The sequence below is a fragment of the Triticum aestivum genome, chromosome 5B (genome assembly GCF_018294505.1).
Source record: "Triticum aestivum cultivar Chinese Spring chromosome 5B, IWGSC CS RefSeq v2.1, whole genome shotgun sequence".
In the NCBI taxonomy this organism is placed as follows: Eukaryota; Viridiplantae; Streptophyta; class Magnoliopsida; order Poales; family Poaceae; genus Triticum; species Triticum aestivum.
The window spans coordinates 244524057-244812414 of record NC_057807.1 but is presented as its reverse complement, the minus strand read 5'-3'; the positions used below and the strand labels follow the sequence as shown (position 1 = coordinate 244812414).

The following is a 288358-nucleotide window of genomic DNA, read 5'->3' as shown; positions in this document are numbered from 1 at the left end:
CAAAATGCATTCCTTAACGGATTTCTTACAGAAGAGTTGTATATGATGCAACCAAAAGGTTTTGTCGATCCTAAAGGTGCTAACAAAGTGTACAAGCTCCAGCGATCCATTTATGGACTGGTGCAAGCATCTCGGAGTTGGAATATATGCTTTGATAAGGTGATCAAAGCATATGGTTTTATACAGACTTGTGGTGAAGCCTGTATTTACAAGAAAGTGCGTGGGAGCTGTGTAGCATTTATGATATTATATGTGAACGACATATTGTTGATTGGAAATGATATAGAATTTATGGATGGCATAAAAGGATACTTGAATAAGAATTTTTCAATGAAAAACCTCGGTGAAGCTACTAACATATTGGGCATCAAGATCTATAGGGATAGATCGAAACACTTAATAGGACTTTAACAAAGCACATACCTTGGCAATTTTTTTGAAGAAGTTCAAAATGGATCAGTCAAAGAAAGGGTTCTTGCCTGTGTTGCAAGGTGTGAAGTTGAGTAAGACTCAAAGCCCGACCACGGTAGAAGATAGAGAAAGAATGAAAGTCATTCCCTATGCGTCAACCATAGGTTCTATAAAGTATGCCATGCTGTGTACCAGACCAGTTGTGTGCCTTGCGTTGAGTTTGGCGAGGGGGTACAATAGTTATCTAGGAGTGGATCACTGGACAACGGTCAAAATTATCCTTAGGTACCTAAAGAGGACTAAGGAAATGTTTCTCGGTTATGGAGGTGATAAAGGGTTCGTCGTAAAGGGTGACATCGATGCAAGCTTTAACACTGATGAAGATGAATTTGAGTCTCAACCTGGATACGTATTGAACGTGGGAACAGTTAGCTAAAGTAGCTCTATCCAGAGCGTTGTAGACATAGACATTTGCAAAGTACACACGGATCTGAATGTTGTAGACCCGCAGACTAAAACCTCTCTCACATGCAAAACATGGTCACACTCTAGTAAAATCTTTGGGTGTTAATCACAGTAAACTCTTTGGGTGTTAGTCACATGGTGATGTGAACTATGGGTGTTAATCACATGACGATGTGAACTAGATTATTGACTCTAGTGCAAGCGGGAGACTAATGGAAATATGCCCTAGAGGCAATAATAAAATGGTTATTATTATTTTTTCCTTAATCATGATAAAGGTTTATTATTCATGCTAGAATTGTATTGACCAGAAACTTAAATACATGTGTGGATACATAAACAAATATCGTGTCCCTAGTAAGCCTCTACTAGACTAGCTCATTGATCAAAGATGGTTAAGGTTTCCTAACCATAGACATGAGTTGTCATTTGATAACGGGATCACATTATTAGGAGAATGATGTGATGGACAAACCCATCCGTTTGCTTACCATATGATAATTTAGTTTATTGCTACTTGTTTCTTAATTTCAAATACATGTTCCTTCGACCATGAGATCATGCAACTCCCAGATACCGGAGGAATACCTTGTGTGCTATCAAACGTCACAACGTATCTGGGTGATCATAAAGATGCTCTACAGGTATCTCTGAAGGTGTCTGTTGAGTTGGCATGGATCAAGATTAGGATTTGTCACTCCGAGTGTCAGAGAGGTATCTGTGGGCCCTCTCGGTAATACAACATCACAAGACGCTTGCAAGCAAAGTGACTAAGGAGTTAGTTATGAGACGATGTATTATGAAATGAGTAAAGAGACTTGCCAATAATAAGATTGAACTAGGTATGGAGATATCGATGATCGAATCTCGGGCAAGTAACATACCGACAGACAAAGGGAACTACGTATGTTGTCATAAAGGATGTAACATCCCAATTTTCAATTTGGATGTTATACTTAGATCATCATATGCATATCATATTTTCTTTGCATTTTGTTGTGATCCTAGAAATCTTAAGCAACTCAAGGACCCAAGGAGAGAGTTGGAGGTTTCACAAACTTTCATATTTGAATTTATTTTTTTCAAATTTGAAAAGAGGATCAATTTGATTTTATTATTTCTCTCTCCAATTATTTCCAATAATAAAAATAAATGAGAGAAGATAATATGACTTCTTCAACTGAAGAGAAATATTGGAGAAGAAATTTTAAAATGAAATTATTATTTGATTTGTATTTTTATTTGCTATTTTATTTGAATTAGAGAAAATTTGCATTTTTGAAAATTGCATTTTAGTCCAGAAAAATGTTCATCTTGTCCTAGATATTAGGTTTGGACGATGAAAATTGTTTCTGGAATTTTTAGAGTTTTTTTATATTTATTTAGGATTTTTCTTTCTCTGCAGTGAAATTATTAAAAAAAACTTCCCGGGAGAACTGGGTCGAAGCCCAGCCGGCCCATCGCGTGCCACCTCCCCCTCCTGCTCGGGGGAGACCGCCTCCGACACGCCGCCGGAGTCCCGAAGAACTCCGGGCCGCACCACCGCCTCGGGTCCCCCTTAAAAGGGCCGGTACCCCCCTCTGCTCCTCATCCCGCCCCGCCACTACAGCCCTCCACCTGCGCCGCCGCATCACCGCCGCCGCACTGAAGCCCCGCGCCGCTGCATCACCGCCGCCGCACTATAGTCGCCGCCGCCGCCGCCGTAGCACGCCGCCGCCTCACCTCGCCCCGCGCCGCCACCGCCGCCGCCGCGCCGGATCTCGCCGCCGGTGGTCTTTTCCGTTTAGCCGGTATAGACCCGTCGCCAGTTTTTATTTATGTTGTTTTAGTTTTGGTTCTTAGCTATTAGATCGGTTTTTCTAGTTAGTTTGTTAGATTATGAATGTTCACCCGTTCGTTCGTTTTAATGAACGAATTCTTTCGTTTAGTACTGTTAACGAACGTTCGCTTGGTAGATTTTTCTTTTTAGTTTTTTACTACCAGGGACCTATCCACGAATAAGTTTTATCGCGATTTAGCCCCTGATCTTAAAACTAGCGTAACATTTTGCTCGTTTGTCCAAATTAGATGAAACAAGTGCCTAAATCTTCATAACAATCTCTTCTTTCCAGTTAACCAACTTGAACATGATTTTGACACTTTAAATTTGACTTTATTTCAGATTAGTAAATGATCTTGTTTCATTTGTATCTCGAGTTTCATTTCTCCGTTTGAGTTGTTTCTTTTTGCAAATCGTAGCTAATCACATATACCTACTGCCAAGATTTAATCAACTTGAACATAATGCTGTTAGACTTTGTTTACTATTTAGTTTAGCCGTTTGCTTGTTTCGTGTTTGATTTGGATCTTTTCTCGTTTTCTCTCCGTTTCGTTTGAGTGATTGCTTATGTATGCTACTATTTTGTCCATGCTAGATTTCCCAGAGTGCGAAGCTTGTTGCTATGAATCTCTAGAGTTTGCATGACTAGGATTGGGAACATGTGGTTTGGTTGTAGTACTTGAGGTAAGAACCTAATACCTTTTGATCACCCCGGGAATATATGTTATGCTTTATTATTGCTTAGCCATGCTCATAGACGGGGATTGGATCGTGATTCACGTGGAAGTTATGAGAGTTGTTAATCTTGGATAACATTAAGGTGGCAACCTTAATACACATCTGGGTGGATTGGTTGGGGCACCTGGGGAACCCAGTGTTGTCCATTAAGGGAAATCCACGGGTACCTGTGTGATTTTTCCTCGGTTCGCCACCCAGGCTCAAGGGGATCATATGATATTTCATGACTAGAAACTTCCGTGTGCAGCCACAAGCCATTATGGGCTCTGGCATAGTTAAGTAAGTTTTATGAGCTCTCGAAGAGGTGGACTAGCAGATGTAGAAGGAAAGCAGGTGTACCAGTCTACCCGGAGTAGAGAGTTAATGCTTTAGAAAATATATGTCTCGATCATCTGATCATGGATGCGGTCGAGTCTTGTGGGTAAAAGTGCATAACCTCTGCAGAGTGTATAAACTAATCATGGTTAGCCGTGTCTCCGGTTATGGACATCTTGAGTATCTGGAATTGGTTATTATTATTGATCTCATCACTTTTTAATTAGTTGATTTGGTTTAAAGATGATACTTGTTTAATTGAGATTTTGAGTTGGGGGAACCTTCTCTAATATTGGAGCAACTTGGGAGTAGTTTAAATAAATTTATTCCTTTGTTGTAGGGAAAAACTAGCTTTATGCAAAATCATAAACTTAGAGCCTCCACCAGCCAAATATTGCATGTAGATATAGTTCTTGCATTCATTGCTTTACAGTGTAACTCTGCCACCATATTCAATGTGCTGACCTACACGTCTGCAACGTCTCTTGTTGCAGACTGCTCAGATGATGAATAAGGTGCGATAGGTCGTTGTATTGCACTCAGCTATGCGTTGGAGTTGATGGACTCATTTACCTTCGAAACTTCCGCAGTTATTTAGCTTAGATGGCCTTCAGCCATGATATTTTTGTGTAATCATACTCTTTATGAGGACTCGATGTAATAAGTGTGTGATTGAACTCTGTTATAATTCCTTGAGTATTGTATGTGTCAGCATTACCGTTCCAGGGATGACACTTAAGCACAAAGACTTCGGTCCATTGGGATCGTGGTCGCTACAAGATGGTATCAGAGCACACGCTGACTGTAGGACGCGACCACTAGAATAAACCACATGATTTCTCTTCTTTGCTCATTTCTAATTCTCCTCTATTTCTACTCTATAGATGGCGGACCACAGGAACAAGTTCACTGAGCCGGATGACGACACCCCTTTCGGACGACACTTGAAGGAAGTCACGAAGTACATGAACATCGGACTACCAAGCTTCACGGGGACTTTCTCTGCAACTGTTCCGGAAGAGGAGTGCTGGAAGATCAAAGTCAGGGTACCTGGGAGGACGTTCACACCAACAACGGAACCTATTGATTTCTACCTGGATGCACCAAGCTAGAGTTTGGGAAAAAGCATGGCCGCCCATATCACTTTTTGACGCATATGTGAGCTGTATCACAAGGAGCTGGAAAACACTATCTACCAAATATGTGGCCGCCAGGACAAAGAATGGGAGATGATTTGTACCAGGAAGGATGGATCAATTGCAGCTTACATTCAGGAGATGGGTGATCATATTCACCGACAAGAGAATCAACTGTGCTTCAACATGAAGAAGATCAAGAAGCTGATGAAGAAGAATAGCGATCTAGAAGAGGAACTCAAGTTCACACGCGATGGAGATGAGGAAGAGATTGCTGTGCTACTGGAGAAGCATGAAGATCTGAAGAGGAAGCTAGGACTACCAATGGAGAGTCGTAAGCGAGAAACAGCAAAGGAGATCCGTTCGGAGGACTACATCATCTTGGACGACACCGACACCTATAGTGATGCAAATGATGACAGTGATGACGACTATGTTGACGAAGCTGGAGCAGATATCATGGAGTCTTCCTCTGATCAAAATTTCTAGATGACCACCATGTAACCAGTAGTATTCTTCCAAGTAGTTAGCATCGATCAACTTTGTAGACATAGTTTAGATCGTTTGTGTGAACCTTGTGTGCAATTGAATGGAGTGAATTGAATGTGTTTGTCTCATGAGCATATGGGTAGTGAATCTTTCTTAGACCTTATTCTATTCTGTTTTCTCTCTGTATCTTATTGGTGAAACTGAATACTTGAAATTCAACAGAACCCCTATTTTCTTATTTTTCTTCTTTAACCGTAAATCCAAAAAAATTCTACCTCCTTTCTTTTTCATGTATTTTTATGATCAGGAAAAATACAAAATTATGTCAGTTATTTTCCTTCTAATCATCAGATGCCTCCGAGACGTGACAATGGATTCGTGTTCCCACCGGAGCTCATTCAATTGATCCAGCAGCAGAATGCCTTGATGCAGATGCTAGTTCAGAACCAGAACCAAGGCAACAACAACAAAAACAACCCTCCACCACCACCCCTGTTGACAACCTAGCCTGTTTTCTGAGGCTGAATCTGCCGGTGTTCTCTAGTAGCACCGAGCCGATTCTTGCAGATGATTGGCTTCACAAGATTGGAAGAGAGCTGACCACTACATGATGCACAAATGCGGAGAGAGTGTGCTTTCCCGCACATCAGCTTCATGGACCCGCATCATCTTGGTAGGAGAACTTCACCACCACTTACCCCATTGATATAGTTTCGTGGGATCAGTTTCAGCAGGCTTTCCACACCGCCCATGTTTCAGCAGGAGCTATGAGCATGAAGAAGCGTGGGTTTCGCAACTTGCACCAAGGAGGCCGTACAGTGGGATAGTATGTGGATGTTTAGCAAGTTAGCACGCTATGCCCCGGATGATGTGGCCACAGATGCTGCAAAGCAGGAGAAGTTTCTTGAGGGACTCAATGATGAGCTGAGCATGAAGTTGATGGTGGCAACATTCAACAACTATTAGGAGTTGGTAGACAGGGCCCTCATGATAGAAGGCAAGCAACAACATATTGGCAATCGCAAGAGGAAGTATGGATAGGGAAGGAATACCTCTGGAGCCAGCGGACCCAGAGAGAAAATGACCCGGTGTCCTACTGTAAAATCACACATACTCTACATCTAAAAATGGGGTGTCACAAACTATACTATACACAAAATTACCAAGGAAAGAACTTTTCACCTGGTGTCCTATGCACCCGGGAAGCTGATCGTGGGTACGCCCCTGTTTGGAGCTCAGCAGAAGCCCCGCTATTCCCCTTACTTGAGTGGACATACTCATAACCATGGAGGCCACAACCATGGAGGACACATGCACAACGGAGCAAGTTCGCACAACCACAATGGTCCCAGGAATGGCAATGGGAATGGAGGAAGCAGCAGTCAGAACCGTTCCAACCCCTCAACACCAGCCAAGAGGGATCTGAGCCACATTACTTGTTTCAAGTGCCATAAGACCGGACATTATGCCAATGATTGTCCTGAAGCCAACAATGGAAATGGTAATGGAGGTTCTGCAAAGAAGCCCAACCCCTTCACCAAAGGTCAGGTGAACCACGTCAGTGTGGAGGAGATTGAGGATCAACCCGATGCTGTTGTCGGTAAGTTTTTGATTAACGCATTTACAACACACTTCTTTTCGATACTGGTGCATCTCATTCATTCATATCAAGGGGACTTGTGGATAAGTACAAGTTGCCAACAGTAGCCCTTAAGTCACCTATGTTTGTAAGTTCCCCAGGAGCAGAGTATATGGCCAGTAGGGGATGTTATCAGTTGCCAATAACCATAGGTAGACATGTTTTCCCCACCGACTTGATTGTTCTGGAGTCACAAGGATTGGATGTGATACTAGGCATGGATTGGCTATCCAAGTTTGAGGGAAACATCGATTGCGCTAGTGAATAATTTCTTCTCACCACCCCAGAAGGAAAGAGGATCAAGTATGTATCCAGGCATGCGCCGAGGAGGACTCAAGTGAATTCCTTATCAGGAGTTGTATAGGAGGAAGTACCAGTGGTGAAGGATTATCCCGATGTATTTCCGGAGGAGTTACCAGGCATGCCACCAGATCGAGACATTGAGTTTTGATTGAGCTATTTCCAGGCACCGGACCAATATCCAAGAGACTGTATCGGATGCCCGCAAAGGATCTGGAGGAAATTAAGAAACAAATTAAGGAGTTACTGGAGAAAGGTTACATCCAACCAAGTTCATCACCTTGGGGAGCCCAGTGCTTCTAGTGGAGAAGAAGGATGGATCTTTGATGATGGTTGTTGATTATCGTGCACTGAATGAGGTGACGATCAAGAACAAATACCCTCTGCCGATGATCAATGATTTGTTTGACCAGTTGCAAGGAGCTAAAGTTTTCTCCAAGATCAATCTTCGATCAGGTCATCACCAATTGAAGATCCGAGAGTAGGATATACCGAAGACAACTTTTAGCATGAGGTATGGGCTCTATGAGTATACAGTTATGTCATTTGGTTTGAGTAATGCCCCTGTTTATTTCATGAGTATGATGAACAAGGTGTTCATGGAGTTTTTGGATAAGTTCGTCGTGGTGTTTACTGATGACATTTTGGTCTACTCGAAGAATGAAGAGGAGCATAAAGAACATTTGCTTTTGGTTCTCGAGAAGCTCAGGGAACATCAGTTGTATGCCAAGTTCAGCAAATGTGAATTTTGGTTGAAGGAAGTGGGATTTCTCGGACATGTTATATCCGGAGAAGAAATAGCAGTAGACCCTACCAAGGTTGCTTCTGTCACTAAATGGTTGGCACCCCCCTCAGTGGGAGAGATCAGAAGTTTTCTTGGACTCGCAGGTTATTATCGGAGATTTATTGAGAATTTCTCCAAGATTGCAAAGTCCATGGCGGAGTTATTGAAGAAGGACACCAAGTTTAAATGGACTGAGGATTGTGAGGCCAGTTTTCAAGAGTTGAAGAAATGTTTGGTTACAGACCCAGTGCTGATTCTCCCTGACCAACGCAAGGATTTCCAAGTGTATTGCGACACTTCACGTCGAGGACTTGGAGGAGTGCTTATTTAGGAAGGAAGAGTTGTTTCATATGCGTCACGATAGCTTCGACCACATGAGTTGAATTATGCTATGCATGATTTGAAGTTAGCAGCCGTAGTGCATGCGCTCAAGACATGGAGACATTTTCTCATCGAAAACCGTTGTGACGTTTACACAGATCACAAGAGTTTGAAATACATCTTCACGCAGAAGGAGTTGAACCTCAGGAAAAGGATATGGTTGGAGCTCATAAAGGATTATGACATGAGATTGCATTATCATCCAAGAAAGGCCAATGTCGTAGCAGATGTGTTGAGCCGCAAGAGTTATGTTAACACGCTCATAACCAGAGGGTTACCTAAGGAGCTAGCCGACGACCTTCGAGAGCTATGCATGGAGATAGTTCCGAGAGGTTATGTTCCAGCATTGGAAATTCAGCCCATTTTGTTGGGTAAGATCAGGGAAGCCCAGAAGACGGACAAGGAGATTGTTGAGATAAAGGAAAGGATGAGTCAAGGAAAGGCTAAAGGATTTCATGAGGATGAGCACGACACCTTATGGTTTGAGGATCGTATTTATGTGCCCAATGACCCTGAGATCAGGAAGTTGATTCTTCAGGAGGCTCATGATTCGCCTTACTCAATTCACCCAGGCAACACCAAGTAGTATCTGGATTTCAAGGAAAGTTCCTAGGGGACAGGAATGAAGAAGGATATTGCCGAGTATGTAGCAGTATGTGATGTATGCCAGAGAGTTAAGGCAGAGCATTAGAAGCTAGCAGGATTGCTACAGCCGTTGCTGATACCCAAATGGAAGTGGGATAAACTTGGCATGGATTTTATCACTGGATTACCCAGGACTCATTCAGGCTATGACTCTATCTGGATTGTAGTTTATCACTTGACGAAACTAGCCCATTTCATCCCGGTGAAGACAACTTATACAAGTGCTAAGTTGGCGAAGATATACATGACCAGGATCATATGTCTGCATGGAGTTCCAAGGACCATTTTATCAAATAGAGGAACACAGTTTACTTCAAAGTTTTGGAATCAGTTGCATGAAACTTTGGGTACCATGCTAGAGTTTAGTACATACTTTCATCCACAGACAGATGGGTAGGCTGAGAGAGTCAATCAGATTCTGGAGGACATGTTGAGAGCTTGTGCGCTAGATTATGGATCTAGTTGGGATGACAATTTGCCCTATGCAGAGTTCTCCTACAACAACAATTATCAAGCCAGTTTGAAGATGGCCCCTTTCGAAGCTTTGTACGGAAGGAGGTGCAGGACACCATTATCATGGGATGAAGTTGGAGATCGACAGTTGTTCGGACCAGACTTAATCAAAGATTCTAAGGAGAAGGTTAAGCTGATTCGGGACAGACTCAAGGTAGGCCAGTCCAGGCAGAAGAGTTATCCGGATACTAAACGCAAGGAGATAGTCTATAAAGTCGAAGACAGAGCATATCTTCGTGTGTCCCCACTTCGAGGAGTTAAACATTTTGGAGTCAAGGGAAAGCTAGCACCATGTTTTGTGGGACCATACAGAGTTTTGGAACACATGGGAGAAGTGGCGTACAAGTTGGAATTGCCCGAAGGATTGTCAGGAGTTCATGATGTGTTTCACGTTTCCCAACTAAAGAAGTGCCACGCAGAGATGGCCGATATTCCTCTGAGAGATACAGTGCCATTGGAAGCAATTCAGTTGGATAGTGATCTGACCTATGAAGCACTACTAGGGAAAACCTTATACACAGAACTTTAGCAGTGGCGCTTGTTAAAAAAGCTCGCTACTGCTAGACAGGAGTAGCGCGTGCAAAATAAGCGCGCTGCAGAAACATATATAGCAGTAGCATCTCGCTGAAAAAGCGCTACTACTAAAATTCCAACCATTAATCCGATAGGCTACACATAGTAGTAGCGATCTTCCAAGAACCACGCTACCGCTAGTATTGTTATAGCAGCGCGTTTAGGCGTAAGGCACTACTGCTAATGAAAATAAAATAAAATGAAAAACAAATAGAAAAGTAAATGAAAATGAAAGAAATAGAAAAAGGAGAAAGGAAAAAAATAAAATATAAAGAAAAATAAAAAAAGGGAAAAAACGATGAAGGTATAGCAGTAGCGCGTTTGCAGAAACGCACTATAGCTATCTTAGCTATAACGCGTTTTCAGTAATGCGCTACCGTTATGTTTCACTTAACCAGTGGTTTCCCTCCCCCCGGCCACCACATCTCCCCCAAATCCCTCGCCCCACTTCGCCCCCGTCTCCCCAATTCGCCGTTGCCCCACTTCGACGCCGTCTCCTGCCGGCGCCGACGCCCGCAACCTCACCGTCTTCCCCTGAGGCCGCGCTCATCCTCACCGCCGCCGGCCGAGGTTGGCCAGCCTCACCACCGCTGCCACCCGAGCCCACCCAGGACCGCCGCTGCCCGAGCCCGAGCCCGCCCTCCCTGCCCCTGCCTCCGTCACCGAGCACCTCCCCGCCACAGTCTCTCCCCTCTCTGTAAGCCCCCCACCCCTCCTCTCTCTCTGCATTTTAATTAGTAGATGTTAGAGCAAAAATTATTTAGGGAAAAAAGATGTTAAGTAGTAGATGTTAGAGCAAAAAATTAGTTTAGAGAAAAAAATTTAGTTTTGAGCAAAAATTTTGGTTTACAACAAAAGTTAGCTAGGGCAGTAGGGTTTAATTAGGGTTTTTGTTTTCTTAGATGTTTTTTTAAAGAAAAAAATGAAGAAAATGTTGTAGCAGTGCTGCTAGTAGTATATAGTGATACTAGTAGATGTTAATTAGGTTAGGGCAGTAGTGGTACTAGTAGATGTTAATTAGATGCTTTTTAGTTAGGGCAGTAGGGTTTTGCTAGGTTAATTAGGTTAGTAGTGCTGCTAGTAGTAGCGGTACAATAGGTTAATTAGGTGAAGTTAAATGAATAACCTAAATGAATGAAATTAGTAGTTAACTGATTTTTTTTCCTTTCATCATATAGAGCACTAAAGTAAACTGAATTTTGTTCTATTAGTAGTAAAATGAATTTTCTTCTACACTTAGTTTTTGAATTAGCTTGTGAAATCTGGACATGTGGTTGCTCGTGTATATTTGGGCATGTGTTGTGGTGTCGAAGATGGATATTTGAACACTGTTTCCAGGGAATGAAGCCGAGTGGCCTATGTTTTGCTGGAATGCTGATTTATTTCCGTTCCGGCAAATTTCAGGTTCTTGATTTGTCCACTTTTTAGCAAAAGTCATGCCGAAATTTTCTGTGAATTTTGGCATGACTTGTGCTACAAACTAGGACATATCGAGTGCCCGGGATTTGACGCACCGGGGAGGAGTCAACGTTCCTGCAAGCATACGCCTTTTTTATGTCATTATTCATTTTATTAGGTCTAGAATTAATTGACTAGATTTAATCGTAGGAAACATGGCTAGCAACGATGAAGGACAGGGTTCTGGTGACTGCGACAACGTGTACCTGGTGCCAGAGGAATTTTTGAGGGAAGCCAACGATCAACAGTTGATGTTGCTAGGTCCACCTGTCACATCGGAGACTGAGACTGAGACCGGCGCTGAGACTGAGACCGGCGCCGAGACTAGCGGAGGCGGTACATAACCAAAAGCAAAGAGGCAACAAGTTCCTAACAAGCTCAGGACTACTAGACTGGTGGTTACGGAGGTGGATGACGGCAATTTTGAGCCAAACGCACCCACGAAAGCTCACGCGTGCTACGACAATCAAATAGGCCGCATCGTACGGACAACCGCCACCATGAATGATGAGAAACTAAAGAAGATAGATAATATGAGGCCCTCCCTCCTAAAGAAGCCGCACCATATATTCTTGTTCTCGTGCCGGAATGAAAAGAATTATAAAGATCCAGATAAGGACCCGACAATGAAGAAGATAAACAAACACGCCATGACCAAGTTTAGCGACGCGTTGGCCGCCTGGAAAGCAAGGGTGAAACATCGGATCGTCAGCAAAAAGGAACCCTACTCCAAGATTGTAAAGGATAATCCGACAATCATGGAAGATCACTTTGAAATATTCAAGGCGGCTTGCGAGGCCGAAGCTGCCAAAAAAAAGTCAAAGTACATGAAGGGGCTTCAACAGAGGAATATTTGGTGCTACCACCTCGGAAGTAATGGTTACGGTGGGAAGAGGTCCATATGGGCCAAGGAGTACACGGAAGCCGAGAGTCTGGGCATCCCAGACCCCTTGCCGGAGTTCACCGTCCCGCGGGAGCATGACGTCCTCAGGGCCCGACACTGTTGGGACCCAGTAAAGAAGGTTCTCGAGACGAACATGGTCACGAAGGAGTTCATGAGTCTGCTGGTAATTTTAGTTTTTGATCAATTCGACTGCATGTTAGTCATATTTGTAAACGATCATTGTGCCTTTTATAGAGAGAGCAACACAGGAATGCGGTCGAAAGCGACTCGCTGTCTGAGGCATTGGCGAGGCCCAAGTGGGACACTCCATTCAACAGGGTGTTGAACATATTGAAAGGACTCCCAGTGGAGACTCGACCGTCGTATGGACGCGTGCACGGTGTCGGAGACGGCGCCACGTGGAAGAAGTACTACCGTGATACCACGGAGGAGAGAAAGGAAAGACGGAGGTTAACTGAAGAAAACATCGACAAGAAGGTTGAGATTGCGGTTGAGAAGAAATCATCTAAGACAGTCGCAACAGCGGTAGCTGCCGCAAAACAGGTGGTGCAGATATGTCTACTGTCTTGGTTCCGACCGTTCTCAATTGGAGCAGGCAAAATCCAGAAAAAATGCACTAGACTTTCCCCTTGCTTACTTTTTGGGAGCAGCTCAACTAGCATTGCACCAGCACCTGCAGCTGCACCAACTCCCGCACCTGCTTCGGCACCAGCTCCGACACCGGACGTGCTCGGCGGTGCTTCGTCTTTGGCTGAGCTCGACGCCCTGAAGGTATCTGTCACACCGACCCTCTTCAATAAATGTATAATCTCCTGTTTTCGTTGCCTTTCGGATGTCTCACATCGCATATTTTTCTTTGCAGGCCGACGAAATCCCGTGCACCATATTGTACACCATCGGCGACCAGAAGGTGGATGTGGGGAAGGCGACGACAATGGAGCCAAAGGAACCATTGTTCCACAGCCGGCCGATCCCCCCAGACGTCTTCAAGGTTTCCGTGGCCAGTGTCAAACTGAGCCACGAGAATTTGGCTCCTCTAGTACTAGGAGGGGATGACGACGAGACCCCATGGCGGCTTGGTGATTGCAATGGATGGGTCCTGTTGTGGCCAAAGAGTCTGCTTCGTCTGGAGGCGGCCGAGAGCACACCCACGAGCACACAGTTAGGTATGAACATCAACACCTCACCTACCCAATTAGCGTCGGCTGTCATGATGGGTGATAGCGGACGGGGTGAGGAAGAGGCTCCATTAGTCGCTGGTGACATCGCCATAGATGAGGATGAGGATGAGGATGACACTCAATAGCATGACAATACCGACGCCTACTTAGGGTTTGAGCGTCATGAGTCGGTGCCTGAATTGCCGCGTCCGGAGTCTGAACGTGTTATGGATGACCTTCCAGTAGCAAAGAAGTCTAGGAAGAGACCGAGGAAAGGCAGCAAAGATGCTTCTATGATCTAGCCGCCTCAGCAGCCTCGGGTTCAAGACCGTAGAGATATCCCCGGTGCGGCAAAATGGCATATCGCCGGTGAACCAATCCTACCTAAAGCAGTGATAGGGGCCAGATTCGGTGATCTAAGGAGACTTCAGAGAAAGGCCTCATCGCCTCAAAGAATCCAGGATACCCACTCTACGTGGTTAACGTGCGGCCGCAATTGTCGTACGTTGACACATTCCCCACGGAGAAGTTCTTCCTTCGATTCGATTACATCTTTGACATGTTTCACTTGAAGAAGCTGGATTTTACGTTTGTCCGCCTTTATGCCTTGCACATGAACTACCTCATCGGGGTTGAGCAGATACCTTTTATATGTGTTGCTGACCCGTACTTCATGCACGAGAGCTTCTTGGCAGTCTGCGCAAAGCACTATGAATACACGAGGGACTACCTCGTCAATTTCATGCTCGCCAATAAGGACAAGGAGGCCATTCTCGTGCCTTATCATCCCCTGTAAGTCATCCGCATGGATATCCTTCCTTAGATTTCAATCATTCGTTTGCATGGTGGAGGCTAATTAATTTGAGGTGTACTTATTTTGCGCAGTGGCGGGCATGCCGTCCTCATCAACCTATACCCAGTGAAGAAGGTTTTCGAGACGAACGGGGTCACGACGGAGTTCATGAGACTGCTGGTAATTTTAGTTTCTGATCAATTTGACTTCACATTAGTCATATTTGTAAATGATCCTTGTGCATTTTGTAGAGAGAGCAGCACAGAATTGCGGCCGAAAGCGACTCGCCATCTGAGGCGTTGGCGTGGCCCAAGTGGGACACTCCATTCAACCGGGTGTTGAACATATTGAAAGGACTCCCGGTGGAGACTCGACCATCGTATGGACGCGTGCACGGTGTCGGAGACGATGCCACGTGGAAGAAGTACTACCGTGATACCACAGAGGAGAGAAAGGAAAGACGGAGGTTAACTGAAGAAAACATCGACAAGAAGGTTGAGATTGCGATTGAGAAGAAATCATCTGAGACAGTCGCAACAGAGGTAGCTCCGCAAAATAGGTGGTTGTAGATATGTATACTACCTTGGTTCCGGCCGTTTTCAATTGGACCAGGCAAAATCGAGGGAAAAGTGCAGCGGACTTTCCCCTTGCTAACCTCTTGGGGAGCAACTCGACTACCGTTGCACCAGCACCTACAGCTGCACCTGCTCCCACACCGGCTCCCGCACATGTTCCGACACCGGCTCCGGCACATGACATGATCGGCGGTGCTTCGACTTTAGCTGAGCTCAACACCCTCACGGTATCTGTCACATCAGCCCTCTTCAATAAATGTATAATCTCCCGTTTTTGTTGCCTTTCAGATGTCTCACGTCACAGACTTCTCTTTGCAGGCCGACGAAACCCTGTGCACCTTATTGTACACCATCGGCGACCAAAAGGTGGACGTGGGGAAGGTGACAATAATGGAGCCGAAGGAACCATTGTTCCACAGCCGACCAATCCCCCCGGACGTCTTCAAGGTTTCCATGGACAGTGTCAAACCGGGCCACGAGAATTTGGCTCCTCTGGTACTAGTGGGGGATGACGACGAGACCCCACGACAGCTTGGTGATTGTTGCAACGGGTGGGTCCTGTTGTGGCCAAAGAGTCTGCTTTGTTTGGAGGCGGCCGGGAGCACACCCACGAGCACACAGTTAGGTATGAACATCAACACCTCACCTACTCAATTTGCGTCGGCTGTCATGCTGGGTGATAGTGGAGGGAGTGAGGAAGAGGCTCAATTAGTCGTTGGTGACGTCGCCATAGATGAGAATGAGGATGACGGTGACACTCAACAATATGTCACTGGCGCCTACTTAGGGTTTGAGCGTCATGAGTCGTTGCCTGAATTGTCACCTCCAGAGTCTGAATGTATAATGGACAACCTTCCGGTACCAAAGAAGTCTAGGAAGAGACCGAGGAAAAGCAAAAAACTTTATTCTATGATCCAGCCGCCTCAGCGGCCTCGGGTTCAAGACCGTATAGATATCTCCGGTGCGGAAAAATGGCATATCGCCGGTGAACCAATCCTACCTGAGGTAGCGATTGGGGCCAGATTCGGTGATGTAAGGAGACTTCATGACGATGTGCTGTGGAGAGAGAAAGGCCTCATCGCCTCAAAAAATCCAGAATACCCACTCTACGTGGTTAACGTGCTGCGGCAATTGTCGTACGTCGACACATTCCCCGCGGACAAGTTCTTCCTTCGATTCGATTACATCTTCGACATGTATCACTGGAAGAAGCTGGATTTTATGTTTGTCCGCCTTTACGCCTTGCACATGAACAAACTCATCGGGGTTGAGCAGATACCTTTTATCTGTGTTGCTGACCCGTACTTCATGCACGAGAGCTTCTTGGCAGTCTGCGCAAAGCATCGTGAATTTGCGAGGGAGTACCTCGTCAATTTCATGCTCGCCAATAAGGACAAGGAGGCGATTCTCGTGCCTTATCATCCCCTGTAAGTCATCTTTGCGGATATCCTTCTTTAGATTTCAATCATTCATTTGCACGGTGGAGGCTAATTAATTTGAGGTGTACTTATTTTGCGCAGCGGCGGGCGCGCGTCCTCATCATCCTCTACCCCTGATACTCCCACGCTCTTTACTTGGACTCATCGAAGAACATTAACAAAAAGGATTACACCCGCATCAAGTCTGTTCTCGACAGTGCTATGTTTTACTACGACACACGGGGTGGAGAGGTCAAGGACAAGAATACAATGGAGCAGGCCTGCCTTTAGCCATAAGACCGACTTCTGCTGCATCCAGCAACCAAGTGATTCTCTTAATGATGGATTCTATGTCCTACACCACATGCTGGAGTACAGACGGGATCACCAGAACCTTCGCATGTCACCTAGATCCAGCGATGCCCATATTCTGCGATGGGCAAAGGACTTAGGAGATATCGAGGATCATCAACTTTGAGCTGAGTTCTATCACATCCAGCGTGAACTTGCCAAAATCATCATGAAGGAGTTCGTCAAAAAAGCAGGGATGTTCTACGAAGACAGGCAAATGTCGCGGGAAAACGTCCGAACACACGTAGGTTCTCAGCGTCTCGACCTGAAGCCTTTCACTAAGCTCGGGGACTATCTCCCTGACATGGATGGATGGCACAACATGTAGTGATTGTCCATATATGACAATGTGTCTGTTTATTCCATACTTTTAGTATGACAAAACTTTGAGTTATGCACAACGAAACTTTATTTGTGATGTAATTAAACCGTCCTCGTCAACTAGCGAAGATCACTCAAGTTAGGGCATTTTGGGTACAATGAACTTTGTTATTTATGCTTATGATATGTTGCTTCTATTTTTGCCAAGTCTGTCTCTTTTTGTTGCTCAACTATATATGTTGCATATCATCGACTCATGTGACGATGCAGGTGCATAGATCATCGATGGCGAAGAAGTGCTACACCAGGAGTATACGACGAGTGGACGGAGTGTTAGGCCCAGGTGTACCGGTTTCTAGTTTCCGAGTGATAGCCAGTAGTTAGTTTAGGTTCACGCTAATGCGAGAGAGGGATACGAACTCATGTACTGCATAATTCTGCTCTCACTCATAGTGATAGCTCTTCTCGCGTATATCATTGTTTAGATGGATGACGATGTAGTTGCATGTAATCGAGACTTGTATCACCATTTTCGAGATGATGACGAGAGACCACTTTGTGTTGGATGATGATTATGATGATGACATGATTTGATGAGACTATTTGTATGTATATGCTATGATTACATTTGTATGTGTATGATATGCGAAAGATTATTGTATAAAGCCTATTCAAATACAAAACGAATATGCAGAAAAAAACAGAAACTAATAAAACTAGTAGTAGCACTCCCTTACCAGTAGCGCTTCCTGCTAGAAGCGTTGCAGATATTAGCAACAGCGCTCTGCACTAAAGCTCGCTACTGCTAGCCATGTATAGCAGTAGCGTGGGATGACAGGCGCTACTGCTATATGTTAGCCGTAGCGCCTTATCAGTAGCGCGTCATCCCGTGCTACTGATAGGCGAAATACCCACGCTACTGCTAGGGTTTTCCCTAGTATTGAAGAGAAGCGAGTCAAGATTCTCGAGTTTTCAAGTCGACTTACTCGCAGCAAGGTTATCAAGTTTTGCAAAGTTCAGTGGAGCCACCATACCAAAGAGGAAGCCACATGGGAGCGAGAAGAAGATCTTCGCAAGGACCACCCAAACCTTTTTGCTGACCAACCCGAATCTTGAGGGCGAGATTCATCTTAAGGGGGGTAGGTTTGTAACATCCCAATTTTCAATTTGGATGTTATACTTAGATCATCATATGCATATCATATTTTCTTTGCATTTTGTTGTGATCCTAGAAATCTTAAGCAACTCAAGGACCCAAGGAGAGAGTTGGACGTTTCACATATTTTCATATTTGAAATTATTTTTTCAAATTTGAAAAGAGGATCAATTTGATTTTATTATTTTTCTCTCCAATTATTTCCAATAATAAAAATAAATGAGAGAAGATAATATGAATTCCTCAACCGAAGAGAAATATTGGAGAAGAAATTTTAAAATCAAATTATTATTTGATTTGTATTTTTATTTGCTATTTTATTTGAATTAGAGAAAACTTGCATTTTTGAAAATTGCATTTTAGTCCAGAAAAATGTTCATCTTGTCCTAGATATTAGGTTTGGACGATGAAAATTGTTTCTGGAATTTTTAGATTTTTTTTATATTTATTTAGGATTTTTCTTTCCCTGCGGCGAAATTATTAAAAAAAACTTTCCGGGCGAACTGGGTCGAAGCCCAGCCGGCCCATCGCACGCCACCGCCTCCTCTCGCTCGGGGAGACCGCCTCCGACACGCCGCCGGAGTCCCAAAGGACTCCGGGTTGCGCCACCTCCTCGGGGCCCCCTTAAAAGGGCCGACACCCCCCTCTGCTCCTTGTCCCGCCCCGCCGCCGCAGCCCTCCACCCGCGCCCCTGCATCACCACTGACGCACTACAGCCACCGCACCGCCGCATCACCGCCGCCATATTGCAGCTGTTGCCGCTGCCGTAGTACGCCGCCGTCCCGCCGCTGCTGCCGCTCCGCTCCACCGCCGCCGCCATGCAGTGCCTCACCTCGCCCCGCGTCACCGCCGCTGACGCTGCCGCCGGTCTTTTCCCGTTAGCCAGTATAGACCCGTCGGTTCGCCGGTTTTTATTTACGTTTTTTAGTTTCGGTCCTTAGCTATTAGATCCGTTTTTTAGTTAGTTCGTTAGATTATGAACGTTCACCCGTTCGTTCTTTTTAACGAACGAAATCATTCGTTTAGTACTGTTAACGAAAGTTCGCTCGGTAGATTTTTCTTTTTACTTTTCTTTACGGCCAGGGACCTATCCGCGAATAAGTTTTATCGCGATTTAGCCCCTGATCATAAAACTAGCATAACTTTTTGCTCGTTTGTCCAAATTAGATGAAACTAGCGCCTAGATCTTCGTAACGATCTCTTCTTTCCAGTTAACCAACTTGAACGTGATTTTGACACTTTAAAATTTGACTTTAGTTCAGATTAGTAAACGATCTTGTTTCTTTCGTATCTCGAGTTTTGTTTCTCCGTTTGAGTTGTTTCTTTTTGCAAATCGTAGCTAACATGTACCTACTGCCAAGATCTAATCCACTTGAACATAATATTGTTAGGCTTTGTTCACTATTTAGTTTAGCCGTTTGCTTGTTTCGTGTTTGATATGGATCTTTTCTCGTGTTCTCTCTGTTTCGTTTGAGTGATTGCTTATGTATGCTACTCTTTGTCTATGCTAGATTACCCGGAGTGTGAAGCTTGTTACTACAAATCTCCAGAGTTTGCAGATCGTTAGCATGGCAAGTTACACTTTGATCATACTCTCCTATACCCAGTTTTTACTATGCATTAGTTATGCCTTAAAATATTTGCATGACTAGGATTGGGAACATGTGGTTTGGTTGTAGTACTTGAGGTAGGAACCTAATACCTTTTGATCACCACGGGAATATACGTTGTGCTTTATTATTTCTTAGCCATGCTCGTAGACAGGGATTGGATCGTGATTCACATGGAAGTTATGAGAGTTGTTAATCTTAGATAACATTAAGGTGGCAACTTTAATACACATCTGGGTGGATTGGTTGGGGCACCTGGGGAACCTAGTGTTGTCCATTAATGGAAATCCCGGGGTACCCATGTGATTTTTCCTCAGTTCGCCATCGAGGTTCAAAGGGATCATATGATATTTCATGACTAGAAACTTTCGTGTGCAGCCACAAGCCATTATGGGCTCTGACATAGTGAAGTAAGTTGTATGAGCTCTCGAAGAGTTGGACTAGCATATGTAGAGGGAAAGTAGGTGTACCGGTCTGCCCGGAGTAGAGAGCTAATGCTTCAGAAAAACTTTGTCTCGATCATCCGATCATGGATGTGGTCGAGTCTTGTGGGGAAAAGTGTGCAACCTCTCTAGAGTGTATAAACTAATTATGGTTAGCCGTGTCCCCGGTTATGGACATCTTGAGTATCTGGAATTGGATATTATTGTTGATCTCATCACTTTTTAATTAAGTGATTGGGTTTAATGATGATACTTGTTTAATTGGGATTTTGAGTTGGGCGAACCTTCTCAAATATTGGAGCAACTTGGGAGTAGTTTAAATAAATTTATTCCTTTGTTGTAGGGAAAAACTAGCTTTATGCAAAATCATAAACTTAGAGCCTCCACCAGCCAAATATTGCATGTAGATATAGTTCTTGCATTCATTGCTTTACAGTGTAACTCTACCAGCATATTCAATGTGCTGACCTACACAGCTGCAATGTCTCAGGTTGCAGACTACTCATATGACGAATAAGGTGCGATAGGTCGTTGTCTTGCACTCAGCTATGCCATTGGAGTTGATGGACTCATTTACCTTCGAAGCTTCTGTAGTTATTTAGCTTAGATGGCCTTTATCCATGATATTTTTGTGTAATCATACTCTTTATGAGGACTCGATGTAATAAGTGTGTGATTGAACTCTGTTATAATTCCTCGAGTACTGCGTGTGTCAGCATTACCAATCCAGGGATGACACCTAAGCACAGAGACTTCGGTCCATTGGGATCATGGCCGCTGTCGGTGTCAAAACCGGCGGATCTCGGGTAGGGGGTCCCGATCTGTGCGTCTAGGATGATGGTAACAGGAAGCAAGGGACACAATTTTTACCCAGGTTCGGGCCCTCTCGATGGAGGTAAAACCCTACTTCCTGCTTGATTAATATTGAAGATATGAGTAGTACAAGAGTAGATCTACCACGAGATCGTAGAGGCTAAACCCTAAGAGCTAGCCTATGATGGTATGATTGTAATTGTGATCGGCCTTCTAAGGACCAACCTCGCCGGTTTATATAGACACCGGAGAGGGATAGGGTTTACATGGAGTCGGTTACAAGGAAGGAAACACAATATCGGGATCGCCAAGCTTGTCTTCCACGCAAAGGAGAGTCCCATCCGGACATGGGCCGAAGTCTTGAGTCTTGTATCTTCACGATTCAATAGTCCGAACGATGTATATAGTCCGGCTGTCCGGATCCCCCCTAATCCAGGACACCCTCAGTAGCCCCTGAACCAGGCTTCAATGAAGATGAGTCCGGCGCGCAGTCTTGTCTTCGGCATTGCAGGGCGGGTTCCTTCTCCGAATACTCCAAGGTAATTATCGAACATGTAGACTGTGTCCGGATCTGCAAAATGATCTTCACATACCATTGTAGGGAACATAGCATAAATCTGATCCGCTGGCAATCTTCGTACGTCGTGCCCTTGCATCGTGGCCTGGTCCAACGCGAACCGCCTTTTCTTGCCCCACCTCGACTCGTGTTGTGAGGCGGTTTTACTGGCACGTCCTGGCAAAGCAGAGATCGTGTTCCTCTTATTAAGGGATCTTTTATCAATAAGGGCGTATGTGACCCCACGACGATCGTCGGTATAACTCCGTGTGTTTTTAGATAAGCCTTAAGCGGTCACGCTGAGGACTCTTGATATTCACCCCCTTTATAAAGGGGTCGAGGCCTATGCCTCTTTTCCACCTTCCTCACGCCTTCTCGCACCTCGAGTTCTAACACCCGAGACCTAAACCCAAACACCCCAAATCCTCTAGTATGTCCGGATCCAACCCTCAAGGCCGGTGGGTGGCCTCCTCGATTCAAAAGGAGGACATTGCGAAGCTTAGGGAGGTTGGATATCTGACCGCCGATATCCAGCACAGGCTTCCTGCTCCAGGGCAGGTCATCCCTACACCGGAGCCCAATGAGTGCGTCGTGTTTGTTCGTCACTTCCTCTGTGGATTAGGCCTCACCCTCGATCCTTTTGTGAGGTGGCACATGTTCTATTATGGGTTGGATTTTCATGATCTAGCTCCGGACGCCATCCTCCATATCTCATCGTTCATTATAGTGTGCGAGGCCTTCCTCCATGTCACCCCACACTTCGGCTTATGGCTCAAGACCTTCAATGTGAAGCCGAAGATGATCGAGTGGCGACACGCGGAGTGCGGAGGTGCCATAATAAGCAGGAACGCCGATGCCCCATGGCCAGAGGGTTATTTCCCAGAAGTATCCGATGTATGGCAATGGAGGTGGTTTTATGTCATGGCTCGCAGAGGCACAAACTGGGTGGCCGCCCCCGAGTTCCGCTCGGGCCCTCCGTCACAACTAGCATCTTGGACCGATGTAGGATGGAATTGGGGGCCCGCTGGCGATGTACCAGTACTGCAGAGCCACATTCGAGAGCTTCTTGAGAGGGACATTAACCTTGTCAGCATAATGCAAGTGATGTTAATCCGACGGATGTTGCCGTGCCAATGCCGGCCTCTCCGGATGTGGAAGTTCAACCCAGAGGGTCCGCGGACTGTTAAGCACTTCTCCGGCTTGAAGCTCGAAGGGATGTGCAAATTATTCTTCGGACCGAAAGTAGAGTGTCCGGACACCATCGAGGATGCGGGCCTAAGCTGCAATCGCCTAGATACCCAAGTAACCTTGATACCGGACACCTTGTTTTGTATTTGTCATAATTGTTTATTCTGAAAATCATTTGTGGCCAGGAATGGCTCAGCAAGGTGGAGAGAATCAGGTGTCCGGCGCCACTTCCCGAAGGCTCGCCTGGTCCCACCATGGCCAAGATGCTTGACCGGGTAATCAGCAGAATGCCCTCAGGGAAAGACAAGGGGAAGAACGAAGAAACCGAACTTCACACGCTACACATCCCAACCGGGGGAATTGTTGCCTCCCCTAAGGAGGATAGTCGGGAAAGGGAGGCTAAGGCCTCCTCCCCGCGTGGGAAGAAGAGGGTTACCTCTGAAGACTTGGAGACGGAGACGCCCAAACCAGGGAAAAAGGTGTCCCCAGGGGGCCCTGCCCCGACGGGCACCCTCACCGCGTCATGCCCGCCAACAGGCCAGCCCTCCACCAGGATGTAAGTCAATCATTAATTCGAAGGTACTGTGTTTCTCCTAGATCAATAACCAGGATTCGTCCTTTGCAGTCTGGCTAGCAGCTCCACTCAACAGAGTTCATCTTCGGGGGATCTTCCTCTGGAGATGATGGAGAGCGAGACCCCACCCACCTCTCCGCCTCATGAAGCGGGCGACACCGAGGTGTCGTCACGGAGGAGTCTGGATCTACCGAAGCTGAAAGCCAATGCGTCAGCTGCCCTGAGCCCGGAGCATTTGGCTCCCACGAGGGGCGATGGGAAGGGTCCGGCACAGTTCAATGTCCGGCCGGAGCGAGCTGCACTCTCGAAGGAGCACCACTCATTAATGAGCGCGGTGCTCAAGAAGATTTCATCCGCTACAAGCGGTTTGAATGAAGCATTTACAAGCCTGCTCAGAGGCTTTGAGGTATATAGTGAAGAATACACTAATTCTTGGTTGTGAGGCACACGCTAGGTGTGCTCCATATAGATAGTAGCCCCTGAGACTCTGGTTGCCCACCCTAGGCGGCAAACGAGGGATCATAAATCAATGATTGCGCTGTAAATACGTGCAGGTACCCCTGGGTCCGGCCGCCGACCAGTCCATTGAAGTTGCCAAACTAACGAGGCAGATTGGATCGATTGATGCCGATATCACACTGGTGAATGTGCAGCCGGACAAATCACAAGGTATGTGCTCTGCCTTCCTTTGTATAGGAAAATATGAAGGCGACATGATATTAATGTAATATGTTTGGACTGTAGATGGTGCTGCTGCCGTGGAGGCCCTGAGGGCGGAACTTGCCCATGCCAAGGAGCAAGCTCGGGCTAGTAATGCGGCTGCCCTAAAAGCGTCCAAAGATTTGAGAGCCGAACAGGCTTCTCATCGCCAAAGCGAGGAAAAAATAGCCGAAATGGCTGTGGAGTTAAAAAATGCCGCTGATCGGTATGAGCTCCTTAAAAAGGAGCATAAGGATAGTTCGGCCGACCTGAACAAGGCACTTAATGCCACCAAGGAAATACGGACCAAGCTCAGGGGTGCGCAGGAGGAGCTTCAACAGGCCGGTAAAATCGCGGCTGGGGGCTCCTACTTGCTGCAGACGAAGTTTGTCGATCCGAAGTATGCTCCCCTGGATGGACGCTGGAGTCCTGCAGACGCGTATGCAGATTTGGTGAAGAGTACAACTGACGCTACCAAGTTCTTCGAGGATCAGGGTGATAAGGAAGTGGAGAAGCTTTTTTGGTCGCAATTCAATGCTCCCACTCGCCCGTTGCCGTTAAGTGACAAGATGGCTGCTATAGCAGAGCTTCACAGGCTGTCCGGGCTTGCAATGTGGTCTGTAATAGACCATCTTTGGCCGAAGAGGCCTAAGACGGACAGTTACTTTGGTTTGGTGCAACAATTCCTCGGGGCCGTGCCTCGGATCAACGTCATGAGAAGGTCGGCGTGCATAGAGGGTGCACGAATGGCCCTTGCCCGCGTTAAAGCCTATTAGACGGATATGGAGGCCACCATTATAGCGACCCAGGAGCACTACTTGGCGCAGGTCACAGAAGGTGCCCGCCTAATAGAGGCGCAGTGCTCGAAGAATGACTTGTTCGAGTGATGAATCGAATCATTGTAAAAACAATGTTTATTTTGACTATGAGGCTATATTTATACTGTTTGCCTGAAAATATGATTGTGTGTGTGTGTATATATATATATACATATATATATATATATATATATGTAATCCGAAAGTTAGCAGTCGTTGGCTTCAGCCCCCACGCATACAATGCGGGGGTGTTCGTGAAAAAATATGCATAGTCACACTTGATCCAACGTCTTGGTCCATTAAGGAGGTGACCGCACGTCGAACTAGGCAACCAGACTATATAGCTGTAACACTTTCGCTTAGCCATGGGAGTCTAATGGTGGGGCTACTATGTAGCCCCTGGTACCTTCGCGTGCATCTGAATACGGGCGCGTATGTACATGGCCGGGAAACAGCCCTTCGTTAATGCGGAGGAATCCTAAAGTTTCTGGTGAGTCTTCGAGTGGTTGAACAGTCTCTCGCTGCACCATGATAGTCAGTTTTCGGCTTTCTCTACTGAGGTGCTCGTCCGAAATAACCGGGGCACAATTGCAGTAGTTCTCCTTTGGCCACCTTAGCCGATAATAACGGAACGTAAGGCGGCAAACCCAGGAGCCGGGAAAACCCAACATTTGACCAAAGACATGATTCGGAGGTGATGCATATAAGGCCAAATTCGTGACGTCGAACACTCCCGAAGGTATTCAGACTTTATAACAGACGATGGGCTCAAGAATGCCCATTCATTATAAACCCTGTGTTTCCAGGTACGTGCATTAATCTGTCGTGGCCAAATGCCAATAACGGCAGTATCCTCTGTGGGTATGGAACCCATGGGATGGTTAAACAACAAGAGGCAATATAAAAGGTTTACACAGGGGCTTAATCTAAAAAGAAACCTGTTGAGCGGGGCCCTGATGCACGTCTGCGCCTTTGTCTCTGTTGTGCCGTATCCTGGAAGGGTATCGCGCGAACATTGTCTATGAAAAAAGAGAACTTGTAGGAGAGTACAACATAAGTATGCGATGGATAAAAGCATAAGATGTTGGCCTGCCAATAAGGTTGAGCCAAGTGTGGGGCTTTATTAAATGTTTATAGTCCCTGGTGTCCGCTATGGGATTACATATATGATGCCCTGGTTTGATTTTATCTGGGCTACCGGACTCGTCTAACCGTGTCTGTGGTCTTAATGACCAGTCACGTTTTTTGATTATGGAGGCCGCTTATAGTCCGCCAGCTAGGGCCGTCGTGTGTTCCTCTGCGCGTGAAGAGCACTTTGTGATTCCGTTAATGGTGATGACGCCACGTGGACTGGGCATCTTGAGTATAAGGTAGCCATAGTGCGGCAATGCGTTGAAGCGGGCGAAGGCCGTTCTTCCAAGCAATGCATGATAGCCGCTTTGGAAGGGTGCGATGGTGAAGAGTAGTTATTCTCTTCTGGAATTGCCTGGGGAACCAAATGTTACCTCTAGTATGACGGAGCCCCTGCCGTAGGCTTCAATGCCCGGTATCACCCCTTCAAAGGCGGTGTTGCTTTGGCTAATTCTGGATGGGTTTGTCCCATCCTGCGGACAGTGTCCTCGTATATTAAATTGAGACTACTGCCGCCGTCCATGAGGACACGGGTGAGACGGTGTCCGTCGATTATTGGGTCAAGAACCAAGACCTTTGATCCTCCGCGCCGAATACTAGTTCGGCCGTCCAAGTGATCGAAGGTGATCGGATAAGACATCCAGTAGATAGGTGTGGGTACGATGGGCTCTATATTGCGCGCGTCTCTATGCGCACGTTCGTGCCTTCTCATGGATGTGCAAGTCGCGTGGATCATGTTCACTGTTTTAACCTCTGGCGGGAATTTTTTCTGTCCCCTAGTGTTCGGCTAGCGAGGTTCATCCTCGTCGTCGCTTGGTGTTTCCCTTCCCTTTTGTTCGGCATTTAATTTGCCGGCCTGCTTGAAGACCCAGCACTCTCTGTGTGTGTGGTTCGCAGGTTTGTCAGGGGTGCCATGAATTTGGCACAGTCTGTCTAGGACTCTATTCAGACCGGTCGGTCCCTCTTTACTGCCTTTAAATGGCTTCTTTTGCTGATTAGGCCGAGAGCCCCTGAATCCGGCATTAACCGTTGTGTTATCTGGGCTCTCTTCCTAGTTTTGGCGTTTATTTTTATTACGTCGTGGCTTCCCGCTGCCATCCCTTATATCGGATGTGCTGGGGACGCTGGTGCCTTTACGGGCTAACCAGCTATCTTCACCCGCGCAGAAGCGGGTCATAAGGCTTGTTAGGGCTGCCATTGTCCTTCGCCGGGGTGTGTCCTTTAGGTCCATAGATAGACCTGGCCGTGCTGACTTTCTTATCCAGATGCTCACGTAGATCGTGCGCGACGTCGGTAGCCGTTCTATTGTTGTTAGGGAGCGGTACATTGGGCCTCCTGGTCGTATTAGTCTTTGGTGGAACAGCCTTGTCGTCGAATTCTGGCAGTAGCTTGCACTTTGGATAGCTCTTTGTATGGCGATCGTCGCCATATCTTTCTTTAGTGTCTAGCACCTTATTCCAACTGCGATTGAGCGTTTCTTGTGCGGCTTTGAGCCGTTGCTTCTGCTTCTTTAGAATTCTTGCGGTGGCCATAAGCTTTCGGAGGAGGTTATCCTGTTCCACGCGTTCTTCCGGAATGATGAATGCATCATCGTCCGAACTGTCTTCTTGTCTTGGGCCGGTTTGATGAACTCGTCCCTCTGGATCATTGTCATCGTGCATCTGCTCCGAACCGTGTTCGGTGTGACCTGGCTCGTCCTGCTCCATCGCTGGTTCCGTATGGTTGTTGTTGCCTTCGGGGTTGACCGGAGTATCGATCCTTCTGGCGCTCTTGCTTCTATTTTTACTGTTGCTGGACTTGGATCGACGTCTGCGCCGTCGCTTTGGCTTTTGCCCGGGGTTTTATCTTCCGGATTGTCGCCGTCGTCCTCCTTGGGCGTATCCACCATGTATATGTCGTGTGACGAGGCAGAAGTCCGGCACCCCATAGATTCTGAATCTTCTCCTGCATCGTCGTCCATACCGTCGATGCCTTTGGAGTCGAAGTCAAGCACGTCGGTTAAATCATCAACCGTGGCTATGAAGTGGGTGGTGGGTGGGTAACAAATTTCTTCGTCGCCTGCTTCCCACTCGAGCCGGACATAGTTCGTCCCAGAATTTTCTGTCAAAGAGAAAGTTTTTAACGAGTTCAGCATGTCGCCAAAGGGCGAGTGCTGGAAGATATCCGCAGCGGTAAACTCCATTACCGGAGCCCAGCCTGGCTCAGCTGGCTCGAGGGTATGCGGACCGGAACCAACAACCGGATACGGGTCCGGGGGCCCGGGGTTACAGGCTTCCACAGGGGTGAGACCTGTATTCGGCTCCACCCCTGATGAGTGTGTGGCCTGCGGGGCGGGGTCCACTCCTCCATCCTTAGGCAATGCAACCTGCTCCGGATTTAGATCCGAGGCTACTGCAGGGGTGATATCTCGAGCTTCGTCCGACAGCAGGTCTAAGCCGTGCTCATCGTGACTGTTCGGTGCTCCTGGCGCAGGCCCAAATCCGTCGAAGATAAAGTCTCCGCGAATATCTGTCGTGTAGTTCAAGTTTCCAAACCTGATCTGGTGGCCAGGGGCGTAGCTGTCGATCTGCTCCAGATGGCCAAGCGAATTGGCCCGCAGTGCGAAGCCGCCGAACACGAAGATCTGTCCGGGGAGTAAAGTCTCCCCCTGGACCGTGTTGTTGACGATTGAAGGCACCATCAAGCCCTGCAGCGACGACACAAAGGAACTCTCAGTGAAAGCACCAATGTCGGTGTCAAAACCGGCGGATCTCGGGTAGGGGGTCCCGACCCATGCGTCTAGGCTGATAGTAACATGAAGCAAGGGACACAATGTTTACCTAGGTTCGGGCCCTCTCGATGGAGGTAAAACCCTACTTCCTGCTTGATTAATATTGAAGATATGAGTAGTACAAGAGTAGATCTACCACGAGATCGTAGAGGCTAAACCCTATGAGCTAGCCTATGATGGTATGATTGTAATTGTGATCGGCCTTCTAAGGACCAACCTCTCCGGTTTTTATAGACACCGGAGAGGGCTAGGGTTTACATGGAGTCGGTTACAAGGAAGGAAACACAATATCCGGATCGCCAAGCTTGTCTTCCACGCAAAGGAGAGTCCCATCCGGACACGGGCCGAAGTCTTGAGTCTTATATCTTCACGCTTCAATAGTCCGGACAATGTATATAGTCCGGCTATCCGGATCCCCCTAGTCCAGGACTCCCTCAGTCGCTACAAAGGTTTGTCGATAAAGATCTTCGTAGAATATGTAGGAACCAATATGGGCATCCAGGTTCCGTTATTCGTTATTGACTGGAGTGGCATCTCGGTCGTGTCTACATCAGTCTCAAACCCACAGGGTTCGCATGCTTAATGTTCATTGACGATATAGTATTATATGAGTTATATATGTTGGTGACCGAATGTTATTCAGAGTCCCGGATGAAATCACAAACATGACGAGGAGCTCCGGAATAGCCCGGAGGTAAATATTGATATATGAGATAATAGTGTTTAGTCTCCGGAAGGGTTCCGGAATTCACCGAAAGGGATTTCGGATGTTTCCCGAAATTTTCAGGTACGAGAACTAGGGCTGGAAAAAAAGCTTGAAGCTCGCGAGCTAAACAAGTAGCTCGTGACTCGGCTCGAATCGACTCGAACTCGAAGAATAACGAGTCGAGCCGAGCTTTAGTTTAAGATCGTTTATAGACCAAGTTAAACGAGCCAATCTCACGAGTACTCGTGTAACTCGTTAGACTCGATACAATAGATCAGACACTCCCAATACAAAGAAAGACCAGTCACTAAACAACCTACGTCCCAGACGCACAACACAAGGCCCAACCGTTGAAGGCCTAGCCTCCTAGGAGACTCATGTGTTACAAGGAAATTACAATTGTTTAGTGATATATGTTTAATATATACATAATCATTTTTATCATATTTGAGGGCTTTATGTTTATATCTTTAACGAGCTTAACAAGCTAAACGAGCCAGCTCACGAGTTATACGAGTCGAGCTAATCTTGGGTTTGAGCTCGTTATAGTAACGAGTCGAGTCGAGCTAGCTCGTTAACGAAACGAGCTCTAGCTGGCTCGACTCAGCTCGAATTCCAACCCTAACGAGAACACTTTATTTGGGCCAAGGGGTAAAGCCCACAGGGCTTTTGGTAAGTGCAAAAGGCAATTTTGCGGAGGCCAGGGGCCAGATGCCAGGGACCCTGGCGTCTGGGTCCAGATGTTAGGAACCCTGGCGTCTTGTCCTAGAGACCGAGTAGGACTCTTGCCTTTCGGGAAAACCAACTTTGAGGAGGCTTTTACTCCAAGTTTCGACCCCAGGACTCAACATTTAAATAGAGGGGCAGGGCTAACGCCCAAGGGATATCAAGATTCATGAAGTCGTGTGCCGGCAACCCCGTCCCCTCTAGTTTATCCTCCGTCATAGTTTCTGTTGTGCTTGGTGAAGCCCCGCGAAGATTGTTCTTCATCCCCACCTTCAACATGTCGTCATGCTGCCGAAACTTATCTACTACTTCGCTCGTCTTGCTGGATCAAGAAGGCGAGGACGTCATCGAGCTGAACGTGTGCTGAACACAGAAGTGTCGTACGTTCAGTACTTGATCGGGACGAATCGTGAAGGTGTACGACTACATCAACCACGTTGGTATACGCTTCCGCTTAGTGATCTTCAAGGGTATGAAGATGCTCTCCCCCTCTCGTAGCTATGCATCTCCTAGATAGATCTTGCGTGTGCATAGAATTTTTTTTCTCCATGCAATGTTCCCCAACAGCTGGGACCAAATGGTCTTATCATAGTCAATGGCAACGCCAAATGCTCCCTCCAAACAGAGGAGCAGACTGAAACTTTCATAGCCGAGGTACAGGCAACTAAGGAGGTGACCCGCGTAATGAAAAATGCACCTGACTCGTCGAAGCTTACATGGGCCTCACCGCCCAACCTCAGACAACCATCCATCACCCCAAATAGGGGTAGGCACTCCTTGTTCGCCTCCCTTTGGAAGGGCACTACGTCCCTAGGGTGCATAAGTTTGCACTTAAAATCCCATGGGAGGCTGAGGAGTCGAAACACATGGCGCTCTGTTCTCGGCTCAACCAAGCAACGACGAAGTAAAGACCCGCACACCGACAAGGCACTGAAAAAGGCCTAAACGGGAACGTCATGACTACATGGCTTTAACCATCAAGCGGCAGCTTCATACCTTTTTAAAGGACCCAAGCATCAACAACATCAAGCAAATGGACGGCCGAGGTAGCAGGCCGCACACAACAACCTTGCCATAGACGAGGTTGAGTTGGTAAACAACAAGGAAATGCAGACATGTGGCAGAGAAGGATTCGGGCTAATAAGCTCAGCAATGTTCGCCCTATTTCTACTGCATATGTTTCTATCTCCTTATACACGACATTGTATCTTTTATAAGTCTCTTTTGATAAAGTTTGGCATGTACGGATTGACCATATGAAATAAAGGAGAATGTACCCTTTGGGGTTACCACGCATATACTCATGTTCCTTTCATTCCCTGCCTTTGAGCCAAAGATTACTTTCACGATACAAATGTTATGGGCTCAGATTTTAATCTCACACCTGATTCACAAGTCCGAAATGTTTATTTGACGTCTAAGATGTTGAGTTATATGCACTAGTTTCGAACCTCGATTTTGGTCAATAGTTGGGTTATCCGGCTCCTATGTTTACCTCTTAAGTACCCGATCTATTTGGCTAAGGGTGTAAAGGGAAAACCATTGCAATTGCGCTGCCAACTCGAATGGTATAGTGCCTCAGTGGAGAAAGTCAAAAACTGACTGTCTTGGTAAGCGTAAAATGGTCGGCCAGTTGATGATACTGTCAAACAAAGGATCTTTAGAGATCATTTGTGTTAAACGAGGGTTCTTTCTTAAAATAAGACGAAGTGACTAGTGGCCTAAACCCCGGCTAACCACCGAACACTTAAAACATTGGCGGCTCATCACCAGCCCCATGGTTAAGCTCTTAGGACTAAGTGAAACCTATAAAACCAACGTCTGATTGCCTCGTTTCCATATGAACAAACCGCCTTTGGCAACTAAGACGTCGGCTAAGGGTCAAGAGTGCCTATGAAACACCCTTTGCATCAGTTTTAAATTGGTCACACGGAGTAAACAAATCATCCACGTTCACATGTCAGAATATGAATCCGCATTCATTATAAACAAAAGGAAGTTTTTTACGTCCCACTACTGGCCTTCCGAAGTGCTAACTAAAAAATACAAAGTGTCTTGAGGACACTGGTCCTCGGTGATCCGAGCTCCCTCCATCACCTCGGCATGGAACTACGCCACAGTCCAATCCTTCCCTTCGAGGGCCATGAGGCCACGAGCGTCACATCAAGGTGCGGGCAGTGCATCTTCATGCAAGCTTGCGCCCGCTGCATGCCCTCCAAGCATGTGGATGGCTTCCAGCATGTCACTAGGGGGGCGGCCTCTTGTAGACGGGCCACCAGACCGAAGAAGCTGGTCAGGCGCCCTTCTAGCAAAAGTTCTAGGCGCCATCGCATCTAGAGCTGTTGAATCATTAGATGAAGCAGCTAGTGGAGCTCTTCTGTGATAGAGGTGTCCATTAAGGCTACCTTCATCTCCTCAACCCACCCTGCGATAACACACCCTGGGCGGGAGGGGTTGGCAGAATATCCTTAGGTCCCACCACTATTTGGTAGGAATGGAGGCCTCCAGCTATGGTGGTGGCGCGAGAGATGCTTGGGGCTGGGCCGCCGTGTAGCCCAACCCTTCCTTAGGGACCTCGGGGACCATGTACCCTTGATCATGTTTCTCCGAGGTCTCAACCTTGGCCACAAAAACCTACACCTCAGCCCCCGTAGTGTCAACAGGGGGGACTGGGTCGGATGTCACTTCCCCCAACCCTTCGAGAGCAGGGGGTCACGATGTGCTCAGGGGTCATGCTGTCCGCCATGGGGGACGGAGGAAGCCCGCTCAAGATGTCGTCACCTATGTGAAGGCGCTGATGACTAATATAAGAAGACACATACCGTAACTTTTACCATATAAACGGGCTTCTTCCTCTTCGGCTGGAGAAGGTCGCCATCCGACTCATCAAAGAGTGTGATCTTCTCCGGTGAGGCTCACTTGCTGGTGGGGTCCGCAAAGGACTTGCATAGCCACTTGTGGCCTTTGGGCTATGCGTCCTCCTCGGCGTCCTCAGACGCCGCTCCTTTTCCGTTGAGGGAAGGCTTTACTTCCCCCCGTGTTCTCGTCCTTGTCTTCCTCGTGAGTGGAGGAGGCGTGGGTCTCCTCGGATCGGGTCACCAAGGTTTCCCGTGTGCGGAGGCCAGCCCTCCTCTTCGGAGGCTTTGGCTCCTTAGGCGGCACCACGTACGGATCCTCAGTTAGGAGGGGCGTGAGTTGACGAGATCTCTCCTCTAGCAGCAGCACCGACACAACATATATTGTGCCTTGGGGATCCATTTCTGAAAGCGTAGAACAACCATTAAATTAAGGTTGTACAGATCAAAAAGAACCTAGAGTGTGAAGATGCATATTAAAATTACCTTGGAGGCATCATGGGTGGCTTCGAAGCCACTATCCCTCTCTCTGAGGGAAACTCGTTTTGGGACGGCTTGAATAGTGTCGTCCACATCCCGGATAGGGAGGTGCAGAAGAAGTGGTGCACAGGCACCACATCCTCAACCTTGGATGCCCACATCGGGCTAGCCCGAAGCTGGAGCGGTAGGATGCGGCGGTGGAGCATGACATCAACCACGTCCACCAGCTTTATCAGTCAGAAACTTGATCTTCTGCTACAATTTCATCACCTCTGCGGGGCTCCCCCAGTCCATTCCCTTCCTCCTCTAGGAGGCGAGCCTCGTCGGAGGACCAGCCGAGATGGCTGGGACCTTAGCCTGACTGCCGGCGAGCAGCTCAGTGACATAGAACCACTCTTGCTGCCACCTCTTGATGATCTCAATGAAGGTGCCCTTAAACCAGTCGACCTTTTGTTTCTAACTAATCATTGCTCCCCCGTATTCCACGAGCTCGAGGCCGCTGGACTTTGACTTGATGCCAAACATCTTCCGCCACCATCCGAAGTGTGGCTCGACGTGAAGAAAAGCCTCATGGGTGATGATGAAGGAGGCGAGGTGGAGGATGGAGTTTGGGGCCGGATGATGCAAATCCAGCCGGTAGAAGAAAAGGATCCCGCGCACGGAGGGGTACAACAAGAACCCCAGACCTCAGATGAGGTGGGGAATTTAGACCAACCTCTCTTGAGGATTGGGAGTGGGCACGCGCTGGTTTGGCTCTGGTGGCTAGGTGGCGACATTGGCCGGGGTGTACCCCACACTCTGCAGCTCTAGGATCGTACCCTCCGTAACGGAGGAGCTGACCCAGTGTACCTTGAGGGTGGTGTCTGCCATGGCTGGTTGGAAGGAGCTATGGGTGGTGAGGGGGTGGTGTGGATTGGAATTGGATCTCGCGCTAGATCTCGAAAGGCAGTAGGCAGGAAGGAATGCAATCTTGCTATTGCTATCACTTTCCCTTTTCTCTTATATAGGTCGATAAAAGGCCAAGAGTCCCCCCAGTCGCACCATTGAAATCGCCACTACCCAGAAAAGGATGCCATTATGCATACGGGGAGAAACAAAATCTTGATGATATCCCTTTAAAACGGGCATGATCTTTGCTTCGACAAGACGTGCCAATGAGAAAATTGCCTCGGGCTACAATTTGAGCAATAGTAATTGACCCGCCCAGTTATAGGTGGCACCATTTCGGTAAAGTTGTCAGACTATAAGTGCTATTCACACCTACGCGGCTGGCCTTCGAGGCTAAGTAGCCTCATATCTTCGGATGTTAAGCGAGTTCGGATGAATTCTACTTGGGGGGCTAGTTCCTTCGTGGAAGGTCCCATGCTAGCTCACAATAAAGGGAAGGATCCTGAATCATCAAAGGAGGAACTTGTCTATCAAGCGAAAGACTCCGGAGCCGAAGTCACTCTGTCAAAGAGCATCATCCTTGGCGTGGAAGACAAGTTCAGAGGATACTGACGGTGTCCTGGACCAGGGGGTACCAACCTAGTTGGCCCATAGTCCTCGGGTCAAATTTATGGGCCCTCATTCTCATAGGGAAGGACTCTGAAAGCCTCGCACCTCGACATGATCAAGACAGCCTTTGCTAAAGAGTTGATGTGTACTCCAAGGACATCTCTGGCTGCCGCCATATGCATCCTTAGATCTACAACTGACTGTCTAAACCTAGGTGCCCCTCTGGCGTGTATATAAGCCAAGGGGTTTAGCCTGTAGAAGAGACCCGATCATAATCACATTCACCTAGCCTTAGGGTTAGAACACAATTATAGTCTCGAGGTAGATCAAGCTTGTACTCGAAATACAATCATCAATACAATCGAAGCAGGACGTAGGGTATTACATATTCGAGAGGGCCCAAACCTGGGTAAATACCCCTTCGTCCCTTGTTAACCACTGATCCGAGATCCATAGCTCGGGACCACCCCGAGCTCTGCCAGTTTTACCACCAACACCACGGCTTTTCCTTCTTATCATACACAGTTATTATTTTTGAAGCATGTGCGATCTTGGTTGCTCTCACCCCACTTCAATTCCTTTACCCAAATTTTAGTAGCTGGGGTATTTCGACCGTCGGCCTCACTCCTCCACCACCAACCTTATAGTAAATTTCCAGTAGTAGAGGCATTTGAACCGTCGCCCTCACTCGTCCACCACCATCTCCACCCACCATTACTAAATTTTCAGTAGATGTGGCGTATCCTCAAACACCACCTGCCCCCTCCACAATCCACACACACCCACCCCCCGCTCAAACCCTAACCTACCGCTGCCAGCCCCTGCCGGTATTCCCATCGATTCCCATACCCTCGATTCCTATACCCTTGCTACCCCGAGTTTTTAGATGAGGCCTGAGGTGTCCCTGCCCCTCAGATCCACATCCCATACTCTAAAGAGTCACAGCCTAAGCCCGACCACATATCTAGGGGATCCCGACGAGCGTATGACCAAAAAGAGGTTTATCATGGCCTCTCCGACAGACGGTGGCGAGGTGGTCGCCATTCGTGCTGACCTGTCTATCGTGGAGGAACACCTTATTGTGGAAGCTGGCGAGGACGTTGACTATGTTGCCATGCTGAAGGCTTCACGTCAGCGGGCTCGCATATTATTGTATCTTAGGAAAGCCTACTATGACATCAAGCTCGTCCACAGCGACAGCTTCATGCTGGCCATGTCACGGATTAAGTGGTCCATCCCAAACCCCTCTAGTTTAATTGCCGTCGATCTCTTCAAATGTCTTGCCGAAGGTGTCCTGGACTAGGGGGTACTCACCATGTCATCTCCTGACCAGTCGATCGGGCCGAGGACCCCCATGGCGTTTCACTAATGGGCCACTTCAGCATCCCATGACATATACGAGGAAGATTCCACAAAACTTGGTGATCAAGACAAGAACTCCTCTCCACCGACGTAGCCGACTAGGACTCTTATTATCCTAGGCCTCTGGTACATTATATAAGCCGAGGCCAGGCTAGTCGATAGATCATTATGACATTCATCATCATACCCCAAGGATTTAGACTACAACTTACAATCTCTAGGTAGATCAAGTTTGTACTCGATACACCATCATCAATATTAACAAGAGAAGGACGTAGGATTTTACCTCCATCAAGAATGCCGAACCTGGGTAAACATCGACTCCCTTCTTCCTGTTACCACCGATCCAAGATCCACAGCTCGGGATACCCTACCCCGAGTTATGCCGGTTTCGACATCTGCTTTCATTGAGAGTTCCACTGTGCGATCACAAAGGATTGATGGCTCGTCTACGTATTGCAACAAATTTTTTTCTGGAGAGCGGATTAGTGTTCTCCGTACCCACCTCCTCGAGTGTCACTTTGACAATTGCTTTGGTGGAATTTTGCGGAATTGAGTCTATAACAACCCTATAAAATTTCACCGCGTTCCAATGGAGGAATCTCCGGTAAGCTCTGATCTACTGGAGCCCTGTCGAATGTAGACGGGAATCTGGACGAGTTTGGAGCATGGAGTCTAGCCTCCAGTTTGAAAGTCCTTTGGAAGAACCAACCATTGATCGGCTGCGGAATTCCTGTATCTACCACTGCTCAAAATTTCAGCTCGATCCGACCGTTCAAACTCCAAGAAACCTCCAATGAGTGCATCAATTTTTGAATCTGTTTTCTACACGAGAACGAATCCCACCCGAGTTCATCTTTTTGATGAACGAGATATCGGACATCCCTTTGAAGGAAGTTTTATATGGGTTATTGTGTTTTGTTCTCAAACATATGCCACTAATTTTAAAGCCTTTTACTAAGTAACCTTTTGTTGGGAAACATAGTAGAAAACAAAAAAAAATCGCCTTACAATCAGTCAGGAACAATATGAAGATGGATAATGGGTTGTGATCAACAATCGTTACCCACTCTGCGAGTGCAGCGGAAGTAGACGACTTAGTGTAGATCATACTTGAAGTCCCTCGAACATCGATGAAGATCCCGCGAACCGCTCATGAATGATCCCTCGAACGGACGACTAAAAGCACGACCTCTCTACTTGGTTGCAAGTGTACGGTCTTCATGATCCGGCCGCACTTCACCGTCCAGAGATAATTATCGCCTGAGAATTAGAGGGAGGAGATTAGAACTATACGGGACTTCTAATTATGAGGACTAGAGGTGGATAGGGTTTGCTCTAATTAGTCAACTAAGACCAACTATGACCAACTAATGCGTGCACTAGATCAACTAGAGGAGGCTCCAAAACTTGTGTGTCATAGGGTGGAAATCCTCTAGTGTATATATGTTAGAGGGGAGGAGAGGGTAGCCACCAAGGGGAGAAAGTGCCCCCTTGGTGCGCCAGCCAAGGGGAGGAGCCCCACTCCCTCCCCTAGTAGGATCCCCCCACACAAGGAAAGGGGGGGGAGCCAACTCCTCTTGGGCCCTTGTGGCCCAAGTTGCCTTCCACCTCTAGGCCTTTTAAGGCCCGTTGATATTTAAATTAAATATAAAATGTTCTAAACAATTTTATACCATTATATATGTAATTTAACATCTCCGAAAACATTTTCCACCTATATATATTAATCGATAATACCTAGTATTACCCGATGTTCACCGAAATCTTTCCAGTGACCCCGAAACGCTTCCAGAACCTCTCGGAACTTTTTTGGATATTAATGAAAAAATTCCACAAATATATTCTCATCACTCCCATAGATTACCTTAAGCTTCTGACCCCATAGGTTCGGTAAACCATAGACATAAACATAACCCCTTCGTTCAATGACCGATAGCAGAACCATGGACATCCATATCGGTCCCTATGATTACACGAATGATATTTGTGTGAACCTTTGGTTATCATGTGATGTTCCCTTTTCTTCGTGATACTTTATAAACCCGGTGTGCATCCTCCTCCTCCTGAGTCATCACCATGCTCACTATACCATTGCTCCCGTTATCGGTTTTGTTCTTCTTTCTCGTTCACGTGTTCCGGCATCCCCGTGATGTTGCCACCTGTGTCTGGCCAGACAGTGATGGATGCCATCACACTGAGAAGGTCCTAAGAATATCTCTCCATCGTCGGAGGAGAAAATCCCACTCTTGAGTTGTCCGGTCACTTGTCAAACTTTCCGATGTGCTTGAAAGTTGTCATTATGACCACCTTGTTACAGATAACGTTTGAGCAACCCCAAAGCCTACCGTCTGGTTGGAAGTGACTTGAGACACTCTGATGGTCTTACGAAGTAAAACACATGCTAGCACTCCGTGTTATAACAGATGATTTCAGACGATATAATCACATAGTATAACAGACAAGTGTTGGGTCGATTCAATATGATCGTTTGTCTAACGTCATATCCTCAATATTGTTTTAGTACTATCCTTACACTTAACGATATCCTAAGATCCAGGAAACATGATCACCAACAACACTTGAGACAGTCTTAGAGGTGAGACCGGGAACCTATTGTTTACCATTTACCATTCCACACGTGCATACGAGTTTTCCACTGAATTGCATATTCCAGGATCATAGCAGTTACAACATGGAATATAAACTCTTAACTATGAATAATGGAAATATAACAATACAATATTATTGGCTCTAGGGCATATTTCCAATAGTCTCCCACTTGCACTAGAGTCAATAATCTAGTTAGCACTTTTAACTTTTACACCAATGGCAATCTGGTGTCAGTCCATGCTTTGCTTGTAGTATAGACTTCATCCTATCGAATCTGACAACTTCAGATCCATGTGTATCATTTGCATTTCTATGCATCTATAATGCTTTCACAAGAATTCATAGTTTGTTTGAAACCGGATCTATCGTAGTCCTTTTGATAAGTATTGGGGATCTATCGTAGTCCTTCCGATAAGTAAGAGTGTCGAACCCAACGAGGAGCAGAAGGAAATGACAAGCGGTTTTCAGTAAGGTATTCTCTACAATCACTGAAATTATTGGTAACAGATAGTTTTGTGATAAGGTAATTCATAACGGGTAACAAGTAACAAAAGTAAACAAGGTGCAAGAAGGAGGCCCAATCCTTTTTGTAGCAAAGGACAAGCCTGGAAAAACTCTTATATAAAGGAAAGCACTCCCGAGGACACATGGGAATTATTGTCAAGCTAGTTTTCATCATGCTCATATTATTCGTGTTCGGTGCTTGGGTACTGCCCTTCCTTGGACAAGCATCCCACTTATGATTAACCCCTCTCGCAAGCATCCACAACTATGAAAGAAGAATTAAGGTAAACCTAACCATAGCATGAAGCATATGGATCCAAATGTGCCCCTTATGAAGCAACACATAAACTAGCGTTTAAGCTTCTGTCACTCTAGCAACCCATCATCTACTTATTACTTCCCAATGCCTTCCTCTAGGCCCAAACAATGGTGAAGTGTCATGTAGTCGACGTTCACATAACACCATTAGAGGAAAGATGACATACATCTCATCAAAATATCAAACGAATACCAAATTCACATGACTACCTATAACAAGACTTCTCCCATGTCCTCAGGAACAACCATAAGTACTCACAAATCATATTCATGTTCATAATCAGAGGGGTATTAATATGCATAAAGGATCTGAACATATGATCTTCAACTGAATAAACCAACTAGCATCAACTACAAGGAGTAATCAACACTACTAGCAACACACATGTACCAATCTGAGGTTTTGAGACAAAGATCGGATACAAGAGATGAACTAGGTTTTGAGAGGAGATGGTTCTGGTGAAGATGTTGATGGAGATTAACCCCCTCTCGATGAGAGGATCGACGGTGATGATGATGGTGACGATTTCCTCCTCCCGGAGGGATGTTTCCCCGGCAGAACAACTCCGCCAGAGCCCTAGATTGGTTCCGCCTCGAGATGGCGGCGCTTCGTCCCGAAAGCTTCCTTATGATTTTTCCAAGGAAAAAGACACCTTATACCAGAAGATGGGCGTCAGGGGGCTTCTAGGTGGCCCATGAGGCAGGGGCACGCCCAGGGGGGTAGGGCGTGCCCCCACCCTCGTGGACAGTGGGTGGCTCCCTCTGGTGCTTTCTTTGCCCAATTTTTTAATATATTCCAAAACTGACTTTCGTGAAGTTTCAGGACTTCTGGAGTTGTGCAGAATAGGTCTCTAATATTTGCTCCTTTTCTAGCGAAGAATTCCAGCTGCCGGCATTCCCCCCTGTTCATGGTGCTTCTTCAAAGTTTTCAATAATTTCTCTTCTTCATGCTCTGAAAGGTTAGCACTACTAATAACAGGATATATCTTCTTTTAATCCAGATAAGCATATTTAAGAGTATCAGGTAATTGTTTAAGCTCAAACACGGGATCTCCCTTGGGTGGAGGAGGATCCCCTAGGATTTCAATAGGCAAGTTGTATTTCAAAATAGGTCTCTGTTTAAAGAATATTTCATCTATTTCCCTTCTTTCATTCATAAACATATCATTTTCATGGTCTAGCAAATATTGTTCTAAAGGATCATTAGGAGGCACGGGAATAGAAGCAAGACCAATAATTTCATCTTTACTAGGCAATTCTTTATCATGGATTTGTCTATGAAATTTAGCAAAATTAAGGTCATGAGACATATCCCCTAAACCAACAGTAACGATATCCTTTTCGCAGTTTATCTTAGCATTTACAATATTCAAGAAGGGTCTACCAAATATAATGGGGCAAAAGTCATCTTGTGGGGAAGCAAGAACAAGAAAATCAGCAGGATATTTAACTTTCCTACACAAGACTTCAACGTCTCTAACAATCCCAGTTGGTGAAATAGTATCTCTATTGGCAAGCTTAATAGTAACAACAATATCTTCTGTTTCAGCAGGTGCAATATCATGCATAATTTCTTTATATAAAGTATAAGGTATTGCACTCACACTCGCACCCATAGCACATAAGCCATGATAACAATGATCTCCTATTTTAACTAAAACAACAGGCATGCCAACTACACGTCTATGTTTATTTTTAGTATCGGGTCTAGCAATTTTAGCAGCTTCATCCCAGAAGTCAATAACATGTCAATCAATATTATCGACCAAGAGATCTTTAACCATAGCAATACTAGGTTCAACTTTAATTTACTTAGGGGGTGTAGGTGTTCTAGCATTACTTTTACAAACCATAGTTGAAGCTTTAGCATGATCCTTTATTCTAACAGGAAAAGGTGGTTTCTCAATATAAGCAGTAGGAACAATAGGATCAACATTATAAGCAATAGTTTTCTTTTCAACTTTAATAGGTTCTACTACTTTCACTTCAATGGGAGGATGATGTTTAAACCACTTCTCCTTAGGGAGATCAACATGAGTAGCAAATGATTCACAGAAAGAATCTACTATCTCAGAGTCAAGTCCATATTTAGTGCTAAATTCACAAAAAGTATTGGTATCCATGAAAGATTTAACACAATCATACTTAGGTGTTATACCTGACTCCTTACCTTTGTCGAGTTACAATTCTTCAGAGTTGCGCTTAATTCTTTCCAATAAATCCCATCTGAATTCAATAGTCTTCATCATAAAAGAACCAGTACAAGAAGTATCAAGCATGGAGCGATTATTGAGAGAAAGCCAAGCATAAATTTTTTGAATAATAACTTCTCTTGAGAGCTCATGGTTGGGGCATGAATATAGCATTGACTTAAGCCTCCCCCAAGCTTGAGCGATACTTTCTCCTTCGTGAGGCGAAAAATTATATATATAATTACGATCACGATGAACTAGATGCATAGGATAAAACTTCTGATGAAATTCCAATTTCAATCGGCTGTAGTTCCATGATCCAATATCATCACATAGCCTCAACCATGTCAATGCCTTTCCCTTCAAAGATAAAGGAAAGACTTTCTTCTTGATAACATCCTCAGGCATACTTGCAGGCTTAAATAATCCACAAACTTCATCACATAGATTAGGTGCATATCGGGGTGTGATGTTCCATCTCTTGTATAAGGATTAGCTAGCAGTTTCTCTATCATACCCAAAGGAATTTCAAAATAAATATTTTCAGTAGGTTCGGTAGGTTGAGGAGAAACTCTTTGCACTTCTGGTCGGGGTGAAGATACCCCGAAAAAGCCCCTCAAAGCATTATTTTCCATAATAACAAGTGACAGTAAATTTCAGCATACTATATAAATGTTTCCTTACCAAATTCCACCTACCAAAGGTGCTTCACTCCCTGGAAACGGCACCAGAGAAGAGTCTTGCTGACCCACAAGTATAGGGGATCTATCGTAGTCCTTTCGATAAGTAAGAGTGTCAAACCCAATGAGGAGCAGAAGGAAATGAATAGCGGTTTTCAGTAAGGTATTCTCTACAAGCACTGAAATTACGGTAACAGATAGTTTTGTGATAATATAATTCGTAACGGGTAACAAGAAACAAAGTAACTAAAGCGCAGCAAGATGATCCAATCTTTTTTGTAGCAAAGGACAAGCCTGGACAAACTCTTATATAAAGGAAAGAGCTCCCGAGGACACATGGGAATTATCATCAAGCTAGTTTTCATCATGCTCATATGATTCACGTTCGTTACTTTGATAATTTGATATGTGGGTGGACCGGTGCTTGGGTACTTCCCTTCCTTGTACAAGCATCCCACTTATGATTAACCCCTCTCGCAAGCATCCGCAACTACGAAAGAAGAATTAAGGTAAACCTAACCATAGCATGAAACATATGGATCCAAATCAGCCCCTTACGAAGCAACACATAAACTAGGGTTTAAGCTTCTGCCACCCTAGCAACCCATCATATACTTATTACTTCCCAATGCCTTCCCCTAGGCCCAAACAATGGTGAAGTGTCATGTAGTCAACGTTCTCATAACACCACTAGAGGAGAGACAACATACATCTCATCAAAATATCAAACGAATACCAAATTCACATGACTACCTATAACAAGACTTCTCCCATGTCCTCGGGAACAAACGTAACTACTCACACATCATATTCATGTTCATAATCAGAGGGGTATTAATATGCATAAAGGATCTGAACATATGATGTTCCACCGAATAAACCAACTAGTATCAACTACAAGGAGTAATCAACACTACTAGCAACCCACAGGTACCAATCTGAGGTTTTGAGACAAAGATCGGATACAAGAGATGAACTAGGGTTTGAGAGGAGATGGTGTTGGTGAAGATGTTGATGGAGATTGACCCCCTCTTAATGAGAGGATCGATGGTGATGACGATGGTGATGATTCCCCCCTCTCGGAGGGATGTTTCCCCGGCAAAACAGCTCCGCCAGAGCCCTAGATTGGTTCCGCCAAGTTTCCGGCTCGAGACGGCGGCGCTTCATCCTGAAAGCTTCCTTATGATTTTTTTTCCAGGGCAAAAGACACCATGTAGCAGAAGATGGGCATCAGGGGCCTGCCTGGTGGCCCGCGAGGCAGGGGGCGCGCCCAGGGGGTAGGGCGCGCCCTCCACCCTTGTGGCTGCTAGGTGGACCCCCTCTGGTGCTTTCTTCGCCCGATATTTTTAATATATTCCAAAGCTGACTTTCGTGGAGTTTCAGGACCTTTGGAGTTGTGCAGAATAGGTCTCTAATATTTGCTCCTTTTCCAGCCCAGAGTTCCAGCTGCCGGCATTCTCCCTCTTCATGTAAACCTTGTAAAATAAGAGAGAAAAGGCATAAGTATTGTGACATAATGTGCAATAACAACCCATAAGGCAATAAATATTGATATAAAAGCATGATGCAAAATGGACGTATTGTCAATCCCTTCACGGTCACGAACAAGAGTGAGATCTGATAGAGATAGGTATAAAAGATGAATAAAAAGGCAAACTAAAGTAAATATAAATAAATTGTAGTAAGGTATTTTTTCGGTTTTTTGGTTTATAGATCTGAAAATATATGATGGAAAATAGACCCGGGGTCCATAGGTTTCACTAGAGGCTTCTCTCTTGAAATAAAACATACTAGTGGGTAAACAAATTACTGTCGAGCAATTGATAGAAAAGCGCGTAGTTATGATGATATCTAAGGTAATGATCATGAATATAGGCATCACGTCCATGATAAGTAGACGGAAACGATTCTGCATCTACTACTATTACTCCACACATCGACCGACTCCTACCTACATCTAGAGTATTAAGTTCATCAGAACATAGCAACGCTATAAGTAAGATGACATGATGTAGAGGGATAAACTCAAGCAATATGATATAAAGCCCATCTTTTTATCCTTGATGGCAACAATACAATACGTGCCTCGCTACCCCTTCTGTCACTGGGTGAGGACACCACAAGATTGAACCCAAAACTAAGCACCTCTTCCATTGCAAGGAAAACCAATCTAGTTGGCCAAACCAAACGAATAGTTCGAAGAGTAATTCAAAGATATCTTAATCATGCATAAAAGAGTTCGGAGAAGACTCAAATAATATTCATTGATAATTTGATCCTAAATCCACAATTCAGCGGATCTCGACAAACACACCGCAAAAAAGTATTACATTGGATATAACTCCAAAAACATCGAGGAGAACATTGTATTGAAGATCAAAGAGAGAGAAGAAGCCATCCTGCTACTAGCTATGGACCCACAGGTCTGTGGTAAACTACTCAAGCTTCATCGGAATGGTAGCAAGGTTGAAGTAGTGGCCCTCCATGATCGAATCCCCCTCCGGCAGGGTGCCGAAAAAGGCCCCAAGATGGGATCTCACGGGAACAGAGGCTTGCGGCGGCGAAAAAATATTTTCATGGATGCCTCTGGCATAGGGAGAATATTTGAGGATTTATAGTGCTGGAATTAGGGTTAGGAGACCCCCGGGGAGCCCACAAGCCTAGGGGGCACGCCCCCGTGCCCCTAGATCTTGTGGCCTCCTCGTGTGTCTTCTAGCTTTCACCCGAAGCTTCCTAGGTTTCTTATGGTCCAAGAAAAATCATCGTAAAGTTTTATTCCGTTTGGACTCTGTTTGATATTACGTTTTGTAAAACTCAAAAACAAGGAAAAATAGAAACTAACACCGGGCTCTGGGTCAATAAGTTAGTCCCAAAAATAATATAAAATAGCATATTTAATGCATATAAAACATCCAAAATATATATTATTATAACGTGGAACAATAAAAACTTATAGATACATTGGAGACGTATCAAGCATCTCCAAGCTTAATTCCTGGTCGTCCTCGAGTAGTTAAATGATAAAAACAAAAAAAATTATGTCGAATGCTAGGTAACATATTTATCAATGCAAGTTTCTTTATTGTGGCATGAATGTTCAGATCCATAAGAATCAAAACAAAAGTTTAATATTGACATAAAAACAATAGTACTTCAAGCATACTAATAAAGAGATCATGTCTTCTCAAAATAGCATGGCCAAAGAAAGTTGTCCCTACAAAATCATACAGTTTGGCTATGCTCCATCTTCATCACACAAGAGTATTTCATCATGCACAACCCCGGTATTAGTCAAGCAATTGTTTCATACTTTAGTGTTCTAAAAAAATTCAACTTTTACGCAATACATGAGCGTGAGCCATGGATATAACACAATAGGTGGAATAGAATATGGTGGTTGTGGACAAGACAAAAAGAAGGAGAAAGTCTCACATCAACTAGGCAAATCAATGGGCTATGGAGAAGCCCATCAATTGATATCGATGCAAGTGAGTAGGGATTTCCATGCAACTGATGCACTAGAGCTATAAGTGTATGAAATCTCAAAAAGAAACTAAGTGGGTGTGCATCCAACTTGCTTGCTCGCGAAGACCTAGGGTGATTTGAGGAAGCACATCATTGGAATATACAAGCCAAGTTCTATAATGAAAAATCCCTCTAGTATATGAAAGTGACAAAATAGGAGACTCTCTATCATGAAGAATATGGTGCTACTTTCAAACATAAGTGTGGAAAAAGGATAGTAACATTGTCCCTTCTCTCTTTTCTCTCATTTTTTGGGCTTCTTTGGCCTCTCTTTTTTATTTGGGCTTCTTTGGCCCCTTTTGTTTTTTATGAAGTCCGGAGACTCATCCAACTTGTGAGGGAATCATAGCTTCCATCATCCTTTCCTCACATGGGACAATGCTCTAATAATGATGATCATCACACTTTTATTTACTTACAACTCAAGAATTACAACTAGATACTTATAACAAAATATGACTCTATATGAATGCCTCCGGTGGTGTACCGGGATGTGCGATGATCAAGAGTGACATGTATACAAAATATGAATGGTGGCCTTGCCACAAATACTATGCCAACTACATGATCATGCAAAGCAATATGACAATGGTGGTATGTGTCATAATAAAATGGAATGGTGGAAGTTGCATGGCAACATATCTCGGAATGACTATGGAAATGCCATAATAGGTAGGTATGGTGGCTATTTTGAGGAAGGGCATATGGTGGGTTTAATTCATCGGCGAAAGTTGCACGACACTAGAGAGGCTAGCAATGGTGGAAGGGGGAGAGTGCGTATAATCCATGGACTCAACAATAGTCATAAAGAACTCACATACTTATTGCAAAAATTTGTTAGCTATCGAAACAAAGTACTAGACAAATGCCCCTAGGGGAGAGGTTGGTAGGAGTTAACCATTGCGTGCTCCTGACCTCCACACAAAGGATTAAAATCAAAAAATAAATCATGCTGCGAGTTCGTCACATCATGGTTCACCTTACGTGCATGCTAAGGGAATCGTAAACTTTAACATAAGTATTTCTACCAATCCACAACTACTCACTATCATGAATCTAATATCACCATCTTTATATCTCAAAACAATTGCAAGGAATCAAACTTCTCATATTATTCAATGCTCTTTATATGAAAGTTTTTATTATATCCCTCTTGGATGCCCATAATATTAGGACTAAATTCATAACCTAATCCAATTACCATGCTCTTTAAAGGCTCCCAAAATAATATAAGTGAAGCATGAGAGTTCATCAATTTCTATAAAATAAAACCAGCACCGTGCTCTAAAAAGATATTATAAGTGAAGCAATAGAGCAAACTGCCTAGCGCAAAAGATATAAGTGAAGCACATAGAGTATTCTAATAAATTCACGATTAATGTGTGTCCCTCTCAAAAGTTGTGTACAAAAAGGATGATTGTGGCATACTAAAAAGCAAATACTCATACCATACAAGACGAACCAAGCAAAACACATATCATGTGGTGAATAAAAATATAGCCTCAAGTAAATTTACCGATGGATTGAAGACGAAAGAGGGGATGCCATCCAAGGCATCCCCAAGCTTAGATGCTTGGTTGTCCTTAAATATTACCTTGGGGTGCCTTGGGCATCCACGAGCTTAGGCTCTTGCCACTCCTTATTCCATAGTCCATCAAATCTTTACCCAAAACTTGAAAACTTCATACCACAAAGCTCAATAGAAAATTCATAACCTCTGTTAGTATAATAAAATAAATCACCACTTAGGTACTGCTGTGAACTCATTCTAAATTTATATTGGTGTAATATCTACCGTATTCCAAATTATCCATGGTCCATACCCCTCGATACTACTCATAGATTCATCAAAATAAGCAACAACCCATAGAAAACAGATTTGGCCAAAAACAGAACAGTCTGTAGTAATCTGGGAACTTCGTATACTTCTGTAACTCCAAAAATTCTAAAAACTTAGGACAATCTAGGAAATTTGTATATAAATTTTGTGTAAAATATTCAGATCAAAATCAAGTTTCTGTGATTTTTTTAAAATTTTTGGCAATGAGCGCAAAAGTTTTTGTTTTTCAGCATGATCAAATAAACTATCACCATAGACCATCCCAAAGGTATTACTTGCCTCAAACACTAAACAAAACACCAAAACACAATTACTACAGAAGTAATAATGCGTATTTATTGAAAAACAGAACAAAAACAAAAAACATAAAATAAAATTGGGTTGCCTCCCAACAAGCGCTATTGTTTAATGCCCCTAGCTAGGCATAAAACATAGATCTAGGTATTGTCATCTTTGATATTAAATCCATAAGAGCCCTCATAATAAATTCATATGGAAACTTAATTTTCTTTCTTGGAAAGTGTTCCATGCCCTTCCATAATGGAAATTGAAATCTAATGTTTCCTTCTTTCATATCAATAATTGCACCAATCGTTCTGAGGAAAGGTCTACCAAGAATAATAGGACATGTAGGATTGAAATCTATATCAAGCACACTAAAATCTACGAGCACATAATTACTATTTGCAACAATAAGAACATCATTAATTCTTCTCATAGGTTTCTTAATAGTGGAATCCGCTACATGCAAATTCAAAGAATAATCAACAAATTTATGGAAACCTAGCTTATCACATAAAGTTTTTGGAATCGTGGAAACACTAGCACCAAATCACGCAAAGCATTACACTCATAATCTTTAATTTTAATCTTAATAGTAGGTTCCCACTCATAATAAAGCTTTCTAGGGATAGAAACTTCCAACTCAAGTTTTCCTTCAAATGATTTCACCATTGCATCAACAATGTGTTTAGTAAAAGCTTTATTTTGATTATAAGCATGCGGTGAATCAAGCATGGATTGCAACAAGGAAATACAATCTATGAAAGAACAATTATCATAATTAAAGTCCTTGAAATCCAAAAGAGTGGGTTGATAACCCACAAGTGTAGGGGATCGCAACAGCTTTCGAGGGTAAAGTATTCAACCCAAATTTATTGATTCGACACAAGGGGAGCCAAAGAATATTCTTGAGTATTAGCAGTTGAGTTGTCAATTCAACCACACCTGGATAACTTAGTATCTGCAGCAAAGTATTTAGTAGCAAAGTAGTATGATAATAAAGGTAACGGTAGCAAAAGTAATATTTTTGGGTTTTGTAGTGATTGTAACAATAGCAACGGAAAAGTAAATAAGCGAAGCACAAGATGTGAAAAGCTCGTAGGCAATGGATCAGTGATGGATAATTATGTCAGATGCGATTCCTCATGTAATAGCTATAACATAGGGTGACACAGAACTAGCTCCAGTTCATCAATGTAATGTAGGCATGTATTCCGTAAATAGTCATACGTGCTTATGGAAAAGAACTTGCATGTCATCTTTTGTCCTACCCACCCCTGGCAGCGGGGTCCTAGCGGAAACTAAGGGATATTAAGGCCTCCTTTTAATAGAGAACCGGAACAAAGCATTAACACATAGTGAATACATGAACTCCTCAAACTACGGTCATCCCCGAGAATTATCCCGATTATTGTCACTTCGGGGTTGTCGGATCATAACACATAATAGGTGACTATAGACTTGCAAGATAGGATCGCGAACACACATATATTCATGAAAACATAATAGGTTCAGATCTGAAATCATGGCACTCGGGCCCTAGTGACAAACATTAAGCATAGCAAAGTCATAGCAACATCAATCTCAGAACATAGTGGATACTAGGGATCAAACCCTAACAAAACTAACTTGATTACATGGTAAATCTCATCCAACCCATCACCGTCCAGCAAGCCTACCATGGAATTACTCACGCACGGCGGTGAGCATCATGAAATTGGTGATGGAGGATGGTTGATGATAATGACAACAATGAATCCCCCTCTCCGGAGCCCCGAACGGACTCCAGATCAGCCCTCCCGAGAGAGATAAGGGCTTGGCGGCGACTCCGTATCGTAAAACGCGATAAAACTTTCTCTCTGATTTTTTTCTCCGCGAGACGGAATATATGGAGTTGGAGTTGAGGTTGGCGGAGCCTCATCGGGCCCACGAGACAGGGGGGCGCGCCCAGGGGGAGGGCGCGCCCCCACCCTCGTGGACAGGGTGTGGGCCCCCTGGTCTTGATTCTTTCGCCAGTATTTTTATATTTCCCAAAAAGTGCCTCCGTGGATTTTCAGGACATTCGAGAACTTTTGTTTTATACACATAAAACAACATCATGGCAGTTCTGCTGAAAACAGCATCAGTCCGGGTTAGTTTCATTCAAATCATGCAAGTTAGTGTCCAAAACAAGGGCAAAAGTGTTTGGAAAAGTAGATACGTTGGAGACGTATCAACTCCCCCAAGCTTAAACCTTTGCTTGTCCTCAAGCAATTCAGTTGATAAACTGAAAGTGATAAAGAAAAACTTTTACAAACTCTGTTTGCTCTTGTTGTTGTAAACATGCAAAGCCATCATTCAGGTTTCAGCAAATATTATGAACTAACCATACTCACAATAACACTTAGGTCTCACAATTACTCATATGAATGGCATAATCAGCTAGCGAGCCATAATAATAAAACTCGGATGACAACACTTTCTCAAAATAATCATAACATGATATAACAAAATGGTATCTCGCTAGCCTTTTCTGAGACCGCAAAACATAAATGCAGAGCACCTTTAAAGATCAAGGACTGACTAAACATTGTAATTCATGGTAAAAGAGATCCAGTCAAGTCATACTCAATATAAACCAATAGTAATGAATGCCAATGACAGTGTGCTCTCCAGCAGGTGCTTTTTAATAAGAGGGTGATGACTCAACATAAAAGTAAATAGATAGGCCCTTCGCACAGGTAAGCAGGGATTTGTAGAGGTGCCAGAGCTCGATTTTAAAATAGAGATTGAATAACATTTTGAGAGGCATACTTTTGCTGTCAACGCAACAACTATGAGATGGCTATATCTTCCATACTACATGCATTCTAGGCAGTTCGCAAACAGAATGGTAAAGGTTTATACTCCCCCAACCACCAACAAGCATCAATCCATGGCTTGCTCGAAACAACAAGTGCCTCCAACTAACAACAGCCCTGGGGGAGTTTTGTTTAATTATTTTGATTTGCTTTGATCATTTTGCATCATGGGACTGGGCAGCCTAGTTACCAGCCCTTTCTCGTGAATGAGGAGCGGAGTCCACTCCTCTTGAGAATAACCCACCTATCACGAAAGATATAGGCAGCCCTAGTTGAAACATGAGCTGCTCGAGCATACAAAACAGAATTTCATTTGAAGGTTTGGAGTTTGGCACATACAAATTTACTTGGAACGGCAGGTAAATACCGCATATAGGTAGGTATGGTGGACTCATATGGAACAACTTTGGGGTTTAAGGAGTTTGGATGCACAAGCAGTATTCCCGCTTAGTACAGGTGAAGGCTAGCAAAAGACTGGGAAGCGACCAACTGAGAGAGCGACAACAGTCATAAACATGCATTAAAATTAATTTACACCGAGTACAAGCATGAGTAGGATATAATCTACCATGAACATAAATATCATGAGGGCTATGTTGATTTGTTTCGACTACATGCATGAACATGTGCCAAGTCGAGTCACTCCATTCATTCAAAGGAGGATACCATTCCATCATACCACATCATAATCATTCTAATAGCATGTTGGCACGCAAGGTAAACCATTATAACTCATAGCTAATCAAGCATGGCACAAGCAACTATAATCTCTAAATGTCATTGCAAATATGTTTACCTCATAATAAGCTAAATCAGAAACGATGAACTCATCATATTTACAAAAACAAGAGAGGTCGAGTTCACACCAGCTTTTCTCATCTCAATAAGTCCATCATATATCGTCATTATTGCCTTTCACTTGCACGACCGAAGAATGTGTATAATAATAATAGTGCACGTGCATTGGACTAAGCTGGAATCTGCAAGCATTCAACTCAAGAGAGAAGACAAAGTAATATGGGCTCTAAATTAAATAAACAATCATGCATATGAGAGCCACTAAACATTTTCAATATGGTCTTCTCGACCCCCAAAGGAAAGAAAAGAAAATAAAACTATTTACACGGGAAAGCTCCCAACAAGTAAAAGAAGAACGAGAAATCTTTTTGGGTTTTCATTTTAATTTCTACTACAAGCATGGAAATTAAACTAACTAATTTTTTTGGTTTTTCTTAAGGTTTATCAAACACACAAGAAGAAAGCGAAAAAGAAAATTAAACTAACATGGATAATACAATGAAAGAGAATGAGCAACGACGACTAGTGTGTGAACATGAATGTAAAGTCAGTGAGAAATACGTACTCCCCCAAGCTTAGGCTTTTGGCCTAAGTTGGTCTAATACCAAGGACCACCGCTACTCTCCTTGGTGTACTGGGAGGTGTAATCAAGATACCACTGGCTGGCCATCTCCGGATCCCACTGGAAAGATGATGCACGATAAGGGTCCAGTGTAGGTTCCGGCTCAGGTTTAGGTTCTGGAGTGGATGCTTGGCCTCGATGAGTGAGGGAGTCCTGGACTAGGGGGTGTCCGGACAGCCGGACTATCATCGTCCGCCGGACTCCAAGACTATGAAGATACAAGATTGAAGACTTCGTCCCGTGTCCGGATGGGACTTTCCTTGGCGTGGAAGGCAAGCTTGGCAATACGGATATGTAGATCTCCTACCATTGTAACCGACTTTGTGTAACCCTAGCCCTCTCCGTTGTCTATATAAATCGGAGGGCTTTAGTCCGTAGGACACAACATCCATTACAACAATCATACCATAGGCTAGCTTCTAGGGTTTAGCCTCCTTGATCTCGTGGTAGATCCACTCTTGTAATACACATCATCAATATTAATCAAGCAGGACGTAGGGTTTTACCTCCATCAAGAGGGACCGAACCTGGGTAAAACATCGTGTCCCTCATCTCCTGTTACCATCCGCCTAGACGCACAGTTCGGGACCCCCTACCCGAGATCCGCTGGTTTTGACACCGACATTGGTGCTTTCATTGAGAGTTCCACTGTGTCGTCACCGATAGGCTTGATGGCTCCTTCAATCAACAACAACGCCGTCCAGGGTGAGACTTTTCTCCCCGGACAGATCTTCGTATTCGGCGGCTTCGCACTGCGGGCCAATTCACTTGGCCATCTGGAGCAGGTCAAAAGCTACGCCCCTGGCCGTCAGGTCAGATTTGGAAGCTTAAACTTCACGGCCGACATCCGCGGGGACTTGATCTTCGACGGACTCGAGCCGTAGCCGAGCATGCCGCGCTGCCACGATGGGCATGATTTAGCTCTGCCGCCGGACAATGCCTTGGTGGCCGCACACGAATACGCTCCTGCCCTTAGTCCGGAGCCGATCGCGCAGATCGAGGACCGGTGGCTGGACACCGCCTCGGGGGCTGCAACTTCCACGGCGATGGAGCCGAACACTAACCTTGTCCCTTACAAAGCTCGTGACTCCGAGGTGCCGGACTCCCTGCCGGACTCCGAACCTCCCGCGCCCTTGCCAATCGAATCTGATTGGGCGCCGATCATGGAGTTCACCGCCGCGGACATCTTCCAACACTCACCCTTTGGCGACATCCTAAATTCGCTAAAGCACCTCTCGCTATCCGGAGAGCCCTGGCCGGATTACGACCAGGATGGTTGGGATGCGGACGACGAAGAAATTCAAAACCCACCCACCACCCACTTTGTAGCCACTGTCGACGATCTAACCGACATGCTAGACTATGACTCCGAAGACATCGACGGCATGGACGACGATGCCGGAGACAAACAAGAACCAGCGCCTACAGGGCACTGGAAGTCCACCTCGTCATATGACATATACATGGTGGACACCCCAAAAGATGGGGACGGCGAGGAAGCAGCGGAGGCAGATTCCTCAAAGAAACAGCCCAAGCGCCGACGTCAGCGGCGCCGCTCTAAATCCCGCCACAGTAAGAATGGAGATTCCGGCACAGGAGATAATAACACCCCAGAAAGTGCCGAAGACAATCCCCTCCAGCAAGATTCAGCGCAGGAGGATGCAGAAGCAAGCCCTCACGAGAGAGCGGCAGACGAAGAGGTCGAGGATGATAATTACATACCTCCCTCCGGAGGCGAGGCAAGCCTCAACGACGACGAATTCGTCGTGCCGGAGGATCCCGTCGAACAAGAGCGTTTTAAACGCAGGCTTATCGCCACGGCAAATAGCCTAAAGAAAAAGAAGCAGCAGCTTCGGGCTGATCAAGACCTGCTGGCCGACAGATGGACCGAGGTCCTCGCGGCCGAAGAGTATGAATTCGAACGCCCCTCCAAGAGCTACCCAAAACGCAAGTTGCTCCCCCGATTAGAGGAGGAAGCATACATACCTTCATCACCAGTGCATAATACGGCCGACCGACCACCTCGTGGTCACGACAGAGAGGCATCCAGGCCCTCCACCAAGACCGTACCCCGGCACCGCTCCAAAAGCACGAAGCCAAGAGGGAACGCACCGGACTTGCGAGATATATTGGAGGACAAAGCAAGGCAATCCAGATCCATCTATGGATCACATGGGCGCCCTACGACCCACGACGAATACCGTCGCGCCGGATACAACAACTTCGGTCGGGCCGAACACAGCAGACAACGCTCCCTTGAGCTACGTCGTGATATTGCTCAATACAGAGGCGCCGCACACCCACTATGCTTCACAGACGAAGTAATGGATCATCAAATCCCTGAAGGGTTTAAACCCGTAAACATTGAATCCTACGATGGCACGACAGACCCCGCGGTTTGGATCGAGGATTATCTCCTTCACATCCATATGGCCCGCGGCGACGATCTCCACGCCATCAAGTATCTCCCACTCAAGTTTAAAGGACCAGCTCGGCATTGGCTTAACAGCTTGCCCGCAGAGTTTGGGTGTTGGGAAGACCTGGAAGCCGCATTCCTCGACAACTTCTAGGGCACATATGTGCGACCACCAGACGCCGATGACCTAAGCCACATAATTCAGCAGCCAGACGAATCGGCCAGACAGTTCTGGACACGGTTCTTAACAAAGAAAAATCAAATCGTCGACTGTCCGGATGCAGAGGCCCTCGCAGCCTTCAAACATAACATCCGTGATGAGTGGCTAGCCCGGCACCTAGGACAAGAAAAGCCGAAATCCATGGCAGCCCTCACATCCTTAATGACCCGCTTCTGTGCGGGAGAGGATAGCTGGCTAGCTCGCAGCAACAACCTCAGTAAAAATTCTGGCAGTCCGGATACCAAGGACCACAATGGCAGGTCGCGTCGAAGCAAAAATAAACGCCGCATTAACAGCGACGACAAGGAGGATACGGCAGTCAACGCCGGATTCCGAGGCTCTAAACCCGGTCAGCGGAAGAAGCCATTTAAAAGAACAACTCCGGGTCCGTCCAATTTGGACCGAATACTCGACCACTCATGTTAGATACATGGCACCCCCGAAAAGCCAGCTAACCACACCAACAGAGATTGTTGGGTATTCAAGCAGGCAGGCAAGTTAATTGCCGAAAACAATGACAAGGGGCTGCATAGCAACGACGAGGAAGAGACCCGGCCGCCGAACAGTAGAGGACAGAAGGGTTTGCCCCCACAAGTGCGGACGGTAAACATGATATACGCAACCCATATACCCAAGAGGGAGCGGAAGCGTGCACTAAGGGATGTATATGCGATGGAGCCAGTCACCCCGAAGTTCAATCCATGGTCCTCTTGTCCGATCACTTTCGATCGAAGAGACCATCCGACCAGCATCCGCCATGGCAGATTCGCCGCATTGGTTTTAGACCCAATCATCGATGGATTTCACCTCACGAGAGTCCTGATGGACGGCGGCAGTAGCTTGAACCTGCTTTATCAGGATACAGTGTGCAAGATGGGCATAGACCCCTCAAGGATTAAACCTACAAAGACGACCTTCAAAGGCGTCATACCAGGTGTTGAAGCTAATTGTACAGGCTCAGTCATGCTGGAAGTGGTCTTCGGATCCCCGGATAATTTCCGGAGCGAGGAGTTAATCTTCGACATAGTCCCGTTCCGCAGCGGCTATCATGCTCTGCTCGGATGAACCGCGTTTGCAAAGTTCAACGCGGTGCCGCATTACGCATACCTCAAGCTCAAGATGCCAGGCCCTCGTGGAGTCATCACGGTCAACGGAAATACGGAACACTCCCTCCGAACGGAGGAACATACAGCGGCTCTCGCGGCAGAAGTACAGAGCAGCCTTCTAAGGCAATTTTCGAGTCCGGCCGTTAAATGGCCGGACACGGCCAAACGTGCCCGGAGCAACATCAACCAAGACCACCTGGCACGTTCCGAGCACGCGTAGCAATGCGGCCCCAACCCCAGCCCTCGCATGATTGCAAGACCAACCCTCCGCGTACATCATTACGCTCTGGAGATACCATGGGCCTAGGGGGAGGGGCACGACCACAATGGACCCAGAGTGCGGCTCGACCACACCAGGGGATCACAAGTGTGTCGCTCTTTTTTTTCTATTTTCCTTCTTTGTATACACAGGACTCCGTTCACCAGAGGCCCTATCCGGCGGCGAACCCGCCGAACTCACGATGCAACAGCCAGGGAGGGAAAAAGGCTGCAACAAACACTCAGGTGGTCTCCATTACGAGCATTAAATTCGATTATATACACCAGTCCGCAGCCTACCCCTGGAGGGGACATGTTTATTTAGTCCAATCCCTTGCTTACCGCACTATTTGTATCCTTCCGCACTCATAGCAGAATTCCTTGAATAAATAATGCATCACTTTTTGCCTGTAATTGCATTACTTTACATATATGTTCACTAATGACATCTTGCACCCGTATATTTTGGTACGGCCAAATACACCAGGGGCTTATGTTCCCCGCGTTATGGTGTGATAAGTCCGAACACTTTCACAAGTGTGGCACCCCGAACTTATAGCATTATATGAATCGGCTCCGAATCATGTCTTGGGTCAATAGTTGGGTTTGCCTGGCTCCCACGTTTTGGTGCCTTACGCTCCGTTCTGTCGGCTAAGGTGGCACTGGGAGAACCACTGCGATTGCGCCCCGGTTGAGCTGGGCGAGCGCCTCAGTGGAGAAAGCTAAAACTGACTGGCATGATAAGGCGAGAGACTGGTCGCTGTTCGAGAGGTCTTTTCGGGTCCCTAAAGACTTATGCCGCTTCGAGCGAAGTACCGGATAATGTCCGACGAAGGCGTGGATAGCGCCCCGAATTCGGTCTTCCGAATACTAGGGGCTTCGCCGAAATTTAAAATTATAGAATTCTATGGCTAAGTGAGAGTGTTCAAGCATTATAAGTCCGGTTGCCTTGTTCGTTGTGTTGAGCGCCTCCCTAGATGGACCCAAAAGTGGGAACAAGAGTGCTCAAGTTTATCCCGAACACCCCAGCACTCGTGGCTTGGGGGCTGAAGCCGATGACTTGCCATCTCTCAGATTTTATAAACGGCCGCATAGAAGGTAATATTTTAAACCAAACAAGCATTGCTTAGCGCATATGAACAAAGTTTTCAGCGCACAGGATAATACATAGCGAGTTTACTCAATAATTACATCTTTGGGGCACTCATCCGCAATCTTGCGGGCACCCTTCAAGACAGTCTTATAGTACATCTCGGGCGTATGATACTCCTTGCCCGCTGGCGGCACGTCAGTGATGAGCCTCTCCGCATCCAGCTTGCCCCAGTGCACCTTTGCGCGGGCAAGGGCCCGACGAGCACCTTCAATACAGGCGGAGCGCTTGATTACCTCCACCCAGGGGCACGCATCCACCAGCCGCCGCATGAGGCCGAAGTAGCTCCCAGGCATGGCCTGTCCAGGCCACAGCCGGACTATGAGGCCCTTCATGGCCTCCTCAGCTACCTTGTGGAGCTCGACCAGCTGCTTCAGCCGGTCGCTAGGGGGCACCGGATGGCCGGCCTCAGCGTACTGAGACCAGAAGACCTTCTCCGTTGAGCTCCCCTCCTCGCCACGGTAGAATGTGGCGGCATCGGACACACTGCAAGGTAGATCTGCAAACGCCCCTGGAGAGCTCCGAATTCGGGTAAGTGTCAGGTAGTTTACATGAACATGCTTGCTTTGCATGAAAAATGCCTTACCCGCTGCTATTTTCTTCATATCCTCAACCTCCTGAAGGGCCTTACGGGCCTCGGCCTTGGCGGACTTGGCACTTTCGAGAGCCGAGGCGAGCTTGGACTCTCGAGTCTTTGAGTCACGCTCCAAACTCTCATGCTTCTCCATGAGAGCCTGGAGCTCTTGCCGCACCTCCGCCACCCGCGCCTCCTGCTTCTCTCGCTCTGCCCATTCCGCGGCCGCATTGCATTCGGCCGCGGATACAGCCTCCTTCAGGGTCGCCACCTCGTTCGTGGCCCCTGCAGTACCAATGTTATCCTTGTTATTCTTTTATTGCAACCTAAATCCTTTTCTGTAAGGTAATTATTCAAAGTGGTGTTACTCACCTTCTTTGTCCTCCAGCTGCTTCTTGGCACGGCCGAGCTCTTGCTCGGACCGCTCGAGATCCTGCTTCAATGCACCAACCTCCGCAGTCAGTGCGGCAAAGGTCAGCAGCGCAGCCTGCAAACCCATATTGACATACTTTTTAGCAACCCTGCGTATATCTTTTTAGATCCTCAGTCCGGCTTTTCTTTCCGAACACCGAACTGAGCATCAGGGGCTACTGTCTATGCGGCATTACGTTACATAATTTTAACTTCTTACCTCAAAGCCTGTTAGAAGGCTACTGCAGGCTTCGATCAGCCCGCTCTTGGCGAGCTGAACCTTCTGAATCACCACACTCATAACAGTGCGGTGTTCTTCCTCAATGGAAGTGCCTTGGAGCGCCTCCAGCAAGTTGTCTGGCGCCTCCGGTTGGACGGAGGCCGCCGGCGTCACGTTCTTGCCCTTCTTGCGAAGGGGCCGCCTGCCAGACTTCGGAACCACTGCGGGTTCCGGTGTGGAGTCCGGCGCAAAGTCCGGGAGGCTGCCTTGCGGCGCCTCCGGAGCCTCCTCCTGATGGGTCCCTTCCTGGGATCCCACCTCGGCGTCCTCAGCGGCGCGAGGGGTGGAGGCAGTCGGGATGGAATCCACATCCGACGGAGCCAACAACCCTCTCGATGAAGCGGGGAGATCATCATCGGCCGGACTGCAGGCAGTATGCGGCATTAGAAGGACACTATGTGGCACAAAAGAGAAATTATAAATCATTCAGGAATCCGGACACTTACGATCTCGCCGGAGGCCTGGCCCGTGAAGGCCACTCTTAGCCGCCAACGTTGGTGTTGGCAGAGCTGTCTGGGGGAATAGTTCTTCCCCTCTTGCACCCTTCGGCCTCCCCTGTTGGGGAAGCCTTCCTCTTCTTCTCTCCCTCCTCTGGGAGAGAGTCTTCTTCCTCCTCCTCGTCTTCAGGAGAGGAGTCCGCCTCGGAGTCGTCGGACACCTGAAAACGGGAACTCTTTCGAGTACCCATGGCCACCTTCTTGGCCTTCTTCTCCGGCACCACATGTGGTGCCGGAACCAGCAGCCCCGATAGACGGGCGTCTACTGGGTTTTCTGGCATGGGAGCCGGGCAGACGAGCTGCTCCGCCTTCTTCATCCAGTCCTATCAAAGGAAAAGGGAGATTGAAACCCGCTTAGAATCAAACTATTAACAATAAGTGTCCCGTAAAGGGGTAGAATCACTTACCTCGTCAGCTGGACGCTGCGAGTGAAATCCGCGATCTTCCGTCGCGGATGCGGGGGCTTCGGCGCCCTTAAACAGCACCCTCCAGGCGCCTTCATACGTCATGTCGAAGAGCCCGCTCAACACCTGGTGCTGTTCCGGATCGAACTCCCACAGATTGAATGCCCGTTCTTGGCATGGGAGAATCCGGTGGACAAGCATGACTTGGACCACGTTAACAAGCCTAAGCTTCTTATTCACTAGCTTCTGGATACAGGCTTGGAGTCCCGTCAGCTCCTTCGAATTACCCCATAGCAAGCCCTTCTCTTTCCAGGAGGTGAGCTGCATAGGGATACCCGATCTGAACTCGGGGGCCGCCGCCCACTTAGGGTCGCGCGGCTTGGTGATGTAGAACCACCCCGACTGCCACCCCTTGACGGACCCCACGAAGGCCCCTTCAAACCAGAGGACGTTGGGCATCTTGCCCAACATGGCGCCTCCGCACTCCGCCTGCGTGCCCTTCACTACCTTCGTCTTGACATTGAAGGTCTTGAGCCACAAGCCGAAGTGGGGCTGGATGTAGAGGAAGGCCTCGCACACGATGATAAACGCCGAGATGTTGAGGATGAAGTTCGGCGCCAGATCGTGGAAATCCAGGCCATAGTAGAACATGAGCCCCCGGACAAAGGGGTGAAGTGGAAAGCCCAGTCCGCGGAGGAAGTGGGGGAGAAATACGACCCTCTCATGGGGCCTGGGGGTGGGGATGAGCTGCCCCTGGTCGGGCAGCCGGTGCGCGATGTCGCCGGAAAGGTATCCGGCGCTGCGCAGTTTGGCGATGTGCTCCTCCTTAACGGTGGAGGCCAACCATTTACCTCCCGCTCCGTACATGGTCGGAGAAGGTCGAGGCGAGATGCGCGAACTTGGGCGCTAGAGCTCGAGTGCGCGGAGATGGATAAGCAAAGGAGGAAGAAGGCGTAGGTGAAAAGGTGAATCCTTATCCCTTATATATAGGCGGACGAAGACTATGCATCCCCACTGGCCTGGTAAAACTCGCTTATCTCCCAAGCGCCACCATCAATGGCGCGGTTGGGTTACCCACGTCCGTATTGATGAGAATCCCGGAATAAGGGGAACACAATCTCTGCTTCGACAAGACGTGCCAAGGAAACCGCTTCGCTAAACGTGCTGAGGTGGTATAACAAAAAACGATTCAAGTAAAAGCTTGGTAGTGGTGTGACGTCACGCCGCAAAATACGTCAGTAGATTGAACTTGTGCACATATTATTCTTTCTATGGTAGAATGTGCAATTTATTTTGCAGAGCCGGACACTATCCTGGTGTTCACAATCTTCTTTGGATTATTCGGAGGAGGAACCCGCCTTGCAATGCCGAACATTATGCATGCCGGACTCATCGTCATTGAAGCCAGGTTCAGGGGCTACTGAGGGAGTCCTGGACTAGGGGGTGTCCGGATAGCCGGACTATCATCGTCCACCGGACTCCAAGACTATGAAGATACAAGATTGAAGACTTCGTCCCGTGTCCGGATGGGACTTTCCTTGGCGTGGAAGGCAAGCTTGGCAATACGGATATGTAGATCTCCTACCATTGTAACCGACTCTGTGTATCCCTAGCCCTCTCCGGTGTCTATATAAACCGGAGGGCTTTAGTCCGTAGGACACAACATCCATTACAACAATCATACCATAGGTTAGCTTCTAGGGTTTAGACTCCTTGATCTCGTGGTAGATCCACTCTTGTAATACACATCATCAATATTAATCAAGCAGGACGTAGGGTTTTACCTCCATCAAGAGGGCCCAAACCTGGGTAAAACATCGTGTCCCTCGTCTCCTGTTACCATCCGCCTAGACGCACAGTTTGGGACCCCCTACCCGAGATCCGCCGGTTTTGACACCGACAATGAGCGTACACCGCCTCCGGTGTGACAAGAAAATTATCTGCAATCAAATCAAACAACAGAGGCGCAGGCAAAATAATAGTCTCATTGTGTTTCTTATTAAATCCAAGGTTATACAAGAGCATCTTCTCTTTGTTGTCAACAATAAACGCGTGTGCTACCATGCTCTTGTAATCTAAAATGTAAGGAGGCAATTTTGTCTCCTCTTTCTCATGGTGCCTAATAGGTATCTGAAAATGTCTAGCAAGACGTGAAGCATAGATACCTCCAAATATGGGGCCTTTTGTATGATTCAGGCTTAGCCGTTTAGCAATGATGGCACCCGTACTAAAACTATTATCTCCAAGCAAGGCATGTTGAAGAATGATAATATTAGGAACACTAAAGTTTCCACTATTTCCACGACCAATCAAGCATCTATTAGCAAATATGGCAAAGTAGTGTAAAACAGGAAAGTGTATGCTAGAGATTTTCGCCTCGGAACCCTTCTTTTGCTCCTCTACAGCTATAGTGTTAACAAAGCCATCCATATCTTTACGATGGGGTTCCTCTAATTCTCCCTCATAGGGTATCCTTACCGCGCAAAAATTACGTAAAGACATTTCTCTAAATTCATCATATAAATGAAATGATACTGAAGGCGGTGACTTCTTAGGATAATAATAAAAATTTTGCACGAAAGTATTGGTGAGTAAGAGATACTGATCGATCCGGTCGTGGAGGAAACCGGTGAGGCCTGCATTCTCGATCAAAGAATACAAATCTTCATGAATTCCAGCTTCTTTCAAGAAATCATCGCATGGCCATTCACACGGTCGTACTTCCGCTAAGCGAGGAAGATTATAGTTGGCTTTTTCCTTCTCTTTAGCATATTTTTCCTGAGAGCCTTGGCTAGAAGAGCCCCTCAAAAGTTTCCTTAACATTTTCAAGCAACAATCTCCCAAAGCAGTTTCGTGAATGGAGCTTTGAGCAAGGAGATCGAAAATCGCAGCAAAATGAGCTAGAACTCGTGCTTGAGCTAGATGGGGATTTTTTTGGGTAGAAGATGGAGTGTGTGGGTGCTGACATAAGTGAGGGGGGCCACCAGGGGCCCACGAGACAGGGGGCGCACCCAAGGGGTGTGGGTGCGCCCTCCACTCTCGTCGCCTGGTGCTTGCCCCTCCTGCAGTGATTTCAGTGCCTAAAATCCTCAAATATTCCATAAAAAATCATACTAAATTTGCAGGGCATTTGGAGCACTTTTATTTTCGGGATATTTTTTATTGCACGGATAATTCGGAAACCAGACAGATAATACTATTTTTTCTTTATTTTTTCTAAATAACAAAAAGTAAAAAGAGGGTACAGAAGGTTGTGCCTTCTAGTTTCATCCATCTCATGATCATCAAAATGAACCCACTAACAAGGTTGATCAAGTCTTGTTAACAAACTCATTCCGATTAACACGGAACCAGATAAATTCCGAATAACACTAAGTTACCTCAACGAGGATATGAACATCCCCAACAATAAGAATATCATACTTTTCTTGACAGTAGGAAGAGGAAATTCAAAACCTCCAATAATGATAGTTAGAACTTTTCCAATAGAATTGATGCTATGAACTTGAGATTGTTTCCTCGGAAAGTGTATCGTATGCTCATTACCATGAACATGAAAAGTGACATTGCCTTTGTTGCAATCAATAATAGCCCCTGCAGTATTCAAAAAAGGTCTACCAAGGATAATCGACATACTATCGTCCTCGGGAATATCAAGAATGACAAAGTCTGTTAAGATAGTGACATTTGCAACCACAACAGGCACATCCTCACAAATACCGACATGTATAGAAGTTGATTTATCGGCCATTTGCAGAGATATTTCAGTAGGTGTCAACTTATTCAGTTCAAGTCTACAATATAAAGAGAGAGGCATAACACTAACACCGGCTCCAAGATCACATAAAGCAGTTCTTACATAATTTCTTTTAATTGAGCATGGTATAGTTGGTACCCCCGGATCTCCAAGTTTCTTTGGTATTCCACCCTTAAAAGTATAATTAGCAAGCATGGTGGAAATTTCAGCTTCCGGTATCTTTCTTTTATTTGTGATGATATCCTTCATATACTTAGCATAAGGATGTACTTTAAGCATATCAGTTAAGCGCATACGTAAGAAGATAGGTCTAATCATTTCAGCAAAGTGCTCAAAATCCTCATCATCCTTTATCTTGGATGGTTTAGAAGGAAAGGGCATGGGTTTCTGAACCCATGGTTCTCTTTCTCAACTGTGCTTCCTAGCAACAAAATCTCTCTTATCATAACGTTGATTCTTTGATTGTGGGTTATCAAGATCAACAGCAGGTTCAATCTCTACATCATTATTTTTGCTAGGTTGAGCATCAACATGAACATTATCGTTAACATTATCAGTAGGTTCATGTTCATCACCTGATTGTGTTTCAGCATCAGAGACAGAAATATCATTGGGATTCTCAGGCATGTCTACAGTAGGTTCACTAGAAGCATGCAAAGTCCTATCATTTTTCTTTTTCTTCTTTTTAGAAGTACTAGGTGCCTCTAAATTATTTCTCTGAGAATCTTGCTCGATTCTCTTAGGGTGGCCTTCAAGATACAAAGGTTCCTGAGTCATTCTACCTGTTCTAGTAGCCACTCTAACAGCAAAGTCATTTTTATTATTTAATTCATCAAGCAAATCATTTTGAGCTTTAAGTATTTGCTCAGCTTGTGTAGCAACCATAGAAGCATATTTGCTAATGAGTTTAAGTTCACCTTTAACTCTAGCCATATTATCGCGCACGCGTCCTATCTCGAAAGCATTATTCTTTAACTCTCTACCAACATAAGCATTAAAACTTTCTTGTCTAGCCATAAAGTCATCAAATTCATCTAAGCATGGGCTATGAAATTTAGTAGAGGGGATTTCAACTTTATCATATCTATAGAGAGAATTTACCTTTACTACCTGTGTTGGGTTATCAAGGCAATGTGGTTCTTCAACAGGCGGTATATTAAGACCATGTATTTCTTCAATAGGAGGTAAATTCTTAACATCTTCAGCTTTAATACCTTTTTCTTTCATTGATTTCTTTGCCTCTTGCATATCTTCAGGATTGAGAAATAGAACACCTCTCTTCTTCGGAGTGGGTTTAGGAATAGGCTCAGGAGTTGGCTTAATTGGTCCAGGAATTGCCTCAGGAATTGGCTCAGGAAGAGTCCAATTATTTTCATTAGTCAATATATTATTCAATAGTAATTCAGCTTCGTCGACTATTCTTTCCCTGAAAACACAACCAGCACAACTATCCAAGTAGTCCTTGGAAGCATCAGTTAGTCCATTATAAAATATATCAAGCATTTCATTTTTCTTAAGAGGATGATCAGGCAAAGCATTAAGTAATCGAAGAAGCCTCCCCAAAGCTTGTGGGAGACTCTCTTCTTTGATTTGCACAAAATTATATATTTCCCGCAAGGCAGCTTGTTTCTTATGAGCAGGGAAATATTTAGCAGAGAAGTAATAAATCATATCCTGGGGACTACGCACATAACCTGGAGCAAGAGAATTATACCAAGTCTTAGCATCACCCTTTAATGAGAACGGAAATAAGGATATAATAATAGCGAGATTTATCATCATGAGTAAATAGGGTAGCTATATCATTCAAGTTGGTAAGATATGCCACAACAGTTTCAGATTCAAGGCCATAAAAAGGATCGGATTCAACTAAAGTTATAATCTCAGGATCAACAAAGAATTCATAATCCTTATCAGTAACACAGATAGGTGAAGTAGCAAAAGCAGGGCTAGGTTTCATTCTAGCATTAAGAGTTGCTGCTTCCATTTAGCTAATAACTTTGTAAGATCATATCTATCATTGCAAGCAAAGATAGCTCTAGCAGCTTCTTCATTCATAACATAACCCTCAGGAACAACAGGCAATTCATAATCATTGGGAGAATTTTCACCATCACTATCATCAATAATGGCATCTTCAATACTTTCATTCCCTCTAACCATAGCAAGTTGTTCATCAAGAAATTCACCTAATGGCAAAGTACTATCACGCACAGAAGTAGTTTCATCATAAGTATCATGCATAGCAGAAGTGGCATCATCAATAACATGCGACATATCAGAGTTCATAGTAGTAGTAGGTATAGGTGTCGCAAGCTTACTAATAACGGAAGGAGAATCTAGTGCAGAGCTAGATGGCAGTTCCTTACCTCCCCTCGTAGTTGAGGGCAAAATCTTGGTTCTTTCGTCTTTCAAGTTCCTCATAGTGATCAACAGAAATAAATCCCAAGTGACTCGGAGAATAGAGCTATGCTCCGCGGCAACATCGCCAAAAATTAGTCTTGATAACCCACAAGTGTAGGGGGTCGCAACAGCTTTCGAGGGTAAAGTATTCAACCCAAATTTATTGATTCGACACAAGGGGAGCCAAAGAATATTCTTGAGTATTAGCAGCTGAGTTGTCAATTCAACCACACCTGGATAACTTAGTATCTGCAGCAAAGTATTTAGTAGCAAAGTATAGTATGATAATAAAGGTAACGGTAGCAAAAGTAATATTTTTGGGTTTTGTAGTGATTGTAACAATAGCAACGTAAAAGTAAATAAGCGAAGCACAAGATGTGAAAAGCTCGTAGGCAATGGATCAGTGATGGATAATTATGTCGGATGCGATTCCTCATGTAATAGCTATAACATAGGGTGACACAGAACTAGCTCCAGTTCATCAATGTAATGTAGGCATGTATTCTGTAAATAGTCATACGTGCTTATGGAAAAGAACTTGCATGTCGTGGCAGCGGGGTGAAAGTGCTAGTATCGACTAGAGGGGGGGGTGAATAGGCGATTTTTATGAAAGTCTTCAAAACTTGGAAGTTTCGAAGACAAACAACAGAAACAACCTAATTGATATGCAGCGGAAGATAAACTACCCTAAACAAGCCATAGTCAAGTATGTAATGATGTGAAAGTACAGGACTAATAGCAGTTAGGTAGTAAGGATCAAGTTGGAAGATAGTGTGAAGCCAATCAACAATAGTAGTCAAGCAATGAAGTCAAACAGATAAACAGATAGTCAATGACTTCACGAAGACAAACTAAAGTAAGGTTGGGAAGGGATAGAACCAGTTGCTTGTTGAAGACACAGGATTTGTTGGACCTGTTCTAGTTGCTGTGACAACTGTACGTCTGGTTAGGGAGGCTAAGATTTAACTCAGAAGACCGTGCCTTCACCTTATTCCCCTTGAGCTAAGGACACCCAGTCCTCGCCCAATCACTCTGGTAAGTCTTCAAGGGAGCCTTCCAAACCTTCACAGACTTCGTTCACCGGCAATCCACAATGACTCTTGGATGCTCAGAACGCGACGCCTAACCGGCTGGAGGATTCACAGTCCTCAAGTGTAATAAGTCTTCAGGTCACACAGACAGAAAGACTTCAGTGATGCCTAACACTCTTTGGCTCTGGGTGTTTGGGCTTTGTCCTCGCAAGGATTTCTCTCTCTCAAATGCTTCGAGGTGGGTTGCTCTTAAACGACAAAAGCCGTGCACAAACTCTGAGCAGCCACCAATTTTTGGTGTAGGGGGTGGGCTATTTATAGCCACTAGGCAACCCGACCTGATTTGTCCAAAATGACCCTGGGTCACTAAGGAACTGACACGTGTTCCAACGGTCAGATTTCAAACACACGCGGTGACTTTACTTGGGCTACAAGTAAAGCTGACTCATCCAGCTCTGGATAAGATTTGCTCTCATTGTCTTCGCTCGAAGACATAGGATTTGGGTTGAGCATCACTTCAGTCACTCTGACTTAGTTCACTTGGACCCCACTTAACAGTATGGTGGTTCCTATGACTCAACAAAGAAGAAAAGGAAACAACGAAACCACATAGTCTTCGCGCTCCAAAGTCTTCACGCAATGTCTTCTCATGTCATAGTCGTCAATATGAACATCTTCTCTTACCACCTTTGTCTTCAATATCTTCATACATTTTTAGGGGTCATCTCCGGTAGGTAAACTGAATCAATGAGGGACACTACCTGTGTTATCCTGCAATTCTCACAAACGCATTAGTCCCTCAACCAACTTTGTCGTCAATACTCCAAAACCAACTAGGGGTGGCACTAGATGCACTTACAATCTCCCCCTTTTTGGTGATTGATGACAAACTGGTTGAAGTTTTCAACGGGGATAAAGTATGTGAAATTGTAGGGATAGGGAAATGTCTTCATAAGTTGCAAGGGCTCCCCCTGAAGATGTGCATATAAGTAATTTGCTTTTGGAATGCAAATGCACATGGCAGGTTCTACTTGTGGAGATCCACTTCAACTTATGAAGATAATTCATCATGCATGAAATGATATATCAAGTAGAATGACATGCATAATGAAAAATGGACGTCTGCAGAATGATCTAAGTGCGGAAGATATCATCGCACATGCGGAATTTATCATAGCATCACAGTAAAGCAAATAAGTAGCAGAAGTAGCAGACGACCATCAAGTTTAGGTGTTACAACTCAAAGAACCAAATGTTTCAAAATGCAAGAGTTGTAAGCACGCAGCAAAATATAATGCAACCGCCCATATGAACCCGCTTGAAGACTATCAACTCATACGCTTCTCCCCCTTTTATCAGTAATGACCAAAAAGGTTTGAAGACATAGAGCATCTACTCGTCATGAGTAGGTGAAGCAGCTGGGTCGTTGTCGTTGGTTGGCGGTGCAGATGAACTTGGTGCAGTGTCGATGCGCGCAGGAGCAGGAGTTGGTGAAGTAGCGTCATCTTCATCATCGATCACTCGGGCATTAACTGTTGTCGCGGAAGAGGAATATTCAGAGTCTTCAAGAGATGGAGTTCGACGCAGGGTAGCAGTCCATGGAGGAGTGGAGTCGAACTGGAATCTTTCATTGAAGCCATCGTCTTGAAGATCAGCTTCAGCACTGAGCAGGGTCAAACTCTTCCATGATCTTCGGCAAGTTTCATGAGCAACAAAGGCATTCTTGGTGGCAAGGTTGCGAATGCGATTGACATCCACCAAGAGGCTTTGCATCTGTCTCTTGAGCCAGAAATGATGCTTATCCTGTTTCTGATGAAGGGCCACAAGAAGTTCTCGGTCATTGAGAACGCGAGAACGCTTCCGAGGCCTTTGCGCAATGGTGCTTTCAGTGGCTTCAGTGGGCGCTCTGTGAGGCAGACGAGTGTTACCAGCCAGTGGATAGATTCTTGTTGCTGCTTGAACACCTTCAATAGGCTGAGTGAAGCTTTGGTGCTCAATGTTCTGAAGACAAAGCGGCGTCTTGGCAGGGTCAGAGTATATAGCATCAACTGACATATCAACCTCTGGCAGAAATATTATATGATTGCGAGCAGAGGGCTGATAATTGACAGATGAGTGTCGCTTGATGAGGCGCATGACCCATGGAGCATAAAACTTCAGACCAAATAGGTCAGAGCCGGAAGCAGCAAGTTGCCTGATGAAGAATTCCTGAGTGTTGAAGCTGATGCCATTGAGAATATAGAAGACCAAAGTCTTCATAGCTCCTTCAAGCTTGGTCGCTGATGAGTGTCCCTTGACTGGCCATAGAGTTCGCCTGATGATATGATATATGGTGCGAGGTAGATACTCAAGGTCTTCAACAAAGAAATGTGTGGGATACTCAGCGTCAGATGGCAAAGGCTTCATCATGCTTAGCATCTGGCTCATATTGGGTTCTGGCTTATGAAAGATGCTCTCTACAGCATTCCGGTGTAGCTGACAGTCAGGCCCATACAGTTCTCCAGGAGTGGCTAGCCCTGTAAGCTCGATGATATCCATAGCTTTGGCTTCATGATGAACATTTCCAGTCATCCACTCGAGAACCCATGTCTTGATGTCTCTGTAGTAGCCGCGAATGTGCAGACTGGCATAGAATTGAAGCAATAGCTCTTCATTCCAATGTTCTTTGTCTGCCACAAAGTGGAGCAGGACAGCATCACGAAAGCAATCAAGTGCTTCTTCTAAGCACGACAATCCAGCAATAGCTTCAGTGTCAAGACGCATATGAGGGAAAATGCGCCCTTGATCATATAACACGCATGAGTAATAGCTTCTCTGCTGATAGCTCCAGAACCGATCTGATGAAATTCTTGGCTTGGAGTAGGGGTTCTTGGCGCTGTCAAAGAAGGTATTGTGGCTTTTGAAGCCATTTGCATTGAATGACCCTGGTGAGTTCGCAGTACCTGGAAACCTTGGCAACCTGGGCTTTGGCTTCTGGACCTGAGGCCTATGCTCAACATGATAGTCAAATTAGGGTCCTGAGGCAGAAGGCGGAGGCACCAGAATGGGCCATCGGACAATGAAAAGCTGACCGTGATCGTATGCTTGCTCAATAGTGTGAGGCCTTGGTGGCGGAACAGGAGCAGGGGCAACATCAGAGGAGTCAGGCTGCACAACAGGTGTTTCAGGAGCAGTTGTCATGTTGGCTTCAGGTGCAGCATCCTCATGGGCTTCAGGTGCAGCATCCTCATTGACTTCAGGGGCAACATCCTCATTGGTTTCAGATTCAGTGGCCACATTTGCTTCAGGCACAGTGGCCTCATTGGTTTCAGGCACACTGGTTGGTGCAGGCTCCACATTAGCATCAGCCATGACTACGTCATTGGCTTCATTGGCGGTGGTGGTGGCAGCCTCAACATTGTCAACCTCCTCTTGACGAACAGGAGGGTCGGGCACAGGCACGTTCACATCTGGAACTGCTTCTTCTTCAATCGCTGGGGAAGTTGGTACACGTACTTCTTCTTCATTTTCCTCGGCTGATGCAGCCGGAATGTCTTCAGCAGCATGTGCTTCAGACTCGGAGATGTTCACTGTTGGAGCTGGTTCAGAAAAATACTTGGCGTGCAACAGGTGAACATTGCACTTCTCCTTCAAGAATGCTCGATAGAGGGACTTCAAGCCTTTGGCCTCTGCGAAGCCTGTGAAGTGTTGGCTTCAAGTTGGGAGATGGAGTTGGCTGAGCCTGAAAGTCTTCATCCTCTTCTTGCACTGGGGGTGTAGCTTGTTATTGTTGTTGGGGAGTACTGGGGGAGTCTTGTTGTTGTTGTGGGTGATCAGCCCACGAAGCATCCTGAGCAATTGGCGTCAATGGACGACCAATGCTGATGAGTTCGCTGTTCGTACGAACAGGCGATGATACCACTTGATGTTCGATCTGAGGAAGAACTTCATCATTATTTACATTGTCATCATGACCAATGTCTTCAGCAGCGGTGTGTTCAGCTGCTGGAATATCTTTAGCCACATGAGCCTCTGTGGTAGCAGGCTCATGGACAACCATTCTTCGTTCTTGATGTACTGATACAGGACGAACCACGGAAATGGGTTCAACGAATAAGGGCTCTGTGGAAGCAGCCCTAGTCTTCTTGGTCTTGCGCTTCTTCTTGGAGGGAGCGGCATCAGAGGCTTCAGTATGCTTTCTCTTTCGGGCTTCAGCCTCTGCAGCCCTTGTCTTCTTCTATTCTGAAGCTGTGGTGGTGACCTTTGGCTTCGAGCCAGTCATGCTGCTTGGGAAGATAATGCGAGGGGCTTCTTGGCTTGAAGGTTCAGGCTGATCAGCAGGGCGCTTGTTCTTCCTTTTTGCAGCCATCCTGGGATCAATGCCAGGACGACCAAGTGACTTGCGCTTCTCAGCCTCATTGTAGGCAAGCACACACTTATCAGCCAAAAGCTTCATGCGTTCTCGTGAACCCTGAGCTTCTTGGCATTTCTTGAGAAAAGCTTCTTTAAGCTCACTCAGCATGACCTTGAAGTTGCGGACGTCTTGAACACTTAGCTTGGCCACATGCTTCTTGAATTGAGCCTTCTCAAAGTCAATCTTGTTCTTGAGCTCAACGATGCACTGAGCGAGAGCTAGCTCAGAAGCAATAGCTCCATTGAAGGAGACACTGAGGCCAATGGGGACCTGTAAATCTTCAAAGCTGACGTTGGGGGTGTCGAACCACTCATCAATGAAATTGTGAATGATGGCCACATCAAAGAGAGGCAAGTTGCTGAAGATTTCAGCTTCTTCTTTGCTCTTTATCAGCTGTTCAAGAGCATCATTGGCAAGATCTTCATCACTTGATAGATCAATGGGTTCTTCACGCAGAATGGCAGCAGGAGTCAAGGCTCTTTGATCAGATGGTCTGACAAGTTGTTTCTTCTTCTCTGTTCTCTTGGAGACACGGGACTGATCTTCAGACTGCACACTAGCTTCAGGAGGTGCAGTGGCCAGTGGCTTCACACGTGAAGTCTTTGGAGGTGCAGCAGAGGTTGAAGCCTTTGACTTCTTTTGCTTCTGTGACTTTGGAGGTGGAGCTGGGGCTTCATCAGAGTCAGCACCATTGTCAGAATGATCTACTCTGGCGCCTTGGACCATGATGTAAGTGATGAGGCCGTCAAGGTTGGCGTAGGGGCCAATGACATTTGGATTAGCTTCACGAGAGCCGTCAGCACGGGGAGCAGAGGGACCTGGGTTGAAGTCCAAACCCAAGGACTTCTTGTTCTTCTTGGCCGAAGCCACTGCAAACTGGTAGTTGTGCTTGAAGAGAGAGTCATCACGACACCATAGTAGTGAGGTGGGATCTACGTTTGCTGGCTATGGCCCACGGACCATGCAAGGATAGAAGCCTTGTTCAATGGCTTCAGCTCGGCTCTTGGGTTGAAGGCCTCGATAGGGGATATCACCCCAAGGTCTCTTGATGGCATTTTTCTCTGCATATTCCTTCGTCACAAACTTGTACTTGAGCCACTCCTCTGCCCAATAGCGTCGAATCCATTGGATTCGCGTCTTTCTCTGATGATAGTTCTCTTCAGGATCTGTCATGTATAGTTCTGCTAAATCATCAGGCAGATCTTTAGATGTTCCTTCTCTGCGCTGTCTGCCACCCTTCCTTGCTGATTTTTCTGCAGCCATGAACTTCAAGCTGAAAGGCTTCAATACGTTCAAAGGCTTCAGAGAATTGCGCTTGCTGGTCAAGCAGGAACTGGCTTCAGGAGAATTTATGTGATGATGTAAGTATTCTGCAAATGAATGCAGACTATGAGAACCAAGGGATTCTCCCACGGACATGTACCTGTGACAGCATTAGAGATGCGAGGGAAGGGGAAGAGGTCATATGCATTCTCAGAAGATTTTGAAGATAAATCAGTTTGAAGACATTGACCTCATGATGCGAAGACATTCACTTATATAGGTGAGTTGGTTCCAGATTTGTACCAATCCGTGAATAAGTACAAGTGAGGAATCAAACTAGGCAAGAAATCTAAGTGAATCGACTAAGAAGTATGAGATGCAGACGGAATAGATCTAGCTTGAATAGGCAGAAACTACTTTCGGTAAACAGGATGAATCTTGAAGATCAAAAAGTGGTAAAAATAGAGTTATAATTACCGCACGAAGAACTGCTAGATGGAGGAATAGGAGACCGAGCAGTTTAGCCCACCGTGCCCTAACTTGGCGACGGAGGACACCTACGGCGACGGCGGATAGGACGATGTCCGCGGCCGGCGTGAGGACGGTGTTGGAGAAGTTGCGGCAGCTAAGCGCTTTGTCACCGGCGTCGCTGCGAGCTAGCGGTGGCGCTAGGGTTTTGACGGAGGTGGAGAGGTGGGAGAAGGATTTCTTTACCGCAGGGGACAAGTATTTATAAGTAAGTGAGAGACACAGCGCAATTACGCTGGTGCCCCTGGCGGTTCACATCTGAGGGGCATGTGGCATGCATGCAACATATTCAGGGTTTTCCCACGTTCCCACGCCCGCCAGGCATGTCGGAGAGTTGTTCCGGCTTCTCCAAATTTCAACAGTAAAGATACGCCATTTAAAATAGATTTAATCTTTGTCTCTTTGCCTTCTGCTGACTAGGACGCAGAGAAGACATTCGACAGTTTCAACAGAATGCATATGATTTGGACAGATAGATTTTGAGATAGGAAGCATAGAGAGGTTAGGGTCCGATCACATTCACTTAGTTCAAAGGATCCAATCTTGAAAACATAGCTATAAGTGAATGTTGTAGAGGACAGAACACTAGTATATATATATATATATATATATCAGAAAGCAATCAAATCATCATAGTGCAAAAAGTCATGAAGACAAATTGAAACTGAAGACAAACCAAATGCGAAGTCATTGCAATATAACGCCTTGAGTGAAACACTTCAAACAAGAAAAAGTTGGTGGTGGCGTTACCCACCGTATAGGAAGTATTAGACCCAGACATGGCACACAATTATCGTGGCGCTCTGAAGTCAAATTCCATGTTAATATATTCACACTCAGAGTGTAAATCTTCATTGATTGAAGATATACATTACTTTGTGTGTTGCACATCTAAGTCATCAACATGCATAAGTGTTAGGATGTGTGCCTGATCACAGGACATTAGAGGATTCCAAGATATTTAGCTCACACCGTAACTTGCAAAACCTTTTCTCATCCAAGGGCTTTGTGAAGATATCTGCCAGTTGCTCTTCAGTGTTGACGTGAATGATATCGATATCTTTCTTCATAACATGATCTCTGAGAAAGTGATGACGAATTTCAATGTGCTTTGTCTTCGAGTGTTGGACTGGATTGTTGGCAATTTTGATGGCACTCTCGTTGTCGCAGAAGAGAGGTACTTGTTTCAGGTTGATGCCATAATCCTTGAGAGTTTGCTTCATCCATAGAAGCTGAGCACAACAGGATCCAGCAGCAATGTATTCAGATTCAGCAGTTGAGAGTGATACACAGTTCTGCTTCTTTGAAGACCAACAGACAAGTGATCGACCAATAAAATGACATGTGCCAGATGTAGACTTGCGATCCACCTTGTCACCAGCATAATCAGCATCCGAGAATCCAACCAAATCAAATTTTGAGCCCTTGGGATACCATAATCCGAGTGTTGGGGTGTAAGCCAAATATCGAAGAATTCGCTTCACAGCTAAGTGATGCGATTCCTTTGGTGCCGCTTGGAATCAAGCACACATGCAAACACTAAGCATAATATCTGGCCTAGATGCACATAAATAAAGCAAAGAACCAATCATGGAGCGATATACCTTTTGATCGAACTCTTTACCATTGTCGTCGGGACCAAGATGGTGTTTGGCTGGCATTGGCGTCGTGTAGCCTTTGCAGTCTTCCATTCCAAACTTCTTCAGACAATCTTTGAGGTATTTCTCTTGAGATATGAAGATGCCATTCCTCTGCTGATGAATTTGAAGACCAAGGAAGAACTTCAGCTCACCCATCATGGACATCTGATATTGCTCTTGCATCATGTACCCAAACTCATCACTGTACTTCTGGTTGGTGCAGCCGAAGATTATGTCATCCACATATATTTGGCACACAAACAGTTCACCATCATATGTCTTCGTGAAGAGAGTGGGATCGAGGGATCTGGATTTGAAGCCTTTGCTCTTCAGGAAGTCTTTGATTGTATCATACCAGGCACGTGGAGCTTGTTTGAGGCCATACAGTACCTTGTTGAGCTTGTACACCATATCAGGATGTTTTGGATCTGCAAAGCCAGGTGGTTGTGCGACATATACTTCTTCTTCAATCTTGCCATTGAGAAATGCACTCTTTACATCCATTTGATATAGCAAGATATTGTGATGATTAGCGTAGGCTAGCAGTATGCGAATAGCTTCAAGCCTAGCAACAGGAGTAAATGTTTCATCGAAGTCAATTCCTTCAACTTGAGTGTATCCTTGAGCCACAAGACGTGCTTTGTTTCTGACGACTTGACCATGCTCATCTTGCTTGTTTCGATATATCCATTTTGTTCCAATAATGTTATGCTTGCGAGGATCAGATCGCTTGACAAGTTCCCAGACATTATTCAGTTTGAACTGTTGAAGTTCTTCTTGCATTGCTTGAATCCATTCAGGTTCCATAAAAGCTTCAGCAACTTTCTTGGGTTCTGATATTGACACAAATGAAAAGTGCCCACAGAAGTTTGCTAGCTGTGTTGCTTTTGATCGAGTGAGTGGACCAGGTGCATAGATGCTGTCAATTATCTTCTCTATTTGAACTACATTTGCAACACGAGGATGAACAGGACGAAGATTTTGCTTTGGCTGATCATTGTCATCATTGGGAGGATTGTCTTCGGTGTGAGCATTGTCTTCAGGTTGATTTGGTGCAGAGCTGATGAGTTCCTCTTCAGGTTGTGCTTCAGAGGGCATGATTTCACCCGTTCCCATCAGCTTGATAGACTTGTTTGAAGGAGCTTCATCAAGTGTACTTGGCAGAATCTCTCTCTGTGAACCATTGGTTTCATCAAATTTCACATCCACAGTTTCAACGATCTTGTAGAGATACAGGTTGAAGACTCTGTAGGAGTGTGAATCCTTTCCATAGCCAAGCATGAAGCCTTCGTGAGCCTTAGGCGCAAATTTTGACTTGTGATGGGGATCCTTTATCCAGCATCTTGCTCCAAATACTCTGAAGTAACTGACGTTTGGCTTCTTGCCAGAAAGCAGCTCATATGATGTTTTGTTCAGAAGCTTATGAATGTACACACGATTAATGATGTGACATGTTGTATCAATAGCTTTAGGCCAGAACTTTCTTGGTGTCTTGTACTCATCTAGCATTGTTCGAGCCATCTCAATGAGGGTTCTGTTTTTGCGCTCAACAATGCCGTTTTGCTGAGGTGTGTATGGAGCAGAGAACTCATGAGTGATTCCCATTGTATCCAGATACAGATCAAGTCCAGTGTTCTTGAATTCAGTGACATTGTCACTTCTGATGTGCTTGATCTTCACACCATAATTGTTCATTGCTCGATTTGCAAAGCGCCTGAAGACATCTTGCACTTCAGTCTTGTAAAGAATTATATGAACCCATGTGTATCTTGAGTAGTCATCAACAATGACGAAGCCATAGAGACAGGCAGTTGTTGTGAGGGTGGAGTAGTGAGTAGGTCCAAATAAGTCCATGTGTAACAGCTCGAAGGGTTGAGATGTTGTCATGATTGTCTTCGAGGGGTGCTTTGCCCTTGTCATCTTTCCAGCTTCACAGGCACCACACAGATGATCCTTCTTGAACTTGACATCCTCGATGCCAATGACATGCTTCTTCTTGACGAGTGAGTGTAAGTTCCTCATGCCAGCACGTCCCAGCCTTCGATGCCAGAGCCAGCATTCTGAAGCTTTTGTGAGAAGACATACGGCAAGCTGTGGACTTGCTGAGAAATCTACCATGTATAGATCATCTTTTCGATACCCTTCAAAGACTAGAGATTTGTCAGATTCCATTAGTACAAGGCAACGATATTTGCCAAATATCACAATCATGTTCAAGTCACAAAGCATTGAGACAGACATTAAGTTGAAACCAAGGGATTCAACAAGCATCACTTTATCCATGTGTTGATCCTTTGAGATTGCAACTCTACCTAGACACAATACTTTGCTTTTACCAGTGTCAGCAAATGTGATGTGACTCTTGTCGGATGGACGTAAGGTTGAGTCCATGAGAAGACTTCGATCACCAGTCATATGATTTGTGCATCCACTGTCCATAATCCATTCTGAAGCTTTTGGTGATGTACCCTACAGTGCAGTTAGGAGGATAGGCTTCACAAGAATGTTGTGAAGCATAAGCATTTGATACATATAGGGACAGTCACAGCTTATATCAAGGTTAGGACATAGTATGACTAATAAGAGATTCAGATGAAGTATATAGAATGATATTTTAATGTGCGTCCTCAATGAGTTTTAGGTCCCCAGCAATAGTATCGGACGCCATTGATTGCTGGCTGGAGACCGTTTTCTGCAAAAGAGAGTTAGTTCTTCTTTGCCACCCACATCTTTAGTGGGGGCTTAGAAGCAATGAGTCTAAGTGCAGCATCTGAGAATTTTGGCTTTGAAGCCCTAGCAAATAGCCTTGCAGGAGATGAATGATACTCATATGAATAAGCAGAAAAGTTCTTAGTCCTATGAACATAGCGGTTCGAAGATACACGCTCATATTCATAAGTCTGAGCTTGATTTCCCTGCAAAACATTGGCGTTAGGGTGACTCATGTGAGTCCTGTATCTGTATGAAGCCTTTGGGCCATATGAAGCTATAGGTCTGGGGTTTGTCTTCTTCCTTGGTGGTGTCATGACGACATTCACAGGAAGATTCTCAATGTACCGCTTAGGTACCTAGATCTTCTTCATAGGTGGTCCATTCCTGCAGTTAGTACCAATGTACCTGGCAAACACTTCACCATTCTAATTTTTGAACAGCTTATAGTTTGCATCAAAGGATTCATCGATGATAATTGGATTAGCACAGGTAAAGCCAGATAAGGTAGATGGATCTACTGAAGGTTCCTTTGCAGCAACCCATGTGGTTTTGGGGTACTGCTCAGGCTTCCAGTACGAGCCATCAACATTCATTTTGCTTTCGAACCCAACACCCTCTTTCCTAGGGTTTCGGTTCAGAATCTGCTTTTTGAGGACATCGCAGAGAGTCTGATGTCCCTTCAAACTTTTGTACATCCCTATTTCAAGCAATGTCTTCAACATAGCATTTTCATTAGCAACAGCAGTGGTATCCTCCGCAGAGGGGTTAGTAACCACATCAGTAGGTGAAGACAATGAAACAGTAGCAGTAGTGGAACATTCAGCAACAGATGTAGCGTTATCACGCTCAATGCATTTTAGACATGGTGGTTCAAATCCATCCTGAGCGGAACTGATCTGTTGGGCGCGAAGTGAATCTCGCTCCTTCCGAAGATCTTCATAATCCACTCTTATCCTTTCAAGGTCTAGCTTTCTTTGAAGACATTCAAAAGACAGCTTCTCATGATCAGATAAGAGAGCACTATGTTGATGTTGAAGGGCATCAAACTTAGCATGAAGTCTCTGAAGACTATCAGCCAAAGCTTTTGACTGATCCATTTCTTCACCCAACATATCATCGCTTTTACTAAGCATGTCTTGAACCTTTTCCAAGATTCTTTGTTGTTTAGTGGCAAGGGAAGCAAGCTTGTCATAACTGGGGACAAATTCATCACTTGATTCATCATCACTAGATTCAGAGAGATAGCATTCAGTTACCTTATCACCCCTTGCCATGTGGCATGATGAGGATGATGATGGTTCAGGTGTAAAGGTCATTTCCTAGAGAGATTCCTTGTAGTCCTCAAACCGCGGATCATGACGAGTGCGATGACCTTCGTATACATCAGAGAGCCGGTCCCAGATTAGCTTAGCGTGATTGAGGTGCATAACATTCCTGAACTGATTTCGGGACAGATGACAGCAGATGATGTCCTTCGCAGTGAGGTTCAATAGAGTATACTTGCGAATGTCATCAGCCTCTGCCACCTTGCATAGATCAGTGAGTCCAATCTCAGTGACGGTCCATAGTTAGCTATCCATGGACATGAATAGCTTCTTCATCATGGCCTTCCATTGAGGATACTCATGACCTTCAAAGGTGGGACACGATATGTTCCTCAATCCTATAGTCGACATAGCTGAGACTCCAGGTGGTTAAACCGAATCACACAGAACAAGGGAGTACCTTGCTCTGATACCAATTGAAAGTGCTAGTATCGACTAGAAGGGGGGTGAATAGGCGATTTTTATGGAAGTCTTCAAAACTTGGAAGTTTCGAAGACAAACAACAGAAACAACCTAATTGATATGCAGCGGAAGATAAACTACCCTAAACAAGCCATAGTCAAGTATGTAATAATGTGAAAGTACAGGACTAATAGCAGTTAGGTAGTAAGGATCAAGTTGGAAGATAGTGTGAAGCCAATCAACAATAGTAGTCAAGCAATGAAGTCAAACAGATAAACAGATAGGCAATGACTTCACGAAGACAAACTAAAGTAAGGTTGGGAAGGGATAGAACCAGTTGCTTGTTGAAGACACAGGATTTGTTGGACCAGTTCCAGTTGCTGTGACAACTGTACGTCTGGTTAGGGAGGCTGAGATTTAACTCAGAAGACCGTGTCTTCACCTTATTCCCCTTGAGCTAAGGACACCCAGTCCTCGCCCAATCACTCTGGTAAGTCTTCAAGGGAGACTTCCAAACCTTCACAAACTTCGTTCACCGGCAATCCACAATGACTCTTGGATGCTCAGAACGCGACGCCTAACCGGCTGGAGGATTCACAGTCCTCAAGTGTAATAAGTCTTCAGGTCACACAAACAGAAAGACTTCAGTGATGCCTAACACTCTTTGGCTCTGGGTGTTTGGGCTTTGTCCTCGCAAGGATTTCTCTCTCTCAAATGCTTCGAGGTGGGTTGCTCTTAAACGACAAAAGTCGTGCACAAACTCTCAGCAGCCACCAATTTTTGGTGTAGGGGGTGGGCTATTTATAGCCACTAGGCAACCCGACCTGATTTGTCCAAAATGACCCTGGGTCACTAAGGAACTGACACGTGTTCCAACGGTCAGATTTCAAACACACGCGGCGACTTTACTTGGGCTACAAGTAAAGCTGACTCATCCAGCTCTGGATAAGATTTGCTCTCATTGTCTTCGTTCGAAGACATAGGATTTGGGTTGAGCATCACTTCAGTCACTCTGACTTAGTTCACTTGGACCCCACTTAACAGTATGGTGGTTCCTATGACTCAACAAAGAAGAAAAGGAAACAACGAAACCACACAGTCTTCGCGCTCCAAAGTCTTAATGCAATGTCTTCTCATGTCATAGTCTTCAATATGAACATCTTCTCTTACCACCATTGTCTTCAATGTCTTCATACATTTTTAGGGGTCATCTCCGGTAGGTAAACCGAATCAATGAGGGACACTACCTGCGTTATCCTGCAATTCTCACAAACGCATTAGTCCCTCAACCAACTTTGTCGTCAATACTCCAAAACCAACTAGGGGTGGCACTAGATGCACTTACACGGGGTCCTAGCAGAAACTAAGGGATATTAAGGCCTCCTTTTAATAGAGAACCGGAACAAAGCATTAACACATATTGAATACATGAACTCCTCAAACTACGGTCATCACCGAGAAGTATCCCGATTATTGTCACTTCGGGGTTGTCGGATCATAACACATAATAGGTGACTATAGACTTGCAAGATAGGATCGTGAACACACATATATTCATGAAAACATAATAGGTTCAGATATGAAATCATGGCACTCGGGCCCTAGTGACAAACATTAAGCATAGCAAAGTCATAGCAACATCAATCTCAGAACATAGTGGATACTAGGGATCAAACCCTAACAAAACTAACTTGATTACATGGTAAATCTCATCCAACCCATCACCGTCCAGCAAGCCTACGATGGAATTACTCACGCATGACGGTGAGCATCATGAAATTGGTGATGGAGGATGGTTGATGATGAAAACGGTGACGAATCCCCCTCTCCGGAGCCCCGAACGGACTCCAGATCAGCCCTCCTGAGAGAGATTAGGGCTTGGCGGCGGCTCCATATCGTAAAACACGATGAAACTTTCTCTCTGATTTTTTTTCTCCGCGAGACAGAATATATAAAGTTGGAGTTGAGGTTGGCGGAGCCTCAGGGGGGCCACGAGACAGGTGGCGCGCCCAGGGGGAGGCGCGCCCCCACCCTCGTGGACAGGGTGTGGACCCCCTGGTCTTGATTCTTTCGCCGGTATTTTTTATATTTTCCAAAAAGTGCCTCAGTGGATTTCAGGACATTCCGAGAACTTTTGTTTTCTACACATAAAACAACATCATGGCAGTTCTGCTGAAAACAGCGTCAGTCCAGGTTAGTTTCATTCAAATCATGCAAGTTAGAGCCCAAAACAAGGGCAAAAGTGTTTGGAAAAGTAGATACATTGGAGACGTATCATGGGTTCATCGCTACTTTAAGTTTTAATCTCTCCAATCTCACTTTTATCATTTTTTTCATTAAGATCTATAAACTCTGAATTATTGGGACGCCTTCTAGCTAAATTTAACTCATCTCTAGTGCCATCTTTATCAATATTTATATTAGCAAACAAAGATTCAATAGGAGTCACACCAATCACTTTAAGATCTTCATCATTATTTTGGCAAAACTCCGGTTTAGTGGTCATCTTATTTACCAAAGTGGTTTGCTTATCGGAAATTTGGCCTATTAAACCATAAATTTCCTTAGTAACATCATCAAGCTCTTTATTAATGTACCCCATCACAGTTTTTTGTTCCTTAAGTACGATCCTAAAGAAACTATTATGCTCAAATTGTAACGACATGAAGCTTTTGGTATTCTTTTCAATCGCTTCCAACTTTTTATGGTAAAAATCAAGGCTCTTAAGTCGAGCCATGCGGCGGGCAAGCAATCTACCACACAAACAAATGGAAAGCTAACGAAAAAGATGAACAATACAAGGGCGAATAAAAAGGCAAAGATTTTTGTTTTACCAAAAATGTTTTAGAAGTGGGGGAGAGGAAAACGAGAGGCAAATGGCAAATAATGTAAGTGCAAGAGATGAGAGTTTATGACGGATACTTGGTAGGCTTGATGTAGAACCTACTTGGCAATGGCGCCAGAAATTCTTCCGGCTACTTCTTGAGCTTGCGTTGATTTTTCCCTTGAAGAGGAAAGGGTGATGCAGAAAAGTAGAGTTAAGTATTTCCCTTAGTTAAGAACCAAGGTATCAATCCAGTAGGAGGCACAAGCAAGTCGCCAATATATGCACCTGCACAAACTAACAAACACTTGCACACAACGCAAAAAAGGGGTTGTCTATCCCTTCACGGTCACGATCAAGAGTGAGATCTGATAGAGATAGGTATAAAAGATGAATAACAAGGAAAAAATGTAAATATAAATAAATTGCAGCAAGGTATTTTGGGTTTTTTTGGTTTACATATTCTAAAATATATGATGGAAAATAGACCCGGGGCCATAGGTTTTACTACAGGCTTATCTCTTGAAAGAAAACATACCAGTGGGTAAACAAATTACTGTCGAGCAATTGATGGAAAAGCGCATAGTTATGACAATATCTAATGCAATGATCATGAATATAGGCATCACGTCCGTGACAAGTAGACGAAATGATTCTGCATCTACTACTATTACTCCACACATCGACCGAGTCCTACCCGCACCTAGAGTATTAAGTTTGTGAGAACAGAGCAACACTTTAAGTAAGATGACATGATGTAGAGGGATAAACTCAAGCAATATGATATAAACCCCATATTTTTATCCTTGATGACAATGGTATAATACGTGCCTTGCTACACCTTCTGTCACTCTGTGAGGACACCGCAAGATTGAACCCAAAACTAAGCACCTCTACCATTGCAAGAAAAACCAATCTAGTTTGCCAAACCAAGCCGATAGTTCGAAGAGAAATACAAAGATATCTTAATCATGCATAAAAGAGTTCAAAGAAGACTCAAATAATATTCATTTATAATCTTATCAAAAATCCACAATTCATCGGATATGGACAAACACACCAGAAAAGCTATAAATCAGATAGAACTCCAAGAACATTGAGGAGAACATTGTATTGAAGATCAAAGAGAGAGAAGAAGCCATCTAGCTACTAGCTATGGACCCATAGGTCTATGGTAAACTACTCACACTTCTTTGGAAGGGAAACAAGGTTGATGTAGAGGCCCTGCATGAGCGAATCCCCTCCAGTAGGGTGCCGAAAAAGGCCCCAAGATGGGATCTCACGAGAACAGAGGCTTGCAGCGGCAGAAAAGTATTTTCGTGGATGCCTCTGGCATAGGAGGAATATTTGAGGATTTATAGTGCTGGGATTAGGGTTAAGTGACCCCCGAGGGACCCACAAGACTAGGGGCATGCCCCTAGGGCTTGTGGTCACTTTGTGTGTCTTCTGGCCTCCTCTCGAAGCTTCCTAGGTTTCTTCTGGTCCAAGAAAAATCATCGTAAAGTTTTATTCCGTTTGGACTCCGTTTGATATTCCTTTTCTGCAAAACTCAAAAGCAAGGAAAAAACAGAAACTAGCACTGGGCTCTGGGTTAATAAGTTAGTCCCAAAAAAATATAAAATAGCATATTAATGCATCTAAAACATCCAAAATAGACAATATAATAGCATGGAACAATCAAAATATATAGATACATTGGAGACGTATCATGTACCACTAATATGAACTGTCATATCCTTTAGTCACTCTTCATATGCGTAAGGAGGCAAAGCTGGGTACAGAACACGTTCTACCCTAGGGTTATCACCATGATAATTAAGGGTTTGCCCGTGGATGCAACCTCTCTAAGGGTTCCCCATCAATCCCCTATCAATTGCAACGATGATGAATCGAGACTTTTATTGTCACCTCGAATTACCCCAATATCCCCAACCCTCACAACATAGTAATAAACATCATGGCAAGAAGGCAAAAATGTGAGTGAATGCTCCTCTCAACACTAACTAAGGGTACTAGCTCGAATCCTAAATAAGTAACACTGGATTGCATCAAGTATCATATAGGTTTCATCCATATCCCAGAGAACTAGTAGAACTACTCAAACAAACACATAAAGGTTAGGGACAAGTTACAAGCCACCATCAAGCCAATGAAGTGAGAAGGCGTGGTGGTATTGGTTGTGATGGTTGTGCCGTAGTGATGGTGGCGGCGCCACCGAGGATGATGGGGGCAGCACTAGTGACGACACCGGCAGTGCTCATGGTGGTGGAGCCTCATCCTTCCCTTGACGTTGTCCCTCCTTCTCTGGTGGTGGAGCAACAATGGAGATGGTCTTGTGATGAATGAGATGTGTTGGATGATGGTTGACGTCGGCTAGGGTTGGAGGTGCATATATAATGTCTCTCCTCAAGCCTTCCCCATAGACGTAGGTTATCTCCTTTGATCCAAGGGCTCAAGACGAGCCTTATCCTCTCCCAATCTCTTATTTATGAGCCAATGATCTCATGGGTTCGATCAGGGACGAAATTGGTGAAGAATCCCATCAGAAGAGGAAACTTTCGGAGTTGTCTTGATGTTCTAAAACCATTCATATGACCATGGATGGTTGTATGGTACACGTCTTCTTTCTATCCTCTTCTGGTAATACGACTGCCATTTCTTCATACAGATCCGATTCTGATGGTTTTTGGGATCGTTTGATTCACAAGAATGGCTCCCATCCATTTCTTGTGTTAGATCTTGATTTTGACAACTTTGGAAAATTATTTTTTACCTCTGAAATGGCTAAGTCTGGCCCCTGGGTGTCTCCATATTGAACCCATCTTTTGACCCTTTCATCATTCTTGGTCCTAGGTTGCTCCGAAACACCTGTAGACACAAGAAAACAAAGAAGGCTAATAAAAACCAAATAAGATACTAAATGTGCAATGCTCATAAGGAAATGCGTAAACACCGGTAATCATGCATAATGGACAACTATTTGGTTCAATGGGACATAATATATGAACATAGCATCCAACAAAAGAGCTCTAAAAATGCGTAAAATATAGAGCCATCAACCTCCCAACGTTGAAACCTTGCTCGTCCTCGAGTAAGAAGGTTTACTACCAAAATCTCACTACTACCAACTCTAAATCTTACTTGAACCAAACCCCAAAAGTTATATCAATGTTCATCATGCAAGCATGCAAAAGTTAACCAACAAGGGAATGATACAAGCTATTCCCTTAGTTCCATTGCCATGGAGGTCGAGAAAGAGGAAAATATTTTTTTGAAGAGCAAATTCCCATTGCCGAAGGTTTAGAGACAAGGTCAATATTATGTTAGGAATGAAGAACTTACTATCATAGACAAAAGAAATTATGCATCCATGACCAACCCGAGGCACACCAGGTACAATAGCAAGATCGTATGTCTGCTTTGTTCAACCTCTCAACAACCTATGTAGCACTAAGTGCCAGCCTATGCCTTGCACTCAAGGGGAAAATAGAAAATGTTCGGGTTGTTCAAAGTCAATAAACAAATAAAGTCTTGCATCAACATAGCTGATCACTAGGCAATGGATAAAGCCTTATGATCGATGTTAACGCAAGGATTATTGATCGCCATGCAAATAGGATGGACACAGAGCTATGAATATGTGAAGGCTCCCGGCCCTATGGACTAAGTGGGGGTGCATCAACCTTGCTTCCTCTTGAAGACCTCAAGCTTTTGAGGATGCTCGTCATTGGAATATGCAAGTCAAGTTCTATAGTGTAGGTTCCCCACTAGAATGAAATATATGAAGCTCATGAAACTTTCTACTTGACAATGCATGAAGTTGTTCTACTCCGAAGCAAAAGTGTATGCTAAAAAGGATAATGATGTTTCTCCTTCTCTCATCCTCACCTTTTCCTTTTTTCCTTTTTCTTTTTTTATCTTTCTCTTTTTTCTTGTGGCACCACCCTGGTGCATCTTTTATTTTGTCTCTTTATTCTTTTTTTGGTAGGAGCAACACCTTACAAGGATGAATAATACAATTTACAATGACTCACTTCAACTGAATGTAATCATAACTCAAAACTGAATACATGAGATAAACTCTATATGGTGAATGCCTCTAGTAGTTTACCAGTAAGTGCAATGCTCCGGCGTAGCTTAAACATAAAAAAATAGACAAGCCATGAAAATATCGACCTAGCCTTACTATGATCATGCAAGGCAAATGAAAACATGTCTCTAATCATGTAATGTGATGGCAGTGCATGGCGATATGCTTGGAATGGCTATGAAAATGTAAGTAGGTAGACATGGTGGCTGTTTTATGGAGACTTGGTGTTTTATGTGTAGGAGAACAAGAGAAAGTCATCCCATGGGTTTGGATGTACCTACGAAGTATGCGCCAATTCTCAATGTGAGAGTGAGCAATGAATGATACTGTAGAGGCTAGCAATAAAAGATGGATGGAAGTGCAAAAGGCTTCGAACTTGCTTTAGTCATAAATAACTCAAATACTACACAAGAGTATCACAGTGTCATGTCGCATAAGACTCAAAAGCTAAGTACCTAGAGGGGATAGTTTCACAAACATAAACCATGTTACATGTCCCAGATCATCCAAAGATGTTGGGTTCATCAGCAAAAATCCTATACAACCATTCAATCACTAATCAAGCCAATAATAGAGTCCCCAACTTATGTAATTAGGTGAAATAAAGGTGTCGGTGTACAAAAGTATGGGCTCTTCTGTACCCCTTACTCGTGCACGGGCAGTCATAGCCACGTCCGCGGCAAGGCTTGGCAGGGCAGGAGGAGACAACACACAAGACTGCCAAGATTGCATTCAAGATGGAAAACAAAGAGCAGAAGACAGATTAGGCCTCCCCCAGCAACACCCTTGCCGGGGCACCCTATGTGGCCCCGACAGGAGCCTTGCCGGGGCGACCTGCAAAACACCAGCAAGGCCATCATCCTTGAGGCAGAGAGCTTTGACACCATCAACAGCGTCAAGGCCAAGTCTCAGGGGGTGCATGCAAAGTAGCATGCAGATCTTTGTGAAGATTGATAGCCTGCGGGTCCACGTGGGACCAGAAGATGAAGACCCCCAGCAAGACCCTTGCTGGAGATGACCGCGAGGCCCTCGAGAAGCCTTATCGGGGACGATTGCGGGGCCACAGCCAGGCCCGCGCCCGACAAGGTTTCGCCACCTCAGCACCGTTCTAGCGCGATGACCAGCTTACCAACTAGGCAGGCACCTGCGTGGCGGTATGCAGATCTTCGTGGAGGCTCTATCACTGCGCCAACACAGCGGCAGCCAGCCAGCCTGCTTTGCATGCCTCGTCAGCCTGGACGCGTGTCAAGGCAAGGAGGGGCGGGGACGGACGGGACGGCTTCTGTTGCCGTCCCCGATAAATTAAAGGGGCACGTAGGCAGCACATTAAATGTGTTTGTCCTATGATGTCAGAGATAAACTTGTACACTGTAGATACTTTCCACCTCCTGTGTGCCACTGTGGCAACCCCTTTGACATATAAAAGGAGGACCGAGGCGTACTGAGAGAGGATTCAGATTTTTTGGACTGGGCATGCACCGCAGCTAGTTCAAGAGCTCAAGAACATAGAATATACACACAAGCAGGACTAGGATTTTACGCACCAGTGCGGCCCGAACCTGGGTAAAACTCCCTCACGCTGATCACTAGACCCGCTCTTCGCGCAGCTCTCTCCCCGCCAACCGTAGAAGGGATCCTCATGATCCCATAGGTGTTCGTTTCCCCGACATCTTTGGCGCGCCAGGTAGGGGTGGGCGGAAGTTGTGAGAATCTGGTCTAGCAGTTAGTGCAGCAGCTTCTTCATCGCCATGGCTCCGAAGAAGAAGACGATCATAGCGGTCGGTTCATCTGGGGCCGGTTCGCCCATGCCAGCGCGGACGGGCGAGGCGGTGGACGCCGGTGGCGGAGGAACCCAAGATCATCCACGCCACCCTGATACTAGGAGCCAGGCGATTAGCATCGTCCGTAGCGGCAACGACGATCCGCTCGCCGCCGCACCCAAGGATAGACTTTTGCTGCCTATGGGCGGCGTGGGGGCCTCCAAGGGTAGAAAGATGACCCCGTCGGCGCATGCACCACGGTCCTCCCAGGTCATGCGTGACGAGCAGCACTGCACGACTGATGACCCCGGGCATCGTCGCGGCAAGAGCCCTCAACATCATTTTCAAGATGCGCAGGGCCGACATGCATGCCATGATGCTGGTGAAAAAGGCGCGCGGCCATGGAACCGTGATGGAACTCCTTTTAAGGTGGTTAGAAGTCCGAGTTCCTCCCATTCCTCGCGCCTGTCGCTACCGCTGATGCGAGCAGAAGCATTGGCGCGAGCGCAGCTACTCCTCGACTTTCCTCCCGCTGCGGAGAAGCAAGAATAGTGGAGGGCTGCTATCCAAAGCCTTATTGGCCACGCCAATAGGGATGGCCACCAGGAGGCAAGTCCTTTGCGGCGCCAGGCCACTGAGTCGGCGCACGTCGACAATGGGAGGGCTGGAGGCGCCGCAACCACGGTGCACTCCCCTCCACCACAACCGGCTCGTCGGGCTGATGCTCATGATAACGTGTCCACAGCATCGTCTGACCCATGAGCGCGTTGCGACCAACGTCAGTCCTTCGGGACCGGCTCAAGGAAGATGCCCATACCTCCATCGAGCAGCGACGGGAGGCACGCCACCAATCTGATAGGTGTGCTGGGCCTACCGCGTACAGGCCTGCGCCGGGGGACGCTGGTGACTTGCCCTATGCAATAAGTTGTCCAGTGTTTACCCGTGAGCTACAACAGTTCCAGTGGCACACCACTCGCACGTTCAAACCAGGGGTCCCAGAGAAGTACGACGGCAACACCCATCCGTCTGAGTTCCTAAGCGTTTACACCATCGTGATGCAAGCTGCCGGAGCACGAGACGACAAGGTACTCGCCAACTATTTCCCGTTGGTGCTCAAGCCCAACGTCGGGTCAGGGTTGATGCACTTACCGATAGATTCCATCTCCTCTTGGTTTGATCTGTGCCACGAGTTTGTTGGCGCCTTTACTAGCGACCACGTAGCTCCTGGCCAGGCAAATGATTTGCATGTGATCCCTTAGAGGGACGGCGAGTGCTTGCGTAGATACATACAATCGTTCAGCCGTGTGCAGTACAACATCCCCGATGTTCATCCCGCCACTGTCATCAGTGCATTCCATCAGGACGTGCGCAATCGTAAGATGCGTGAAGAGCTGGTGATGAACAAGGTTGCAGATGTTGCCGAACTGTATGTTCTGGCCGACAGATGTGCCCGAGCTGAGGAAGGAAGGAAGCACCTCGGCGAAGATGCCGATGTGGGAAGTGGCTCTGAAGATGAAGACATTGTCGTCCCAGCAAACAAGGGCCAGCAACGCAACAGGAAGCGCAAGAGCAAGACCGTGTGCTTGCCGTCGAGGGATCCAGCGAACCCGGCACCACTAAGAAGGCCAAGGTTGATGACCCCGGCAAGGAGATTGCCAGGTGCGACGCCTACTGAGCCTTGGCGGCTGCCGGCAAGCTAGAGGGCTTCGATAAGCAATATTGCAAAATTCACCGTACTAAGGGCCACGACCTCCAAAACTGCCGCCAAGTTGAGCAGCTGATGGAGAAGCATAGGGCTGAGTACAAGAGACCAGACAAAGAGAAGGGCCAAGATGGCACGGAGGGATCCAGCAAGAAGCACGGCGGCCGGGGGGGGGGTCGCCGCGACAAGGAAAAGCAACAAGAGAGGCCTGCCCGAGGCCGCGACAAGAAAGAGGAAGATGATGATCATGACGATGATCACGAATCCACCGAGCATGAGTTTCAGAAAGCGACGGAGGTCATGTGTGTTGACAGAGGTGCCTCATTGCATTCTTCCCACCGCCAGCTTAAATCGTGGGCATGTGAGATTAATGCGACAGAACCAATGGTCGACACCCAGAAGCCACTAAAGTGGTCCCACATGCCTATCATTTTCGACGCCGAGGATCACCCTGATCGCACAACTACAGTCGGGTGTTTGCCATTGTTGGTCTCACCAACAATACGCAACCTCAAGGTGAAGAAAATGTTGGTTGATGTTGGGGCCGGTCTAAACCTGATCTCGCGCAATGTGATCAAGAGGTTGCAGACCCCTGATGAAGATCTCGAAGAAACACGTACGTTCCAAGGGATCAATCCAGGGAGAAGCCAGCCCAAGGGAAATGTCACACTGCCTATCACGTTTGGTGGCAACCTAAACTACAGGATAGAGAAGATTGTTTTTGATGTTGCCGAGATCCCATTACCATATAATAGTATCCTTGGCCGTCCAGCACTGGCCAAGTTCATGGCGGCATCACATTACGCGTACAACAAGCTGAAGATGCCCGACCCAATGAGCATCATCACTGTCAGCTGCGACAAGAGGGATGCGCTCATTTGTGCCGATCAACTCTACCGAGAGGTAGTTGCAGCGTCCGCCGCCAAGATTCTTGCTCCTGCCACTGAGAAGAAGACCGGCAAGGCCTCGGACGCCGGCAAGACTCCTGGCTTCGGCAAGGGCTCCTGCACCCACTCCAGCAAACGCGCCTCTTCGGAGTGTTGCGTTCCCGCTGAGGACGTGCCAGAGAACTCTACCAGTAAGAGCAAGAGATCCAAGGCAGCCCCACCAGAAACCAAGAAGGTACCCATCAGGGAGGATGGCAGGGGCGGAGCTTTTACCATAAGCTCCACCCTCGACAACAAATAGGAAAGCATGCTCGTCGCCTTCCTGCTGGCAAATGTAGATGTGTTTGCATGACAAGCATCTAACATCCCCGGCATTCCCAGGGAGGTGGTTGAGCACCACCTTGCTGTCTGCCCCCATGCACGGCCCATCAAGCAGAAGGTCAAGAAGTAAGATTTGGAGCGACAAGAGAACATCGTCAAGGAGATCAGGAAGTTGGAAGCGGCAAGCTTGGTCAAGGGAGTACTCTACCCAACATGGTTGGCCAATCCAGTGGTAGTGCGTAAGGTGAATGGGAAATGGAGGTTGTGTATTGACTATACAGATATCAATAAAGTTTGTCCAAAGGATCCTTTCCCTTTGCCACGCATCGACTAGATAGGGGGTTCCACTGCCTAGTGCGACATGCTGTCATTCCTTGACGCCTACTCAGGATACCATCAAATCTTCATGAAGAAGGAGGATGAAGAAAAGACCGCGTTTATCACCCCATGTGGTACGTACTGTTTTGTACAAATGCCTTTCAGGTTGAAAAGCGCTGGTTCAACATTTGCCAGAGCAGTCCAAATTGGTTTTGAGCCGCATCTGCATAGAAATAAGGAAGCTTATATGGATGATATAGTGGTCAAAACCAAGGACAAGGCCACGCTCGTACAGGATCTGGAGGAAACATTTGCAAACTTGCGCAAGATCAACCTCAAGCTCAACCCTGAGAAGTGTGTGTTCGGTGTCCCATTCACCAAACTTCTTGGGTTCTTTGTATCTCAACATGGAATTGAAGCAAATCCCGACAAGATCAAAGCAATTGAGCAGATTGAGGCGCCAAAATGAGTCAAGGATGTCCGTAGGCTTGCTGGCTGCATTGCCGCCCTGAGTAGGTTCATCTCCAAATTTACTGAGTGCGCTCTCCCCTTTTTCAAGATTTTGAAAAAGGCGGGTCCAATGAAATGGACTCTAGAGGCAGAGGCAGCGCTGCAAGATTTGAAGAAATACCTCTCCTCTACGCTGATACTAGTCGCGCCCACACCACAAGAGCCGTTGCTACTATATTTAGCGGCAATGAATCAAGTGGTTAACGTTGCGCTAGTGGCGTAGAGAGAAGTTGGGGAAGAGGCAACGGCGGTGGCGAGGCCGTTGGATGAGGAGTCGGGGCCTTCCCCGGTAGAACCCTGTCCCAGCAAGACAGAGTCTGCGCAAGTGAGTGAGGAAAAACAGAAGAAGAAGGTGATGCAACACCCAGTCTATTTTGTCAGCTCCCTCTTGCAGGGGGCTAGATCAAGGTATTCTGGTATGCAGAAGCTGCTTTTCGGCCTTCTTATGGCCTCGGGAAAGCTGCATCACTATTTCCAAGCACATGAGATCACCGTCGTCACTCGCCTCCGGTTGCAACGGATCTTGCATAACCCAGATGCAACCGGGAGGATTGTGGAGTGGGTGTTGGAACTGTCGAGCTTTGGTCTCAAGTTTGAAAGCACTTCGATGATCAAGAGAAGAGCCTTGGCGGAGTTCATAGCAGAATGGACCTCAACGCCTGATGAAGAAGTTCAAGAAACCACGCTTCCTGGCAAGGAGACAAGCCGTGATTGGATTATGTACTTTGATGGGGCTTTCTCGCTACAAGGCACTGGTGCCGGCGTGCTGCTTGTCGCGCCCACCGAAGAGCGCCTCAAGTACGTAATCCAGATGCATTTTCCCCGAGAAAAGTCAACGAACAACACTGCAGAGTACGTGGGGCTGCTTGCCGGTCTTAGGATCGCGGCAGACCTCGGAATCAGGAAGCTCATCATCAGAGGTGATTTGCAGCTTGTCATCAAACAGGTTAACAAGGATTATCAGAGCCCGTTGATGGAGGCCTATGTAGATGAAGTGAGGAAGTTGGAGGAGCGTTTTGATGGTCTACAAGCAGAGCAGGTCCCTTGAGCAGAGAACAACATTGCCGATGACTTGTCAAAACGCGCTGCCCTCAAGTTGCCTGTGGAACCACGTACCTTTGTGCTCCAACTAACTCAGCCGTCCATAGAACCATCAGCAGGGCAGAATAAGCGGAGGAAGGTGGGCCCCGACAAGTACTTTCCCGCTGAGCTCCCAGGAGCCGCCGGCAAGGAAGTTGCCGGTAACCCCAAGCCTGCTGAGGAGCAGCAATTTCTGGCAGGGCCACAAGCCCTAGCAGTAGAGACAACTGCTCCCATGGCAGAAGACGTACCTGTAGTCATTGCCGTCGAGCCTTAGGCTCCAGCATGGGCACAGCACACCGTTCGGTTCCTCCAAATGGGGGAGATCCCTAAGGAACATGAAGAAGCAGAAAGAGTAGCCCGTCGGTCTAGCATGCATGTACCAATTTGTGGACGATGTCCTATACAGAAGGAGACCGAACAACGTGAAATTGAAGTGCATTCGTCAGGCGGACAGACTGGAGCTGTTGGCAAAGATACATGAATGCATATGTGGCTCCCACATAGGGTCAAGAGCCCTTGACGGCAAAGCATTTCGGCAAGGCTTCATTTGGCCCACCACCCTCCAGGATGCAACTGCACTAGTAACCAAGCGTGAAGCGTGCCAGTTCCATTCAAAGAAGCTTCATCAACCAGCTCAAGATCTTCAGACAATCCCCCTCTCCTAGCCATTTTTGGTCTAGGGGATTGACATACTGGGCCCCTTTCCCCGTGCTGTCAGGGGCTTTCAGTACTTGTACGGTGCAACCGACAAGTTCACAAAGTGGCCAGAAGTAGAACCAGTGAGAAAGGTGACAACACAGTCAACCGTCAAGTTCTTCAAAGGATTCGTTTGCCGTTTTGGTGTGCCATATAGGGTCATCACCGACAACAACACACAGTTCACGAGCAGCACCTTCATGCAGTATATCCAGGACCTCGGCACCAAAGTTTGCTTTGCTTCTGTTGCTCATCCAATAAGCAACGGCCAGGTAGAAAGGGCAAATGCTGAAGTGTTGTGAGGCCTCAAAACAAGAACTTTCGACAGGCTACGCAAGTGTGGAAGACGCTAGATTGATGAATTGCCAACGGTTCTTTGGTTAATCAGAACGACACTGAATTGAGACACTGGCCAGACACCCTTTGCCCTGGTATACGGGGCAGAAGCAGTTCTCCCCACGGAACTCATATAAGGTCACCTCGAGTGCTCGCTTATGATGAGCTTGAGCAAGAGCAGTTGCACCAAGATGATGCTATGCTCCTTGAGGAAGATCGTCTTGAGGCTGCTGTGCGAGCCGCTCGCTACCAGCAAGCCTTGCGCTGCTACCATAGTCGCATAGTTCATGCCTGAAGCCTTGAGGAAGGCGACCTTGTTCTTTGGCGGATTCAATTCGCCAAGAATTCAAACAAGTTGACGCCAAAGTGGGAAGGCCCTTATCGGGTAATACAAGTCACCAGCCCCGGCGTAGTTCATCTAGAGACCGAAGATGGCATTCCGATGAGCAACTCCTGGAATATCAAACATCTTCGCAAGTTTTACCCATAAGGCGCAGTTGCCGGGAGCCCCGACAACCCCCTTTTGTACTAGCCTTGCCGGCAAGGCATGTAACCTTATGTACAGAGCCAGGCGAAGACCCTGTGCATAGTCAGATAACTTTTAGTATGTACAATTTTCTGCTAGTTTCCATGTTCACATATATACATATATACATGCTTCTCTAGGATATTGTGCTACCCTTGATTCCAGCAGGTACTGATGAGCCGCTGAGGTTCCGTACTCATGTCCTCTTTCCGTTCAGCCACAGTGATGACGCTCCGGCAAGAGGTTGAGAAGACTGCCCGGCACGGCGATCCCCGGCAAATCAAAAAGGTAAAGTTCACCTCTTGTCCATTCATATTCATAACCTGTGAGTTGTGCATTAGAAAACCTCACCACTCTTTTTAGACTTAGGAGCTCTCATCTCTGACCCCGAACGTTGTTTCGGTCAGAATGGTCATAGCAGCCTTTGATAAAATGAGATTGGCAGGGGGCTGGGCCCTTTGTTTGAAACCCGGCACATGTGACTCTTCGGCAGGAACAGAGGGCGCCGACAAGGTGGCTTGCCGGGAGGACTCGTTTATTTACAGTAAAGAGGCGTTTCGCCTCTACGTGGACAAATACATGCATGAGTTCCTGGCAAAGCTCGTCTTTTTCATTGCCATGCTGGTGCAAGTACAAATGTTACAGAACATAAGCATGGACTCGATATATTACATTATCTAGAAAGTTAAGATTTGGCAAGTGCCTACAAATTGAAAAAAGATAAGTGCCCTGTGATCCCCGTTCTTGTCCCTTTCCTCCCCAGGCACGGCAAGTGAAGGCATAGACGGGCATGGGGAACACGTCGGTCGAGAGCTTTGCGGGGTAGCCCGTCGATCACCGATGCCAGAGCCAGCAGGGCGCCACCCCGGCAAGTCCTGTTGCTGGGGGAGGAGGCGGTGCAGATGATGGGGGTGCCACTGATGGTCAGCTAGAGTCGGAGTCGCCGTCCTCCCTCCCGCTGTCGTCGTTGTCACTGGCGCTGTCCTCCTCGTCACTGTTGCTCAAGGAGCAGCTTTCGTCATTGGTAGAACTCTCCGCGCAGCACCCTAAGCAGATTCCTGAGCTCCCGAAAACCTTGATGGAAAGCATGCCCTTCTCCATTAACTTGAACTGGAGAACGTGCCCCTCCGACAAGCTATGGGCACGTGCAAAAGTTTTCCACCCATGGCGAAGATACATGACGTGAGGGGCGGGGAAGTCAACGTCGACCCACATGTTGCCGTTCCAGCAGCCCCTCATGTGCAGCCTCAAAGCCTACGGTGGATCCTGCTCCATCACACAGGCGAACGGGGTAGGGAGGCGGAGATGGCCGCACCTGGGCTTGTACAGCCTGATGAAGAATTCGCGAGGCTGGTCTCCGACATGGCCCTCCATTGGAGGAGGGGCCGCCAGCGGAAGCGTAGCTGGTGCGCCGCCCCATCCTCCTCTTCCTCGGGCACCGTGGCGATCTCGGCCTTGTCCCCTTCCTCCCCCTCTCGCGGAGGGCTTCACCGCCGTGAACTCTAGAGGAGGGGGGATGCGCTGTCGAGCAGAAGCCCTTGTTGCCGCCATCGAAGCACCATCACGCCCTCTCACCATGGCGAATGGAAGAAGGATACTAAGTAGAAGGAGGGGAAGAAGGCGAATGCAGAAAGGCACCATCCCTCTCCCTTTTTATAGAAGGGCAGGGCTGGGCCTGGCCTCCCAGTCCTAAGGGCGTCCGCCCCGCTCGACCAATGCGGCCTCTTAAGGCGCAGGGAATCAGGACGGACCCGCTGCCCCAATCAGCGATGCTTGGTTTCCCGCCTCGGCGTTAATGCCCATGCCCTCCCTGAGGCATGGAGGACACGTGGCAAGCGAGCCAGAGGCACAAAGACAAGTGGGGCGACCATTTTCGACCCCGTGATCATGGGGTGCGGCGCCATGCAGGCCACGACCCAAGTCCACTTAGTAAATGAGTAGAGCCCCTGTGAATTCCTCTTTTTTATGAGGGAGGCGCGGGCCGCCTCTTTACTATCCACTGCGAGATGACGCAAGCGTGTTGCGGCTGCCCCATGCATGAACCCCACGTCACGCAGTCGACACGGATCATGGGGAAGCGCAACTGGCGAGAAGATCATGGAAGTTAAGTCTGTGCCACGCGTGCTCGCACACTGCCTTGGGCCTGGCCCAACTATGCTTTGCGCTTATGTGTGGTCCAGGCTCGGAGGCTCCTGTCGGTGTACAAAAGTATGGGCTCTTCTGTACCCCTTACTCGTGCACGGGCAGTGATAGCCACACCCGCGGCAAGACTTGGCAGGGGAGCAGGAGATAACACACAAGACTACCAAGACAACATTCAAGATGGAAAACAAAGAGTAGAAGACAGACTAGGCCTCCCCCGGCAACACCCTTGCCGGGGCAGCCTATGTGGCCCTGGCAAGAGCCTTGCCGGGGTGACCTGTGAAACACCAGCAAGGCCATCACCCTTGAGGCAGAGAGCTTTGACACCATCGATAGCGTCAAGGCCAAGGCTCAGGGGGCGCATGCAAAGTAGCATGCAAATCTTTGTGAAGATTGATAGCCTGCGGGTCCACGTGGGACCAGAAGACAAAGACCCCAGCAAGACCTTGCTAGGGACGACCGTGGGGCCCCCGGCAAGCCTTGCCGAGGATGTTGCGGGGCCACAGCCAGGCCCGCGCCGACAAGGTTTTGCCACCTCAGCATCGTTCTAGCGTGACGACGAGCTTGCCAACTAGGCAGGAGCCTGCGTGGTGGCGTGGCAGGCACCACAACTGGGTAAAAACTCCCTTGCGCTTTTCATTAGACCTGCTCTTCACGCAACTCTCTCCCCGCCAACCGTAGAAGGGATCCTTGTGATCCCATATGTGTTCGTTCCCTGACAAAAGGCAATAGTTTGAAGGACTCATTTACTGGGTTTTTGATAAAAGAACATGGCAACATTTTTTAGAAGATAACAAGATTTCCACATGCTAAATAAAACAAATGCAAAGCAAGCATGTCAAAATAGCGAGACCCACTATTGCAAGAAAACCTTATGATAAAGAGCATTGCACAAGACACTACACATGCAAAAGTAACCTCCCCACACTTAGAACTTTGCAATACTAAACTAGCGAAAATTACTAAAGTATAGAGAAGATGCAGTTATTAAAAGAGAGCGTGAGAAGAGGTTACCTCCCCAAGCTTATGTCTAAGCAAGGATTAGCAACTTTTACCGCTGAGGTGCATATGACCTCTCTTTTAATAGATGTGGACCTTTCATGTGATATCCTTGTTGTGGTCTGGTGGTTTCCCTCCAATTGAACTTGCTAGAGAAGAACTAGAAAGGAAACACAATATTGTTGTGCTTTTATGATTTTTCATTTTTTGTAGCATAAAGTAGGGGTGGGCATAAAAACCGACAAACCGAACACCGGACCAAAGCCGAAACCGAAAAAACCGAATTTTTGGTTTTTATCAATAATATATAAAAATTCGGTTTCTGCTTGTAATTCGGTTAGCCGAAACAAAACCGAACACATCGTATGTCAGACACAGAGACAGTACGCAGACTACCCAAACTGACAAAATAAACAGTACGCAGACGCTAAACTAGAGTGGAGGGGCGCGTTGTCCATCTTTCGTCTGCGCACTGTGCAGCCTGCCACACTTCCCTTCGATGAAGGCCTAGAGTTGATTTTTTTAATAAGGCAAGGCCTCAACGTTGCCACGTAGGCAGCCACTAGCCCATTTTTTTTAGCAAAAGCTACTAGCCCACAGCCAAACTGTGACATGACTTTCTTTGACCATGGGCCGATCACGTGCATGCATGCTAGCCCGCATGTGAAGACAATCAGGGACACCTTATATTTCTTTAGTCCCACCTCGCCTGGCCGATGACGTGAGGCAAAGATTTCTCGCTATATAAGAGTTAGTCCTTCGAATCATGGTCTAATCGGTGTAAACCGAATACCGTACCGAATTATTGGTTAACCGAATTTTCGGTTAGTTATTTTGAGTTACCAATTTTGGTTTTTGGTTTTGCAAACCAAATTTAAATATAAACCGAATGGTAGAAACCGAAATTTCGGTTTATACGGAACGCCCAACCCTAGCATAAAGGATTAGCAACACAAGTGATATAAATATTTGTCTCCACAAGATTGGCTCATCTACATAAGCACCTCGCTTGATGATACATTATGTCTAGGAGTGGTGCCTCTCCTAGGTTGGAATGAAGTGCATGTGAGACAAGATAAAAACACAAGTAGGCAAATCCTAAGTGCATGATACGTCTTCAACGTATCTACAATTTTTTATTGTTCCATGCTATTATGGTATCAATCTTGGATGTTTTATATGGAATTATATGTATATCATTTTTTGGGATTAATATATTAACCTAGTGCCCAGTGCTAGTTGTTGCTGTTACTTGTTTTTGGTTTTTTAGAAAATCAAATATCAAATGAAGTTCAAATGGCGAAAAATCATTGGATTAATTTTTTCTGGACCAGATGGGACCCACGAAGGTTCGGGAGAAGACCAGAAGAGCCACAAGGGAGCGACAAGCTCATAGGGCGTGCCCCAAGGGGGCGCCCCCTGAGCTTGTGGACCCCTAGTGGCACCTCTTGAGCTAACTACGTTTCTACAAATTCCCAAATATTCCCATTATACCTGAGAGCCATCTGAAACACTTTCCGCCACCGCAAGCTTCTGTTCTCTCGCGATCCCATCTGCAGGTCTTTTTTGGTACCCTGCCGGAAGGGGAATCGATCATGAAGGGATTCTACATCATCTTTGGTGTCTTCCGATGATGCATGAGTATTTCCCCACAGACCTATGGGTCCATAGCTAGTAGCTAGATGGCTTATTCTCTCTTTTTGATCTTCAATACAATGTTCTCCTTGATGTTCTTGGAGTTCTATCCGATGTAATCTTATTTGTGGTGTGTTTGTTGGGATGTGATGAATTGTGGGTTTATGATATGAATATTCATTATAAGTAATTGATTCTTTTCTGAACTTTATTATGCATGATCGTTATAGCTTTCTATTTCTCTCCGATCTATCTTTTTGGTTTGGCAAACTAGATTGATTTATCTTCAATGGGAGAGGTGCTTTGTGATGGGTTCAATCTTGCGGTGCTCTATCCCAGTGACAGAAAGGGACAATGATATGTAGTTGTAATGTTGCCATTAAGGGTAAAAAAAATGGCGCTTATTCATATTAGTCGTGTTTACTTTTTCTACATCATGTCATCTTGCTTAAGGTGTTTATCATCAGGAACAACAGTAATGCCTCCTTTATTAGGGACATAATGAACATGACTTACCCATCTACTATCAGCTATGGGATAAATTATACCTGCTTCCAGAATCTTTAATATTTTAGTCCTTACCACATCCTTCATTTTAGGATTCAACTGTCATTGAGGATCCATAACTGGCTTAGCATCTAGCTCCATATTAACCTTGTGTTGACATAAAGTGGGACTAATACCCTTAAGATCATCAATGGTTTATCCAATAGCAGCACGATGCTTCCTTAGAGTTTCAAGTAATATCTTTTCTTCATGCTTTGAAAGGTTAGCATTGATAATAACATGATATATCTTCTTTTCATCAAGATAGGTATAATTCAATGTATCATGCAATTTCTTGAGTTCAAACACATGATCAACCTTAGGTGGAGGAGGACCTCCAAGAGTTTCAATAGGCAAAATATGTTTTGGGATTGGTGCTTCATTGAAGAATATCTCATATATTTCATTTCTTCCATTCATATGCATATCATTTTCGTGGTCTAGCAGATATTGTTCTAACGCATCAGTAGGAGGGACGACAATAGAAGCGAGACCAATAATTTCATCCTTACTAGGAAATTCCTTATCATGTGGTTGTCTACGAAATTTAGAGAAATTAAACTCATGAGATACATCACAAAAATTAACACTGGTTGTTTTCCTATTGCAATCAATCTTAAAATTAACTATATTTAGGAAAGGTCTACCAAATATAATGGCACAAAAATCATCTTCTGGAGAACCAAGAACTGGAAAATCAGTAGGGTACTTGATCTTATCACATAAGACTTCAACATCTCTAACAATCCCAAGTGGTGAAAAAGTATCTCTATTTGCGAGCTTAATAGTAACATCAATATCCTCTATCTGAGAAAGTGCAATATCATTCATAATCTCTTGATATAAGGTAAAAGGAAAAGCACTCACACTAGCACCCAAATCACACAAACCATTATAAAAATGATCTCCTATTTTAACAGAAACAACAGGCATGCCAACACTAGTTTTATTGTTGCCTTTAGTATCAGGCTTAGCAATCCTAGTTGCTTCATCACAGAAGTAAATCAATATTATCAACCAAGAGATCTTTAACCATAGCAATATTAGGTTCCACACTATTTGTTCAGAGGATCTAGGTGTTCTATTATAACTTTTATTAACCACAATTGAAACTTTAGCATGTTCCTTAATCCTAACAAGGAAAGGAGGTTTCTCAATATAAGTAGTAGGCACAACTGGATCAAAATTATAAATAATAGTTTAATCTTTAACTATAATAGGTTCCTCAATCTTTTTTACAATAAGTGCGTCATATTTAAACCACATCACCTTGGGGAGATCAACATGAGTAGCAAATGATTCACAAAAGGAAGCTACTATCTCAGACTCAAGTCCATATTTAGTACTAAACTTATGAAAAGCATCGGTTTCCATAAAAGATTTAACACAATCAAACTTAAGTTTTATACCTGACCCTTTACCTTTGTCGAGTTCCCAATCTTCAGAGTTGCTTTTAATTCTTTCCAGAAGACCCCACTTGAATTCAATGGTTTTCTTCATAAAGGAACCAGTAGAAGAAGAATCGAGCATGGATTGATCATTATGAGAAAGCCGAGCATAAAAGTTTTGTATAATAATTTCTCTTGAATCGAGTGATACTTTCTCCTTCAAGAGGCCAAAAATTATATATATAATTCCAATCACGATGAACCAGATGCATAGGATACAACTTTTGATGAAATTCTAATTTCAACTGGTTCCAATCCCATATTCCTTTATCTTCCAATAGCCTATACCATGTCAATGCCATTCCCTCCAAAGATAAAGGAATTACCTTCTTCTTAAATCCATTCTCGGATAAACCTATAGACAATCCACGAATTTCTTCCACACAGATTAAGTCCATATTAGGATGTATCGTTCCATCTCCTGTATAAGGATTAGCTAGCAGTTTCTCTAATATACCCAAAGGAATCTCATAATAAATATTTTTAGTAGGTTTAGTAGGTTGAGGGGCAACTCTTATTGCTTCCGATCGAGGTGAAGATACCCCGAACAAACCCTTCAAAGGATTAATTTCCATAGTGACAAGTGACAGTAAATTTTAGAACGTAATATAAATGTTTCCTTACCAAATTGCACTTACCAAAGTGCTTCACTCCCTAGAAACGGCGCTAGAAAAGAGTCTTGATGACCCACAAGTATAGGGGATAAATCCTATCCTTTCAATAAGTAAGAGTGTCGAACCCAACGAGGAGCAGAAGGAAATGATAAGCGGTATTTAGCAACGTATTCCCTACAAACATTGAAATTATTGGTAACAGATAGTTTGATAGCAAGGTAATTTGTAATGAGAAACAAGTAGCAATGGTAATGAAGGTGCAGCAAGGTATTCCAATCCTTTTTATAGCAAAGGACAGGCTAGAACATTCTCTTATAACAAGCAAAGAGTTCTCGAGGACATATGGGAATTATCATCAAGTTACTTTCATCATGTTTGTTTGATTCGCATTCGCTACTTTGATAATTTGATATTTGGGCGGACTGGTGCTTGGGTGTTGTTCTTACTTGAACAAACCCCCCACCTATTATTACCCCCTCTCGCAAGTATCCACAACTATGAAAGAAGAATTAAGATAAATCTAACCATTGTTGAGGAAATCGTTAACTGGTAGCTGCTCGGTTGGCGGATGGGTAGGGGATTAATAGGCTAATCGGCAAGTTAATCGGCCATTTAATCAATTACTCGGGCGATTAATCAGTTAATCGGCTACTCGGTGACCCTATGAGTAGGGATTAATCGTCAAGTTAACTGGTTAATCGGATGAATTCTTGAACAGGGAATCTAACCATAGCATGACACATACGGATCCAAATCAGCCCCTTATGGAATAATGCATAAACTAGGGTTTAAGCTTCTGTCACTCTAGCAACCCATCATCTACTTATTAGTCCACAATGCCTTCCATAGTCCCAAGTATGGTGAAGTGTCATGTAGTCGATGTTCGCATGACACTACTAAAGGAAGCAACAACCTATATATCATCAAAATATCAAACGAATACCAAATTCACATGATTACTTATAACAAGACTTCTCCCAAGTCCTCAAGAACAAAAGTAACTACTCACATATCATATTCATGTTCAAGATCAAAGGGCTATTGAATATCATCAAGGATCTAAACATATAATCTTCCACCAAATAGACCAACTAGCATCAAGTACAAGATGTAATCAACACTACTAGCAACCCACAGGTACCAATTTGAGGTTTGGAGACAAAGATTCAATACAAGAGATGAACTCGGGTTCGAAATGAGATGGTGGTGGTGAACATGTTGATGAAGATTGATCCCCCCAAGATGAGATGGTTGTTGGTGATGTCCATGGCTTCGATTTCCCCCTCCCAGAGGAAAGTGTCTCTATCGGAATCGCTCCGCCGGAGAGCTAAAGTGCTCCTGCCCAGGTTCCGCCTCGAGATGGCGGCGCTTCGTCTCGAAAGTCCTCTCTTAATTTTTTTTCTAGGTCAAAACCCTTCATATAGGAGAAGATGGGGGGGCGGAGGCCTGCCAGGGGCCCCACAAGGCATTAGGGCTCGCCTAGGGGGTGGTCGTGCCCTATTTCCTTGTGGAAAATTGGTGGGCCCCCATCTGGTCCTTCTTTGCTCTAGTATTTTTATATATTCCATAAAAACTCTCCGTGAAATTTCTGGTCATTTGGAGTGGTGCAGAATAGGTATCTTTGATGTAGCTTTTTCGGGTACAGAATTCCAGCTGCCGGCAATCTCCTTCTTCATATAAATCTTGCAAATTTATAGAGAAAATGCATTAGAATTGCACCAAAAAGTATTACAATGATAAAAAAACATTATAAATAAGAGTAGGAAAACATGATGCAAAATGGACGTATCAGTGGACTATGCGACATGCAAAGGTTTGACCTTGATAGGTTTTCTATTTTACCGGTCACATGATGCTAGTGGGGAGACTGGGTTATAAGATTGATTGCCATACTATCAGGGGGAGCTCTTGAGTGAGTAGCTTGACCGTATCGTTTGTAGAGAGCTCAAACCATTGCATCCTTGGCATCATTGTTCTTGGTTCTTGTTTGGCTTTTCTCTGCATGAGTTTTGAGCTTGTGGTCATTTTCGTGACAATCTCAAGTTCATCGAAAATGGATTTTGATTGCATCATCTCTTGTGTTTTTGATGTTGGAGTTTTTGTCGAATCTTCATCGATGGAGGTTTCACACCTCTATAACATTGGCATATTTTTGTTGCCACTTGTGAAGATTTGACAGCTCTTGTCGTTAGCTCCCTATCAAGCTTGAGTTCCTCAAAATCAGAGTTCATTTGCAGAACTTATGACAATTTTGGTCTTACTTGCATCCATCTATTTTACTTGCGCAGGTTTGCAGCTTCCACGTTGTAGTACCGCTACAAACAATGGTAGTACTGCTTAGGTGGTACTTCTGCAGACCAGTGTTGCTCCTAGTTCTACTTGTTTTAGGCTTCCGCGAGTCTCGGTTTTATAAGTGGTAATACAACTTTAAGCAGTAGCAGAGCGGTAGTACTACTCTAAGAGGTAGTAGGGCAGTAATACCGCTTGCACGGTACTTCTGCTTCCTTCTACCACAACCACTTCCACTTATTTTTGTGCTTCTGTTGCCCAGTCGGCTTAAGCAGCAGTGGAGTAGTAGTACTGCTGCGACAGCTAGCGCTTTTGTATTTCTATTAGTTGGGTTGCGTTGACCATGGTAAGCAGTAGTACCGCTCCCCCAAGCGCTAGTACCTCTTGTCCACGACCAATGGGCATAACTGCTAGATTGGGGGGGGGGCTATTGAACGGGGTCTTCTTCCACCATGGTTTCTATCCTCTAAGGTCGTGTTTGCCCTCCATTGCTGACCTTCTTTGAGCTTGCTATCTCTCAATCCCTCCAATGATTCTTGCTAGTTTTTGAGGGAAAACATAGAGGAGATCTAGATATATGTTTCCACTAATCCATCTCTCCTCTAAGTGAGGGGAACCCTTTTGATCTAGATCTTGGAGTTCTTTGTATTCTCTTTCTTGTTCTTCATCTCATATTCCTCCATAGCTTTCGTTGCTTTGGTAGGATTTGAGACTGAGGGACTTGGGCACTCTATGTGCCCTTGCCATTGTATTTGGTGCATCAGTCTAAGTTCTCCACGGTGATACATGGAAGTAAAAGTTGAAACTTATTACTCTTGGGCGTTTGGGCACCCTAGAGCTTGCTACTCTTTAGTGCTTTGGCGATGGTTGGTGTTGTCGAAGATCAATAATTGTGGTGTAAAGCTTCAGATAGGCTTCGGGAGACTTCAATTAAGTTGTGGAGAGTGCCTCAAGAAATTTGTATGGGTTCAGTGACCGCCCCTAAGAGTTTCCAATTGTACGGGTTTGATGACCGCCCTCAAGGGTCCCTTAGTGGAATCATGGCATCTTACATTGTGCGAAGGCGTGAGGAAATTACGGTGGGCTTAGTGGCATTTTGGGGAGCATTGTGCCTCCACACTGCTCCAAATGGAGAATAGCATCCGCAAGGGTGTGAACTTCGGGATACATCATTGTCTCCGCGTGCCTAAGTTATCTCTTACCCGAGACCTTTACTTATGCACTTTACTTTGTGATAGCCATAGTGTTTATATATATATCTTTCTATCACTTAGTTGTTTATCTTGCTTAGCATAAGTTGTTGGTTCACATAGGTGGTCCTAGTTGTTTTAGGTTTTGTGCTTGACAAATTAAACGCTAGTTTATTTTTTGCAATTTGTGCAAGCCTATGCCATAATTATTTTAAAGCGCCTATTCACCCCCCATCTAGGCGACATCCATCATCACCTATGTGGTAGTCCTCAACCGGCTTGGTTCCTTGCTTGAGGAGTTGCAACTTCTTTAAGAGATCATAGTTATAGTGGGTAGCGAGCTCGCATGATTTCCTTCATTTGGTTCCAAGTCGTGACCAGTGGCTCACCTTTTTCCCTTCGTTGCTCGACTACTTGTTCCCACCAAATGAGAACATAATCTTCGAACTCAAGGGAGGACATTGCGATCTTCTTTTCCTCATTATAGTTGTGAAGACGGCATATCTTGTCAACCTTCAATGCCCATGAGAGGTAGTCTTTGGGATTAGTGCTACCAGAGAACTTAGGCATGTTGAACTTGACCTTGCCGTATCATTGCTCCTCATTGTGCTAGTGGTGATGGCGATGTCGCTCTTGTCTTGGAGGTTGGTATTCAATCTCTTGCTCCTCATGATTGTCTTGACGTCGAGGACGAGGGATTCTTGCCTGGTTCCTCTGTTCTTGGCACTTCTCAAGATGCGCAGCTTCATCTTGACGCTCTTGCCGGAGTGCTTCTTCTTCCTCACGCACACATCGATTGCTCTTGGACTGTGCGAGTGTCTTCGCGGAGGGCGCATTGTGCTTCAAGCGCTTGTTCCTCACGTCACTGTTGTTCTTGGTGTAGTGTGTCGTTGTCTTACTCTTATTGTCATTGGCGTTGTCGAGCTTGGTCTTTGTCCATGGCATCTTTTTCTTGGCAACAATATCATTCTGTAGGATCGAAAGTAGGTCTAGAGGGGGTGATTAGACTACTTGACCAAATAAAAATCTAACCTTTTCCCAATTTTAAGTGTTGGCAGATTTTAGCAACTAGCACAAGTCAAGCAATCAGCCTACACATGCAATTCTAAGAGTGTAGCAGCGGAAAGTAAAACATTGCATATGAAGGTCAAGGGAAGGGTTTGGAGAAGGCAAACTCAATGTAGACACGAGGATTTTTGGCGTGGTTCCGATAGGTGGTGCTATCGTACACCCACGTTGATGGAGACTTGAAGCCACGAAGGGTAACCGTTGCGCGAGTCCACGGAGGGCTCCACCCATGAAGGGTCCATGAAGAAGCAACCTTGTCTATCCCCCCATGGCCATCACCCACGAAGGACTTGCCTCACTTGGGTAGATCTTCATGAAGTAGGCGATCTCCTTGCCCTTACAAACTCCTTGGTTCAACTCCACAATCTTGACGGAGGCTCCCAAGTGACACCTAACCAATTTAGGAGACACTGCTCTACAAAAGGTAATAGATGGTATGTTGATGATGAACTCCTTGCTCTTGTGCTTCAAATGATAGTCTCCCCAACACACAACTCTCTCTCACGGATTTGGCTATGGTGGAAAGATGATTTGAGTGGAAAGCAACTTGGGGAAGGCTAGAGATCAAGATTATTGTGGTTGGATTGGAATGTCTTGGTCTCAACACATGAGTAGGTGGTTCTCTCTCAGAAAATGAGTAGTGGAAGTGTAGGCACGTTCTGATGGCTCTCTCTCAAATGGATAAGGGGGTGGAGGGGTATATATAGCCTCCACACAAAATCCAACCGTTACACACATTTGATCTAACTCGGTCAAACCGAATAGAAGAACTCGGTGAGACCAATTCAGTTCAAAATGTGAACGTTAGGAATCTCGGTGGGACCGACATGGTCAGCTCAGTGGGACTGATGTCCTCGAGCTTGGGCAAAACCTCATATCGGTGAGATTGATCGCATAAACTCGGTGAGACCGATTTCAGCGGTGAGCTAACAGAGACTTGGTCAAGCAAACTCAGTGAGACTGATCGCTCATATCGGTGATACTGAAACGTTATGAAAGGGAAATAGAGAGTTTGCAATGCAAACTCGGTGGGACCGATCGCTCATTTTGGTGAGACCGAAATGTTATGAAGGGAAACAGAGAGTTTGCAAAGCCATCTCGGTGTGACTGAGAGTCATATCGGTGAGACCGAATTGATTAGGGTTTTTGGAAGTGGCTATGTCAAATGAACTCGGTGGCGCCGGGTAGATCAAATCGGTGGGGCCGAGTTTGACTTTAGGTTTTGGACATATGTGGAAATGAGAAAGTGGTTGAAGGTTTTGGAGCAATATCACTAAGCACTTTGAGCAAGTAGACCATTAAGCAACACCTCATCCCCTTTTAATATTTGCTTTCGTATGGACTCAATGTGATCTTGGATCATTAAAATGAAAATGAAGAGTCTTGCGCCTTTGCCAATCTTTGTCCTTAGCATTTTGAGGGGTCCACATCTCTAGTCCATGACATGCCAATCATTGAACTTTCTGAAATATTTAACTTGAATGGATATTAGTTCAATGAGATATATGTTGTTATGAATTACCAAAACCACCCGGGGATTAGTTGCACTTTCAATCTCCCCCTTTTTGGTAATTGGTGACAACATATAGATCAAAGCTTCGACAAATGATAATAATAATAAAATATATCATCACTTTGAGAAGTATGTGATAAGCAAGAGCTCCCCCTAAATTTGTGCATTATTTAAAATTTGCTTTTGAATGCAAATGCACAATCGATTAGGATCATGGATCACTCTTCCATGTCACATACATCTTGATGGAGCGCTCAAAATGATAAGCTATAATAAACATGCACTCATCACCAAGGACAATCATGATTGATCATACACAAGTATCATGGATATCATCAAGCAAGCACAAATTAAAGCATAGTATGATCAAACATATGATCATAAGAGTATCTCACACACAAGCAGAAATATTGTAGCATGAATTAAACAAGCAAACAAAGCAAATGATCAAAATAGAAAGAGAGGCAACAAAAAGGCAAACTCTCTCTCTCTCTCTCTCTCTCTCTCGAATCCTAATGATCTATACACTTTCTCCCCCTTTGGTAACAAGTTACCAAAAAGCTTGAAAATGCATAGTGCTATGCGGCACTCCAGACACGATCTCCGGGAGCTTCTGAAGATGACTTCTGGCTGGTTGCTCTAGTGTGCATAGATGGCATGGAGAGGAGTCCATCTACAAAAGATTCAACTGATGTCTGTGGAGCTAGAGGAGTTGAAACTGGAGGTATCACCGAGGCAGTTGCTGCAGGTGTTGACAATGTAGTCCTGGTATCACTAGCAACTAGCACAGTTGAAGACCTTTCTGGCCTTGGCACTTGCTGAAAAGCATTTGTGGTTGGTCTGTCACTCCTTTCTTCAAGCTCTTCATGGAGTCTCTCCATAGTCGATTGGATCTCTGTAACCTTCCCATCTAGATCAAGGAATTTTGTCTCAATGATCCTCTCAAGACTCTCATGATTCTGAGTCAGGGTGGCCAATCCCATCTCAATCCTCACAATAGCCTCAAGCAGATAACTGAGTTGATCCTACTTGGTCTTAAGCATCACCTGTGAAGCATCTGGAGCACTAGCTGGTTTGCTGCTTTTGCAGCCTTTGCTTTGTCTCTCTTCTCTTAGGCTTCCTCTTGGCAGGAGCTTTCACTTTCATTCCAGGCTTGGTGGAGGCAGCAGCAGCAAACTCCTTCTTGAGCACTTTCTTCTCTGAGGTCACCTCCTCAACTTCAAAGTCCTCATCCTATGAATCTGAGGTTCTCTTCTTCCTTTGCTTAGTAGTGGCCTTAGGCAAGTTGCTTGGGGTGCTTCTGCTTCCTTCATCAACACTGCTATTGGAGGGACTAGTGCCCTCACTGAGATTCACTTGCTCCATTGACCTGTTCTGACTGTCACTGCCCTCAGACATCTATGAAACTGTCCCTTTGAATACATAGGTACAAGTAGAGTGGATGAGCATCACAAAGCACAGCTATTTTCAAAACGGTTGTGTCAAAACTTAATTTTAGTTTTCTGTAGAAAGCATTTTGGAGCTACCGATTTGTCTAACTCGGTGACACTGAAGCAGCTGTAGAGTCTAAACATAAGATTTGGTCAGACCGAAATGTAATTCAGTGACTCCGAGATGCTAGGGTTTCACAGAGTGAGTGATTTCGGTCACACCGATTCGTACGCTTCGGTCAGACCGAGTTGTACTTGTGCAATGGCCTGAGCCAGATCAGTGAGACCCAGATCCTCTGATCGGTCGGTCCGAGATGAATTCGGCCGAAACCTAACCCTAAGTTTTTGCATCAAATCTAATCTAAAGTAAATTTTTGAAGGATAGATTGATCTCATACGTAGCTAGAACAATGGCAGTAATATCTGTACAGAAATCGAAAAATGGAACACACAAAGAAATTGAGCCCGTACCCTAACTTGGCGACGAACTCGCTACGGTGACAATGGCGGTGAGATTTCTGATGACGATGACGGAGTCCAGCAGCAGGAGGACGCTGGCAACGACAAATACGACCTAGAGAACAAGGGGCAGCAGAGCTGGGAGGCGTGGACGAAGAGTTTGAATAATTTCCAAAATTTCAACCCGCGGATATATATACCCAGTCAATGTCGGTGTGACCAAGTGGAACGATTCAGTGGCACTGAGATGCAATACTGTGAGCAGTTACTACAACTCGGTGTGACCGAAATATTCTAATCGGTTGCACTGAGATGAAAACCTAGATCAACTTAATGATTTTGGTGAGACCGAGTATGATGGATCGGTCTGACCGAGATGCATTAAGAGGTTTTGGAAGTTTAAGCCCTTGACGGATCGGTGGCTCCGAGTGCTCCTCACCTAAAGGGTCGGAATTTGACTTGTTCAAGCTTTGTGATGTAGCATGAAAAGAGTTTGAGACGAGAAAAGAATAAATAGCTGGAGGGAGTACTTAGGAATTCTTGTCCATCAATTTGGCAAAAAGAAAAACCAAACACTCAAAAGCAACAAATGGATGTCCTCTAATGGAGAAAATTATGCAACCAACATGCTCACACAATAAGGTAGCAAATAAAACATGTGGCAAAGCATGCACAAACACTCTAGTATCTATCAAACAATTGGCGATGACTAGGTCATCTATATATGAGTATATTGACTTAGGAGTCAAATGAGAACATTTGATCATAGGTCATACTAATCGTTTAAGCACAAGTGGGGTTACCACTTTTACATAAAGCATTGTTGTGTTCACACCATTGTAGTTGCTTTAGCTCAATTCTTAGAGTAAAGCTCCCCCTAGATGTGATATCCCCCGTTAGAGGGATGAACTAACCTTGGGTTTTGTCGATGATGACTTCATGTAGATATTGAAGATGTGGATGCTCAATGTTGATGTAGATCATTTGGAGTGAGTTGCACTTTCAATACCTACATGGGTTAGTCCCACAAGGAACAAACAAGGATATCCATAGACATAGAGTGATGTACACATATGATGATGTCCATCAAAAAAATTGGTTACCTTGTCCCTTGACTTACCAACAAGAGGGTCTGTGACTCCTTGAACTAGTGTAAGATATGGAAGTTGATTGCACTTTTCCTGTCCAAATAGAATATGAGTGAAGTGTGTTGGTGGAGTCACCCTCAAGAACTCTCTAGTTCTTCTTCTTTGGGATCCACATCAACTTGATGGGACTCCTTGGAGTTGTAGTCGTACTTGATGAAGTAGAACTTGATATAGTCTTGGGAACCCACTTGACCAAGGCCTTGGGAGCTTCTTCAAATGCATCAATCTCCTCTTGAAGCTTGTCCTTGCCTTTTAGCTTGTGGACTTGTGGTGGAAGATCATCTTGAGCTTGTGTTCCTTTGAAGGAAGTAGGGTCATACTTCTCTTGTCGAGGAACAAACTTCGTCTTGGGGTATTGATGTTCTTCCCACTCAACTCCATTGGCATTGAACTTTCCTTCAAAACCAACACCTTGATTCTTCCAGTGCCTTCCTTGCTTGCGTACAATTCCCTCAAATTGCTTACTTCCGGCAAGGCTCTTGTAAACATCTTTTTCTATAATTCCCTCCAATAAGATATTTTCTTGCTCAAGTGTGACTTGGCTAAGAGAATCATTAGTGGAATCAAGAGAACTACTAGAAGCAACAATATTGGATTTAGCATGATTATTGTTACTACTAGTAGAAGAATCTTTCTTACTTTTGTTGCTAGATTTTACTTGTGGCATATAAGTAGACAAGAGTAAACGCTTGGCAATGTAAGAAGAACTTTTCTTCCGAAGATCATCATTGATTGCTTTTAAGAACCCATGCTCTTGCTCTAAATTGAGCTTTTCAAAGAGTAGCTTCTCATGAGTTTTTAAAAGCTCTCGATGATCCTCCAAAGTAGTTTCATGAGATAACTTAAGAGTGTTTAATTCTTTAGTTAGACGCTCAATCGCCTTCTTATCATTGTCATTCGCTTCATCTTGATTAGCATGATTAATAGCAATTTCATCATAGTTTTCATCACTAGTATTGTCAGCAAGCAAATCGTCATCACCTAGAAAATCATATTCATCACTATTGCAATCAATATTCTTAGGGTGTGTTACCTTAGGGCCTTTAGCCATGAAGCATCTTCCAATTGCGTCATTTCGTGAGTCAAAAATGTCGTAGGAGTTGGATGACACAAGTGCGAGACTGGCAACACCTTCATCTTGAGTATATTCGGAGTCGGAGTGATAACTTCTCTCGGAGTAGTTGTTGGATTCGGAACCGGATACCCATTTACCAACATGAGCTTGATGTCTTCATATTGCGTAGCTCTTTGATGACTTGTCCTTCCTTTCCGAATCCGTGCTTCTACGAAAGGGTCTTCGTTCACAACGATCATATCTACTCCTTCTCTCTCTTGGAGGTGATTCATCTCTTTTGCTTCTCCTTTTAGGTGAGTCTTCTCTTCTTTTGTAGGGAGCCTTACACTCATTGGAGTAGTGTCCGGGTCTTCCACAATTGTAGCAATTTCGATCACGACTAGAAGATCTTTTGTCATTGTAGGACCTTGCCTTGGAGCTTCTCTCTTTGCTTCTATTCTTGTAGAACTTGTTGAAGTTCTTTGCCATTAAGCTCAATTCTTCATTGAAGACTTGTTTTCACTTGATGTGGTAGGAGCATCACATGAAGCTTTATAAGCACCACTAGACTTGTTGTGAAGCTATTCCTTATCCATGAGTGACATCTCATGAGCAAAAATTCTCTCAATGACTTCCATTGGCTTGAGATCTTTGTAATTGGTCATCATTTGGATCAAGGTGCACACGCTATCATATTTTCCTTCCAAGGCTCTTAGAATCTTCTTGATGATGAATCTGTCGGTCATCTCTTCACTTCCGAAGCCAGCAATCTCATTTGTGATGAGAGCAAGCCATCCTTCATTTTGAACTTGTCAAGTTGACTTTGAAGAACATACAATTTGGATTCCTTGACGGACTTGGTGCCTTTGTGCATATCAACCAAAGTATCCCAAATTTCCTTTGCATTCTCAAGACGGCTGATTTTGTTGAATTCTTTGGGGAACAATCCATTCAAGAGGATCTCGCAAGCTTGCGCATTGTATTGCAACATCTTCAATTCTTCCGCAGTAGCTTCACGATTCGGTTCTCTTCCATCCTCGAAGTATTCACCTTGCAAACCAATACACACAATATCCCGAACGGTGGGGTTATGACCAAGAATATGCATTTTCATCTTATGCTTCCAACTAGCAAAATTAGTACCATCAAAGTAAGGACATCTACGGTGGTAATTTCCCTCGCTAGACGCCATACTCTCCAAGGTTGTGAAACCAAGGCTATGATCACCAAAAGCTATGGAAATCAAGGCAAATGGAGACCAAAGCTCTGATACCACTTGTAGGATCGAAAGTAGGTCTAGAGGGGGGCGATTAGACTACTTGACCAAATAAAATCTAACCTTTTCCCAATTTTAAGTGTTAGCAGATTTTATCAACTAGCACAAGTCAAGCAATCAACCTACACATCCAATTCTAAGAGGGTAGCAGCGGAAAGTAAAACATTGCATATAAAGGAAAGGGAAGGGTTTTGGAGAAGACAAACACAATGTAGACACAAAGATTTTTGGCGTGGTTCCGATAGGTGGTGCTATCATACATCCACGTTGATGGAGACTTCAACCCACGAAGGGTAACCCGTTGCGCGAGTCCACGAAGGGCTCCACCGATGAAGGGTCCACGAATAAGCAACCTTGTCTATCCCACCATGTCCATCGCCGAGGAAGGACTTGCCTCACTTGGGTAGATCTTCATGAAGTAGGCGATCTCCTTGCCCTTACAAACTCCTTGGTTCAACTCCACAATCTTGACGGAGGCTCCCAAGTGACACCTAACCAATTTAGGAGACACTGCTCTACAAAAGGTAATAGATGGTATGTTGATGATGAACTCCTTGCTCTTGTGCTTCAAATGATAGTCTCCCCAACACACAACTCTCTCTCTCACGGATTTGGCTATGGTGGAAAGATGATTTGAGTGGAAAGCAACTTGGGGAAGGCTAGAGATCAAGATTCTTGTGGTTGGATTGGAATGTCTTGGTCTTAACACATGAGTAGGTGGTTCTCTCTCATAAAATGAGTAGTGGAAGTTTAGGCATGTTCTGATGGCTCTCTCTCAAATGGAGAAGGGGGTGCAGGGGTACATATAGCCTCCACACACTATCCCACCGTTACACACATTTGACCCAACTTGGTCAGATCGAATAGAAGAACTCAGTGAGACCGATTCAGTTCAAAATGTGAACATTAGGAATCTCGGTGGGACCGACATGATCTACTCGGTGGGACCGATGTGCTCGGGCTAGGGCAAAACCTCATCTTGGTGAGATTGATCGCATAAACTCGGTGAGACCAATTTCAGCGATGAGCTAACAGAGACTTGGGCAAGCAAACTCAGTGGGACCGATCTGTCATTTCGGTGAGACCGAAACTTTATGAAAGGGAAACAGAGAGTTTGCAATGCGAACTCGGTGGGACCGGTCGCTCATTTCGGTGAGATTGAAATGTTACGAAGGGAAAAAGAGAGTTTGCAAAGCCATCTCGGTGAGACCGAGAGCCGTATCGGTGAGACCAAGTTGATTAGGGTTTCTGGCATTGGCTATGTCAAATGAACTCGGTGGCACCGGATAGATAAAATCGGTGGGGTCGAGTTTGACTTTAGGTTTTGGACATATGTGGAAATGAGAAAGTGGTTGAAGGTTTTGGAGCAATATCACTAAGCACTTTGAGCAAGTAGACCATTAAGCAACACCTCATCCCTTTTTAATAGTATTGGCTTTCCTATGGACTCAATGTGATCTTGGATCACTAAAATGAAAATAAAGAGTCTTGAGCCTTTGCCAATCTTTGTCCTTAGCATTTTGAGGGGTTCACATCTCTAGTCCATGCCATGCCAATCATTGAACTTTCTGAAAATTTTAACTTGAATGGATATTAGTTCAATGAGCTATATGTTGTTATGAATCACCAAAACCACCTAGGGATTAGCTGCACTTTCACGTTTGCACTCCCAAAGGCGGTCTTGCAAACCATTGCCATGGACTGGATTTTGTGAAGCTTGATGATCTTGGTTGTCGTCTCAACGATGATAACGAGGTCATGGTAGACTTGCGTTAGAAGAGGTGTTTGAAGAGTGTCGGCTTGAGTGGCATTGTCTTGACTAAGAATATGTGGAAGAAGCGCAGTTGACCATCATGGTAGGAACTCTTCCATTTGAGATGATATCTTGGCGTCAAGGTAGTCCCGTATTCTTCTTTCGGATTGTCTCAAATCGGCGGTTGACCATCATGGTAGGAACTCTTCCATTTTTTATGATAGCTTGGTGTCAAGGTAGTCCCGTATTCTTCTTCCATATTGTCTCAAATTGGTGGTGAGTTTTTTGTTGCGATCACCCAAAGATTCATTTTCTTGATGCAAAGCTCATTGAACGCCAAATGTTTGAACCTTGGTGACATAGTCATTCAGTTTGTCTTGCTGGTCGAAGAGTGGGTTAGAGGTGCTTGGCCTATCCATCATGCTCAATAAAAATGTGAGTGGAATAATGAGAAGAACTAGAACAAATTTTCCTTTTTGAATGTTGAAGATGAATAAATGATCACCCATGGTATTATCGAAGGAGGAAAATTGGTAATGGATCTTATTAATCTCACACCTACACAAATTAAGCTTTTTCCAGGAGCTTGGTGAGGATAAGTGGCACAAAATTGATGCAATTGTTAGCAAGATATCAATAATTTTGAGAATGATTCACAAATTCATAAGTGAAGCAAATAGACCAATAGAAAATAATGGTACACGGAAACACACACACACTGATAGATAAGTGGGGTTGTGCAACCAAGGGATGAGTTCAAAATGTGTTATCCACAAAAAATGCTCTTGTTGCACAACGCGAGAGAGACACATCACGATTGCTCCAAGGGGTAGATGCAAAAGTTGTGCACAACCTGTGAGAGACAAAACGTATTGACTTATCACAAGTATTCCAAGGATGTATGGTTCCCGATGAACTCGCACACGATGATCAATGATGTTAATATGTGAAGCAGTGTGGCAAGATGCTATTGCTATTGCTTACCAGCTCTTTGTTTCCTTTTCCTTTTCCTTTTGATTAAAACCCTTTTCCTATTTTTTGATATCTTCTTTGGCCACTTATGCGAAATGCTTGAACCAAGATAACAATGGTGTATATGCGGGAACAATTGATGACACAAGAGATGATACGATGATAATGCATGCAATTTTAGCTAGATGGAATATGTATCACTAAAGTTCACAAGTAGCATTGCCCGGCAATACTCAACAGCTAGTCTCAGAAGGCAAGTGACACAAAAGGACTCAGGACTAACAATGCAATGGCAAGGAGAATGTACAAGATGTCATCGAGTTTACCGCCCTTGCTTACGGTCGGGGTGTCAAATGTTGAACTGGTCGTGGTCGATGTCGAGTCCATGGCAAAGTTGAGCGGCGGTGATGCCTATGTTGAATCGTTCCTAAATAGCCTAAACACCTTAGGAAACCGAAGATCGTAAACTAAAATTCTCAAGTGGCAAATATGGCAAAACTTGTGATGGTGGTGAAAGGTTGGTGGTGTTGCAGAAGGTAGGTGGGGGTATGTGGAAAAAGTGTGGGCAAACAGGGCAAAATGATGAAAAATTGGGCGAAGTGGTGATGGTGGTTGCAACGAGCCAGATGTCTGGGGGTTGGGACGAATGTCCAGGGGTTCGGGCCGGATGTTTTGGCGGCTGGATCCCGTGGCCGATTTGATCTCAGGGAGATGATAGTGGGGAAGAAAATTTTGGGCGAAAATAAGCGGATTTCATGGATGGAAAAGATGGAAGAGGTGTGGGGAAGCTAGATTCACCTGCAACACTTCGAATCAATGGATCAAAATCACAAAACATCATCAAAACCAACAAATCACAAAAAATTTGGTATGGATATTTTTGTGGGGATTTCTGAATTTGAAAAAAAAACCAAATTGGCTAGCAAATGGGGGGGGGATTGGGGCTCCAAGATGTGAATCAACCCTACTCTAATCCAAGATGATGTAGGGCCAAGCACTAGTTCATGATCTTTTCACACTTGGAGGTGGTCAAAGGAGCAAATAAAGAGAACAATAAAATATGAACATTCAATTGACAAAGATCCAATCACACATGTGCTAAATGCACATACACATAAGAGGGATACAAAGGTCCAAATCCAACACAAGATGGAAAAGAGGAACTAGTTCATCCCAATCCTTAGAGAAATTGAGATCTTGGTATCGAAGAGGGTCTTCCCTAGAAGGGGTCTTGCATCCACTAGGGGATCTTCTCACATGGAGGTCTTGATTTCCATGGGAGAGTGGTAGCGGATGAGCAAAACCCAATCTCAAATGAGCTAAACCTTTGCTAACCCTAGATAGATGGAGGAGGGGATCTATATATAGTCTCCCATGAAATAAGAGAAGAGGAGAGGGGATACATGGGCTTCTGGCCCAGTTGTGCATGCGCGGGTGTCGGATGTCCGGGCTGGGGGGCGGATGTCTGGCTCAATAGGAGATGTTGGATGTCCGGCCTAGAGATGGCTAAGGTGAGGCACGGTACCATTGTCCTCTGGCAAGATTTCTGGGGCACTAGCTCCTTCAGCGTTGTCCTGCTGTTGTTGCCTGTGTCTTGGAGCGCCAGACGTCTGGGCTGGGGCCAGATGTCGAGCCGATGTAGCACCTTGACATTTCCTCTTGTCGCGTGCCTTCGTTCGCATCTGTGGTGGCTTGGTCTTTACCCCGAGTGTCTCCGAGGTTACTTGCTTGGTACATAAGCACACATAGCATCTCTGCTTGAGGTAGTAGCTAGCCATGTCTCATGTGGTTCGTATGGAAGCTCAATAAGGAGATATGTCACCTCGGTCTCGATAGCTCTTGCACGTGCTCTTGTCATTGGTCCACTTGGTGCTTAGGGAGGTGATGGTGGGTCCATGGGGATGACCATGGGATGCTCTGCATAACAAGGTGTTCTCATTATTGCTGGCAGACTTGTTACTCTAACAATTCCCATAATTAGGAAAACATTATCACAAACAATACATGAGATAGTCTTAGAAGCGAGACTAGGGATCTCTTTGGCATTTATGTTTCGATAAATGCAACTGATTTTTCGTTTGAATCTCTTATTCAAGAACCATTTATATTATAGTAGAGAAATGTAAACTTAATTATGAACATGAAAATACAATGATGCCATTTTATTATTGCCTCTAGGGCATATTTTCAACAGTCTCCCACTTGCACTAGCACCAATAATCTAGTTACATCAGTTCTCTAACACAAATGGTATTCTGATGTTGATCATGTTTTGCTCATGGTAGAGGCTTTATCAACAGATCTGATACATTCAGGTATGTGTGAATCTTGCATACTCTTATGTCTCCATGATCCACCAAATCTTGGATTATGTGGAACTGAAGTTCAATACGTTTGGATGTCTGGTGGGACCTTGGTTCCATAACTTGGTCCATGGAGCCACTATTACCATAGTAGACAATAGACATCCATGGGATCCAACAAACTAGGAACCACACCAACCTCAATAATGAACTTTTGAAAGTGCAACTAATCCCCATGTGGTTTTGGTAATTGATAACAACATATACATCATTGAACTAATGCCTACTTAAAGAATATTTCAGGAAAGTTCAATTTAGGTATGGAAATGGGATGTGAATGTGGACCCCTAAAAATGCAAAGGACAAACATTGACAAAGCTTCAAGACTCTTCAATTTTGGTTAAGTGATCCAAGATCTCACTTAGTCCATAGGAAAAGCCAATACTATTAAAAGGGGACGAGGTTCTAATCATGTAGTAACTCCTCAAGTGCTTAGAGATATTGCTCTAAAATCCTCAAACACACACTCACATTCACCTATGTCCAAAACCCTGAAGTCTATCTCGGTCCCACTGAATCACTCCTATCCGGACCCATCGAGAAACACTTGACATAGCCACTGCCAAACCCTAGAAACTTGGTCCCACTGAAGAGCACTTGCCAACCTTCTGTTTCCTATCGACTTCATCTCTGAAATTCCGAGTGGTTTCGATTGATCTCAAGGAAGTGTGGAAAGTGATAAGGTCATCACCCATCGGTCTCACTGAGTTGTTCCATCCGATCTCACCAAAAATCTTAAAGTTCAGAACTTTTGTACTAGTCGGTCCCGCCGAGTAGTACCTAAAGTTGTGTAACTGCTAGATTTTTGGTGCTGCCTAGATATACCCCCACCCATTCCACCAACTCTAAGAGAGCAACCAGGACGAAACTACCACTTCCCATATCCAATTTCTGAGAGAGAACCACCTTCAATTGTGTTGAAATCAAGGGGATTCCACTCCAATCTTTGGTCCTTGATTTCTAGCCTCCCCAAGTTGCTTTCCACTCCAATACTTCTCCTACCACATAGCCAAATATGTGAAAGAGTGATTGAATGTTGAGGATACTATCTTTCGAAGCACAAGAGCAAGGAGTTGATCATCAAGAACAACATATATTACCTTTTGGAGAGTGGAATATCCTAGGTTGGTTTGGTGTCACTTGGGAGCCTGCAAGCTTGTGGAGTTGAACCAAAGAGTTTGTAAGGGCAAGGAAATCGCCTACTTCGTTAAGATCTACCCGAGTGAGGCTAGTCCTTCATGGTCATAAGCCATGATGGCATAGACATGGTTGCTTCTTCGTGGACCCTGCATGGGTGGAGCCCTGCGTGGACCGACACAGCCGTTACCTTTTGTAGGTTGAAATCTCCATCAATGTGGACGTATGATAGCACCACCTATCAAAACCACGCCAAAAAATCACCATGTCTTCATTGTGTTTGATTTTCTCCGATCCCTCCTTTACGTTCTTATGCAAAGTATTTACTTTCCATTGCCTACTATCTAGACTTACATGTGTAGGGTATAAGAAGATCTACTTGGGAAAAGGCTCAGTTTTTATTTGGTAAAGTAGTCTAATCACCCTCCTCTTGACCTACTTGCGATCCTACAACTTCTTAACCCAATAGCCCTCATTCATAGCTTCTAAAGCAGCCATACAATCCACTCCCGTTGTATAATCCAAACTGTGTTGTTCTTAGAACTTGAAGTACCCTTAGTACACAACACCACCACCAAGGTACAACATGAAACCGAGCGATCAACTCTTGCTCCACCAACAAGTGCTACTAGACATGCCCGACCTGGAGGCGCTAAAACTTTGCGGATGTGGGGCGATAGTGTTGAGATGATACATGATGCGGCGGAAAGGATCCTCAAACCGCTCGACGGAGTGCTACTTCTGCTTTACTAGGAAGGTGTTAGGGCACCAAGTTCAAGGCTTTGAAGCAAGCAACAATTTCCCTTAAGCGACCTCAAGGTTTATCAAATCCACGAGAGCTACACAATTACAACCAATGATTTGTACCTACACAGACAGGAAAAACTTCCTTGTGCTCTCAACAGCACTAGCGAGGTTGTCAATCTCACTCTCTTTGCTAGTTATTAAAGGAACTAAAACACAAGTGTGGACATGGTTGATGGAAATTGAAAAAAAAAGTAAAACAAGGAATCATAAGAACATTGTTTGTGGTTGAAAAATTTATGGAAGAGATAGGACTAGGGTCCATAGGTTCACCAGTGGTCTCTCTCAAAAAGATAAGCAACAATATGGTAAAAAAATTATAGTTGGACAATGAATAAATTGTAATATTTTTAAGTATAACTATTCATGGCATAATCAACATATGAGCATCACGTCCATAAATCCATAGACCGTTATCCTACTGCATGTATAGCTAATACTGCACCCCAAGATCACTATCCACCATGCATTTCAAAGTATTAAGTAAACAAAGTATTACATTAAGTATGATGACATGAAGTAGATGATATATTGTCTTCACCCTGCGTTCAAAGGACATCTAGACAATCATCTTTTTATCCCCAGCGACAACAACATCAATACAAAGCCTTTTCCACTTTCTATCACTACGATAGCTTACTTGCACGGTTGAACCCAACCATCATACGCAACTCCCTCTATTGATCAGACCCCAAACTTGGCAAGAGAAAGAAAGAATAGATCAGGGAGCATATATGAATAAGAATTATGCAGCAAAAAATCAAATAGATCTTAAGATAATTCATGAATAAATATGATCACAAAGTGACAATTCATCATATCCCTACAAACATAAAGCAAAAATTTCATCAGATGAATCACAATTATGTAGGGCAGTTCATGTGATCTTTGTGTTGAGAAATGTGTGTGAGAGAGAGAAGGAGGGAGAGAGAGAGAGAGAGAGAGAGAGAGAGAGAGAGAGAGAGAGAATTATCTAGTGTTACTAACCCATTGTCCAAAGGAAACTAATTATGATGGTGTTCAAGTTGATGGAGATGGGCATCATGATGATTTCCCCCTCTGTCAGAGTACCGAAAAATTCTCTCCATAATGGATTGAGATGAAACAGAGATGTGTGGCAGGAGAAGCATTTGGGTGATAGATTCTTGAGGGTTTTCGGAAGTATATAAAGAAACCATAACCGAGAAGCGGTGGATCAGAGTCCCAAGGGCCAATGCGGCAGGGGGGCACACCCCCAGGGCGCATGGGGGCGGCAAGTGGGGCCCCTGGTTGCCCCCGGGCTATGTCAGTTGCTTCTGGAACCCTCTAGACTTGAAAATTTCTCCAATTATTTTCTGGATTTTTTGGAGTCCGAAAAATTTATTTCTCTGGAAATTCCAAACCAACAAAAAGAGAAACTCACACTGAGCACTAGATTAATAGGTTAGTCCAGACTAATAATAAAAATATATTTAAATAGGTGATAAAAGTATGCGAATTTAATACATATATTGACATGAAAAAAGCAAAATTAAAGACACTTTGAGATGTATCAAGTGCAAGCTTTGTCGACCAACTACAAGAATCCCTCAGGTGCGACCACAATCTCTCAAAGTGAAACAGGCGCGCCCTGATGAAATGGGAAATGTAGTCGACGAGTAGAGGGAAATGATCTGACACGTTGTAGGTGAGACATCTGAGCAAGTAGTGAGGGCCTGCCACCTCCTAGGTAGGAGTGCATAGCACACGATCGTTGCACACGATAGTAGAGGAGTCATGCTCATTAGGTTATGTGTAGTGATGACTGTGCAGTTGAATGTCCCGAAGCTCCCCCGTCCACAAGGAAACGCCGGAAGCTATTCGTGGTACGACAGTTGATGCGAGAATTATTCTTGTCTTTGGCAGAGGTGGTCATGTTGAACTCTTTGCCAAGGAGCCATGGCCCAGCTTGTGAGGAGCGCATGTTGTGCAGATCGCCAAGGAACACAATCTTTACGTTGCCATCATGCGGGTCATAAACTCTGGTGACCTACCAGTGTGAATCTCCCAAAGGATACACACAAGCGCGGTAATATGGTGGGCCCAATCATTAGGTTTGATAGCGCAACCTTAGACCGCCGCCATGCGAGAAGAATACTACTGCGAGTGCTGGTGGCTGGCCAGACGAGGTAGTCGTCGAATGAAGGTCCTGAAGTTTCAAGGCCAATAAACTTCGAGGCCAAAGCGAGCTTTGTTTGTTGGATGCAAGCGATGCTTGGAGTAGCAGGGATAATCACACCATGGACAACGGTGCGCTTGGCCCTGATACGTCTCCAACGTATCTATAATTTTTTGATTGTTCCATGCTATTATATTGTCTGTTTTGGATGTTTAATATGCATTTATATGCTATTTTATACTATTTTGGGGACTAACCTATTAACCGAGAGCCTAGTGCAAGTTTCTGTTTTTTGGCATGTTTTAGAGTTCCGCAAAAAAGGAATACCAAACGGAGTCCAAACGGAATGAAACTTCCGCAATGATCTTTCTTGGACCAGAAGCAAACCAGGAGACTTGGAGATGAAGTCAAAGACTGAACGAGGCGGCCACAAGGGCAGAGGGCGCGCCCCCTACCTCGTGGGGCCCTCAGAGCTCTCTTGACCTAGTTCCTTAGCCTATATATACTCTTATACCCCAAAAACATCAGGGGGAGCCATGAAAACACTTTTCCACCGCGGCAACCTTCTATACCCGTGAGATCCCATCTAGGGGCCTTTTCCGGCGTCTTGCTGGAGTGGGATTCGATCATGGAGGGCTTCTACATCAACACCATTACCCTTCCGATGAAGCGTGAGTAGTTTACCACAGAACTACGGGTCCATAGCTAGTAGCTAGATGGCTTCTTCTCTCTCTCTTTGATTCTCAATACCATGTTCTCCTCGGTGTTCTTGGAGATCTATTCGATGTAATACTCTTGCGGTGTGTTTGCCGAGATCCGATGAATTGTGGATTTATATCAGATTATATATGAATATTATTTGAGTCTTCTCTGAATTCGTATATGCATGATTTGTTATCTTTGCAAGTCTCTTTGAATTATCAGTTTAGTTTGGCCTACTAGATTGGTTTTTCTTGCAATGGGAGAAGTGCTTTGCTTTGGATTCAAACTTGCGGTGTCCTTTCCCAGTGACAATAGGGGCAGCAAGACACGTATTGTATTGTTGCCATCAAGGATAAAAGATGGGGTTTTCATCATATTTCTTGAGTTAATTCCTCTACATCATGCCATCTTACTTAATGCGTTACTCCGTTCTTTATGAACTTAATACTCTATTTGACATGGACGATGTATGGCGTAATAGTAGTAGATGTAGAATCGTTTCGGTCTACTTGACACGGACGTGATGCCTATATTCATGATCATTACCGTAGATGTCATCATAATTATGCGCTCTTCTATCAATTGCTTGGCAGTAATTTGTTCACCCACCGTAATATTTATTATCTTGAGAGAAGCCACTAGTGAAACCTATGGCCCCCGGGTCTCTTTTCCATTATATTGAATCTATTTTACATCATACTAGTTTCTGATCTACTATTTTGCAATCTTTTAATTTCCGATCTATAAACCAAAAACACCAAAAATATTTACTTTACCGTTTATCTATCTCTATCAGATCTCACTTTTGCAAGTAATCGTGAAGGGATTGACAACCCTTTTATCGCGTTGGGTGCAAGTTTGTTGATTGTTTGTGCAGGTATTCGGTGACTTGTGCATAGTCTCCTACTGGATTGATACCTTGGTTCTCAAACCGAGGGAAATACTTACTCTACTTTGCTGCATCACCCTTTCTTCAAGGGAAAAACCAACACAAGCTCAAGAGGTAGCAGGCCCCACAGCTTAGCCCAACATATCGGATGCATGGACTTTATATTTAACCGGGCAACTCAAGCATGATTGCAATGATGCTGGAGTAAGTTATGACTGCGACATCTTCAACGGTGATCTTCCATGACTGCGGAATTTTGAGTTCAGGCTTCACTAAATATATGAACATTGCGATCAGAATGCCAACACGTTGGCCCATTTGATAGCGAGGAATAGTTTTCAACCGTCCATTTCATGTATTTGGGACGATGATCTATTCGTGTTATATCACTGACCATGGTAAATAAAGTATCTACTCTTATCAATGAATAAAGCTTTGATGCAGAGGCCACGGGTTTTAACTTTTTTTTTCAAAAAAGAAAACAATGAATAAAGCTAGCCGAATGACATTCCCTAAAAAAATCATAAATGAATGTGCATAACATATACTCCCTCCGTCTAGGTGAGTAAGTCATCTTAGGCTGGCCATAGTGGGAGTAACATAAGTAGTATCATGCACTTGGGGGTCGCAAACATACTTATGTGGCAGGCAAAAAGAAGAGAGATGGTTATAGTAACATAGGTAGATACTGTAACATAATAAATGTGATGCTACTATGTGTCATGCATGGCAATAAATGAGACCACCTATGATATTAATGTATGATACTATGCACTATAAAGGTAGTAACATGGACTAGTAACATATGCATGTTACTAGTCTAAGTTACTCCCCACTATGACCAGCCTTAGGCAGTGCACCATGAGCAAGGAGGAGGGGAAAACGAGAGACATTAATGTTTATTTGCTAATTAATAGTATTACATGCAATGAACTAACCACTGCATGTCATGTTTGATAGTCTCAGGTCATTAAAAGCATGCACACCCTCATCTCTTATTGGTTGATATGTCAAGAAACAAGAAACAAGGTAGAAGTTAATGCATCGCGCCTACGTGTTTTGGAATTATTTGATTTTCGTAAAATGACTTACACACCTAGACGGAGGGAGTACGCATTTCTTCTGTGGACCAAATGCACTTTGTTTCAGTTATGTTCATGACACTTAAGGTCAACGCTCAAAACCAACAAACAAACAACCATCAGCACTCCACCATTTAATACCATATCTTTTCGACTACGCTTATCCTAGCCAATACTTACTGTTACATCACAGGGTGACTTGTAGTAGAACCAATAATCGTACTTATTTCTTAGTTGATAAGATTTTCTTGTCTATGTACTTGTATGGATCTAGAAATGATTACGCATCTCACTTTTTAGCATCGATCTAGGAATGGTTACGAACCTCACTATTCAGATCAAGTATTTAGCATCGATCTAGGTGCAGCCCCCGCCAACTCCCTTCTGACATGATGGTTCGGACCAACTTCGGCTTCCTCATCGATAACTGTTTCGGCGGCTATGAGATTGCTCAGCTTCATGCCAGGAATAGATCCCTGCACCTACTGCCGGTGCTGGCAACGGCGGCGCCCGCGGGTGTCGTTCCTTTTTTTGGAGGCGTTGCCAAGGCCTTCAGCTGCGCCCCTCTTCGAGCTCAGGGGAAACCCTAGGGTCCGGCTCCTCCTGATCGGATGGCGACGGCGTCTCGGCGTCGTCTTCCTTCTTGAAGGAGCTATCTTGCTCGCTCGCGGTGTCCCCGATTTCGGCTCAAATGATGTTGGAGTTCCTGTTGATTCGGCATTGCCTCTCTTGGTTCGGGCTTGGTAGGTTTAGCTATGATGCATCCTTTGTTCAGGCTGAGCATTCCTTGTCTCTCTGCTCCGGGCACCATGTTTACGCTTGTGTGCGTTCGTGTCATGAGTTGTATCCCTCGCTGTACTTATTCTTTTCCTTCTATCAATGAAATGATACGCAAGTTTTACGTATTCGTAAAAATAATTAGAAATGCAAAAAAATTGACATCGGTTTTTTAAGCATGTCAGGTCAAACATTTTTTATGGCAAATTACGTGTCACGGGTATGGACAACTTTTTTCAGTACATGCATGGCAAATTCTCAATAGAAAAAACTGAACATGCCAGGATTTGACATGCCTTCTGAAGAGAATTGCCATGCTCGCGACACGTAATTTATTATAAAGAAATATTTGATTTGCCATGTTTAAAAATCTAACATCATATTTGCAGCGGGCTGCTTTTCTGAATAGTCTGAAAAATATAGCAAAATAGTTTCGAATAGTTCTGACCAGCTGGAACACAGAGTTATATTTCCTTAGATGAGCTGGAACAGAGAGTTGACTATTGGCCAGTTCATATGCTTAGAGTAGTTGCAACTTGCGGGTGATGCAAAGTTCCGGATCAGGCATGTTCATCTCCTCCACAAACTCAATTTACATTCTTTTTTTGTCATCTATTCCGTGAGTTGGAAACAGACTAGATCGAATGGAGGCTCACGCCGGCCGTTGACCTTCTATTTGATGATGCATATATGGTTTGTAAGTTAGTATAAAGTTGAGTCATCTATTTTAAAACGGAGGGAGTACATGCTACTCTGTCTCAAGCATTTGACCTTTATCCCGTTCTTAATTTCCTGCCCCTGCAATGAGGGAAGACAAGCCTGATCCGGCCATCGCCGTCTTCCTCGCCGCTCTCTTTCTTGCGTCGGCGGCGCCCCTGATCGACGGAGCCGACAGGGAAGAGCCTGTGACGCAGCTGTCCAACGGCTTCACCGCGACGCACTCGGCCGACGCGCCGGGGCGGTTCGAGCCGGTGCTGTACGCGCACAACGGCATCTTCGCCTTCGGCTTCCTCCGCGTCGGCTCGGCGTCCCTGGACCTCGCCGTCGTTCACCTCCCTTCGTCCTTCCCGCTCTGGTGTGCCACGCCGGCCCGTCTCGCGGACTGGTCGCGCCCGGCTACGCTCTCCTTCGACAACCGCCTGATCCTCACTGTCCCCGAGGTCGGCGAGCTCTGGAGCACCCTCAACGTCGTCGGCGATACGGTCGCGCTCCTCAACTCGTCCGACCTCGTCATCCGGCTCTTCAACGGCCGCGGTACGCCTTGGCGTAGCTTTGAAAACCCATCGGACACGCTCGTCCTAGGCCAGAACTTCACCATGTCGTCGCCGCCGCTCATCTCCAAGAACCGCCGCTTCTCTCTGCGGTTCGCCAAGACGTACATGGCGCTGCACATGGAGTTCTATGGTGGCCGCACGAGGCCGATGTACTGGCAGTACACGGCTCGCGAGGCCCAGCCAGAGAACGCAACGCAGCCCCCGGTGTACGGCCGCCTGGACAGCCGCGGCTTCTTCGGGCTCTACCTCCTGGGTGGCGACCAGAGCGTCGACATGCTTGCGTTCGACACATTCGTCCGGAACCTCACCGGCGCCTTTCGGCGGATGACGCTGGACGACGACGGCAACCTCCGCGCATACTACTGGACCGAGGGCTCCAAAGCTTGGACCTCCGACTACAAGGCCATTTCGGGGCCGTGCGAGCTGCCGACCTCGTGCGGCGCTTACAGCCTGTGCGTCCCGGGAGGAGCGCCCAAGTGCCAGTGTCTCATCAACAGCACCGCATCGATCGCCCCGCCATGCCGCGCCGAGGAATCCACCGACCTCCGCGGGGGCGGCGCGGGGCAGCTGTTCGACGTTGTGCGGCGGAACCGGGTGTCACTTGCGTACAAGGAGCAGCTGCCGTTCGAGACGTACAAGACGGCGGCGGAGTGCGAGCAGTCGTGCGCGGCCAGCTGCAGCTGCTGGGGCGCGGTGTACAACGGCGGGAGCGGGTACTGCTACCTCATCGACTTTCCCGTGGAGACGGTGGTGTACGAGGCCGACGACCGGAAGGTGGGCTATTTCAAGATCAGGAAGGCGCAGCAGCAGAGCGCAGCGGGGCGGGGCATGTCGCCAGGCGTGACAGCCGCGGTGGTGGTTGCGTCGCTGGTCCTGGCGAGCCTGGCCGTGGCCGGGCCGTACGTCGGGTGGAAGAGGTGGCTGCGGCAGCGGCGGGCTGGCGGTGTGGGGATGGAGCAGGAGCTGACGCCGGGCCATTACAGGGACCTCAAGTCCATGGACAGCCCCAACAATTCCTTCAAGACGTGATCGGTGCCACTGTATTGAAGCTGAACCCATCGCCCGGACGTTGCCATGCGGGTTGCTGAGCTGCAGAGTTTGGAGAAAGAGGATTGATGGCTTCAGCCAGCTCTGCTCCATGCAGAATTACATAGGTTACAGAAACTTATCTTTTTACGTACGGGATCGTAGTGACGTAGTCCATCCATTGTGTAGGGTTTTTCGGTCCCATTCTTTTCACCATCTCTGTATCATGAACATGTATGCTCAATCGTGTATTTCAAAGATATGGCGTCAATCCGGTGGTAATTTCAACATCATTCATTGCAAAGAAAAGAGCAAATGATAATTTTGATGCAGGGTGTCCTTTTATATTAATGTTATAATTGAAAGTACGAACCTAATTAAGGAAATCGTTCTCTTTAGCAAGTAATTTTTGAAAAAAAATCTAGTATGTCCTTAGTGGGTTTTTGGTGCGATCACAAGTGATTAGGGGGCTAATGAACATGTTGACTATATGAACAGTTTTAGCCTCATACATAAAAGATATGGCGTCTACTTAACTTAAACCTTCATTCAGGAACACTGCACTATTAGGAGGGGTTGCACAAGGTATGAGGTGGATTCATGGGCCAAATACATCTTATTTCATCGCCTTTATACCCGGGACAAAGCCCCAAAGTGCTCCGGCTCAATGTAGTGCTTTGATTCATTTAACCAGACACCCTGTATACCAGCCCAGAGATCTATGTCTTCTAGCATACATATCACTTGATTCAAATCCAAACAACAACATTTTACACTAACAATAGTCACACAAAAATACAGTCACATGAACCACGGGGGTTTGATAACGACAATCTTAAGAGAGGCCAGGGCAGCAAACTATTTTACATTATCTATCACTAATCATGGGGCATTAGAAACTAGCAGCACAAGACACAACAGAGGAATACACAGGTGATACTCCAATCTTTAGGGACACTGCTGGACACTTCCTAGTTTGCGACACCCAATACCACATCATATGTATAATATAACCTCACGCATCTAGCCACATAAAAAGTCAGGTGAGTACTTCGACTGCATTCACAAGCTAATAACAACCTAGGCATAGAAACATAACTAGTTGAATGTAGTTATAGTGATAGTAAGATAAAAATAAATGCAGCCACCAGAATGAGCCTTTCTGTAGGATATTGCAAAGGAAATAAGATAGCCATGCAACCAGAACTAGGGTGTCCCAAACACGCCGGTGGACCAGCCCAAGCACCTCACTGATCTCTCACTTTTGGTATGCTAGAATTACTACAACATCGAGAAGGAGTGTATCCTACTAAGAGCCACACCAAGGCATGCAGATCTTTGTCAAGATCCATGTCACAGAAGATCAAAACATCAAAGAAGAAAATTTCGTCAGTGATGTTAGGCAGGGTATGCCCGCAGCCCAAGCATGACACATAAAGGCGCCACACCACATGTGCTCAGACTACAATGGACACAAGCATGGATACGTTCTCTACCCCGCATTAAATGTGGTCATAGGCTACCATAGGTCTACGGGTCCTAGGCGAAGAAAATACGATGCGGTGCAAGCGATAAGGGATTAATCCTATCAGGATAACACTCGAATTGCTGACACTTTTGCGCATACCAGGAGGTAAGCTTCTTGACGGCGACTCTATTACTCAAGGTGTCACTTGAGCTTCAACCTTGATGTGTGTTCATACGAGTGTAAACGGCTATGTGGTGCCCACTAGCTATATAAAGGGAGGATTGTGGCCATTCAAAGGACATGCAGACACACATCGAGGAAACAAGTAAGGAGAATAAGGTAGGAGTGAAGAGGGTGCTCGGGATGGTAGCCTGTAGCACTCTTTAGATCCCGAGCACCACCATGGTTCTTCCGAGAACCGCCAGAGCTCTCCCAAGCATACCTAGAGCTCTCCCGAGCATATGTAAACTCCACCATATTACTCACATCAACAAACGAACAACATCAAAGTTGTGTCAGGTTACATTGTATAATATGTAATATAAGTGTGGTTTCTAATGTGCTTATGCTAGATTAATGCACCAACCTGACATGTTACAAACCTTGAACCAAAACCTATGACATCTCATTTTATATGATAATCATTGTTGTTCAAATGCTACTGCTTGATTTCATATAAGTATATGCCCCCAACTATTGTATCCATATTTGTTTTTTTACTTCTTTTATAAATGATAGTTTGCGCAAGATGCACGTATGCTAATTGCTTTTTGACTCACATTGCTTTTAAAAACTTGGTTCTGATGATCTTTCCTTGTCGGTCTCAGGCTCCTAGCCATAAAGGTGTAGTTGCTTCCTCATGTGGTGTTGTTATTTTGAGTTGGTTATCTGCTACAGGTGCTTACTTCTCCCATGTAGGAATACTATTTAATTAACTATGTACTTGACAGTTGAACATGAGCATGTTATATGATTACCTTACCATTGCTTCAACAGCTTTAAAAAATATTTCTTGATCAACTGCTTTCTGTCCAAATGCATACTATTCTTCAGCACGATCTTCTAGCAATTTCATGTATAAGTTCCATTGCACGTTAGTTTTGCTAATATAGTTTCTACTCTTTGTATTAGTTGCTATTTTGGGAACTCGTAATTGATATTTTATTGTCCACTTTTTGTACATGATAGATGATTGTTATGTATTTACTATTTCTTCCCTGAGAAACATATCTAGAGAAATGTATAAAAGTTCATATCTATAGAAATTGCATGCACGTCTACTGGTCTATCACTTGCAGTTCCATTGTTCATGAGTCTTGCCCGTTATTTGGAGTTTCCTATGTTTTGTTTTGTTCCTAAGCATTTGTTCTATAACATGCATATGTTGCTAACCTTCGTTCATGTTTCGTAGCAAGCTCCAGGACGAACAAGTCAGAAGAAGCATAGAGTTTAGCTCATTGGAGCTAGTTATACTTTGATAGATAGTTATAGTTAGATATTTTGGTTGTGTTTTTGTAGCTGGATACCTGATATAAACTACTGTTGGATTATATAAACCTGATCTGAATTATGTTTGATTGTAATTCTTAAGTTTGGTGGTTTTCTCCGTATGAATTTTAATTCTGTTCTCTATTTGTTTAGTAAGATTTAATTTGGTTATTTATTTGCCGGAGAATTGAAATCTGAATAATCTGGCACTGACATCTGGGACCCCCTTACTAGAACCTGACAACTAGGACCCACTTACTCTAACCTGACAACAGGGACCCATCTGGCTGATTGACCCATATTTTGCAAAAAGAAAAACGGAATCAGTTGAGCTGAAAAGGCCACTGCCCAGAAAATAAAAGGCTGAAAAATGTTGGCTTAACCACAAGACGAAAAGGCCACGACCTCGAAAATAAAAGGTTGAATTGTTAGGCTTGGCCCATGTGGCTGGTCAAAATTAACAGGAAAAAAATTAAATGGGCTTGGCCCATATAGACTGCTGAATTGGACCGGGCTGATTCTAATCAACGACATTTTCATTTGGTCGCAATTTTGCCACGTCAGCTTGCCATGTCGGATCTAACGTGGTGTGGGCAAATTGCCAGTGACCAAAACAATTGGTCGTAGAACCAACGACCTTTCATTTTGGTCGTTACCTCCTACGACCATTTCATAACAAAGGTTGTTAAGTTTCATTAAAGATGGCTAGCTTTTGACCAACTATTTTTGGTCACAAATAGGTCACAAATGAAAAATAATGAACATTCAGTGACCAATATTGATGGTCACAAGTTGACATATTTCTTGTAGTGTTTTCAGGAAAGACTAGTGTTGGTCTGTGTGGTCAATCTAGATCTCATCAGGCGTAATGGGTGGGAACCGGCGGGTGTGTCCAGGGCATTACATTTGGTATCTGAGCCAACCCTTATGATTACACGGGCATGTGTGGGTCAGATGCACGGCCATGTGGCGCATGGCGGGTGTTTCCCGTTGTGGCACACGGCATGACACATGTGCCGGACTGAACACACATACGTGTGCGAAGAGGGAACGTTCCTGATGAGCCGACGAGGACATGGTTCTTTTGAGTGGGTGCATATGTGAGAGCCTGGCTTAACAGGAATGATAGACTACTCATATCAATAAGAAATTCCTTCTTATTCGGGAGCCCATTTGAAAACAACTCCAAAGTTAAGGATGCTTGGCTTGGAGCAATTATAGGATGGGTGGGCCGATTAGGAAGTTTTGTACCGGGTGCGCATTAGTGAGGACAAAGTGTGCAGAAAGGACTAGTGTTAGTTTGCGGGGCCAACCTAGATCCATCAGGTGTAATGGCCGGGAACCGACAGGTGTGGCTGCTACTTCTTGAGCTTGCGTTGATTTTTCCCTTGAAGAGAAAAGGGTGATGCATCCAAGAAGACATAAGTATTTCCCTTAGTTAGAGCCAAGGTATCAATCGAGTAGGAGGCACAAGTAAGTCCCCAATATATGCACCTGCACAGACTAACAAACACTTGCACACAACGCGAAAAAGGGGTTGTCAATCCCTTCACGGTCACTTGCAAGAGTGAGATCTAATAGAGATAGGTTTAAAAGATAAGTAAAAAGAAAAATAAAGTAAACAAAAATAAACTGTAGCAAGGTATTTTTGGATTTTTGGTTTTATAGATCTAAAAATAATATGATAGAAAATAGACCTGGGGGCCATAGGTTTCACTAGAGGCTTCTCTCTTGAATAAACCATACAATGGGTAAACAAATTACTATTAAGCAATTGATAAAAAAGTGCAAAGTTATGACGATATCTAAGGCAATGATCATGAAAATAGCCATCACGTCCGTGACAAGTAGACCGACTCCTGCCTGCATGTACTACTATTACTCCACATATCAACCGACTCATGCCTGCATCTAGAGTATTAAGTTCATAAGAACAGAGTAACGCCTTAAGCAAGATGACATACGTGCCTTGCTGCCCCTTCTGTCACTTGGAGAGGACACCACAAGATTGAACCCATCACAAAGAACTTCTCCCATTGCAAGAAAAACCAATCTAGTTGGTCAAACCAAATTGATAGATCGAAGAGAATTACTAAGCTATCTTAATCATGCATAAAAGAGTTCAGAGAAGACTCAAATAATATTCATTTATAATCTGGTCATAAATCCACAATTCATTGGTTCTCAACAAATGCACAATAAAGAAGGTTACATCGAATAGATCTCCAAGAAAATCGAGGAGTACATTGTATTGAAGATCAAAGAGGGAGAAGAAGCCATCTAGCTACTAGCTATGGACCCTTAGGTCCATGGTAAACTACTCACACATCACTGAAAGGGCAGCAAGGTTGGCGTAGAGGCCCTCCGTGATCAAATCCCCCTCTGGAGGAGTGCTGGAAAAGGCCCCAAGATGGGATCTCACAAGAACAGAAGCTTGCGGCGCTGAAAAAGTATTTTTGGTGTGCCCTCTGGTATAGGGGGATATTTGAGGATTTATAGTGCTGAGATTAGGGTTGGAAGGGCTACGAGGGGCCCACAAGCCCTGAGGGCGCCCTCCCGAGGCACGCCCCTACGGCTTGTTGCCTGCTCGTAATTCTTCTGGCCCCTCTCCAAGTCTCATAGGTTTCTTCTGGTCCAAGAAAAATCACTGTAAGGTTTTATTTCGTTTTGAGTCCGTTTGATATGCATTTTCTGTAAAAGTCAAAAACAAGGAAAACAGAAACTGGCACTCGCACTAGGTTAATAAGTTAGTCCCAAAAATAATATAAAATAGCATGTCAATGCATATAGAACATCCAAAACAGATAATATAATAGCATGGAACAATAAAAAATTATAGATATGTTGGAGACGTATCAAGCATCCCCAAGCTTAATTCATGCTCGTCCTTGAGTAGGTAAATGATAAAATCAGGATTTTTGATGTGGAATGGTATCTAACACATTTATCAATGCAATTCTTCCTATTGTGACATGAATATTCAGATCCATAATATTCAAAACAAAAGTTTAATATTGACATAAAAACAATAATACTTCAAGAATACTCACAAATCAATCGTGTCTTCTCAAAATATCATGGCAAAAGAAAGTTATCCCTACAAAATCATATAGTCTGGCTATGCTCCATCTTCATCACACAAAGTATTTCATCATGCACAACCCCGATGACAAGCCAAGCAATTGTTCCATACTTTTAGTGTTCTCAAACTTTTTCAACTTTCACACAATACATGAGCGTGAGCCATGGATATAGCACTATAGGTGGAATAGAATATGGTGGAGGTTGTGAGGAGAAGACAAAAAAGGAGAAAATCTCACATCAACTAGGCAAATTAATGGGCTATGGAGATGCCCATCGGTCGATATCGATGCAACTGAGTAGGGATTGCCATTCAACGGATGCAATAGAGCTATAAGTGCATGGAAGATCAAAAGAAAACTAAGTGGGTGTGCATCCAACTTTCATGCTCACGAAGACCTTGGACAAATTGAGGAAGCCCATCATTGAAATGTACAAGCCAAGTTCTATAATGAAAAATTCCCACTAGTATATGAAAGTGATAAAATAGGAGACCCTCTATCATGAAGAACATGGTGCTACTTTGAAGCATAAGTGTGGAAAAATGATAGTAACATTGTCCCATCTCTATTTTCTCTCCCTTTTTTTGATTGGGCTCTTTTGACTCTCTTTTTTATTGGTCTCTTTGGCCTCTTTTTTTCTTCAAAGTTCGGAGACTCATCCCAACTTGTGAGGGAATCATAGCTTCCATCATCCTTTCATCACATGGGACAATGCTCTAATAATGATGACTATCGCACTTCTATTTACTTACAACTCAAGAATTACAACTCGATACTAGAACTAAGGTATGACTCTATATGAATGCCTCATGCGTATGAGAACAATATGACAATGATGGTGCGTGTCATAATAAATGGAACGGTGGAAGTTGCATGGAAATATATCTCGGAATGACTATGGAAATGCCATAATAGGTAGGTATGATGGCTGTTTTAGGGAATGTTATATGGTGGGTTTAATGAACCGGTGAAACTTGCGTGGCACTAGAGAGGCTAGCAATGGTGGAAGGGTGAGAGTGCGTATAATCCATGGACTCAACATTAGTCATAAATAACTCACATACTTATTGCAAAAAATTATTAGCCATCAAGTACTAATACGCATGGTCCTAGGGGATAGATTGGTAGTAAAATACCATCACACGTCCCCGACCGCCACTCATAAGGAAGACAATCAAAAAATAAATCTCCGACTTCATCACATAACAGTTCACCATACGTGCATGGTTCGGGAATCACAAACTTTAACACAAGTATTTCTACCAATCCAAAATTACTCACTAGCATGACTCTAATATCACCATCTTTTTATCTCAAAACAAATGCAAGGAATCAAACTTCTCATATATTCAATGCTCTTATATGAAAGTCTTTATTATATCCCTCTTGGATGCCCGGCATATTAGGACTAAATTCATAACCTAAGCAAATTACCACGCTGTTTTAAGACTCTCAAAATAATATAAGTGAAGCATGAGAGTTCATCAATTTGTACAAAATAAAACCACCGTCGTGCTCTAAAAATATATAAGTGAATTACTAGAGCAACTGCCTAGCTCAAAAGATATAAGTGAAGCACATAGAGTATTCTAATAAATTCATGAGTAATGTGTGTCCCTCTCAAAAGGTGTGTACAGCAAGGATGATTGTGGCAAAATAAAAAGCAAAGACTCATATCATACAAGATGCTCCAAGCAAAACACATATCATGTGATGAATAAAAATATAGCCTCAAGTAAATGTATCGATGGATTGAAGACGAAAGAGCGGATGCCATCGGGGGCATCCCCAAGCATAAATGCTTGGTCGTCCTTGAATATTACCTTCGGGTGCCTTGGACATCCCCAAGATTAGGCTCTTGCAACACCTTATTCCATGGTCCATCAAAACTTTACCCAAAACTTGAAAACTTCACAACACAAAACTCAACAGAAAACTCGTAAGCTCCAATAGTATAATAAAATGAATCACCACTTTAGGTACTGTTATGAACTTAGTCTTAATTTATATTGGTGTTATATCTACCATATTCCAACTTCTCCATGGTTCATACCCCCCGATACTACCCATAGATTCATCAAAATAAGCAAACAACACATAGAAAACAGAATCTGTTAAAAACTGAATAGTTTGTAGTAATCAGGAAACTTCGTATACTTCTGTAACTCCAATAATTCTGAAAAATTAGGACAACCTAGTAAATTTTTATATAATTATTTTGTAAAATATTCAGAAGTTTATCACGCTTCTGTGATTTTTAACAATTCTGCTACTGGACGCAAAAGTTTCTGTTTTTCGGCAAGATCAAATCAACTATCACCATAGACCATCCCAAAGGTCTTACTTGGCTCAAACACTAATTAAAACACTAAAACACAATTACTACAGAACTAATAATGTGTATATTAAAGAACAGTAGAAAAAACAAAAAACACAAAATAAAATTTGGTTGCCTCCAAACAAGCGCTATTGTTTAACGCCACTAGCTAGGCATAATGCATAGATCTAGGTATTGTCACCTTTGGTATTAAATCCATAAGTAGCCCTCATAATAGATTCATATGGTAACTTAATTTTGTTTCTTGGAAAGTGTTCCATGCCCTTCCTTAACGGAAATGGGAATCTAATGTTTCCTTCTTTCATATCAATAATTGCACCAATCGTTCTAAGGAAAGGTCTACCAAGTATAATAGGGCATGTAGGATTGCAATATGTATCAAGCACAATAAAATCTACGGGGACATAATTCCTATTTGCAACAATAGAACATCATTAATCCTTCCCATAGGTTTCTTAATAGTGGAATCCACTAGATGCAAATTTAAGGAATAATCATCAAATTTATGGAAACCTAGCACGTCACATAAAGTTTTTGGAATAGTGGAAACGCTAGCACCCAAATCGCACAAAGCATTGCACTCATAATATTTAATTTTAATCTTAATAGTAGGTTCCCATTCATCATAAAGCTTTCTAGGGATTGAAACTTCGGACTCAATTTTTTCTTCAAACGATTTCATCATAGCATCAACAATATGTTTAGTAAAAGCCTTATTTGAGTATAAGCATAAGGTGAATTTAACATGGATTGCAACAATGAAATACAATCAATCAAAGAACAATTATCACAATTAAATTCCTTGAAAGCCAAAAGAGTGGGTTCATCACTACTTAAAGTTTTGACCTCACCAATCCCACTTTTATCAATTTTTTCATTAATATCTTCACCCTCCAAATTATTGGGACGCCTTCTAGCTAAAGTTGACTCATCTCCAGTCCCCTCTTTATCAAGTTTTATATTGGCAAACAAAGATTCAATAGGAGTCACACCAATTACTTTAAGATCTACATAATTATTATCACAAAAACTGGAAGAACATGCTTTTACAGACAAATCTCTCTTAGCACGCATCCTAGCGGTTCTCTCTCTACTTTCATTAATACAAACTTGAATATCTTTTAGAGATTCATTAATATCATGCTTGGGTGGCATACATCTAATTTTCATCAATCCCAAGATAAATTATATCAATGTTCCTAGCCAAATCATCAATCTTAAGCAATTTTTCTTCCACCATAGTATTGAAAATATTTTGAGAATTAATGAAATCTTTAATATTATCTCAAGATCAGTAGGTATTTTATTATAGTTTCCATAAGAATTGTTGTAGGAATTACCATGATTATTAGAGGAATTATGAGGAAACGGCCTAGGGTTGAAATTACCTCTATACGCGTTATTACCAAAATTGTTCCTACCAACAAAATTCACATCCTTAGTTTAATTATTATTCTCAATCAAAGTGGACAAAGGCATATCATTAGAATCAATAGGATCACTCTTACTAGCAATCAATTTCATAAGTCCATCCATCTTTCCACTCAAAGTATTAATTTCTTCAATCGCATGCACTTTTTTACTAGTAGATCTTTCGGTACGCCATTGAGAGTAATTTTCCATAATATTATTTAGGATTTTAGTAGCTTCTCCTAATGTGATTTCCATAGAAGTACCTCCCACGGCGGAATCTAAAAGATTTGTAGATGCAATATTCAATCCGGTATAGAAATTTTGTATGATCATCCATAAACTTAAACCATGAGTAGGGCAATTTCTTATCATCAATTTCAACCTCTCCCAAGATTGTGCAACATGTTCATGATCAAGTTGCTTAAAATTCATTATATCGTTCCTAAGGGAGATGATCTTAGCGGGAGGAAAATACTTGGAAATAAAAACATCTTCACACTTATTCCATGAATCAATACTATTTTTAGGCAAAGATGAAAACCAAGTTTTAGTATGATCTCGTAGAGAGAATGGAAATAGTTCAATTTAACAATATCATTATCCACATCTTTTTCTTTTGCATATCACACAACTCAATGAAAGTATTTAGATGGGATGCACCATCTTCATTACGACTACCAGAAAATTGTTCTTTCATAACAAGATTCAATAAAGCGGCATTAATTTCATAAGATTCCACACTAGTGGCAGGAGCAATCGGAGTACTAATGAAATCATTATTATTAGTGTTGGAAAAGTCACACAACTTGGTATTTTCTTGAGACATCGTGACAAAGCAAGCAATCTAGCACACAAGCACACAAAAAGCAAACAAAAAGATGAACGGAAAGAGGGCGAACAAAAAGGCAAATATTTTTGTGATTTTATGAAAATGTTTTTGAAGTGGGGGAGATGAAAATGAGAGGCAAATGGCAAGTAATGTAAGTGCAAGAGATGCGAGTTTATGATAGGTACTTGGTTGGCTTGATGTAGAACCTCCTCGGCAACGGCGCCAGAAATTCTTCCTGCTACTTCTTGAGCTTGCATTGATTTTTCCCTTGAAGAGGTAAGGGTAATTCAGCAAAGTAGAGATAAGTATTTTCCTTAGTTAAGAACCAAGCACTTGTACAGCAAGGTGCTACACAAACGGTTTTTAACCCCTTTCCGTGACGGCATTTGGAACCGTCGCCAAGTGAGTGTGGGCGATAGGGGGGTCCTTCCCACACGACCCAAAAACCGTCGGGGATATGCCCTCCTGGCACACACGCTCGGCAAAATGAGGTCGTGTGCGACCGGCGAGCGATCAAATACGGTTATATGTACAATAGTGCTCAAAAAATACAATTATATAGGCGAAATCGTTTCCGGTCGTAAGTACATCCCACACAGTCAGTCCCAGCTAAACGTTTCCGTTCGTATATACATCCCACACAGTCGCTCCAACGAAAACGTTTCTGTTTGCAGGTACATCACACACAATTTTCCCCGTTAAATCGTTTGTGATAGCGTTGCCATCGCATACAATATTAACAATTTTGTTGTTTGCATTATTGAATGCATCACACATGGTGCATAGAAGAAATTGTGTGGCAAAGACTGTCCATCCGACATAGTTTTTATGTGGTAAACGTTTGCGCAAGGTGGCCTAGCGCAAATAGTTTTGAAGAGAATGTCGTGTGTGATTGTTCATCGATTCAGCACGGTTTATTCCTAGAAACTATGTGCGTTGCCTTAGGTCATCGCCCGCGGTGTTTTCTGAATAACCGTTTGCAATAGCAAAAACCAATTAGCAGGCTAATTCGCCATTAGCAGGCTAATTGCCCTATTATTAATAATCCATTTATTAATCTATTTGACATTCATATTAAAACATAATATATTTCATTCCCATACTAAGGAAGCAGGATTTCATAATTGAAATACATCAGAGTACAACATGATATAGCTTCAACACTCAGCTACCCCATCACACAACTGCACCAGCACCAAGTTTCACATGCAATATCTAGAACCTTTCGAAATTAGCATCATAGACGATACATAGACAGCTGCATCTCATCAGGAAAACTGCTGAAGTGGAAGGCGAATATTGAGCCTTCATTCATGTTGAAGGTCTTTGCAACTTTAGACCAGTGCTTGTGGATGATTGATCGTCCATCCTTCGTCCTCTTCAGGAACACTTCAATATTGAACCGTGGGTGTTGTATGAAAACCTTCCTTGCCTCCTGACCATAGAGGTGGTTTGAGAGGTAATCATCAACAAAATGCTTTCGAAAGGTCTGAAAACATGGATGTGCATAAATATCTTCTCTATATTAGAAATGGGGCAAAGGAATAAAAACAGGCAAGGTATAATAGTTAGTACCATCTTGTAGTGAACTGATGTCTTCTTCATTGGGCAGACAAAGATCTTGTTGTTTTTTGTCGCTAATTTCTTTATCCTAACAATCTTTCTGAGTTTCTTGACTTGATTGATATTCATGGACAACTCATTTCCCCATATGTAAAAAGGGTCGAACAGTAGGTCAAAACCTCTAACAGCAGTACCTACATGTGCAAGACCAAATTGTTAAAAACCTAAATATTAGAATGGTTCCTGCAATTGCACAATAATGTGCTATTAGACAACGGACCATGCACGTGCTAACCTCGATTGTAAACCTCAGTGCTTCCCATTGTTTCCCTGCAACACATATAAGGTAGTTAGTCATCAGGTTAAGTAAGGGTTTGCATGCTATTAGTAAAATAGGTTGATGAAAAATAAGCACATTGCAGATTCATCAGATTAATTCGAGCCACATGGAAAACCCATTTATCCAAACCAAGCATGATTAAGAACTAGGAAATATAGCACTTGTATTTGTTTCTCATGTATTAAGTGCAGCCAAATTTGATTTATTCCTCACATGCACAACAATACAAAATTGTACCCACGACAATTGGACATTGCATTGCAGAATTGAACCAATCAGTTAACTAAACACCACAACAAATGAACCAAACACTAACTGAGCACCGCATTGCACAATATAACATACTCCTAATAGAAGATCAAACAGTTAACCAAACCAAGCATGCTTAACAACTTGGAAATATAGCAATTGTTTTTGTTTCTCATGTATTTAGTACAGCCAAATGCGATTTACTTCTCACACGGTATACACTAACAGAATGCACCCAGAACTATTGAACATCACATTGCAGAATTGAACCAACAGTTAACTAAACACCACAACACAAATGAACCAAACGTTAACTGAGCACCACATTGCACAATGTATAACCAAACCAAGCATGATTGACAACTTGGAAATATAGCAATTGTATTCGTTTCTCATGTATTTTGTAAAGATAAATTCGATCTATTTCTCACATGGAAGACAATACAAAATTGCAGCCTGAAGAATTGAACATCACATTTGCAGAATTGAACCAAATAGTTAATTGAAGACGACAACTAATTAACCAAACAGTTAATAAGTGAGCACCACACTGCACGACAGATAGAACATATACACAGGAGCAACAGATTGCATGGTAAAATTAGATAGCACAATTAACTAGAATTTGTTAAGGAAAGGCTGGAGCAGCACATGCAACGGGTAAACCGAGCATGCTTAACCGGCGTAGCTAGAAAATGGCAAGGTGCTCCTCCAAGTTCTGTGGGTCGACACGAATGGTAGCCATCACGACCTCATCCGTGCGTGCGGCCGCGATTTGCTTCTCCACTGCCAAATGCTCCTTGAGCTCCTAGCTATACTGCGTGCACCATGGCTTAGGGCAGCGCTTATTTGGTGGAAGGGTCGGTGATTTGGGTGGAAGGTGTCGCGCTGGCGGTCGGGGCATGTGGGATGTGGAAGGAGGTCTGGTGTGGATTACCTGCCTGGATAGATGAGGCCGAGCAGCGTAAGGAGGGTCGCCGGCGAGGGGGCGGCGCTGCAAGCAAGGAGTAAAGGTTTCAAGTTGGAAAGGAAGGCCGAAACAGGGGAAATGTGGCTTTTGGTAAGGGGGGGGGGGGCCGGGGAGGTACATATTTCCTCAAAAGCCGAAAATTTTGAATCGGTTCAGCGAAAAAGCTGGCGTGCAAAGAGTCATCAGACACGGTCCCTTATTCAGAACTGTGTACGATATGTGAATATCACAAAACTATTCAGATAGCTTAACCCATGTGTGATGAGTTTGAACGTCAAAAAGTTTGGTTCCAATTTCCCTGGTTACAGTGGTCATCCACGTCATTGCATAATTTGGGCACACAAAGGAGACTACTGCACACCCACACTTCTTAATCGAGCAAGTTCAGCAATTAAACAGAGCTAGCTGGCCCAAACATTACTCTAACAAATTAAAGACTAGCGCTCTTAATTAAACAAAACAAAGAGTACTACTACGGCTGGTGCTCGTCGATCTCCACCGCCTCCTCCATGTCCAGCTCGCGCCACCCGGTCTCCTGGGGAAGGGGCTCCATGGCATCCATCGCACCATACTCGGCAGGCATCTCGCCATCCGCGTCCACCTTCTCTTTGGAAAAGGCTGCCACAAGCTGGGCGTGGGCGGCCGCGATCTGGGCTTTAGCGGGCTCCCTCGTGGCTAGGTATGCCGTGCAGGAATGGACGGCTGCTCGAACGCTCTCGGTGATTGCAACTCTTCGGCCGTGGGTTGTCGACCGTTGTCGGAGAAGCTTCTTTTGATTTGTGCGGTGACCACCACAAGCTGGACGTGGGCGGCCTCGACATGGTCGTGGGCAGCCTCCATCAGGGCTAAGGCGGCCGCAGTGGAACGGACAACTGTTGTCCCGCTCTCGCCAGTTGCTATCCCCGAGGTGGATGTTGCTACCGCCGCTTGAGAAGCAACAGCGGCCGTTTGGGCTGCCTTGGCCGCCCGGTCGCAGATTGCCGAAGTTGCCCTCACGACGCTGGTCCATGTCCCCATCTTTCACCGTAGACGAATGAATAGTGAAATGATATTTGGCAAGCGAGCTAGTGTGCTTGATACGCCGGCTGTGGACTATAGCCGACGCACATTCTCGTGTAAGCCATAGGTGTACTATACACCGACGATGCTCCAAGATATTTTGTATTGCATCTCACATGGTTGGTGATAATAAACTGTGTGGGATCGACTTGATTTTTCATCTTGATTTGAATTACATAATGAGGTCACAGCATCAATGGATGGTGTTTGAATTGCTAGACCTTTTATCTGAAGTGAACATGCAACGATATGTGCGTCGTAAAAAATTGGAATTATTCAGGGTTCGCTTGGAAATTTTATACATTAAATTGGTTTTCTAGCCATTTCAGGTGCACAATTCAAAATTAAAGCACATGCTCTAGTCCATAAAAACGGGTTGCAAAATCAAATGTTTGTCCTTGCTTGCAATCTTAGGTCACATGCAAGAATTGAGAATGAATGTCAAACACCTTGACACTGTCGCTCGGCCGCTTTTAAAATTCTAGTAAATCAAAAACTCATCTAAAATTCATGAAACTTGAAATGATATCATGTAACGGCAGCAACATGCCGTGGTAAAAAATATTGTCCCATTTGGGGCAGGTGTGGGTATAAACTTCTCGCAGACCAGAGCTTCTCTGACAACAGGCCTGATGGTTTCGGTAGGGTACGTGCCATCTTGGGGGACGAAACGATATATGTTGCCTCTTCTTACTTTCAAACTGTTTCTCGTGTCAACATAGAACAACACGAGTGTTGTGTCAATTTTTTGGATTTTTCGGGGTTCGCTCGGACATTTTTATACATTAACTGAGTTTTTTATGCATTCATGTGCATAATTCAAATTTCCACTACAGGCACATGCTCTAATGCATATAAATTAGTTGAAAATTCAAATATGTGTCCTTGGTTGCATGCTTAGGTCCCATGCAAGAAATGGGAATGAATGTCAAACACCCTGCCACCGTCACTCGTCCGCAAACAATGAGATACCTGGTTTTTAAATTCTAGTAAATCCAAAACTCATCAAAAATTCATGAAACTTGGCATGCTATCATGGAGCGGCATCAACATGCCGTGGTAAATTTTTTGTCCCATTTGGGGCAGGTTTGGGGATATGCTTCTCACAAACCAGAGCATCTCACAACAAGCCTGATGGTTTTGGTAGGGAACGTCCCACCTTTGGGGACGAAATGATATCCATTGCCTCTTATTGCTTTCAAAAAATTTCTCATGTTGACATAGAATAGCAGGAGTGTTGTATAAATTTTTGGGAATTTTCGGGATTCGTTTGGACATTTTTATGCATTAATTGTCTTTTCAATGCATTTATGTGCATAATTCAAATTTGAACTACATGCACATGCTCCAATGCATATAAATTGGTTGAAAATTCAAATCTGTGTCCTTGGTTGCATGCTTAGGTCCCATGCAAGAAATGAGAATGAATGTCAAACACCCTACCACCGTCACTCGGCCGCAAACATTGAGATTTCTGGTCTCTAAATTCTAGTAGATCCAAGACTCGTCTGAAATTCATGAAACTTGGAATGCTATCATGGAGCGGCATCAACATGTCGTGGTAAATTTTTTGTCTCATTTGGGGAAGGTTTGGGGATATGCTTCTCACAAACCAGAGCTTCTCACAACAAGCCTGATGGTTTTGGTAGGGAACGTCCCAACTTTGGGGACGAAATATCCGCTGCCTCTTATTGCTTTCAAAAAATTTCTAGTGTCAACATAGTACAACAGGAGTGTTGTGTCAATTTTTGGGATTTTTCGGGGTTCGTTTGGACATTTTTATGCATTAATGGAGTTTTCAAAGCATTTATGTGCATAATTCAAATCTGAACTACATGAACATGCTCTAATGCATATAAATTGGTTGAAAATTCAAATATGTGTCCTTAGTTGCATGCTTAGGTCTCATGCAGGAAATGGGAATGAATGTCAAACACCCTGCCACCGTCACTCGGCCGCAAACATTGAGATTCCTGGTTTTTAAATTCTAGTAAATCCAAAACTTGTCTGAAATTCATGAAATTTGGCGTGCTATGATGGAGCGGCATCAACATGCCATGGTAGATTTTTTGTCCCATTTGGGGCAGGTTTGGGTATAAGCTTCTCACAAACCAGAGCTTCTCACAACAATCCTGATGGTTTCGGTAGGTAACATCCCACCTTTGGGGACGAAATGATATCCGCTGCCTCTTATTGCTTTCAAAAAATTTCTAGTGTCAACATAGAACAACATGAGTGTTGTGTCAATTTTTGGGATTTTTTGGGGTTCGTTTGGACATTTTTATGCACTAATTGAGTTTTTGTTGCATTTATGTGCATAATTCAAATTTGAACTACGTGCACATGCTCTAATGCATATAAATTGGTTGAAAAATCAAATCTATGTCCTTGGTTGAATGCTTAGGTCCCATGCAAGAAACGGGAATGAATGTCAAACACCCTGCCACCATCACTCGGCCACAAACATTGAGATTCCTAGTTTTTAAATTCTAGTAAATCCAAAACTCGTCTGAAATTCATGAAACTTGGCATGCTATCATGGAGCGGCATCAACATGCTGTGGTAAATTTTTTGTCCCATTTGGGGCAAGTTTGGATATAAGCTTCTCACAAACTAGAGCTTTTCACAACAAGGTTGATGGTTTTGGTAGGGAACGTCCCACCTTTGGGGATGAAATGATATGTGCTGCCTCTTATTGCTTCCAAAATATTTCTAGTGTCACCAGAGAACAATAGGAGTGTTGTGTTAAATGTTGTTATTTTTCGGGGTTCGTTTGGATATTGTTATACATTAACTGGGTTTTCTATGCATTTTATGTACATAATTCAAATTTGAACTACATGCACATGCTCAAGTGCATATAAATTGGTTGAAAAATCAAATCTTTGTCCTTGGGTGCATGCGCAGGTCCCATGCAAGAAATAGGAATGAATTTCAAACACCAGGGCACTGTTGATTGCCGGCAAAATGTTGAGATACTTTGTTTTTAAATTCTAGCAAATTCAAAACTCGTCTGAAATTAATGAAACTTGGCATGCTATCATGGAATGGCACCCGACATGTTGTGGTATTTTTCCTGTCCATTTTGAGAGAAGAAGCACTCGAATAACAGCCAACAAAGGAATTTTGAAACAAATAGCTGCCACTCTATGTCGGTGTACTAGAGTAGGGGTACCCTAGTATCCCGAACTTGTGCACGGGCAGTCGCAGCGCCCCGCGGCAAGGCTTGCCGGGTGACCGCCAAGGTCCTCCGCTGGTTCTTTTGGAGCCATTCAAGAAAAAAGTGTTTTAAGCTGAGAAGACAAGGCCCCGGCAAGAGGAGCTTGCCGGGAAGGACAAGGCCCCGCCAAGAGGAGCTTGCCAGGAAGGCCAACCAAGGCATATCAAGGAACTTGCCGCGACGCACCGCGCGTCCCGGCAAGACCCGGCGAGCGACAAGCTTCCGGGCGCGACAAGACAACAACCGCGGCAAGGCGCTTGCCGCGGCAAAGCTACCACTCTGTACCCGCGCTCCAGGGCATCCGCCAACATGTCGCCCTGAGGCCTTCTCAGGGGCGCGTGGCGAGAGCCTGTGCAGCTAGCGGTGCGAGGTGGCGAGCGGAGATGACAAGATGGCCATCGTGGCAAGCGGTAGCGCCCCTAACGGTCGCTTTTCTGCACTGTTTGGGCGACGCGGACGGGCATTTAATGCCTTTGTCCCCTGCCGTCAGAGTTAGGTAGGGTGCACTGTGCAAGTAGCTGTACCAACCACTTCTTTTACGTTTTTGCCCTCGCCTACGTTGCCACCTGTCGGTGACCCCTTTAGCATATAAAAGGAGGCCCATGCGCAACGTAGAGGGGGTTCGGAACATTCGTAACTACAGAACGCTCACGCTCTCGAGCAAGAACACAATACAACCACAAAGCAGCAGTAGGAGTTTTATCTCTCCGGAAAGCTCCGAAGCTGGGTAAAACCGCTCGCGTGCTTCGCCTCGATCCGCTCTTCGTGCGATCTCCGCTCCCCGCCGGACCGAAAAGGGGCCCTGCCCCATAGGTGTTCGTTCCCACGACATCTTTGGCGCGCTTGGTAGGGGCGTCGAGGTTGCGTGAACCTGATCTGGCATTCACGCGAGCCAGATCTTCGTCATCTTCATCGACATGCCACCGAAGAAGAAGGCTTCGGAGGTGGCTGGTCCGTCCGCGTCGATCCCACCGCCACCGAAGCAAACGGGTGGTGGGGTAGACGCCGGCGGAGGAACGGGCATCGATGAGAGAGCTCATGATGCCGCCAGGTCCAAGGACAAGGCTGCACAAACCTCGGCGTCCGTACACGCACCGCGCCCTTCTCAGGAGGTGCGAGACCGACAGCATCATGGTGCCCGCAGTACCATACGCGCGTTGGAACAAGGCCAAGCTGGTGGATCCCGGGACGCTCAAGGCCAGCATGCACGCCAACATGCTGGCACGAGCGTGGCACGGTCGCCTGGGCGAGATGCTGCTCCTTCTAACACAGTTAGAAGTTCGAGCATATCCCGCTCCTCGCGTCATTCGCCCCCGCCACCAAAAACTCCAGAAGAAGCGTTGGCCCGAGCCCAACTGCTCCTGGATTACCCTCCAGCACCGGACAAGATCGACGACTGGAGGGCCACCATTCAGAGTCTCATCGGCTTCGCAAACAGCGACACTCCCCGGCAACCGAGCACATCGAAGCCGTGGCAAGACGCCCAGGCGCGAGCCGATGGCGACAAGACCAGTGGGTGTGCGACCACCGTGCACTCCCCGCCCCGAAGGCCAAGATCGCCGACTCGCCGGGTCAATCTCGACAGCGACTCCACCGCATCGTCGGATCCGCGAGCTCGTCGCGACCAGCGCCAAGTTCTTCAAGAACGGCAGCAAGAGGACGCTCGTACTCGCATCGAGCATCGAAGAGAAGCGCGGTGTCAATCAGAGCATCGCGCTGGGCCCGCTGTCGACATGCATGCGCCAGGGGAACTAGGCGACTTGCCGTACGCGGTAGGTTGCCCTGCGTTTACTCGTGAGCTGCGGCAAGTCCACTGGCCAAGTACGAAAAACTTCAAGCCAGACGTACCCGAGAAGTACGACGGCAGGTTGCATCCATCGGAGTTCCTCAGCATCTACACCATCACGGTGCAAGCTGCTGGGGGGCGCGACGACAAGATCCTTGCCAACTACTTCCCGCTGGTACTCAAGCCCAATGTCAGATCTTGGCTCATGCACTTGCCGGACAACTCCATATCCTCATGGGCAGACCTGTGCCATCAGTTTGTCGGCGCCTTTACAGGCGGCCACAAGCCTCATGGCCAGGAGAGTGATCTTCACCTGCTCGCCCAGAAGGAAGGAGAGCCCCTGCGCAAGTATATTCAGAGATTCAGCCAAGTGCAGCGTAACATCCCAGACGTCCACCCTGCCGCGGTCATCAGCGCGTTCCATCAGAACGTGCGAAACCGCAGGATGAGGGAGGAGATGGCGATGTGCAAAATCAGAGATGTCAGTGAGCTGTATGCCCTGGCTGACAGATGTGCGCATGCTGAAGAGGGGAGGAAACTCCCCGGAGAGAACGCAGGAGCAGAAGGATCTGACAGTGAGGATGCCGCCTCGGCAAGGAAAAACCGGCGGCGGAACAATAGGAAGAGGAAAGCTAAAGACGTGCTAGTCGTTGAGCAGTCCGGCGAGGCTGTGGTGGCCCCCGACAAGCAGGACGACTTCGGCAAGCAGTACTGCAAGATCCACCGCACCAAGGGCCATGATCTCCAGACCTGCAAGAAGGTTGAGCAGCTTGTTGAACTGCAGAAAGCTGAGTATGAGCGACGCGACAAGGAGAAGGCCCAAGAAGGTACTGGAGGATCCTGCAAGAAGCGTCCCGGCCGGGGAGGGCGCCGCGGCAAGGCCAAGCAGCGACAAGGAGACAGGCCTCCCCGCGGCCGCGACAAGGATGAAGACGAAGACGAAGATGAAGAGATGGATGAGGATGAGGCCGACGAGCAGGAGTTTCAAAAAGCCACAGAGGTCCTGTGCGTTGACGGCGGTGCTTCCCTGCATGCTTCACACCGCCAGCTCAAAGAGTGGGTGCAGGAAGTTAATGCAGCTGAACCGCCAGTTGAGTCACGCAAGCCTCTGAAGTGGTCCAGCACGCCTATCATCTTTGATGTTGAGGACCACCCTGATCGCATAACTGCGGTCAGGTGCTTGCCGATGTTGGTTTCGCCAACTATCCGCAACCTCAAGGTCACAAAGATGCTAGTTGACGGCGGGGCCGGCTTGAACCTGATCTCCTCCACGGTACTCCAGAAGCTCCAGATCCCTGACAGCGAGCTTGAAGAGACCGGTACATTCCAAGGAATCAACCCGGGAAGGAGCAAGCCGAAAGGGAAGATCACGTTGCCGGTAACATTTGGCAGCGAGCTAAACTTCAGGACTGAGGGGGTCACTTTTGACGTTGCTGATTTCCCGTTGCCCTACAATGGGATACTCGGCTGTCCAGCACTCGCCAAGTTCATGGCAGCCTCTCACTATGCATACAACGTACTGAAGATGCCAGGTCCGATAAGCGTCATCTCTGTCCCTGGTGACAAGAAGGATGCCCTTATCTGTACCGACAAGATTTACCGGGAAGCAGCAGCCGCAGCAGATCGCAAGACACTTGCCGCTGAAGCTCCCGGGGGAAGAAGAAGACCAAGTCCGGCAAGAGCTCTGATGCCCACTCCGGCAAGCGCACCTCTTCGGAGTGCTGCGCTACCGTCGAGGACGCACCATCGAGCTCCACCGGCAAGTGTAAAAAGGCGAAAGCAGCTTCACCAGAGACCAAGAAGGTGTCCGCCAAGGAGGACGGCACTGGTGGTACCTTCACCATCAGTGCCACGCTTGACCCTAAATAGGAAAGCGCGCTCGTTGCTTTCCTGCGGGCGAATGTCGACGTGTTTGCATGGCAACCGTCTGACATCCCCGGTGTTCCCAGGAAAGTAATTGAGCACCACCTTGCCGTCTGTCCTCACGCGCGGCCCGTCAAGCAGAGAGTCAGGAAACAAGCAGTGGAACGCCAAGAATTCATTGCAGAAGAGATCAAGAAGTTGGAAGCAGCAAGCCTTGTTAGAGGAGTGCTCCATCCTACGTGGTTGGCCAATCCTGTAGTCGTGCGCAAGGCGAACGGGAAATGGAGGCTTTGTATTGACTTTACCGATGTTAATAAAGCTTGTCCCAAAGACCCATTTCCCTTGCCGCGCATTGACCAGATTGTTGACTCCACGGCCGGATGTGATTTGCTTTCGTTTCTTGATGCATACTCAGGATATCATCAGATCTTCATGGCAGAAGAGGATGAGGAGAAAACCGCATTCATTACTCCGTGTGGCACCTACTGTTTCGTACGGATGCCTTTCGGATTAAAGAATGCTGGTTCAACATTTGCAAGGGTAGTCCATGACACTTTTGAGCCACAGTTGCACAGAAATGTGGAAGCCTACATGGATGACATAGTGGTCAAGAGCAAAGACAAAGCAACCCTGATTCAAGATTTAGATGAAACTTTCACAAATCTGCGCAAGATCAACCTCAAGCTTAACCCCGAGAAGTGCGTGTTTGGAGTCCCCTCCGGCAAGCTTCTCGGGTTCTTCGTGTCTCAGCGGGGAATAGAAGCCAATCCCGACAAGATCAAGGCCATTGAGCAGATTGAAGCACCAAAGCGCGTCAAGGATGTATGAAGGCTTGCCGGTTGCGTGGCTGCTCTCAGCAGGTTTATCTCTAAGTCTGCTGAGCGCGCCCTACCATTTTTCAAAATATTGAAAAAGGCAGGTCCAATGAAATGGACTCCGGAAGCGGAGGCTGCGCTGCAGGACTTGAAGAGATACCTGTCCTCCACTCCAATACTTGTCGCACCTAAACCACAAGAGAAGTTGCTGCTGTATATAGCGGCAACCAATCAAGTGGTTAGTGCTGCGTTAGTAGCAGAGAGGGAGGTGGATGATGAGCCGGCAACCGTGGCGGATGCATCCAGCGACAAGCAGGGGGCTTCGCCGACAAGCTCTGGTCCCGACAAGGGTAGATCTGCGCAAGCACATGAGGAGGTGCAGAAGAAAATGGTGCAGCGCCCAGTTTACTTTGTCAGTTCCCTCCTGCAGGGGGCTAGGTCAAGGTACTCTGGTGTGCAGAAATTGCTTTTCGGCCTTCTCATGGCCTCGAGAAAGCTGCGTCATTACTTCCAAGCACATGAGATCACAGTTGTCACTCGCTTTCCGCTGAAAAGGATACTGCAGAATCCAGAAGCAACAGGCAGAATTGTCGAGTGGGCACTGGAACTGTCAAGCTTTGGCCTCAAGTTTGAAAGCACTTCAACTATCCAGAGCCGAGCATTGGCAGAATTTATAGCAGAGTGGACGCCAACGCCAGATGAAGAAATTCCAGAAACGAGCATCCCCGTCAAGGAGGCAAACAAAGAGTGGCTCATGTACTTCGATGGTGCCTTCTCGCTGCAAGGCGCCGGTGCTGGCGTGCTGCTTGTCGCGCCCACCGGAGAGCACCTCAAGTACGTAGTCCAGATGCACTTTCCCAAGGAGCAAGCAACAAACAATACTGCGGAGTATGAGGGTTTGCTTGCCGGTCTCAGGATCGCGGCAGACCTTGGGATCAAGAAGCTCATTGTCAGGGGTGACTCACAGCTTGTCGTCCGCCAAGTGAATAAGGATTACCAGAGTCCATTGATGGAAGCTTATGTTGATGAAGTGAGAAAGCTGGAAGAACACTTTGACGGCCTACAGATGGAGCATGTTCCAAGAGCTGAGAACGACATCGCTGATGGCCTGTCAAAGTGCGCTGCACTAAAGTTACCTGTGGAACCAGGGATCTTTGTGCTCAAGCTGACTCAACCATCCGTGACACCGTCAACTGGACAGAGCAAGAAGAGAAAGTTGATTTCTGGTGACTATTTTCCGGCAGAGCTTCCCGAAGCCGCCGCCAAGAAGGTCCCCAAGGTCAACACCAAAAGTGCTGAGGAGCAGTCTGCTCCGACAAGCCCTGAGGTTTGTTCCGTTGAAGCAGACGCTCCCGACAAGTTTTGCTCCGGCAAGCTTGCCGGGGAACTTCAAGCTCCGGCTGAGCCGCAGGTTCTTGCCGTGGAAGCTGATGTTCCCGCAGCAACATATGTGCCTTTGGTCCTTGTTGTCGAGCCGCAAGCTCCAGCATGGGCACAGCAGATTGTCCGTTTCCTTCAGACAGGAGAGCTTCCCAAAGAGCAAGAAGAAGCGGAAAGAGTAGCCCGGCAGTCAAGTATGTACCAGTTCGTCGATGACGTACTGTACAAAAGAAGACTCAACGGTGTGAAATTGAAGTGTATTCCCCGGGAAGACGGACAGGAGCTGTTGGCGGAGATACATGGAGGCATATGTGGCCACCACATTGGCGCAAGAGCACTTGCCGGCAAGGCGTTCCGGCAAGGTTTCTTTTGGCCAACAGCCCTCCAGGATGCAACTGCACAAGTAACCAAGTGTGAAGCGTGCCAGTTCCACTCCAAGCAGATACACCAACCAGCTCAAGCTCTCCAGACGATCCCTTTATCCTGGCCATTTTCGGTCTGGGGGCTCGACATCCTCGGCCCCTTTCCCCGAGCTGTCGGGGGCTTTGAGTACTTGTATGTTGCGATCGACAAGTTCACAAAGTGGCCGGAAGTGGAAGCAGTGAGGAAGGTGACAGCACAGTCAGCAGTCAAGTTCTTCAGGTCGATTGTTTGCTGTTTTGGAGTCCCTAACAGGATCATCACCGACAATGGCACACAGTTCACGAGCCGCACCTTCATGCAGTACGTCCAAGATCTTGGCGCCAAGGTCTGCTTCACTTCTGTTGCTCACCCGAGAAGCAACGGTCAAGCGGAGAGGGAAAATGCTGAAGTGCTGCGCGGGCTCAAGACCAGGACTTTCGACAGGCTGCACAAGTGCGGGAAGAACTGGATTGAGGAGCTGCCGGTGGTTCTTTGGTCGATCAGGACGACGCCAAATCGAGCCACTTGCCAGACACCTTTCGCTCTAGTCTACGGAGCAGAGGCAGTTCTCCCCACGGAACTCGTATACGGGTTGCCTCGAGTACTCGCTTATGATGAGCTTGAGCAAGAGCAGCTGCGACAAGATGACGCGCTGCTCCTTGAGGAAGACCGTCTTCGGGCTGCTGTATGAGCTGCTCGATACCAGCAAGCTTTGTGCCGCTACCATAGCCGCAGAGTTAATGCCCGAAGTCTCGAGGAAGCGACCTTGTTCTTCGGCGAGTTCAGTCCGCCAAGAATTCCAACAAGTTGACGCCGAAGTGGGAAGGCCCTTACCGGGTGAAACGAGTCACTAGGCCCGGCGCTGTCCGCCTTGAGACCGAAGATGGCTTTCCGGTGAGCAACTCCTGGAACATTGAGCATCTTCGTAAGTTTTACCCGTAAGGCGCGGTTGCCGGAACCTATTCCGGCAACCACCTTTTGTACAAGCCTTGCCCCTGTTTCATGTAACCCTTTGTACAAAGCCGGGCGTAGATCCCATGCATAAATAAAATTCGTGTGCTCCACACATCTTGTCAATTTCATGCTCTTTGTTTTTCGCATGTATTTTCTGACATTTTGTGCAGCACCTGCCCCCGGTAAGCGATAACGAGCCTTAAGGCTCCATATCTTTATTTTCTCTTCTTTCTTTTTCTCGAAGAAACGGAAAGGTTCCCTCGCGCACAAGTTTGCCGGGGGGGAAGGAGGAGATAATGGTGTGGACTAGGCGTCGTTCAAGCAAGTTTCGCCTTACCGGGAAGCAGACAACATGAAAGCTAAGTTGCCAAAGTTTGAGCAATCAGTTTTTAAATTTTTTAGTTATCTTCCTTGAACGACCGTGCTTTGTATGGAAAACCTGTGCACGGAGGAACCAACTCATAGCTAGTTGCGCCCTTACTTTGTTTCGAGTCCGCTCAACAATTTAAGTGTGCTGCGACTAGTTGCGACAAGGTTTCTTGTCGGTACCGGCACCGCCAGCAGGCTGCTGATGTTCCGCACTCAGCGCTCACGGCGAGGGTGCCTGCGCCGACAAGTTCCCTAAAAGCGTAGGGCAAAAACATAAAAAGGAAGGAACCAAGTAGAGGAAGTAACATAGCAGTAGATACCCAAGATAAAGTTATATTACAAAATAAGCTTGTCGCAACTCTAATGGAATGTTCTTGTAACATGGTCAGCAGCGACAAGAAAAGGAAAAAGTGGGTGGCCTAATCCACGCGACCGTCGTCAACGCTCTTGACCTCGTTCACCTTGTCCACAATGGGTGCGACAAGGGCCTTGAGCGCGTCCAGATCAGCGTCCACCGGCAACTTCTTGAGGACGTTGGTGAGGTTGAGGCCTGGGTTGCAGAAGGCCACCTTCACCAACACCTTCTCCAGAACTCTGGCGCAGATCATGCATGACTCGTCGGCCAGCTGCTTTGGGATCTTCTCTCGGAGCCGCTGGAGAGCCGTCGCCACGCCCTTGAAGAACAGAGTGAGCTTGGCGCTGGGCTGGAGGTTCTCGTCGGAGGAGTACCCAAGATCCTCCACCCCCAGCTCAACCAGCTCCTCGTCGATGACTGCAACAATGTTTACGAGGCCCTTTGTCCAGAGCTCCACCGTAGCCCTGAAGGTGTTTTGAGTCTCGGCGGCTCTCGTTAGCAGCTCTTCGTTGGCCTTGATCTCCTCCCTCAAGGTTGCCTCCTGCCCCTTGGCGCTATCCAGCGCCTGGGTCAGTGTGGCCAGCTTCAGCTCGAGATCAGCATTGGAGTTCTTGGCGGCGCTCAACTCCTTGCCCTTCTCGGCGAGTTGGCCCTGCAGATCACCATGGGCAAGGGCGTCCTTCTCGCGCTCGCGCTGAAGCGCAGCAAGCTCTTCATCCTTCGCCTTGAGATCGCCCTCCAGCCGCACCACCTTCGTCTCCATCTCCTTCTTGGCAGCCTCGGCAGCTGCGGCAGCGTCCTTCGCTTCCTTGAGGGCCTCGCCAAGTGATTGCTCGCGCGCATCAAGCTCCTCCTCGTAGCTGTCCAGATTGACTTTCCGCTGCGTCAGCTCACCTTCCCGTGTGGACAGCTCCTCGGTGGCAAGCCTCTGTTGCTCCTCAACCTCAGCCTTCTCGAGGAGGAAGGCTTTCCGCACCTCGACGAGCTGCGCCCGCTCCTCTACAATGGACCGTAGAGCTTCCTGATTTCGTTCCCGGAGCTCCTCCGCGCGCTTCTCATTGTCTGCTCCCGCCTGCGCGACAAGCACTTCCCGGGACTCCACCTTGGCTTGTCGGGCGCGGTAGAGCGACACCAGCTTCCGGAGCAGTTGCTCCTCCTCGGACTCGCCGCTGCTGCTGCTTGGCGCGTCAACCAGCGTCAGCCCGGCGGAGGCGAGCACTTCCCCGTCAAAAGCCTCTCCTTCGACCGGCGCCCTGGAGCTCGACTCCCAGGGGAGCTTGATGAAGACACCGTCGCCGGCCTTCAAGTAGGCGCCGGGCTGGGGCTCTTCGGAGCCTGGCGCTGCATCAGCGGCGGAGGGGTCGGCGGTCGGTGTAGCGCCTTGCGCTCCTGCGCCCTCAGGGTCGTCAGTGCGATTGCCGGACCCCTCGCCAGCTCTTGCGCCAGCAGCCTTGGCGGCCTCTTCGTCGGCGGGATCATCAGCGCCGGCCTCTTCTTCGGTGGCGGCGGCGTCGCCAGTGTTGCCGCGCACGTCCTCCTCACCGGTGGCCTCGGTCTCCATCGGCTCCGTGGAAGGTGGATCTGAAGGCCGGAAGAGGGAGAAAAGTCAAGCAAATGATCAAAAAGAAAAATTAGAAGAAGAAAAACTCAAGGGAAGTTTCAGGCAAGAAAGATTACCAGTGCTGGGATCCACAGTTATGGGCTCCACCACCGGGGGATCGTTGGCGCTGTCCCTTGCCGGAGAACGCTCCCTTGCCGGGGATTCCGCCCTTGGTGGCGTAGTCGAAGCAGACGACGAGTCGGAGGGGATTTCCAGGCCCTCCTGGTGAAGTTGTTCTGCTCCTACGCAAACAAATACTCAGTTGATAGCAAAGAAAGAGCACTCATGCACGGCTAACAGCAGAAAAGGAACCAAATACTTACGCTGGGGGCTGTGCTGGGGGCTGCTTTGCGGAGTAGTGGCCGGGTCCGGCAAGGTGGTCTCGGGCGCGCCTCCTGCTGTCGCGGTTGGCTCGTCCTCGATGACAACCACCGGAACCTTGGCCCTCTTCGCCGCCCTCTGGGCCAGTGTCCTGAAACGGAATAAGTCCAGAGTAAATCAGATCAGATGCAAGACAGGAACAGCAGATTAAAGAACTACAAGAACAACAAGAGGGTCTTACTCTTCTTCTTCTTCCTCGTCGGAGCTGAGCGCGGAGAGGTCGAAGTTCGGCCCACCTCTGGCGTGACGAGGCGGAGGAGTAGGATCCCTTGGCCGCTTGGCGGGGGCTGCGGCAGCGGCCCGGGACGACCCCGCTCCAGTTGCCGTAGCGATGTGAGGCGCTCCCGCGGCAACAGTGCTTGTCGCACCGGAGCGCGTCGCGTGGCGCTGCGGCTGTTGACCCGTCTGCCGTCCTGCCGCGTCCCCGGCCCTGCGGAGACGCCTTCTTGGCGGAGCTGGGGGCTGTGCTGGGGGCTGTGCTGGGGGCCCCATTTGCGGCAAGTTGCTTGGAGACGGCGGACCACTCACACCCTTGGCGGGCTCGCTCGACTCGGCGTCAGGCGCGGCAAGCTCTTCTTCGCCTTCGGTCCACTCTCGTTCGGCAAGGCTTGCCACCGATGCCGCATCTGCTTCATCCATGGTGAACCCAAACTCACCCGCGGCTGCGGCTGCCGCCGCCTCTTCCGCCTTGGTGGCGATGCGCTCCATCTCCTGCTCGGTGGTGTCGCGGGTGAGGAGCTTCTGTTCGTCGGCATGGACCGCCACCTCCACCAGGCCGTCGAAGAACTGCCGCACAACGTCGTCCGCAGGCTCTTTCCAAGTTGGAACGATCCCGTGCGAATCGCACTGCGGCATCATGGCACGGATGCGGTCGAGCGAAGAATTGTTGCACAGCGGGACGACACCCGCCGGCAACCTAAACCACTCGGGATGCTGAGGGTCGTGCTTGAACAGCTCCTTGAGTATCCCGTCCAATTCCAAGAAGGTGAAATTGAAGTTGAGGCCCAGGCGCAGCCTCATAATATCCGCCGGGCCCCCGAATTCCCAGGCGGGTCTCTTCCTCTCTTGTAGGGGGGCAATGCGGCGGCGAAGGAAATCCGCGCCAACAGCACCCACAGTCAACCCGGCGAGCCTGAGGCACAAGATCCGAGTGGTGGCGATCTTCAGCTTGTCGTCGTCCGCGGCCAGGGCGCTCCAATCGCCGCCGCGCACTGCTGGGGTTTGGCGCAGGGTGGTGAATAGGTGCGGGTTCTCCTCGACGATCCAACACCAATCCGCTCTCCACTCCTCCCACTTGCTACGGAGCTCCCCCTCCAGATAGACCTCCTTCTTGCCGGCTCGCGAGATCCAGGCGATCCCGCCGGCGAGAGGTTCCCCTCTCTCGACACGAGGCATAAAGAAATGGCGGAAAAGGACTACATTGGGGTGGACTCCGACAAAGTTTTCGCAAAGATGAGCGAAAACTGCCATGGTCAGGACAACATTGGGGGTGAAATCAAGGAGATGAAACCCGTAGGTATTCATGATATCGCAGAAAAATTCAGAAAAGGGCGGGCAGAGCCCGCAGTAGAAGAACAAGGCAAAGAAAGGATATCCGCCAACCGGAGCCTTTTTCGAAGCGACGGCGGAGTGTACCTTCGTGCGCGGATGCGCTCGCGTCTCCGTCGACCAGAAGAGATAATACCACTCCCTCAGCTCCTTCGCGGAGAGCTCAGGGGGGAAAGTAGCCCGCTCCTTCCGCAGCACCTCGAGCCGCTGCGCCTCGGTCGACTTCGCAGGCTTCGCGGCCTTCCCCTTTCCGGCTTTCGGAGCCATGGCGGAGGTGGTGAGGGAGATTGACAGCGTTGGTGGCGCCAGTGGCGATGGGGGGCGGAGCGCTGCTCTCTTTCGGCTTTGGAAGCGGAGGGGAGCGGCGGAGATTTCCAAGATTGAAGCAGCAAATGGCGAAGGTGGGGCAATGGCCCATGTTTCCCCTGCTTATAAAGAGGAGGAGGTGAACGTTACGCCTTTTCCGAATAAAGAATCACGTGCTGTTACGGGAGGGCGCGGTGGATACGGAGTTAGATCCGGCATAACCCAGGCCCGCGTGTGCCCGTGCCCTGTTTTGGGCCTGGCCCAACAGCGCTCGGCACCGTGTGTGGCCCAGGCCCGGGGGCTCCTGTCAGTGTACTAGAGTAGGGGTACCCTAGTATCCCGAACTTGTGCACGGGCAGTCGCAGCGCCCCGCGGCAAGGCTTGCCGGGTGACCGCCAAGGTCCTCCGCTGGTTCTTTTGGAGCCATTCAAGAACAAAGTGTTTTAAGCCGAGAAGACAAGGCCCCGGCAAGAGGACAAGGCCCCGACAAGAGGAGCTTGCCGGGAAGGACAAGGCCCCTACAAGAGGAGCTTGCCGGGAAGGCCAACCAAGGCATATCAAGGAACTTGCCGCGATGCACCGCGCGTCCCGGCAAGACCCGGCGAGCGACAAGCTTCCGAGCGCGACAAGACAACAACCGCGGCAAAGCTACCACTCTGTACCCGCGCTCCAGCGCATCCGCCAACGTGTCGCCCTGAGGCCTTCTCAGGGGCGCGTGGCAAGAGCCTGTGCAGCTAGCGGTGCGAGGTGGCGAGCGGAGATGACGAAGCAGCCATCGTGGCGAACGGTGGCGCCCCTAACGGTCGCTTTTCTGCACTGTTTAGGCGACGCGGACGGGCATTTAATGCCTTTGTCGTCAGAGTTAGGTAGGGTGCACTGTGCAAGTAGCTGTACCAACCACTTCTTTTACGTTTTTTCCCTCGCCTACGTTGCCACCTGTCGGTGACCCCTTTAGCGTATAAAAGGAGGCCCATGCGCAACGTAGAGGGGGTTCGGAACATTCGAAACTACAGAACGCTCATGCTCTCGAGCAAGAACACAATACAACCACAAAGCAGCAGTAGGAGTTTTATCTCTCTGGAGAGCTCCGAAGCTGGGTAAAACCGCTCGCGTGCTTCACCTCGATCCGCTCTTCGTGCGACCTCCGCTCCCTGCCGGACCGAAAAGGGGCCCTGCCCCATAGGTGTTCGTTCCCACGACACTCTAACATCACAAATGTTTGTATAATTCAAATCGTGTACATTATGTTAACCATTCACGTGACACCACGTGTCTTATTTTCAATGGCTGTAGGAGGTGTCGTGCGGACAGCTGCTTGACTGAACGGGAGGCGTGCGAGCGCAGTCCGGTGCGCATGCTGACTAACAGGCGTGCAAGTTGTCCTCCAATGCGCAGGCTCACCGGGAAGCGTGCAAGATGTATGCTACGCAGGCTCACCGGGAAGCGTGCGAGCTGTACGCTACGCAGGCTCACTGGGAAGCAAGCCCTTTGACTTCCATGGCCGCCTGCCTTCCTCTCTATTAAAGGTGCCCGAGCTGCTGCTTAATACGGGCGACCTTACTGTTTGCCTCCCAGTCCCTTCCCTCTCGCAGACCTCCACGGCGCAGAAGGATCATCTGCCACTAGTCTTCAAGTTTGGTGAAGTCGACTCCGAGCCGGAGGAGATAGAAAATAAGGAGGAATGGGGCCTCATGGACATGGCCAGAACAAGCTGCCGTGGTGGTTTCTACTGCCGCTCCCGTCCCAGCTCCCATCCCCGCACCCGTGCCATCGACCATCCCCGTAGGATTGAAGGGCTCGCTGAGCACTATCACAGAGCTGGAAGCCGCGGGTGTCAACGAGGTCTTCGTGGACCCGCGTGAGCTCGTGTACATGCCAGTGGCAGCGCCCATGCATGTGCCTGTCCACGCCCCTTCACCCACCGCGGCGCCGGTCCCTGTGCCTTTCGCTGGACCGGCCATGCCTGTGCCCGTGTGCGCGCCCCCCTCAGCGGCATGGGATGCCGCCGTTGACCGTACGTTTCAGCGCCACCATCTGCCGTCCTCCCGCGCCCCGCCCATCGATCGCGCGATGACGTGATGTTTGATTTACAAGTGAAGAACATGCTGTGCTGCCTTGAAGACTTCAACAACGGCGTCCCGGAGGATGACAAGGACAAGGAGGACGCGGCATGCCGCCTCCGCCGCCACCGGAAATAGGTTTTTTCTTGGGTTTAATATTGTATCTCGATTATATGAATATAAATTTGCAGTGTGACTGAATGAAATATATGGGTTGAGCGAACTTGCGTTTTTCTCTCTTAATGTACAGACTTATCAAATGATTTTCTTCTGGAAAAAACGTCAATGGTTTTTAAATATAAAACACTCATCGCAAATGTTTTAGTTAGAACACCCGTATGCAAACCGACAGCTTCCCCAGGAAGCCAAGGGAAAATGGGCCGAGCAAGATTTGTGCACCTATTGATCGCAAACGTTTTAGATAGAACACCTGTATGCAAAGTGAGAGCAGGATTTGTGCATCTCTTCAACGCAAACAGTTGTTTTGGATGACCCGTGTGCAACCACTTACAAACAATTTGGTAAGATTTGCATCTGTCATATTCGGTATGTTGCCATTTGTCAAACTGGAAAGATTGACATTTTTTGATCTAGTAACATTTCCATTTGTCAACCTTGTAACACTGCGATTTATCAAAATATACAGCTAAAAATCACTAGCAGTATCTAATTTTTGCAACTAAAATTCAGTAATTAAGCATAAATTTCATTCATAGATTAAGCAGTCGATCTTTATACAATCAGTTCAACTCGACAGCTGAACCGACCAAACTTTTCCCCAATTGTTGCCAACCACGTACTGAAATAGCTAGTTCTACTTTATATACTAGCTAATTTTAAGTACGTTGTACAGTTCCACCACGTCTATAGTCAGATGAACTGAACAAAATAGCCCCAAAATACTACAACTATGGAGGGGCTTTGTGCTACTTCCGGCAACCTCTCCTCTGCCGAGCGCACTCAGTAAGAGGCAGAGGAGGAGGAGCCTACCGACGAGCTGGACAACTGCAATACGGTGCCTGCCGCTGCTGCACCTTCAGCGACACTCACCTTGAACGCCCTCTGCCACTCCAGATGACCCCTCTGGAAGCGGTGGTTCTCCTCGTAGATCTCATGATTCCTCGCCTCTGCGTTGGCGTGTGTCACAGCCACGGCGGCGATAAGGTTCTTTGCGTGCTCGACGAGGCGCTCCTCCTCCTCCCGTAGGAACTCGACGTAGAGCGCAAGGTCACTGCTACACGTGTGGGCCTCCACCTCTGCCTCCCTCCTTCGGGTGGTAGTGGCGGAGCGGGTGATGATCCCAGCGATCGATGGTGGGCTGGTGGCCACGGCGGTCCATGATGGGGTAGCGGCCATGACCATCCCCTCCCGCCTTCGGGCCGCGGTGGCGGAGCGGGTGATACCCATGGTGGCTAGCAGTGGGGTGGCGGCCACGACGGCCACCTCCCGCCTTCGGGCCGCGGTGGCGGAGCGGGTGATGGCCCTGCCTTTCAACGGTGGTGTGGCGGCAACGGTGGCTGGCAACAGCTGCCAATGGGCAGCGGCGGCAGAGCGTGTGGTGGGTGTTCCGCGCACACCCGACAGGGACACAATGCGCACTACACTACGTCGGGGACTGCGCCACCGCGGCGGTGTAGCCTCCCAGTTGGAGCTGATCTCTGATGACGGTGGAGTGGCTGAGCGACCACGACGGACCGATGCCATGAGGTGGGAGGGGAAAATGCAACGCAGGACTCGCCGGCCGTGAGGGTTTATATAGCAGGCCGGTAAGCATTGGGATTTTGGGGGATTTCACTGAGTCGGGCAGGAAGCTTGTAAGGGAACCTATGAGGTTGCGGGGGAACGGGCTCACTGACGATTCATTAGCGCCACCATTTGACCAAAAGAACGCCCCCACGCGCTGCGCAAGCTTGCGATGTAAGCCTATTGCAGCAGCGGTGTGACAAGACATGCGAGAGGAGGATGAAAGGCCATGCACACATACGGTTAATAAAAAAACATTTGTGATTTAATTACCTACTATACTCCTGTCCTGGTTTATAAGTAGGATTTAACAAATAAAATACGAATGCATGTCGCTAAAGATTATATAGTTGGATTCATATTTGAACATAGTTTCCAATTATATAATTTTTAGAACATGCATTAACATTTTGTCGGTTAAATTTGAGGGCAAAGCATGGCACGGAACATAAAGGGGACTATAGACCAAGACGGAGGTAGTAGCACACGGCCGCTCTCCACGCAGCGACGCAAGTGTCAGCCGGCTTGTAGGCGACCATTTCATGCGTGTTCAATTGCTCTATGCGTGTGGTTGCTTGCGGTTGAGGCGTCTGCGGCGCGCTCTGCTCGCGTCCCATCGCGCGCGCTCTGCTCTCGCATCCCTCCGGGTGCTCTACCCTAGTCCCTCCACGTGTGCTGCCAGTGTTTGGGGCCGGCGCATGATCACGCATGTTCGTGTGCATGCGGTTGCGCCGGGCGCGGCGCGACAATGCAGTTACCCGTTGCAAAACCTGCCATGCGGACGCGCCGAGAATCTAGGCCGCCCGACCCCCATTTATTTCTGCGAACATTTACCTTTGTCTTCCACGTCACACGACACAATAAGCACACCCATGATGACACATACAGAGAGGACATCCAGCGGTTCCAATGGCGATCCCCGTGGCTCTAATGGCGCTCCCAGCGGCCGATGACGACAACGGCGGGAAGTTCACCACGCATCACATAGTGGACACCCACGCGAGGGGGAAGGCCCTCTCGGTGGTGTACACGAATGATCCGGTGTCGGTGGAGAGCTCCATCCAAACTATGGAGCAGTTCCTTGCCGAGGACAAGTACCAAGTGGTCGGCTTCGACCTCGAGTACACCGTCGGTCATGCCGGGCACGCTCAGTAGGTTGTCGTCGCCCAGTTGTGCGTGCAACATGACGTCCTCGTCTACCACTACCACCTGGCCACAAGGCCTTGCAAGCATTTCTCCAGGTTTATCAACAACTATGACTACAATCTCACTACGGTGGACACTACCAACGATCTAAAAGCGCTCAAGGTTTCGGGCTTGAAATGTCCGAATCTTGTCAACATCCAGGACCACTACAAGGTCTGGGGCAGCGACAACAACAAACTGAACTCCCTGGTTGACCTTGCCTTGGCCATCATCGACCCCTACTACATGAAGATGAAGGATGATAGCAAGAAGGACAAGAAATCCTGGCATAGTGTTTGGCATGAGAGACTGGATGACCAACACGTCAAGTATGTGGCCAAGGATGCGCACACAAGATACGAGATGTAGAGGCGGATCGTTGACATGAGGAAGTGTCTTCTTCATGCCCCAGACAAGGGATTGAGCCACAGAGCAGTGGCGGTAGCATCACAAGAAGTAGATGACTAGACGATTGTTTCTCCTACTTTAGATGCATGCAATTGTTTATTGAGTTGTGTGCGAATGATCAGTATAGTCACTCATGTAATTGGGTGTTTATTTCAGTTATATATATATATATGTATATATATATATACATATATACATACATACATGTTATTCTTCTGTAGACAGAGCAAATCACACGGCTTATTAGCAGCAATCGTTTGTGTTATTATTGGTCTTCGCACACATTTCTGAGTACGGACCTATTTCCCGCGTATCACACACATCTCGTTCAGTTTTGACGTTCCCATTGTGTTGCCTAATCACACACAGTTCATCCTAGTGAACTGTATGCCGTATATCGCACACACCCTCATTTGTCTGCCCATTTTTGTTGGTCTTCATCATCGCAACCAGTTCTTCTGGATTAAACGTTTGCCACTCATTGCACATGCACATCTAATATGAACCGTGTTTGATGTCGACGCCATCGCAAACGTTTTGCATATTTTTGACGATTTTATTACATCACCATTTGTGATTGATGCATCGCACACAGTTTCGTCGAAGGGTCTCTGATTCGACTGTCGCGTTTGGACCATCCTGCAGTAGTGAAGGTATCAATCTAGTAGGAGGCACAAGCAAGTCCCCAATATATGCACCTGAACAAACTAACAAACACTTGCACACAACGTGAAAAAGGGGTTTTCAATCCCTTCACGGCCACTTGCAAGAGTGAGATCTAATAGAGATACGTTTAAAAGATAAGTAAAAAAGCAAAATAAAGGAAACATGAATAAATTGCAGCAAGGTAAATAATATGATAGAAAATAGACTCAGGGGCCATAGGTTTCACTAGAGGCTTCTCTCTTGAATAAAGCATACGGTGGGTAAACAAATTACTGTTGAGCAATTGGTAGAAAAGGGCAAAGTTATGACGTATCTAAAGCAATGATCATGAATATAGGAATCACGTCCGTGACAAGTAGATCGACTCCTACATGCATCTACTAATATCACTCCACACATCGACTGACTCCTGCCTGCATCTAAAGTATTAAGTTCATAAGAACAGAGTAACGCCTTAAGCAAGATCACATGATGTAGAGGGATAAATCAAGCAATATGATATAAACCCCATCTTTTTATCCTTAATGGCAACACTACAATATGTGCCTCGCTACCCCTTCTGTCACTGGGAGAGGACACCGCAAGATTGAACCCATCACAAAGCACTTCTCCCATTAAAAGAAAAACCAATCTAGTTGGTCAAACCAAATCGATAGATCAAAGATAATTACTAAGCTATCTTAATCATGCATAAATGAGTTCACAGAAGACTCAAATAATATTCATAGATAATCTAATCATAAATCCACAATTCATCGGATCTCAACAAATGCACCACAAAAGAAGATTACATCGAATAGATCTCCAAGAACATCAAGGAGAACATTGTATTGAATATCAAAGATAGAGAAGAAGCCATAAAGCTACTAGCTATGGACCCTTAGGTCCGTGGTAAACTACTCATGCATAGTGTAGAGGCCCTCTGTGATCGAATCCCCCTCTGGCAGAGTGCCGGAAAAGGTCCCAAGATGGGATCTCACGGGAACAGAAGCTTGCGGCGGCGGAAGAGTATTTTTGGTGTGCCCTCTGGTATAGGGGGAATATTTTTGGATTTATATTGATGACATAAGGGTTGGAAGGGCCACGAGGGGCCCACAAGCCCTGGGGGCGCCTCCCTAGGGCACGCCCCTACGGCTTGTGGCCTCCTCGTAGGGCTTCTGGCCTCCTCTTCAAATCTCGTAGGTTTCTTATGGTCCAACAAAAATCACCAAGTTTTATTATGTTTGGACTCCGTTTGATATTACTTTTATGTAGAAGTCAAAAACAAGGAAAAAAACATAAACTGGACTGGGCACTAGGTTAATAAGCTTGTCCGAAAAATATTATAAAACAACATATTAGTGCATATAAAACATCCAAAATAGATAATATAATAGCATGGTACAATCAAAAATTATAGATACGTTGGAGAAATATCGGTGGCCAGGGTGTTATATTGGAAAGCTCAGAATCACATCAGCATCAGAGGCAATGAACATCCTCCTTGACAATGTTCCATTCCATGCACCTATCTCTTCCATGAGGTCCAACATAAGATGTACACACTCATTTGCTAGTCTACAAATCAGCTTCATTGTAGATGTCCCTTGAATCCAATTATCGTGTTAGATTTCAGATGTTCTAACATCACCAATACGATGGATCAAACCCATCTTAAGAACATCCCTTCCCTGCATAATAGCATGCCAAGTAGCTAACATGTTTGCGGGACAGCTTGCTTGAAGGAAGTTCCCATCGAGATAGTACTGTCCATGTAGGACACACGCACATAGGTTATCTCGTTTTTCTAGCAAACGAAAAGAATGTTTTGATAGCATGCATCATGAAACACATGGAAATCATGAAAACCAAGCCCACCTCTATACTTTGAGATAGAGATTTTCTTCCATGGTTGCCAATGCATCCTTGCTTATCCAATGAACCCGCCAACCAAACTTGGGCATCACTAATGTGACTTTTTGGCACAAACATTTTTTGAGCTTGAAATAGCTCATAGAATAGGTCGATAGAGCTTGGATCACTTATTTAAGGAGAACTTCATTCGCTACACATGATATTTTTTCAGAATAATCTTGTACCCTTGATCTTGATTGCTTGCAGATATGTTCAAAATTTTGTTCAGTAATCCTTCTATCAACTGTTGGAAGACCAAGATACTTTTCTTGAAGGGCTTCTTTATGGACTTGCAATGTATTCCTGACACCTACCCTTGTAGAGGCCCCACACTTGGGACTCAAAAACACCAAGCTCTTGGCTTTGTTAACACACTAACCTAAGTCAGTATTATATGCTTGTAGAATGTCATTCGGTTGATGTGCGCTTCACCCATCTGCTTGTAAAACTCAACCATCATCTACAATAAATAGGTGGGATATCCGTGGGGTCGCAAGTCCTGTCTAATGCCCCTATCAGTCCATCCACCGTCATAATTTTTCAAAAAGCGTGGTAGTCCTTCCCCACACAGCTGGAAAAGATATAGGGGGACGGGTTCCCCCTGTCGTATATGCAATGATTTAACACACCTCTTAACTTGGACATGAAGAAGGAGGAGCTCTCCATTCACCTTAACTTGGAAACTTAATGATTTAACACACCTCTTAACCAAAGACACGCAATCTTCAGGGAAACCCAGCTAACGCTTAATTCCTTGAAGATACAACCATTCAACACGATCATATGCCTTCATCATGTCATTTTTTTAGTACACACCAGCCCTGCTTACATGTCTTCCTTTTCATTGCATGCATGCATTCATAGGCGGAGATGACAATATTCGTTATTAGACTTCCCAGTACGAAGGCACTCTGTTCCTCTGCTATAATTTCATCAAGGATCACACAAATTCTATTGGCTAGCACTTTAGAACAAATTTTATAGATCACATTACAAAGTGAAATGAGTTTATATTGAGTAATGTTTTTAGGTTTTTTAACCTTTGGAATCAACACTATTACCACCATTAAAAAAATCCAGAACCGCCCTTGTTACATCATCCTTGGTAAGGGCCTAATGTCGCTTGTAGAAACATGCATTGAAGCCATTGACTCCTCGGCTTTCGATGGAGCCATAACAAATAAAGCCTCCCACACCTCCTCCTCCTCCTCCTCCTCCTGGAACATTCACAATGGCCATTTGTTCATAATGTCTGTAACTTTTGCTGGGACGTGGTGAAGGACCTCCTGAATTTGTATATCCAGTACAATATTGTATAGAAGTCATGTATCTCTTCATGTACAACCTCTTTTGTATCTCCAACCACCCCATTCACATCCTCCAAGGCCACTATTTTTTCAAAATTTATGCATGGAGCCCCTAGCATGGATGAACCTGATGTTTCAATCTCCTGCATGCAACCAATCCACTCCAGATTGTTTTCTAGCCATGATTTCCTCATTTTGGAGGAGCACATTCAGTTGCCGAGCTAGCTCCCTCTCACTGGTAGAAGAGCCCGGGTATAGTGAATTCATTTTCTTCCTCTCAAACTCCTTCCGGACCTTTCTGAGCTTCCTTCTAATATCCCCAAACTTTTTAACCTTTAAGTTGGTGAGATGGGGTTGCAAGTGAATTATAGAGAGGTCCAAAAGACAAATAATCCCCTTTGCTTTCTCCCATCCATCCAACACAACGGCTTCATAGGAGTCCTCACACTCCCACACTTCCTCGTACATAAACATGTGTGGCCCTCTATCCTCCTCTTCATCAAACCTCTTAGTGTTTGCAACAACAAGGCAATGATCAGACAAAGGAGAGGTGAAACATGGCGGACCCTTCTGATACGTCTCCGTCATATCTATAATTTTTGATTGTTCCATGCCAATATTATTCAACTTTCATATACTTTTGGCAACTTTTTATACTATTTTTGGGACTAACATATTGATCCAGTGCAGTGCCAGTTCCTGTTTGTTGCATGTTTTATGTTTCATAGAAACCCAATATCAAACGGAATCCAAATAGGTTAAAAACGGACGGAGAATTATTTTGGAATATTTGGGATTTTTCGGAGGAAGAATCAACGCGAAACGGTGAGGTGGCCAGGAGATAGGGGCGCGCCCTCCCCCCTGGGCACGCCTGGCACTCTCCTGGGCCACCTGTAAGGCAGTTGATGCTCTTCTTTTGCTGAAAGAAAGCTAATTTTATGAGAAACATTTGGGCGAAAGATTCACCCCAATCGGAGTTACGGATCTCCGGATATAAAAGAAACAGTGAAGGGGCAGAATCTGGAAACGCAAAAACAGAGAGATAGATCCAATCTCGGAGGGGCTCTCGCCCCTCCCAAGTCATGGGAGCCAAGGACCAGAGGGGAAACCCTTCTCCCATCTAGGGAGGAGGTCAAGGAAGAAGAAGAAGGGATCCTCTCTCCCCCTTGCTTCCGGTGGCGCCGGAGCGCTGCCGGGGGCCATCATCATCACCGCGATCTTCACCAACACCTCCGCCATCTTCACCAACATCTCCATCACCTTCCCCCTTCTATCTATAGCGGTCCACTCTCCCGCAACCCGTTGTACCCTCTACTTGAACATGGTGCTTTATGCTTCATATTATTATCCAATGATCTGTTGCCCTCCTATGATGTCTGAGTAGATTTTCGTTGTCCTACCGGTGATTGATGAATTGCTATGATTGGTTTGAATTGCATGTTTTATTATTGATGTTGTCCTATTGTGCCCTCTGTGTCGCGCAAGCGTGAGGGATTCCTACTGTAGGGTTTGTAATATGTTCATGATTTGCTTATGGTGGGTGGCGTGAGTGACAGAAGCACAGGCCCGAGTAAGTAGGTTTTTTGCGTATGGGATAAAGGGGACTTGATACTTTAATGCTATGGTTGGGTTTTAGCTTAATGATCTTTACTAGTTGCGGATGCTTGCTAGAGTTCCAATCATAAGTGCATATGATCCAAGAAGAGAAAGTATGTTAGCTTATGCCTCTCCCTCAAATAGAATTGCAATAGTGATTACCGGTCTAGTAACGTAGTCAATTGCTTAGGGGCAATTTCACAACTCCTACCACCACTTTTCCACACTCGTTATATTTACTTTGTTGCTTCTTTATCTAAACATCCCATACTTTTTATTTACGCGCTCTTTATTATCTTGCAAAGCTATCCAACAACACGTACAAGGTACTTCTAGTTTCATACTTTTTTTAGGTAAAGTGAACACTAAGCGTGCGTAGAGTCGTATCAGTGGCAGATAGGACTTGAGAGAGTATTTGTTCTACCTTTAGCTCCTCGTTGGGTTCGACACTCTTACTTATCAAAAGAGGCTACAATTATCCCCTACACTTGTGGGTCATCAAGACCTTTTTCTGGCGCCGTTGCCGGGGAGTCATAGCGTGGGGTGAATATTCTCGTGTGTGCTTGTTTGCTTTATCACTAAGTAATTTTTATTTTCTGTTCTAAGTTGTTCTCTATCTTTAGTTATGGATATGGAACACGAAATACCAAAAAAATTAGGTGTAGATGCTACTCATGGAGATGCGGAACCTCCTAAAACCCTCGATGCTCATTATGTTCGAAATATTATGTACTACTTTGATAATCCTGAGAAAACCCAACTCAACTTTATAATGGGAGTAACGTTGGATCAACGTGAATACTTTAGGGATTATCGCTTGACACAAAAAGGGAAACTATTATGGGATCAAATTAATATGTTGCGTTGGTATGCTCGGGATCTAGCTTGAGATATGATATTACTTGTTGCTCTAGGATGAAGGCTCCACACCTTCCCTTTTCATGCAAATTTAATGATAATGAAACCTTAGCTTCTTATGCTAATGGAATATATGATTACTATGATGTTGAACAAATTTAAGAATTTGTTGCTTTTAAGGCTGCTTATGAAATTGAATCTTTGTTTGAAAAGTATGAAGCTTTAGATGATGGTGTTTATAGGCCTGAAACTTTTGCTATATTCAAATATTGCTATGAAAATTATGAATACAATTACAATATTGATGCATTTATTGAGAAAGTCTCCGCTGTCCAAGAAGAGACTAATATTTTGCAGGAAGCTATGGAAGAAGAAATTGATGAAACTGTGAGCTCATTGGATGAAAAATATGATGAGGAGAGCGAAGAACAAAAGGAGGAAGAGCGGATTGATCACCCGTGCCCACCTTTTAATGAGAGTAACTCTTCAACTCATACATTGTTTAATTCCCCTTCGTGCTTACCGAAGGATGATTGCTATGATCCCATAGATTCTCTTGAAATATCCCTTTTTTATGATACTTTCTATGCTTGTGGCCAAGATGCCAATATGAATTATGCTTATGGAGATGAACTTTCTATAGTTCCTTATGTTAAACATGAAATTGTTGCTATTGCACCCATGCATGATAGTCCTATTATCCTTTTGAATTCTCCCGACTACACTATATCGGAGAAGTTTGTGCTTATTAAGGATTATATTGATAGGTTGCCTTTTATCATTGCACATGATAATTTTGATGAATGTAAAATGCATGTGCTTGCTTCTCCTACTTGCAATTATTATGAGAGAGGAACTACATCTCCACCTCTCTATGTTTCCAATATGATAAAATTGCAAGAATCTGCTTATACTATGCATTGGCCTTTACTTGGTGTGCATGAATTGTTCTTTTATGACATGCCGATGCATAGGAAGAGAGTTACACTTCGTTGTTACATGATATATGTTACTTTGTGCTCACTAATAAATTACAAATCATTGGTAATTAAAATTGGCTTTGATATACCTTGGGAACCGGGTAGATTCATTACTTGAGCACTAAATGCCTAGCTTAATGGCTTTAAAGAAAGCGTTGCCATGGAGACAACCCGGAAGTTTTAGAGAGTCATTTATTTATGTAGAGTGCTTTTATATAGTTTGAAAACAGAAAAATAAAGAGGGGAACTCAAAACTTTTCAAAAAGGAAAGTGAAAGTAAGAGAGACAAGCATTGTTGAAGTGGGAGAGCTCCTTGAACTTTGTTCATGCTCACGGAAACTTTGTGAATCTTAATTAAAGAAAATTTTCATCAAAAATAATTATCCCCTTGTACAATTCCATTGTATTATAAAAATAATGTGCCAAGGTTTGCCTTTAGGATGTTTACAATGCTTGTTGGTTTGTACGGTGCAGGACAGAAACTTTGGCTGTAGTGCACGATTTTACATTTTAACTGGAAGTCAAACGGTTCTGATATTTTTTGCATTGTATTTCTGTACAACTTGTTTATTTTTCCTAATTTTGGTAGAATTTTTGGGGTACCAGAAGTATGGTTAATGTTCAGATTGCTACAGACTGTTCTGTTTTTGACAGATTTTGTTTTTGATGCATAGTTTGCTTGTTTTGACGAATCTATCAATTTATATCAGTGGATTAAGCCATGGAAAAGCTATATTACAATAGACACAATGCAAAAACAAAATATGAATTGGTTTGCAACAGTACCTACAGTAGTGATTTGCTTTATTATACTAACGGATCTTACCGAGTTTTCTGTTGAAGTTTTGTGTGTATGAAGTGTCTAAGCGAGGATGTCTCGATATGAGGGAAAGGAAGAGAGGCAAGAGATCAAGCTTGGGGATGCCCGAGGCACCCCAAGTAAATATTCAAGGAGACTCAAGCGTCTAAGCTTGGGGATGCCCCAGAAGGCATCCCCTCTTTCTTCAACAAGTATCGGTATGTTTTCGTATTCGTTTCGTTCATGCGATATGTGCAAGTCTTGGACCGTCTTTTGCATTTAGTTTTCATTTATGCACCATGCTGGTATGAGATAGTCCTTGGTTGATTTGTAGAATTCTCATTGCACTTCACTTAAATCTTTTGAGTATGGCTTTATAGAATGCATCATGTGCTTCACTTATATCATTTGAAGTCTGGATTGCCTGTTTCTCTTCACATAGGAAACCGCCATTTGTAGAATGCTCTTTTGCTTCACTTATATTTGTTAGAGCATGGGAATATCTTTTGTAGAAAGAATTAAACTCTCTTGCTTCACTTATATCAATTTAGAGAGATGACAGGAATTGGTCATTCACATGGTTAGTCATAAAATCCTACATAAACTTGTAGATCGCTGAATATGATATGTTTGATTCCTTGCAATAGTTTTGCGATATAAAGGTGGTAATATTAGAGTCATGCTGTGGGTGGTTGTGGATTGTAGAGACACTTGTGTTGAGTTTTGCAAGTCCCATAGCTTGCACGTATGGTAACCGTTGTGTGACAAATTTGAAGCATGGGGTGTTTCTTTGATTGTCTTCCTTATGAGTGGCGGTCGGGGACGAGCGATGGTCTTTTCCTACCAATCTATCCCCCTAGGGGCATGCGTAGTAGTACTTTGCTTCGAGGGCTAATAAAATTTTGCAATAAGTATATGAGTTCTTTATGACTAATGTGAGTCCATGGATTATACGCACTTTTACCTTTCCATCATTGCTAGCCTCTTCGGTACCATGCATTGCCCTTTCTCACCTTGAGAGTTGGTGCAAACTTCGCCGGTGCATCCAAACCCCGTGATATTATACGCTCTATCACACATAAGCCTCCTTATATCTTCCTCAAAACAGCCACCATACCTACCTATAATGGCATTTCCATAGCCATTCCGAGATATATTGCCATGCAACTTCCATCATCATCATCATATACAAGACTTGAGCATTCATTGTCATATTGCTTTGCCTGATCGTAAGATAGCTAGCATGATGTTTTCATGGCTTGTCCAGTTTTTGATGTCATTGCTACGCTAGATCATTGCACACCCCGGTACATCGCCGGAAGCATTCATATAGAGTCATATCTTTGTTCCAGTATCGAGTTGTAAGTAAATAAAAGTGTGATGATCATCATTATGGAGCATTGCCCCATGAAAAAAAAGAAAAAAGGGAAATGCCATAGAAGCCTAAATAAAAAAGGGGGCCAAAGAAGCCCACCGAAAAAATAAAAAAAGAAAAAAAGAAAAAAAAAGAAAAAGAAAAGGGGCAATGTTACTATCCTTTTTCCACACTTGTGCTTCAAAGTAGCACCATGTTCTTCATATAGTGAGTCTCCTATTCATATACTAGTGGGAATTTTCATTATAAAACTTGGCTTGTATATTCCAACAATGGGCTTCCTCAAATGCCCTAGGTCTTCATGATCAAGCAAGTTGGATGCACACCCACTTAGTTTTCAGTTTGAGCTTTCATACACTTATAGCTCTAGTGCATCCATTGCATGGCAATCCCTACTCCTCGCATTGACATCAATTGATGGGCATCTCCATAGCCCGTTGATTAGCCGCGTCGATGTGAGACTTTCTCCTTTTTTGTCTTCTCCACATAACCCCTCCATCATATTCTATTCCACCTATAGTGCTATATCCATGACTTGCGCTCATGTACTGCGTGAGGGTTGAAAAAGCTGAAGCGCGTTAAAAAGTATGAACCAATTGCTCGGCTTGTCATCGGGGTTGTGCATGATGGGAGCATTTTGTGTGACAAAAATGAAGCATGGCCAAACTATATGATTTTGTAGGGATAAGCTTGTTTTGGCCTTGTTGTTTTGAAAAGACATGATTGCTTTATTGGTACGCTCGAAGTATTATTGTTTTTATGTCAAATGATAGACTATTGCTTTGAATCACTTGTGTCTTAATATTCATGCCATGATTAGACATATGATCAAGATTTCCACATCAAAAATTATCTTTTTTATCATTTACCTACATGAGGACGAGCAGGAATTAAGCTTGGGGATGCTGATACGTCTCCGTCGTATATATAATTTTTGATTGTTCCATGCCAATATTATTCAACTTTCATATACTTTTGGCAACTTTTTATACTATTTTTGGGACTAACATATTGATCCAGTGCCCAGTGCCAGTTCCTGTTTGTTGCATGTTTTATGTTTCACAGAAACCCAATATCAAACGGAATCCAAATGGGATAAAAATGGACGGAGAATTATTTTGGAATATTTGGGATTTTCCGGAGGAAGAATAAACATGAAATGGTGCCCGAGGTGTCCAGGAGATAGGGGCGCGCCCTCCCCCTGGGCGCGCTTGGCACTCTCCTGGGCCACCTGTAAGGCTGTTGACGCTCTTCTTTTGCCGCAAGAAAGCTAATTTTATGAGAAAAATCTGGGCGAAAGATTCACCCCAATCGGAGTTACGGATCTCCGCATATAAAAGAAATGGTGAAGGGGCAGAATCTGGGAACGCAGAAACAGAGAGATAGATCCAATCTCGGAGGGGCTCTCGCCCCTCCCAAGCCATGGGAGCCAAGGACCAGAGGGGAAACCCTTCTCCCATCAAGGGAGGAGGTCAAGGAAGAAGAATAAGAAGGGAGCCTCTCTCCCCCATGCTTCCGGTGGCACCGGAGTTCTGCCGGGGGCCATCACCAACACCTCCGCCATCTTCACCAACATCTCCATCACCTTCCCCCTTCTATCTACAGCGGTCCACCCTCCCGTAACCGGCTGTATCCTCTACTCGAACATGGTGCTTTATGCTTCATATTATTATCCAATGATGTGTTGCCATCCTATGATGTCTGAGTAGATTTTCGCTGTCCTGCCGGTGATTGATGAATTGCTATGATTGGTTTGAATTGCATGTTTTATTATTGGTGCTGTCCTATTGTGCCCTCCGTGTTGCTCAAGTTTGAGGGATTCCCGCTGTAGGGTTTGCAATATGTTCATGATTTGCTTATGGTGGGTGGTGTGAGTGACAGAAGCACAGACCCGAGTAAGTAGGTTGTTTGCGTATGGGGATAAAGGGGACTTGATACTTTAATGCTATGGTTGGGTTTTACCTTAATGATCTTTAGTATTTGCGGATGCTTGCTAGAGTTCCAATCATAAGTGCATATGATCCAAGAAGAGAAAGTATGTTAGCTTATGCCTCTCCCTCAAATAGAATTGCAATAGTGATTACCGGTCTAGTAACGTAGTCAATTGCTTAGGGACAATTTCACAACTCCTACCACCACTTTTCCACACTCGTTATATTTACTTTGTTGCTTCTTTATCTCAACAGCCCCTACTTCTTATTTACGCGCTCTTTATTATCTTGCAAAGCTATCCAACAACACCTACAAAGTACTTCTAGTTTCATACTTTTTCTAGGTAAAGCGAACACTAAGCGTGCGTAGAGTCGTATCAATGGCAGATAGGACTTGAAAGAGTATTTGTTCTACCTTTAGCTCCTCGTTGGGTTCGACACTCTTACTTTTTGAAAGAGGCTACTGAAGGAAATATGCCCTAGAGGCAATAATAAAGTTATTATTTATTTCCTCATATCATGATAAATGTTTATTATTCATGCTAGAATTGTATTAACCGGAAACATGATACATGTGTGAATACATAGACAAACATAACATCACTAGTATGCCTCTACTTGACTAGCTCATTAATCAAAGATGGTTGTGTTTCCTAACCATAGACATGTGTTGTCATTTGATTAACAGGATCACATCATTAGGAGAATGATGTGATTGACATGACCCATTCCGTTAGCCTAGCACTTGATCGTTTCGTATATTGCTATTGCTTTCTTCATGACTTATACATGTTCCTGTAACTATGAGAATTATGCAACTCCCATTTACCGGAGGAACACTTTGGGTACTACCAAACGTCACAACGTAATTGGGTGATTATAAAGGAGTACTACAGGTGTCTCCGAAGGTACATGTTGAGTTGGCGTATTTAGAGATTAGGTTTTGTCACTCCGATTGTCGGAGAGGTATCTCTGGGCCCTCTCGGTAATGTACATCACTATAAGCCTTGCAAGCAATGTGATCAATGAGTTGGTTACGAGATGATGCATTACGTAACGAGTAAAGAGACTTGCCGGTAACGAGATTGAACTAGGTATTGGATACCGACAATCGAATCTCGGGCAAGTAACATACCGATGACAAAGGGAACAACGTATGTTGTTATGCGGTTTGACCGATAAAGATCTTCGTAGAATATGTAGGAACCAATATGGGCATCCAGGTCCCGCTATTGGTTATTGACCGAGAATAGTTCTAGGTCATGTCTAGATAGTTCTCGAACCCGTAGGGTCCGCACGCTTAACGTTACGATGACAGTTTTATTATGAGTTTATAAGTTTTGATGTACCGAAGTTTGTTCGGAGTCCCGTATGAGATCACGGACATGACGAGGAGTCTTGAAATGGTAGAGACATAAAGATTGATATATCGGAAGCCTATGTTTGGACATCAGAAGTGTTCCGGGTGAAATCGGCATTTTACCGGAGTACCGGGAGGTTACCGGAACCCCCCGGGGGGTTATTGGGCCTACATGGGCCTTGAGGGAGAAGAGGGAAGGAGGCAGGAGGGGGCCGTGTGCCCCTCCCCTTCCTAGTCCGAATAGGACAAGGGAAGGGGGGCGGTGCCCCCCCTTTCCTTCCCCTCTTCCTCCTCTTTCCCCCCTTCTCCTATTCCAACTAGGAAAGAAGGGAGTCCTACTCCCGGTGGGAGTAGGACTCCCCCCTTGGCGCGCCCTCCTTGGCCGGCCGCCTCCTCCCCCGTGGCTCCTTTATATACGGGGGCGGGGGGGGGGGGCACCCCATAGACACACAAGTTGATCTACGGATCGTTCCTTAGCCGTGTGCGGTGCCCCCCTCCACCATATTCCACCTTGGTCATATCATCGCGGAGTTTAGGCGAAGCCCTGCGCCGGTACAACATCATCATCGTCACTACGCCGTCGTGCTGACGGAACTCATCTCCGGAGCTTTGCTGGATCGGAGCCCGGAGATCGTCATCGAGGTGAACGTGTGCTGAACTCGGAGGTGCGGTACGTTCGGTGCTTGGATCGGTTGGATCGTGAAGACGTACGACTACATCAACCGCGTTGTGCTAACGCTTCCGCTTACGGTCTACGAGGGTACGTGGACAACACTCTCCCCTCTCGTTGCTATGCCATCACCATGATCTTGCGTGTGCGTAGGAATTTTTTTTGAAATTACTATGTTCCCCAACAGCTACAATTATCCCCTACACTTGTGGGTCATCACCTTGTAATTGTGCACAGTTGCAAAAAAGATGGATCTACTTTGGTCAACCCAATCAAACATTGATGTTGGCATGGCTGTCCTATCTATTGTCCCACATTAACAGTAACACTGCAAAACCGCAAATCTTGAAAGTTCTATTAATCATTCACTTCATGGAGACCTTCCATTTTCCATTCATCTCGATCATTCGAGCCAAATCATTCAGAATTATCAAGAATTTCATTTAAATATCCCCCACAAATATAGGGTATATCACTTTGAGACCTCAACCATTTCAACAATTTCCAGCTCTCATATCTCTCGCTCCTTCGAGCCTTCACATAAAAGCTAGTGAATAACCATTCTTTCATGCCAATCCCAATATGTTTTTACTATGATATCAATATGTTGGTTAGATACATTATTTAGCGTCATATCAACTTCTTTTGACCAAAAAAGGGCCAAAACACCACTTTAGTCGTCAACAATTATGAGCACACATCCTTCCAAACCTAGTCATACTCTAAAATTTGCAACTCGCTTATCCTCGAATTTTGTTTCAAAAAAAACACCAAGGCGGGCACTCCAACCTGACCAGGTGGTGAAGGTCTAAAACTTCCTCTGGGTTCCGAAGTCCGCAACATTTTCAAACAATGCAATTCATTGGTCTTGGCAGGGTTGACCTACAGCCACTGCCAGGTCAATGCTAGCATTAACTCCGCCTGCTTTCTTCTTCTTTGAATCCTACTATTCTCTTTTGATTCACATAATCACAGCCTCCATATTTAGTGCAAATGATTCACAAAAGGAGGATACTATCTTAGGATCAAGTCCATATTAAGTGCTACACTTGTGAAAAGCATCGGTATTCATAAAAGATTTAACACAATCATACTTAAGCTTAATACCTGACTCTTTACCTTCGTCGAGTTCCCAATCTTCAGAGTTGCATTTAATTCTTTCTAAAAGATCCCACCGGAAGTCAATAGTCTTCTTCATAGAGGAACCAGTACAAGAAGTATCGAGCATGGATCGATCATCATGAGAAAGCCGAGCATAAAAATTCTGAATAATAATTTCTCTAGAGAGCTCATGATTGGGGCATGAATATAACATTGACTTAAGCCTTGATATGTCTCCAATGTAACTATAATATTTGATGTATTCATGCCATGTTTATAATATTTTTACAAGCTTTTGGTATGATTTGGTTAGAACTAACCCGGACTGACGTTGTTTTCAGCAGAACTACCGTGGTGTTGTTTTTGTGCAGAAATAAAAGTTCTTGGAATGCGCTGAAAATCAACGGAGATTTATTTTGGAAAATATAAAATATACTGAAACAAAAAGTTATCAGAGAGGAGTCCCATGGGGCCCACGAGGGTGGGGGCGCGCCCCTGTGCCTCGTGGACTCCTTGTGGGTCCCCCTAACTTGTTCTCGACACCAAACCCTCCTATAAATACCCAAACTCCAAGAAAGAAGCCTATATCGGGTGTTCCGCCACTGCGAGCCTCTGTAGGCACCAAAAACCAATTGGGACCCTGTTCCGACACCCTGTCGGATGGGGGATCCATCACCGATGGCCATCTTCATCATCCTGACGCTCTCCATGATGAGGAGGGAGTAGTTCACCCTTGGGGCTGAGGGTATGTACTAGTAGCTATGTGTTTGATCTCTCTCTCTCTCTCTCGTGTTGTTGATATGGCACGATCTTGATGTACCGCGAGCTTTGCTATTATAGTTGGATCTTATGATGTTTCTCCCCCTCTACTTCTTGTAATGGATTGAGTTTTCCCTTTGAAGTTATATTATCGGATTGAGTCTTTAAGGATTTGAGAACACTTGATGTATGTCTTGCATGTTCTTATCTGTGGTGACAATGGGATATTCACGTGATCTACTTGATGTATGTTTTGGTGATCAACTTGCGGGTTCAGTGACCTTGTGAACTTATGCATAGGGTTTGGCACACGTTTTCGTCTTGACTCTCCGGTAGAAACTTTGGAGCACTCTTTGAAGTTCTCTGTGTTGGTTGAATAGATGAATCTGAGATTGTGTGATGCATGTCGTATAATCATACCCAAGATACTTGTGGTGACATTGGAGTAACTTGGTGACATTAGGGTTTTGGTTTATGTGTGTCTTAAGGTGTTATTTTACTACGAACTCTAGGGCTGTTTGTGACACTTATAGGAATAGCCCAATAGATTGATCAGAAAGAATAACTTTAAGGTGGTTTCGTACCCTACAATAATCTCTTCATTTCTTCTCCGCTATTAGTGACTTTGGAGTGACTCTTTGTTGCACGTTGAGGGTTAGTTATATGATCCAATTATGTTATTATTGTTGAGAGAACTTACACTAGTGAAAGTATGAACCCTAGGCCTTGTTTCGAAGCATTGCAATGCCGTTTGTGCTCACTTTTATCATTAGTTACCTTACTGTTTTTATATTTTTCAGATTACAAAAACCTATATCTACCATCCATATTGCACTTGTATCACCATCTCTTCGCCGAACTAGTGCACTTATACAATTTACCATTGTATTGGGTGTGTTCGGGACACAAGATACTCTTTGTTATTTGGTTGCAGGGTTGTTTGAGAGAGACCATCTTCATCCTACGCCTCCCACGGATTGATAAACCTTAGGTCATCCACTTGAGGGAAATTTTCTATTGTCCTACAAACCTCTGCACTTGGAGGCCCAACAACATCTACAAGAAGAAGGTTGCGTAGTAGACTTCAAGCTCTTTTCTAGCACCATTGCTGGGGAGGTTAGTGCTTGAAGGTATATATTTAGATATTGCAATCGAATCATTTAGTTTCTTGTTTTATCACTAGTTTAGTTTATAAAAGAAAACTACAAAAAAATGGAATTGAGGGTGCCTCATATGCTTCATCTTTTTAATGTCTTTTGTGAGAATGATGGAAAGGAAAATTGTGCCAAAGTGTTAGAACAAGAATGCATTAAAATGTTTGGCACTAAATCTTTGAATGATGAGCATGATTGCAATGTTGTTAGTATGAATTATTTGAATATCCATGATGCTAATGATATGCAAAGGCACAAGCTTGGGGATGCTATGTTTGATGAAGATGATATTTTTACTCCCCCAAGTTTTAATGAGCAAATTTATTATGATGAATGCATGCCTCCTATTTATGATGATTATATTGATGAACATGGATTTGGAGAGGTCATGACTTTATTTAGTGATGAATCCACTATTTTGGAAGAGGTTGCAATTGATTATGAGAACAAAGTTGCTATCTATGATGATTATTGTGATGATACTTATGCTAGAAAAAGTAGTGACAATTATATTTATAAAACTTGTCATGATTATGATTATCCTTTTCCTGAACACTACTCTTTTAATGTGGAAACAATTTATAGTATTCAACTTTCTTATGATACCCTCACTATTCTGAATGAGAAGAAATTTGCTTATGTGGAGAGTAATAAAAATTCCATGCTTGTGCCTCATGAAAAGAATGCTTTATGTGATAGTTATATTGTTGAATTCATTCATGATGCTACTGAAAATTATTATGTGGGAGAAACATATGCTTGTAGGAATTGCAATAATATCAAGTTTCCTCTCTATGTGTTGAAAATCTTGAAGTTATGCTTGTTTTGCTTTCCTATGCTAGTTGATTCTTGTTCCCATAAGTTGTTTGCTCACAAAATACCTATGCATAGGAAGTGGGTTAGAATTAAATGTGCTATTCATATGCTTCAGGATGCTCCGTTATGTTTCAGTTCTTATCTTTTATGTGAGCATTATTGTCATCATCATGCCTAGCTAAAAATGCATTAAAGAAAAGCTCTTGTTGGGAGACAACCCAATTTTTACCCCTACTGTTTTGGTGTGTTCGCATGATTAATATACTGTAGTAATAATGTTTTATAGCTTTTGTTCCAATAAAGTTCCAAGTAGAACCTTTGGGAAGACTTGGGTGAAAGTTAATGCGATCTTGCTGTAAAAAACAGAAACTTTGCTCTCACGAGAATAATTGTCATTTTTAATGTAAGAGTGATTTTAAGTTGATTCGTTTTGCAGAAGATTAATGGACAAATTAATCACGTCCACCAATTTATTTCATAACTTTTGGAGTCACAGAGGTATTCAAGAGTTACAGATTACTATAGACTGTTCTGTCTTTGACAGATTCTGTTTTCTATGTGTTGTTTGCTTATTTTGATGAATATATGAGTAGTATCGGAGGGTATGAACCATAGAGAAGTTGTAATACAGTATATATAACACCAATATGAATAAATAATGAGTTCACAACAGTACCAAAAGTTGTTATTTATTTTCTTATACTAACGGAGCTTATGAGTTTTCTGTTGAGTTTTGCGTTGTGAAGTTTTCAAGTTTTGGGTAAAGATTCGATGGACTATGGAATAAGGAGTGGTAAGAGCCTAAGCTTGGGGATTCCCAAGGCACCCCAAGGTAATATTCAAGGACAACCAAGAGCCTAAGCTTGGGGATGCCCCGGAAGGCATCCCCTCTTTCGTCTTTGTTCATCAGTAACTATACTTGGAGCTATATTTTTATTCACCACATGGTATGTGTTTTGCTTGGAGCGTCATTTTATTTTATTTTGTTTTGCTTGCTGTTTGAATAATATCCCAAGATCTAAAATTATTAAATGTTATAGGGTCTTCACATTTTTTCATAATTATTTGACTACTCATTGATCTACGCTTATATCTTTTGGAGTAGTTTGTCATTTGCTCTAGTGCTTCACTTATATCTTTTTAGAGCACGGTGGTAGTTTTATTTTTGAAGAAATAGATGAACTATCATGATTCACTTATATTATTTTGAGAGTCTTTTAGATCAGCATGGTAATTTGCTTTGGTTATGAATTTAGTCCTAATATGATAGGCATCCAAGAGGGATATAATAAAAACGTTCATATAAAGTGCATTGAATACTATGAGAAGTTTGATTCCTTATGATTGTTTTGAGATATGAGGATGGTGATATTAGAGTCATGCTAGTCGAGTAATTGTGAATTTGAGAAATACTTGTGTTGAGGTTTGTGAGTCCCGTATCATGCACGTATGGTAACCGTTGTGTATCAAATTTGAAGCATGAGGTATCTCTTTGATTGTCCTCCTTATGTGTGGAGGTTGGAATCGCGCGATGGTTAACTCCTACCAACCCTTCCCCTAGGAGCATGCGCGTAGTGCTTGGTTTTGATGACTTGTAGATTTTTGCAATAAGTATGTGAGTTCTTTATGACTAATGTTGAGTCCATGGATTATACGCACTCTCACCCTTCCACCATTGCCAGCCTTTCTTGTGCCGCACAACTTTCGCCGGTACCATACACCCACCATTTACCTTCCTCAAAACAGCCACATACATACCTATTATGGCATTTCCATAGCCATTCCGATATATATTGCCATGCAACCTTCCACCGTTCCATTTATTATGACACGTTTCACAAATTCATATTGGTCTGCATGATCATGTAGTTGACATCGTATTTGTGGCAAAGCCACCTTTCATAATTTTTTAATACATGTCACTCTTGTTTCATTGCACATCCCGGTACACTGCCGGAGGCATTCATATAGAGTCATATTTTGTTCTAAGTATTGAGTTGTAATTCTTGAGTTGTAAGTAAATAAAAGTGTGATGATCATTATTATTAGAGCATTGTCCCATGTGAGGAAATAAAAAGAAGGCCAAATAAGCCAAGAGAAAAAGAGGCCAAAGAAGCCATTCAATGTAGGCAATGCTACTATCCTTTTACCACACTTGTGCTTCAAAGTAGCACCATGATCTTCATGATAGAGAGTCTCCTATGTTGTCACATTCATATACTAGTGGGAATTTTCATTATAGAACTTGGCTTGTATATTCCAACGACGGGCTTCCTAAAATGCCCTTGGTCTTCATGAGCAAGCAAGTTGGATGCACACCCACTTAGTTTCTTTTTGAGCTTTCATACACTTGTAGCTCTAGTGCATCCGTTGCATGGCAATCCCTACTCACTCACATTGATATCTATTGATGGGCATCTCCATAGCCCATTGATACGCCTAGTTGATCTGAGACTATATCCTCTTTTTTGTCTTCTCCACAACCACCATTCTATTCCACCTATAGTGCTATGTCCATGGCTCACACTCATGAATTGCGTGAAAGTTGAAAAAGTTTGAGAATACTAAAGTATGAAACAATTGCTTGGCTGAAACCGGGGTTGTGCACGATTTGAATATTTTGTGTGTCGAAGATGGAGCATAGACAAACTATATGATTTTGTTGGGATAAGCTTTCTTTGGCCATACTATTTCGAGAAGACATAATTGCTTTGTTAGTATGCTTGAAGTATTATCGTTCTTATGTCAATATTAAACTTTTGTTTTGAATCTTATGGATCTGAATATTCTTGGCACATTGGAGAAGATTACATTGATAAATATGTTAGGTACCATTCCACATCAAAAATTCTATTTTTTATCATTTGCCTACTCGAGGACGAGCGGGAATTAAGCTTGGGGATGCTCATACATCTCCAACATATCTATAATTTTTTATGTATTCATGCCATGTTTATAATATTTTTAGATGCTTTTGGTATGATTTGGTTAGAACTAACCCGGACTGACGCTGTTTTCAGCGAACTACCTTGGTGTTGTTTTTGTGTAGAAATAAAAGTTCTCGGAATGCACTAAAAATCAATGGAGATTTATTTTTGAAAATATAAAAATACTGAAACAAAAAGTTATCGGAGAGGAGTCCCATGGGGCCCACGAGGGTGGGGGGCACGCCCACCCCCTTGGGGCGCGCCCCTGTGCCTCATTGACTCCTTGTGGGTCCCCCTAACTTGTTCTCGACGCCAAACCCTCCTATAAATACCCAAACTTCTAGAAAGAAACTTAGATCAGGAGTTCCGCCGCCGCAAGCCTCTGTAGCCACCAAAAACCAATCGGGACCCTATTCCGGCACCCTGCCGGATGGGCGATCCATCACTGGTGGCCATCTTCATCATCCCGGCGCTCTCCATGACGAGGTGGGAGTAGTTCACCATCGGGGCTAAAGGTATGTACTAGTAGCTATGTGTTTGATCTCTATATCTCTCGTGTTCTTTATATGGCACGATCTTGATGTACCGCGAGCTTTGCTATTATAGTTGGATCTTATGATGTTTCACCCCCGTTGCTTCTTGTAATGGATTGAGTTTTCCCTTTGAAGTTATCTTATCGGATTGAATCTTTAATGATTTGAGAACACTTGATGTATGTCTTGCATGTGCTTATTTGTGGTGACAATGGGATATTCACGTGATCTACTAGATGTATGTTTTGGTGATCAACTTGCGGGTTCAGTGACCTTGTGAACTTGTGCATAGGGGTTGGCACACATTTTCGTCTTGACTCTCCGATAGAAACTTTGGGGCACTCTTTGAAGTTCTTTGTGTTGGTTGAATAGATGAATCTGAGATTGTGTGATGCATTTACCCACGGATATTTGTGGTGACATTGGAGTATCTAGGTGACATTAGGGTTTTGGTTGATGTGTGTCTTAAGGTGTTATTTTGCTACGAACTCTAGGGTTGTTTGTGACACTTATAGGAATAGCCCAATAGATTGATCGGAATGAATAACTTTGAGGTGGTTTCGTACCCTACAATAATCTCTTCGTTTGTTCTCCGCTATTAGTGACTTTGGAGTGACTCTTAGTTGCACGTTGAGGGGTAGTTATATGATCCGATTATGTTATTATTGTTGAGAGAACTTGCACTAGTGAAAGTATGAACCCTAGTGTAGCGACCAGACCTCAAACAGTCTGATCTCTGTGCATCAGTGTCATCCCTGGATCGGTAATGCTGACACGCATAGTACTTGAAGGATTTATAACAGATTAGCAATCACACACTTATTACATTGAATGTCTCAAAAGAGAACTTATTACAATAAATATGGCTTAAGGCCATCTAAAAACGATAACAACGAAAAGCTTGGAAGATAAAGTGAGTCCATCAACTCGAACGACATCACTGAGTGAAAGATCACATTCTAAGGCACCTTACTCGTCGTCTGAAAAGTCTGCAACATGAATGTTGCAGCCCGAAACGGGTCAGCAGATGGAATATGCTGGCAATGTAGCACAAGAGAGTAATGAACATAATAATGCTATCACTACATGCATATATGGCTGGGGAAAGCTCTATGGTTAAAGTTTTGCATAAAGCCAATTTTTCCCTACAACAAAGGAATAAATTTTATTTAACTATCATGGTGGTTGTTAAACATTGAGAAGGTTCCTCCAACTCAATCCCGATTAATCATCATTAACCCAATCAAATTTTAATTAAGAGTGATGAGATCAACATGATAATCCAAGAACCAGATACTCAAGACGTCCATAACCGGGGACACGGCTAACCATGATTAGTTTGTACACTCTGCATAGGTTTGCGCACTTTTCCCCACAAGACTCGAATACATCCATGGTCGGAGAATCGAGACACAGTCTTTCTGAAACAATAACTCTTTACTCTGGGGGGACAGTTACACCTAGTTTCCCCTACATCTACTAGCCCACCACTGAAAGAGGTCTTGTAACTTACTCAACTATGCTAGATCCCATAATAGCTTGTGGCTGCACACAGAAGTTTCTAGCATGAATAATCTAATGATCCCTTTGAGCCTGGGTGGCAGTCCATAGGATAATCACACGGTAACCTCGGGATTTCCAAAAAATAGGCAACACTGGGTTCCCCGGGTGCCTCAATCCACCCAGATGTGTATTAAAATAGCCACCTTAAGTTTAACCATTAAATAACAATACTCACATTTGTCATGGATACACTCACCCAATCCACGTCTACAAGCATAGCATAGCAATATAAGCAACGTAGAAGTAACTCCCAAAGGTTTGATAATAAACAGGACAATGGGTACTACCTCATCTGCTTCCCAAAACCCACATGTTAAACGGATCCTAACAATGCAATTGTTTGAGGATTGACCTAATGCAATAAAACTGGGTAGTGAAGAGGTATGATCAAATTGTTACTTGCCTTGCTGATGATCCGTGAAACAAAGAGACTCGTAGTAGCACGCTTCGCACTCCAGGTACTCTATCGCAAACAAACAAGCATACAATAAGCACTCAACTAGAAGCATGGGTAAAACTCAAACAAGAGATCTCACAAGAAAGTTCAACTTAAGAACTCCTGTTTGGAAAATAATCAAATCAAACAAAGCAACGAAACTCAAACTGCGAAGGAAACAAGCTCCATTTACTAATCTGGACTTAAGTCAAATTTTACAGTACCAAAAACTTGTTTAAGTTGGTTAAACAGAAAGAGGGCTTCGAGATGAAACTCTGGGCGCATGAATCGCCTGATTTCGATAAACAAGCGAAAAGATAAACTAAAACGAAAATCAGGGCAGAAATCACGATCGAAAATAATCGCGGAAAAACCTTGGAAAAAGAAAAACTCACGAACAGGCTAACGAACGAACATTCGCTGTCTGCGGCTAACGGGTGAAAATCGTTCGTTAAAACAAACGAACGAACGGGCGTTCGCTAAATAACTAAACCGGGAAGAAAAAATAAACCGATCTAAATAGAAAAAGATCACGGTTTCTAAAAAAACTGACGGTTTTCTCACGAAAACCGCGGCGGCGGCGGCGGCTACCTTGACGAATCCGGCGAGGGCGGCGCCGGGTCCGGCGATGGTCGGCGGCGGGTGTGGCGACGGCGACCGGCGGCGACGAAGGGCGGCGGGGTCGGGTGGCGCCGGGGATCGGCGGTGCAGGGCTCTGGCGGCGCGGGCAGGAAGCGGCGGCGGATTCCGGCGCCGGGCGCGGAAATCGAGGCGAGGCGGCGGCTACGGTTTCGGGTGGGGGCTGGTGACGGCTCGAGCCTTCGGGCTTTAAAGGCCGCCCTGGCTGTGGTGTCCGGGTCGGACATGGCCCGGTAAGGCGGTATCTCTTTTTTTTAAATAATTCCGCGCGGAAAAACAAATAAAAGAAATACTAAACGGACTCCAAAAATCCTGAAATAAATTTTCCCCGTCCTCTAAAAATATATCGGACAAAGTGAACATTTATATGGGGCTCTAGTGAAACTTTGAAAAACACATATTTTTCCTAATTCAAATAAAATAGCGATAAAACTCCGAATAATTTTTTTATTTGATTTTAATATTAAATCTCCGATATTTATTTATTTTGGGGAAGTGTTTTTATCCCCTCGCTTTTATTTTTATAAAAGAAATATTCGAAGAGAAAATAATTAAAATCAAACGATCCTCTGTTCAAAATTTGAAAAAACTCAAATATGAAAATAACGAAATCCCCAGCTCTCTCCGTGGGTCCTTGAGTTGCGTAAAATTTCTAGGATCAAGCCAAAATGCAATAAAATATGATATGCAATGATGATCTAATGTATAACATTCCAAATTGGAAATTTGGGATGTTACAAACCTACCCCCCTTAAGATGAATCTCGCCCTCGAGATTCGGGTTGGCTAGAAAATAGGTGAGGGTGATCCTTCCGTAGGTCTTCCTCTCATTCCCAGGTGGCTTCATCCTCGATATGGTGGCTCAACTGAACTTTCCAGAACTTGATAACCTTGTTGCGTGTGACTCGGCTGGCAAACTCGAGAATCTTGACAGGTTTCTCCTCGTAGGTCAAATCGCTATCCAACTGACTCGCTTCCAGTGGCACTGTATCTCTCAGAGGAATATCAGCCATCTCTGCGTGGCACTTCTTCAACTGGGAAATGTGGAACACATCATGAAATCCTGACAGTCCTTCAGGCAACTCCAACTTGTAAGCAACTTCTCCCATACGTTCCAAAACTTTGTATGGTCCCACAAAACATGGTGCTAACTTTCCCTTAACTCCAAAATGCTTAACTCCTCAAAGTGGGAACACTTTGGGTACTACCAAACGTCACAACGTAACTGGGTGATTATAAAGGAGTACTACAGGTGTCTCCGAAGGTACATGTTGAGTTGGCGTATTTAGAGATTAGGTTTTGTCACTCCGATTGTCGGAGAGGTATCTCTAGGCCCTCTCGGTAATGTACATCACTATAAGCCTTGCAAGCAATGTGATCAATGAGTTGGTTACGAGATGATGCATTACGTAACGAGTAAAGAGACTTGCCGGTAACGAGATTGAACTAGGTATTGGATACCGACAATCGAATCTCGGGCAAGTAACATACCGATGACAAAGGGAACAACGTATGTTGTTATGCGGTTTGACCGATAAAGATCTTCGTAGAATATGTAGGAACCAATATGGGCATCCAGGTCCCGCTATTGGTTATTGACCGAGAATAGTTCTAGGCCATGTCTACATAGTTCTCGAACCCGTAGGGTCCGCACGCTTAACGTTACGATGACAGTTTTATTATGAGTTTATAAGTTTTGATGTACCGAAGTTTGTTCGGAGTCCCGTATGAGATCACGGACATGACGAGGAGTCTCGAAATGGTCGAGACATAAAGATTGATATATCGGAAGCCTATGTTTGGACATCAGAAGTGTTCCGGGTGAAATCGGCATTTTACCGGAGTACCGGGAGGTTACCGGAACCCCCCGGGGGGTTATTGGGCCTACATGGGCCTTGAGGGAGAAGAGGGAAGGAGGCAGGAGGGGGCCGCGCGCCCCTCCCCTTCCTAGTCCGAATAGGACAAGGGAAGGGGGGCGGCGCCCCCCCTTTCCTTCCCCTCTTCCTCCTCTTTCCCCCCTTCTCCTATTCCAACTAGGAAAGAAGGGAGTCCTACTCCCGGTGGGAGTAGGACTCCCCCCTTGGCGCGCCCTCCTTGGCCGGCCGCCTCCTCCCCCCTGGCTCCTTTATATACGGGGGCGGGGGGGGGGGGGCACCCCATAGACACACAAGTTGATCTACGGATCGTTCCTTAGCCGTGTGCGGTGCCCCCCTCCACCATATTCCACCTTGGTCATATTGTCGCGGAGTTTAGGCGAAGCCCTGCGCCGGTACAACATCATCATCGTCACTACGCCGTCGTGCTGACGGAACTCATCTCCGGAGCTTTGCTGGATCGGAGCCCGGAGATCGTCATCAAGGTGAATGTGTGCTGAACTCGGAGGTGCGGTACGTTCGGTGCTTGGATCGGTCGGATCGTGAAGACGTACGACTACATCAACCGCATTGTGCTAACGCTTCCGCTTACGGTCTACGAGGGTACGTGGACAACACTCTCCCCTCTCGTTGCTATGCCATCACCATGATCTTGCGTGTGCGTAGGAATTTTTTTTGAAATTACTATGTTCCCCAACAGCTACAATTATCCCCTACACTTGTGGGTCATCACCTTGTAATTGTGCACAGTTGCAAAAAAGATGGATCTACTTTGGTCAATCCAATCAAACATTGATGTTGGCATGGCTGTCCTATCTATTGTCCCACATTAACAGTAACACTGCAAAACCGCAAATCTTGAAAGTTCTATTAATCATTCACTTCATGGAGACCTTCCATTTTCCATTCATCTCGATCATTCGAGCCAAATCATTCAGAATTATCAAGAATTTCATTTAAATATCCCCCACAAATATAGGGTATATCACTTTGAGACCTCAACCATTTCAACAATTTCCAGCTCTCATATCTCTCGCTCCTTCGAGCCTTCACATAAAAGCTAGTGAATAACCATTCTTTCATGCCAATCCCAATATGTTTTTACTATGATATCAATATGTTGGTTAGATACATTATTTAGCGTCATATCAACTTCTTTTGACCAAAAAAGGGCCAAAGCACCACTTTAGTCGTCAACAATTATGAGCACACATCCTTCCAAACCTAGTCATACTCTAAAATTTGCAACTCGCTTATCCTCGAATTTTGTTTCAAAAAAAACACCAAGGCGGGCACTCCAACCTGACCAGGTGGTGAAGGTATAAAACTTCCCCTGGGTTCCAAAGTCCGCAACATTTTCAAACAATGCAATTCATTGGTCTTGGCAGGGTTGACCTACAGCCACTGCCTTGTCAATGCTAGCATTAACTCCGCCTGCTTTCTTCTTCTTTGAATCCTACTATTCTCTTTTGATTCACATAATCACAGCCTCCATATTTAGTGCAAATGATTCACAAAAGGAGGATACTATCTTAGGATCAAGTCCATATTAAGTGCTACACTTGTGAAAAGCATCGGTATTCATAAAAGATTTAACACAATCATACTTAAGCTTAATACCTGACTCTTTACCTTCGTCGAGTTCCCAATCTTCAGAGTTGCATTTAATTCTTTCTAAAAGATCCCACCGGAAGTCAATAGTCTTCTTCATAGAGGAACCAGTACAAGAAGTATCGAGCATGGATCGATCATCATGAGAAAGCCGAGCATAAAAATTCTGAATAATAATTTCTCTAGAGAGCTCATGATTGGGGCATGAATATAACATTGACTTAAGCCTTGATATGTCTCCAATGTAACTATAATATTTGATGTATTCATGCCATGTTTATAATATTTTTACAAGCTTTTGGTATGATTTGGTTAGAACTAACCCGGACTGACGTTGTTTTCAGCAGAACTACCGTGGTGTTGTTTTTGTGCAGAAATAAAAGTTCTTGGAATGCGCTGAAAATCAACGGAGATTTATTTTGGAAAATATAAAATATACTGAAACAAAAAGTTATCAGAGAGGAGTCCCATGGGGCCCACGGGGGTGGGGGCGTGCCCCTGTGCCTCGTGGACTCCTTGTGGGTCCCCCTAACTTGTTCTCGACACCAAACCCTCCTATAAATACCCAAACTCCAAGAAAGAAACCTAGATCGGGTGTTCCGCCACCGCAAGCCTCTGTAGGCACCAAAAACCAATCGGGACCCTGTTCCGACACCCGGTCGGATGGGGGATCCATCACCGATGGCCATCTTCATCATCCTGACGCTCTCCATGATGAGGAGGGAGTAGTTCACCCTTGGGGCTGAGGGTATGTACTAGTAGCTATGTGTTTGATCTCTCTCTCTCTCTCGTGTTATTGATATGGCACGATCTTGATGTACCGCGAGCTTTGCTATTATAGTTGGATCTTATGATGTTTCTCCCCCTCTACTTCTTGTAACGGATTGAGTTTTCCCTTTGAAGTTATATTATCGGATTGAGTCTTTAAGGATTTGAGAACACTTGATGTATGTCTTGCATGTTCTTATCTGTGGTGACAATGGGATATTCACGTGATCTACTTGATGTATGTTTTGGTGATCAACTTGCGGGTTCAGTGACCTTGTGAACTTATGCATAGGGTTTGGCACACGTTTTCGTCTTGACTCTCCGGTAGAAACTTTGGAGCACTCTTTGAAGTTCTCTGTGTTGGTTGAATAGATGAATCTGAGATTGTGTGATGCATGTCGTATAATCATACCCAAGATACTTGTGGTGACATTGGAGTAACTTGGTGACATTAGGGTTTTGGTTTATGTGTGTCTTAAGGTGTTATTTTACTACGAACTCTAGGGCTGTTTGTGACACTTATAGGAATAGCCCAATAGATTGATCAGAAAGAATAACTTTAAGGTGGTTTCGTACCCTACAATAATCTCTTCATTTCTTCTCCGCTATTAGTGACTTTGGAGTGACTCTTTGTTGCACGTTGAGGGTTAGTTATATGATCCAATTATGTTATTATTGTTGAGAGAACTTACACTAGTGAAAGTATGAACCCTAGGCCTTGTTTCGAAGCATTGCAATGCCGTTTGTGCTCACTTTTATCATTAGTTACCTTACTGTTTTTATATTTTTCAGATTACAAAAACCTATATCTACCATCCATATTGCACTTGTATCACCATCTCTTCGCCGAACTAGTGCACTTATACAATTTACCATTGTATTGGGTGTGTTCGGGACACAAGATACTCTTTGTTATTTGGTTGCAGGGTTGTTTGAGAGAGACCATCTTCATCCTACGCCTCCCACGGATTGATAAACCTTAGGTCATCCACTTGAGGGAAATTTTCTATTGTCCTACAAACCTCTGCACTTGGAGGCCCAACAACATCTACAAGAAGAAGGTTGCATAGTAGACTTCAAGCTCTTTTCTAGCACCGTTGCTGGGGAGGTTAGTGCTTGAAGGTATATATTTAGATATTGCAATCGAATCATTTAGTTTCTTGTTTTATCACTAGTTTAGTTTATAAAAGAAAACTACAAAAAAATGGAATTGAGGGTGCCTCATATGCTTCATCTTTTTAATGTCTTTTGTGAGAATGATGGAAAGGAAAATTGTGCCAAAGTGTTAGAACAAGAATGCATTAAAATGTTTGGCACTAAATCTTTGAATGATGAGCATGATTGCAATGTTGTTAGTATGAATTATTTGAATATCCATGATGCTAATGATATGCAAAGGCACAAGCTTGGGGATGCTATGTTTGATGAAGATGATATTTTTAGTCCCCCAAGTTTTAATGAGCAAATTTATTATGATGAATGCATGCCTCCTATTTATGATGATTATATTGATGAACGTGGATTTGGAGAGGTCATGACTTTATTTAGTGATGAATCCACTATTTTGGAAGAGGTTGCAATTGATTATGAGAACAAAGTTGCTATCTATGATGATTATTGTGATGATACTTATGCTAGAAAAAGTAGTGACAATTATATTTATAAAACTTGTCATGATTATGATTATCCTTTTCCTGAACACTACTCTTTTAATGTGGAAACAATTTATAGTATTCAACTTTCTTATGATACCCTCACTATTCTGAATGAGAAGAAATTTGCTTATGTGGAGAGTAATAAAAATTCCATGCTTGTGCCTCATGAAAAGAATGCTTTATGTGATAGTTATATTGTTGAATTCATTCATGATGCTACTGAAAATTATTATGTGGGAGAAACATATGCTTGTAGGAATTGCAATAATATCAAGTTTCCTCTCTATGTGTTGAAAATCTTGAAGTTATGCTTGTTTTGCTTTCCTATGCTAGTTGATTCTTGTTCCCATAAGTTGTTTGCTCACAAAATACCTATGCATAGGAAGTGGGTTAGAATTAAATGTGCTATTCATATGCTTCAGGATGCTCCGTTATGTTTCAGTTCTTATCTTTTATGTGAGCATTATTGTCATCATCATGCCTAGCTAAAAATGCATTAAAGAAAAGCTCTTGTTGGGAGACAACCCAATTTTTACCCCTACTGTTTTGGTGTGTTCGCATGATTAATATACTGTAGTAATAATGTTTTATAGCTTTTGTTCCAATAAAGTTCCAAGTAGAACCTTTGGGAAGACTTGGGTGAAAGTTAATGCGATCTTGCTGTAAAAAACAGAAACTTTGCTCTCACGAGAATAATTGTCATTTTTAATGTAAGAGTGATTTTAAGTTGATTCGTTTTGCAGAAGATTAATGGACAAATTAATCACGTCCACCAATTTATTTCATAACTTTTGGAGTCACAGAGGTATTCAAGAGTTACAGATTACTATAGACTGTTCTGTCTTTGACAGATTCTGTTTTCTATGTGTTGTTTGCTTATTTTGATGAATATATGAGTAGTATCGGAGGGTATGAACCATAGAGAAGTTGTAATACAGTATATATAACACCAATATGAATAAATAATGAGTTCACAACAGTACCAAAAGTTGTTATTTATTTTCTTATACTAACGGAGCTTATGAGTTTTCTGTTGAGTTTTGCGTTGTGAAGTTTTCAAGTTTTGGGTAAAGATTCGATGGACTATGGAATAAGGAGTGGTAAGAGCCTAAGCTTGGGGATTCCCAAGGCACCCCAAGGTAATATTCAAGGACAACCAAGAGCCTAAGCTTGGGGATGCCCCGGAAGGCATCCCCTCTTTCGTCTTTGTTCATCAGTAACTATACTTGGAGCTATATTTTTATTCACCACATGGTATGTGTTTTGCTTGGAGCGTCATTTTATTTTATTTTGTTTTGCTTGCTGTTTGAATAATATCCCAAGATCTAAAATTATTAAATGTTATAGGGTCTTCACATTTTTTCATAATTATTTGACTACTCATTGATCTACGCTTATATCTTTTGGAGTAGTTTGTCATTTGCTCTAGTGCTTCACTTATATCTTTTTAGAGCACGGTGGTAGTTTTATTTTTGAAGAAATAGATGAACTATCATGATTCACTTATATTATTTTGAGAGTCTTTTAGATCAGCATGGTAATTTGCTTTGGTTATGAATTTAGTCCTAATATGATAGGCATCCAAGAGGGATATAATAAAAACGTTCATATAAAGTGCATTGAATACTATGAGAAGTTTGATTCCTTATGATTGTTTTGAGATATGAGGATGGTGATATTAGAGTCATGCTAGTCGAGTAATTGTGAATTTGAGAAATACTTGTGTTGAGGTTTGTGAGTCCCGTATCATGCACGTATGGTAACCGTTGTGTATCAAATTTGAAGCATGAGGTATCTCTTTGATTGTCCTCCTTATGTGTGGAGGTTGGAATCGCGCGATGGTTAACTCCTACCAACCCTTCCCCTAGGAGCATGCGCGTAGTGCTTGGTTTTGATGACTTGTAGATTTTTGCAATAAGTATGTGAGTTCTTTATGACTAATGTTGAGTCCATGGATTATACGCACTCTCACCCTTCCACCATTGCCAGCCTTTCTTGTGCCGCACAACTTTCGCCGGTACCATACACCCACCATTTACCTTCCTCAAAACAGCCACATACATACCTATTATGGCATTTCCATAGCCATTCCGATATATATTGCCATGCAACCTTCCACCGTTCCATTTATTATGACACGTTTCACAAATTCATATTGGTCTGCATGATCATGTAGTTGACATCGTATTTGTGGCAAAGCCACCTTTCATAATTTTTTAATACATGTCACTCTTGATTCATTGCACATCCCGGTACACTGCCGGAGGCATTCATATAGAGTCATATTTTGTTCTAAGTATTGAGTTGTAATTCTTGAGTTGTAAGTAAATAAAAGTGTGATGATCATTATTATTAGAGCATTGTCCCATGTGAGGAAATAAAAAGAAGGCCAAATAAGCCAAGAGAAAAAGAGGCCAAAGAAGCCATTCAATGTAGGCAATGCTACTATCCTTTTACCACACTTGTGCTTCAAAGTAGTACCATGATCTTCATGATAGAGAGTCTCCTATGTTGTCACATTCATATACTAGTGGGAATTTTCATTATAGAACTTGGCTTGTATATTCCAACGATGGGCTTCCTAAAATGCCCTTGATCTTCATGAGCAAGCAAGTTGGATGCACACCCACTTAGTTTCTTTTTGAGCTTTCATACACTTGTAGCTCTAGTGCATCCGTTGCATGGCAATCCCTACTCACTCACATTGATATCTATTGATGGGCATCTCCATAGCCCATTGATACGCCTAGTTGATCTAAGACTATATCCTCTTTTTTGTCTTCTCCACAACCACCATTCTATTCCACCTATAGTGCTATGTCCATGGCTCACACTCATGAATTGCGTGAAAGTTGAAAAAGTTTGAGAATACTAAAGTATGAAACAATTGCTTGGCTGAAACCGGGGTTGTGCACGATTTGAATATTTTGTGTGTCGAAGATGGAGCATAGACAAACTATATGATTTTGTTGGGATAAGCTTTCTTTGGCCATACTATTTTGAGAAGACATAATTGCTTTGTTAGTATGCTTGAAGTATTATCGTTCTTATGTCAATATTAAACTTTTGTTTTGAATCTTATGGATCTGAATATTCTTGGCACATTGGAGAAGATTACATTGATAAATATGTTAGGTACCATTCCACATCAAAAATTCTATTTTTTTATCATTTGCCTACTCGAGGACGAGCGGGAATTAAGCTTGGGGATGCTCATACATCTCCAACATATCTATAATTTTTTATGTATTCATGCCATGTTTATAATATTTTTAGATGCTTTTGGTATGATTTGGTTAGAACTAACCCGGACTGACGCTGTTTTCAGCGAACTACCTTGGTGTTGTTTTTGTGTAGAAATAAAAGTTCTCGGAATGCACTAAAAATCAATGGAGATTTATTTTGGAAAATATAAAAATACTGAAACAAAAAGTTATCGGAGAGGAGTCCCATGGGGCCCACGAGGGTGGGGGGCACGCCCACCCCCCTGGGGCGCGCCCCTGTGCCTCATTGACTCCTTGTGGGTCCCCCTAACTTGTTCTCGACGCCAAACCCTCCTATAAATACCCAAACTTCTAGAAAGAAACTTAGATCAAGAGTTCCGCCGCCGCAAGCCTCTGTAGCCACCAAAAACCAATCGGGACCCTATTCCGGCACCCTGCCGGATGGGCGATCCATCACTAGTGGCCATCTTCATCATCCCGGCGCTCTCCATGACGAGGTGGGAGTAGTTCACCATCGGGGCTAAAGGTATGTACTAGTAGCTATGTGTTTGATCTCTATATCTCTCGTGTTCTTTATATGGCACAATCTTGATGTACCGCGAGCTTTGCTATTATAGTTGGATCTTATGATGTTTCACCCCCGTTGCTTCTTGTAATGGATTGAGTTTTCCCTTTGAAGTTATCTTATCGGATTGAATCTTTAATGATTTGAGAACACTTGATGTATGTCTTGCATGTGCTTATTTGTGGTGACAATGGGATATTCACGTGATCTACTAGATGTATGTTTTGGTGATCAACTTGCGGGTTCAGTGACCTTGTGAACTTGTGCATAGGGGTTGGCACACATTTTCGTCTTGACTCTCCGATAGAAACTTTGGGGCACTCTTTGAAGTTCTTTGTGTTGGTTGAATAGATGAATCTGAGATTGTGTGATGCATTTACCCACGGATATTTGTGGTGACATTGGAGTATCTAGGTGACATTAGGGTTTTGGTTGATGTGTGTCTTAAGGTGTTATTTTGCTACGAACTCTAGGGTTGTTTGTGACACTTATAGGAATAGCCCAATAGATTGATCGGAATGAATAACTTTGAGGTGGTTTCGTACCCTACAATAATCTCTTCGTTTGTTCTCCGCTATTAGTGACTTTGGAGTGACTCTTTGTTGCACGTTGAGGGGTAGTTATATGATCCGATTATGTTATTATTGTTGAGAGAACTTGCACTAGTGAAAGTATGAACCCTAGTGTAGCGACCAGACCTCAAACAGTCTGATCTCTGTGCATCAGTGTCATCCCTGGATCGGTAATGCTGACACGCATAGTACTTGAAGGATTTATAACAGATTAGCAATCACACACTTATTACATTGAATGTCTCAAAAGAGAACTTATTACAATAAATATGGCTTAAGGCCATCTAAAAACGATAACAACGAAAAGCTTGGAAGATAAAGTGAGTCCATCAACTCGAACGACATCACTGAGTGAAAGATCACAATCTAAGGCACCTTACTCGTCGTCTGAAAAGTCTGCAACATGAATGTTGCAGCCCGAAACGGGTCAGCAGATGGAATATGCTGGCAATGTAGCACAAGAGAGTAATGAACATAATAATGCTATCACTACATGCATATATGGCTGGGGAAAGCTCTATGGTTAAAGTTTTGCATAAAGCCAATTTTTCCCTACAACAAAGGAATAAATTTTATTTAACTATCATGGTGGTTGTTAAACATTGAGAAGGTTCCTCCAACTCAATCCCGATTAATCATCATTAACCCAATCAAATTTTAATTAAGAGTGATGAGATCAACATGATAATCCAAGAACCAGATACTCAAGACGTCCATAACCGGGGACACGGCTAACCATGATTAGTTTGTACACTCTGCATAGGTTTGCGCACTTTTCCCCACAAGACTCGAATACATCCATGGTCGGAGAATCGAGACACAGTCTTTCTGAAACAATAACTCTTTACTCTGGGGGGACAGTTACACCTAGTTTCCCCTACATCTACTAGCCCACCACTGAAAGAGGTCTTGTAACTTACTCAACTATGCTAGAGCCCATAATAGCTTGTGGCTGCACACAGAAGTTTCTAGCATGAATAATCTAATGATCCCTTTGAGCCTGGGTGGCAGTCCATAGGATAATCACACGGTAACCCCGAGATTTCCAAAAAATAGGCAACACTGGGTTCCACGGGTGCCTCAATCCACCCAGATGTGTATTAAAATAGCCACCTTAAGTTTAACCATTAAATAACAATACTCACATTTGTCATGGATACACTCACCCAATCCACGTCTACAAGCATAGCATAGCAATATAAGCAACGTAGAAGTAACTCCCAAAGGTTTGATAATAAACAGGACAATGGGTACTACCTCATCTGCTTCCCAAAACCCACATGTTAAACGGATCCTAACAATGCAATTGTTTGAGGATTGACCTAATGCAATAAAACTAGGTAGTGAAGAGGTATGATCAAATTGTTACTTGCCTTGCTGATGATCCGTGAAACAAAGAGACTCGTAGTAGCACGCTTCACACTCCAGGTACTCTATCGCAAACAAACAAGCATACAATAAGCACTCAACTAGAAGCATGGGTAAAACTCAAACAAGAGATCTCACCAGAAAGTTCAACTTAAGAACTCCTGTTTGGAAAATAATCAAATCAAACAAAGCAACGAAACTCAAACTGCGAAAGAAACAAGCTCCACTTACTAATCTGGACTTAAGTCAAATTTTACAGTACCAAAAACTTGTTTAAGTTGGTTAAACAGAAAGAGGGCTTCGAGATGAAACTCTGGGCGCATGAATCGCCTGATTTCGATAAACAAGCGAAAAGATAAACTAAAATGAAAATCAGGGCAGAAATCACGATCGAAAATAATCGCGGAAAAACCCTGGAAAAAGAAAAACTCACGAACAGGCTAACGAACGAACATTCGCTGTCTGCGGCTAACGGGTGAAAATCGTTCATTAAAACAAACGAACGAACGGGCGTTCGCTAAATAACTAAACCGGGAAGAAAAAATAAACCGATCTAAATAAAAAAAGATCGCGGTTTCTAAAAAAACTAACGGTTTTCTCACGAAAACCGCGGCGGCGGCGGCGGCTACCTTGACGAATCCGGCGAGGGCGGCGCCGGGTCCGGCGATGGTCGGCGGCGGGTGTGGCGACGGCGACCGGCGGCGACGAAGGGCGGCGGGGATCGGCGGTGCAGGGCTCTGGCGGCGCGGGCAGGAAGCGGCGGCGGATTCCGGCGCCGGGCGCGGAAATCGAGGCGAGGCGGCGGCTATGGTTTCGGGTGGGGGCTGGTGACGGCTCGAGCCTTCGGGCTTTAAAGGCCGCCCTGGCTGTGGTGTCCGGGTCGGACATGGCCCGGTAAGGCGGTATCTCTTTTTTTTAAAATAATTCCGCGCGGAAAAACAAATAAAAGAAATACTAAACGGACTCCAAAAATCCTGAAATAAATTTTCCCCGTCCTCTAAAAATATATCGGACAAAGTGAACATTTATATGGGGCTCTAGTGAAACTTTGAAAAACACATATTTTTCCTAATTCAAATAAAATAGCGATAAAACTCCGAATAATTTTTTTATTTGATTTTAATATTAAATCTCCGATATTTCTTTATTTTGGGGAAGTTTTTATCCCCTCGCTTTTATTTTTATAAAAGAAATATTCGAAGAGAAAATAATTAAAATCAAACGATCCTCTGTTCAAAATTTGAAAAAACTCAAATATGAAAATAACGAAATCCCCAGCTCTCTCCGTGGGTCCTTGAGTTGCGTAGAATTTCTAGGATCAAGCCAAAATGCAATAAAATATGATATGCAATGATGATCTAATGTATAACATTCCAAATTGGAAATTTGGGATGTTACAAACCTACCCCCCTTAAGATGAATCTCGCCCTCGAGATTCGGGTTGGCTAGAAAATAGGTGAGGGTGATCCTTCCGTAGGTCTTCCTCTCATTCCCAGGTGGCTTCATCCTCGATATGGTGGCTCAACTGAACTTTCCAGAACTTGATAACCTTGTTGCGTGTGACTCGGCTGGCAAACTCGAGAATCTTGACAGGTTTCTCCTCGTAGGTCAAAGCGCTATCCAACTGAATCGCTTCCAGTGGCACTGTATCTCTCAGAGGAATATCAGCCATCTCTGCGTGGCACTTCTTCAACTGGGAAATGTGGAACACATCATGAACTCCTGACAGTCCTTCAGGCAACTCCAACTTGTAAGCAACTTCTCCCATACGTTCCAAAACTTTGTATGGTCCCACAAAACATGGTGCTAACTTTCCCTTAACTCCAAAATGCTTAACTCCTCAAAGTGGGGACACATGAAGATACACTCTGTCTCCTACTTCATAAACTGTCTCCTTGCGTTTAGAATCCGCATAGCTCTTCTGCCTGGATTGGGCTACCTATAGTCTATTGCGAATCAGCTTAAGCTTCTCTTCGGACTCTTTAATCAAATCTGGTCCAAACAACTGACAGTCTCCAACTTCATCCCATAACAATGGTGTCCTGCACCTCCTTCCGTACAAAGCTTCGAAAGGGGCTATCTTCAAACTAGCTTGATAGCTGTTGTTGTAAGAGAACTCTACATATGGCAAATTGTCGTCCCAACTAGATCCATAATCTAGCGCACAAGCTCACAACATGTCCTCCAGAATCTGATGGACTCTCTCGGTCTGTTCATCTGTCTGTGGATGAAAGGCTGTACTGAACTCTAGCCTGGTACCCAAAGTTTTGTGCAACTGATTCCAGAACTAGGTAAACTGGGTTCCTCTATCTGATACAGTGGTCCTCGGAACTCCATGCAGACATACGATCCTGGTCATGTATATCTTTGCCAACTTAGCACTGGTTTAAGTGGTCTTCATTGGGATGAAATGAGCTACCTTCGTCAATCGGTCGAATACAACCCATATCGAGTCATAGCCTGAACGAGTCCTTGGCAATCCCGTGATAAAATCCATGCCTAGCTTATCCCACTTCCATTCGGGTATCGGCAATGGCTGTAGCAATCCTGCTGGCTTCTAATGCTCTGCCTTCACTCTCTGACATATATCACAAACTGCTACATACTCCGCAATGTCCTTCTTGATTCCGGCCCACCAGAAACTATCCTTCAAATCCAGATACATCTTGATATTACCTGGGTGAATCAAATTCGGCGAATCATGGGCCTCTTGCAGAATCAACTTCCTGATCTACGGATCATTAGGCACATATACGTGGTCCTAAAACCATAAGGTATCATGCTCATCCTGATGAAATCCTTTAGCTTTTCCTTTGCTCATCCTTTCGTTTATCTCGACAATCTCCTTGTCTGTATTCTGAGCTTCTCTGATCTTATCCATCAAAGTAGACTAAATCTCCAACGTTGGTACATAGCCTCTCAGAACTATTTCCAAACATAGCTCACTAAGATCCTCTGCTAACTGCTGGGGTAACTCTCCGGTCATGAGTGTATTGACATGGCTCTTGCGGCTCAACGCATCAGCTACTATGTTAGCCTTTCCGGGATGATAATGCAATCTCATATCATAATCCTTAATGAGCTCCAACCATCTCCTTTGCATGAGATTCAACTCCTTCTGCGTGAAAATATACTTCAAACTCTTGTGATCCATGTACACCTCACAATGGTTTTCGATGAGAAAATGTCTCCATGTCTTCAATGCATGCACTACGGCTGCTAACTCCAAATCGTGTGTAGCATAATTCAACTCATGGGGTTTAAGCTGTCGGGAGGCATAAGAAACAACTCTTCCCTCCTGCATAAGCACTGCTCCAAGTCCTCGACGAGAAGCCTTGCAATACACTTGATAATCCTTGCATTCATCTGGCAGAATCAACACTGGAGCTGTAACCAAACAATTCTTCAACTCCTGAAAACTGGCCTCACATTCCTCAGTCCATTCGAACTTGTTGTCCTTCTTCAACAACTCCGTCATGGGCTTTGCAATCTTCAAGAAATTCTCAATGAACCTCCGGTAGTATCCTTCAAGTCCAAGGAAACTCCAGATCTCTCCTACTGACGTGGGTGCTTCCCAATTTGTCACAGTGACAACTTTGGTGGGGTCTACTGCTATTCCTTCTCCGGATATAACATGTCCGAGGAATCCAACATCCTTCAACCAAAACTCACACTTGTTGAAGTTGGCATATAACTTATGTTCTCTGAGCTTTCCATGTACCAAACGCAAATGCTCCTTATGCTCCTCTTCATTCTTTGAGTAGACCAAAATATCATCAATGAACACCACGATGAACTTATCCAAAAACTCCATAAACACCTTGTTCATCTTGTTCATGAAATAGGCAGGTGCGTTCGTCAGACCAAATGACATAACGGTATACTCATATAGCCTGTACCTTGTGGTAAAAGCTGTCTTAGGTATATCCTGCTCTCGAATCTTCAGCTGGTAGTATCCTGATCGCAGATCGATCTTGGAAAATACTTTAGCTCAACTGGTCAAACAAATCATTGGTCATCGGTAGTGGGTACTTGTTCTTGATAGTTACTCCATTCAACCCATGATAATCGACAACCATCCTCAACGATCCATCCTTTTTCTCCACTAGAAGCATTGGTGATCCCCAAGGTGACGAACTTGGGCGAATATAGCCTTTATCTAGTAACTCCTTAATCTGCTTCTTAATTTCCTCCAAATCCTTTGCGGGCATCCGGTATGGTCTCTTAGATATTGGCCCTGTTCCTGGCAAAAGCTCAATCAAAAACTCAATGTCTCTATCCGGTGGCATGCCTGGCAACTCCTCTGGAAATACGCCAGGGAAATCCTTCACCACTGGTACTTCCTCCTCTACAACTCATGATAAGGAATTCACTTGAGTCCTCTTTGGCACATGCCGGGATGCATACTTAATCCTTCTTCCTTCTGGGGTGGTAAGCATAATCAACTTGCTGGCGCAATCGATGTTTCCTCCATACATCCATAGCCAATCCATACCCAGAATCACATCCAAACCTTGCGACTCCAGAATTATCAGGTCCGATGGGAAAACATGCCTACCTATGGTCAATGGCATCTGAAAACATCCTTGGCTTGCTATATATTCCGCTCCTGGCGAGCTTACTAACATAGGTGTTCTGAGAACTTTGGTGGGCAGTTTATACTTATCCACAAATCCCCTTGATATGTATGAATGCGATGCACCAATATCAAAAAGAATGATTGCAGTAAATGACTTAACCAAAAACTTACCTATTACTGCATCTGGCTGTGCTTCAACCTCCTCCACGTTAACGTGGTTCACTTGTCCCCTGTTGAAAGGGTTGGGCTTCTTCCCAGAGCTTCCATTGCCATTTCCATTCTTTGCTTCAGGACATTCATTGGCATAATGTCCAGTCTTCTGGCACTTGTAGCAAGTAATGTGGCTTAGATCCTTCTTGGCGGGTGTTGCTGGGTTGGAACGGTTCTGGCCATTGCTTCCTCCATTACCATTCCCATTCTTGGGGCCACTGTGGTTGTGCGAACTTCCTCCATTGTGATTGTGACCTCCATGGTTATGCTGAAAAGGTCCTCCCGAGTTCAGGGTAAAACGGGGCCTCTGCTGAGCTCCAGAATTGTACTTCCCTTGTCCATACTTCCTCTTGCGGTTGTCAATTTGTTGTTGCTTCCCTTCAATCATGAGAGCTCTATCTACTAACTCCTGGTAGTTGTTGAAGGTTGCCACCATCAACTGCATGCTCAGCTCATCATTCAGTCCTTCCAGAAACTTCTCCCGCTTAGCTGCATCCGTAGCAACGTCATCTAGGGCAAGGGATGGCAATTTTATCCATGGATCCGGATATCCACGGATACCCGACCCTATTGGGCAAGGGTATGGAGAACATTTCTGCCCATGGATCCATGGATTTGGATAACCGCAAACAGCCGGGTTGGGCACGGATATAATTTATGCTCCATGGATATCCAATGTATACCCGTATGACAGGTGGGGCCATATGTTAGTCACACTGGACTAAGAAGACATCCCACCCAAGTGGTCGCGGTCATAGAAGGCCAAAGCCCAGTGCCCCGGCCAATGTTCCCTAATCCCCTACAACCCACTAACCTAATTGTATTATACCTAATCGGTTAACCTAATGAGTCAACCCCCATTCCTCTCAATCATCCCGAGTCTCCAGCTCCCTCCCTCCACAGCACGGTGGCGCTCAATCTGAATCGTCACCCCCGCCTAGCTGCCTCTCCCTGGACATTGACCCATACCAGCGACCGGCGGCCAACTCCGGCGCCCGGGTTCAGCGACTGGCCCCGGCGACCGGCCTCGGCAACAACCATCGGCGACAGGCCCAAGGTCAGACCCCCGTCGCACTCCCTCTCTCCCTCCCCAATCAGCGATCGATCTCTTCCTGACCAAGCTGCGTCCTCTCTTAATCTAAGCAGGAGTAAACCTTCAATGGATTGGGGCAAGGGCAAAGATGGCGGCAACAATGGGAAGGGCAGGGTTGGGACTGTTATCATACCACGGAGGAGTTTGCGTGGTCGGTGTAGATGAAATTTTGGGTGTGTTTGAGCAATACTTGTCTTCACAACCTGTCACTCCTTCTCAAGTTTGCACTGAATTGGACATGTACTTGGATGAGCCCCTTATTCTTAGAACAATAGATTTTGACATTATTAATTGGTGGAAAGTTTGAGGTGCAAAGTACCTTACTTTGCAGAAGATTGCTCATGATATATTACCCATCCCTATTACATATGTGGCATCAGAGTGAGTCTTTAGTACTAGTGGGAGGTTACTTAGTGCACATCACAGTTGACTTACACCAAGCATAGTTGAAGCTCTTATGTGTATGTAAGCTTGGTCACGAGCGGACATGTTAGGTAATCTTGTTAATTATCAATTTGTATTCGGTTTCTTTGTGCTATGCATAAATTAACTTTTTGCTTCCTCTTTGCATTAGGTGATATCAACTTTGATCTACAAGAAGTTCAAAGTGTTCTTGAGGATGATGAAGAAGTGATGGTAAATCCTTGTTCTCATCTCAATTTATTCTGTTGGGGATGTTTTATACATTTAAATAACAAGTGATGTGTGTGCAGTACTTTCTAAAGATATATACTTGTGAATGTGTGGTTGATGGTTGGACTTAGATTAGAAGCCACTTTTTCATCCTTCATGCATGTGCATTCAAAAGTAACTTGTTTATTGATGCTTTGCTTTTTACCTCAGGATGAAAATGAGTCCATCATTACCGAAGACTAATTTGGAGCCAAGTGTGCTCATGTGGACATGTGGCTGGGTCTCCAATTACTAGGCATGTACTATTGGATGTGCATTTGAATTTTGAAATATGTTACGTACTTTATTTATGAAACTTCGGTTGTGACGTAATAAGATCTTACAACTTTGGTTGTGATGTAATAAGATTTAAGACAAGAATTCTACTATGAGACCATTTCAGTTGTCAACTTGTCATTGTGTGGTCTACTATTTTTAATATGAAATCAAATTGAAGACAAGTTTTTTACTATCGACTATTTGAGTTGTCATTGTGTGTGTGGACAATGTTTGAACAGTGTACTGGGTGCCTACTTATGCTTATACCTTATGCTATCATTTGTGAATGAACGATGATGAGTTAATTTGATCTTTGGGAAGGCTTCATGCTAATTTTTCTAAGCCCATGGAGCTCCACGGGTATCTGGATATCCAATGGGTTTGGGCATGGGCACAAGTTTTTCCCATGGATACTTTGGTGGATGGGTAGAAAGGTAGGAAGATGGGTTATGGGTTGGATTTGGACCAGCTCCACCCGCCCAAAACCCGACCCATTGCCATCCCTATCTGGGGCATAACGTGCTAACTTACTAAAGTCATCCACATACTGGCCAAATGTGCGTCCTCCTTGGCGCAAGTGGCGAAACTCGCGCTTCTTCATGGCCATAGCTCCTGCTGAAATATGGGCAGTACGAAAAGCTTGCTGAAACTGATCCCATGTGACAGTGTCGATGGGATAAGTGGCTGTGAAATCCCCCCCCCCCATGATGCTGCGGGTCCATCAAGCTGATGCGCGGCAAAATGCACTATCTCCGCATTTGTGCATCCTGCAGTGGTCAACTCCCTTCCAATCTTGCGGAGCCAATCATCTGCAACTATCGGCTCGGTGCTACTGGAGAACACCGGCGAATTCAGCCTTAAGAAACGGGCTAAGTGATCAACAGGTGGTGGTGGTTGTGGGTTATTGTTGTTGTTGTTCCCCTGATTCTGATTCTGGACTAGTATCTGCATCAATGCATTCTGATGCTGGATCAACTGAGTGAGCTTCGGTGGGAAAGCAAATCCATTGTAGCATCTCGGAGGCATCTGATGGGTTTAGAAAAGATAAGAAAACAGAATAGAATGAGATCTAGAGGGAAAACACTACCCATATGCGCATAAGACAAACACAATCAATATCACTTCAATCAATTCAAACAAGGGCATACAACGGTCTAACTATGGTTACAAAAGTGCTTGGACTATACTATATACATGGGGGAATACTAGTACTAATATGGTGGTCGACTAGAAAAATTGATCGGTGGAAGACTCCATGATATCTGCTCTAGCTTCATCAACAAAGTCATCATCGCTATCGTCAGGGTCCGAGTCGGTGTCGTCGATGATGATGTAGTTCTCCGGGCAAGTGCAATCATCGTCTTCTCCTCCTGGCGCGGGGTCTCCCATGAATATTCCTAGCTTCATCGTCAGATTGTCATTCTTCTCCACGAGTATCGTCAGTTCCTCCTCATATCCATCGCGTGTAGACTTGAGTTCTTCCTCCAGCTCTGTGATCCTGGTCATTGCCTTCTTCAGATCTATCATGCCTGCGCACATGTGGTTCTCCTGGCGACGAATGTGCTAGTTTAACTCCTGGATGAAAGCTGCAATGGATCTATCCTTCCTGGTGCTGATCATCTCCCATTGCTCATCTCGGCGCCCACAAATCTGGTAGATAGTATCCTTGAGATCCTTGTGGTAAACTTCTCCAATGCGTCCCATGGTGATGTGGGCTGCCATGCTCTTTCCTAGAATCCAGGTTGGTGCATCAAAGGAAAACTCTATGGGCTCAGTGACTGGCATGAACGTCCTTCCTGGAACTTGAACTCGAATCATCCAACGCTCCTCTTCAGGTAAAGTGGCGCTGTAGGTCCCGGTTAAGCTTGGTATTTCGATGTTTAGGTATCTAGTAACTTTCTTCAAGTGGCGTCCAAAAGGTGTATCTTCATCTGGTTGCGCGAACTTGTTCCTTGCATCCGCCATCCTAAAGAGTAGAAAAGGGAGAGGAGTCGGAAATGAGAAGAGAGTAGTGATCTAGGGCTTTAGCTTAGTGCTCGCGTCCTACAGTCAGCGTGTGCTCTGATACCATCTTATAGCGACCAGACCTCAAACAGTCTGATCTCTGTGCATCAGTGTCATCCCTGGATCGGTAATGCTGACACGCACAGTACTTGAAGGATTTATAACAGAGTAGCAATCACACACTTATTACATCGAATGTCTCAAAAGAGAAGTTATTACAGTAAATATGGCTTAAGGCCATCTAAAAACGATAACAGCGGAAAGCTTGGAAGATAAAGTGAGTCCATCAACTACAACGACATAAAGCCAATTTTGCATAAAGCCAATTTTCCCCTCCAACAAAGGAATAAATTTTATTTAACTAACATGGTGGTTGTTAAACATTGAGAAGGTTCCTCCAAATCAATCCCAATTAAGCATCATCACTAACCCAATCAAATTTAAATTAAGAGTGATGAGATCAACATGATAATCCAAGAACTAGATAATCAAGATGTCCATAACCGGGGACACGGCTAACCATGATTAGTTTGTACACTCTGCAGAGGTTTGCGCACTTTTCCCCACAAGACTCGAATACATCCATGGTTGGAGAATCAAGACACAGTCTTTCTGAAACAATAACTCTTTACTCTGGGTGGACAATTACACCTACTTTGCCCTACATCTGCTAGCCCACCACTGAAAGAGGTCTTGTAACTTACTCAACTATGCTAGAGCCCATAATAGCTTGTGGCTGCACATGGAAGTTTCTAGCATGAATAATCTTATGATCCCTTTGAGCCTGGGTGGCAGTCCATAGGATAATCACACGGTAACCCCGGGATTTCCAAAAAAAGGCAACACTGGGTTCCCCAGGTGCCTCAATCCACCGAGATGTGTATTAAAGTAGCCACCTTAATTTTAACCTTTAAATAACAATATTCACATCTGTCATGGATACACTCACCCAATCCACGTCTACAAGCATAGCATAGCAATATAAGCAACGTAGAAGTAACTCCCAAAGGTTTGATAATAAACATGACAATAGGTACTACCTCATCTACTTCCCAAAACCCACATGTTCAACGGATCCTAACCATGCAATTGTTTGAGGATAGATCTAATGCAATAAAACTGGGTAGTAAAGAGGTATGATCAAAGTGTTACTTGCCTTGCTGATGATCCGTGAAACCTAGAGACTCGTAGTAGAACGCTTCGCACTCCGGGTACTCTATCGCAAACAAACAAGCATACAATAAGCACTCAACTAGAAGCACAAGTAAAACTCAAACAAGAGATCTAACCAGAAAGTTCAACTTAAGAACTCCAGTCTGCAAAAAGAATCAAATCAAACGAAGCAACAAAACTCAAACTGCGAAAGAAACAAGCTCCCTTTACTAATCTGGACTTAAGTCAAATTTTACAGTACCAAAAAGGCTTTGAGACGAAACTCTAGGCGCTTGAATCGCCTGATTCCGATAAACGAGCGAAAAGATAAACTAAAACGAAAATCAGGGCAGAAATCGCGATAAAAAATTATCGTGGAAAAACCCTGGAAAAAAACTGACGAACGGGCTAACGAACGAACGTTCACTGCCTACAGCTAACGGGTGAAAATCTTTCATTAAAACGAACGGACGAACGGGCGTTCGCTAAATAACTAAACCTGGAAAAATAAACCGATCTAAATAAAAAATTACCGCGGTTTCTAAAAAACCAACGGTTTTCTCACATAAACCGCGGCGGCGGCCGCTACCTCGACGAATCCGGCGAGGGCGGCGGCGGGTCCGGCGGTGGTCGGCGGCGAGTGTGGCGACGGCTACCGGCGGCGGCGAAGGGCGGCGGGGTCGGATGGCGGCGGGGATGGGCGGCGTGGGGCTCCCGCGGCGCGGGCGGGAAGCGGCGGCGGCGGAACTCGCGGCGGCAGCGGCGCTCTCCGGCGGCGTCGGCGGCGGCGGCGGATTTCGGCGGTGGCGACGTGGAAATTGAGGCGAGGCGGCGGCTAGGGTTTCGGGTGGGGGCTGGCGGTGGCTCGGGCCTTCGGGCTTTAAAGGCCTCCCGGGCTGAGGTGTCCGGGACGGACACGGCTCGGTAAGGCGGTATCTTTTTTTAAATAATTCAGTGCAGAAAAATAAATAAAAGAAATACTAAACTGACTCCAAAAATCCTGAAATAAATTTTCCACGTCCTCTAATAATATAGCGGACAAAGTGAACATTTATATGGGCCTCTAATGAAATTTTGAAAAACGCATATTTTTCCTAATTCAAATAAAATAGCGATAAAACTCCGAATAATTTTTTTATTTGATTTCAATTATAAATCTCCGATTTTGTTTTGGGGAAGTCATTTTATCCCCTCTCTTTTATTTTTATAAAAGAAATATTCGAAGAGAAAATAATTAAAATCAAATGATCCTCTGTTCAAAATTTGAGAAAACTCAAATATGAAAATAACGAAATCCCCAACTCTCTCTGTGGGTCCTTGAGTTGCAAAGAATTTCTAGGATCAAGCCAAAATGCAATAAAATATTATATGCAATGATGATCTAATGTATAACATTCCAAATTGAAAATTTGGGATGTTACACCTAGGCCTTGTTTGGAAGCATTGCAATACCGTTTGTGCCCACTTTTATCATTAGTTACCTTGCTGTTTTTATATTTTCAGATTACAAAAACCTATATCTACCATCCATATTGCACTTGTATCACCATCTCTTCACCGAAGTAGTGCACTTATACAATTTACCATTGTATTGGGTGTGTTGGGGACACAAGAGACTCTTTGTCATTTGGTTGCAGGATTGTTTAAGAGAGACCATCTTCATCCTACGCCTCCCACGGATTGATAAACCTTAGGTCATCCACTTGAGGGAAATTTTCTACTCTCCTACAAACCTCTGCACTTGGAGGCCCAACAACGTCTAGAAGAAGAAGGTTGCATAGTAGACATCAAGCCTCCCCCAAGCTAGAGCGATATTTCTCCTTCACGAGGCCAAAAATTATATATATAATTCCGATCACGATGAACTAGATGCATAGGATAATTTTTGGTGAAATTCCATGCCAATGATTTTCCCTTCAAAGCTAAAGGGAAAACCTTCTTCTTAGCTTCATCTCCGGGTAAACCTGCAAGCTTAAATAATCCACAAATTTCATCCACATATATCAAGTGCATATCAGGATGTTCGGTTTCGTCTCCTGGATAAGGATTAGCTAGCAGTCGTTCTATCATACCCGGAGGAATTTCATAACCAATATTTTCAGTAGGTGCAGTAGGTTGAGGGGTAACTAATTGTGGTTCCGGTCGAGGTGAAGATACCACGAACAAACCCATCAAACGATTGTTTTCCATAGTAACAAGTGACAATAAATTTCAGCACGTAGTAATAATTTTTCCTTACCGACTTCCACTTACCAAGAGCGATTCATTCCCCAGCAACGACGCCAAAAAAGAGCCTTGATGACCCACAAGTATAGGGGATCAATCGTAGTCCTTTTGATAAGTAAGAGTGTCGAACCCAACAAGGAGCAGAAGGAAATGACAAGTAGTTTTCAGCAAGTTATTCTCTGCAAGCACTGAAATTATAAGTAACGAGTAGTTTGATAGCAAGATAATTTGTAACGAGCAAGTAACGGTAATGGTAAAAAAAGTGCAGCAAGGTAGACCAATATTTTTAAGGAAAAGGACAGGCCAAAACGGTCTCTTATGATAAGCAAAGTGTTCCTGGGGGTACAGGGGAATTTCATCTAGTCACTTTCATCATCTTGGTTTGATTTGTGTTCGCTACTTTGATAATTTAATATGTGGTGGACCGGTGCTTAGGTATTGTTCATACTTTAACAAGCCTCCTACCTATGATTAACCCCCTCGCAAGCATCTGCAACTACGACAAAAGTATTAAGAAAAAATCTAACCATATCATTAAACTATTGGATCCAAATCAGTCCCTTACGGAATAGCGCATAAACTAGGGTTTATGCTTCTGTCACTCTCGCAACCCATCATCTAATAACTACTCCACAATGCATTCCCTTAGGCCCAAGTATGGTGAAGTGTCATGTAGTCGACGTTCACAGGACACCACTAAGGGAATCACAACATACATACTATCAAAATATCGAACACATATCAAGTTCACATGATTACTTGCAACAAGATTTCTCCCGTGACCTCAAGAACAAAAGTAACTACTCACAAATGATAATCATGCTAAGATCAGAAGACCATATAGTGATCAACTACAAGATGTAATCAACACTACTAGTCACCCACAAGCACGAATCTATAGTTCCGGTACAAAGATTGAACTCAAGAGATGAACTAGGGTTTGAGAGGAGATGGTGTTGTTGAAGATGTTGATGGATATTGCCCTCCCCAAGGTGGGAGAGTTGTTGGTGATGATTATGATGATGATTTCCCCCTCCGGGAGGGAGGTTCCCCCGACGAAATCGCTCCGCCGGAGGGCAAAAGTGCTCCTGCCCAAGTTCCGCCTTGAGACAGCGGCGCTTCATTCTGAAGTCCTCTCCTTATTTATTTTTCTAGGTAAAAATGACTTATATACCAGAATAGGGGCACCGAAGGTAGGCCGAGGAGGGCACAACCCACCAGGGCACGCCTGGGCTCCTTGGCGGACCCAGGTGGGTTGTGTCCACCTGGTGGGCCCCCTCTGGTAGTTATTTTCTCCAGTAATTCTTATTTATTCCATAAAAATTCCTCTTGAAGTTTCAGCTCATTTGGAGTTGTGCAGAATAGGTAGCCTGACGTAGCTTTTTCAGGTACAACTTTCCAACTGTCGGAATTCTCCCTCTTTGTGTGAACCTTGCATATTATGAGAGAAAAGGCATTAGAATTACTCCAAAAAGCATTATTATGCATAAAAACATTATAAGTAATAGTAGGAAAACATGATGCAAAATGGACGTATCAACTCCCCCCAGCTTAGACCTGCTTGTCCTCAAGCGAAAATCGAAATCGAAAAACATGTCCACATGCTTAGATAGAGAGAGGTGTCGGTAAAAACAAAATACGGACATAGAAGCATCATGTATATTATTATAAGAGCAAAAAACTTTAATATAAAACTTTATCATAGAACTTTTATCATAGACTTCTCATGAACAAGTAACAATTCATCACAACAAATAAGTATAAAGCATAAACTCTATTGAAAACTAACAAACTATGTTCTCAGTCAACTTTGCAACTACAATTCATCATCTTTTCAGGAAGGGTCGCGTATTGGAGCCTTTTTGGCAAGTCCACATACTCAACCATCATATGGTCTTCTATGATTGCTAACACTCACTGCATACACAAGAGCATAACGTTTCAACCGGACACATAAAAAGATAGGGGCTTATAGTTTTGCCTCCCAACATACTCACCTCGAGGGTGATGTCAACAATAATAACTCATGTTACCCATATTTAACTGGATATATATGCCTAGATCTTACCTCACCACATGATGCTTGCCAAAAGAGAAAGTAAAAAGGAATAGAGAGAAGAACTTTGACTCTTGCATAAAATTAAATACGTAAAAGTGAAAGATAGGCCCTTCGCAGAGGGAAGTAGAGGTTGCCATGCGCCTTTTGTTTGTATGCTCAATCCCTTAGTGCAAAAGAACATCACGTTATATTGCCTCTTATGATAGCAACCTTTATTATGTAGTCTATCTCTTTTATTTGTTGCCATCACAAGTTCGTACAACGCTCAATTTTCTCATACACTAAATGATCTAACACTTTTAGAAGCAATTTTTATTGCCTTATTGCACCGATGACAACTTACTTGATGGATCTTACTCAATCCTTCGGTAGGTATGGTGGACTCTTGAAAATAAGATTTGGGTTTAAGGCTTTTTGAATGCACAAGTAGTATCTCTACTTAGTGCGGAATTTTTGGCTAGCAAAGATGGGGGGCAAGCACCACATGTTGAAGGATCTATGACAATATAACTTCTATGTGAATATGAACAAACATAAATCATTACGTTGTCTTCCTTGTCCAACGTCAACAATTTTGGCATATAATATTTTGATGGGGGCTCACAATCACAAAAGATGTCTAAGATAGTATAATTGCATGTGAATCTTCTCTTCCCTTATTAATTCTTTCACGAATTGCATCATTGACCAATCCTATGTTTGTCAATCTCCAATAAAATTTTCTGCTTATACTCTTCCTTATGTGATGTCATTACTTACCATAAGATTAGCACATGATCTTTTTCATTTATTTCCTTTCCCTTTTTATTGAACATGAAAGTAAAGAAAACAAAACTCAAACTAAACTTTACTATATATCTCGCACACTATTACAAAGATAGATCACTAAGCAAACTCTTGAAAAGAAATTATCGACTAAACTTGTATTCATCTAAAGCAAAAAATAACTATGGATCGAACTAAGGTAAGTAAAGGCAAAAGATAGTGGAGGTGATACGATACCGGGGCACCTCCCCCAAGCTTGGCACAAGCCAAGGGCAGTGCCCATAGCCGATAATCAATTTTCTTTTGTTGATAAGAAGGAGGTGGTGGTGATGAAGTAGTAGCGTTTTCCAATATAACCATGAGTAGCTCCCTCAAGCCTTGAATCTCTCGAAGGGCCCGATCAAGTAACTCAGTGTTTTTCTCCACTTCATCCATTATGTTTTTATTTTTTGGGCCCCAGGAATTTGTTCCTGCATCACTTTCTCTTGGACAAGATATGTCCCAATTGGACGATATGTGCACACAAGGAGTATTTTTGAACCCATAATTGTGAATCAAATTCTGATGGTGTAACCTGTGTAAAGGCCTCCTTGGTGGGAGTCCTTCATTCACTTTGGGACACTCTTGATTGTTTGATGTTCTCATGTCTTGGTGAGGATTAGGATGAGTGGAGATACCAGCTAGTGTGCCTCTCTCGGAAGCCGGTTGATAAACCCCAGGGGATTTCCCTCATCTTCCTCCATAGATCCTGTTGAACCAACCCTACATCTTCTTCTCCATTGTTGGAGGGTGAGGAAGACATGATGCTGGCATTGATGAATCCGTCAAAAAACAGCAAGAAAAGAAAACATGAGATTTCTTTGCGATACGGTGGTCAATAGGTTCGGGGGATATATAAAGAATTTTTATCTTGGGAAACAAGCAAACGGAAGAAAAACAGAGTCCAGAAGGTACCCGAGGTATGCACAACCCACCTGGGCGCGCCTGGCAAGCCAGGCGCGTTCTGGTGTCTTGTGCCCACCAGGGGTGCCTTCCTGGTTGTTTCTTGTTTTCCTAATTTTGTTTTATTCCAAAACAGATAGAAAACATGTTTGCGGATTTTTCATAGTCTAATTACTTAGCGTATCACGTACCTCCTTTTTTCACGATTCTGGAGTGTTCCGAAAGGTTTCTTTTATGTGTTCTTCTAGTGTCATAGTTTGGATAATATTGCATTAAACATTAATGGGCGTACCTGAGATATAATGTTTTATTCGTTGCCCATTAACAACCTTCGAGTTAGTACCTTCGGCATTATTTATTTTGATGGAGCCAGATCGATAAACCTCCTCGATAACATAGGATCCTTCCCATTTGGAGAGGAGTTTTCCTGCAAAGAATCTGAAATGAGAGTTGTACAAAAGAACATATTCTCCAACCTTGAACTCACGCTTTTGGATTCTTTTATCATGCCATGTTTTAACCTTTTCTTTAAATAACTTGGCATTTTCATAAGCTTTGGTTCTCCATTCATCTAGTGAGCTAATGTCAAATAACCTCTTTTAACCGGCAAGTTTGAAATCATAATTGACTTCTTTAATTGCCCAATATGCTTTATGTTCTAACTCAAGAGGCAAATGACAAGATTTTCCATAAACCTTTTTATAAGGAGACTTACCCATAGGATTTTTATATGTTGTTCTATAGGCCCAAAGTGCATCATCTAATTTCTTAGACCAATTCTTTCAGGACCTATTGACAGTTTTTTGTAATATTAACTTTATTTATCTATTGCTAAGTTCAACTTGACCACTAGACTGAGGATGATAGGGTGATGCAATTCTATGGTTAACGTCATATTTAGCAAGCATTTTACGGAAAGCACCATGAATAAAGTGTGAACCACCATCAGTCATTAAATATCTAGGGACTCCACACCTTGGGAAAATGAATTCCTTCATCATTTTAATAGAGGTGTTGTGATCACCACTACTAGTTGGAATAGCTTCTACCCACTTAGTAACATAATCAACAACAACCAGAATATGTGTATACAAATTAGAGGAATGAAAAGGTCCCATGTAATCAAATCCCCATACATCAAATGGTTCAACATCAAGAGAATAATTCATAGGAATTTCTTGACGCTTACCAATATTTCCAATTCTTTGACATTCATCACAAGATAAAACAAACTTACCGGCATCTTTGAAGAGAGTAGGCCAATAAAAACCGGATTGCGATACCTTGTGAGCAGTTCTATCTCCCACGTGATGTCCTCCATACGCTTCAGAGTGACATTTCCGTAGGATTTGTTCCTGTTCATACTCAGGTACACAACATCTAATAATACCACCTACTCCTTTATAAAGATGTGGGTCATCCCAAAAGTAATGTCTTAAAGCATAGAAGAATTTTTTCTTTTGTTGGTACATGAAGCTAGGTGGTATGTATTTAGCAACAATGTAATTTGCATAGTCAGCAAACCAAGCAGTATTATGAGAAACATTTATTGCAGCTAAATGTTCATCACAAAAACTAACATTAAAAGGTTGAGGGTCATCATGAATATTTTCTAACCTAGACAAGTTATCAGCTACGGGGTTCTGAACTCCTTTTTTATGAGTGATATGTAAGCCAAATTCTTGTAGAAAAAGAACCCACCTAATAAGTCTAGGTTTAGCATCTTTCTTTTCCATAAGATATTTTATAGCAGCATGATCGGTGTGAACAATCACTTTAGAATCAACAATGTAAGATCTAAATTTATCACAAGCAAACACCACTGCTAAGAATTCTTTTTCAGTAGTAGCATAATCTCGTTGAGCACTGTCTAGAGTTTTACTAGCATAATGAATAACATTTAATTTCTTATCAACTCTTTGTCCTAGAACAACACCAACAACATGGTCACTAGCATCACACATAATTTCAAAAGGCAAGTTCCAATCAGGTGGTTGAACAACAAGTGCAGAAATTAAGGCTTTCTTAAGTGTTTCAAAGGCTTCTACACAATCATCATCAAAAACAAATGGAACATCCTTTTGTAAAATATTTGTAAGAGTCCTAGAAATTTTAGAGAAGTCTAATAAACCTCCTATAGAAACCAGAATGACCGAGGAAACTACGAATACCTTTGATATCTTTAGGACATGGCATTTTCTCAATTGCATCAACCTTAGCTTTATCCACCTCAATACCTCATTCAGAAATTTATGCCCCAAGACAAAACCTTCATTAACCATAAAGTGGCACTTCTCCCAATTCAGGACGAGATTAGTTTGCTCACATCTCTGCAAAACTCGATCAAGGTTGCTCAAGCAATCATCAAAGGAAGTTTCGTAACAAAAAAAGCATCCATGAAAACCTCAACAATCTTTTCACAAAAGTCAGAGAATATAGTAGTCATGCATCTTTGAAAGGTAGCAGGCGCATTGCATAAACCAAAAGGCATATGTCTATAAGCATAAGTTCCAAAAGGACAAGTAAAGGTGGTTTTCTCTTGATCGGGTTGCGAGACAGGTATTTGGGAAAAACCGGAATATCCATCAAGGAAGCGAAAATGTGTGTGCTTTGACAACCTTTCTAGCATTTGATTAAAAAAGGTAGAGGGTAATGATCTTTTCTTGTAGCTTTATTTAATTTTCTAAAATCAATTACCATTCTGTAGCCAGTGACAATTCTTTGTGGAATAAGTTCATTTTTATCATCAAAAACAAACAGTAATACCTCCTTTTTAGGGACACAATGAACATGACTTACCCATCTACTATTAGCTATGGGATAGATTATACCTGCTTCCAGAAGCTTCAGTATTTCTGTTCTTACCACTTCTTTCATTTTAGGATTTAAACGTCGTTGGTGATCAACAACGGGTTTATCATTAGGCTCCATATTAATTTTGTCCTGACAGAGAGTGGTACTAATGCCCTTTAAATCATCAAGAGGATATACAATAGCAGCTCGGTGCTTCTTCAGAACCTTCAGTAATCTTTCTTCTTCATGTTCTGAAAGGTTAGCACTAATAATAACAGGATATATCTTTTTCTCATCAAGATAAACATATTTCAAAGTGGCTGGCAATCGATTTAATTCAAACACAGGATCACCTTTAGGTGGAGGAGGACCTCCTAGAGTTTCAATAGGCAAATTGTGTTTAAGCAGAGGACGTTGTTCAAAGAAAATCTTATCTATTTCATTTCGTTCATGTGGATGCATATCATTTTCATGGTCTAGCAAATATTGGTCTAGAGGTTCAGTAGGAGGTACATCAATAGAAGCAAGACCAATTATTTCATCCTTACTAGGAAATTCGTTCTTATGATGGTTTCTACTAAACTTGGAAAAGTTAAACTCATGAGACTCATCACCAAAATTACACCGACAGTTTGCTTCTCACAATCTATTTTAGTATTAACGGTGTTCAAGAAAGGTCTACCAAACATAATGGAACAAAAGTCATCTTGTGGGGAACCAAGAACAAGAAAACCAATATGGTATTTTATTTTCCCACACAAGAATTCAACATCCCTGACAATCCCAAGTGGTGTGATGGTGTCTCTATTAGCAAGTTCAATAGTAACATCTACGTCTTCTATTTAAGTGGGTGTTATATCATTCATAATTTCTTGATATAAGGTAAAAGGAATAGCACTCACACTAGCACCTATGTCACATAAACCATGATAACAGTGATATCCTATTTTAACTGAGACAACAGGCATGCCAACAACGGTCTATGTTTATCTTTTTCATCGGGTTTGGCAATTCTAGCGGCTTCATCACAGAAGTAAATAACATGCCCATCTATATTTTCAACCAGGAGATCCTTAACCATAGCAACACTAGGTTCTACTTTGATTTGTTCGGCAGGTTTGGAAGTTCTAATATAACTTTTGTTGACCACAGTTGAAACTTTAGCATGTTCCTTTATCCTAACAGGGAAAGGTGGTTTTTCAATATAAGCAGTAGGAAGAACTAGGTCAACATTATAAATAATAATTTCATCTCTAGCTATTACCGGTTCTTTAGTTTCTTCTTTGATAGGTGGGTGATATTTAAACCACTTCTCCTTAGGGAGATCAACATGAGTAGCAAATGGTTCACAAAAGGAGGCTAATATCTTAGAGTCAAGTCCATAATAAGTGCTACACTTTTGAAAAGTATTGGTATTCATAAAAAATTAACACAATCATACTTGAGCTTAACACCTACCTATTTACCTTCGTCGAGCTCCCAATCTTCAGAGTTGCGTATAATTCTTTCTAAAAGATCCCACCGGAAGTCAATAGTCTTCTTCATAAAGGAACCGGTACAAGAAGTATCGAGCATGGATCGATCATCATGAGAAAGCCGAGCATAAAAATTCTGAATAATATTTTTTCTTGAGAGCTCATGATTGGGGCATGAATATAACATTGACTTAAGCCTCCCCCAAGCTAGAGCGATACTTTCTCCTTCACGAGGCCAAAAATTATATATATAATTCCGATCACGATGAACTAGATACATAGAATAATTTTTTTTGGTGAAATTCCAATTTCAATCGATTCCAAGATCCAATATGATCGCATAGCCTATACCATGCCAATGCTTTTACCTTCAAAGATAAAGGGAAAACCTTCTTCTTAGCTTCATCTCCGGGTAAATCTACAAGCTTAAATAATCCACAAATTTCATCCACATATATCAAGTGCATACCAGGATGTTCGGTTCCGTCTCTTGCATAAGGATTAGCTAGCAGTCGTTCTATCATACCCGGAGGAATTTCATAACCAATATTTTCAGTAGGTGCAGTAGGTAGAGGGGTAACTAATTGTGGTTCCGATCGAGGTGAATATACCCCGAACAAACCCTTCAAAGGATTGTTTTCCATAGTAACAAGTGACAATAAATTTCATCACGTAGTAATAATTGTTCCTTACCGATTTCCATTTAACAAGAGCGCTTCATTCCCTGACAACGGCGCCAGAAAAGAGCCTTGATGACCCACAAGTATAGGGGATCAATCGTAGTCCTTTCAATAAGTAAGAGTGTCGAACCTAACGAGGAGCAGAAGGAAATGACTAGTTTTCAGCAAGGTATTCTCTGCAAGCACTAAAATTATAAGTAACGAGTAGTCTGATAGCAAGATAATTTGTAACAAGCAAGTAACGGTAATGGTAACAAAAGTTTAGCAAGGTAGCCCAATCCTTTTGAGGCGAAAGAGAGGCCAAAATGGTCTCTTATGATAAGCAAAGTGTTCTTGAGGGTACACAGGAATTTCATCTAGTCACTTTCATCATGTTGGTTTGATTTGTGTTCGCTACTTTGATAATTTAATATGTGCATGGACCGGTGCTTAGGTGTTGTTCTTACTTGAACAAACCTCCTACTTATGATTAACCCCCTCGCAAGCATCCGCAACTACGAGAAAAGTATTAAGAATAAATCTAACCATAGCATTAAACTTTTGGATCCAAATCTGTCCCTTACGAAATATCGCATAAACTAGGGTTGAAGCTTCTGTCACTCTCGCAACCCATCATCTAATAACTACTCCACAATGCATTCCCTTAGGCCCAAATATGGTGAAGTGTCATGTAGTCGACGTTCACATGACACCACTAAGGGAATCACAACATACATACTATCAAAGTATCAAACACATATCAAGTTCACATGATTACTTGCAACAAGATTTCTCCCGTGACCTCAAGAACACAAGTAACTACTCATAAATGATAATCGTGCTCAAGACCAGAGGGGTATTAAATAGAACAATGGATCTGAACATATAATCTTCCACCAAATAAATCATATAGTAATCAACTACAAGATGTAATCAACAATACTAGTTACCCACAAGCACCAATCTATAGTTCTGGTACAAAGATTGAACTCAAAAGATGAACTAGCGTTTGAGAGGAGATGGTGTTGTTGAAGATGTTGATGGAGATTGCCCTCCCCAAGATGGGATAGTTGTTGGTGATGATGATGACGATGATTTCCCCCTCCGGGAGGGAAGTTCCCCCAGCGGAATCGCTCCGCCGAAGGGCAAGCTACTGCCCAAGTTCCGCCTCAAGACGGCGGCGCTTCACCCGGAAACTCCTCGCCTTATTTTTTTCTAGGTCAAAATGACTTATATATATATATATATGTATATATATCAGAAGAGGGGCACTAGAGGTGGGCCGAGGATGGCACAACCCACCAGGGCGCGCCTGGGCTCCCTGACACACCCATGTGGGTTGTGCCCACCTGGTGGGCCCCCTCTAGTAGTTTTTTGCTCCAGTAATTCTTATTTATTCCATCAAAATTCCTCATGAAGTTTCAGCTCATATGGTTTGTGCAGAATAGGTAGCGTGACGTTGTTTCCCGGGGTTCTCTCAATACCATAGTTGCTAGACCAGATCTTGTGGACACCATCAAATGGATACAGAAATGTGACGATGAAGTCGAGAGGATTAAATGCTATCTCACAGAAGGAAAGCCCTCATTCTTCACTGTTGATGACGCAAGCACCTTATTCTTCAAAGGTCGCCTAGTGGTACCGAGTAAGAGGGAAAACCTGAATCTGATTCCAAGGGTTATGCAAGAAGCTCATGATACACCTTTGTCTATTCATCCCGGTAGTACCAAGATGTACTAAGACATTTGGTGGTCTAATATGAAGCAAGATATTGCTCGTTATGTTGCTGAGTGTGACGTTTGTCGTCGTATCAAAGCAGAGCATCAAAGGTCTGCTGGAACTCTACAACCTATCTCTATTCCTGAATGGAAATGGGACCATGTTGAAATGGACTTCGTCATCGGTTTTCCCAAATTGCATAAAGGTAATGATACTATTCTTGTCGTCATTGACCGGCTTTCTAAGGTTGCACATTTTCTGGCTGTCAAAGAGACTATCACTACTAGTCAGCTGGCAACCCTCTACATGTACAGAATTGTCTCATTACATAGTATTCCATTGGTTATCAGTTCAGACCGTGGCAGCTTATTCACTTCAAGATTCTGGGCAAGTTTCCAAGAAGCTATGGGAACGCATCTCTCATTCAGTGTTGCGTTTCATCCGCAGTCGCAAGGGCAAGTTGAACGTGTCAACCAAATTCTCGAAGACATGCTTCGAGCTTGTGTTATTTCCTTCGGCAAGAAATGGGAGGAATCTCTCCCGTATGCTGAGTTCTCTTATAATAATAGCTATCAAGCTAGTCTAAAGATGGCCCCCTTAAAAGTGTTATATGGACGAAAGTGCCGAACCCCTCTGAACTGGTCAGAAACTGGGGAACGTCCACTCTTCGGTCCGGATATTATCTAACATGCCGAAGAACAAGTCCGCATTATTCGCGCGCATCTCAAGACTGCTCAGTCACGTCAAAGAGTTAGTATGACCGTCATCATAAAGACATGGTCTATCAGCCTGGCGAAAAGGCCTATCTTCGCATCACACCAATGAAGGGTGCTCACTGCTTCGGGATCAAGGGCAAGCTAGCTCCTCGCTATATTGGCCCATTCACTATTCTCGAAAGGCATGGAAAAGTGGCATACCAACTAGAGCTTCCGCCGAACCTTTCTCAGGTTCACGATGTGTTCCACGTGTCACAGCTACGCCGTTGCTTCAAGGACCCAATCCGAGGAGTGGATCATGAAGTGCTCGAATTGCAACAGGGCCTCTCCTATAAAGAACATCCGGTCTGCATTCTCGACCAAGCTGAACGCCGCACACGCTAGAAGGTGATCAAGTTCCTCAAAGTCCAGTGGTCGCACCATTCTGAAGATGAAGCCACTTGGGAACGCGAGGATCGCCTACGTGATGAATACCCCGCTCTGTTTCCTTCTACCTCCTAAATCTCGGGACAAGATTTCTTGTAGTGGAGGAGATTTGTAACGCCCGGATAATTAGGCTACAGTAAAACTCTCCTGATGATGCCATGTCATCTATGTTACTGTTGCTAATTAAGTGGTAGTTCAAAAACATTGCAAATTCAAAAATGAATTAGCGACAAACACCCAAAGTTTTCCAAAGTCAAAACAAAAATGTTTGGTGGGTGCCAAATATTGCAATGGTAATTATGGTGAAGTAAAGACATTTTTAGAAAATGCCTAATTACTTTGAAATGAAATAAAACAGAAAAGGAAATAAACAAAAATAAAAAGTGAAAATAAAACAAAAGGAAAACCCCCCAAACCCCCTGGGCCAACTGGCCTAGCTAAACCAGCCTAGCCGGCCCACCTGGCCCATCCGGCCGAACCGGCCCGCCTCCCCCTGTCACCTCCCTTCCCTGTTCCCCCGACACGGGTCGGAACAGGGGCGCGTCCCCGTCGCACCCTCTCGCCGGTGATGACGAGTGGATAAGGACACCGACGCCGCGCCCCCTCGGTCTCTCCTCCCACTCGCCCCCACTCTTCCCTCGGCCCCCGCGCCTCCCCCCTCAGATCCACCTCGCTCTCTCCCTCATTCCCCACCACGTCCGAGCGCTGCCATGGACCCGCCGCCGTGAACGCACGGACACAGCCATCGCCTCGCCTCGCCAGCGTGTCTGTCGGCTTCGCCATCGTCTTCCTCGTCCACCGATGGCTACAGCTGGAGCTAGGAGGCGCTGCTGCAACGGTTCACCTCCTTCCACATCTCTGGTCGCCGCCGTTCTTCACCAACTCCGACGACGCCCCCTGCTGCTACTAAACCACCACGGGCCATCTTGCATGCCGCACGGTGAGCTCCTCCGCCTCCTACTCCTTCTCGTTAAGCCCCTTGCGCATCGTAGCTACCTCATCGCCGTGGTCGTGAGCCCGTCGCCGCGGATCGCCTCGCCGCCATGGCCATGCTCTCCATCGTGCTCGTCTGAGCACGGCATCGTGCTCCTGATGCTCACCGGAGCCCTACGCGCCCGCGCACTAGCCTCCCCGTGCCTCCTAGCGTGTTTCCCACCAGGGACCCGACTACGCCGCCGCCTGCGCGCGTCGCCGGCGCCCTTCCGGTGACCAAATGGCCACGGGGCCGAGCCCTTTGTGCTTAGCGCGTCGCGCAGCTCCACCCTAGCCTTCCCGTTAGCCCCGACGCGCGCTGCTCGCCGTCTTCATCTCACGCCCGAAACACCTCGCCGCCGTCGAGCATGTAGCGCTCGATTCCGGCCACCCCCACCGATGTGCTCCCCTCCATCGGACGCGGCGTGAAGAGGCCGTTCCAGAGAGCCTGGCCGCGCTCGATTTGGTGCTCCATGGGCGAAATCCGATGCTCGCCCGAGCCGCGCCGCCGCGAAAACGAACTCGCCGAAGTCTAAACGTCGGCCGGCTGACGTGGCATGCATGGGGCCCCACCCTGGGTCACTACCAGTGGGCCTGGGGGGCCCAACTGGCCAAGTTGACCGGGTCAACTACGCCGATGTGGCAACTACTACCACTGACATGCGGGCCCCATCCCATAAAACAAATAAAAAAATAGATAAACTGCTAATTAATTAAATAAACTAATTAAAACCTAATCTCTCACTGACTACTGGGCCCTACCTTCTAATTAACCCATTTAATTAGTTTCAAAACTCTGTTAATGCCCCTGACAATGACATGTGGGTCCCACTGGACCCACCTGTCTGGTTTGACTGGTCAATCGACCAGTTGACCTGCTGACATCACTCTGATGTCATGCTTGCGTCATCAGACACTGTTCTGGATAATGTTGGCTTTAGATAAATAGTTAAAATCAGAAAATGATTTAAATCTTTAGAAAATCATATCTTTTAATCCGTAACTCGGATGAAAATACTTTCTACATGAAAGTTGCTCAGAAGGACGAGACGAATCCGGATACGCAGCCCGTTCGTCCGCCACGCATCCCTAGCATAGCGAACACGACAACTTTCCCCCTCCGGTTCACCGGTCCGAAAACGCGAACACCCGGGAATACTTTCCCGGATGTTTTCCCCCTTCGTCGGTATCACCTACTACCGCGATTGGGCACACCTAGCATCGTTACTTGTCATGTCATGCATCGATATGCATCTGTTTGCATGGTATTCATTGTTTCTTCCCCCTCTTCTCTCCGGTAGACTACGAGACCGACGCTGCTGCTGCCCAGTTCGACTACGGAGTTGACGACCCCTCCTTCTTGCCAGAGCAACCAGGCAAGCCCCCCCCCTTGATCACCAGATATCGCCTATTCTTCTCTATACTGCTTGCATTAGAGTAGTGTAGCATGTTACTGTTCGGTTACTCCTATTCTGTTGCATAGCCTGTCATTGTTGCTACAGTCATTGATACCTTACCCGCAATCCTAAATGCTTAGTATAGGATGCTAGTTTATCATCATTGGCCCTACATTCTTGTCAGTCTGCCTTGCTATACTATTGGGCCGTGATCACTCGGGAGGTGATCACGGGTATATACTATACATATATACATACTACAGATGGTGACTAAAGTCGGGTCGGCTCGAAGAGTACCCGCGAGTGATTCACGGATTGGGGGCTGAAAGGACCTTTGTCCCGATGGCCCTCTGTGTGGATCTTTGTGGCGGAGCGACAGGGCAGGTTGAGACCACCTAGGCGAGAGGTGGGCCTGGCCCTGGTCGGCGTTCGCGGTTGCTTCATAATAACACGCTTAACGAGATCTTGGTATTTGATCTGAGTCTGGCCACTGGCCTATACGCACTAACCAACTACGCGGGAAAGATATGGGCACTCGACGTCGTGGTATCAGCCGAAGCCTTCTAGACGTCAGCGACTGAGCGGCGCGCGCCGGATTGGAACGTAAGCCTGCTCTTGTATTAAGGGGGCTAGTTCTGCTTTCGGCCGCCCACGCAACGTGCAGGTGTGCAATGGGCGATGGGCCCAGACCCCTGCGCCATAGGAGTTAGACCGGCGTGCTGACCTCTCTGTTAGGCCTAGGTGGGGCTGCGACGTGTTGATCTTCCAAGGCCGGGCATGACCTAGGAAAGTGTGTCCGGCCAAATGGGATCGAGCGTGTTGGGTTATGTGGTGCACCCCTGCAGGGAAGTTTATCTATTCGAATAGCCGTGTCCCTCGGTAAAAGGACGACCCGGAGTTGTACCTTGACCTTATGACAACTAGAACCGGATACTTAATAAAACACACCCAGACAAGTTCCACATACAACCCGGTGATCGCTTTTCCACAGGGCGACGAGGAGAGGATCGCCGGGTAGGATTATGCTATGCGATGCTACTTGGAGGACTTCAATCTACTCTCTTCTACATGCTGCAAGACGGAGGCTGCCAGAAGCGTAGTCTTCGATAGGATTAGCTATGCCCCTCTTATTCGGGCATTCTGCAGTTCAGTCCACCGATATGGCCCTTTACACATATACCCATGCATATGTAGTGTAGATCCTTGCTTGCGAGTACTTTGGATGAGTACTCACGGTTGCTTTCTCCCCCTTTTCCCCCTTTCCTTTCTTTCTGGTTGTCGCAACCAGATGCTGGAGCCCAGGAGCCAGACGCCACCGTCGACGACGACTACTACACTGGAGGTGCCTACTACTACGTGCAGGCTGCTGACGATGACCAGGAGTAGTTAGGAGGATCCCAGGCAGGAGGCCTGCACCTCTTTTGATTGTATCCCAGTTTGTGCTAGCCATCTTATGGCAACTTGTTTAACTTATGTCTGTACTCAGATATTGTTGCTTCCGCTGACTCGTCTATGATCGAGCACTTGTATTCGAGCCCTCGAGGCCCCTGGCTTGTATTATGATGCTTGTATGACTTATTTATGTTTTAGAGTTGTGTTGTGATATCTTCCCGTGAGTCCCTGATCTTGATCGTACACGTTTGCGTGCATGATTAGTGTACGATTGAATCGGGGGCGTCACAAGTTGGTATCAGAGCCGACTGCCTGTAGGAATCCCCCTTCCACACTCCTTGGCCGAAGTCGAGTCTAGTCACTACAAAACTTTTACTAACTTGGCTGTGTGCCTTACGGGCCCACGTCGCCATTGGGTGGTATTAGGATCTTTTACTCCTCGACCTTTACTCTGGGGCTCTGAACTCTCTCCTACTCGGGTTAAACGAATTTACTAACTCTAACATTAGGATCCCGTTACCACGTTCACCCCAAAGTTGGATAAGCCATAGTTATTCTGTAGGATAGTATTTTGAATAGTACCCACATTGTCATTTGACTCCATTGAAACATCTTTGTTTTCAGATGGAACCCACGAGGCAGGTCGTGCGCCACACGGCGGCCATTGGTGCCTCAGGATCACCTGCTGTGCTAGCTGAGATGATGACCTATCTGGGTTATCGCTGGCACCCTGAGTACACCGTCTATGAGGAGTACCAGGACTTTAACCAGGAGCAGTACCGTGCCATCGTCCACCTCTACTCTCGGGAGTATGACTCCACTACCGTGCTGCACACCGCTCATGGTGTTGGAGTGACCATCGAGATGGCAGTTCACGATGCTGCCTATGCTGCTCTGACACGTCTTCATGGAGAGTATCGGGCGTTGGACACTTCCCCTTTCAGGCACATTGCTATCGTATCCGACGTTGGTGCGGAGGGATACTACACTGCTGCCTACTCCACCGTCACCCGAGAGCCCTTCCACCATCAGAGCCTGGTTCTGCATGCTGATGGGTTGGACCGAGCTAACCGAGCTCTTCGCCACGAGTTGTACACCACTCGTCAGCACCTTTACAGGGCTCTGACGCTGTTGCACCCCTTTGTTCTATCTAGACAGCTACCGCGTTCTGCGATCTACCCAGCCAGGACCGTGATGCCCGACGGTGTCGGTTGGCCAGAGGTGGGAGGCTACTCTCCCGCACTTGGTCCTCTTCTGCCACTTGAGCGTCGGGTTCTACACCAGAGTATCCGTGGCCCCCAGGCCGCTGACGTGGACTATCCGTTGCCTCACTACCAGTTGTCAGGCTACGACTACCTCCACAGTACCTCCTGGGACTGATGTAGTCTTGCTTATTAGTATTAGATGCATTCGCGAGCCTGCGTGCCGCCTTTGATGACTTAGTCTATGTACTGAACTCTGTGTACTGAACTCTATGTCCGACCCCTTTTGTAAGTTGTGCCGACTACTATGTGGTATCTGTCGTGCCCCTTTCATTATGCATGTTTCATCATGAATGATTCTTGTCTATGCAAATTTCTCAATGCTGAACTACCCCTGTTATATATTAGCAGGATGGTTAGACCAGCTGGTCGTGGTCGTGGCGACAACGCCCCACCACCGCCTGAGTACATGGCTGGTATGGTCCAACAGCTCGAGATGAATCGCCAGTTCATGGAGAATATGATGGCTCAGTTCCCTCGCCCCAATATGAACGAGCAGCCAGCCCAAGTGACTCTGCAGGATTTCATGCGCCTCAACCCAACCGTGTACCGCAGCTCAACTCAGCCGCTGGATGCTGATGACTGGCTCCGTGACATCACCTATGAGATGGAGTCTGCTGAGTAGCCCCTGCCCGCTATGTCACCTTTGCTTCCTTCTTTCTGAAGGGACCCGCAGCTCAATGGTGGGACAGCCACAGGCGTACTCTGCCCGTTGGGACAATCATCACCTGGCCAGACTTTCAAGCTGCCTTCCGTGCCCACTTCATTCCTCAGGGGATCATGGACAGGAAGAAGCGTGAGTTCCGCAACCTCACCCAGGGCAACAAAACCGTGGAAGCTTATCAGCGGGAGTTTCTGGACTTGTCCCGCTATGCTGAAGAAGACATTGCAACTGATGCACGCAGACAGGAGAAGTTCCGTGACGGCCTTCAAGCTGACATCAAGCTCGCACTTCTAGTGCATGACTTTGCCGATTTCGCCACCTTGGTGAACAAGGCCATCAATGTCGAGACTGGTCTGCAGGAACACCAGAGCTCTCAGAGGCGCAACCGTGACACGGGCTCATCTTCGGGCCCGCCCTCGCAGAAGCGTAAGATATGGATCCCGAATAGCATGTACCGTCCAAATGCACCTGCCCCAAGGCAGACCTATGCTGCACCTCGTCTGCCTCCTCCACCATCTAGGCAGCCAAGGCTTCCAGCTCCACCACCCCGAGCTCCTGTTCCCACTCCCAATAATGGTCTGTGCTACAAGTGTGGTCAACCAGGGCACCGTACTAGGGAATGCAACCAGAATCAGAATCAACTAGCCCTTCTAGCAACTGGCCGTGGTAGCAACCAGCCCCACAACAACAATGCCAAGTCTTATGGTCGTGTTCATGCCAACCACGTTGATCTGAACGAAGCTCAAGACCAGCCTGCTACTGTGATGGGTACACTCCTCGTAAATTCAGTACCAGCATCCGTATTATTTGATACAGGTGCATCGCATTCATTCATGTCAGGAGATTTTGCATGCTTGCACGACATTAAATGTGAGGACATGAACGCTTCTCTCTTAGTGCACACCCCTGCGGGCCAATGTCGGACCTCCATGATTTGCAACAACGTCCCCGTTGAAATTGAAGGACTAGAATTCCTTGTCTCTCCCATCGTATTGAAGTCCTGTAGCATTGATCTCATTCTGGGAATGAATTGGTTAAAAGTGCATACTGCTTCTATCGTTTGCGCCACCAAGACCGTCCATCTGCTACACCCTTCTGATGAAATAATAAGCTACAATGCTCGTCTGGTTCAGAACGCCGAGGCCAGGCTTTATGCCTTGAACGCATTGAACGTTGCACCCCTTGAGGGCATTGAAAACATTCCTGTTGTTCACGAATTCCAAGACGTCTTTCCTGAAGAACTTCCAGGGATTCCCCCTACTAGAGCTGTCGAATTCATCATTGACTTAAAACTAGGCACCACTCCTATAGCCAAACGGCCCTACAAGATGCCGCCGCATGAACTCATCGAGCTTAAGGAGGAAATCGACAAATCTCTTCGAAGTGGTTTCATTCGCCCAAGTTGCTCTCCTTGGGGAGCACCTTCTCTCTTTGTCAAGAAGAAGGATGGGACAAACCGATTGGTCCAAGACTACCGACCTATTAACCAAGCTACCATTCAGAACAAATATCCTCTTCCTCGGATCAATGATCTATATGATCAACTGGCTGGTTCGTCAGTGTTCTCTAAACTCGACTTGAGGTTGGGTTACCACTAGATCCGTGTTCGTGAACAAGATATCCCAAAGACCGCCTTTGTGACTCGCTATGGATCATACGAGTACACCGTCATGTCTTTTGGATTAACCAATGCTCCAGCCACCTTCTCTCGTCTGATGAACTATATCTTTATGGAATACCTCGACAAATTTGTCGTGGTTTATCTGGATGATATCCTTGTATATTCCAAGAATGAAGAGGAACATGCTGAACATCTTCGTCTTGTTCTGGAAAAGCTTAGAGAGCATCAACTCTATGCCAAGTTCTCCAAGTGTGAATTCTGGCTTCCCGAAGTAACCTATCTTGGGCATGTCATCTCTAAGGATGGTATTGCCGTCAACCCTGAACGAGTTCAGGCTATTCTAGATTGGACTCCTCCGAAGAATGTCAAGCAAGTCAGAAGTTTTCTCGGACTCGCCAGCTATTGCCGTCGATTCGTCGAGAACTTCTCCAAGATCGCTAGACCTCTGACTAACCTGCTTCATAAGGGCGCCAAGTTTCAGTGGACAGAAAAGTGTCAGGAAAGTTTCCAGGCGCTCAAAGACAAGTTGACCTCTGCCCCAGTGCTTGCTCCTCCAGATACTAAGAAGGACTTCGTCATTTATTGTGATGCTTCACGTCAAGGCTTAGGCGCTGTCCTAATGCAGGAGAGCAAGGTGATTGCTTATGCCTCTCGTCAATTGCGCCCTCACGAAGAGAACTATCCAGTTCATGACCTCGAGCTTGCTGCTGTTATCCATGCACTGAAACAGTGGCGACATTACCTTCTCGGTAATCGTTGCGAGATCTTCACCGACCACCAAAGTCTGAAGTATCTGTTTACTCAACCAGATCTGAACCTCCGTCAGCAGAGATGGATGGAGATTGTTGCAGATTTTAACCTGGGTATTTCGTATACCCCAGGCAAGGCTAATGTGATGGCTGATGCCTTGAGCCGCAAGTCTTACTGCAACCACCTCCAGGTTCACAAAGTTCAGCCCTCGCTTGTTGAAGAATTCAGAAAGCTGAACCTCCATATTGTTCCTCCTGGTGCACTCGCTCCCCCTCCTCCGGAGTTTCGCAAGATGAACCTCCACGTTGTTTCCCGGGGTTCTCTCAATACCATAGTTGCTAGACCAGATCTTGTGGACACCATCAAATGGATACAGAAATGTGACGATGAAGTCGAGAGGATTAAACGTTATCTCGCAGAAGGAAAGCCCTCATTCTTCACTGTTGATGACGCAGGCACCTTATTCTTCAAAGGTCGCCTAGTGGTACCGAGTAAGAGGGAAAACCTGAATCTGACTCCAAGGGTTATGCAAGAAGCTCATGATACACCTTTGTCTATTCATCCCGGTAGTACCAAGATGTACCAAGACATTCGTCAGAGATTCTGGTGGTCTAATATGAAGCAAGATATTGCTCGTTATGTTGCTGAGTGTGACGTTTGTCGTCGTATCAAAGCAGAGCATCAAAGGCCTGCTGGAACTCTGCAACCTATCTCTATTCCTGAATGGAAATGGGACCATGTTGAAATGGACTTCGTCACTGGATTCCCAAATCGCAGAAAGGTAATGATGCTATTCTTGTCGTCATTGACCGGCTTTCTAAAGTTGCACATTTTCTGGCTGTCAAAGAAACGATCACTGCTAGTCAGCTGGCAACCCTCTACATGTCCAGAATTGTCTCGCTTCACGGTATTCCATTGGTAATCAGTTCAGACCGTGGCAGCTTATTCACTTCAAGATTCTGGGCAAGTTTCCAAGAAGCTATGGGCACTCATCTGTCTTTCAGCACTGCTTTTCATCCTCAGTCGCAAGGGCAAGTTGAACGTGTCAACCAAGTTCTCGAAGACATGCTTCGAGCTTGTGTTATTTCCTTCGGCAAGAAATGGGAGGAATCTCTCCCGTATGCTGAGTTCTCTTATAATAATAGCTATCAAGCTAGTCTGAAGATGGCCCCCTTCGAAGTGTTATATGGACGAAAGTGCCGAACCCCTCTGCACTGGTCAGAAACTAGCGAACGTCCACTCTTTGGTCCAGATATTATCCAACATGCCGAAGAACAAGTCCGCATTATTCGCGAGAATCTCAAGACTGCTCAGTCGCGTCAGAAGAGTCAGTATGACCGTAGACATAAGGACATGGTCTATCAGCCTGGCGAAAAGGCCTATCTTCGCATCACACCAATGAAGGGTGCTCACCGCTTCGGGATCAAGGGCAAGCTAGCTCCTCGCTATATTGGCCCATTCACTATTCTCGAAAGGCGTGGAAAAGTGGCATACCAACTGGAGCTTCCGCCGAACCTTTCTCAGGTTCACGATGTGTTCCACGTGTCACAGCTACGCCGTTGCTTCAAGGACCCAATCCGAGGAGTGGATCATGAAGTGCTCGAATTGCAACAGGACCTCTCCTATAAAGAACATCCGGTCCGCATTCTCGACCAAGCTGAACGCTGCACACGCCAGAAGGCGATCAAGTTCCTCAAAGTCCAGTGGTCGCACCATTCTGAAGATGAAGCCACTTGGGAACGCGAGGATCGCATACGTGAGGAATACCCCGCTTTGTTTCCTTCTACCTCCTAAATCTCGGGACGAGATTTCTTGTAGTGGAGGAGATTTGTAACGCCCGGATAATTAGGCTACAGTAAAACTCTCCTGATGATGCCATGTCATCTATGTTACTGTTGCTAATTAAGTGGTAGTTCAAAAACATTGCAAATTCAAAAATGAATTAGCGACAAACACCCAAAGTTTTCCAAAGTCAAAACAAAAATGTTCGGTGGGTGCCAAATATTGCAATGGTAATTATGGTGAAGTAAACACATTTTTAGAAAATGCCTATTACTTTGAAATGAAATAAAACAAAAAAGGAAATAAACAAAAAGAAAAAGTGAAAATAAAACAAAAGGAAAACCCCCCAAACCCCCTGGGCCAACTAGCCTAGCTAAACCAGCCTAGCCGGCCCACCTGGCCCATCCGGCCGAACCGGCCCGCCTCCCCCTGTCGCCTCCCTTCCCTGTTCCCCCGACCCGGGTCGGAACAGGGGCGCATCCCCGCCGCACCCTCTCGCCGGCGACGACGAGTGGATAAGGACGCCGACACCGCGCCCCCTCGGTCTCTCCTCCCACTCGCCCCCACTCTTCCCTCGGCCCCCGCGCCTCCCCCCTCAGATCCACCTCGCTCTCTCCCTCGTTCCCCACCACGTCCGAGCGCTGCCATGGACCCGCCGCCGTGAATGCACGGACACAGCCATCGCCTCACCTCGCCAGCATGTCCGTCGGCTTCGCCATCGTCTTCCTCGTCCACCGGTGGCTACAACTGGAGCTAGGAGGCGCTGCTGCAACGGTTCACCTCCTTCCACATCTCCGGTCGCCGCCGTTCTTCACCAACTTCGACGACGCCCCCTGCTGCTACTAAACCACCACGGGCCATCTTGCGTGCCGCACGGTGAGCTACTCCGCCTCCTACTCCTTCTTGTTAAGCCCCTCGCGCATCGTAGCTACCTCATCGCCGTGGCCGTGAGCCCGTCGCCGTGGATCGCCTCGCCGCCGTGGCCATGCTCTCCGTCGTGCTCGTCTGAGCGCGGAATCGTGCTCCTGATGCTCATCGGAGCCCTACGCGCCCGCGCACTAGCCTCCACGTGCCTCCTAGCGTGTTTCCCACCGGGGACCCGACTGCGCAGCCGCCTGTACGCGTCGCCGGCGCCCTTCCGGTGACCAAATGGCCACGGGGCCGAGCCCTTTGTGCTCAGCGCGTCGCACAGCTCCACCCTAGCCTTCCCGTTAGCCCCGACGCGTGCTGCGTCGCCGTCTTCATCTCACGCCCGAACCACTTCGCCGCCATCGAGCCTGTAGCGCTCGATTCCGGCCACCCCCGCCGAGGTGCTCCCCTCCATCGGACGCGGCGAGAAGAGGCCGTTCCAGAGAGCCTGGCCGCGCTCGATTTGGAGCTCCATGGGCGAAATCCGACGCTCGCACGAGTCGCGCCACCGCGAAAACGAACTCGCGGGCGTCTAAACGCCGGCCTGTTGATGTGGCATGCATGGGGCCCCACCCTGGGTCACTGCCAGTGGGCCTGGGGGGCCTAGCTGGCCAAGTTGACCGGGTCAACTACGCCGATGTGGCAGCTACTGCCACTGACAAGCGGGCCCCATCCCATAAAACAAATAAAAACAAATAGATAAACTGCTAATTAATTAAATAAATAAATTAAAACCTAATCTCTCACTGACTACTGGGCCCTACCTGCTAATTAACCCATTTAATTAGTTTCAAAACTCTGTTAATGCCCCTGACAATGACATGTGGGTCCCACTGGACCCACCTCTCTGGTTTGACTGGTCAACCGACCAGTTGACCTGCTGACATCACTCTGATGTCATGCTTGCGTCATCACACACTGTTCTGGATAATGTTGGCTTTAGATAAATAATTAAAATCAGAAAATGATTTAAATCTTTAGAAAATCATATCTTTTAATCCGTAACTCGGATGAAAATACTTTCTACATGAAAGTTGCTCAGAACGACGAGACGAATCCGGATACGCAGCCCGTTCGTCCGCCACGCATCCCTAGCATAGCGAACACGCAACTTTCCCCCTCCGGTTCACCGGTCCGAAAACGCGAAACACCGGGAATAATTTCCCAGATGTTTTCCCCCTTCGTCGGTATCACCTACTACCGCGATTGGGCACACCTAGCATCGTTACTTGTCATGTCATGCATCGATATGCATCTGTTTGCATTGTATTCATTGTTTCTTCCCCCTCTTCTCTCCGGTAGACTACGAGACCGACGCTGCTGCTGCCTAGTTCGACTACGGAGTTGACGACCCCTCCTTCTTGCCAGAGCAATCAGGCAAGCCCCCCCCTTGATCACCAGATATCGCCTATTCTTCTCTATACTGCTTGCATTAGAGTAGTGTAGCATGTTACTGTTCAGTTACTCCTATTCTGTTGCATAGCCTGTCATTGTTGCTATAGTCATTGATACCTTACCTGCAATCCTAAATGCTTAGTATAGGATGCTAGTTTATCATCATTGGCCCTACATTCTTGTTAGTATGCCTTGCTATACTATTGGGCCGTGATCACGGGTATATACTATACATATATACATACTACAGATGGTGACTAAAGAGTACCCGCGAGTGATTCACGGATTGGGGGCTGAAAGGACCTTTGTCAAGACGGCCCTCTGTGTGGATCTTTGTGGCGGAGCGACAGGGCAGGTTGAGACCACCTAGGCGAGAGGTGGGCCTGGCCCTGGTCGGCGTCCGCGGTTGCTTCATAATAACACGCTTAACGAGATCTTGGTATTTGATCCGAGTCTGGCCATTTGGTCTATACGCACTAACCAACTACGTGGGAAAGATATGGGCACTCGACGTCGTGGTATCAGCCGGAGCCTTCTAGACGTCAGCGACTGAGCGGCGCGCGCCGGATTGGAACGTAAGCCTGCTCTTGTATTAGGGGGCTAGTTCTGCTTTCGGTCGCCCACACAACGTGCAGGTGTGCAATGGGCGATGGGCCCAGACCCCTGCGCCATAGGAGTTAGACCGGCGTGCTGACCTCTCTGTTAGGCCTAGGTGGGGCTGCGACGTGTTGATCTTCCGAGGCCGGGCATGACCTAGGAAAGTGTGTCCGGCCAAATGGGATCGAGCGTGTTGGGTTATGTGGTGCACCCCTGCAGGGAAGTTTATCTATTCGAATAGCCGTGTCCCTCGGTAAAAGGACGACCCGGAGTTGTACCTTGACCTTATGACAACTAGAACCGGATACTTAATAAAACACACCCTTACAAGTTCCAGATACAACCCGGTGATCGCTTTCCACAGGGCGACGAGGAGAGGATCGCCGGGTAGGATTATGCTATGCGATGCTACTTGGAGGACTTCAATCTACACTCTTCTACATGCTACAAGACGGAGGCTGCCAGAAGCGTAGTCTTCGACAGGATTAGCTATCCCCCTCTTATTCTGGCATTCTGCAGTTCAGTCCGCCGATATGGCCCTTTACACATATACCCATGCATATGTAGTGTAGATCCTTGCTTGCGAGTACTTTGGATGAGTACTCACGGTTGCTTTCTCCCCCCTTTCCTCCTTTCCTTTCTTTCTGGTTGTCGCAACTAGATGCTGGAGCCCAGGAGCCAGACGCCACCGTCGACGACGACTACTACACTGGAGGAGCCTACTACTACGTGCAGGCTGCTGACGACGGCCATGAGTAGTTTAGGAGGATCCCAGGCAGGAGGCATGCGCCTCTTTCGATCTGTATCCCGGTTTGTGCTAGCCATCTTATGGCAACTTGTTTAACTTATGTCTGTACTCAGATATTGTTGCTTCCGCTGACTCGTCTATGATCGAGCACTTGTATTCGAGCCCTCGAGGCCCCTGGCTTGTATTATGATGCTTGTATGACTTATTTTATTTTTAGAGTTGTGTTGTGATATCTTCCCGTGAGTCCCTGATCTTGATCGTACACGTTTGCGTGTATGATTAGTGTACGATTGAGTCGGGGGCGTCACATGTTCTTACTTGAACAAACCTCCTACTTATGATTAACCCCCTGGAAAGCATCCGCAACTACGAGAAAAGTATTAAGAATAAATCTAACCATAGCATTAAACTTTTGGATCCAAATCAGTCCCTTACGAAATATCGCATAAACTAGGGTTGAAGCTTCTGTCACTCTCTCAACCCATCATCTAATAACTACTCCACAATGCATTCCCTTAGGCCTAAATATGGTGAAGTGTCATGTAGTCGACGTTCACATGACACCACTAAGGGAATCACAACATACATACTATCAAAGTATCAAACACATATCAAGTTCACATGATTACTTGCAACAAGATTTCTCCCGTGACCTCAAGGACACAAGTAACTACTCATAAATGATAATCCTGCTCAAGACCAGAGGGGTATTAAATAGAATAATGGATCTGAACATATAATCTTCCACCAAATCAATCATATAGTAACCAACTACAAGATGTAATCAACAATACTAGTCACCCACAAGCACCAATCTATAGTTCCGGTACAAAGATTGAACTCAAAATATGAACTAGCATTTGAGAGGAGATGGTGTTGTTGAAGATGTTGATGGAGATTGCCCTCCCCAAGATGGGATAGTTGTTGGTGATGATGATGATGATGATTTCCCCCTCCGGGAGGGGAGTTCCCCCGGCGGAATCGCTCCGCCGAAGGGCAAGCTCCTGCCCAAGTTCCGCCTCAAGACGGCGGCGCTTCACCCGGAAAGTCCTCGCCTTATTTTTTTCTTGGTCAAAATGACTTATATATATATATATATATATCAGAAGAGGGGCCCTGGAGGTGGGCCGAGGATGGCACAACCCACCAGGGCGCGCCTGGGCTCCCTAGTACGCCCATGTGGGTTGTGCAAACCTGGTGGGCCCCCTCTAGTAGTTTTTTGCTCCAGTAATTCTTATTTATTCCATAAAAATTCCTCAGGAAGTTTCAGCTCATTTGGTTTGTGTAGAATAGGTAGCGTGACGTAGCTTTTTCAGGTCCAGATTTCCAGCTGCCGGGTTCTCCCTCTTTGTGTGAACCTTGCATATTATCAGAGAAAAGGCATTAGAATTACTCCAAAAAGCATTATTATGCATAAAAACGTTAAAAATAAAAGTAGGAAAACATGATGGAAAATGGACATATCAACTGCATCCTTAATTTTCCTTGGCCGAGTTTCAGGAGTGATGTTGCCTCGTCTCCATCCTCAACCTCGTCATCTTGCTCCCACTCATCCTTCCTATCCTTTGCTCCATTATTTGGACCTTGACTCTGCGGGTTATTTCCCCAGCTCCTCCTCATGGCCAACCACCTGATCTTCTCCCCTAAACTATGGAATACCTTTGGCATATATCTCAGCTAGACTTAGACATAATGCATGTGGATGTCCTATCAATCCACATGAAAAGCTAAAATATTGTAGGTTTTCATATTGGATGTTGTAAAAGATTGTCTCCTTTGTCTGCGCAGATTCCAGTTGCACCTACCTCATTCCTTCACCTTCTGCTAGGTTCTAGCTCGCATAGACTCACCAAAGGCATGGCCCTTCTAATCTACATCAACGTGGATCACATCACCCATCATACCGGCTATCTTCCCTGGACATTATGTTTACTGAAGGTTGAAGCGAAGATTGATTACCCTAGCCTAGATCTGGAACCTCTCAAATTTCCAAGCTAAAGATCTTGATCTACAGTCAAAATCTCCAGAACTACAACATGCTTACTGATACGTCTCCAACGTATCTATAACTTTTGATTAGTCCATGCTATTATAGTATCAATCTTGGATGTTTTATATGCATTTATATGTCATTATATATCATTTTTTGGGACTAATGTTTTAACTTAGTGCCAAGTGCCAGTTGTTGTTTTTTTGCCTATTTTTGGTTTTCCAGAATATTAGTACCAAACGAAGTCCAAATGCCACGAAACTTTTTGGAGATTTTTTTCTAGACATAGAGACCCTGGAAGCCTCGAGAGAGGACCAGAAGATGAAGGAGACACCCACGAGGCACCAGGGCATGCCCTGGTGGCTTATGGGGCCCACGAGAGTTCGTTTGACATAATTCTGCCTCTATAAATTCTCTAAAATCAGGAAACCAACAAAGAGCCACCCAAACATTTTTTCCGTTGCCGCAAGCTTTTTTTCGCGCGAGATACCATCTGGAGGTGTTTTCCTGTACTCTGTCGGAGGGGGAACCGACCATGGAGGGGCTCTACATCAACCTTGTTGTGCTTCTGATGATGTGTGAGGAGTTTACCACAGCCTATGGGTCCATAGCTAGTAGCTAGATGGCTTCTCCTCTCTCTTTGATCTTCAATACAATGTTCTCCTCGATGTTCTTGGAATTCTATTCGATGTAATCACTTTTTGTGGTGTGTTTGTTGGGATAGATGAATTGTGAGTTGATGATTAGATTATCCATGAATATTATTTGAGTCTTCTCTAAACTCTTTTATGCATGATTATTATAGCTTTGTATTTCTCTCCGATCTATTGATTTTGTTTGGCTAAGTAGATTGATTTTTCTTGCAATGGGAGAGGTGCTTTGTAATGGGTTCAATCTTGAAGTGATCTATATCCCAGCGACAAAAAGAGACAAGACACGTACTTGTATTGTTGCCATTGAGGGTAAAAGGATGGTGCTTATTCATGCATGAGTTTAGTTTGTCTACATCATGTCATCTCGCTTAAGGCGTTACTCCGTTCATTACGAACTTAATACTCTAGATGCATGCTGGATAGCAGTCGATGTGTGGAGTAATAGTAGTAGATGCATGCAGGAGTCGGTCTACTTGTCTCAGACATGATGCCTATATACATGATCATTGCCTTGGATATCATCATGATTATTCGCTTTTCTATCAATTGCCCAACAACAATTTGTCCACCCACCATATGCTATTTTCAAGAGAGAAGTCTCTAGTGAAAAATATGGCCCTGGGGTCTACTTTTTATCATATATTAAAATCCTAAAAATACTTTGTTGCAATTTCTTTATTTTATTTTATTTTGTGTTTTATCTACCTATCTATCACTACGAGATTTGATTCTTGCAATTAACCGCCGAGGGATTGACAACCCCTTGTTCGTGCTGCGTGCAAGTATTTGTTATTTTGTGTGTAGATACTGCTAACGAGGTGTTGCTTGGTTCTACTAGATTGATAAACTTGGTTCTTAACTGAGGAAAATAGTTATTTCTATTGTACTGCATCATCCTCTCCTCTTTGGGGAAATCCCAACGCAACTCACAAGTAGCACATACAAATCATCCACTGACCCCCTTTGTAGATAAGATCTCAGTCGCGGTGCCCTCTAGTTTAGCAATGAACAGATTCTCGTCAACTGAGTTGAAGGATAAGCCTATTGGGTTACCCCTTGCAGGCCTAAGCACATCAACCATAGTGTTCACATGCAACACCCTTCAATGCAACACTTTCCCAATGAGTGCCCACTTCAGAAGGGCCCCATCATCCTCCTAGTCATCCACCACCAACCTTGAGCTTTCGCTCTATCATAAATTCACCTTCTCAATTACCCTCTCAACTCCCTCTCTTGCCTAGATTGACTCAGCACTAGCCATCACCCACTACCCCCTGGACCCTAGAACAAGCCCTAAAACCACACGCCCAAGGGTGGGTAAGGACTCAAAGGTTCCCCTGGATCACCCCGAAGGTAGCTACCGAGAAGAACAAGCACCAGGATCACGAACAAGGGGTTGCAATGGTATGAATACTTGTGAAGTTGCCGGTAGTTCGGAATCCCCCGCGTGCCTCCTCTCCAGCTGCTAAACCCTATAAAATGGTTTGGGCTGCATTGCCATACCAAATCGGATGTCTATGCGACGCCTTGATCATGGGGCATAATAGAAGTATCTAAACTAGACATTCATGCAAAGATGCATGGACCATAAAGCAAAATAAACATTTGTTTAAGGTCACACAAACCATCATTCTCAGATTGGTCACCACATTATTCAGTGGCCCAGCCTCAAGTTCACAATGTTCAATCTTGGCATTCCAACCAAGTATTTTTTTAGTAACAGTTTTATTGTCTTCTCCTTTTACTCGACGTTGACCGGCAAGTGTGATTTGCACCAAACTATGTCTATAATCGAGGATGCAGCTATTTGAATAGTTTAGATACTCTGTAGAAGTTGTACACTTTTCCTATACAATGAAGCTGTCCCTAATGTTATGTGCCTTCACAGTACCTACTTCCTCTAATCTAGGAAGGTGTTAGGCCCCCAAGTGCAGAGATTTTTATCAAGCAACAAGTTCCCTCAAGTGGACAACCTTAAACTTGATCTATCAAATAGGAGTACTTGTACTACACCAATGATTAGTACATGCAGACACAAATACATAACTTGCATTTCCCCCTCCCCCCCCCAAATGTAGGATTGTCAGTATTACTAGCTAGCTTTGCTAGTTTCAAGGATTAATACAACTTGTATTTAGAAGTACTAATTACAAAAAATAAAAGTTCAGACTATAAATGGAATTAAAAGGATGTTGATCGAGGTTGAGAGCAATATGGATGAACGGACTAGGATCCATATTTTCAGTACGGGCATATCTCCATAAAAGATAACATGGCATGATGAAACATGGTGAGAAGCTAGAGCGGCAACGACACTGATATTCCTTGGGTCCTCATCGTTCTGCTCGGTTGGGCACGTCCCTGTGTCGAAGAAGGGTTGGGGGAGAGGAGGGTCGAGGCCAAGTGAACAATGATAAAAGGGGAAACGGAGGCTCAGAGGTGGCACTAGAAATTCCCTGTCGAAGTTCTCTTGGGTGGTGGAAGTGCAAGCTCGATTCTGAGCGGCCCGGCGGCTCTTTCCTACGAAGGTCAAATAAAGGGGGTCAGGGTGCTCAGGCATAGCTGAAACATGGAGATCGGGGGGTGGTGCTCGCAGTCGTGCTCTGGATCATGGGCGTGGTCGATGTTAGAGAGAGGTTATGACTCGGCATGAGTGCGCAAGAAAGAGATAGACGGGGAGGACAGCGTGGCGTACTAAGGTGTGTTTGATCTCATTAAAATTGGATGTTTGTCACGCCTCTATACCTATTCTCCTTTTTAATTTTGTTTTTGAGAATCTATTCTATTTTTTAATGGGGATGGGTTGCGCTTTAGATAGGTTAGATTAGGCTTCATTTTTTTTCTTTTGTTTTCCTATTTTTTTCTCTTGAATTCGCATTTGATTCAAAGATCAAATCTGATCAAACTTTTGGGAAAAAAATCACACAGGTCCACATGAATATTTGGAACTTAGAAGGTTTACTTTTTCACACCAAAATTAAATAAATAATTTGTCGCCCTATTTGGAATATTCCCCAAATTCAATTTTTGGGTTCAATTAAATTCCCAAAAAATAGTTTGGGTTTCAAATAATATTTGGAATTTAGGGAAACAAATTTACTGAAAATGTTAATGGAAACACTAAAATCATATGTCGGATTTTTAGGAATGGCAAATCTGAGGTTTTTCATGGCAATTTATATGGCATGATGATGACAAATTTAGATTGCAAACACAACAATTTTCTGACAAAAAAATGAACTGAGGTGAATTTGCCATGCTTGCCAACTAAACTTGTCATCCTCGAAAAACATAAATTTTCAGGAAAACGTTTGATTTGCAATGGTAAAAAAATTTGACATCGGATTCGTAGTGGAGTCCAATATTAAACAAAAGTCACACATAATTTTGGCATTATAAACACAACCTAAACATGACTTTATGGTTCTTAATAATCCCAAAATTACTTTGAGTTACAAACAACAATCAATTTATTCAACTCCTAGTCAAAACTAGCTTTTATCAAGCAATGAGAAGCAAAACATATTTCTAACATTCCAAAATTGAAATTATTGGGGATGTGATCAACATTTGGAAAACAACACGGCTCATGACTTAGGGGACAAGCAAACATTGACAAATTGAACATTAAGCGCATCATGCATGGCAAATGATAGCAGACATGTCGTGAAAGACTCCACATAGGCAGTAGCTATTGGAAATATGCCCTAGTGGCAATAATAAATTGGTTATTATTATATTTCCTTGTTCATGATAATCGTTTATTATCCATGCTATAATTGTACTTATTGGACACTCAAATACATGTGTGGGTACATAGACATCAACATGTCCCTAGTGAGCCTCTACCGGACTAGCTCGTTGATCAAAGATGGTTATGGTTTCCTAGTCATAGACATGAGTTGTCATTTGATAACGGGATCGCATCATTAGGAGAATGATGTGATGGACAAGACCTAAACTATGAAGGTAGCATATGATCGTGTCAAGTTTATTGCTAGTTTCTGCATGTCAAGTATATCTTCCTGTGACCATGAGATCATGCAACTCACTGACAACAGAGGAGTACCTTGTGTGTACCAAACGTCGCAACGTAACAGGGTTACTATAAAGATGCTCTACAGGTATCACCGAGGGTGTCTGTTGAGTTGGCATGGATCAAGACTGGGATTTGTCACTCCATATGACGGAGAGGTATCTCTGGGCCCACTCAGCAATGCAACATCACAAGAAGCTTGCAAGCAATGTGACTAATGAGTTAGCCACGGGATCTTGTATTACAGAACGAATAAAGAGACTTGCCGGTAACGAGATTGAACTAGGTATGGAGATACCAACGATCGAATCTCGGGCAAGTAACATACCGATAGACAAAGGGAACTACATACGGGATTAGCTGAATCCTTGACATCGAGGTTCGACCGATAAGATCTTCATAGAATATGTGGGAAGCAATATGGGCATCCCGGTCCCGCTATTGGTTATTGACCGTAGAGGTGTCTTGGTCATGTCTGCATAGTTCTCGAACCCTCAAGGTCTACACGCTTAACATTTGGTGACGATATTAGTATAGTTGAGTCATTATGGTGCTTACCGAAGGTTGTTCGGAGTTCCGGATGATATCACGGACATGTCGAGGAACTCCGAAATGGTCCAGAGGTGAAGATTGATATATTGGACGAAGGGTATTGGAGTCCAGAATTGTTCCGGGGGTACCGGGTGATGACCAGTATGACCGAAAGGGGTTTCGAGGGGTCACGACAAGTGTTGTGGGGCCTCATGGGACAAGGGGAGGGGGCAAACCAGCCCACTAAGGGGCTGAGCTCCCTCTTACCCCATCCCACGTGACTAGGGAAGGTGGAGCGCCTCTTGGCTTGGGAGGCAAGCCTCCATCTGGCTTGGGAGGCAAGCCTCCAGCTGGGTTGGGGGGCAAGTCACCCTAGGGTTTCCCTAGGGGAGATCCCATCTGCCCTGGACGCCGCCCCCTAGGGGAAACCCTAGGGGTGCCACCCCCTCCTCCCTTCTCCTATATATAGAGAGGTAGAGAGAGGGAACCCGCACCCTTGAGCACATCTCCACGCCATGGTGCTGCCCTTCATCTCCCTCATAACCCTCTTCCTCTCCGTAGTGCTTAGCGAAGATCTGCTGAGATTTCTCCACCACCACCGCCACCACGCCGTCGTGATGCCGGAGGACTCGAGCTACTACTTCACCATCGCTCGTTATTTCTACTACACAACCTTCTTCTTGTAGACGTTGTTGGGCCTCCAAGTGCAGAGGTTTGTAGGACAGTAGCAAATTTCCTACAAGTGGATGACCTAAGGTTTATCAATCCGTGGGAGGCGTAGGATGAAGATGGTCTCTCTCAAACAACCCTGCAACCAAATAACAAAGAGTCTCTTGTGTCCCCAACACACATAATACAATGGTAAATTGTATAGGTGCACTAGTTCGGTGAAGAGATTGTGATACAAGTACAATATGGATGGTAGATATAGGTTTTTGTAATCTGAAAATATAAAAACAGCAAGGTAACTAATGATAAAAGTGAGCACAAACGGTATTGCAGTGCTTCGAAACAAGGCCTAGGGTTCACACTTTCACTAGTGCAAGTTCTCTCAACAAGGATAACATAATTAGATCATATAACAATCCCTGAACATGCAACAAAGAGTCACTCCAAAGTCACTAATAGCGGAGAACAAACAAGGAGATTATTGTTGGGTATGAAACCACCTCAAAGTTATTCTTTCCGATCGATCTATTCAAGAGTCCGTAGTAAAATAACACAAAGCTATTCTTTCCATTCGATATATCCTAGAGTTAGTACTAGAATAACACCTTAAGACACACATCAACCAAAACCCTAATGTCACCTAGATACTCCATTGTCACCTCAAGTATCCATGGGCATGATTATACGATATGCATCACACAATCTCAAATTCATCTATTCAACCAACACAAAGAACTTCAAAGAGTGCCCCAAAGTTTCTATCAGAGAGTCAAGACAAAAACGTGTGCCAACCCCTATGCATAGATTCCCAAGGTCACGGAACCCGCAAAGTTGATCACCAAAACATACATCAAGTGAATCAATAGAATACCCCATTGTCACCACAGGTATCCCACGCAATACATACATCAAGTGTTCTCAAATCCTTAAAGGCTCAATCCGATAAGATAACTTCAAAGGGAAAACTCAATCCATTATAAGAAGGTAGAGGGGGAGAAACATCATAAGATCCAACTATAGTAGCATAGCTCGCGGTACATCAAGATCGTGTCAAATCAAGAACACGAGAGAGAGAGAGAGAGAGAGAGATCAAACACATAGCTACTGGTACATACCCTCAGCCCCGAGGGTGAACTACTCCCTCCTCGTCATGGAGAGCATCGGGATGATGAAGATGGCCACCGGTGATGGATCCCCCCTCCAGCAGGGTGCCGAGACAGGGTCCCGTTTGGTTTTTGGTGGCTACAAAGGCTGGCGGCGGCGGAACTCCCGATCTATAGTGCCCTCTGATGTTTTCAGGGTATATGAGTATATATAAGCAAAAGAAGTTGGTCAGGGGAGCCACGAGGGGCCCATGAGGGTGGGGGCGCGCCTACCCCCCTAGGCGCGCCTCCCTGCCTCGCGGCCGCCTCATTGCTTCCTTGACGTCCACTCCAAGTCTCCTGGATTGCTTTTGTTGCAAAAACGACTCTCCTGAAGGTTTCATTCTGTTTGGACTCCATTTGATATTCCTTTTCTGTGAAACACTGAAATGGGCAAAAAACAGCAATTTGCACTGGGCCTCCGGTTAATAGGTTAGTCCCAAAAATAATATAAAAGTGCGTAGTAAAGCCCATTAAACATCCAAAATAGATAATATAATAGCATGGAACAATAAAAATTATAGATACATTGGAGACTTATCAAGCATCCCCAAGCTTAATTCCTGCTCGTCCTCGAGTAGGTAAATGATAAAATCAGAATTTTTGATGTGGAATGCTACCTAACATATTTATCAATGTAATCTTATTTATTGTGGCAAGAATATTCAGATCCATAAGATTCGAGACAAAAGTTTAATATTGACTTAAAAATAATAATACTTCAAGCATACTAACAAAGAAATCGTGTCTTCTCAAAATAACATGGCCAAAGAAAGTTATCCCTACAAAATCATATAGTCCGGCGATGCTCTATCTTCATCACACAAAATATTTAAATCATGCACTACCCCGGTTTTAGCCAAGCAATTGTTTCATACTTTAGTATGCTCAAACTTTTTCAACTTTCACGCAATACATGAGCGTGAGCCATGGACATAGCACTATAGCTGGAATAGGATGGTGGTTGTGGAGAGGACAAAAAGGAGAACATAGTCTCACATCAACTAGGCGTATCAACGGGCTATGGAGATGCCCATTAATAGATATCAATGTGAGTGAGTAGGGATTGCCATGCAATAGATGCACTAGAGCTATAAGTGTGTGAATGCTCATCAAAAGAAACTGAGTGGGTGTGCATCCAACTTGCTTGCTCACGAAGACCTAGGGCAATTTGAGGAAGCCCATCATTGGAATATACAAGCCAAGTTCTATAATGAGAAATTCCCACTAGCATATGAAGGTGACAACATAGGAGACTCTCTATCACGAAGATCACGGTGCTACTTTGAAGCACAAGTGTGGTAAAAGGATAGTAACATTGTCCCTTCTCTCATTTTTTTTTGTGGTGGGCTTCTTTGGCCTCTTTTTTATTTGGGCTTCTTTGGCCTCTTTTATTTTTCATAAAGTCCGAAGACTCATCCCAACTTGTGAGCGAATCATTGCTTCCATCATCCTTTCCTCACATGGGACAATGCTCTAATAATGAAGATCATCACACTTTTATTTACTTACAACTCAAGACTACAACTCGATATTTAGAACAAAATATGACTCAATATGAATGCCTCCGGTGGTGTACCGGGATGTGCAATGAATCAAGAGTGACATGTATGGAAGAATTATGAAAGGTGGCTTTGCCACAAATACGATGTGAACTACATGATCATGCAAGGCAATATGACAATGATGGAGCGTGTCATAATAAGCGGAACGGTGGAAAATTGCATGGCAATATTATCTCGGAATGGCTATGGAAATGCCATAATAGGTAGGTATGGTGGCTGTTTTGAGGAAGGTATATGGTGGGTGTATAGTACCGGCGAAAGTTGCGCGGCACAAGAGAGGCTAGCAATGGTGGAACGGTGAGAGTGTGTATAATCCATGGACTCAACATTAGTGATAAAGAACTCACATACTTATTGCAAAAATCTACAAGTAATCAAAACAAAGTACTACACGCATGCTCCTAGGGGAAGGGTTGGTAGGAGTTAACCATCGCACGATCCCGACCTCCACACATAAGGAAGACAATCAATAAATAAATCGTGCTCCAACTTCATCACATAATGGTTCGCCATACGTGCATGCTACGGGTATCACAAACTTTTAACACAAGTATTCCTCAAATTCACAACTGCTCAACTAGCATGACCCTAATATTACCATCCTCATATCTCAAAACAATCATCAAGTATCAAACTTCTTATAGTATTCAATGCACTTTATATGAGAGTTTTTATTATATCCCTCTTGGATGCCTATCATATTAGGACTAAATTCATAACCTAATCAAATTACCATGCTGTTCTAAAAGACTCTCAAAATAATATAAGTGAAGCATGAGAGTTCATCTATTTATTCAAAATAAAACCACCGTCGTGCTCTAAAAAGATATAAGTGAAGCACTAGAGCAAATGACAAACTACTCCAAAAGATATAAGTGAAGATCAACGAGTAGTTGAATAATTGTGTAACTATGTGAAGACTCTCTAACATTTAATAATTTCAGATCTTGGGATATTATTCAAATAACAAGCAAAACAAAACAAAATGACATTTCAAGGATAGCACACATCATCTGAAGAAGTAAAAACTTAGGTTCAACTGATACTAACCGATAATTGTTGAAGAAGAAAGGTGGGATGCCTACCGGGGCATCCCCAAGCTTGGATGCTTGAGACTTCTTGAAATATTATTTTGCGGTGCCTTGGGCATCCCCAAGTTTAAGCTTTTGTGTCTCCTTAATTCCTTTTATATCTCGTTTTCCTAAATCTCGAAAGCTTCATCCACACCAAACTCAACAAGAACTCGTGAGATAAGTTAGCATAAACCAATGCGAAAACCTTATCATTTTCTACTGTAACAAATCACAAAAATTATTATTCAACATTGCATAATAAATGTCTCTGCAAATTTAATACTCCTATCCTCAAATAGAATCATTAAACAAGCAAACATATGCAAACAATGCAAACACAACAGCAATCTGCCAAAACAGTACAGTCTGTAAAGAATGCGGGATTAATCATACTTCCCTAACTCCAAAAATTATGAAAGTCTACCACACTGTAGAAGATTTACCAGATCTCAGTATGCAAAAAGTTTCAACATTTTATCATTTTCTGACTTTTCTAGGGAATTTTTGCAACAGCGGTATACTTTCTGTTTTGAAACAGCAACATGTATACTTGCAAAATAAGCATGGTAAAAGCTATCCTTGGCATTTTTATAGAAAATACAGATGCAAAATATTTTTATAAATAACAGCAAGCAAATACTAAGAAAAGAAAATGACGCTCCAAGCAAAACACATATCATGTGGTGAATAAAAATATAGCTCCAAGTAAAGTTACCGATGAACAAAGACGCAAGAGGGGATGCCATCCAGGGCATCCCCAAACTTAGGCTCTTGGTTGTTGTCGGTGTCAAAACCGACGGATCTCGGGATGGGGGTCCTGAACTGTGCGTCTAGGCGGATGGTAACAGGAGACAAGGGACACGATGTTTTTACCCAGGTTCGGGCCCTCTCGGTGGAGGTAAAACCCTAGTCCTGCTTGATTAATATTGATGATATGGGTAGTACAAGAGTAGATCTACCACGAGATCAAGGAGGCTAAACCCTAGGAGCTAGCCTATGGTATGATTGTTGTTCGTCCTACGGACTAAAACCCTCCGTTTTATATAGACACCGGAGAGGGCTAGGGTTACACAGAGTCAGTTACAAGGGTAGGAAATCTACATATCCGTATCGCCAAGCTTGCCTTCCACGCCAAGGAAAGTCCCATCCGGACACGGGACGAAGTCTTCAATCTTGTATCTTCATAGTCTTGGAGTCCGGCCAATGATGATAGTTCGGCTATCCGGACACCCCCTAGTCCAGGACTCCCTCAGTAGCCCCCGGACCAGGCTTCAATGACGATGAGTCCGGCGTGCATATTGTCTTCGGCATTGCAAGGCGGGTTCTCCTCCAAATTCCATGTGCTGGTCGAATGGTGTCTGGCTTCTTATAAATGTTGCGCTTCTTGGCTTCCACGTCCAATAATGGCCCTCCTCCACGTGTCGTACGAATGCGAAAAGCCAGGGTATTTTTACATTTTACCCCCTAGCTGCGTGAATAAGCTGCCTATAAAGAGAGGCGAGGATTTAGATCCGAATCACACCATCCTCCTTCCGCGAGTACTCATCAAAGCGCCTCTGACAAAAATCCACTCCATCATGGACAGTCGACACGGCTCCTCCTCTCGCGCTCCCAGCCCTCAGCCAGGAGATTGGGGGAGATGCTCAGTCCCGCATAGTGAGCTAGTGACGCTCCAAGCCGAGGGATTTCTTCCCCCAGCCTTTATGGTTCCGGTTCGAGCCGGACTTGCCACCTACAAGGGCGAAAAGCAGGCGGAGAGCGTCCCCAATCCCTCCAAAGGATAGCGGGTATGCTTAGTCCCTTATCTAATAAGGGGACTCGGATTTCCCATGCATCCGTTTCTCCGGGGGCTCCTGGAGTTCTATGGGCTCCAGCTTCACCACCTTACGCCTGCCTCCATCCTGGACATCGCGGGCTTCGTGGCCCTTTGCGAGATGTTCTTGGGTGTCGAGGCCCATTTTGTGCTGTGGAAGAGATTATTTTGCCTCGTACCCCGTTCTCATGAGGGGTCGATATATCAAGTGGGTGGAGCCGAACTATGGCACATCGCCGGGAACGGATATCTATCCGGAACCCCGAAGAAGGCGTCCGAAGACTGGCCTTCGGAATGGTTTTATATGGAAGACGCCCCGCTACCGGACCCAGTTCGGATCGGCCTCCCGGAGTTCAGCAATGCTCCTCTGAAGAAACGCCTGAGTTGGCGACCGTGGAGCCCTCAACAGGAGAATGATAGGGACGTCCAATATCTGATGAGCCGAATAAGGTTATTGGCTCATTCCAGATTGAACATGATTGGGGTCATGGCCACATGCATTATGCGAGGGGTGCAGCCGCTCCAGTATAGGGGCCACCCCATGTGGGATTTCAACGGGGAGGATGATGCCACCCGCCATGGCCGCAAGGGGCCGGGATCGGTCGCTGATCTGGTGAAGATCCTGTCCGGCCTGTACAAAGGGCAGAAGGAGGACTTCCTCCGCGCTAGTCCATTGAATGGATTTTCCATGAACAACCCTCGGAGCTGGGTAAGAGGACGTTTAACTATCTGATCCATATTCCCAAAGTTAAGTGTCTCACTTTGTGATTTCGACGCAGGAACTGCGCCGGGCCGTAGAGGATATACACAGCCTGGCTCCACAACCCGAGGATCCGGAACGATCCCTCGATCCAGCCTCCGAAGAGGATCCGGACATAAAGGTGGAGTTGGTCGATGGGGTGTTCCACCAACTTAGCATTGACAATGCTTTGGTCGCCATTACGGCCGACTACCCCGGAATATCTCCGGTTTCCCATGTAACTGTGACCGGAGTCCCGATACCATTACTCATCCATGCTTATCTCTGACCACCGTATACCAATGGTGTTCCGCAGGAGGTGCCTTCGAGGCGGGAAGCCGAACCCGCGGCGGCTGGCCAACAAGGGGCAGCTCGGCCCAGCAGGCGGAAAAGAAGTGCGACGCGAATCGAGACATCGCCGCAATGGTATGGCGCGCCACCATGTTTCCGAGAAAGATTCCTGGAAGGCATATTAACGCTCGTGGTTTTTTCAGGAGAAAGAGCGCTCGCCGGACTGTGTCTAGAGAGATTGCCAATCAAGCCTCCGCCGACCAAGCTCCAACGCCAGGTCCGGAGGGGGAGGCGAATGCAAGGCGCACATCGGGTGCTCCTCCAATAGAGGACGCCGACGGGTTGTCTGCCACCAGATCTGAGGTGGAGAGCGCCATGAATCACAGGCGCCGCCGGATAGTTCTTCGTGACGCATGCTTCTCCCCGAAGGCGTTAAATGCCTTTAATTCGGGAGATGCGCACCTCCGTGCTGCTCAAGATGGTCTAGCCAGAGCCACGGAGCAATATGTGAAAGACATACGGGTAAGGAATTTTGACAGTTATATATGCCAGTAGCCCCCGAGACTTAAAATAGTTAGAATAACTGATTTAAGGATCATTTGTTATGCAGGATCTTACGGAGAAGAATGCCCACCTGTCCCAGGAGCTTCAAGAGTGCAAGGCCCAACTTGAGGCCGCACTAGCCACCACAGGGGGAGCCACAGAGACCCCCTCTGGTAAGATATACTTCGAAAGATAAGTAGTTTGTGAAGTGCGGCGTGTGTATAAGTCTGACAATAATATTGCAGATGGCGCCGGACTAGATCCGGACAAGCAACAGCTACTACGCCAGCTGAAGGCCGGTGAGAAGGTGCTTACGAGGGTGCAGCAAGAAAGGAATAAGCTCCAGGATGCCAACACCCAGCTGGGCGAGGAACTAAAAGATGTTTGGGCCCAGCTGTCTGACTCCGTGAAGGAGAACCGACGGCTTCGTCGCGACATTTATAGTAAGTGCTTGAGTAAACTTTTGAAAAGAAGAGTTCGGTGAGGAAGTCGATTGACAGGAATATGTCTGTAGGCGTGCTCACAGGTCGTCCTACAGAGGAAATGCCCGGTTCAATGGGTGACCTACTTCCCGAGCTGCTGCAACTGCACGAACGAGTTCGGCAGGTGATGAGCGGAGTCGCCCAGGCCTTGTGGCCATCCATGTCCCTACCCGAAGGTCTTGGAGAGCTTGCGGAGAAGCTTCAGGGAGCACGGCAGCGCTTCCGGTTGTGGAAGATATTGGCCTGCTGTTAAGGCGCCAGGGAGGCCTGGGCCATGGTGAAGACACGGTATGCGAAGGCTGACCCAAACCACATGGCCGAGGTCGGACCTATGGGGCCCGATGGGAAGGAGATCCCTATGAGCTTAGTGTACGACCAAGTAGAGTTGGCCGCAAAGTATTCACAGCGGGACTATAAACTAGATAGTTTATTAGATGGTATCGAAGAGGAATACCATCAGTCAGCTTGACTATGTAATTTTAAAATGACATGAAAAATGCCTTCTAGCCGGATTGTAGATCGTTTGTCATTGCGGAACTTTTCGCTTCAACCTCGGGACCCGACAGTCTGGAGTGTGTCCGAATACCCTCACGGTTATGTAAAAAAAACCGGGGCATGCATGGAGACCAGGCGTAGGGGTCATTAGTGCTTTATCGGACAAGTGCCCAACTAGTTATGTTATATTACATGGTTAGTAAGAAACATCTTCCAGGGAGAATAGTTCCGTTAGGGGTTCCTTTCCCTGGGAGGCATGCCCTAAAGTGCATGTCCGGACTGCGAAAAAAGCAGAAAAGCATCTGGGGGCAGATAAATAAATAGGTAAGAAATCATCTTTCAATTCACCGACCGAATATTCCCTTAAGAACGCTAGCTTTCGGCTTCATCCAGTCTGAGGTACACATCCGGCTGACCCGACAGTAACAATCGCAGAGGTGCTCCCTTTACCTCCTAGCCGAACAATCGGGAATGTAGGGGTAAGCAAAGGAGCCAGGCAACCCAGCTTGGCCAAAACTTAAGTCATATCGATGCATATAATGGTGAATAAAAGGTACATGCGGAAGTGTGGCACATGTGTTGGGTATAAAGCCCGTATAAATAAGCTTCTGTTAAAGAAGCCCCCAGGTATGATGAGTGCGAGTGGCACGTCAAGTGTGTGCGAACAATGCGCAAGCGAGCCACTGAAGGCCCATGAGAAAAGAAAGGGGGGAGAAAAATAAAAGACAGTTAAAGTATAAAATATAGACGGGGGAGGGAGACGAACTCAGAGTCCGGCGCTAGGCGTAGAATCTATGGAGACGGGTTGCGTTCCATGGATTTGGCTCGAGTCGGTTATCCGATGCGTTTCGCAGAAGGTATGCTCCGCCGGTCAGGACTTGGCCGATGATGAAGGGACCTTCCCATTTGGGCTTGAGTTTGTCCTTTTTCTTGTCCGGCAGGCGTAGAACTAGTTCGCCAACAATGTAAGTTTTGGCCCGTACTTCTCTGCTTTGATATCTTCGAGCCTGCTGTTGATAGAATGCGGAACGAGCTTTTGCCACGTCACGCTCCTCCTCTAAGGCGTCCAAACTGTCCTGCCGATCTAGCTCAGCTTCTCTTTCTTCGTACATGCGCACGCGAGGTGAGTCATGAATTATGTCGCAGGGCAAAACTGCCTCTGTGCCGTATACCATAAAAATGGTGTGAATCTATTAGTGCAGTTAGGCGTGGTCCGCAGCCCCCAGAGTATGGAGTCGAGCTCCTCTACCCAGTGTGTGTTAGATTCCTTAAGGGACCGCACTAGTCTGGGTTTGATGTCGCTCATGATTAGACCATTTGCTCTTTCGACTTGACCGTTAGTTTGAGGGTGATAGACTGAAGCGTAGTCGAGTTTGATGCCCATGTTTTTCCACCAGAGTTTGACCTCGTCGGCTGTGAAGTTCGTGCCGTTATCAGTGATGATGCTGTGGGGGACGCCGTAACGGTGTACTACCCCTGATATGAAGTCTATCACGGGTCCGGATTCGGCCGTCTTAACTGGCTTGGCCTCTATCCATTTGGTGAATTTATCCACCATGACCAATATGTATTTTTGCTTGTGGGTTCCTCCTTTAAGGGGTCCAACCATGTCAAGCCACCAGACCGCGAACGGCCAGGTGATGGGTATAGTTTTCAGGGCGGTGGGATGCATGTGGCTTTGATTAGCAAAGAGCTGGCAACCGACGCATCGTTGGACTAAATCCTGAGCGTCTGCCCGGGCCGTTGGCCAATAAAATCTTTTACGGAAGGCCTTGCTTACAAGGGTCCGGGCTGCGGCGTGGTGCCCACCAAGTCCGGCATGAATTTCAGCCAGAAGATTTCGCCCTTCTTCTTCGGAGATACACCTTTGAAGGACCCCGGTTGTGCTTTTCTTATAGAGCTCTCCCTCATGGACCTTATAGGGTTTAGATCGCTGCACTAAACAGTGGGCCTCGCTTTAGTCCTCGGGAAGTTCCTGCCTAGTTAAGTAAGCTAGGATTGGCTCGGGCCACGGGGCAATGACTGCCATTATTTCATGGGCTGAAGGTGTTATTTCATTGGCAGAACCACCGATTGTGTCAGAATGTGCGGTGTCGGGCGGTGCGGTTGGGTCCGGATTGTTGTTTCCGGACTCCCCTTCCCATAGTACAGATAGCTTGAAAAGCCGTTCCAGGAAGATGTTTGGAGGGATGGCATCGCGCTTTGCGCCGATGCGTGCCAATACGTCCGCCGCTTGATTATTATCCCGGGCTATATGGTGAAATTCAAGACCTTCAAACCGAGCTGACATTTTCAGAACGGCGTTACGGTAAGCTGTCATTTTCGGGTCCTTCGCATCGAAGTCTCCATTTATTTGGGATATCGCGAGGTTCGAATCCCCTCGCATCTCTAGGTGTTTAATGCCCATGGAGACCGCCATCCGGAGGCCATGTAGAAGGGCCTCTTATTCGGCTCATTGTTGGAGTCCGTGTACATTATCTGGAGTATGTATTGGACTGTGTCTCCGGTTGGGGACGTCAGGACGACGCCAACCCCTAGGCCGGCCAACATTTTGGAGCCGTCGAAGTGCATGATCCAATTAGAGTATGCGCCGTACTCTTTAGGGAGTTCGGCTTCAGTCCATTCAGCGATGAAGTCGGCCAAAACTTGCGACTTGATAGCTCGCCGTGGTTTATAGGTTATGTCGAATGGTAGGAGCTCGATGGCCCATTTTGCAATCCTGCCAGTCGCGTCGCGGTTGTTTATAATGTCATTAAGAGGTACTTCGGAGGCTACTGTTATCAAACACTCTTGAAAGTAGTGTCGCAGCTTCCGGGATGCCATGAACACTGAGTACGCTATCTTTTGATAATGTGGATACCGAGACTTGCATGGAGTTAGGACAGTGGATACATAGTACACTGGTTTTTGAAGAGGGAACTTGTGTCCGTACGTTTCTCGTTCGACGACGAGCACCGCGCTTACAACCTGATGTGTTGCCGCGATATATAATAACATTGGTTCGCCCAAGTTGGGCGCGGCCAGGACCGGATTTGTTGCCAATATGGCCTTTATTTCTTCGAGTCCGGCTGTGGCGACATCCGTCCACTCGAAGTGTTCGGTGCGCCGGAGGAGGCGATAGAGGGGTAATGCCTTTTCTCCTAAGCGGGAGATAAAGCGGCTTAGAGCCGCTACGCATCCAGTCAATTTTTGTATTTGTTTGAGGTCTTTTGGGATATCCAATTGTGACAGAGCTCGAATCTTGGCTGGGTTTGCTTTAATTCCTCTACCGGATACAATGAAGCCCAAGAGCTTTCCGGCTGGTACGCCGAAAACACATTTTTCCGGGTTGAGCTTAATGTCATATGCTCGGAGATTGTCGAATGTGAGCCTCAAGTCGTCTACTAGAGTTTCGACGTGTTTGGACTTGACGACCACATCGTCTACGTATGCCTCCACTGTCTTGCCGATCTGGTTTGCGAGACATGTCTGAATCATGCGCTGATATGTTGCGCCGGTGTTTTTGAGCCCGAAGGGCATTGTGTTGAAGCAGAATGGTCCGTATGGAGTAATGAATGCCGTTGCGGCTTGGTCTGGCTCCGCCATCTTGATTTGATGGTAGCCGGAGTATGCATCGAGGAAGCACAATGAATCGTGCCCTACGGTAGCGTCGATAATTTGATCGATGCGGGGAAGGGGGAAAGGATCCTTTGGACAAGCCTTGTTAAGGTCCTTGACATCGACACACAGGCGCCAGGATTTGTGCTTCTTTGGTACCATTACCAGGTTTGCTAGCCAGTCCGGATGTTTTATATCTCTGATGAATCCGGCTTCTAATAGTTTGGCTAGCTCCTCTCCCATTGCCTGTCTTTTGGGTTCAGAAAATCGCCGAAGAGCCTGTTTGACTGGCTTGAGTCTTTTAGGATATTTAGGCTGTGCTCTGCCAGCCGGCGTGGGATTCCTGGCATGTCTGAAGGGTGCTAGGCAAAAATGTCCCAATTTCCCCGTAGGAATTCTCGTAGTGCAGCGTCTACATCAGGGTTTAATTGTGCCCCAATGGAGGCCCTCTTTGTAGGGTCCGTTGGATGGACTTGGAATTTGACTATTTCGTTTGCTGGCTTGAAAGAGGTGGACTTGGATCTTTTGTCAAGTATCACGTCGTCCCTGTTTACTGTGGAGCGCAGCGCTATGAGTTCCTCGGCCACTAGGGCTTCAGATAGCGCTTCTAGGGCTAGTGCGGCTGTCTTATTTTCGGCGCGGAGCGCTACGTCCGGATCACTGGCAAGGGTGATGATTCCATTGGGCCCGGGCATTTTGAGCTTCATGTATCCGTAATGGGGTATAGCTTGAAAAATTGTGAATGCCTCTCGTCCTAATAAAGCGTGATATCTGCTGCTGAACGGGGCCACATGGAACGTGATCTCCTCGGACGTGTAGTTGTCTGGCGATCCGAATACTACGTCCAGTGTGATTTTTCCTGTGCAGCATGCTTCCCGACTAGGGATTATTCCTCCAAAGGTTGTGTTGCTTCGCTCAATGCGGCTCCAGTCTACTTCCATTTTTCGAAGGGTTTCCTTGTAGATGAGGTTTAATCCGCTGCCGCCATCCATGAGTACCTTAGTAAGGCGAAAGCCATCCACTATTGGACTGAGGACCAATGCGGCTGGTGCTTGGGCTGTTCGGAATTTAGGTTCGTCACTCGCGTTAAAGGTAATAGCCGTGTCGCTCCATGGATTTATTGTTGCTACTTGGTAGACTTCGGCGAGGCTGCGGAGTGTTCGTTTCCGCATATTATTTGATGCGAAAGTCTCGAAGACTTTTAATATCGTACTGGTACTGCTGGGCTGGTTCTCTGGGGCTAGAAGCTCTTCGCCACTTTTGGCCACCTGCCGTAGTATCCAACATGCTCGAAGGCTATGTGTTGGAGTGACGCCCTCTGTGCTATGGATTTTGCAGGGTCCGCAGATCCATCCCTCCAGTACGGTTCCGTGCCCTTTAGGGGGTTTTTTCTTCTTGGTTTTTAACCCAGGTGCCTGAATATGATGCACCCTTTTATTTCGGACTAGGGTTGTGTTCGGAGCCGGATTGTCCCAAAATATGGTTTTGGTTTTCCAGGCACTCTCCATCGCACAGTACTTTCGTACTATGGACGCCAAGTCGGCGAAGTGTGTAATTTCACGACGACTTATGGCGTTCATGATTCCCTTGTCCGTGCAATTATTGCAGAAGATTGAGATTGTGCTTTCCTCACGGCAGTCCTTTATCCTGTCCATAACCAGGAGGAATCTGGCCCAGTAATAGATCGTTTGTGTTTGGGTGGGCGGGTGGAATTAAATTCGGAACCCCATCCAATCTAAGACTCAAGGGCCGAAAAGTTTCCGAACTTGGAAGCTTGGGTTGTTGGATGTTGTCCAACAAATCTGGCCCGCTGCCTAACTTTAGGTTCAATGCTTGATTGACGTCCGTCCCTCCGCGGTAATCCGGCATGGAGGGGTCGGGAATTCGGACATAGCTTGTCCTTGATGTAGAAGAAGAGTCGCCGTGCTGTTCCTCCACCACAGCAACATGGTGGGAAGCCTGGGGAGAGTTGATCTCTCTCAGATCGGTTTTAGGCCCAATCTGATCGTAGTCTGTAGCGACTCCCAGGGCGGCGATGCGACCCAAGAGCTCGTTTAAGGAGGAGAGCTCCATCAGATCTAGCTGCTCGGCGAGTTCCGAGTTGACGTGAAGATCGCATTTGATGACCCGAGAGGTCATCGTCGACGCGGCGGCTGAACAGGCGGTCATAAGAAAACCGCCTAGCCAGATAGTTTGGCCGATGGCCAAAGCTCCTTTGGCAACGGTGCCATCTTTAAAGACGGGACGAGGCATCCTTCCTGATTGCGATGGCACAGAGAAACTCTCAGTGAAAGCACCAATGTCGGTGTCAAAACCGGCGGATCTCGGGTAGGGGGTCCCGAACTGTGCGTCTAGGAAGATGGTAACAGGAGACAAGGGACACGATGTTTTTACCCAGGTTCGGGCCCTCTCGGTGGAGGTAAAACCCTACTCCTGCTTGATTAATATTGATGATATGGGTAGTACAAGAGTAGATCTACCACGAGATCAAGGAGGCTAAACCCTAGGAGCTAGCCTATGGTATGATTGTTGTTTGTCCTACGGACTAAAACCCTCCGGTTTATATAGACACCGGAGAGGGTTAGGGTTACACAGAGTCGGTTACAAGGGTAGGAAATCTACATATCCGTATCGCCAAGCTTGCCTTCCACGCCAAGGAAAGTCCCATCCGGACACGGGACGAAGTCTTCAATCTTGTATCTTCATAGTCTTGGAGTCCGGCCAATGATGATAGTTCGGCTATCCGGACACCCCCTAGTCCAGGACTCCCTCAGTTGTCCTTGAATATTACCTTGGGGTGCCTTGGGCATCCCCAAGCTTAGGCTCTTGCTACTCCTTATTCCATTGTCCATCGAATCTTTACCCAAAACTTGAAAACTTCACAACACAAAACTTAACAGAAAACTCGTAAGCTCCGTTAGTACAAGAAAATAAACCACCACTTAGGTACTGTTGTGAACTCATTCTAAATTCATATTGGTGTATATGAGTATATATAGGCGAAAGAAGTCGGTCAGGGGAGCCACGAGGGGCCACCGAGGTGGGGGCGCGCCTCCCTGCCTCGTGGCCGTCTCCTTGCTTCTTTGACGTCCACTCCAAGTCTCCTGGATTGCTTTTGTTCCAAAAATGACTCTCCCGAAGGTTTCATTCCGTTTGGACTCCGTTTGATATAGGCAAAAAACAGCAATTTGCACTGGTCCCCCAGTTAATAGGTCAGTCCCAAAAAAATATAAAAGTGCATAGTAAAGCCCATTAAACATCCAAAACATATAATATAATAGCATGGAAAAATCAAAAAATATAGATACGTTGGAGACGTATCAGCCCGCTGGATCGAGGAGGTGAAGGCATCATCAGGCCATACGTGTGTTGAACATGGAGGTGCCATCTGTTCGGCACTAGATCGGGAGTTCGCGGGACGGATCGTGATTGGATCGCGAAGACGTTCGACTACATCAACCGCATTTCTTAACGCTTCCGCTTAGCAATCTACAAGGGTATGTAGATCCAATCTCTCCTCTCGTAGATGTTCATCTCCTAGATTGATCTTGGTGAGCGTAGGAAAAAATTTGTTTCCCATGCAACGTTCCCCAACAGTGGTATCAGAGCTAGGTCTATGTGTAGATGCCATCACGAGTAGAACACAAAGGAGTTTGTGTTCGTTGATATTCATATTGCTTCCTTCCTTCGTATTTTCTTGATTCAGGGGTATTGTGGGATGAAGCGGCCCAGACCAACCTTACATGTCCACGTACATGAGACCGGCTCCATCGACAAACCTGTGACTTTGTTGCATAAAGATGGCTGGCGGGTGAGTGCTCTCCCACCTTAGTTGAATCCGATTCGACAAAGGAGGTCCTTATAGAAGGTTAAATAGCAACGTGCATATCACCTTGTGGTGTTGCATAGGTAAGAATCGTTCTTGCTAGATACCCATATCGGCCACGTAAAACTTGCAACAACAATTAGAGGATGTCTAACTTGTTTTTGCAGGGTATGTTGTGATATGATATGATATGATATGATATGATATGATATGGCCAAAGACATGATGAGATATATTTGATGTATGAGATGATCATGTTTGTAATAGTTTATATCGACCTGCATGTCGATGCATATGGCAACCGGCAGGAGCCATAGGGTTGTCTTTATCTATTGTATGACATGCGTGTCAATCATTAAGCGCTATGTAATGCTTTAATTTATCACTAAGCAGTAGCAATAGTAGTAGAAGCATGGTTGGCATGACAACCCCGATGGTGACACGATGATGGAGATCATGGTGTCATGCCGGTGACGATGGAGATCATGTCGGTGCTTTGGAGATAGAGATCAAAAGCACGAGTTGATGGCCATATCATGTCACTTATGATTTTCATGTGATGTTAATCCTTTTATGCATCTTATTTTGCTTAGGACGATGGTAGCATTATAAGGTGATCCCTCACTAAAAATTTCAAGATAAAATTGTGTTCTCCCCAAGTGTGCACCGTTTCAAAAGTTCGTCATTTTGAGGCACCATGTGATGATCCGGTGTGATAGACTCTACGTTCACATACAACGGGTGCAAGCCAGTTTTGCACATGCAGAACACTTGGGTTAAAATTGACGAGCCTAGCATGTACAGACATGGCCTCAGACCACAAGAGACCGAAAGGTCAAACATGAGTCATATAGTAGATATGATAAACATGGAGATGTTCATCATTGAAACCAACTCATCTCACGTGATAATCGGACATGGGTTGGGGAATTTGGATCATGTTACACTTGGACAACCGGAGGGATGTTGATTTGAGTGGGTGTCTTAAGTAATATGATTAGTTGAACTCATTATCATGGACAATAGTCTAAAGTTGCCTTTGCAAATTTATGTTGTAGATCAATAGCCTGCGCTGTAGCTCCATGTTTTAGTACATTCCTAGAGAAAGACTAAGTTGAAATATATTGTGAGCAATGATGCGAACTAGGTCTGTAGTCTGAGGATTGTCCTCACTACTGCACAGAAGGCTTATGTCCTAGATGCACCGCTCGGTGTGCCAACCCCTATAGCATCATCTATGGATGTTGTGAACGTCTGGCAGACATGTTCTGATGAGTACTTGATAGTTTAGTGCACCATGCTTTACAGCTTAGAATCAGGGCTCCAAAGACGTTTTTGAAACGCCATGGAACATATGATATGTGCCAAGAGCTAAAATTGCTCTTTCAGGCTCATGCCCGTGTTGAGAGGTATGAGACCTATGACAAGTTCTTTGCCTACAAGATGGAGGAGAATAGCTCAGCCAGTGAGCATGTGCTTAGAATGTCTGGGTGCTACAATCGCTAGAATCAAGTGGGAGTTAATCTTCCAGATAAGATAGTGATTGAAAGAGTTCTCCAGACACTATCACCAAGCTAATAGAACTTGGTGATGAACTATAACATGCAAGGCATGGAGATGATCCCGGAGCTGTTCGCGGTAGGCCGCAGAGGTAGAAATCAAAAATGATCATCAAGTGTTGATGGTTAACACGACCACTTGTTTCAAGAAGAGCAAGGGCAAGAAGGGAAACTTCATGTATGGCAAGCCAGTTGCCGCTCCAGTGAAGAAACCCAAGGTTGAACCCAAACCTGATACTAAGTGCTTCTATTGTAAGGGGAACGGTCACTGGTAGCGGAACTACCCCAAATACTTGGTGGATAAGAAGGGTGGCAACTTCAACAAAAGTATATTTGATATACGTGTTATTGTTGTGTACCTTATTAGTACTCCTAGTAGCACCTAGGTATTAGATACCGGTTCATTTGCTAATATTGGTAACTCAAAACAAAAGTTGCGGAATAAACAGAGACTGGCTAAGGGCGAGGTGACGATGTGTGTTGGAAGTGTTTCCAAGGTTGATGTGATCACCATCGGACGCTCCCTCTACCTTTAGGATTAGTGTTAAACCTAGATAAATGTTATTTGGTGTTTGTGTTGAGCATGAACATGATGAGATCATTTTTATTTTAATGCAATTATTCATTCAAGTCAGAGAATAATGGTTATTCTGTTTACATGAATAATACCTTCTATGGTCATGCACCCAATGTGAATGGTTTATTGAATCTCGATAGTAGTGATACACATATTCATAATATTGATGCCAAAAGATGTGAAGTTAATAATGATAGTACCACATACTTGTGGCACTGCTGCTTAAGTCATATTGGTGTAAAGTGCATGAAGAAACTCCATGCTGATGGACTTTTGGAGTCACTTGATTTTGAATCACTTGACACATGTGAACCCTGCCTTATATGGGCAAGATGACTAAAACCCCGTTTTCCGGTACAATGGAACGGGCAAGTGACTTGTTGGAAATCATACAAACTGATGTGCGCGGTCCGATGTGTGTTGACACGCGCGGTGGATATCGTTATTTCCTCACCTTCACCGATGATTTGAGTAGATATAGGCATGTTTACTTAATGAAGCATAAGTCAGAAATGTTTGAAAAGTTCAAGCAATTTCAGCGTGAAGTTGAGAATCATCATAACAAGAAGATTAAATTCCTATAATATGATCAAAGGGGAGAATATCTGAGTTATGAGTTTGGCAATTAGTTAAGACAATGTGGAATTGTTTCACAGTTAACGCCACCTGGAACACCACAGCATAATGGTGTATCCGAACATTGTAATCATACCATATTGGATATGGTGTGTTCTATGATGTCTCCTGCCGATCTACCACTATTGTTTTGGGGTTATGCAATAGAGACAACTACATTCACTTTAAACAGGGCACCATCTAAGTCTGTGGAGACGACACCGTATGAACTGTGGTTTGGCAAGAAACCTACGTTGTTGTTTCTTAAGGTTTGAGGTTGTGCTGCTTATGTGAAAAGGCCTCAACCTGATAATCTCGAACCCAAAGCGGACAAGTGCGTCTTCATAGGATACCCAAAAGAGATGGTTGGGTATACCTTCTATCTCAGATCCAAGGGCAAAGTGTTTTTCACTAAGAAGGGGTCGTTTCTCGAGAAAGAGTTTCTCTCGAAAGAATTGAGTGGGAGGAAGATAGAACTTGATGAGGTTGTTGAACCTTTACTTCAACCAGAGAGTAGGCGCAGCACAGAAAGATGTTTCTGTGGCACCTACGTCAGTTGAAGAGCAAGCTAATGGTGATGATCATGAAGCTTCGGATCAAGTTACTATTGAACCTCGTAGGTCGACAAGGGTACGTACAACTTCTGAGTAGTACGGTAACCCTGTCTTAGAGGTCATGTTGTGGGACAACGGTGGACCTATGAGCTATGGAGAAGCGATGGCGGGTCCGGATTCCAAAAAATGGCTAGGAGCCATGAAATCCGAGATAGGATCCATGTATGAGAAAAAATTATGGACTTTGGTGGACTTGCCCGATGATCGGCAAGCCATTGAGAATAAATGGATCCTTAAGGAGAAGACGGACGTTGATGGTAATGTCACCATTTATGAAGCTCGACTTGTCGCAAAGAAGTTTCCGACAAGTTCAAGGAGTTGACTATGATGAGACTTCCTCAGTCATAGCGATGCTAAAGTCTGTCGGAATTATGTTAGTAGTTGCTGCATTTTCATTTACGAAATCTGGCACATGGATGTCAAAACAAAGTTTCCTTGGAGGTTTCTATGAGGTAAGGTTGTATGTGATACAACCAGAAGGTTTTGTCGATCCTAAGGATGCTAAAAGGTATGCAAGTTCTAGCGATCCTTCAATGGACTGGAGCAAGCATCTCAGAGTTGGAACATACGCTTTGATGAGGCGATCAAAGCTTTTGGGTTTATACAAAGTTTGCAAGAAACTTGTATTTACAAGAAAGTGAGTGGGAGCACTACAACATTTTTGGATAAGTATATGTGGATCACATATTGTTGATCGGAAATGATGTAGAATTTATGGAAAGCATAAAGGTTTGTTTGAAAGGAGTTTTTCAAAGGAAGACTTGGGTAAAGCTGCTTACATATTGGGCATCAAGGTCTATAGAGATAGATCAAGACGCCTAATAAGACTTTCACAGAGCACATATCTTGACATGATTTTGAAGGAGTTCAAAATGGATCAGTCAAAGAAGGAGTTCTTGCCTGAGTTTTACGGTGTGAAGTTGAGTAAGAGTCAAAGCTCGACCACAGCAGAAGAAAGAGAAAGGGTGAAGTTCGTCCCCTCTGCCTTAGCCATAGGCTCCTGTAACATCCCAATTTTAAATTTGGATGTTATACATAGAACATCATATGCGTATCATATTTTATTGCATTTTGGTTGAGATCCACGAAATCTTAAGCAACTCAAGGACCCAAGGAGAGAGTTGGAGGTTTCACAAAATTTTCATATTTTATTTTATTTCAAATTTGAAAAGAGGATCAATTTGATTTTCAATAATTTCTTTTCAATTATTTCCAACAATAAAGATAAATGAGAGAAGATAAAATGACTTCTTCAAATCAGATTATTATTTTAATTGAATTTTATCTGTAGTTTTAGTTGAATTAGAGAAAAACATGCATTTCTAAAAATTGCATTTAGTCCAGAAAAATGTTCATATTGTCCCAAATATTAGGTAGGGACGGTGAAAATTGTTTCTCAAATTTTTAGAATTTTATTTATATTTTACTAGGATTTTTCTTTTCTTCGCGGAAATCTTTAAAAAAAACTTTCTCGGCCTTGGCCCAGCAGGCCACCCCCGCCTTCCCCGCAACTCCGTCGTGCCGTCGCCGGACTCCCGAAGGAGTCTGAGCTCACGCCACTCTGCCGACCCCCTCCACAAAATGAACCCCCCCGGGGGGGGCCTTTATATTCAGCCACCCCGTCCGCCTCCACCACATCGCCCCACTCCACCACATCGCCCGCGCCGCTGCCTAGAGCCGCCGCCCGCGCTGCTAGCTGTTGCTGCTGCCTCCACCGCCGTTGCCCGTGCCGCACCGCACCGACACCGCCGGAGCGTCACCCCGCCTACCGGATCTCGCCATTGACCTCGCCGCCGCGTTGACCGGTATAAACCGTTCAGTTTTCTCCGGTTCTTTTGGTTTTTTCGGTTAGTTAGGTTAGATCGGTTTTTCCTTTTTCTTCTAGTTTAGTTAACGAACATTCACCCGTTAGTTTCTTATAACGAACGATTTCGTTCGCTTAGTTCTGTTAGCGAACGTTCGTTCTGTAGATTTTTTTCTTTTTAGTTTTATTTTCGACCAGGGACCTATCCGCGAATAGTTTTCTTGCGATTTAGCCCCTAATCTTAAAACTAACGTAACTTTTTGCTCGTTTATCCAAGTTACATGAAACAAACGCCTAAATCTTCGTAACGATCTCTTATTTCTAGTAAACAAACTTGAACAAGATTTTGATAATTTAATATTTGGGTTTAGTTCAAATTAGTATTCGATCTTGTTTTGGTTGTATCTTGAGTTTCGTATCTCCGTTTGAGTTGTTTCTTTTTGCAAATCGTAGCTAATCACTTGTACCTAATGTTAAGATCTAATCCACATGGAAATAATGCTGTTAGGATTTGTTTTCTATTTAGTTTAGTCCTTTGCTTGTTTCAAGTTTGATTTGGATCTTTTGTCGATTTCTCTTTGTTTCGTTTGAGTGATTGCTTATGTATGCTATTGTTTGTCTAGGCTAGATTATCCGGAGTGCAAAGCTTGTTACAATGAATCCCTAGAGTTTGCAGATCGTCAGCAAGGCAAGTTACACTTTGATCATACTTTTCTATACCCAGTTTTTACTATGCATTAGTTATGCCCCTCAAATATTTGCATGAGTAGGATTGGGAACATGTGGTTTGGTTGTAGTATTTGAGGTAGGAACTAATACCTTTTGATCACCCCGGGAATATACGTTATACTCTAATATTGCTTAGCCATGCTAGTAGACGGTATTGGATCATGATACACATTGAAGTTGTGAGAGTTATTAATCTTGGACAACGTTAAGGTGGCAACTTTAATACACATCTGGGTGGATTGGTTGGGGCACCTGGAGAATCCAGTGTTTGTCTGTTTGGGAAATCTTGGAGTACCCGCGTGATTTTTCCTTAGTTCACCACCCAGGCTCAAAGGGATCATGTGATATTTCATGCCTAGATACTTCCGTGTGCAGCCACAAGCCATTATGGGCTCTGGCATAGTTGAGTAAGTTGTATGAGCTCTCGAAGAGGTGGACTAGCAGATGTAGGGGAAAGTATGTGTACCGGTCTGCTCGGAGTAGAGAGTTAATGCTTCAGAAAGACTATGTCTCGATCTTCTGATCATGGATGCGGTCCAGTCTTGTGGGGAAAAGTGTGCAACCTCTACAGAGTGTATAAACTAATCATGGTTAGCCGTGTCCCCGGTTATGGACATCTTGAGTATCTGGAATTGGATATTATTGTTGATCTCATCAGTCTTAATTTGATTGAATTGGGTTTAATGATGATACTTCTTTAATTGGGATTTGAGTTGGAGGAACCTTCCTAAATATTGGTAAACCTTGGGAGTAGTATAATAAATTTATTCCTTTGTTGTAGGGAAAAACTAGCTTTATGCAAAATCATGAACTTAGAGCCTCCACCTGCCAAATATTGCATGTAGATATAGTTCTTGCATTCATTGTTGTACAGTGTAACTCTGTGAGCATATTCCATGTGCTGACCTATATGGCTGCAACGTCTCATGTTGTAGACTACTCAGACGATGAATGAGGTACGATAGGTCGTTGTCATACACTCAGCTATGCCGTTGGAGTTGATGGACTCATTTACCTTTGAAGCTTCCGCAGTTATTTAGTTTAGATGGCCTTCAGCCATTTTGTTTTGTGTAATCATACTCTTTATGAGGACTCGATGTAATAAGTGTGTGATTGAACGCTGTTATAATTCCTCGAGTACTGTGTGTGTCAGCATTACCGATCCAAGGATGACACTTAAGCACAGAGACTTCGGTCCATTAGGATCATGGTCGCTACAAGATGGTATCAGAGCACACGCTGACTGTAGGACGCGACCACTAGGATAAGCCACATGATTTCTCTTCTTTGCTCATTTCTAATTCTCCTCTATTTCTACTCTATAGATGGCGGACCCTAGGAACAAGTTCACTCAACCAGATGATGACACCCCTTACGGACGACACTTGAAGGAAGTCACTAAGTACCTGAACATCGGACTACCAAGTTTCACTAGGACTTTCTCTGCAACTTTACCGAAAAAAGAGCGCTGGAAGATCAAAGTTTGGGTACCTGGAAGGACATTTGCACCAACAATGGAGTCTATTGATTTCTACCTAGATGCACCAAGTTGGAGTTTGGGAAAGAGCATGGCAGCCCACATCACTTTTGGACGCATATGTGAAGTGTATCACAAGGAGCTTGAAAATGCCATCTATCAAATATGTGGACGCAGAGACGAAGAATGGGAGATGATTTGTACCAGGAAGGATGGATCAATTGCAGCCTACATTCAAGAGATAGGTGATCAGATTCACCGATACGAGAATCAACTGTGCTTCAACATGAAGAAGATCAAGAAGCTGATGAAGAAGAATATCGAGCTAGAAGAGGAACTCAAGTCAACATGCGATGGATATGAGGAACAAATTGCCTACTGGAGAAGCATGAAGACCTAAAGAGGAACCTAGGACTACCCGTGGAGAACCATGAGCGAGAACCTGCAAAGAAGATCCGTTTGGAGGACTACATCATCTTGGACGACACCGACACTGACAGTGATGCAAATGATGACAGTGATGACGACTACGTTGACGAAGCTGGAGCAGATATCATGGAGTCTTCCTCCGATCAAAATTTTTAGACGACCACCATGTTACTACTAGTATTCTTCGAAGTAGTTAGCATCGATCGTTTTGTAATCGTAGTTAGATCCTTTGTGCGAACCTTGTCTGATATTGAATGAAGTAAATTGATTGAATTTGCCTCATGTGCATATGGGTAGTGAATCTCTCTAAGACATTATTCTATTCTGTATTCTCACCCCTTCTAACCCATCAGATGCCTCCGGGACATGACAATGGATTCGTGTTCCCACTGGAGCTCACCCAGTTGATCCAGCAGCAGAATGCCTGGATGAAAATGCTAGTTCAGAACCAGAACCAGGGCAACAACAACAACAACAACAACCCAACGCCACCACCCCCTATTGACAACCTAGCCCTCTTTATGAGGTGGAATCCGCCGGTGTTCTCTAGCAGCACCGAGCCGATTGTTGCAGATGATTGGCTCCGCAAGATTGGAAGGGAGCTGGCTACTACAGGATGCATAGATGTGAAGAGAGTGCGCTTTGCCGCACATCAGCTTGATGGACCCACATCATCTTGGTGGGAGAACTTCACCACCACTTACCCCATTGATACAGTTACATGGGATCAGTTTCAGCAGGCTTCTCGCACCACACATGTTTCAGCAGGAGCTATGAGCATGAAAAAGCACGAGTTTCATAACTTGCACCAAGGAAGTCGTACAGTGGGATAGTATGTGGATGAGTTTAGCAAGTTAGCCCATTATGCCCCAGATGATGTGGACACAGATGCCGCGAAGCAAGAGAAGTTTCTTGAGGGACTCAATGATAAGCTGAGTATGCAGTTGATGGTGGCAACCTTCAACAACTATGAGGAGTTGGTAGACAGGGCCCTCATGATAAAAGGCAAGCAACAACAGATTGATAATCGCAAGAGGAAGTATGGACATGGGAGGTACAATTCTGGAGCTCAACATAAGCCCCTCTATTCCCCATACTCGGGAGGACATACTCACAACCATGGAGGCCATAACCATGGACGTCATACGCGCAATGGAGGAAGTTTGCACAACCATAGTGGCCCTAAGAATGGCAATGGGAATGGAGGAAGCAACAGTCAGAACCGTTCCAACCCCGCAACACTAGCCAAGAGGGATCTGAGTCATATTACCTGTTTCAAGTGAGGGAAGACCGGAAATTACGCCACTGAATGTCCTGAAGCCAAGAATGGAAATGGCAATGGAAGTTCTGCAAAGAAGCCCAACCCCTTCACCAAAGGTTAGGTGAACCACGTCAGTGCGGGGGAGATTGAGGATCATCCTGACGCAGTTGTCGGTAAGTTTTTTATTAATACATTTATAGCACTTATTCTTTTCGATACTGGTGCATCTCATTCATTCAGGGGATTTGTGGATAAGTATAAGTTGCCAACAGTAGCCCTTAAGTCACCTATGTTAGTAAGTTCCCCAGGAGCAGAGTATATGGCTTGTAGGGGATGCTATCAGTTGCCAGTAACCATAGGTAGACATGTTTTCCCCACCAACCTGATTGTCTTGGAGTCACAAGGATTGGATGTGATACTAGGCATGGATTGGCTATCCAAGTTTAAGGGAACCATCGATTGCGCCAGTAAATCAATTCTTCTCACCACCCCGGAAGGAAAGAGGATCAAGTATGTTTCTAGGCATGCGCCGAGGAGGACTCAGGTGAATTCCTTACCAGGAGTTGTTCAGGAGGAAGTACCAGTCGTGAAGGATTACCCCGGTGTATTTCCTGAGGACTTACCAGGCATGCCACCGGATCGAGACATTGAGTTTTTGATTGAGTTATTGCCAGGCACCGGACCAATATCCAAGAGACCGTATCGGATGCCCACAAATGATCTGTAGGAAATTAAGAAGCAGATTAAGGAGTTACTGGAGAAAGGTTATGTTCGACCAAGTTCATCACCTTGGGGAGCCCCAGTGCTTCTAGTGGAGAAGGATGGTCTTGGAGGATGGTAGTTGATTATCATGCGCTGAATGAGGTGACGATCAAGAATAAATACCCTCTGCCGATGATCAATGATTTGTTTGACCAGCTAAAAGGAGCTAATTTTTCTCCAAAATCGATCTTCGATCAGGTTATCACCAGTTGAAGATCCGAGAGCAAGATATACCTAAGACAACTTTTACCACAAGGTATGGGCTATATGAGTATACAGTTATGTCATTTGATTTAACTAACGCCCCTGCCTATTTCATGAGTATGATGAACAAGGTGTTTATGGAATTTTTGGATAAGTTCATCGTGGTGTTCATTGATGACATATTGGTCTACTCGAAGAATGAAAAAGAGCATATGGAACATTTGCGTTTGGTTCTCGAGAAGCTCAGGGAACATCAGTTGTATGCCAAGTTTAGCAAATGTGAGTGTTGGTTAAAGGAAGTTGGATTTCTCGGACATGTTATATCCGGGGAAGGAATAGCAGTAGACCCTACTGAGGGAGTCCTGGATTAAGGGGTCCTCGGACAACCGGACTATTTGTATATGCCGTACTGTTGGGCTATGAAGATACAAGATAGAAGACTTCATCCCATGTTCGGATGGGACTCTCCTTTGCATGGAAGGCAAGCTTGGCAGTTAGGATATGAAGATTCCTTTCTCCATAACCGACCCTGTGTAACCCTAGCCCCCTCCGGTGCCTATATAAACCGGAGGGTAGGACAAGAACAATGAGAATCATAGGCTAGCTTCTAGGGTTTAGCCTCTACGATCTCGTGGTAGATCAACTCTTGTAATACTCATATCATCAAGATCAATCAAGTAGGAAGTAGGGTATTACCTCCATCGAGAGGGCCTGACCTGGGTAAACATTGTGCCCTGCCTCCTCTTACCATTAGCCTAAGATGCACAGTTCGGGACCCCCTACCCGAGATCCACCGGTTTTGACACCGACATTGGTGCTTTCATTGAGAGTTCCACTGTGTCGTCGCCATAAGGCTTGATGGCTCCTTCAATCATCCACAACAACGTAGTCCAGGGTGAAGTTTTTTCCCCGGATAGATCTTCGTATTCGGCGGCTTTGCACTGCGGGCCAACTCGCTTGGCCATCTGGAGTAGATCGACAGCTACGCCCATGGCCATCAGGTCAGGTTGGGAAGCTTGAACTACACCTCCGATATCCGCGGAGACTTGATCTTCGACGGATTCGAGCCCATGACAGCCACGCCCTGCCGCCACGATGAACATGACCTAAATCCGTCATTCGGACTATGTGCAGGAGATAGCGCCTGTAACCGCACTGGCCCTAGATCCATAGCAGATCATGCCATCCGAGGACGGGAGGCTCAATGTCACGACCGGTTTTCCGGGTATCAATTTCCAGAAAAAGACCGTCGTGCTCATCAGCCCCAGGATTACTGTTAGCTGATGAGGCTCCAACTTGATACAGAAATTCCAAGCAAGATACAAAATATGCGGTACAAGACCATTATGGCCTGTGAGTACAACAAATGGTTTCTAGTGGTTGATGGCGGAAGCGGTTTGTGGATCATCAGCATATAGGGGACTCCATTTCCCACAGGAACAGCTGACCAGGTTAAATCCTATCTTCGCGAGGCTGCTATCACCATTACGTGGGTTCCGGGGCTGTCATCAAGGTCGCTCCTCTCCGTGCAAGAAATCTGGCCAAGACAATAGCCACGGACAAGCCTGTGAGTACTTTGAATGTACTCGCAAACATTATGAACACAGGTATAACATAACAATGATGTGCTGAAAATATTTTATGCTCATGACGTCAGTCATAAATGATAAATAAAACTCTGATGCGTGCAAGCATGTTATTTATGAAAATGCATTAACATAATAATAATAAAAGGCACCGATCGGGCGTCTGGAGTGACGCCTCATAAAGGGCTTAAAAAACAAATGCCACAGTCGGGCGTCTTAGCGACACCACATAAAGGGCTTTGAAAGAAATGCCACAGTCGGGCGTCTTAGCGACACCACATAAAGGACTTTAAAAGAAATACCACAGTCGGGCGTCTTAGCGACACCACATAAAGGGCTTTAAAAGAAATGCCACAGTCGGGCGTCTTAGCGACACCACATAAAGGGCTTTAAAAAGAAATGCCACAGTCGGGCGTCTTAGCGACACCACATAAAGGGCTTTAAAAGAAATGCCACAGTCGGGCATCTTAGCGACACCACATAAAGGTCTTTAAAAGAAATGCCACAGTCGGGCGTCTTAGCGACACCACATAAAGGGCTTTAAAAGAAATGCCATAGTCGGGCGTCTTAGCGACACCACATAAAGGGCGTTAAAAGAAATGCCACAGTCGGGCGTCTTAGCGACACCACATAAAGGGCCTTAAAAGAAATGCCACAGTCGGGCGTCTTAGCGACACCACATAAAGGACTTTAAAAGAAATGCCACAGTCGGGCGTCTTAGCGACACCACATAAAGGGTTTAAAAGAAATGCCACAGTCGGGCGTCTTAGCGACACCACATAAAGGGCTTTAAAAGAAATGATAGTGAATATTCAGGAGGTAGAACCATCCCAAGGATACTCAGTATTTCAAACAATATATAAAGGGTTAGTCCATAATTAAAAATAATCATAAACATCATAAGTCACAAGTCACAATCCATGCTCTGGTTTAACATATTTTTCCTCCGAAGATCGACCACTAAGACCGATTCATGACCCATCCCAGACTGTAATCCTTAACCATGGACACGGCTATTCGAATAGGTTTAATCTCTGCAGAGGGTGTACTCTTTACCCATGAGTAACAGATTCCTTTAGTCCATTGGGACTAATTTCGTCTACGGTCTTTTTGTTGAAAACGGACCTAACTTGCACACACCAGCTTAACTCACACGTGTCTGGAATCACCCACGACACCTGTCAAGCAAACTCTAAGTGGGGAGGCTACAACCTCGTGTAGCATGGGATCAAATTTATATCGCGCGCTCTAAGGGGTGGCCTCCCCTCTCGGTCCCAACCGGAAACACCCATGCCCCCGGACCAGGTGGCCTGCCTACCAGCTACAACCGGTATCTTCCACCATGGCCTCTCTGTATGGTGTGTGCTAGAAAGAGGTTGACAACTTACTGAACCGTACTCTACTTGTTGTAGAGACGAGGGGTAGTATGAAGCAAGTATGGGGGTTACTGGAACAAGACTCGATCTACGGTCGACTCAGGAGGTTTATAGTTTCCTGCATGACATGTATAACAAATATATTTCAACCAATACAATCAACACTCATTATATCTTACTATGCCATACCGGACATACCCGTCCCGACGAAGACTGGCGACAAGCTCACGCCTACCCAAGGCAGAGGCTTTCCCGGATTCCTTTCCGGCATGCATGCAAGATACATGAGGGTGCTTGCCATCACAAGTATACTCATTTCCAACAGCATGGAAATCACTAATATGCATCCATGCAAATGATCATATCACATGAAATAACAAGTCCTTCGAAATGAGGTGGTGATATAAACGTGTCAACGAACACACCAAAAATATTATGCCGGGGTTCAGAATGCTTGCCTTCAAGTTGTGGGGTGGTGAGGTGCATCCTAAAACTTTTGAAAGCCTTTCTCCTCTCTCCAAAATCCTATTAAAAATATTTTGAATCAATATATAGTTTCAAAAACAGTACCAAAAAGTTGTCTGAAAATTTTCGAAATAAATCTTAAAATAAACTAGACAAAATTTTAAAGAGAACAGAAAAAGAATCAATCAAAAATCCTTCTCTGTTTAAAAGTTATAAGATTTTGGTCCAAGGACCCATCTGTAATGAAACAGAAAACTCCCAGGGGCTTAAACAGAAAAGCGCAGAAAACGGTTCAGAGTAGAAAGCGTATTTGCCAAAGTACGCTTTCAGAAAACGATTCAAAAAAAATAGCAGAGAGGCTGACGGGCGGGTCCCACCCGTCAGGTTTGAATTTTCAAACGAGCGAGACGGGGCTCGTCGGCGCCCGAGAGCCGCGGTGGTCGCCGGCGGCGATCCACGGCGAGGCAGGAGGATCGGAGGGTACCTCCGTGTTCAGGGCGTCATTCCGCGTCGGTTGGTAGTGGTGGTGGTCGCCGGTGAGCATCGCGTCGACGGCGGCTCCTGCTCCGGCGGACGACGGTTCGGGTGGTCGTGGGTCTCGTCGGAGAGTGCTGCGGAGATGCAATTGAGGAGGGGGTTAGGCTTGCGGTAGCATGAGAGGGTAGCTGACGTGATTAGGGTGCCGGAGATGGCCTCACCGGAGTGAATCGTGGTGGAGGCCGAGGCGGAACGGGGCGGCCGGAGCTGGGGGAGAAGACCTCCTCGAAGTCCCCCTGGTGGCCTGGTAGAGTGCTAGTGAGGTGCAGAGGGGGTGTGTGCTCGAGGGCGAGCTCGGGAGCCCTTTATATAGGCGGTTCGAGGCGGTGGCCGAGAACGGGGTTCTCCGGCGGAGTTTACGGCGGCACAAGGCATTGGTCGGGGTGGTTTAGGAGTTGAGCGCCGTCGTGGGGGTCCACTGACTCCATTTAGGTGCTAAGCGAGCTCGGGTTAGGCACTTTGGGGTGAGCTCAACGGAACGGGGCGGCGCGGGCCCGTCGGCGGCAGGGAGCATGCTCTGTGCTTGCCGGGCCACGTCGACGGTGCCACGGGCGTGCGCTGGCAAGGAGATGGCCACGCGGAGCTACCAGGAGGTTTGGGCAGCGCCGAACGGCGTTATGCCACAGTGTTGCCCCCTGTCAGCCGTTACGGTGGTTCTGCCACCGTGGGACACGCCGGCGCAGGCGGGCCAGGGCGCCACCGACGCCAGGAAGGCGCCAAGCGCGCGTGCGGGGTGCTGGCCAGGGGGAAGGGGCCACGCGCAACGTGCCAGGGCGCACTGTGAGCACGTGACTGAACTCTAACGAGAGAAAAACGACACTACAACTCTGAACTTTCTGAATCTCTCTGAAAGTGTAAGTGAACTGTGCAGGCCAGGTGTTCGGCAGAATGGTTTTGGTATGTGGGAGGCTCTGCTTGAGCTGATTTTTGGTGGAGTGTCTTCTCAATGCAACAGGGGGTTGCCTGAATTTTTGTGGAATTTTTGGAGAAGAGGAGATATGAATTTCATCAAATTTGGCAAATTTGGTCCAAACTTGCAGAGACTGTAATTTGAAATATTTCAAAAGGAGAGGAGTGAAACATGATGGTTCTAGGTTGTGGGTACCAAGGACTATCCAGGAGAGTTGGTTTGAGGTTAAAACTCAAATGCATCTTGGTACTTGCTTTGTAAATCCCTCAGGTTCAAAACAAAAGACAGAAAAGATTTTGGGCAGGAAATAAATGAAATAAAATTTTGAAATGGTTGAACTTGATGAGACAGAATGTTTTGATTGCCCCAAGGTGGAAAGAAGGTTTTTGGGGAGGTTTTACCATGTGGGGCATGGTAAAATCAAGAGTGGTCTCAACATTGGAGAAGATGCAAACTCCTAGGGTTTTCTCTTAAAGAAAATAAATCCCAAAAATTTAATTTGAGAAGGGGACAAACAGAAGAAAGGTTTTTAATAACCAAACACCAGTGTTGATGAAGATACCAAAATACAATCCTTGCCAAGGGGAAAAAGTTTTGAGAGGGAAGAAAGTCCAATAAATTTGGGAAGTATTTCACTTGAGGTAAAAAGTCCATGATAATAAGAAAGGAAATGTTTCAAAAAACAAAAGTGAGTCCAGAGAATAAAAGTTCTAATTTCCTGGTAAAATTTTAGTTAACAAAACAAGGTTAAAATTTTTGGGGTGTCACAACACTACCCCCCTTAAGAAAAATCTCGTCCTCGAGATTTGCTAAAAGCTGTTTAAAAAATATATATATATACATAGAAACAAAAATGTCTACAGTGAGAGGGCAATAAGTGGTGCAAAAATACAGTGCAGGGCACTGGCGGTGCATGGAAAAATCTACGGTTTTGGGAAGAAAACGAGGGATTTCTACACTGGATATAAATTTAGAGTAAATTCTAAATTTAATAATACGCTGGTCGTACCCGAGAGCACATTGCTCTCTCTGGCTGACAGGTGGATCCAGGGCCCACTGTCGGCCTCTTCTTCTTCCCCTGGCTCTTTCTTCTCCCTCTCTCCCTCGTGCTTTCCCGCACTCTCTCACAGGCGGCGCCTAGCGCGTAGGGCATCTAGGCCGTACCGTGGTAGTGCGCGGCATGCTAGCTGCCGGTCACCTCGCGGGCCAGTGTGCTGTCGGCACTGCTCGAGGATTCGCCTCCGAACACCGGCGATCGGGCGATGAGCGGCACTGGTGTACCTCGCCCACCGTACACCGAGCTTGGGCTATAAAATGGCCGAGGTGTTCTTCTCTTCTCCTCACACCTGGCCTTGCTTTTCCTCCTCCTTTTTCTCTATTTCCATTTGCCAAAGCTCGAGGCGAGGCTCTAATGGCGGCAACGGTGCCGGACTGGTACGTGATCCTATTGTGCGGAGGGCTGGCAGCGGTGCTGGGGCTCTCCGTGCTCCTGTGCGCGATGATCCTCGATGATCGTCGCGATGCTGCTACTCAGGTGTTGGCTCTCTGCGGTGGTGGTGATCACGAGGAGTAGGTGGGGTGTGTCGGGCGCTGACTGTTGTCAGGAGGTGCTCAGTTAGATGCAACACCGTTGCAAGGTTTTGCAAGCAGTGTATGTTGAATGATTATGGTTGTGAGTCTGCCGCCGGGGTGCTGCGGAAATAAAAATAATCCACGTCATGAGAAGATGTATGATGCAGCAATTCAGGGAAGAAAAATCTTACTCCAGGATTTTTCACGAGAGAAAACAATAATACATTAGAGTCAAACCGCAACAGAGCTACTCACAATAATAGAAACTAAATGATTTACTTGTCGCACAAACTCGGGGTACCACGCATAAGTTACAACACATGAATAAAAGTTGTGATAAGAAATACAACAGTGACGTCTAAATCGAAAATGGTAACTGGATGGGGTCCTGAGAAAATGTCTCTGTCACAGGGATACACTCCTCTTCTGTCAGGGAAAGTGGATTGACCAGACGATGAATGTGTCTCTCCTGGTCGGGCCTCAGTGATCTGCCGATGGCGATCTGAGGATTTAAATCTGCGAGACTCTGGAGATAACCCATCACGTGCTGGGTTAAATGCTCTTCTAACGCATAGGCAAGACGGGTGAGGTTTGCGAGTATGGTCACCAAACCTCCAAGGTTGGTTGCTGGGGTCTCGTTGTGCACGACGGGACCAGGCATTGTGGCTCGGTTTGGGTTAGAGGCTGTGATGTGCTGGTTTGGGGCTAGCGTGCCCTTTTTATAGTAAAAGGGAACGGAGTCTTCCTTCGCACGCTTGCGAATGAGACACCTTGGGTGCTGGCCACTGGTGCATGATTGACAGGCTAGGTTGATAGGTTGGGCACCGACTGCCAAAAGTGTCGGGGTCACTGTGTGGCTATCTTGCACGAGAAGCTTGGCTGGGGTTTTGGTTATGGTCTGGTGGGTTGGTTTGCCTAAATTTATTGACCTGGCTAAGATAGGATTAGCCAATGCTCAGCCTGGCTCTGATACCAAGTCTGTCACGACTGGGTTTCCGGGTATCAATTTCCAGAAAAAGACCGTCGTGCTCATCAGCCCCAGGATTACTGTTAGCTGATGAGGCTCCAACTTGATACAAAAATTCCAAGCAAGATACAAAATATGCGGTACAAGACCATTCTGGCCTGTGAGTACAACAAATGGTTTCTAGTGGTTGATGGCGGAAGTGGTTTGTGGATCGTCGGCGTATAGGGGACTCCATTTCCCACAGGAACAGCTGACCAGGTTAACTCCTATCTTCGCGAGGCTGCTATCACCATTACGTGGGTTCCGGGGCTGTCATCAAGGTCGCTCCTCTCTGTGCAAGAAATCTGGCCAAGACAATAGCCAGGACAAGCCAGTGAGTACTTTGAATGTACTCGCAAACATTATGAACACAGGTATAACATAACAATGATGTGCTAAAAATATTTTATGCTCATGACGTCAGTCGTAAATGATAAATAAAACACTGATGCGTGCAAGCATGTTATTTATGAAAATGCATTAACATAATAATAATAAAAGACACCGATCGGGCGTCTGGAGCGACGCCTCATAAAGGGCTTAAAAAAGAAATGCCACAGTCGGGCGTCTTAGCGACACCACATAAAGGGCTTTGAAAGAAATGCCACAGTCGGGCGTCTTAGAGACACCACATAAAGGGCTTTAAAAGAAATACCACAGTCGGGCGTCTTAGCGACACCACATAAAGGGCTTTAAAAGAAATGCCACAGTCGGGCGTCTTAGCGACACCACATAAAGGGATTTAAAAGAAATGCCACGGTCGGGCGTCTTAGCGACACCACATAAAGGGCTTTAAAAGAAATGCCACAATTGGGCATCTTGGCGACACCACATAAAGGGCTTTAAAAGAAATGCCACAGTCGGGCGTCTTAGCGACACCACATAAAGGGCTTTAAAAGAAATGCCACGGTCGGGCATCTTAGCGACACCACATAAAGGGCTTTAAAAGAAATGCCACAGTTGGGCATCTTGGCGACACCACATAAAGGGCTTTAAAAGAAATGCCACAGTCGGGCGTCTTAGCGACACCACATAAAGGGCTTTAAAAGAAATGCCACAGTCGGGCGTCTTAGCGACACCACATAAAGGGCTTTAAAAGAAATGCCACAGTCAGGCGTCTTAGCGACACCACATAAAGGGCTTTAAAAGAAATGCCATAGTCGGGCATCTTAGCGACACCACATAAAGGGCTTTAAAAGAGATGCCACAGTTGGGCGTCTTAGCGACACCACATAAAGGGCTTTAAAAGAAATGCCACAGTCGGGCGTCTTAGCGAAACCACATAAAGGGCTTTAAAAGAAATGATAGTGAATATCCAGGAGGTAGAACCATCCCAAGGATACTTAGTATTTCAAACAATATATAAAGGGTTAGTCCATAATTAAAATAATCATAAACATCATAAGTCACAAGTCACAATCCATGCTCTGGTTTAACAGATTTTTCCACCGAAGATCGACACTAAGACCGATTCGTGACCCATCCCAGACTGTAATCCTTAAACATGGACACGGCTATTCGAATAGGTTTAATCTCTGCAGAGGGTGTATTCTTTACCCACGAGTAACGGATTCCTTTAGTCCATTGGGACTAATTCCATCTACGGTCTTTTTGTTGAAAACGGACCTAACTTGCACACACCAGCTTAACTCACACGTGTCTGGAATCACCCATGACACCTGTCAAGCAAACTCTAAGTGGGGAGGCTACAACCTCGTGTAGCATGGGATCAAATTTATATCGCGCGCTCTAAGGGGTGGCCTCCCCTCTCGGTCCCAACCGGAAACACCCATGCCCCCGGACCAGGTGGCCTGCCTACCAGCTACAACCGGTATCTTCCACCATGGCCTCTCTGTATGGTGTGTGCTAGAAAGAGGTTGACAACTTACTGAACCGTACTCTACTTGTTGTAGAGACGAGGGGTAGTATGAAGCAAGTATGGGGGTTACTGGAACAAGACTCGATCTACGGTCGACTCAGGAGGTTTATAGTTTCCTGCATGACATGTATAACAAATATATTTCAACCAATACAATCAACACTCATTATATCTTACTATGCCATACCGGACATACCCGTCCCGACGAAGACTGGCGACAAGCTCACGCCTACCCAAGGCAGAGGCTTTCCCGGATTCCTTTCCGGCGTGCATGCAAGATACATGAGGGTGCTTGCCATCACAAGTATACTCATTTCCAACAGCATGGAAATCACTAATATGCATCCATGCAAATGATCATATCACATGAAATAACAAGTCCTTCGAAATGAGGTGGTGATATAAACGTGTCAACGAACACACCAAAAATATTATGCCGGGGGTTCAGAATGCTTGCCTTCAAGTTGTGGGGTGGTGAGGTGCATCCTAAAACTTTTGAAAGCCTTTCTCCTCTCTCCAAAATCCTATTAAAAATATATTTGAATCAATATATAGTTTCAAAAACAGTACCAAAAAGTTGTCTGAAAATTTTCGAAATAAATCTTAAAATAAACTAGACAAAAATTTAAAGAGAACAGAAAAAGAATCAATCAAAAATCCTTCTCTATTTAAAAGTTATAAGAATTTTGGTCCAAGGACCCATCTGTAATGAAACAGAAAACTCCCAGGGGCTTAAACAGAAAAGCGCAGAAAACGGTTCAGAGTAGAAACCGTATTTGCCAAAGTACGCTTTCAGAAAACGATTTAAAAAAAAACAGCAGGGAGGCTGACGGGCGGGTCCCACCCGTCAGGTTTGAATTTTCAAACGAGCGAGACGGGGCTCGTCGGTGCCCGAGAGCCGCGGTGGTCGCCGGCGGCGATCCACGGCGAGGCAGGAGGATCGGAGGGTACCTCCGTGTTCAGGGCGTCATTCCGCGTCGGTTGGTAGTGGTGGTGGTCGCCGGTGAGCATCGCGTCGACGGCGGCTCCTGCTCCGGCGGACGACGGTTCGGGTGGTCGTGGGTCTCGTCGGAGAGTGCTGCGGAGATGCAATTGAGGAGGGGGTTAGGCTTGCGGTAGCATGAGAGGGTAGCTGACGTGATTAGGGTGCCGGAGATGGCCTCACCGGAGTGAATCGTGGTGGAGGCCGAGGCGGAACGGGGCGGCCGGAGCTGGGGGAGAAGACCTCCTCGAAGTCCCCCTGGTGGCCTGGTAGAGTCCAGAAAATGTTCAAAAAACCAAAAGTGAGTCCAGAAAATAAAAGTGTTAATTTCCTGGTAAAATTTTAGTTAACAAAACAAGGTTAAAAATTTTGGGGTGTCACACTCAACCTCGCCACGGAAGCCGCGGACTCAGCGGCGGTAGAGCCGAACACAGATCTAACCTCCGACGAGGCATGTGTCGTTGGAACCTCGGACTCATCTCTGGCCATAGGCTCCGAACCACGTGTATCCGCACCCATCGAATCTGACTGGGCGCGGATCTTAGAGTTTAGCTCCGCGGACATCTTCCAACACTCACCCCTAGGCGATGTGTTAAATTCATTAAAATCTCTCTCTGTGTCAGGAGATTCTTGGTCGAACTATGTTCGGCTTGAGTGGGAAGCGGACGGCGAATAGCTTTGTTGCCAACCCACCACCCACTTGATAGCCACTGTCAACGATTTGACCGACATGCTTAATTTTGACTCCAAAGACATCGACGTATGGACGACGATGCCGAAGAAGAACAGGAACCACCGCCCATATGGCGTTGGACAGCCACCTCGTCATACGACATATACATGGTGGATACACCCAAAGAAGACAATGGCGATGGCGTAAAGGATCCAGTTGAGGGTAAACTTACTGAGAAGCAACCAAAGCGCCGACATCAGCAGCGCCGCTCTAAATCACGCCATGGTAAAAATAGCGATACCGGCACAAGAGATAATAGCACTCCGAACGATGCTGAAGAGAACGAAGACCCCGCCAGGCCAAGTTCTAAACAGGCTGAATGAGAAGATGGGCGAGCCAGCCCCGATGAACAGGCCGTGAATGACGACTCGGAGGACAGTAATTACATGCCTCTCTCCGAGGATGAGGTGAGCCTCGACGATGAAGAATTTATCATGCCAGAGGATCCCGTCGAGCAGGAGCATTTGAAGCGCCAGCTTATAGCCACGGCAAAGAGCCTGAAGAAGAAGCATCAGCAGCTTCAAGCTGATCAAGATCTGCTCACTAATATATGGACTGAGGTCCTGGCAACCGAGGAATACGGACTCGAGCGCCCAACAAAAAGTTACTCGAAGCGCAAATTGCTACCTCAATTCAATGACGAGGCGCCGGAGCTGGCACTACCAGCACATACTGCGGCTGACCGACCACCGCGTGGCCGAGATAAAACGGCAATTCAGCCCGAGCACAGGCCGGCACTGCCTTGCCGAACAAATAGAAACACAACAGCTCGGGGATACACACATGAATTGCGGTACGATTTGGAAAATAGAGCAGGATAAACCAGATCGATCTATGGATCGCGGGGGTGCGCCCCAACGTGCAACGATGGCCACCAGGCCGGATATAACAAGAAGAAACCTGTCCGGGCCGAATACCACAGACCGGCTCCATCCGAGCTGCGTCCTGACATAGCCCGACACAGAGGTGTTGCACACCCCCTTTGCTTCACTGATGAAGTAATGGAGCATGAATTCCCAGAAGGGTTTAAACCCGTAAACATTGAATCATATGATGGAACAACAGATCCCGCTGTAAGGATCGAGGACTTCCTTCTCCATATACACATGGCCCACGGTGATGACCTCCATGCCATCAAGTACCTCCCGCTAAAACTCAAGCGACCAGCTAGGCACTGGTTGAATAGTCTGCCTGAAAACTCCATTGGCAGTTGGGAGAACCTGGAAGATGCATTCCTTGACAAGTTCCAGGGCACTTATGTCCGACCTCCGGATGCCAATGACTTAAGTCATATAATCCAACAGCCCGGAGAGTCAGCCAGGAAATTCTGGACTCGGTTCTTAACTAAAACGAACCAAATCATCGATTGTCCGGATGCCGAAGCCCTAGCGGCCTTTAAGCATAACATCCGCGATGAGTGGCTCGCCCGCCACCTCGGCCAAGAGAAGCCTAAGTCCATGGCAGCCCTTACGACGCTCATGACTCGCTTTTGTGCGGGCGAGGATAGCTGGCTAGCTCGTAGCAACAACACCTCAAGTAAACCTAGCACTTCTGAAGCCAGAGATAGCAATGGCAAGCCCCGACGCAACAGACACAAGCATCGAAATAATGGCGATAACACCGAAGACACGATCGTCAATGCCGGATTCAGTGGCTCCAAGTCCGCTAGCGGAAAAAGCCAATCCAGGCCCATCCAGTCTGGACCGCATACTCGATCGTCCATGTCAAATCCATGGCACCCCCGATAAACCAGCCAATCATACCAATAGAGAATGTTGGGTATTTAAACAGGCTGGCAAGTTAAATGCTGAAAACAAGGAAAAGGGGCCGCAAAGTGATGACGACGAGGAACCCCGGCCACCAAACATGGTAGGGCAGAAGAAGTTTCCTCCCCAAGTTAGAACGGTGAACATGATATACGCTACCCATATCCCTAAAAGGGAGCGGAAGTGCGCACTAAGGGACGTCTACGCGATGGAGCCAGTCGCCCCTAAACACAACCCGTGGTCCTCCTGCTCAATCACTTTTGATCGAAGGGACCTTCCGACTAGTATCCATCATGGCGGTTCAGCCGCACTGGTGCTAGACCCTATCATTGATGGAATCCACTTCACACGCGTCCTCATGGATGGTGGTAGCAGCCTGGACCTGCTCTATCAGGATACAGTGCGCAAAATGGGTATTGATCCCTCAAGGATCAAGCCCACAAAAACCACTTTTAAAGGTGTCATACCAGGTTTAGAGGCTTGCTGTATGGGCTCAATCACACTGGAAGTGGTCTTCGGATCCCCGGATAATTTCCGAATCGAAGAATTACTCTTCGATATCGTCCCCTTCCATAATGGTTATCACGCACTGCTCGGACGAGCCGCATTTGCTCGTTTCAATGCGGTGCCGCACTATGCCTACCTTAAGCTCAAGATGCCCGGACCTCACGATGTTATAACAGTCAATGGAAATACGGAGCACTCCCTCCGTACTGAGGAGCACACCGCGGCCCTTGCAGCAGAAGCACAGAATAGCCTTCTTAGGCAAAACCTCAATTCGGTAATAAAACCCCCAAACACCGTCAAGCGGGTCCGAGCTACTCTGCAACAGAACCATCCGGCTCGTCCAGAGATCAGCTAGCAATCCGGCCTTTGTCCCAGCCCCAATAAGGCGGTGAAATTCGTGCTGTGCGTACAAAATTATGCACTTAAAATACCATGGGCATGGATGGAGGCACACCTAAACCACGGTCCACAATGCGGCTCAACCGCTCCTGGATCCACATACTTTCACTTTTTCTCTTTCTTTCAGGTTTTCTCTCTTCTGGAGGCCTTTTTTGATAAACCTCCTCATCGGACCCGTAGCAGGACGTATACGCCAAGAAAGCTAGGGGCTCAGACGTACAAGGGAATACCCAGGTGGTCTTCGCTAATGATCGTCATACCTGTTTTAAATACCCGCACGCAGCTCCCTCTTGGTCATGGCATGTTAAATAGCCTTATTTTCTTATTGCACTACTTGTACACATACGCCTTGACGTATTAATCAAATTACAATGGAAAATAATTTGCAGTGTCTGCTTATTACCTAATTTTTTCCTTATCCATTTGTTTCCAATTGCACCCATACATTCTGGTACGCCTTAATTCGCAAGGGGCTTCATTATACCCCATAACACGGCAAGAAAATCCGAACACTTTTACAGTACAGTTCGGCACCCCAAACTTATAGCATTATATGCATCGTCTCCGAATCATGTCTTTGGTCAATAGTTGGGTTGCCCGGCTCCTGTGCTTGCTACCTTACGTTCTGCTATATCGGCTAGCGTAGTAAAGGGAGAAGTACTGCAATTGTGTCCCGGTTCGTCTGGACGAGCACCTCAGTAGAGAAAGCCGAAAACTGATTGTCATGATGCGGCGAGAGCTGGTCAGCTGTTCGAGAGGTTTTCAAATCGTTAGAGATTTTTACCGCTTTATGCGAGGAATTGGTCTTTATCCGATTAGGCGTGTATAGCGCCCCAACTTCGGCCTTCCGAATACTGGGGACTATGCCAAAATTTAAAATTATAGAACTCCTATGGCTAAGTGAGGGTGATAAAGATGTATAGTCTGATTGCCTTGTTCGTTGAGATAAACACCTCCTTAAAGGACCAAAAATTTGGATAAAGAGTGTTTAGATTTATCCCGAACACCCCTGTACTAGCTACATGGGGGCAGAAGCCGACGACTGGCCAACTCTCAGATTTTATAAAGGTCCACAAGACGTAAAATTTTAAATAACAAGCATTATATTACATAAGGACCTTGTTCCATATTATAGGGTAGGATAAAGTAATGCTTTCAGGGGAAAATGATATCCTTAGCACATTGTTCCGCCAGAAGGCGGGATCCCTTCATGACACTGTCATAGTACATCTCGGGCTTGCGGTGCTCCTTGCCCTTGGGTGGACCCTCGGTCATCAACTTCGTGGCATCCATATTCGCCCAGTGCGTCTTGGCGTGGGCGAAAGCCATCCGCGCACCTTCAACGTAGACCAACCGCTTGATGGCATCAAGTTGAGGGCAGGCACTGACCAGCCGCTTCACGAGTCCAAAGTAGCTACTGGGCATGGGCTCGGCAGGCCATAGCTGGACTATTAGGTCCTTCATGGCTAGTTCAGCCGCCTTGTGCAGCTCGACCAACTGTTTTAGCTGGTCGCTAAGGGGCACCGGATGTTCTGATCCAAGGTATTGAGACCAGAATAGCTTCTCCGTAGAGCTCCCTTCTTCGGCTCAAAAGAACTCTGCAGCATCTCATATGTTGCGCGGCAGATCCGCAAACGCTCCTGGAGAACTCCAAATTCGAGTAAGTAAAAGGAACGTTTCCTTCACACACTTGCTTTGCATAATAAAAGCCTTACCCATCGCGATCTTCTGGGCCGCCTGGTTTTCCTGGAGTGTGCTCTGGGCTTCGGCTTGGACATCTTGCGTGCTCTGGCGGGCCTTGGCAAGTTTGGATTCTCGAGTCTTCAAATCACGCACCAAGGACTCGTACTTTTTGACGGCGTCCTAGAGCTCTTGCTGGACCTTGCTGTCCCGGGCCTCCTGCTTCTCGCATGCGGCGCGCTCCTTAGCCGCTTTGTCCTCGGCCTCGGCCAACGCCTTCTTGAGGGCCACTATTCGGTCGCGACCCCTAATAAAGTTCATGACACTTTAGTTGGTACGAACTTTTCATCCTTCCTAAATATAAAGCACCGGTTAGTGCATACCTTGGCTGTCCTCCAGCTGCTTCTTCACGAGGCCGAGTTCTTCCTCGGCCCACTCCAGATTCCTTGTCAAGCCGGAGACCTCCACAGTATGAGCGGCAGTGGCCAGCAGTGACGCCTGCTTATTCACATAGACATGTTATGTTAGACTCCGGCGAAAATTATTTTGATCCTTTGTTTGTTCGAACACCAAACAGAGCATCAGGGGATATCGTCTACAAGGTGATATTCTTTTACAACTATATTACTTGCCTCAAAGCCTGTTAGAAGGCTAATGCAGGTTTCGGTCAGTCCGTTTTTGGCGGATTGGACTTTCTCAATCACCGTACTCATAAGAGTACGGTCTTCTTCCATAATGGAAGCGCCTTGTAGCGCTTCCAGCAATCTATCTGGTGCCTCTGGATGGACACAGGTCACCGGCGGAGGCGGCTTGCCCCCCTCGTTCAGGAGAGGCTGCTTGCCTGAATCCGGAGCCACTTGGGTCTCTGGAGCTGTATTCGGCTGAGGGCCGAACTGGATGCGGCCCTCATCATTGGGGTCTGTAGGGGTCTTCCCCCCCATGTGCTCGGCAATCGGGGTTTTGTCCTCCAGCATCACCGGAACGGTCTCCACTTGGCCCGGTATCCTTCGAGACAACACCTCGGTGTTGTCCGCGGCCTTGTGAGAGGTGGCTGTCGGAAGGGACCCGTTGTTCATCACCGACGGGTCCAGCGACCCCTCCGAAGAGGAGGATAGCTCGATGTTGGACTAGGCTAGACTGCGGATGCATGGGCTAGCACATTAAAAAATGATAAAGTGAAAAGACCGGAAATATTACCGTGTCCGGATACTTACAATTAGGCCAGGGGCTTGACCCTGGGCTCCCACTCCCCGCTGTTGTTGGTGGCTGCAGTGGAGTAGTCCGGAAGGGGGATTTTTCCCTTCTTGGACGCCTCGGCCTCCCCATGTGTGGAGGCCTTCCTCTTCTTTTCCCTCCCAGTAGGGGGGAGGGGAACATGTCTTCACATGTCTTCTCCTCCTCCTCCTCATCATCTTCGGCGGAGGAGTGCGTCTCGACGTCTTCGGACGTCACGTCCAAAACACCGTTGCGTAGGAGACCACCTCTGGTCCCCTTGGCCGCCTTCTTGGCTTTCTTCTCCGGCACCTCATAAGGCGCTGGAAATAGCATCTTCGTCATAAGAGGCGTTTCTGGATCTTCGGGTAGCAGATCCGGACATTCAATCTGCTCCGCTATCGTTACCCAGGCCTGAAAGATTGGCATGGAGGTTTAGGTTCCTCCCGCAGATATGCCGATAAAAGATATAGCTTGCAAACATAAAAGAACTTACCGGATTAGCCCGGCATTTTGCGCTAAGCCCGCGATCTTCGGACGCGGGCGGTGGTACCTCCCCGGCCTTGAAAAGCACCTGCCAGATGTCTTCGTGTGTCGTATCGAAGAGCTCCAGCAGCGTCTGGTGCTTGGCCGGGTAGAACTCCCACAAATTACAAGTCTGGCTCTGGCACGGAAGGATCCAGCAGAAGAGCATGACCTGGACCACGTTGACAAGCTCGATTTTCTTGCTTATCATGTTCTGGACACATGTCTAGAGCCCAGTCACTTCTTCCGCTGAGCCCCAAGCTAAACCCTTCTCTTGCTAGGAGGTGAGCCGCTTGGGGATCCAGATCGGAATTCGGGGGGTCGCCGCCCAGTTGGTGCCGCTCGACTCGGTGATGTAGAACCACCCCGATTGCCACCCCTTTACAGTCTCCACAAAGTAGCCTTCGGGCCATGTGACATTGGGCATCTTTCCCACCATGGTGCCTCTTCACTCCGCTTGTTGGCCGCTCACCACCTTTGGCTTCACATTGAAGGTCTTCAGCCATAGGCCGAAGTGAGGTGGGATGCGGAGGAAGGCCTCATACACGACAATGAATGTCGAGATGTTGAGGATGGATTTGGGGGCCAAGTCGTGGAAGTCCGGCCCGTAGTAGAACATCAGTCTGCGGATGAACGGGTGGAGGGGGAATCCCAGCCCGTGGACGAAGTGGGAGAGAAACACCACCCTTTCTTGGGGATCCGGGGTAGGGATGACCTGCCTCTTGGCCGGAAGCCGATGAGCGATGTCTTCGGACAAGTACCCGGCCTCCCGGAGCTTCTTGATGTCCTCCTTCTTGACGGAGGAGGCCATGCACTTGCCTCCAGCTCCAGATCCGGACATGATTGGAGTGTTTTTTGGGCGGAAGAGATGGGTGCTTGGGCGCTGGAGCTCGAGGATGAATGAGCAGAGGAAGAAGAGGGCATGGGTGAAAGAGGGAATCCTTGTCCCTTTATAAAGGCAGTAAAAATCATGCGCCTCCCCACTCGCCCTAAAGCTCGCTTATTTCCCAAGCGCCATGCTGATGGCACGGTTGGGTTACCCGTGCCCGCATTGATGAGAATCCCATGATAAGGGGACACGATCTCTGCTTTGAGAAGACGTGCCAATGAAACCGCGCCTCGAAATACAGAGGGGCAGGATAAAAACGGTTCGAATAAAGGCCGGGCCGTGGCGTGATGTCACACTATGAGTTGTTAGCAGATTGGACTTGTGGGATGTTATGCTCTCTATAGTGGTATGTGTAATTTGTTTTGCAGAGCCGGACACGATTCTTATGTTCAAGATCTACTTTGTGAAGGAAATATGTCCTAGAGGCAATAATAAAGTTATTATTTATTTCCTCATATCATGATAAATGTTTATTATTCATGATATAATTGTATTAACCGGAAACATGATACATGTGTGAATACATAGACAAACTTAATGTCACTAGTATGCCTCTACTTGACTATCTCATTAATCAAAGATGGTTATGTTTCCTAACCATAGACATGTGTTGTCATTTGATTAACGGGATCACATCATTAGGAGAATGATGTGTTGACTTGATCCATTCCGTTAGCTTAGCACTTGTTCGTTTAGTATGTTGCTACTGCTTTCTTCATGACTTATACAAGTTCCTATAACTATGAGATTATGCAACTCCTGTTTACCGAAGGAACACTTTGTGTGCTACCAAACGTCACAACGTAACTGGGTGATTATAAAGGAGCTCTACAGGTGTCTCCAAAGGTACAAGTTGAGTTGGCGTATTTCGAGATTAGGTTTTGTCACTCCGATTATCGGAGAGGTATCTCTGGGCTATCTCGGTAATGCACATCACTATAAGCCTTGCAAGCAATGTAACTAATGAGTTAGTTATGGAATGATGCATAACGTAACGAGTAAAGGGACTTGCCGGTAACGAGATTGAACTAGGTATTGAGATACTGACGATCGAATCTCGGGCAAGTAACATACCGATGACAAAGGGAAC

At 45.3% G+C, this 288358-nt stretch overlaps 1 protein-coding gene across 1 annotated transcript; it reads left to right on the top strand.

Annotated features, from left to right (window-relative positions):
* The first annotated feature begins 126586 nt into the window (after nucleotides 1-126586).
* Nucleotides 126587-128626, top strand: LOC123115932 (PAN domain-containing protein At5g03700-like). Its single transcript, XM_044536967.1, has one exon. It carries the CDS (start codon nucleotides 126840-126842, stop codon nucleotides 128337-128339), a length of 1500 nt encoding a protein of 499 aa, XP_044392902.1. The 5' UTR covers nucleotides 126587-126839; the 3' UTR covers nucleotides 128340-128626.
* The last annotated feature ends 159732 nt before the right edge of the window (nucleotides 128627-288358 follow it).

Excerpts from the sequence above, each read along its gene's own strand:
- LOC123115932 (XM_044536967.1), top strand. The coding sequence starts at position 126,840 with ATGAGGGAAGACAAGCCTGATCCGGCCATCGCCGTCTTCCTCGCCGCT.